This window comes from Microtus pennsylvanicus, chromosome 1 (assembly GCF_037038515.1).
Source record: "Microtus pennsylvanicus isolate mMicPen1 chromosome 1, mMicPen1.hap1, whole genome shotgun sequence".
In the NCBI taxonomy this organism is placed as follows: Eukaryota; Metazoa; Chordata; class Mammalia; order Rodentia; family Cricetidae; genus Microtus; species Microtus pennsylvanicus.
In genome coordinates this window covers 47,663,525-47,884,879 of record NC_134579.1, presented here as the reverse complement: position 1 = coordinate 47,884,879, position 221,355 = coordinate 47,663,525, and the positions used below count along the sequence as shown (strand labels likewise).

The window sequence follows — 221,355 nt, the reverse complement described above, 5'->3', positions numbered from 1 at the left end:
TTACAATAAATTATTATTTTTTTTGCAACCGTGTTGTTTTATCATCTGCCTCTCAGGCCTTCTCTCTCTAAGACTTTATGTTAGGTGGGCTTTGTCTTGCATAAAATGGGGGTAGAAGTGATTGTGTGTGTGGAGGCAGCTTCCTCTTCTGTGTGAATAAGTTGAAGCCCAATTGGACCAGGCTGGGCTGGGATTGGCTGTGGCCTCTCATTTCTCTGCAGTCCTTCTTCTGCAAAGTGTTACAGTATTAATCTGCAATGTCCCCACTGACTTATGTGTGCAACACTTGTTTAGAGACAGTGATACTCTTTGGAGAAACTGTATAACCCTTAGGAGGTGCTCCTCACTGACCTCAGGAGACTGCTACAGGCAACCACTGGAAGCCCAGTCCACTTTGTCCAAGCTTCATATTCTGCTTCTCAGTCCACCATAATGTGGAATTCTCTCACTCCCCGCCATGCACACTTGCTGCCATTAATTCTGCTTTCCCTATGACGATGGGCTGAAACCATGAACCAAAATAAATCTTTTCTGCAGGAAATTGCATCTTGGGTGGGGCTGGAAGGATGGGTTTGTCCATGTATGGAGATGGGGTTGGGTTTTGTTCCTCTTTTATTTTCCAGGAGAAACTAAGACAAAAATAACTTAGTTTTGATATTGACCATTTGACCCTAGAGAAGACTTTCCAAGGTTTGGCTTTTGGGTATAATACATTATGGGTAGCTAAAGCATACAGAGATGTTTGATAAGAACAATTCAGTGCACATACGCATTGTTTTGTTATAGAAAGCAAGTCTTGCGGTCACCGCATATCTTAATGACAGGAATAATGCCTGGTGCATCATAAGGTTCAACAAGTACCTGTAAAATAATTGAAGGATTTAGGATGAAAACCTGTTGCTTTCAGGAAGTCAGTTAGCTATGGGTAGAAACACTCGTCCTGTTCTCAACAAAACTTATAGCCAGGTGTCCACCTTTATAGCTTTGCAATTTAATTTTGTTGCAAAGATAATTTTTATCTTTTAAATTTTTTATTTATTTCATTTTATATATGAATCTGTGCTTGAGTGTATGTATGTGTACCATGTGTGTGTAGAAGTCCAAGGAGATCAGAAGAAGGCATCGGATCTCCTGGAGCTGGAATTGTAGGCAGTTGTGAAAGTCACAGTGGCGCTGGGACTGACCCTAGGTCCCTTGCAAGAGGAGGAAGCACTTTTAATCACTGAGCTATCTCTCTAGCCACCGGTAGATGTGAGTCATATGGTTTTGTGCATGCATAGATGATAACAGTGAAGAAGAAAAAAATAAAAGAAGTTGCTAATGTGATTAGAGAAACAGGATCTGTGTGTATGAAACAGGAAACAGCAGAGAAAAAAACAGCCAGGTATAACTGTAAACCATACAGACAAACTGTAGGGTTGTGGGTCAGAGAAAAGAATGGCCAGTGGAGTCTGCTTGCAGACTTTGTGTGAGAAGTAGACTCATGCTGACCCTGAAGTGCTAGTGAGATTTGAACAAGCAGGTTTGTCCTTTGCCCATTTGTCTTTTGAGACAGGGTTTCTCTATGTAAGAGTCCTGGAACTCACTTGGTAGACCAGGCTCCCTTTGAACCCACAGAGATCTGCCTGCTTCCACCTCCTGAGTGCTGAGATTAAAGAAGTGGGCAACCAAGCCTGGCTTGCCCTTTAGACTGATAAAGTGAACATGGTTTTGTTTGTTTCTTTGCTGTACTGGGGATTGGACCTAGGATCTCACACATGCCAGACAAGCACTGTGTCTCCAGCTCCTTTTTAAAAGATGCAGATGCTTGACATGAACCCAGAGTTCAACGTGGGAGCAGTATCCCATTCTCCCTCTCTCCCATCATTAAATAAAGTACATGACCCTGTTGCTGCTCTCCTCATTCTGTATTCTGTGCATTCTTTAATGTCTTTTCTATGTTTATTGACAATGATCCACAACATCAGAAGGCAGATCCACATTTTATAGCTAGAAGCCAAAGCCTGGAGGTGGGATGGGGGGAGGAAGAGGGAGAGGGAGGGAGAGGGCGATCATCTATGGTCCTATAGTTTGTGAAAGACAAAGCCTAGCCCACTGGGTAGTCACCCATGATGAGTAACCACCCATCCTAGTGGATGCCCTGAGGGCATCCTCAGTTCAGCTTTGGCTGGCATCAGAGAATCTGTCAGGAACACAAGTGATGGGGGAAGAGAAGAACGGACAGATGTAGCCACCGGGCTGCAGAAAACCAATGAAAATGACGCTGTGGCATTTCTCCATTGAAAATAAAAAGATCAGAAGAATAGGATTGATTTATATTGATCTATTTAATAGTTGGCTGAACCAGTATATCTTCAGATTTAGTCAAATGTGTGAACTTCAGAGACCAGGTTTGGAAAGGGCCAGTCATGTGCAACAAGAGAGAATCTCGCTTCCTCTGTAGGCTCCTCTGGTGACCTGGAAATGCAGCTGTCCCCCACGTAGCCTTCCATCCTGGTCCCCCCACCTATTCCCATCTATCCTGCTCCTCTCTTCCTCTTTATGACCTTCCACACCTGTTCCTCCATGCCCTCTATCCTGTCCCATACCCCATGCCTTTCCATACCATCCCCTATCCCCATGTCCTCCATCCTGAGAGACTTAAGAGGCTGTTCTAATCATGTCAGCATTTGAACCTGTCACTGGTACACTTTCCTGCCTTGTCTTCGCCCTTTCCTATTTCTCTCTTCTGTTTTCAATAAGAATTTATTCACAGAATAGGAGTTTATTTATAGGTGCTAACATGAATGTAAGCGGAAACCACAAAGCCTGCCGTGGCTTGTACAGCGGCTCTCTCCATTTTCTGTGCGCTGTTTGAAGGCCTGCACAAAGGAGGGACATTTCTCATTATAGCTGTGACTTGAAAGAGTAAATTAGAAACTCAGCCTCAGTTTCTTTCTCAAGAACAGGGATTCTGTAAATGAGACACACACACACACACACACACGCACACACACACACAAATCTATGTTGGTGTGTACTTTCTGCAAGGCTACACAGTTTCATCAGAACTCTTGAAATGTGTGGCAAAGGGCAGCGGCATAAGCCTGTGGTAGCCATTAGGATTCTTTTTTTGAGAATTTAAAACATATATATGATAAAACTCTTACCCCCATTTTCCCCTTCAACTCTTCTCATATCTCTCCAACATAACCCAACCCACTTCATGCTTTTTTTGAAATAACATGCTAAGTCCAGTTAGAGCTGTGTGTGTGTGTGTATTTGTGTGTACGTGTGTCTGAGTGTGTATGTGAAAGAGGACAACTTTCAGAGATCAGTTCTCACCTCCACTGTGGAGTCCTAGGATCGAACCCAGGTTGTAAGGGTTGCCCGGTAAGCACTTTTACTCCCTGAGCAATTACTGCATTTACATCCATAGCAGATGTTTTTGAAACCCCCCAGCGACTCTTCCGTCCAGACAGGCTGGTGTGCAGTCCCTCTAGCTTACCATATAGCCATGCTTCTTCGTCTCTGCATTTAGATTTAGTGACGTCCTGATAAAAGGTATTTGCGTTTGGGTGACAGATAGTGCTTCACTGGATGAGGTGCAAACCAATACAGCTTACTGTATTGTACTGAGAATATCTTCGCCACCTACCAGCCACAAAGATGTGGTATCCACGTGAAGAGCTCTAACATAGAGCCATCTGTTGAGGGAAGTTGGGGGCTCTAGGCTTTATTCTTTACTATCGTTTCTCCTCTGGGTCTTTAATAAATGTTATGATGGTTAGTCTTTTTTTTTATCATCTTGGCACAAAACAGAGTCAGCTGGGAAGAGAGAGCCTCAGCTTAGGAATCACTGCCATTGGCTTGACCGATTAGCATGTCTGTGGGGCATTGCCTTTATTGATGGTTGGCGTGGGAGGGCCCAGACAACTAGGGGAATGCTGCCCCTGAGCGGCTGTTCCTGGGTTGTATAAAGAGCAAATTAAGAGAGCTATGGAGAAGAAGTAGAATTCCTCCAAGACCTCTGCCTTATTTCCTGCCTCAAGCTCCAGCCCGGATGAACCACAATTGGCACATATAAGCCAAATAAACCCTTTCTTCCCCAGATGGATTTTTGCCACTGCTTTATCACAGCAGTAGAAAGCCAACTAGAATAGGTGGCCATATGTCAGGTGTAGCCCGCCAATGTGTGGGTGCAACAAACTGAGCCTCAACTAAGTGGGTCAGAGTCAGAGGCAGAAAAGAAACGAAGACGTGAATCAGTCTCTGGCCCACACTGCTTCCCACAAGCCATGTGCTGCATCTTGTAGAGCAAACCAAGTGACTTTTGGCCAAAGTCTAAAGTTAGGCTTCTGTGTGCAAGATCATTGGAAGAAGGGAGTTAGCAGAGACCAAGGCACGGGGATCTGGTCAGCTCGTCAGCTGCAGGGGATCAACCGGCTTACGCCTCAGCAAACTCATGCAGAGGACCGTGAGCGGCTGTGTTTACTCTCAGGGGGCCACTTGGGCTGCTTTATATTCCCTTAGCTATTTATTTGTGTGCATGTGCGTGTGTGTATGCCTTGTCCATGCTGGACAAGGATCCTACTACCGAGCTGCCTCCCTAATGCCTTGCGATGTATTCAGCTTGGAGAACTGAGCAGTTATTAAATACATAGCATCCAGAGCTCGTCTCAACGAACATCTTGCCATTTTAGCATCTCTAAAATTAGGAGAGTGGCCATGAAGTAAATACAATAACACCTTGAGGATGCAGGTGTGAGTGCAGAAATAGTCTAATTTGCTAATAATTGCTTTAGTCTGGGTCATCTCATTTGTGTTTTCATATTTTCCCACCATTTCATTGGTATCTCCTCCTAAAGGGTTGACTCAATGACCAAACATAGTAAATAAATCTCAAGTAAATCACAAACTGTGCTTGTTTAGGGCAAAGGTCTGCAAAATTATTATCCAGACTAGGTTAAATTAAAGGTATTTTTAGCTTTGCAAAGCCCTGGGTCTGTGTTGCAAATCAACTCTATCATGGTTGAGCAACCATAGACAGTAGGCAGACAAATCAGCGTGGCTCATGTTTCAGTAAACCTTTATCTCCAAAGACAGGTGGCGGGTCAGATTTGGTCTGTCTGCTGGTTATGCAGAATTGGCTAATGTAGGGCAGATGCAATTCCAGAAACTCTAAAGAAAAACTGAGTGAAAATAAAGAAGCGAGGCACAGAGGGTGCTCACGGAGAAGGGGTGTGTGTGTGTTATCTTCCCCATGTGGACATTCACACATGCTGGGTTAGTTATGGAGAAATTTACTCTACTCTATATAGTATATAGCAGAAACACAGACTTGGAAGCTAGAGTAAGGTTCTGCACTAATGCTAACAAAGTACCTTTGGGCAAATTATGATCTCCCAGTCAAAAAGAGAAGATGGTGGGATCAAAGTTTCGTCAGTGGCCTTTCTCCTCCATTGTTCTCTGATACTGTGGTGATTCTACTGAGGTTTTTGCTTGCCTGTTTGTTTGTTTTGTTTGGTGAGGCAGGGTTTCTCTGTGTAGCCCTGGCTGCTCTAGAACTCACTCTGTAGACCAGGGTAGATTCTTCTGAGATGTATGTGAAGGCATTTGAACTCTCTCTTTATGGTAGATCACTTGCCTAGCATGGATGAGGTTCTGGAGATGACTTCCGGTACCGTAAAAGGAAAACAATTGTGAGGGGGAAAATCAGTGTTTGAAAATGTAATTTAAAATTATATTAACAATAATCATACAGGAAATTATAAGCCATTGGGACCGTGAGGGAAAGCACACCAAGTAGGACATGTCTTGGGACCATGGAGTAAAAGGAATATTGGAGGTTGCATAGCAAGTGATGCTGAGCTGGAATTTCACAATAATGAGGGAATTCCCCCTGGGGACATGCAACATGATGAGTAAGCTTCCTCTGGCGTCAGAAAACAGTTGTGGGGATAATTTATAAGAACTGAGTGAGAAGAGAGGAGCCTCTTGCGGTACTCCCAGGTGTAGATATGGGGAGCCCTTCCTACCACAGAATATTTTTAACATCACTTAGAAACAAGAGTGATGTTCAAGACAACTGACTAATTTTTGAATGTTGACCACTGTCAGTCTCTATAAGGCTTTGTGGTTTGCAGTCTGCCCTGCCAAGGTCCTCCAGAAGAAATAAGCTAAGGATCATTATGCCCTATGACCGCTTCAACTAGTGTCCCCAAACCCTAAGTTTATCTGTCATCAAACAGGGTCCTTAACTCCACCTTTGATCTGTCAGTGCTAAACAAACTCTAATCTAGTCACATCATTTTAGATGAGAAAAGTGAGTCTCAAAGGCAGTTGTAAATGGCCGTGGCTGTTGAGGGGCATGAGACGGGAGTGTGCTGGGCACAAGAAGTTCATATTCATCCTCTGTGGAAGGTGGGGACTGAGGGGTGGGAGAGAAACGGAGAACGGAATACTCAGTCTCTGCTCCTCTTGAAGACTCTCTGTGTCTCTCAGTCAGGCTGGAGACGTTCTCATAGAACCCCTCAGCAGAGGTGCCTGGCGGTCTTCCTCCGAGGGCCTTGTGATCAACAAGCACATAGCATAGCTCCTCTGTGTACATCTGGCTAGCATTGTCCTGCAGGTCAAAGGAGAGTCGTCATAAAGAGCTGACCTCTTTCCGTTCCATTTATACCTCAGTGACCACACGGGCCTGATGGGGGAGATTCTGTCTTCCACCACCACCACTTCCTCCGTTTCATGGCCATCTTTTCTAAATGGCTGCAGTGGCATTCCAAACGCTAAACTAGAAGATGGAGTGTTCATGTTACCCAAAGTATATAGCTAACCTCGTGTGTCTTTTTTTGACATGTTCCCTAGTGACCCTTGGCCACTTTGTGTGCTTCCCTTGGGTTAGATAATATTTAATTACTCATCAAGAGATCATTATTATTATTGTAGTCATCATTTGAGATAGGGTCTCATGTATTCCAGTCAATATGTAGCAGAGGATGACCTTGAACTTCTAGTCCTCTTATTTTTATCGTATGAGAACCATGGGGACATGTATGTCACCACATTCAGCGTATCCTGTGCTGGGATCAAACCCAAGACTTCATGCATATGAGATCAGCACTCTCCACACACTGAACAACACCCACAGGCTCCCTATTTGCAGATTACTGTATTAATAATTCAAAGCAAGGTCTGACTAATGGTGGATTCTCAGGAGCTAAAAATCAAAAGCAGCAACGCACAGTGAAAAGCATGTTGCTGCAGGAGCGGGACTGGAGTTTGGATGCTGGCTCTGCCGTTTCTCAGAAGTCTGGATTCAGAGACTATCACTCAAGCTCTCAGGCTTAGTAACCGGGAAGTGAGAAGACTAACACAGTAATACAACAATATGGGTAACTGAGACAGCTCCATGAGATGTCTGTCAAACACTCAGCATATGGCCCGTCATCAACAAAGTGCTCAGCAAATGTTAGTTCTCTCTAGTCAGTTACACAACAGGATTGCTGCTGTCCCTGCCACCAGGCTCTGCAAATAACTGTGGGATCCCGCCCTGGCATCTACAGTGTTCCTTCCATCTTGCGATCAGAAGGGCTCTTATTACCTGCATAGGAGCTGAAGTCATCTCTTTATCTGCAGAAAGAAAATAGGCTCAATGAATTTCAGCTTGGAAAAAGACTCCAGGGGGTGGGGCTAGGGTGTTGGCAGTCAGACAGCTAACAGACAGCTAGAGTAGTCTAAAGAAGCCCATAATGAACAAGGGTCTCTAAAGTACAGAGAAAGGACATTTTAAAAATGTAAGTCCAGCTGGGCGGTGGTGGCACACGCCTTTAATCCCAGCACTGGGGAGGCAGAGGCAGGTGGATCTCTGTGAGTTCGAGGCCAACCTGGTCTACAAGAGCTAGTTCCGGGACTGGCACCAAAGCTACAGAGAAACCCTGTCTCGAAAAACCAAAAATAAAATAAAATAAAATAAAAAAATAAAAATGTAAGTCCATCAAGAGTAAAAATGAAGGGGAAATGATGATTTATTTTGCTGGGCATTGTGGTGCCCACCTTTGATCCCAGAATTCGGAAGGTGGAGAAAGTTCTAGGATATTCAGGGCTGTTCCATAGAAAACCCTATCTCAAAACAAAACAAAACAATGACATACTTTGCTTTGGGGATTCCTTTCTGGCTTTAAATGTCCTTAGGTTTTTCCTGCAAGAAAAGAATATAGATGGATTGTTTTAATATTCAGAAAGCCTTAAGCATTATATTATGAAACTTCAATTTCTATCATTGGTAATTGGCATTTCTTATTCTTTTTTTTATAATACTTCTTTCAACAATAGGATTGAAAGAATAAGAAAGAGGAAAAATGTAAGATGCTGTCATGTAAAAGTAAACCCCCCTTTTCCGTCTATATTTTGCAATCTGATATGTGCATATGTGGTGTTAAGAGGTTATATATTTGGAGACTATTTCTGACACAAAGCTCTATTTTGTTTTATATCTTATCAAATATATATTGTTTTATATTTAAATATATATACCTATGTTTTATATTTTATCAAATGGAGGAGCAGGCATTTTTCAATCCCAAGTCTAACCTGTGACACCCCCCCCAAACAAAAACCAAACACTTCCCATTAAAGTACACTGCATAGGGGACCCCCTGGAATTATGATGGGAGCCCATTGTCATCTAGCGGGCAAAGGCCTCCGGGGCTGCTATGCTAAGTCTGGTTAATGTCTCTATTGCTCACGGACTGGTGGCAGGCTAATTTGAGCAGCCCTTTCACTCTCCAGAGTGTCTCAGTTTGGACAACAAGTTATCACCTGGGCTACAGACCGTGCAGAAGGCAGAGACGTGTGCTTCTATACAAGGAACTTGTAGTGCAAAGACTCTCAGTATTAATGGGCAGTTTCGTTCTTACACTCGAGGCTTACCCATGCGAGAAGACGCTACCACCCATGAAACAATTATTCTTGATTCTTACCACACTCTGGATGCTGTTTCCTTGACTGGCTCTCAGTGGGTTTATCTGGATTTGGTACCTGGCTTGGGTATAGCCACGAGGGCGAAGGAGCTCACAGGTATCTTACAAGCCCCATGCTAAAAACACAGATAGGGAGCAATTCACTGGAGCAGTGCTTTACTTACCAAGGAAGGCAGGAACACCCTTCAACGATGTGGCAACAACTCCAGCATCTGGAATAACTGAGAGAAGTAACAGGAAGTTGATGAGTCTGGTTTCTGGAACTTTGTTAACGGTGACTTCTTTCCCCTTGCTGCTTCTATCCTCACGCCTTGGGTGAACTGGACATAGGGCTGTGACACCATCAGTTTCTAAGCAGGGTCAAACCTTCCTGTCTCATTCTCAGCAAGGGACACAAAAAGTTTTAAAACTCACAATTCCAGGGATTTACTTGATGCCTCTCAATGAAGTTTTGCCAGAAAATCAAGGTACGAGTATGCAGACATTTGAGAAATCATCTTGCTTGGGTCCAGCAGCATCTCCAGAGGATGTCACTGAACTCCGACTCTCAATCTCTCCTACATATTCTACACTCCAGCAGACTAATCACATGTCTATCTCCTTCACTAGAATGTGAACTTCACAAGATTGGGAGCTATATTCGTCCTGCCCATCACGGTTTTTGTCACCAATGTATGGCACTCTATCTGATATACAGCAAATTTGTTTTCCACAAATATTTGTTGAAGCTATAGTGAGTAGCTGTGAGCTACCCAGATTCCAATGGAATAGCTAAGTACGAAGGCTTATGATTTTTACAGCAGAAATTGGGAAACGTATTTGGAAGTCAGGCATTTACAATGAAGTCTAAAGCACTGTGCTCCTTTCTGGATTGGAGGGATAGCTGACTACCTACAGGGTTTATCATAAAAGCGCCTCTTTAACACACTACATGTACCAGTTACATTATATAAAGACATTTGGAAAATAGCACTCAAAAATGTGCCCTCAGTGAACTTCCCCAGGAGTTCCCTCAGAAGGAGAACAGAAAGGGCTGGCTATAACCTGTGGCCGTGGCTATGACTACCAGCTTGGGTGAACATCTTAATGGCTTCTGGGTTCTCTGTGCTATCAGAGACTTTGGGGCATGGCCACGGCTCTCTTCCTTAGGTCATTCTTGATGTCCTTTGCTCCCTGTAAATCCTTTGCTTTCCTCTTCTGCTCCTCTTGTTAAAAGGCATCATATGGAGACTCCTGAATAGGCCTAGGGCTAAGAAAACAGGTTCACTAAGGGAACATAAAACTGAGATGAAAGCGGAGGGTAGAGTTGTGAGGTACTGGATTCATACTCTTACTTCTAAAGAAAAATTGAGCCACAATTTAATTTGTAAAATGGGGGTATATGTTCTACTTATTTCATGAAGCCGTTGAGGATCAGACGAAGGTGATGATTTGCAAAAGTGACTTGGAAGTTTTCCTTTTTTAATACATTTCCTGGCAATTCATTCTTGCAATTTAATATGTGTGTCTTGATTTAAGGAGAGCTCAGGTAAGCAAAATAACATCTAAAAATGTGCCCTCTGGTAAACGATCCCTGGAGTTCCCTCAGAAACAGGAAAGGTTGCATTGTGACCTCAAATTAGAGACACAAACCTCTGTGATATCAGAGGGACGCCATCAATCTTGAGTGTCTGTTTTTTCATGAGGACTCTGTCATCAAGTCTATTATTTCTCCTCCTTTGTCCTTGTCTCCCTCCTTTTCTCTCCCTTTCCAATCCTGTGATGTATGTGTTTTAACAGATGGCCAATGATACCCTCGAGATACAGAATTCTCAGCTTGCACTGAAGAGATGCAGCCTTGATTGGGAAGGATCTTAGCATCTTTCCCTCAAACATAGTCATGATTTTTTTTTTAGGTCCTCTCTCAAAAGTGCATCCTGGAACACTATGAAAATGGCTGCTAACTCTGTAGGTTATAGAACAACAGACTTTGCCATAATTGGAATTCTTAGACCTGAGAAACTAGTGCATCGCAAGATTCCTTCCTTAGGAGTTATTTAAAACTAGATACTCAAAAGGCCACCCAGGAAGGATGCATGAAACTGTATTAGTTTCCACAGAACTGGCATAAATACAGGCACCTTTCCACAGGCCTTTCAACCTCTTGTCATGGGAGAATGTATTGAGCTCAGAAATAGGAACTTGAAGCTTAATATGACAAAGCTAACATAGAGATTTGAGTACAAAGGTACTTTATTCCAAAAACAAAGAGACAACAGGATTTCAGATCTTTATTTCAAGCTGTACCAGGGACTTAAGCATCTGATTTCCTGTTGCCAAGGATACACATGGTTCTTAGAATAGCAGGATGTCTCCTGTCCAATGTGGGGAAGTCTTGTTTTCTTTCCTAGTGTTTTCACACTGATTGCCATTGTGGCTGCTACTGGGTCTCCACTGTGAGACTGTGTAGCCCCAGCCCTGATAGGCTTTTTCTTCCTGGGGAGTGGGGTAGCCTATACTCTCACCTGCGTGTCCTCTGCTTGGCATTCTGGAGTCTCAGATTCCAATGTGTCTCCTGAGTGTCCAGCTGCCACCTAAGATGTAAATATCAGAAATGGGCCATGTGTTTTCTCCCATAATTCCCACTATAGTTTTGTGCTTTTACCCAAGCTTTTCATTTCTTCTGTGTATGTGTAGTCTTGGAACCGCCTTACCACTTCCCTCATTGTTTTGGCATTTATTCGTGTCCCCTCCTGAAGCACGGGACGTAGCCCGTTTCAGATCTAACGCCTTATCACTAGAGAAACAGCCCACACCCACAATCTTAAGATAATGTCTGAGAGTCCTCATCACAAGCATGAACGTGCCACCGCACAGGGGAGGACGGAGCCTTTCTGTTCCTTCTCTATTTGCTGCAGTTCCAGGGGCTGCACACAAGCAATGGCTTCTATGAGACACTATCTTTTCCAGAAATCCAGAGAACAAGGGAGAGTAGAAGGGGAAATAAACATTAAATAAAGATAATTAAATTCATTCCCTGTTTGGATTTGATGCCTCTTTAGTCATTCTTTTTCCATTTTCTGGAAGTTGAGGGTGTGGAGAAATAAACTTGGTGAGTACTTCCTAGTATACGTCCGCCTTTCTATGTAGTAGACTCCATTCAGTTTCAGAGGAAGTCCACTGGTTGATAGTATTGTCCCATCATTTATTAACAAGGGAAGCGGGGACAAAATCTAGGCAGTTTGTTCCAGGATCTTTGTCCCAAGACCTCGGGCTCTCCTTGTGGGGAGAGATGGTTTTCATCCTATGATCTGCAGAGGCATGGTAAGGAGTGTGCCCACACAGGTACCAGAGGAAAGATGGACAAGAGATGTCAGTTGATGTAAAACAACAACTTCAATTAGCCGGGGAATGAGGACGCTGGGGAATTTATTTAAGGACACAATGAGATCTGAACCACGGGCTGAATGTATAGGAATAAATGTAAATTCCTAAAGCCACACGAGGAAAGGAGAGTGTGAGCTGGTCAGGAAAGACTGCAGTCAAAGGCACCCAAGCAATTTCCAGAGTGAATTCAATCATCTCTAAAATGTAACGGACGCAGCATCATACAAATCTAGCCACTGAGTAGAAAATTATTGTTTTTGCATATTTATGAGAAGAGCTCATTTAAAAAATACAGAGGGCTTTTCACTTTAGAAACAAAATAGAGTAAACCCCAAACAAAAATTGAAGGAAGGCATTACTGGCTCTCCTTAGGTAAAGACACACAAATGACTGGTGGACACAGGACTAGATACAGGAATAAAGACTGTGTATGTAACGCTGCAACTGTTAGTGTGAACACCAGCTCATTCCATCTTCTCCTACCTGTATCTCTATATTTTCATCTCTCTCACAATCAATATACATCAGTGTCCCAACACAACCCCGCAGCAAGGTTCTGAGACTCGAAAGTGCGTGTGTGTCATCCATCACTACATCCTCGTCTATACTGATCTCCATTGTCTTTCCTCTCTCCTCAGGGATGCTTCCAGCCATCCAGCTAGCACTTACTGTGCACCTGTTGTGTGCCAGGAACAAAGGCAGGAGCCAGGACTTCCCAGAGCAAAGAGCGGAAAGTAAAAGGCAATCCTTACATTAGCAGCATTCACAAAGAGATATAACGGCAGGCAGTAATTATAGAAGGCCATTAGCAAGTGGAGGAGGTAGAAGAGAGTCCGGGGCAAACACTCAGGTAAGGCTGGCTCTCAGAAAACTACACAGACACTCCCAAGTCTCCTTGGGTAAGTGGTGTTTTTGCAGGACCTCATTCGTCTATATTCCCCTTTATATGCTATGTGAGACCACAGCAGCAAGCACAATCTGGGAAGACGCCCTGCCAGCTTACTCTCTATAGATCACCTCACTTCATACCATAGAAATTCCTTTATTTCTGGTGATAGAAATTTTCTTTACGTGTGTTTGCTTTGATTGAATGAAAACGATGAGCTGAAAACCGAAATTAGCCTCCCATCAATGAACCCTTCTCTGTCAGGGACTATGCAGGTAGCTGCCATCCACACTAAGAACCTCTGGGTAGGATTACACTATTATTTCCATTTAAAGTGAGGAGAACAGCCCTGCTGTGGTAGCCCACACATTTAATCCCAGCTTAAGGCCAGCCTGGTCTACCAAACAAGTTCCAGGACAGCCAGGGCTATGCAGTGAAACCCTGTCTCAAAAACCCATCCCCAAAGCCAAAACAAACAACAACAAAATAAAAGTGACCGATGTCCAGGAAGGTAAGTCTTTTCCCTAATGTCATGACCCTCCTTAACCTGCTTGTAAATGAACCAACTGAAGCCTCATGGTGGCAGGGAATGTCTATTTATTTTAAATTTATAAAGAATCCCCGAAAGGGTGGATGCTCATGAACATATTTCGGAACATCAAGAGTCCATGAGAGCGTCCCTGAGATGGAGACATTTCAACCATTCTCCTCCAGCAGGAGGTAAAACCTGCAAGAAAGTCACCTGGTGTGCGGCTCAGGAGGTGAAGAATTCTTGTCACACTCCTTTCCCGGTCCCCTCACCCTAAGAGTAGTCCTCCTTTTCTCTTTCACCACCGGGCCAGATCCCTGGTCTCCCAGAAAGAGAACTCACCCGATTTTCCTCTGTAGACAGTTCCCCATCAGACTTCTCAGCCCCTTCCCCGAGTGTGTTCCTATTTCCTTCTCAAAGGTCTTGCACCTTACTCTTTGGGGCAGCTTCCAACTCACAGCAGGGCACAGCAGCTCTGACCAGCTGCAGACTGTCAAAAGGAGGAGGCGCCTGCCTGCAGGAGGAGGAAGAGGGCTGGGGGAGCGTGAGAGGCACATGCACAAAGAATATTCTGAAAGCCAGTCAAAACCCTGCTGCACCAAGCTATTAACCAAACCGGAAACTGCTGGTCAGGGAGACTCCAGGGTTGTGGTTGCAGAGGGGCTAGTTTTTCATGGCAGACACCCGCATTTATTAAATCACTGCTTCGGGGAAGACAAATGGGGGAGGACCTTGGTAAACAAGTAAACAACAAAACCGAAAAAAAAAACCCTGCAAAACAACAACAAAAACCCCAGAATCAAGCCACAGTCTGGCTGGACATACATATATACACACATATATATATTATTAGTTTATATACACACACACATTCTGACTTAAATAAAACTTTCCCATCTTGGGCGGCAATGCTCCTTCCAAGAGCCGAAGACCATTGAACAAAAACTGCAACACCACACACGAGAAGACCTCTTCTGAGTTGTTGGTCAGGACTCTCAAAGAGACTCCCCAGACACACAGCCTATTGCTATTGCCCTTGGCTGCCCCCTGAAGGCGGAAGGTAAGTCCTTATTGCTGAAGACGCCTTGCACTTCAGATGGCCCAGACACCACTGATCTGGAGCAGACCTGAATGCCTCTTCCCTGAGGACTAACTCTTATGGTGCAGAAGGCACCATGTAGGCTTCCAAAGGAGGGAGGTAGCCATCAGTCCTACCTAGATACTAATGTCTATGTATCTACGAATCACACGATGACCAGCATAGCACAATAGTTTTAAGTGTGCCACAGTGGCACACATAACGTGGTGGTGACCAACAGCTCTCTAGTTGGACCTCAGAGCCACTCAACAAGAGGGAGACCATGCCTGGTACTGGAAACCTAGCCCACTCCCCAGAGCTAGTGAAGTCATGGATCTTGGAAGTCTTTATGTAAACCAATAAGGCACATTTTGTATACAGAAAAACAGGCTTTCCAAATACGTCAGCAGGCCCGTGTTTAAGTATTTTTTCCAGGTTGAAAGTATAACCTCTAAGAATCTGGATTCTGGATATAAAATTTTATGTCAATTCACACATCACTCGCTAAAAATTCACAAATAAAATACAGCTCTGAAGGCAGTGGATGGATGAAAACACGTTATATGCACACCGTGGAATATCGCCTGGCGGTGAAAACACGTTATATGCACACCGTGGAATATCGCCTGGCGGTGAAAACACGTTATATGCACACGGTGGAGTATCGCCTGGCGGTGAACGGATGAAAACACGTTATATGCACACGGTGGAGTATCGCCTGGCGGTGAACGGATGAAAACACGTTATATGCACACGGTGGAATATCGCCTGGCGGTGAACGGATGAAAACACGTTATATGCACACCGTGGAATATCGCCTGGCGGTGAATGGATGAAAACACGTTATATGCACACGGTGGAATATCGCCTGGTGAATGGATGAAAACACGTTATATGCACACGGTGGAATATCGCCTGGCGGTGAAAACACGTTATATGCACACCGTGGAATATCGCCTGGCGGTGAATGGATGAAAACACGTTATATGCACACCGTGGAATATCGCCTGGCGGTGAATGGATGAAAGCACGTTATATGCACACGGTGGAATATCGCCTGGTGAATGGATGAAAACACGTTATATGCACACGGTGGAATATCGCCTGGTGAATGGATGAAAACACGTTATATGCACACGGTGGAATATCGCCTGGTGAATGGATGAAAACACGTTATATGCACACGGTGGAATATCGCCTGGCGGTGAAAACACGTTATATGCACACCGTGGAATATCGCCTGGCGGTGAATGGATGAAAACACGTTATATGCACACCGTGGAGTATCGCCTGGCGGTGAATGGATGAAAACACGTTATATGCACACCGTGGAGTATCGCCTGGCGGTGAAAAGAACGGACCCCTGGGTTACAGAACAATGAGAATAATTCTGAGCGCATTACCTGACAGAAAGAAACCAGAGCTGCAATGGGTTTGTGACTTTCCGGACAAGGCAAGACTAGGAGCAGAAAGCGGGAATACCTACCAGGAGCACCCCACCTACCTCTAATACACACAGGTGGCACTAATTCATGTCAGGGGGGATTTTGATCTTGGTCTTGACTGTAGTGGCTGTGTGTTTATGCCTTCCTCGTTCTTCACAGAATGGTACCAAGGGGGGATTAACTGTATAGAAATTATATTGCAATAGAGAAAAAGCTTAAAATGAATTCTCAGACTACAATCTTGTTTTTTCTTCATTGCTTTATTTTTTCTTCAATCTTGTTTATGATGGTTATTTTTTGTTTAGTTATTCATTCATTCACTCATCCCTTCCACAAGTATATGGTGAGAACCTACTGTGTGCTGAGCACCTTGGGCTCAACAGTGAGCAAAGCAGAGGGAAAAATACTTCTTTATTTGGTCATATCTAAAGCCAACAGCAGGATGGGAACCGTCTTAGTTGCTGTTCTATTGCTGTGAGAGATAGGTGAGCAAAAACAAAGCAACTCTTACAGGAGAAGAAAGCGTTCAATTGTGGGCTCGCTTATAGTTCCAGGGGACTCATCACAGTGGGAAGCAAACAGGCGAGGCACTGGAGCAGTAGCTGAGAATTTTCCAACCTGATCTCTAGGCAGCAGATACAGAGGAGGACGTCGTCTCTCCTGGCATTTTGAAAGCGCAAAACCCAGCCCCAGCGACACACCTGCTTCACGGTCACACTTACTCCAATAAGGCCACACCTCTGAATCCTTCCCAGTTATTGACAGTGGCTGTATAATGACTAGAGGTGGATGTACTAGAGGTGGGGACTGCAAATCAATCTTGAGTCTCAGTTTTCAGGCGTCAGTTTTATTCCGACCACTAGGTGGAGGCATTGAGCTGTGGAAGTGTCAGATACTGGCCAAGGAAATGGTGTTGATTTTGCATGAGGTGGGGCACTGTTTAGTGTGGTCCAGACTTTGTGCTAAACTCTCCCCACTGCACAGAAGAAACTGCTGCAACTCCAAAAAGAAATCTAAGCCATCCTCTCCTTATTCCCATTAGTGTTTACTTCAGTACTTAATATCCCTGAGAAATTGTGTGCTCTGAACTGTGAGTAAAAACCTCAATATTTATACACAAGTGAGCATGAAATTAGAAGATTTAGGAGATCTTCGCACTTTACTATTTATTGTTTGTCGTTGTGTAGGGGAGTTAAGAGCCAATGTAAAAATGGTACCATGATACTTTCATATTATAAGGTAACGAGATCAGAATAACCATTGGTTACCGGATTTGTGAGAGTCCCACACTCCAGCAATTTCTTTATGTGAGAATTCTGTGGTTATCTCAGAATCATTTCCTGCCTTTTTCAGCTGAGTAAGGATGAAAGAGCCTCTCGTGCCCTACCCAGGCCTGACCCTGCGCATTCTTTGAGAGCTCCGGGTGTGGCAGGGAGCTACCCTTTGGTGACAGGATCGTTTCTTACATCAGTGTCTCATGTAGGGAGGGCTTTACAGTCCAGCCAGACACCGACAGTCCCTGAAACTGTGGCTGAATACCTCTCTTCAGTAGCCTGGTTTTCCAAACTAGAATCCAGACAATCTAAGCAGCATGACAATGGGATTAAACGAGTTCACGACTATCAGGTAGAAATACACAGTGAAGCTGTGACATGGAGTAATTCAGCCCTGCTCTCTTAAGGTCCATGGCTTCCTCTGCAAAATGAGGGTTCCTCCGCTTCTAAAACACGTGTGATGTCCTCATGAGCTGTTGGAAGAGAACACTTCTTCCCTGTCCTGATGCTTAGCTCAGACTGAGAGGGGACTCTCCTCCCCTTGTTCTGATGCTTGGCTCAGACTGAGAGGGGACTCTCCTCTCCTTGTTCTGATGCTTGGCTCAGACTAGAGGGGACTCTCCTTCCCTTGTTCTGATGCTTGGCTCAGACTGAGAGGGGACTCTCCTTCCCTTGTTCTGATGCTTGGCTCAGACTGAGAGGGGACTCTCCATCCCTTGTTCTGATGCTTGGCTCAGACTGAGAGGGGACTCTCCTTCCCTTGTTCTGATGCTTGGCTCAGACTGAGAGGGGACTCTCCTCCCCTTGTTCTGATGCTTGGCTCAGACTGAGAGGGGACTCTCCTCCCCTTGTTCTGATGCTTGGCTCAGACTGAGAGGGGACTCTCCATCCCTTGTCTTTGCAGTCTTCAGCTGCCTCCTGCTGTTCACTCGACCAGGCTGCATATCTGTGCTGATGGAAGTAGAACGTGGGTAGTCTCTGGGCAGTGGGTAGTCTCTGTGCAGTGGGTAGTCTCTGTGTAATTCTCCTTTTATTTGGGGCATGGATTAACCCTTAGACATCCCAGATGTTCCTCTATTCCCAGATGTGCACCAAACTTAATGCCAGATGTCTGCAATAGTCCATTTCCAGTTCTATCAAGGAGAAGGTAACCACATTCTTCTGTTGGCTCCAACAATAATGGTGTGTGTGTGTGTGTGTGCACATGTTTGTGTGTTTACATCTACCTGTGTGTGTATACGCATGCAAGTGTGTGCTTTACTATCTTAATTCTTTTACTTAATTCTTCCTCAGCCAAGAAGGCAGAAGCAGATTAATGCAGTCTCTGAAACAATACTGCAAGCTGGTTAGTCACTAATACTGGGAAAGGTTGGTTGAGGTTCCCAAGAGGATCAGATCTGTCCGCGACAGGGACATCTACACTTGGCTCCTCTGTCTCCAAGACAAATTGTTGCCATAACATTCATAATTCCCAACGCTTGATCCTAAAGATAGGCATTGAAATTTTTATTAATTCTTCAGTTTTTCATTTAGGGTTGTCCATACTGGAAGAATGTACCAGCTTATTTTCGACTCCCCATTCTGTCTCCTAGAAACTGTGAGGTTTTTTGTAAATTACTCAAAATTTCTGTCTTCCTTTGGTCTCCCATAAATGGTATAAAAAATACATCTACGTTGTTGTATCAATTTTATAATGATCAAGTTCCAGAGTAACATACAGTGAAACATGTCACGCACCCTAGTTTTTTAAATTTATTCTTCTCTCTTATATTACATCCTGACAGCAGTTTCCCGTCTCTCCTCTCCTCCCAGTCTCCCCTCCCAACTTCCCTTTCTTCCAGATCCACTCTTCCTCAGTTTTCTTCAGAAAAAAGCAGGCCTCCCAGGAATACCAACCAATCCTGGCATAACAAGTTACAATAAAACAGGGCACATACTTTTGTATCAAGGCTGTACAAAGCAACCCAATATGAGGAAAAGGGTTCCAAAAGCAGACAAAAGAGTCAGACACAGTCCCCGTTGCCACTGTTAGGAGTCCCACAAAACACCATGCTACATAATCATAGTTTCAAATGTTCCTGGGACAAAACCTAGAATCACCGGATAAATCCCTCTCCATTGAGGGATTGTCTAGATCAAGCTGGGCGGTCGACATGTCTGTTAGGGACACTTTTGGTTGTTAACTGAGTTGGAAAGGTCTGGCCTGAATGTGCTCGCACCATCTCATGGGGTGGGCCCTGAACTAGGAGAGAAGGAAGCGGGTTGAGTGAGCTCCCTCTCTGCTCTTCGCTGTAGACATCCTTTGACGACCTGCACGAAAAGGGAGGAACCGGGAGCCAGTGATGTGGCATTTTGATAGCAGTGGTCAGATAGAGAGAGGAAACCAGGAGGATGGAAAGTCTTAGAGTCTTAAAGTTACCGCCTCCCTCCCCGGTCTGACTCTAGAAACCCCAGCATTTGGAGAGTCGGTTGGCTTGTGGGAGACTCTTTAATTCACACTGTCACACAAAGGGCACATGAACTCTGGCTTGTCTCTGTCTCCAGGAATAGACGTTTTCCGGTCATGTTGAGTAGCTTAGGCCGCTTGCTGAACCTCTTTACAGGTTGTTACTAGGAGACGTCTTAGATGCTAGCATTGTGTTTGAGCACCGCACCGTTTTCTTGCTTCTAAAAATGGATATTGAAACAGAAGTCAAATTTCGAATCTTTTAACAAGGCATGACTGCTTTGGCAGCTTGATACTACCTAGAGTCATCCGAGAAGACAGTCTCAACAAGGGATTATCTACAGCGGGGTGTCTCATGCCCATGTCTATGTGGCACCGCCTCAATTAAGTCACTTGGTGAGAAGGATTCAGCCTACTGTGGGCGGTTCCATTCCTTTGGCAGGGGTTCCTGAGCTCCTCAGTAGAGAAATTGAGCTGAGCATGAGCAGGAGAGTGTAAATGCATTTATTTCTTCCTGCTCTTAAGTGTGGGTATGATGTGACGTGCCTGCCTTTACTCTTCCTCAAAGATAGATATAAAATTATAAGATGAAGTAAATTCCTTTCTTCCCTAAGTTGCTTTTTGTTGGTAATCTGTCACAGTAAAAAGGAAAGTAGAACCCAAGGGTTTGCTAGACAGAGGAGGACTGGTGTGGGATGTGATGCAGGGCAGAGGAGCCAGGATGGGGACTCTTGCCATGGTCATTGATATTCCATCTCATAGGACCAGGACAGGGCAATCTGGATGTTGTGACAGAGCTTTGAAGGGCCATCTCGCCTTGTCAGGGAAAACCATATTCTGGCGTGACAAGAGGGCTGGCCCAACATAGCCAAACATCTGATACGTGGGAATAAAACATCTCTTGACAACACAACTTGATGGTTCTCTACATGGTCTACTGGCTGGTGTTTCTGTCTTTTAATGAACCCTCACCTTCTCAATGCTGTTGCTTAAAGCAGGAAAGAAAAGAGAGAAAGGTCACACTGTAACTTCCTGTCTCTACTTCTCAAGGGCTAGAATTGCAAGTGTGTGACATTTTTAATTGCTGTATAAGCACCATCCTTTAAACAAGTACAAGAAAAACACTAGCTTACCTGACTCCCTTTCTGTCGCCCAGACACCATGAAAGAGGATGAGTCCCATAGGCTTGGCTGGCTAACCATGGAGCTGACACTGTGCTCCAGAATTACCTTCTATTTTTACCTTAACTGGCTTCCTTACCTTTTTGTTTTGTTTTGTTTTGTTTTTAATCAAAGTTTCCTTTTGCTCTTCTGGGCCTAGCGAGACTGGTATGGGGCTTTCTGAGAAATTCAGTTTTTGTCCAGGACAGAGGCGATTAGAATGTTTAATACTGTGCACTGTGTTCATCCAAACTATGATGCACTAGGGCAGTTGTTCTCAACCTTCCTAACACTGCAACCCTTTTAATATAGTTCTTTATGCCATGGTGACCCCAACAATAAAATTATTCAGTTGCTACTTCATAACTGTAATTTGGTACTGTTATGAACTTTAATGTAAGTATCTCTATTTTTCGATGGTCTTAGGTGACCGCAGTAAAAGGGATCAGTTAACCCTCAAAGGGATCATGCATGACCCACAGGTTGAGAACCAGTGCTCTAGGGGCAGCCTGCTTTTAGACTGGGGAATTCTCGTCTTTGCAGAGGTCTTTGTGGCAGCCTTGGGATCTGACCAACGTCAGCACACAACAAAGTGAAGGGGCTCAGATTAAATTAAAAAAACATCCTTGCTGATGCTTGCATGCGAATATGATTCAAGACAAGCATTCTGCCATCTCTTGAACTTGCTAGTCATTTGCATATTGTTTATATGAAAGTATATTAACAATGGCTATTATACATTGGGCAAAGAGAAACTTTTCATACCCAAGTCTATAAAGTGACTGTAAGGCAACGTCCTCCAGGATAAGAGAAATGCATGGGTTCTTTTCATAAGTTGCAGATTCTCTTTTAGCTCAATAAAACATGAAAAATTGTTCTCACGTTACCTCTGCCTTGGCATTCTTCTCTTCTTCAGAGGTCTCCTCCATGGTTTCAAGTGATTCTTCTACAAAGGAAGATGGGTTACTTCATCACTGGGGCGAGTCACACTTTTAAGTAGGTTAACTATCAAACTAGATCACATTTAAATTTCAGACACCCCGGATCTGTTATCTGACATTTTTCTGGGGGAAAAATCCTTTATTTGAAAATCTCTTCTATATTATAAATTATTAGATAATAAAACTTTTATATTAATATGTATTAGGAGTGTCCATGAAAGCAGAAAGGTCCCATATGAGAGCAAAAAAGCAGCCATGCTTTCTTGGAGTTTTTAGTTAGCAGAAAGTGCAGGCAAATAAACACAGAAGCAAGGATAGTGTTGAAAACATAATGGGGGGAAAGGAGAGAGAGAGAGAGAGAGAGAGAGAGAGAGAGAGAGAGAGAGAGAGAGAGAGAGAGATTGAAAAGGTAAGGTGTGGTAAGTCCATGAATGGAGAGATGTGGGGTAGGCTTGAGGGAAGTAGGAACAAGGAAGAAGGAGCACTCTGTGAAAACACCCAAGAATTAGAGACCACTTTCTTTCTTTTAGGGGAACTGTTGGTTAACTAGTGTGTTTAGGGTTTTGGGATTTTGGAGAAGCGGTGGCAGTTGCAGAGAAAGCAGATGATAACAGCCTCAGGACCATAATCCACAGTCAAGTGATCCTATGGTCAGTAGGAACCCATAAGATGGCAGGATTTTATGTCCACAGCGATGCAAAGATTTGGGGACTGGAGAGGAGGCCTAGCAGTTACGAGTGTGTACTGTTCTCCCAGAGAGCAGAGTTTGCTGCCCTGCACTCAGGCTGGGCAGTTCACAATGGCCGACAGCTCCAGCTCCAGTGAGATCCTCCATCTCTGCCTGCCTTGGGCAACTACACACACATGAACATAACCACACACAGGCACACACACACACACACACACACACACACACACACACACATACACACACACACACACGCTTCATTAAAATACATTTAAAAGCTTTGAGAGTACATCATTATAACACAATAAAGACAAAATGCACTTAGAATTAACAGCATAGTATTGACAGTTTTACTTGACATATACCACAGGTCTTTTTCACATTGTAACATGGAAATGTATTATTATAGTGAATATGTAATATTTAGTCTTGCTGATTAAATTGTTAAATAGTAATTTATTATTAACTAATTCATTATTATTTTAGATTACATATATAATATTTTATTATTTAATTTATTATTTAATAGTAATTTATTATATAAATTATTCTCTCTCTCCCTCTGTCTGCTCTTCTTCTGGAGAGGCAGCTTCTGCCTCTCTCTCCCTTCTCTCCCTTCTCCCCCTTCTCCCCCTTCTCTCCTTCCCTTTTCCCTCCCTAACCCACTAAATAACCTCTATACCCAAACTCTCTCTGCATGGTGTATCTATCTGTCTGTCTCCTACCAAGGCCTCAAGCCACCTGCCAGGGGACCCGCTGAGTTCTCCATGGTCCCCATGGGACCGTTTCCCATCACCTCTTTATAAATGATAACATTGGTACATGACATGGCCAGGCTCTCTCCATGTTCCCTCCCATCCACTGGTGGCCAGCTGAGGACACATGGGGACCCTGGACTCGGACCACTTTCCAACATCCTGTGCCTGCTTCATCTCAGGCTTCTGAATCCATGATATCATACCCCCCAACCCCCCATAAAAATCTATGGCATCAGAGGAGGTAAAGACCAGAGTGAAATCTCTGAGACCATGAACTGAAATGGAGTTCTCCTCCTGTAGGTTACTGATTGCAGGTTTTCATCATAGTGATGGGTAATTTAGCATATCAAACATGGCAGATAAAAGAAGTAACTCCAGGCAGAATGCATACACCTGTTCCAAAATGCAGGCATCACTATTTTTTATGAAAAGTAAATTCTTATAATTATGCCAAAGAAATGTAACTGACCTATAGAATCTGGTTTCACTGAAATTCTTCGAGGTGGTATATACTTTTTTACATTCCATCTGAATTTCCTTGCAGCAACTGAGGTTTGAATAATCATTACTTTTGTGAATTCTTCAGTGCCTTGTATCTGAAAGTGGATGAAAGATGCATTGCTTCTGAGTGTATGTTATGTGGTTACCCTGGCAAGCTCGTTTTCTAGGTCCTCAGCCTCCTGACTGCTGGGATGACCAACATTAGGCACCATGCCTTGTTCTGCATGCACACACTTCTTTGATGTATTCAGGCATATTATTTCAGACAGACTTTATGGTAACAGCCCTAACAGTATTCTGTCCTTAGTAGATGAAGACCAAACCACACTAAACACACTGCTGCTTATTCAACAGAGCACTTGAGACATAGTTTCTTTACTAAATATCAGAAACTGCCAGGTTTTGCCTTTTATATGATTAATGATAGATGGTCACTATTGATAACATATCTTTAGGATGAAGTACGGCTCAAAGTCATTCTTAAGGATATTTGGATACAGGGTAAACCCAGTAAGTATTGCTGAAAATGATCATTTCGCAATGTGTTTATTGTAAGCACCATTTAGTGCCTATTCTGTTTTTGAGACATTAAGGGGCTGGTAGGGCCATTCGGCATTTTGACTGACAGCTGACAGACTCTACCTTACATCCTATCGTCTTGAGTTCCGAGTTGTCAGACCCACAGTTTCTGCTCTAGTAACTCTTGTGATCCCAACAAACTCCCCTCTGGCTGCATGGACCACAGCATCCACAAGTGCTGTTCAAGCTTCAGCTCCTGCTTAAGGAGGTCTTGCTCTACTCAACCACCTCTCCAGGCAATTTGCATCAGCTCTGCAACATCCCACTCCAGGAAAAATATGCCTTTGTCAACTGGAGGAGACCATGTTCATCCAGCAGCTATTCTCACAGGGGGCAAGAGATGCAGACCTCCCCAGTGCCAAAGCTATGGCTGGTCATAAAGGATGTAATTGGTGCGTACGAAAGGCTTGTGATTGGTGGAAATAAAAGCTGTGCAAGCACAGGCCTGTGATTAGTATACTACCAGGGTGCCCTAACCCCATTCTGTATATATAATATATACATAGAATACATATACTTATAACGTATGTATATGTATATAAACAAGCTTTCACTAAGTCTCCCACAACAGTGGAGCATTGAATCCAAACATGCTCTCCTATTGTTATCTTATTGCAGATACAGTCAGCAGAGATAGCGGAGAAAAGAATAGAACAGGACCCCGGGAGCAGGGGCAGCAGCCACAAAGCCACTAAAGAGTTGCAGAGAATATCCAAGGCAGAAACCATATGAAGTTAAGAAGGTGACTGACATTGAAAATGCTGTGAAGAGCCAAAGGCAGACATTGGAAGGACAGAAGACAGCAGGCTGTGGTTGCTAGGAGACTGGTTGCTAGGCGGCCAAGGATTATGGAGCTAAGAGTCCAGACATGCAGATCTCACCACAGTAACCCCCCAGCTTTGAATGGTTGGAGCTATAAACCCCTGGTCATGGCATAGACCTCAGGGTCAAAGCTGTCAGTCATAAGGGAGCTACCAGGTGAGAATCCAGGATTTACAGCGGGGTGGCTGAAGTAGTCACAGGCTGGATTTTGACAAGAAGGAATTGACTCAGTAGGTGAAAGGAATTAGCTGTGTCAGGGTCTCAGTGAACAGAGAGAAAACAGGAGTTAGGGAATCAACAAGAAAACCTACAATCACAAAGGCGCTGGCCCCACAATGTTCAGCTAAGTTCACCAAGCTCAGAGTATTTTTGTGTCTATCAGCTTTCCATTTGAAAGAAACTCACCCAAAATAAAACAAGCCTTCTCAAAATTAGTGATAATAATAGCATGCGCATGGCCAGGACGCCTGTTAAGGAATTCCACATAACAGTGTGCTCTCTAGGGTGAAAAGTTTATCTGACCTGACCTTCAACAATGGCCTGAAGACTAGCCAAAGCCTAGCAGATCTTTGTAGGGGGATTTCAGCTCCAGTCAATCAAGGAAGCTGATAAAATCATTTTAATGAATTCTTTTGTGGTTGTCTGCCTGGCTCCCCTACTCCCCACCACCCTTGCCACCACCCTGACAGTGGTTGCACCATTCCCTGGTGACTAAAATGCAGTAAAAACTGCCCAGAAGCTTGCTTTCTATCCCTCGGTCCCAAGTCTATGCTGGAAGTACACATATGTACCTGTTCCATCCCAGCTGTGCACTGTGACTACACACATGTAATGTTCCATCGCAGCTGTGCACTGTGACTACACACATGTACTGTTCCATGCCAGCTGTGCACTGTAACTACACACATGCACCTGTTATACCAGCTGTGCACTGTGAGTACACACATGTACCTGTTATACCAGCTGTGCACTGTGACTACACACATGTACTGTTCCATCCCAGCTGTGCACTGTGACTACACACATGTACTGTTCCATGCCAGCTGTGCACTGTGACTACACACATGTACTGTTCCATACCAGCTGTGCACTGTGACTACACACATGTACCTGTTATACCAGCTGTGATCTGTGACTACACACATGTACTGTTCCATGCCAGCTGTGCACTGTGACTACACACATGTACTGTTCCATGCCAGCTGTGCACTGTGACTACACACATGTACTGTTCCATACCAGCTGTGCACTGTGACTACACACATGTACCTGTTATACCAGCTGTGATCTGTGACTACACACATGTACTGTTCCATGCCAGCTGTGCACTGTGACTACACACATGTACTGTTCCATACCAGCTGTGCACTGTGACTACACACATGTAATGTTCCATGCCAGCTGTGCACTGTGAGTACACACATGCACCTGTTCCATGCCAGCTGTGCACTGTGACTACACACATGTACCTGTTATACCAGCTGTGCACTGTGACTACACACATGTACTGTTCCATGCAAGCTGTGCACTGTGAGTACACACATGTACTGTTCCATGCCAGCTGTGCACTGTGAGTACACACATGTACTGTTCCATGCCAGCTGTGCACTGTGAGTACACACATGTACTGTTCCATGCCAGCTGTGCACTGTGACTACACACATGTACTGTTCCATGCCAGCTGTGCACTGTGAGTACACACATGTACTGTTCCATGCCAGCTGTGATCTGTGACTACACACATGTACTGTTCCATGCCAGCTGTGCACTGTGACTACACACATGTACTGTTCCATGCCAGCTGTGCACTGTGAGTACACACATGCACCTGTTCCATGCCAGCTGTGCACTGTGACTACACACATGTACTGTTCCATACCAGCTGTGCACTGTGACTACACACATGTACCTGTTATACCAGCGGTGCACTGTGACTACACACATGTACTGTTCCATGCCAGCTGTGCACTGTAACTACACACATGCACCTGTTATACCAGCTGTGCACTGTGACTACACACATGTACCTGTTATACCAGCTGTGCACTGTGAGTACACACATGTACCTGTTATACCAGCTGTGCACTGTGACTACACACATGTACCTGTTATACCAGCTGTGCACTCTGAGTACACATATGTACCTGTTCCACACCAGCTGTGAACTGTGACTACACACATGTACTATTCCATGCCAGCTGTTCACTGTGACTACACACATGTACCTGTTCCATGCCAGCTGTGAACTATGACTACACACATGTACTGTTCCATGCCAGCTGTGCACTGTGAGTACACACATGTACCTGTTATACCAGCTGTGATCTGTGACTACACACATGTACTGTTCCATGCCAGCTGTGCACTGTGACTACACACATGTACTGTTCCATCCCAGCTGTGCACTGTGACTACACACATGCACCTGTTCCATCCCAGCTGTGCACTGTGACTACACACATGCACCTGTTCCATCCCAGCTGTGCACTGTGACTACACACATGTACCTGTTCCATGCCAGCTGTGCACTGTGACTACACACATGTACCTGTTATCCCAGCTGTGCACTGTGAGTACACATATGTACCTGTTCCACACCAGCTGTGCACTGTGACTACACACATGTACCTGTTATCCCAGCTGTGCACTGTGAGTACACATATGTACCTGTTCCACACCAGCTGTGCACTGTGACTACACACATGTACCTGTTCCACGCCAGCTGTGCACTGTGACTACCTGCTGATTTTCACGGGACTAATGTCCTGTGGGCCGTCACATTGGTCTTGCTCACTGTGCTATTCTAGCTGTGCTCCTGTGTATCGCAGCTGCCTGGAATGTATCTGAATGCACCCGTGGCTAATGGAACTGATTTCTGTGTCTCTCTGATTCACTTCCTGTAGTTCTCTTTCACATGTCCCCAATTCCTCCCAGATTGTGCCTCTTGTACTCTCTGTCCGCTGTGTACAAATGCATACCCACACTCGCACACACAAAGATTCTCTCTGACTTTGCATCTGGCTCGGATTGTCCTTTTGAACTCCTAACAGTTTAAAGGGGCAGTGCTCGCTTTTATGTTCATTTTCTGAGCCAGAGGAAACCATCTGCCACTCTGGTTAGTGGGGTTTGTCAGAACCTTCCAGAGTACTGCTGGCACAGTCCTTCTGAAACGTATGAATGAAACTAGTGGGTCTCACAGAAGTAAAATGTAACTGTGGCCGAAATTCTGCACCTTGGTGTGTTTCGTTGGCTTTGACAGTGGATGGACAAAGCTCGCCTCTAGGGCACTGAATGCAAATGCAGTCAATGAACACTCGTGCGTGTGTGTGAGTGCACACAGGTGTGGATGAGCATGCGATTGTGGGGATGGAGGGAAGGTGCAGATGGGAAGGTGGAAAGCCTGGCTGTCATGACAGTTTTCCTGATTTTAAGTCATTGTCGGGAGGGTACCTGGTGGCATGTCACAGGAATTAGGAAAGGTGCCTTGTAAATTTTTCGCAACTGGCAGTCTTCTGCAGATCCGTGGATTAGGACAACGTGGGTTACAGTCTCATCGTAGATGTCGGTTTTTGTGGTCTTGGGGATGTCCCGGATGAAGACGTTGCAGAGTTTCAACTGCATCTTGTAGTTCCAGTCCTGATGGAGAAGCACAGCTTCATGTCTGTTATTTGCTCACAGTTTCTGCCACCATCTCTGTGCTGGTTTGCTTGGGGATGGGGGTGGGTAGGAAGACTTCAGAAAGAACTTCTTACCTCAAAAGGTAAGTGTTCCCGGATCTTTTGGGCAGTAATGGCAAGCCCGATTTTTTGCCACATTTTATGTTTTAGGTTAGGATATCTTTTTTCAAAACCTTCATACAAGTGGCTGATGGGAATGAAATATGTCTGCAGAAAGCAAGGTGGAAAGTGAACAATTTGTGCATGCCCATGGCTGAAGAAATATCTGCATCTCCATACAGTGGCATTCAAGCTAAGAATCAAGATGCTTGTGCAGTCCAGAAATCTCACAAAATACATTCATTACCTCATACTTGTCATCCTGCCATAGCCACAATTCTAGAAAGTCTCATGAACCAACAAGGACTCTATCATTTATTTTTCTAAACTGTATGTCTTTCTGGGTGTAGACTGATGTTTGCACGTCCTGAAATTGTATCAAGCTAAACACCAGCCCTCACCTTAGGTATTTAATTTTATCCTTTCCATTGGCAAATAAGAGCTATGAGACGCACATCAAGCTAATTAACGTATCTTAACTTTTTCAGCTTACAATGTTTTTGTACCAAGGCTATTCTTTTAACTGTTTTGACATATACATTGTGATTACTGTGTTCACCATGCGGTGCTAAACACTAAAATATACTCTTCTGGTAAACTGAAGTGTACCCGTGATGACCACCTTCCCTTCCCTTTCCATGCACTTCTCGCCACCACCCCTCTGTGCTCTCGGAGACAAGTCTGCTGCTTTACAGTCTACCTGGAGGTTAAAAAACGCAGCATTGTCTTTCTGTTCCCGGTTTGTAACAGCTGCACATTCTCCGTCAGGATCATTCACCCTGCTGCAAAAATGGAATCTCATCCATTAAAAAGCTTTTTTACTCTGATTGACATTTATTCCATGAATTAATTAATCAACACGCATGCCAAGGCACAGCTGTGAAAATCAGGGGGCAGCTTGCAGTGAAAGATTGCTGAGGTTCATCGTAGAGATTCAGTTGTTATTTGGTCACTGAGAGTCACTGCAGGCTGGCTGTTATAATTTAGATAGTTGAAAGCTTAGGTATGTTCTGAAACCGTGTCAGATGGAGGCGAGTGAACTTCGAAACTGTCTCCTCTGTGAATCGCGTCAGTGCTCAGTCTCAGCACCGACACAGCGGACCTAGAGAAGGCGGGGCTCATCTCTGCCTCCATGGGGCAGGTCCTGAGAAGGCTACTTGTCCTGTGCTCTCTACTTCCATGGTCTATTATTTCTGCTCCTTAAGCTGGATGCTGCTGGTTTAAAACAGTTTCTGCTTTTTGACAACTGAACCTTAAATGTTCTTAATCTGTGGTGGTATTTCTTCTATTGCTTTTTATTTTTTGAAACAAGGTTTTGCTTTGTGGCTCTGGCTGGCCTAGAACTTGTTATGTAGAGCAGGCTAGCCTTGAATTTGGGAGGATAATTTTGTCACTTTCTGGGATTACAGGTGTATGCCCCTGCACCTGGTGGCTCTTCTTTACCAATAATATCTCTAAGTCATTCTCAACAATCTATGAAGTGTGATTTTCCCTCAGCTGAGGACATGTAGAGAGTCTCCATGGGATTTTGCCTGTGGGACACCAGCTGGATGCTGGACTACAACCAGCCATTTAATTGACTACAACTGCACAGTTCATCAAAACCACAGTGCCTGGAGAACAGTTGAGGGAAGAGAGACATGAGTGAGGTGGAGGGTTGTCCTAGGGGAACGGTCTCTCTCTCTCTCTCTCTCTCTCTCTCTCTCTCTCTCTCTCTCTCTCTCTCTCTCTCTCTCTCTCTTTCTCTCTCTCTCTCTCTCTCTCTCTCTCTCTCTCTCTCTGTCTCTCTGTCTGTCTGTCTGTCTGTCTCTCTCTCTGTGTCTCTGTCTCTGTCTCTGTCTCTCTCTCTCTCTCTCTCTCTCACACACACACACACACGGTTAGGTGAAGGGCTGTCCTAGGGGAACAGTGTCACACACACACGGGTGAGGGGAAAGGCTGTCCTAGAGAACAGTGTCACACACACACACAGGTGAGGGGAAGGGCTGTCCTAGAGAACAGTGTCACACACACACGGGGTGAGGGGAAGGGCTGTCCTAGTTTCTCGTGTTGCTGTGATAAAACACTCTGTCAGAAAGTATCTAGTATCTAGAGTCGAGATTTATTTGGATTCCCACTGCAAGCTAGAGTCCGGCATTCTGGGTAAGCCAGGCAGGAGCTCAAGCAGCTGCTCACTCACATCTATGGACAAGAGCAGAGAGATGAATATGTCTGTCTCTGCCTGCTCTCAGTCAGCTCTGTCTTCCCTTTTGATGTTTGTAGCCTGGAGAACAGGGCCTCTGACAATAAGCCAGGCCTTCTCCATTGATTAAAAACCCACATGGTCCCCTACAGACACACTCGTGTGTCAGCCTGCTCTAGATCATTGCTTATTAAGAATCCTCCCAGGTGATTCTAGACTGGTCAAATTGACAGTTAAAATTAACACGCTTTTTTTTTTCATTAAAAATGTAACTTCTCTTCCCAGGACTTCCAGACTTATCTTCATCCCTGCTTGTTTATCGAGATGAAAGGCATGGCCCCGTGTGAGGTTTTGTGCTTGGTTGTGGTGGGTGTGCTATGTTATACAGTGGCTTCATTATAGTTTGCTAGTGTTATTTTTTTATCCAAATCCTACTTACCCAGAATGTCACATGTATTTATTTTGCTCTGTCATTACTTAAAGATGTTTTAAAAATGGAACAGATGTGATTATCCTACTAAAATAAACCAAAAAAAAAAACCCAAGTAAATAGGTCTATAGGGCTGTGAGAAACTATGTAGCCATGTAAAATCCATACCTGGATCACTGGCCTCCGAGTGATAATGGTAATTTGTGTGTATGTGAATGCACGGATATGCGCTCACATTTAAATCTATTGTGACTGACAGCTCGACTTTCTGTAACTCTTTCAAATGCCAAGCTTTATACGACTTGTTTGCAATACCCATCAACACCGTGCTTGTTCCTCTGGGCTCTACCCAAACCTAAGCTAAAGTGCACAGAAAAATACGGGCTCTTGAGCATCAATCTGGAGATAAGATAACAGATCTCCCCGTCCTCTCACCGTGCGCTTGTAGCCCCGTTTTCACTTATAAAATATCCTTTTTGCAGGAAACACAGACTCCGGCTAAAATTCTGCTTCTTCTTTTTAACCACATCCTTCCCCGTCTTCCCTACTCTGTACCGAAAATGTATGTGGAATGCGCTCTCTATTAGTTAAACATCTTCACTTTTCAGATGAGATTCTAATGTTCCTGGCCACTCGAACTCTTTAAAAATTCTCTTCACCTAAAACTCATCATAAAAAACATCCAATATTTTGCTCATATTAAAATTTCACATGTCTCCATTACATCTCTTTATACTTGGTTTATTCAAACGAGAGCAATTGCACACGGGTGTCCATTTTCACTAAAATTCCCTTGCCTTCGCCGAATTTCCACTTAATGCCACTAACTTGCTAGAAAAGCTAGGGCGCTTGTCCTTCAAACCCTCCACATTCTAGATAAATCAAACTGTTTGCTCTTGGCTTCACTGACTTATCTCCTTATGTGCCCTGGAAAAACTGTTCCTAGAAAGAACCTCTGGTTTTGCTTCTTCCCTGTGCTTTTCTAGTTGAAAGTCATTGCTCTTTCTGTGGCAGTGGAAGTTCCTGCAACCCTGTTTTGCCCTCTGTCATGTGTGGGGTGGGAGGAGGGCTTTTCATCAATCTGATCAGCTTTCCAACCACATGCTAGTGCTGACTTTCCCCCCCTTCTTTACCCTACAATTTATGGCACATTCTTTTCTTTTCCTTGTTCTTTTTAACGAAAATTATTTTATTATGGTGAACTCATAAGTTAAACTTCACACAGCTAGATTAAAGCCTTCATTCAAGTAGGAATTTACCTAGTCCTAAACTCTATACATGTTAGCGAACTTCTAGCCAATCTGTACATGCTATTAATAGTTAAAATATTCTACCTAATTTTACCATGAAACAGCTCATCTGACTCAGATTCATAAAATCTTCTTTCACTGTGGAAGGCTCACTTTTGAAGCCGCTTTGCTAGGGTATTATGTAAAGTGTGTATATATTATATTATATAATACATAGTATATTATGTAAAGTGTGTATATATCTGTAAACAATGCATGCTCCTTTACCATTCCTATACTTAAAGACACTGGCTCTTGAGGCCTAAAATTATCCTAGATTTGATACCAGGCATGGAATGAGCTCTAACAGCACGGTGCTCCCACCTCCACGACGGTCTTGCAGGTGGCAGAATACTGCATCGGCTGTCTCGTCAGGCAGTTGAGCTCTCCTATTATTTCCCCGCTGAGTAAATACTCTGTGTAATGATGAGTGTAAGTTTTAATGTCTGACTCCGAGGGTACCCACTCCATCTCCAGCTGCGGCTTTGACCTTCGAAGCTGTTAAAGAGAACAACGAGGAAAACGCGTAGGCTGGTTAATTTACAACACCCAAACTCGTCACTTCAGTTTTAACCATTACATTGTAACCACTAGAAGTGGTTCTCCCTCTTGAAGTCAAGCTATTAAATTAAGCACTATGGTAGTTTGATAGAACGTTAATTGGTTCCCATAGTCTCACAGAGAGTGGCACTCTTAGGAGGTGTGGCTTGGGCCTTGTTGAGAAAGTGTGTCACTGTGAGGCATGCTTTGAGGTTTCCTGTGCTCAGGATGCTACAAATGATTCCATTCACTTCCTGTCCCTGCATGCTGTAGGACTCTTAGTTATTCCTCCAGCACCATGTCTGCCTGCACGCTACCATGCTCCCCACTGTGATGAGAATGGACTGAACCTCTGAGCTGTCAGCTGCCACCTCCGTTAAGTGCTTTCCTTTGTAAGAGTGGCTGTGGTCCTGGTGTCTCTTCATAAGGATAGAAACACTAAGACAAGCAGAGACTTTCCCAGAGAGCTTTCTGTAGCAAGGTGAGGATTTCTGACTTCCCTCTGCAGGCCAATTTGTATAAATCTTAAAGGGCTGAATCTCCCATTCCTATAAACACACGATGAGCCATGACTGGTAAGTTTACATCTTCAGAGGAGGCCCTTTGTGTTGTTTCCTCTTATATATTGAGACACGTGGCTTGAAAAGTGGCAGGTCGCTGGCCATTGTGTCTGTCCTGGAAGTTATCATTTGTGTGCTAATTGCTCTCCTAAGGAAAGATCCCAGCTATGGTATAGAAAATCAATAATTCTTCATTTTGCAAAGTTCTTTCTTTTTTTTTAAGAAAACAATTTGAATATTCTCAATTACATTCACAAATATCTCTGCTTTACCTTGACCATGCCTGAAATTATTACGTAGATTCCTTCTGGTTCATCACCTTCTTCAAATATGTTATTTCCACAATCAAATGTTACAACTTTTGCTTTTTCCTAAAAAAAAAAAAAAGAAAAGAAAAAGAAAAAAAGAAAGTGATTCGGGATGTTGGTTTATCCTTTGATAGAACTTTTGCACATTTAAGGTAAATATTCATTAAGATCTAAGAAGCTGTGTTGGTTGTAAATTTGTAAGAGAAAACAGGAATTATGAATGGTACGCAGAGAAATGTAGAGGGTCATGAATATTATAAATTTAGTATGAAATGCTCATTTTATGAAGAAAAATAATCTAGAAATGAGAATGGAGTGGGAGATTGAAAATGTTTCATCTAGGCGAGAAGTTGCAGGGAGATGGAACTAGATGTCGTGTTCACATCTTAGTCACTCGAAGACGCTCAGCATGTAACTAGCCAGTGTCAATACCGAAGAGGAAGAAGTGTAACTTGTCTTCTTCTCCTGCACAAGCACTGGAAAGAATACTATGCAAACAAGTCAGGCCTATTGATTTATCCATCCCACAAACACTCAGTGAGTGTGTTCTATGCATTATGCGGAATCATGGAGTAGACATTCAAAAGATGCATGAAGCCAGACATCATGGTTCATGTTTGCAGTCCTGACATCTGGGAAGCTGACATCTGGTGAGACTTTGAAGCCAGCTTGGGTTACATAGCACTATTCTTTCTCAGAATCAACAACCAAAGGGAAAGAAAAGGAAAAATAAAAGATGAATGAGCTAAATAGTGGGGGAAGAGATATAAAATTACTTGTTTTGTAATGTACTAATAGTATTGCAGAAACTACTAGAAACAATGGTAGCACATTTCCTTACTTCAAACTAAAGACAGCATGGTGGTTGGTATTCTGGTGAGAAATTAGCCTACTTCTGGCAGTCTACAGAAGTACAACAAGTAAAGAAAGCTTGAAAAAGGTCTAGGACCAGCGGACATTTTCAGGAAGTCACACTGGATGTGCATATTAATGGAATTAGAAAGCAGTGTAGTATAAATGGCACCAGCAATCGTTCAGCAGAAGCAGAATGAAGGGTGTGTGACATGGGAGAGACGGAAGCTGATGTGGAGAGGCAGGTGGGAGGCAGCTTGTGCTAGGACTTTGGGCTGTATTCAGAGAGATGCTGATTGTATCCTGTAGATAGCAAGGGGGAAATGACACAGTTTTAACTTGTGGGCATCCCAACTAAATTTTTCTTGTTTTAATGATTACTTGCCAAAACATTAAAGGTATTATTAGGAAGTGAAAATTTTACCTGAATAAACTGTATGGTTTCAGCATCTTTACTCAGCCAGGGGATATAGTATGGGGATTCTTCAATGTTGAGAGGCTGGACGATGGACTGCATATCAAGTACCTCAATCTTTTTGGCCATGATTAACTAGAAGCACGAAATAGGAAGCAAGGTGAGCCAAACTCATGTATACAGAATGAAGGTGAGGAAGAGGAGGCAGAAGGGGGGGGGGAGAACAGCAGTGTTTTGTTTTGTTTGTTTTTTGCTGTATTGTGTTTATCCGCTGTCTGCTCTGGAGGACACTGCAGACCCAAGACACAGGATGAGAGAGTCTCCCATCCTGGATTGTGGTACTTTGACTGAGAAGTGTCCCCTATAGGGCCACATATCTGAACACTTGGTTGTCCCTTACAAGCTCATGTCTTTGAGCACTTGATCTTCCATTGGGAACCTATTTGGGGAGGGTGTAAGAGGTGTGGCCCTGCTGGAAGAGGCGTGTCACTAGTGGTGGGGTTTGGGAGTGTCTAGTCATCTCCTGCATAAATTCTTTCTCTCTCTCTGCTTTCCATTTGAGGTTGAGGAAGTGATCTTTCAGCTCCTTCCTGCTACCATCCCTACACCTATGACCATGCTTCTCCGCTATAATGAACTTTCCTCCCCTGGTACTGTAAGTGCCAATAATGCGTACTCAACACTGGGTTAGTGTCTGTTTGCATCTGGTTTAGTCACTACACATTTGTATTTCTGAAGTTTACCTGTGATTGCAACATGATGTATACAAGCTCAGACTGAAGCAACTCAGGTGACAGTCAATAGTAGAGTGCTATAGTCATAGGATATATATATATATATATATATGCATATATATGAATATATGCATACACACACACATATATATGCATGTATATACAAGCACACCATCTTTGTTTATTTGAAATTATGAAGTGCTAGATCTAGGAAAAAAATCTTGAAGAAGAAAACTGAAAGATGCAATCAGATATAAAGAATTATTAAACATCTGTCCATAATCAAGATAATGTGGCTTGGTACAATGGCAAATACAGCAAGAAGGAATCCAGAAACTTACACACACACATACACACACACACACGCTTGCACACATGAAGTCACTAAACCCAAGACAGAGTCTCCGACAGTGTAATGGGGAGTAAAGTGGCCTTTTTCATAAGTGGTGCTGGATCAAATGGATCAAATTATTATCCTTGAGGGAAAATGTTCAATTTACTGTGTAGCATTGTGATGCCAGGCTGTCTAAATGCCACTACTGCCCTCTTCTCGCCTCCCTCCCTATTTCCTATAGGATAAACTTTCCCGCTGATCAACTTGAGCTTTTATTTCAAAATGCTTAAACATTATAATTATTATTTTTGTTTTTGGCTTTTTACAGTATTGTGCATAGTAGCACGGGTTCTGGATTCGGAATGCCAGGATTAGAAGACAGACATCTGGGGCTGGAGTGATAGTGCAGCTGTTAAAAGTGCATCCTGCTGCTCCGGAGGGCCTGTTTGGTTCACAGCACCTACGTGACTCACAGCAGCCTCGGAAGCTTTTGGGGACCTAATGCCCTCTTCGACATGCTGTGACTATCTGCACTTTGCACTCACACACACTCTGCATGTATGCAATTTTTAAGTATTTTATACGCAAGTACCATATTTAAATCATTTCCACCCCTCCTTCTCCTGCCTCCAACTTCTTCAACTCCCTCTCAAATGCATGATATCTTCAACTATTGTTAGATACACATATACCTACCTACCTACATAATACGTGTGCATATATATCATGTATCATCCTGTTGAGTCCATTTGGTGTTAGCAATATATGTGTGTGTTTAGGGTTGACCACTTGGCATAGGATAATGAACCGGGGCATGTGTTTTCAAAGCTGAGTTTTTTATTTGCCATTTTGATATAGGTGCTGATTTGTATTTAGTCTATAGTATTTAAATTTAGTTTATATTTTTGAATTTGGATGAGTTGACAAGAAAATATATCATTACTAGTTTTCATTTTCTTAGTTCTGTTTTTCTTTATGACAGTGCTTGTGTAGTCCAACTAAGCCTCTAGTACATCTCTACGCCAAGATCATCTTGAATTCCTGATCCTCCTGCCTCTGCTTCCATTATAGGCGTACCCTAGCACTACCAGCTTTTTTTTCATATATGTAATTAACCTATTTATAGTACTAAGTATTGAAATCAGGGCTTTGTTTATGGTAGGCGAGCACTCAACCACTGAACTCCATCCCTAGTTGCTTCGTTTCTATTTTTGTAAGATTTATTTTTAGTTGTAATTATGTACGTATGTGTGGGTTAGTCTGGTGCCAGTGAGGGTTCCCAGATGCAAGAAGAGAATGTGAGGCCTCCTGGAGCTGCAGTTACAGGCTGACCTGAGTTCATGACGTGGGAACTAGAGACTGAGCTTGGGTCCCTACAAGAACAATATGTGTTCTGAAAGAGTTCAGTCATCTCTCAAACCATCGCTCCAGTTGCTAGCTCATTTTTCTTTTCCTTTGCTTTTCTTCCTTTCCTTCTTTCCTTTTCTTTTTCCTTCCTTCATTCTTTGTTTCTTCCCTTCTCCCTTCCTCCTTCCTTTTTTTTAAATTTTTTTTCTTTATGTAGTTACTGCAGCCCTGGAAATTCTTTTGTACACAAGACTGTCCAGGAACTCACCAAGATCTGTCTACCTCTACCTCCTGAGTTAATTTCTATTTTTTTCTATTGATTTTTATTGAGCTATACATTTTTCTCTACTCCCCTCCCTGCCTCTGCCCTTCCCTTCAACCCTCTCCCATGGTCCCCAAACTCCAAATTTACTCAGGAGATTTTGTAGATTAGGTCCAGGTATGCCTCTCTTAGCTTCCTCATTGTTGTCTAGGTTCTCTGGGATTGTGATTCATAGGCTAGTTTTCTTTGCTTTAAGTTTAAAAATCACTTATAAGTGAGTACATATGATAATTGTCTTTCTGGGTTGGATTACCTCACTCAATATGATGTTTTCTAGCTCCATCTTTTGCCTGCAAATTTCAAGATATCATTATGTCTCTCTGCTGTGTAGACTTTATTGTGTAAATGTACCACATTTTCCTTATCCATTCTTCACATGAGGGGCATTAAGATTGTTTCCAGGTTCTAGCTATGAAAAACAATGCTGCTATGAACATAGCTGAGCACATGTCCTTGTGGTATGATTGAGCATCCCTTGGATATATACATAAAAGTGGTATTGTTGGGTCTTGAGGATGTTTGTTTCTTAATTTTCTGAGAAATTGCGATACTGATATCCAAAGGGGATGTACCAGGTTTTACTCCCACCAGCAATGCAGGAATTTTCCTTTTATCCCACATTCTCTTCAACATAAGCTGTCATCAGTGTTTTTGATCTTGGTCATTCTTACAGGTGTAAGATGGATTCTCAGAGTTGTTTTGATTTGCATTTCTGATGGCTAAGGATGTTGAGCATTTCCTTGAGTGTCTTTCAGCCATTATGGATTCCTCTGTTGAAAGTTCTTTGTTTAGGTCTGTACTCCATTTTTTATTGGATTATTTCTTTTGATGACCAATTTCTTGAGTTCTTTGTATGTTTTGGAGATCAGACCCTGATCTTCTGATGTGGGGTTGGTGAAGATCTTTTTCCATTCTGTAGGCTGCCGTTTTGTCTTGTTGTCTGTGTCCTTTGCTTTACAAAAGCTTTTCAGTTTCAGGAGGTCCCATTTATTAATTGTTTTTCTCAGTGTCTATGCTACTAGGGTTATATTTAGGAAGTGGTCTCCTGTGTAAATGTGTTCAAGTATACTTCCAACTTTCTCTTCTATGAGGTTCAGTGTGACTGGCTTTATGTTGAGGTCTTTGATCCACTTGGACTTGAGTTTTGTGTATGGTGATAGATATGGGTCTATTTCATTCTTCTACATGTTGATATCCAGTTATTACTACACCATTTGTTGAATATGCTTTCTTTCCCTTTAATATTTTTTGCTTTATTGTCAAAAATCAGGTGTTTGTAGGTGTGTGGATTAATATCCGAGTCCTTGATTCAGTTCCATTGGTCTGCCTGTCTGTTTTTATGCCAATACCAGGCTGTTTTCAGTACTGTAGCTCGTAGTAGAGTTTGAAGTCAAGGATTGTGATGCCTCCAGAAGTTCCTTTATTCTACAGGATTGTTTTATCTATCCTGGTTTTTTTTTTTTTTTTTTTTTTTTTTTGCTTTTCCATATGAAGTTGTGTGCCATTCTTTCGAGCTCTGTGAAGAATTTTGCTGGGATTTTGATAGACATTGTATTGAATCTGTAGATTGCTTTTGGGAAGATTGCCATTTTTACTATGTTAATTCTATGTTGTAGTTGGAGCAGCTGGCTGCGTCCCCGGCACCCGGCCACCCCCACGGCTAGCTTTACCTGAAATAATTACACGGAAACTATATTCTTTTAAACACCACTTGGTCCATTACATCTAGCCTTTTCTCGGCTAACTCTCACACCTGGACTAGCCCATTTCTAATATCCGTGTAGCTCACTAGCTGGCTTACCAGGAATGATCTTAACCTGTGTCTGTCTGGAGTGGGAGAATCATGGCGACTGCTTGACTCAGCTTTTTTCTCTCAGCCTTCTGTTCTGTTTACTCCACCCACCTAAGGGTTGGCCTATCTAATGGGTCTAAACAGTTTCTTTATTAATAAGAAATCACTCCCATATCATTTCCCCTTTTTCTATTTAAACAAAAAAGAAAGGCTTTAACTTTAACATAGTAAAATTACATATAGCAAAACAATTATTAATCAAGAATCACAGTTACAATATTTATATCTATTTTATCTTTTATCATAACAATGGAAAACTATAACTATCTATCCATTCTTTAGCTCCATCAAAGACTCCAGAGGGATATATTATTACCTAAGCAAACAAGAAATAAGAAAACTCTAGAAATGACAGAGACATCTCGCTTCCTGGACAGTCACCCAAAGTTCTTTTGTACCTTTGGGGCATCCATCTTCAGCCTTCAGGCCCATAGTATCCAGCAGACATTTCCATGACGCAGGAAATTTCAAAGACAGTTCAGTCACTATCTGCTGTGTCCTGCAGAATGTCTCGCAGACTCTTTCATGAATCAGGAACCCCAAAAGGCCATCTCACCTTTTGGCAAGTTTAGCAGTCCTCTCTCTGTGGGTTCTTTGTGTCCAGTTTATGCATTAGTCCAGGCAAGAGCAGTTTCTTGCCCAAATGGCTATCAAGCTCCATAAGGATCCTCTTCAATGCCCATCTTCCTCTTTAAGTAGATTGGTGCTGCCAGGAGCAGAGTGTCTCATTGTCATGAAAAGTCGTAAGTTATTAAAACATTTAAAATGCCATATTCTGCAGTCTTTAAAAGATATGAAGAATGTCTACTAACTGAAATGTATCTCTAAATATCGAGAAAATCTAACTAACATGACTACAAGCTTGACTATTATTTATGATTATCCATTAACCTATATTTCTTAATTATACATTACATTTTGTAATGAACTACACAATCACAATATCTTAATCAATAGCAGAAATATGCATATACATATAACAAAATTGACCTTAAAATCCAATGCAAATTATTCATACCTATATCATATCCCCCTTTAAATGTAAAAGAACATTTATAAACAATATTTTGGGAACATGGGTGCAGTTTTTTCTCTCCAAACTGCTTCCTGCTGAATGGGGCTCTGTTAATCAGATCATTTAGGGTGTAACCTGTGTGCCAGTTTTATCTCAGTTGGCAGTTGAGTGAAGTAATTTTTTGAGGGTGTTCACAGGAACTTTTCGGGAGGTCGTGGTCTGTCATACCATATCGGGATAGATGCAATCCATAGGGTCTGGTCCTCTGTGAAAACAAAAGAAGACCCTCTCCAAAGCATCATATCCTTAGACCCAAATTTTGAAATCGTAATACCCTTATATCCATTCTGGTTTAGGTTGGCAGCCCATGTAATGAAATGTCTCTCTGTACTTAGCTCCTTCATAGTCAAAAATTTTAAAGAAAACATAATGTACATAATCCAGATTTTCTGTGAATTTTCCATTTTTACGTAGCTTATTTTTCTTTATTTCGTTTAATCTATAACTATCTGTATTCTGTCTCTTTAAAGACTTCACCTTTTTTTATCATTAACTTTATTCTCTATATTATTTTTCTCTCTCTCAAGCCTACGTACATTTATCCAACAGTGTGGTCTTTTATGTCTGAATCTGTTTTATTGTGAATCTGTAACATTTTTGTACTACCCAGGAGCATTTCTTAAAATGTTAAGCAGTTCTTAAAAACTTAAGTTGCGCCATGTAGCGGTAATATGATAATAAGTTACAGCCTGTTTCTTGCCCAGTCTAAACTTTAACTGCGTTGTTTTTATGGTAATTATGGTCTTTCCTGCTTGAGACCAGCTGAGTTCAGCATGGCGGAGCGGAGCCATTTGGTGCCCCTGAGCCACACACAGTTCCAGGCACACAGCAGTCCACATTGCCATCAAGCAAGCCGTAGAGCTTTACTCCAAATGCTCCATTCAAAAGCTCTGTCTCCCACAGGGGCCAGACAGAGAACACGATGGCGGCACAGCCCAGAAAGCTGGCATTTTAAAACAGCCAGTTTTTTCCTGCTGCTGAGTCAGGACAATTTTTTTGCGGCACGCAACTCAGAAAGTGCAAAAAGCTGTCTTAAATTCTCTCTCTCTCCTTTTTAAGCCCTCTCAGGTTTTACGTGGAGTTCATTAGCACATTGGGCACCATCTGTTGTACTTGGAGCAGGGGGCTGCGTCCCTGGCACCTGGCCGCCCCCACGGCTAGCTTTACCCGAAATAATTACACGGAAACTATATTCTTTTAAACACCACTTGGCCCATTACATCTAGCCTTTTCTTGGCTAACTCTCACACCTGGACTAGCCCATTTCTAATATCCGTGTAGCTCACTAGCTGGCTTACCAGGAATGATCTTAACCTGTGTCTGTCTGGAGTGGGAGAATCATGGCGACTGCTTGACTCAGCTTTTTTCTCTCAGCCTTCTGTTCTGTTTACTCCACCCACCTAAGGGTTGGCCTATCTAATGGGTCTAAACAGTTTCTTTATTAATAAGAAATCACTCCCACATCAATTCTACCTACCTAAGAGCGTGGGAGATTTTTCCACTTTTTTGGTGTTTTCTTCAATTTCTTTCTTCAAAGATTTAAAGTTCTTGTCGTACAAATTTTCCACTTGTTTAATTAGAGGTACTCCAAGATATTTCATGCTATTTGTGGCTATTGTGAAGGGTAATGTTTCTCTGATTTCTTCTCAGCCCATTTATTATCTGTGTAAGGAGGGCTGCTGATTTTTTTGAGTTAATCTTGTATCCTGCTACATTATTGAAAGTGTTTATGAATTGTAGAAGTTTCTTGGTAGAATTTTTGGGGTTGCTTATGTAAACTATGATATCATCAGCAAATAGTGAGAGTTTGACTTCTTTTCTGATTTGTATTACCTTGATCGTCTTTTGTTGTGTTATTGTTCTAGCTAGGACCTCAAGAATTATATTGAATAGATATGGAGAGAATGGACAACCTTGTCTTGTTCCTGATTTCAGTGAGATCTCTGGGAGTTTCTTTTCATTTAGTTTGATGTTGGCTGTTGGCTTGCTGTATATTGCCTTTATTATGTTTATGTATGTTTCTTGTGTCCCTGTTCTCTTCAAGACTTTTATCATAAAGGGATGTTGTATTTTGTTGAAAGTCTTTTCAGCATCTGAGATGATCATGTGGTTTTCAGTTTTCAGTTTGTTTATATGGTAGAATATGTTGACAGATTTTTGTATGTTGAACCATTCTGCATCTCTGGTATAAAGCTGACTTGATCATAGTGGATGATGTTTTTGGATTTTATTTGCCAGTATTTCATTAAGTAATTTTGCATCAGTGTTCATGAGTACAATTGGTCTGTAGTTCTCTTTCTTAGTAATGTCTTTCTGTGGTTTGTGATCAGGGTAATTGTAGCCTCATAAAAAGGGTTTGGCAATTTTCCTTCTGTTTCTGTTGTGTAAACAATTTGAGGAGTATTGGTATTAGTTCTTTGAAAATCTTGTAGAATTCTGTGCTGAAACCCTCTGGTCCTGGGCTTTTTTGGTTGGGAGACTTTTGATGACTGTTTCTATTTCTTTAGCAGTTATAGGTCTATTTAATTTGCTTATTTGGTCTTGATTTAATTTTGGTAAGTGATATTTATCTAGAAAGTTGTCTATTTCCTTTGAGTTTTCCAATTTTGTGGAATACAGGTTTCCGAAAATATGACCTACTAATTCTCTAGATTTCTTCTGTGTCTGTTATTATGTCCCCATTTTCATTTCTGACTTTGTTAATTTGAATATTCTCTTTCTGCCTTTTGGTTAGTTTGAATAAAGGTTTTCTATTTTGCTGATTTTCTCAAAGAACCAACTATTTGTCTCATTTATTCTTTGTGTTGTTTTCTTTGTTTCTATTTTGTTGATTTCAGGTCTCAATTTGATTATTTCCTGCCATCTAGTTCTCTTGGGTGAGTTTTAATGTTTTCAAATGTTTTGTTAATTTACTAGTGTGGGATTTTCCAAGCTTCTTTATGTAGGCATTTAGTGCTACGAACTTTCGTCTTAACACTGCTTTCATTGTGTCCCATAAATTTGGGTATGTTGTGTGGTCATTTTCATTGAATTTTAGGAAGTCTTTAATTTCTCCCTTTATTTCTTCCTTGACAAATTGATGATTCAGGTGAGCATTGGATAATTTCCTTGTGTTTGTCTGCTTTCTGGAATTAGTGCTGCTGTGAATTCTAGTTTGAAGTCATGGTGATCCATTAAGATTTATGGGGTTATTCCAACTTTTTTGTATCTGTTGATGTTTGTTTTGTTACCGAATATATGGTCAATTTTTTAGAAAGTTCCATGGAGTGCTGAGAAGAAGGTATATTCTTTTTTGTTTGAATGGAATATTCTGTAGATGTCTGTTAAGTCCATTTGAGTCATAACATCTGTCAATTCCCTTATTTCTCTGTTCATTTTTTTTGGTCTGACTGACCTGTCCAGTGGTGAGAGTGGAGGGTTGAAGTCTCCCACTATTAGTTTGTGGAGTTTAATGTATGATAAGCTTTATAAGTATTTCTTTTACATATGAGGGTGTCCTTGTATTTGGGGTATAGATTTTCAGTATTGAGATTTCTTCTTGATGGGTTTTTCCTGTGACTAATATGAAATGTCTTTCTTTGCCTCTTTTGATTGATTTTAGTTTAAAGTCTGTTCTGTTAGATATTAGGGTAGCTATACCCACTTGTTTCTTAGGTTCAAACCCTTTACTCTGAGGTGATGTCTGTGGTTGAGGTTGAGGTGTGTTTCTTATATGTAGGGTTAAGCCAGCCCCTTAGGGGGCGGGCTTGCCTCGGGCAAATGTTTACTTATAAATCAGGCACGCAGGAGCCCGCGCGCCCCTTCTGCTTCCTGTGCTCTACAGGAACCTTGGTCTTGTAAGTTTATTTCTTCATTAAAGCTGTATATATTCTTTACAATCTGCCTGCATTCATTTATGCTGCTACACTTATAGTTTCTTATATGCAGCAAAAGGATGGATTCTGTTTTCTTATCCAATTTGTTAGCCAGGACAGACAGGAAGGACCATGAATCTCCTGCCTGAGACATACATAGATCAGATATGCTGAATCTTTCCTGGTAAGCCACGACCTCGTGGTGACATACAGATTATTAGAAATGGGTTGAATCAAGATGTGAAAGTTAGTTAATAAGAGGCTAGACCTAATGGGCCAGGCAGTGATTTAATTAATATAATTTCTGTGTGATTATTATGGTTGTAAGCTAGCCTGGAGGGACCAAAATCAGGCCTTCTCTCCTCATAATATTCATTGTCTCAGGTCTGTTCTGGCCTAGGTTGCTGACTCAGTCCTATTTCCATAAATGAGCCTGGTCTGGATCTGCTCCCCTTCGCGCAGAGTTTTCTGTCTCAGGCCTGCTCCGGCCTAGGTCACTGGCTCAGTCCTGCTCCTGTGGAGTTCGCCATTATAGGCCTGCTCTGGCCCAGCTCAGTCCTGCCTCCACAAATGTCCCTGGTCTGGATCTGTTCCAGGTCCCATGGAGCTCACCCCTTCAGGCCTGCTCTGGCCTAGGTTGCTGGCTCCAATTTCTATTTCTTAAAGAGTACAGAGATAATATGTATTCTTTGTTATTAGATATGTTTTACTATATCTTAAAAATAGCCATTAACAAATATTCTTTTAATATCTGCACCGGTTTCAGTTCCTATTCAGGCCTTCTGTAGGAGTTTCTGCCCTTTCTCTTTATGGGAACACTGTGTGGAAATAGCTTTTTCTGAAAACACCTCTCACCTTCAGAAACTAAACTTTGGCTGCACCTTGCATCCAAGTTAATAATATGCCTTGAGACCTAAACAATGTACTCAATCTGTCCTGCGTACTCAGTTGGTATAAATTTAGTCTGCTTTTAAGAAACAACATAACTAGCTTTACTATGCCTTGGATTTTACTATGCCAGTTTTATAATCTAAGATAAACAGTTTTATAATCTAATCTAAATCTAAGATTTTATAATCTAATCTAAAGCTAAGCTTTATCCTTAAATTAGATATTCTTCCATGTTCCTGATCCAAAATAATGTATTCCATGGTAACCATTTGCTGAAAGCAGTCAATAAGTTGAAAACAACCTTAAAGTAAACAAAGCACCCACTGTAAAGGTTGTAAGCAACCCTTGGCTATAGCTCAATAACATCTGTTTCTGGCTTTTAAATGCTATTTTTGTCATTAGGGGTCATAAGGTAAATTTTTTCCTTGCAAACTCTGACAAAAATGATGAAGAGATTCCTCATTCCTTTCTCATGTTGTGTTTTTTTGTGCAGTTCAATACATATTAAGAACATGTTAGGGACAGACAAGACACACAGATGGAGGACGTGGAAAGAAGTGGGAAATTCAAAGTTGGGTTCCCCCTAAGCTATTCAATGACTCTTATTTCCTTGGGTGTGACACTGACACATTCTGGGATTCTTTCTTTCATTACTTGGTAATTTTGGTTATAAATGTTGTCTTCTTCACTGTGCTGTCTGCTATCTCACTTTCAGTACATTTAGCTTTTATTGTTTCTTCGTGGATTTCACACATGTATCCCAGTCCCACTTAACTCCCCATCCCCTCAAATCTGCCCCTGCCCATGGAACCTTCCCCCAAGAAAAAACAAAATTTAAAAGAAAATCAAAACCCCCAAACCCAAACCAACCAACCAACAACAACCAAAGAGAAGATTCTCATCGTGGAAGCTGTAGTGTGGCCCATTGACACACACAGTTTATTTACCCTTTAGTCCAATCATCTTTACTTGTAAGTATCCAATGCCATGAGTCATTGGTCTTGTTTAAGGCCACTTGCTTCTGCTGCATTATCGATAATGGTCTCTCATTGGGGTTTCTCTTTGCTATCCTGTTGTTGCCCTATGTCATGGATTTCCTGCTGTTTTGAATCTGAAGGTTTGTCCCCTTCAGAAGTTCCAATGGTTCATAGATGAGATGGGTGTTGAGGAGAGCTACCTCAGCCCTGGTTGTGGGCCTGGCTGGTAGCTGGGTTGGTCACTGGACCAGCTTTCCCTCATTGTCTTTACCAAGGTGAGTAGTACATTTCAATGTGCAAAATTTTACATTCTATGTGGTGTTATCTACTTAACTTTTTACTTAGAAGATATGGGCTTTGCAATAAGTGCTTTAGCAAGGTGTTTCCACATAATGAATAAGAAATCAATATGTAGCATTATAGTGATTTGAAGGCAGAGGCTGTTCATTCATTTCCGGTTGCCCATACTATTAATTGAAACATTGCTTGGCCTATCACTTAGGTGTATTGCTAGCTAGCTCTTATATTTTAAATTAACCCATCTCTATTAATCTGTGCAATACCATGAGGTAGTGGCTTACCATCATGGTTCTGGCACATTCCCATGAGCATCTTTCTCCTTCAGCAGCTACATGGCATATCTCTGACTCTGCCTACTCTCTCTATATATATCTCTTCCAACCTGATTATATTCTGACCTGCTATAGGCTGAAGCAGCTTCATTTATTAACCAATGGTAGTAAAACATATTCACATATCTACAGAGGGGAAGCCTAAATCAGTGATCTTATAGTTTAATAGTTATTTTTATATAGATTTTGAATCATTTGAGTAATCTGTCATTTCTACCAAAATTTCAATATCAGTTTAACATTAGAATACTGTTTACATTCAGGTTTGTCAGTTTGCCACTGAACCCAAGTATGATTTATTCATTCATTTTTCCCTTTTAGGGTAATTTATCATTATTTTATTATTATAGCACATCTAAACATCTAGTATAATAGACAGATCCCCACTGTTCTCTTTCTCCAAGCTAAAATATATAAAGTGTATCTTCACTAAGTTAGATACTTTTAAGCACTCTATGGTAGTACTAACTATATCTATATTGTGAAGTTGTCACCATTCCCCTCCAGAACTCTTCATTTTGTAATGTTTTATGTGGACTGCATGTTTGTGACTGGGTCATTTAGCTATCTTCAATGTTCATCTACCCATGGCTAACTTTTATTTATTTTTTATTAAGACTGAGTATATTCAATTCTATACACAGGGCACATATTGCATAATTGTTAGTCTCTATCTGGAAGATACTGTGCATATTGTTTCCATGAATATAAATGTAAAAATCTCTCTTAAAGAAACAGTTCCCTACCTTTGAGTGTATGTCCAGGAAAACTGTGAGTCAAACTGGCAATGTTAAGGTACTATGAGAATTCAGTATTATTCCCAGAGAGGCCGTGCCCATCTATAATGTGACAAGTGGCACATAGGGATTCCGTTTCTTCTACTTGCTTACCAACAAGTGGTATTTCTGTTTTCCTGAGTCAGTGTGCTCATTCTGCTGAATACAAAACGTGATTTCATTTCTACTTGTTGTCTTATATATTTTGACTTTCATATCCCTGGGAATCACTGATATTAGACAAATTTCTACATGCTTATTTGGGTCATTTGGATGTCTTTTCAGATCTGTTTTAAATTTTTTGTTGTTTGAAAAATCATGTTTTATTAGTTTTAGGAAAGTTATCTACATATCAATATCTTAAATGTATAGATTGAAAATATAGCCTCACTCCACAGGTCACATTTTTTAGTGTGTAATAATATGATACACGTTTTAAAAATGTTGTTTCTTTTCTTTTTCCTTTTTTTCTTTTTTGGTCTATTTTTGCATGTGTTCTTGGCATTAATTCCAAGAAATCAGCCTAGTTGGTAATGGAATTTTAGCTCTATGTTTTCTTCTTTCAGTATTAAGGTTTTAAGTTTTATTTCTAGGCTGTGGATGCATTTTGAGTAATTTTCTCAGCATGGTTTTAGGTAAAGGTCCAACTTCCTTATTTTCCATAAATAGCATGTTGCTTGATGGTGTTGTTTTAACCATTCTGCTCATCTTTTTCTTTTCTTTGGAGAGCTTAATCTAAAGTTAAGGTAATTTCTTTAATGTTTTCTTTAAGATTTTATATCTACACCCAACTTACTTGTTCCCCACAGATTTGTTTATGCCATTTTGACATTTTTTTCTGTTTGCCTTTTCTGAACACTTACAGTTTCCAGTAATTATTGTGTTATTTTTGATCTGTTTAGTATGATTTTTATAGTGAAGCACTTATGTTCTTTTTCTTTGTGTATATTCTTTGGAAACTTTTTGTGAGTATCATAAGGAGTACATTTAATCTTGGGAAGCTCCAACACTGTAGTCTGAGTTTGTACAAACTTCATTTTCAGAGAGCACAAAAGGTCTAAAGCTTTTAATATCTCCATTCTCATTCTTTTCAGTTTCTTGTGTCACAAAACCAAATGATTACTCTGAAAATATCTTACCTTACTAATTTCAGTATCTTCCATTTTATGTAGAATTCCTTTGGTCCGGAAATTCTTGACAATTTCTCTAGCCATATTGAGCATGACATTAATCTCCTCCTTGGTTTTCATAGTGACAGCAATTTCTGGATGATCATACTCTAAGTAGCCTGAAAAACAATACAATATTTTCAGATAAAATGAGAAAATAGCCTTAAGTGTTTGTGAGGCTAAGAAGCTAACCCCTTCTCCTCTAAGTCAGCAAAGTTCAACCTTCACCACAGGGGCATGGATCCCCCTGTCTGGCCTGCTACCATCAACCCCTCACCAGCAGATTCTGGGATTTTCTTGGATACACCCACACTTATGCTAAGCCCATGGAGAAAGGATGGAAAGCCCTATCCCTATAACCTATGAATGGTTACACTGGCCTGCTGTCCATGGGTTCTGCAAGCATGCTTGGGGCCATGTGTCTGGTGTTCAGATCCACTTTCTTGTCCAATTTAAAACAGGACTTTTGACTATATACTACACGCTCAGCTGTGGTATCTGATTAAGTCCTACAACTTTTCCTGGGTTATTTTCCTCATGTCCTGTTGGCGAATCGAGAAGACACATCCATCTGTACCTTTCTACTTCTCTTCTCTGCATTCTGAGATACCCATGTAAACGTCACTCATTCACATGGAACGTGTGGGCTTTCCCTTGGCCTTGCCCTCTTCTCTTCCCTGTGACTAGTTGCCCTACTGCTCTCTCTAGCTACATGTTCAGGTTCTCTGTATTCTTTGTTGCCTGCCACTTCCTGCCAATCCCTGCCTTCACATGTGAGCACTGTGTCTTCACATGTGAACAGTGTCTTCCCATGTCAGCACTATGTCTTCACACGTGAGTACTGTGCTTTCACATGTAAGCACTGTGTCTTCACATGTCAGCACTATGTCTTCACAAGTGAGCACTGTGTCTTCACATGTCAGCACTGTGTCTTCACATGTGAGCACTATGTTTTAACATGTGGAGCACTGTGTTTTCAGAATGTTTGTTCCACTCAGGATTTGTCCTCTACCAGAAGTACAGCCTGGCATGACTCAGAGATGATGCTCTTGCCAGGTGGCCATTGAGCCTTCCGTGCTCCTCAGAGAAATCCTCAGGTTCTGATACAATCCATAAATCCTGAATCTCTCTCTGGCAATATTCTTTGAGCCGCTCAGAAAGGTACAAGATATATCTGGTTTGGAAGAGACGAAAATTGATAAAGATACAAATGATATAAAGAATCATGATGTGGTAACGTGGATTACTTGAACACACATTAAAAACCTTTGTTGTGTCTGAGAGAAAGTGTAATGAAAGTGTAATACTATTCTAATATATTTATTATATGCTATATTACCTTTACAGTAATATTACACACACTAGAAAGCACAATTCTGTGGGTTGTTTAAGTTTACCATGTTACTACTAAGAATTATGGTTTTGGGGATAGAGATGGCTCAGTGGTTACAAATACTTACTGCTCTTGAAGAAGACCAGTGATCAGTTCCCAAAACCCACATGGGGGCTCACAACTGTCCAACTCCAGGTCCAGGGAATTCTACTCCACTTTTCTGCCTCTTGTGGAAGTGTATGGATATGGTACACAGGCGTGCATGTAGACAAAACACTCATGCACATATAATAAAAACAAACATTTATGAAAAAGAAGTAGGTTTCTTTGTAGATTTTTGGTTCTAAAACCCACTGCTCTTCTGACGATGAGAGGGTTAGGTTGCAAGTTTAGAGGGAAGTACCTACCGAGCTCTTTCATAGCATGCTCCATGTTCCTCACTACCCGCTTTAACAATATCTATAGAACAAAAAAGACATTGTCTCTGTTGGAAAAATAAGCCATTACAAAAGAGCTTTACATTTGTAACTGATTTTTAATCTAGTGGGATAACTTAATTAAAACGCACAACAGAGCATCTGGAGAGATGTCTCAGCTGTTAAGAGAACCTGGGTTCAATTCCCAGAGCCCACAAAGCAGCTCACAACTGTCCCGAAGTCTGGTTCTTTTGACCTCCATGAGAACCTGGTACTCACATTGTGCACAGACATACACGTATGCAAAACACATACACGTAAAAGAGAAATAAATATTTTTATGCATGATGAAGAATGTCTTAAGGGTCAGGACAGGATTGGGGCAACGTGCTTTCAAATTAGAGACATAGGGGTGGTTTTCAATCTCATAGGCATAGGAAATTAGACCAAAGTGTATGAGAACTGAAATCATAACAAACACTGGTTGATATTTGAGAAACCCAAGTCTTTTATATCCTAATGTTTGCCCTCTTAACTCCCATTGCTAGGTATTAATCATGAGAGGTGGTGAGCAAACTTAGGGAAATTGGCTTACAGTTGCAGGGAGCAGAGAGGAGAAACGCTGTTTATGTGTTCTACCATGAGATGGGTGTACAATACTTTTACTGTGCTTGTGGCATATAAAATTTGGCATTCGAGTGTTACAAATTACGTTGAAAGGCAAATACTGAATTCCACCTAGCTGTCAAACTTCTAGGTATGTACAGACATTAATATGCTTCAAACTAAGAATGAAAAGAAAAAGAAAAGGAATTTAGGTCCAAGGGTGTCTTTGCCACCTACTTGTTGTGGCGGTCTAGGCATGATCAAGCAAACCTCTCTTGGGCCCATTTCTCATCGGCAAGAGTGCATGTGACTGGGCCCCTGTAGGTAACTCTTGTTTTCCTTACTCCTTCTGTCTGCCGCACCACTGGCCTCTCTTTCCCTTACTTTTGATTTGGGTCAAAACCAGAAAATGGAAAGAAATGGAAAGATCTTTGGAGCACGATGAGGAAGCTCTGCTCAGCTCTGTGGCCACCCCCCCCCCCACACACACTATTTCCTGAATGATCCTGAGAGAGAGAGAGTTGGGCACTGAGCATGGATACAAAGGCCCCTCCCAAGACCCTCCTTGTGCGCTAATACGGCACAGGCTTTCTAGTTAAAGAAGGTAAGTGGTGTAGTAACAGAAATAGACCAGCAGCTCAGGAGTGAGCGACTACACCTGTGTGCAAAGACACCGGCCAAGGCACGCGACGGCAGTTGAGCAGTGAAGGGCGTCAAGGTTTCTCCTCATGCTTGGCTTTTCTCTCACCTGTTTCGCTTGTTTGGAACTTGCAATGTGATCGATTATATTCAGTACATCCATTTCCCCTTGGACATAGCCTTTGAGTATAGAATACCGGAAGGATATCTGATGGCTCAACTTTTTGTCTATTATTTGCAGCAGCTTTGGTGTTATGAGCTAAAAAGAAGACTATTATTAAATACTAACCGCATATTTTTTTTGTTTTGTGTTTAGCTTAGTTTGGCCATTGCTTTCTCTGACTCGTGCTAGGGGTGCAAGAATGAGCCCTTAGCTTCCGCTCCAGCTGTCATACCGCCGCCCCTTCCATGACAGACTTTTGTCCCTGTGAAACCCAAATAAACAGTTTCTTCTGTAAGTCTCCTTGGCCACGGTGTTTTACCACATCTGTAGGAACGTGACCACTGTGCTGCTGCTTTGCAGCCATCCTGCTCTATGACGTAGGAATGTGTCCATTCCTTGCCAGCCCCTCATCTATTTAGTAGACACTGGATACCTCACATTAGAAAAAAATGAACTATAAACTTTGGGATACTGTAGACTTGCTGTCCTCAGATTACATTGTGTACGAGTGTTATTCATTGTCTCACAGAAGACTACAAAAGTAGATAGTAATAATTGGCTACTTTAGACCCCATAGGTCTAGGTCTCAGAAGCAAAAGCTCTTTTTAGGTATAATGTATAATCTATACTGTATAAGAAAGACACAAATGTTTTATGACTGTTTCCCTACCCATACATCCTCATATGGGGTATCATGGAAGAACTTTCCAATCACTTTCATAGTCATATAAGAAACAAGTGGCTGCCATTATACACGTGAAAGCAACATTAATAGACATGTAATTTTTGATACCATAACATTAAATTTACACAATATGAAATGTGTACTACTTTAGTTCTTGATCTCTGTGGATATATGCTATTGGCTTTGTCGTTGTGAATTTTTTTTGTGATAATTGTTTTGATTATTTCCATTTTTTTAACTCCCAGTTAACTATACAAAGAAGTATTACTTAGACTGCACTAGGATTTACACAAACATGGATTTTTTTTAAAAAAAGCTTTCTCTATTAAATGGAAAAACTGTGATAGATGTCTATAGTTCCATGAGCAAAACGGATTTATAATATAATTTGAATATTTGAAAATTTGACTTGTTATATGTAGCTAAAAGCTCAGACTTGACATCAGCCCACCAGCAAATGTTTTCTCTGAAACTGTTGAACTGACTTTCAACAGACATTTTTTGACACCAAGCCCACAGAGGAAACCAAAGCCATGTTTTTGACTTGCACTTTACCTTCAAGATGCGTGGTATACGAAGGAGTCGAACGATGTTCATGAAGACCACAGTCTCACTTAAGTCAAAATTATAATTAATGGATTTTGTTTCTCTAAGTATTAAATCTATGATGCCAATTAAGGTAATCCCCAACTCAAACAAGAACCAGGTGTGTGAAAAACATTCCTTCCTCAATGCTGCCATCTGTTGAGAGACGAAGAAATTGCATCATATTTTCTGCTTTTATGAAACAGGTTTCCCCCATCCACAACAAGAAGGTAAATATTATCAGTTGCTCTGCCTGTGACTCTGTATGTCAAAAATACCACCAACACGAAAGAAAGCACAGGATGCTCCTAAAGCCATCCCGGAGAGAAGAAAAACCGCTAAGACTGTTGATGTTGATGTAGGCTCAATTGTACAGCACATTTATCAAATACACTGGAGTTCTCACGAGACGGCAGTTGGGGGGCAAGACAAATGCACAAACATCCTTTATCGGTGTTCCTTAACTTCAAACAGCTCTAAATGCCAGAAGAATTCTAAGGTCTCTATTTTATATTATTTAACTATATCAAATGTGTGATGCTGAGTGGTAAAAAATCATGCGCAAAACACACACACAAACACACACACATATAAACATATTTGTAATTCACACGAGATAGATTTTATTAAATCAGTTCAAGAGCTAAAGATTCAGTGAAATGATGTCTTCTGTTCTATTTTGTTCTGTGATGATATAAATTAAAAGTCACTTTTAATATTTTGAAAATTTAAGTGAATGTAAATATTTTATCAAAACTGCCTTGGTACTTGCACCAATGCTTTTATTTCAGTGCACTGTAAAGATAACAGAAGATAACAGAAGGCATCATATATGGCACATGCTCAAATACGTACATTTCAGAAATACTTTCATCTTATTTTTTCAAACCATGCATTCTGCCTTAGAGTATTCGAACACAAAATAGCCTCTGTGGGTTTTGTGTGCTTTTTATTTTATTTTGGTATTTTTGTGTTATTAATTTTTGTTTGATTTTTCATCTTTTTTTGAGGGGGTAGAGAACATGAAATGGTTTGGATACGGCAGTGGGTAGGATCTGGGAGAAGTTCAGGGAAAGGAAAGAATGAGATAAAAATACACTGTGTGAAAAAACGTCTTAAAAAGACCATTACTAGTACAGTTTAAACTCAAATCTGCACTATTTTGACCTGCATCATTTTATTTTGGCAATTGCAGAGTCAGTGCTTAAAGCATCCATATTTTCTGATGTTGAGAGCAACATCACCTTTTTAACTTAAATTTGAAAAATTTGTGAACTCTGAGAAGACACAGAGAAGCTCACAATACTCGCTGAGAAAACTCTAGTTGATGTGGACACACGTCTCCCATAACATACTCATAGGCATGGATTTTAGATTACCTTAAGTAGAGCCTCTAGAAAGTAAAAGACAAGGAAATAGTAGTTAGCACACTTTATTTCATTTTCATAGATGGCATTTATGCGGGATATCCAACAGATTGTCATAGGAAATATGTTCATTAATACAGCAAGGTATCCAATGTACTCAAATTCATCTGTAAAGACTATTTTATAGCATACATGAGGAAAGAAGTATCTGCAAAAAATAAAAAGAAAAGACAATTTTATCTGAAAAAATTACATGAAATGTTTTTCTTTTATTTGATCAGTTCTGTTTAAGTTAATGGGAGTCAGAGAGCCCTGCTGAATCTAAGTACTAGCCTCACTAGCTAACTATTAGGACCTTGAACAAATCTGATGATTAGTGAGTGAATATTTTTTTAAGTTTCAGTGGAGATTCCTGGTGTGGGAAAATCAAGCTCTTCCTAGAAGTCACAAGTTTTTTAGCGACAATTCTCGTGACAAGGGCAGGCTCCCTTCCTATGAACTGTTGGCATGGAGTTCCTTCAGAACCTCCAAACAATAAAGGCATTTTTTTTACTGCTGTTGCTGGCCTTTCAGAACTAGTTAGTAATATCCACAGCACACAGAGAAGTCAAGCTGAAATGGAGTGGGAAGTTTCCTCCCTGCTGGCTAGCCCCCATGCCTTCCGAGGAAGGCATGAAGGATGGGGAAATTGTCATCTCCAGTTTTGCTCAGCTGAGGATACTGTGTAACAGTGTTGTCTGGGCAGGCAAGAGGAGCTCACCGGAAAAGCCGTGGTAAGTCTGTCACAGGGATGAGCAATTGACTTCCGATTGAATTTGATGCTCATGCCACATGTGGGAATTCATATCTAGTATGGACAAAAAGTTTGTGACTGGGAAGACAGGAGACTCTAGTGGGGAAACTAATGCTCTCTGTGTGGTAAACCAGCATGATGAACCCACCCAAGCTACTCAAGAGCCATGTTTATGCCCATAGACCAGTGCTATTGTCAGCATTGACCAGAGAAGTTTCCTTTAGAATTTGCACAGAGAATAAATGTCTGATAAATGCCCAAATCACAAAGGGGGCATCTGTATTACCCTTTGAGAGGCTCAGGACATCCTGAAAGAAAGGACAGGGGAAAAAGTGCAGCAGTCAGAGACAACACGGAAAACAATGCTGGACACTGACTTCCAGGTCTAACATGGTTGCTTCATTCTTGAACTCAAAGCAGCTTTAATTGCAGAAGATCTGCAAAAGACTAGACTGTCAACATAATGTAGAGTCTAGAGTCTAGGGGCACCTCTTTCCTGTGGGCATATATGCAGTTAATAGCTGATGGGAGAATGAGAGGAATATTTTCTTTAGTGCTGTATCCACTAGTAAGTAGCAGACTACAGACCTTATAGCTGTTAGGAAGTCTCGCTGATTTTTGCCATAACCCTAGCAATCTTTTTCTTTACAGATGTCCCAAGAACCATATTTTCTCATCATGGGAGTGAGCATTTACAGATATTAAATGCCAAATGTAGAAGGTTTGCAGACAGAACTGTTTGATAGGCTATTAGTTAGGCCCATTGTTCTTGCACATGCCCCTTATCAAGTGATATCCTGGGATCTTTTTAAATACCTGCTCCATCCAGAAATACAAGCCAATGGAATACATCCAAGTCTCACTGGATGAGATTAGCCCACCTTTGGCCAATTTTGGGGGATATAATATCTTTCTGCTCCCCATTCTTGCATAAGGGCCCTAAAAGAGCTAACTTTTCTTTCTCTGAGTGAGTTGAAGCCTTTCCTTCATCCCACCCCTCTGTCCTGATATCTATTAAGCATTTGACTAGATCTATCAATCTCTTTCAAACCCCACTTCTTCAAAAACAAAAGTTAGGTGCAAATGGTCCTCTAAACAAGCTCCTACCCATACACCTGCAAAGAAATCCCCACTCATGTTCAGGTAATCAACTGTGCTGGCTAGCTTTATGTCAACTTGACACAAGATAAGAGTCGTTTGAGGAGAGGAAACCTTAGCTGAGCGAATGCCTCCACCAGACTGGCCCACAGGTATATTTTGTTGATTAATGACTGATGATAAATGTGAGAGGGTCCAGCCCATCATAGGTAGTGCCACCCCTTGGGTAGATGGGGTTGTGAAGTATGAAAAAGTAGATTGAGGAAGCCATGCGTAGCAGTCAGTAAACAGCTTTTCCCCACAGCCTCGGCATCAGTTTCTACCTCCAGCCTCCAACCTTGAGTTCTTGGTCTGACCTTCCTTGATGATGAACTACAAGCTGAAACATGAAATGAACCATCTCCTCCCCAAGTTGCTTTTGGTCATGGTGTTTGATCACAGCAACAGAAACCCTAACTAAGACAACATTACTGAAACTCATGTAGGGACACAGACAGACAGACAAACATTAAAGTAGTAAAATGATTGACTAGTTTGGAAGAAGAGTTTGGGGTGAAAAAAGAATGTAACAGGGTAGAATGTGTATGTGTATTAAAATGTCACAAACATTATTGTGTCTAATTAACATGGTAATTAGATACTAACTAGAGATTTAGCACAGTAGTAGTATGCTTGCCTAGCATACACAGCATACACAGCATGTTAAGAAAACAAAATACGCCAGTCTACAAAATATAAACAAAATGTTATTCTTATATCTTTTTAAAAATAATATTTGTATGTATGTAAAGAATTAGATTTTAATCTACTTCAAAATAGTTTGCAAAGTATTTAGGCTATAATTTGAAAAGGAACCAACTATCGGAAGTTAGCATCACATCTCTTATTCTAGGATTGCTCACCTCGATGGAACCCCTTTATCTTTTTTAGTATTATATACCCAGTTGAGTAGTAATTTTCTAAGGAAGGAGAGGAGTTTTTTGCCTTCAGAATAACTCTTTAAGTTCTCATGACTCATATACCTACAAATATACAAAGAAATCATTCAATATGTTTTAAATACTTTGACATAAGTCCAATGCAACACTGTCAGAACACAGAAGGACTATTTTGTGCAATAATGACTAAGCAAGATGTTTCATAGCATAGCCCCAAGCCCTGAATTGTAGATATACAAGTGTGTCATCAGGTTGTGAGACCAAGTCATTGAAAGGAGTCCAGATTATTAGGGATACATATACTAAGATCTAAAGGTCCAGGGAGAAACAGTCAGCCTTCTTTCAAGTATTTGTTACCTAGCTTTTTATTTTAGATGCCTTCATCTGTTATGGCAATGAAGAAATGATCTACCTACCATTCTTGTTCGTGGAGATAAAATGAGCTATGTCAGGCGAGGATAACTGAGCAGTACATAAAACATCCATCGCACCTCATACAGGCTTCCCTTCAGACAAGTAGTCGGGTTTACGTAATTACAAAATGGTAAACGTTAACTTGGAGAGGTCATTCTCATAAGAGACACAAAGGCAGGTTGCCAGCACTTACCAGAAGCTGCTAAAACAGATTTCTTTTAACTTTTGTATTGAAATGGCTCCAATCTGTGAGCAGTGGCTTGGTTTTTCCTTAGCAAGCCCTCTTGATTTGATAAAGAGCTTATCTTTACCAGGTATTTCATTGTCTTTATTGAAAAGTTCACCCTGCTTTGCGTCCTAATGTGTCGTATTGCTTAATTGAAGAATATTGGAACCCTGAGTGCCAAGACTGACTTTGTTTTTCCTCTTGATTAGTTTGTCTCACCCTGAAATCCATGTAATTCTTTTGTTCTAGATATGTTGATCTCGTTGAGAATAACAAAGTCATTAGTTTTGCAGGATTTAATATTATAAAGCATTTACATGGAAATTCTTCAAAGTCTATACAATCCGATTCATCTTTAAGTTATAAATGGTTATTGAACTAATCTAAAATTGTTATTACATACTACAGATGAACTGTGAAGAAATACTGATTTCTGTCCTTAAGGGTCCAGTAGATCGATGTGTTGAAACATGCAAGTCACCACTTCTATAACTGTTGTCATGGAGATAATAATAGAAAACTCTCTACAGACAAAGTGGACATATAAACCAAGTTCTGGAGAATTAGGAACCCTTTTTAACAGAATTATTATCTTAAAGAAGATCTGGAAATTTACAGGTTCTTATGAATCCTAATATTATGTGATCCCAGACCACTAATTACGAAGTCATCAATCACTAAGGCAAAAGCGAGTCGTGCAGAGGACTGAGAGGGAATGGATACAAGGGAGTCAACAGTGGGACCAGGAAGGAGCACAGAGGGCCTGAAGGGACAATGTGGGAGGTGGTCGTGACATATGACAATTTTACTCACACGCACAGAACACATATTCAGTATCCACACATGTCAGGCCACATACCCGGTAGCTCAGGCACTTAGATTTCCGTTTCATGTGAACATGTTCACCACTGACACCTCACTTGGAGAAATAGTGTTGCTCTGAATCCCAGCTCTGCGACTTGTTAGATAAATAACCTCAAGTAAGCTAGTAAACTTTTCTGTCCTTCACATCCTTCCAATGCATCATGAAGATAAGAAAAGCATGTCTTTTAGAAACTTTGGTGAGGGAAAACTAGGAAATGCACAGAACATGTTCAAAGTATTGTCTGGCACTCAGCAAGAACAAACAATGTATTCGGAGTGTTATTTCACAGGGTATTGCACAGGCCCTATGAATAGGTTCTGGTACCCTTTGCAAGTCTTCTGCATCTCCTATTCTTAGAGTTGTTTTTCTTACCCCAGAAAACCCCAACCTGTGGAGCTACTGAATGACTCCAATAAAGGAATGGCAAAATCAGTTTCAATGCCACCAAGGGAAAAAGCACACACTGAGAACAAGTGTGATCAATAGTTCTCTAGCAGTGGGAATATAGGGTCACTACTCTGATGTTGTCTTTAGGGCCTGGCATGCAATTTGGCATGCATTGCTACTAAATATGTGTCCCACATGTGTGAATACATTTTCACATGTCCCAGCAATCTCCTCTAGTCTGTGTGCTCCACCCTTGTGCCCATTGTTGACCCTGTCTTTGTGTCAATTCCCTCTCGGTCCTCGGGTCATGGCTTGCTTCTGCCTTAGTGCTTGATTAAAGATTAAAAACAAATCAAGTTGGTGTTTTGCTCTCTGATGCTTTGTTTTTTGTTACTTTGCCTCTCCCAGACAATGGAGTGACAATGACTTTTTTTATTCATTAAAATATTTCTGCTGGGCTCTGTATATCTGTCTTCTCTACAGAGGGCATTGCATTATTTCAAAAAGACACATCTTCCAAACTCCTTCAATTATATGGAGATTATCCAAGCATTTGAAAGGTATGCGTTTAGAGAAAAAATGAACTCTGTGTTATACATGGAGATATTTAGCTACATACTCAGGAACCCAAGTTTTAAGTAGCATATTCTTTATCTTCCTTCCTGGATATATAAAGTGTCATAATGATTTACACAGACTGGCTGGAAATGAAAACTCTTATGCTCTTGGAAGAAAGTCTGTGCTTAAACTATGAGTATTTATTGAGCATCTGTGTTCCTTATAGATGTCTGTGCTGCATGCGATGGATAAATCATAACTCTCTTCTCATATATAGTTTTTCTCTTTACTGTATTGGATAGCACATGTGAATGGACATAAGATTGGTACATCACATTTAGGATGTATGGTCACCAAATGTGTCCCATTTATGTGGGATAATGAGCCAAGTGTACAGCTCTAAGCAGACTCTGAAAATGACCTCGGCATCATTTCAGCTAAATTTGAATTTCTTTGACATTAAGGGGGAAATCCAGATCTGGGAGGCATGTCTGGGCTTTGGGTAGACATGTCAACTGCACTGCATTTGAATTATTCTCCTACTCCATAGATCTTTCATTCCCTTACTGAGGGCGACCTGAGCATGATCCCCCAACTCAGCAGCTTTTCTTAGACAGTGGATCTAAGGAAATCAGTACCAGATTGAATATATATGCTTAGTGTTGACAGAGGACATGTAGGGTCCGTCTGTGCTTTGGGAAGGCACACCTGGAGAGATTAAGGAACACTTGGCCTCTGTTCAGAGAGGCTAAAAGGACAAGTACGTCACTACAGTTTAGATTTGCACATGGGAAACAAAGGAAGAAAAAGGGCTATTTCTTTCAGAAGATTCTTGCCAAATACTCCAGCCTGGAGGACTCAAGGGTGGAAAATGGAAAGGAGGAGATTCAGTTTGAGGGTGGGGTGCAAAGCAGGGAGTGGTTTGTGCATATGATACCAGATGGCCAGAGGTTACAACACACAGGCACGAAAACTCCTGCACACAGTGGCTGAGGGTCAAGCCCTCTCTTGGCAGTGTACTTACTCTCCCTTCTTCTCACCAAAGCTTCCGGCTGCACCTACCAACAACTGCACTGCATTCTGGGATAGGATCTCATTCCTGTATTGTCGTTGGTAGCTTGCCTGAAAGAAGTGTTGATTAAAATTATTTATATTCTTTTGGGCACAATGACAACTTATTACCTCCTTAATAGAAAAAAAAGGATGTGTGATAAAGAAATCAAACTCCCCAGATGACCTAACATGCTTGCAGAAAGAATCTTTCTACAGAATCTGGGTCAGTATGTCAACATAGCGTAGATCTGGGCCTTTGGGTAGAATAACCCGCTTCTGTGGCAAACTCTGGAACTGCTAGTCCTTGCCCATGATTCCAAAAAGTAGAGCTCAATGAAAAATAGCTCTGGGGTTGTTACAAGTTGTGTCCCACTGAGAAACTCCTGGTGGATATTAGAATATTAAGGGCATTTAGAAATACTGACAAATTAAAGTGACCTTGGTTCATCTTTTTTTTTTAAGCCTATGTTTCCAAATATTTCACAACACAACTCTGCTGGCTTCTATCTATTAGATGATATAGTCACCCCTTCATTGTGTTTATTGATGATGTGCTGAGCTTCAGCCACTGTGAGAGCCATCACCGGATGAGTGGTACCTGACAGAAGCAAGCTGATGATGGATGAGAATCACTACATAGGATACATTTGTAAACTGAAATGTGGAATGTGATGGAAGGTTCCTGGGTCTGTAGTTGGTACTCTGTACACAACCAATGACGAGAGTACAACTCTTTTCCTCTTGGAGGGTACTAGAAGGATAAATCCACTAGCTGTAGGAATGAGGGATTTAAAAACTGCTCTTGGGGCTGGGGATCCAGCACTTGCCCAGCATGTAACGGGCCTGGGCTTCATCCTCAGTACAATTAAAAAAACGTTTCAATAAGGCAGCAATATTTTCTTTAAACAGCATTAAAGAACATAATATATATATATATAATTAAAATATTATTATTAGCCTTAAAGTTAAAAATAACAGTTTGATGGGAAAAATTGATGAAGTTGAAAACAATATGGACACCATGAAATCTTAGAAATGTTAATAGCAAAGTGGCTAGAAACTAGAAAAATATAAATTTTTAATCATTTTCACGAAACAGAAAAATAAAACAACCCAGTTTATTCCACAAAGCAACTCTTCTTGAGTTAATTGGTTTATATATGTTTTATTTTGTGAAGAGTCTAGTCCATTCTATGTTTGGCAGATGCAAAGTTGCTTTTTCAGGATAATGTTAGAGATCCAGGTTTATCTGAATTTGAAGCCTTCCTTCCTAGATTCTGAATAACTCTCTCGTTACACTATACTTTTTTTTCTAGCGTATAACAGTAGAGAAGATATTCTTTCATTTAGTCAGAACTGGTTGAAATCTGAACAACAGTATTGAGTTTTGAAGATTATAAGAGGCCAGTTGGAATAAAGACTGCGGAGATGAAACTGACCACATGACAATAAACATGCAAAGAGGGATAAGGTGAAGAATGACTACATGCATGCGCAAACTGATGAGATTGAATCTGCCTTAAAAAAAAAAAAGATTTCTTGTTTAAGAAAACACAGCACAGAAGCCCAATATAAAAAATCATGGGTGAAACAGCAGTAATCAAACAGTTGAGGGGAGAAATAAAGAAGGTACAGGGGCTGTTGATTGTAGAAATCCCATGTTGAGATGAACAGAAAGAACTGCAGAGGTCATGCAGTCATCTTAAGTCCCCTTTTTATCACACGGGGAGAATAAAGAGTAAACATGTTAAGCTCTGAGTCACACACAAGAGTAATTAGAGAAGACCTTTAGTGGAGTCTTCTGTATTTGTTTTGGGGTTCTGAAATGCTGTGTTTTCTTGAAATCAATCAAAAAAAAATCTTGAAGTGACTTAAAACCATGGTCTTGTAAAATGCTACACACCAATGAAATCAAAATAAGTTGGCAAACATCTAAGTGGGTAAAGATGCTACAATTCATTTTATAAATATTAATTATAAATATATACCACTCTACTGCCTTTGTATAAACATTCACTAACTGGATACAGCTCTTGTATTTTAGGTCTGAAAAGAGTCTTTAGAAATTAAATGATCAAATGCTTGTCTACGTCAGGGACATGAGCTACCAGGTCACGCTATACTTGTTCCATAGCTGCATTGAGATGTGTGCCGCTGCTGCTGGTGATGAATGTGACCATCACAAGCTAATAGACTTGCTTAGAACATTAGGAGGGCTGTGTGTGTGTGTGTGTGTGTGTGTGTGAGAGAGAGAGAGAGAGAGAGAGAGAGAGAGAGAGACAGAGAGACAGAGAGACAGAGACAGAGAGACAGAGAGAGAGAGACAGAGAGAGATTTTTTTTTGGAAACTTGATTGCATGATTCTTAGAGTATGAGCTCTGTAGATGATAATGGCATTTTGCAATGTCAAAAGTTTAGGCACACCTAACTATTAAATCAATGGAAGGTAAATCGTATAGATGTTTTTTGTTGGAAATGTTGAAAATATCAGTGATAAATATAATAGCAATGTTTTGAAGAATGTGTATTTAAGAGGGTATATGTATAAAAAGCTGACTGTTTACAGAGTAAAGAAATTATTAGGGGGCTGGAGAGATGGCTCAAAGGTTAAGAGCACTGACTGCTCTTCCAGAGGTCCTGAGTTCAATTCCAGGCAACCACATGGTGACTCACAGCCATCTATGGTGAGATCTGGTGCCCTCTTCTGGCAAGCATACATGGAAGGAATGTTGTATACATAATAAATAAATAAATAAATATTTTAAAAAAGAAATTATTAGGGAGAATATAAAATTAAAGAGAAAGCCATGAGAAGGAAGTAAAATTGTTTTAGAACACTGAACTAAATTAATATTTATGTCCTCAGCCATTGGTACAGAGCCTCATATGCTATTTTTCTTCTCTAAAAATAAAATTATAGGAAGAATGAGAAAAAGAATATATATAATATATATATTTATTATAAATTAGTCTATGGTAATGCTTTTAATTAGAAATTGGTAGCTAAATAATAATTCATAGTTTATGATAAAGTTATATATGCTTTTTTTGGAGACAGTATCATACTGTCATGACCAGGCTGACATGGAACCCACAGAGATTAGCCTACCTCTGCCTCCACAGTGCTTAAAAAAAGGCATGTGTCACCATGCCCAACTAAATATGCTTTTCAAAGTTAGCTTAACAGACAGAGGAACAAAAACACTGAGCATTTCTACATTAAAGAAGGAAAGAAGCGTCAGGGAAGGGAATGCAGGGAAGTAAAAGCAAAAATACCAAGAGAGATGCCAGAGATGAAGAGACTTAAGATGTCCAAATAGCCTGACTGTTTTTTCTTATAAAATACAGACATTGCTCAGAGATGTTTAAGTGAACAAATATTGGGTACCAACTATGCACCTCATCTTATGCTGTTTAGTATTAGACATACATTATTAGATGTATTAATAAATCACTGTTGTTGGGATTTTGCTACTTTACTAGATTTACATGGAAGGGAAAATGAACTCTTATTAAAAAGTAAAATTTATTCTATGTCCCTTCCTAGAGAAATCCTCCCTAGATAGCTATGGATTGATGGGGATGGGAGAGAGAGTGGGGAATGGAGTGGGAGGATGAAATGGGAAGGCTGAGGAATGAGGGAGGGAAGGAAAGAGATACAGCTAAAACTAGGGGTCATTTGAGGGGTTGTATGGAAACCTAATACAGTAGAAGTTTCTTAAAATACATACTTATGTGAAAGAAAGCTAAACAGAATCACCAAGCAACAGAGGAGACAGAGTCCCAACTAGAAATCATTTGCCTCCAAAGGAAACCCAAAGTGCTGGGGATAAGTTACATATAATTGAGTTGTTGGCCAAAGAGCTTCCAAATAACCCACCCGATGGCCAAGGCTATTGTTTGCTCTGCACAAAGTCCTGGTAAAATCCCATACCTAACAACAACACTTACATAACTCAGTGAACACAGAGGAGCTGAGCCAGCTCCCATCTAGAGTCTTTCATCATCTTTACTGTTCACGATCATACAAGGTACTCTGCATGCCACTAGAGGCACTAGAGAGCTAATCACCAACCCAGCTGAAAGCACTGTGCTCTAAGGGTGGTGACCTGCCAGCAAGGGAGGCTGGGGCAACGGTGGAAGAAAAGAGGGAGAGACTGTACAAGCCAATAGGGATGGCCTTCTAGACACAGCGGGACCGATGCACGTGTTCACTCAGAGATGGCGGCAGCAGGCACAGGTCCTGTGAAAGCCTAAGACATGGTCCCAGCAACAGGACGTGAAATGGACACAAGCCCCCATCCCTAATCCAGAAACTATCTCCAACTGGCAACCTCTCAAAAAGCAAAAATTAGTTTTCTTCAACAGAGAAAGAACCCCACTGGGTAAACAAAAGTGAAGGGCTCACCACACACCCGGAAGTAGATGGCCAGCACAAAATGGACTCTAGGGTATTTCGAGAGATATTTTGTCCTCTAATTCTTTATATGTGCTATTGTTTGTTTTTACCTTACAAGCCTTTTGTTTGTATACTATGGTTTTCAATTTGGAGTTTATCTGGGATCTCTCTCTCTCTCTCTCTCTCTCTCTCTCTCTCTCTCTCTCTGTTTGTGTGTGTATGTCTACATCTATATGTATTTCTTGAGTTTTTCTTTGGATCTTTTTTCTGTTTGTTTTGTCCTATTTCAGTTTGTTTTTATTGTAACTTATATCATTTATCATTATCATTATTATTGTTATATGACTATTGGTTTTCTAATGAGCTAGAGAAAAGAGAGGTACAGATTTGGGTGGGTGGGAAGGTGGGGGTCTCGGGGGAGTTGGGGAGGAAAATTGTAATAAGAATACATTGTCTGAAACAAATCTATTTTCAATAAAAGAATTTTAAGTAAAATTTAATAATACAATGTAAAAAAGTTACCAGTATACAGTCTTTTTTTTAACTCTGGGGAATAACGTGTGTATGTGTGTGCTCGCATGAAGTATGTGTGGCAATAGGAATGGGGCAGAAACAGGTGTTGGTGGCAGCTGTGGGGCGGAAGCCCAATTGCAGAAACTGAGTGGAAAGCACATTGCTTGGAGAAACTGAGCCATGCAGCAAGGTGAGCATTGAAGATGATCAAGTGTGTCTGCCTGTATGTGAGCAGGCCATGCATCAAGGAGACACACAGCAAGAATGCGGCGGATGCTGAGGTTTGGGCTTTTAGGTGGCAGTCTCGGGATGCTGCTGACTTAAGTGAGGAGTGGGTGGCAGCTCTTCATGCAAAAGGGGAGGCTGAGCCAAACATTTGGAGAAGTAGGTTGGAAATAGTCTGCTGTCCTGATTTTAAGATAGTATCTTGCATGAGCGGCATATTCAGATAGATATAGATTATACAGTTGTACTAGTGGCTGGTTTTCCCACAGCTTTTTCTGTGACACTGAAATGTTTCAATCTGGGAAGTTTCACAGAAGAAACAGGAAACTGACTTCTATTTCGTGGGCCCTGTAACAATAGATGGCGTGCCGTTCCCCGTATGCCATCACATTCTTCTTCAGAGGTGGAGATGAACTCAAACGTCCTTTCTGATTCCCTAATCAAAGGGAACAGTCAGTCACCAGAGTTAAAACAAGGCAAACAGGGCAGGCCTGATCACTCAGAGTTAGGCCAGCACCAGCCCTGTCTCCCTTCTTTCTAAATCCTCTACTTTGAAACCGAGGTCTGGTTGCTGTCTATCCTGTTCCGGTTTCCTTCTGACCTGCACTTGACTCTCATTTCTGCTGGCTTGCCTTCAAGAAAGTGCACTTCCCTGTCTTTACTTTAGAAGCAATTCAGACGTAATTCCAAGGTAATACCCTGGTGATTGACTTTTCTCCATTTACCAGGGTCCATGATCCCCTGGATCATCAGCTTTCAAAGAGATGGAAGAGTTACAAAACAGCAGCAGCAGCAGCAGCAACAACAAAGACCAAAAACCCTTCCCCCATGCTCACCTAACTGTGTAAGAGGCCATTCTTGCCCTTCAGGTGGGAGCCCTTAATTTGCTAGGACAAGTTTAAAGTCTGCAGGTGGGGTTGAGCATGAGACAGCCATGGCATTCACCCAGTGTGGGTCTGGTATTGCTATTTCCAAGTACTCAGGTTCGTGAGGAAGCCCAGTTTAAGAGAACATGTCTGCCTTGATTACTGACAAAGAGAGAAGACTCACAGCTTATAGATAACCCATTTCCCAAGCTGAATGAGCAAGCAGAGGCTTGGAATCCTGAATGGCTGCAATAGGTGAAAACCACAGATTGTTCTATGTGTGAGAAGAATGAACGTGGTTGCTGCAGAAGGTTGAGTCACAGCCTGTGGTCAGGATTCTGACCTGGACGGAAAGCTGAAACTAGGCTGGAAGGAACTGCCCCAAGTCCTGTTCACTGCTGCACTACAGAACTGCCCTAATTTTAACTGAGATTTTGAGTTAAAGCACAAAAGTCTCTGTAAGTGTTACAACCCAGATGGGAAGGTGTCTTGGCAGCCCAGAGCCAAGGAACGACCTTGGTGTGAAAACAGTGTCACAAGGCACAAACCTCACACAGCAGAGATTTGTTGGGAGGGAAATACCCAGGAGGGTAGCTGCCTCCGCAAAGGTGAGGAGCAGGAGAGAACTGGGCAGAACATGAGATTTATATAGGTTTTCTTGTGTGTCAGGGAGGCACTTTCCAGGGTGGCCTGGGATTTGGAGGGTTTATGTGGTTCGACCTTGGAGCCAGATCAGGAGTAGGGATTTTTTCTTGTAGGGTGGGGCCTGACCTCTGGCACAATTTGGGACTGGGAATGGTGGTTACCACCTTTACGAAACAGCTGTTAGGACCCTTAGGGAAATTTCAGGGAGGCGCCTGGCCACTGGAGCTCCTCAGGTGGGGACCTGGCCACTTACATGCTTTGAGGGTTTACAACATTTACGAAGTTATACGGCATTTACAAAGGGAGTGTCTGCCTGCTTGAGTTGTCATGAATAGCCCACAGCCTCTATTTGTGTTTACTGGAAGATATGGTAGAAATCTTTGGAAAATAACTGGACAGAAATCCTAGAGGATAGGGCTTTAGAGCCAGCTAAAGGCGCCCATTTGCATCTCTGAAACTCTCAAATTAAACAACCTTTCCTTAATCTGTTTTGAATATCTTTCCTTCCCTTCCTTTCTTCCTTCCCCCTTTCTCCCTCCCTCCTTCCTTTCTTTCTTCTTCCATTTTCCTCACTCCCTCACTGTCTCTTTCACTCTTCTCTCATTTCTCTCTGAATTCCCCCAACACTGGTGGTGGATGTTGCATAGCATTCTTAGGTAGACAGAATCAAAATATATTGAGCAAGGGAAAGTCTGCCCAGTCCAGTTTTGGGTCCCCAGTATTTTTAAAGGAGTGCTGAAGAGAACTAACTATCTGTGCTGAGAGGAGACGCCTGTTGGCCAGCTCCATCGCTTCAATGTTGAGGGTCTCATCTATTTCCTTGTTACAGTCTGGACACTTCACCTTCTGATGCTCTGTTGTTTCTTCTTGGTTCAACTAAAAAAACGAATGAAAAGAAACAAAAACAATCCATGAATATTAATGTATTGTTTAGCAGAAACGTCTACAATCTCACATTAGATTTTTTGGGGGACATGACAGAAAATCTGATAGATATATAAAAATATCTTAGTGCTCCACTTTTGCTCAAGTGTCCAAACCATTGATTCAGTTCTAGGAGATAAAATAATTGACAGGTGGTGGGGAAGGAGTTGCACCTTTCTTTTCTGTGGAATTCGAGAGCTTATAAAAGCTATCACATAGAAAGTCACACTTTGACTTAGTGGTCCTATGTGGTTTCCTCACAGCCTCAGCATCCCTTGGAAACACACATACTCTCATCGTCCACTGCAGCAGAACTCGGGGAGCTGGGTAACAATCCCTGCGTCTGCTGCTCTTAGAGATTGATGTTCACTGGTTTAAACGAATCATTTAAGGCAGGAAAAAAAGTGATCATGAGTTCAAGAGATACGAATTTAGAAAATTTACCAATGGAGTAAGCTGAAGTTCGGAGGAAATCATTCGCTCAAGCTGATGGAACAGACCTACAGAGACAGCCCTCTAATTCCAGCTACTAGGGCTGTGGTTCTCAACTTTCCTGGTGCCGTGACCCTTTAAGACAGTTCCTCATGACGTGGTGACCCCAACCACAAAATTATTTTCGCTGCTATTTTATAACTGTAATTATGCTACTGTTCTGAATCATAAGCTAGATATCTGTGTTTTCTGATGGTCTTAGGCAGCCCTTGTGAAAGGGTTGTGTAAACCCAAAGGGGTCATGATCCGCAGGTTGAGAACTATTGTACTGGGGAGACTAAGGCAGGAAGATGGCAATTCAAGGCTTTTGTGGGCTGCAGAATATGTTTGCAAGGCCGTCCTTCATGACTTAGGTTGGCGATGGAGCTTTGTTGTAGTGTGCTTTCCTAGTGCAAGGCTCTGAGTTCTGTCCTCTGCTTTTAAAATTAGCAATTAGTTAAAAGCTAGAATATAAACCAGGTCTTCTGAGTGTGAGGCAAGGGACACATCTATAATGCAGTAATCACCCCATGACATAAAGAGGACAATACTAGCGCTTGATTATCTGCTCCCAAAACGAATCAAGCGTCAAGACCAATGGCCTGGGCACTGCCCTATGACCAGATGGGGAGTGGAGTGGAAATGCTCCACACCACAGCATGCATCAGAATCTCTTGTGGGAGCAGGGAGCTCCGGAGTGTTCCAGACAATTCTGATGCAGCAGGTCAGCAAAACGCTGTAATCAGATACTCAATAAAACTGAGGAAAGCCTTGGAATCAGCTCAGTTTCTGTCTATCCAGAAAATGAATGAAAATGGACATGGTAGAAGGCATTGGAAGAGAAGAGTGACATTGGGAAGACCCAGGAACACTGTAGACTATTTCCTTCATGGCAGCTATGATTTAATGCTTTGAAAAAAAAAATCAGGTTCTCTCATAGCCTAGACTGATGCTCTGAGCCCTTTAAGATGAGTAAATCTGATCTTGGAGATCCTAAGGTATTTCTCAGCTATAAATAGTGCTATTTCACTCACAGATGAACTTTTTGGTGCTGATCTTGGCTTCTGCTTTCTTCAAAGATACAACTGACTGTAAACTAGGCTGTAACCAGTGCTTGGCACACATAACAACCTAAATAAACTGTGAACAAATAATTGATTGTAAGACTATTCTCTCTCCTAATCTGGTGAAAAGAAGACATTTTCTGAGCCTCACTTTCTTCTTTTTTACACTATCTTTAAAAGGCAAAGCCAATATGCTGCTCTCTCTTTCCAATTTACATGTATTCCTTCTGTAGTCAAATGGGTTGGGGCTTCTGCTTTGTCACACAATAACCATAAAAAGTCTTCGGATATTTTCCTTACTATTATAGAAAAAAGGACTGACCAATATACTTCCCTATGAATTAAAATTATGAACATTTTGAATTTGAATTAGTACTTACAATTTGATCTACATTTAATGGCAATCATATTTACCCTAGTGGAATAGAGAGCTATTGTATGCTTACTGCATATGGATTTTGAAGTTTAATTGCCTTCTCAACCATGTTCCAGTCAGCATTAGCAAGATCTTTGTCAAATTTGAGTGCCATGGCTGTAGACTTGGTTAGCTCTTGGAAGTGTTGGAATGTATAATAAACCGATTTATGTTTTGTTGATGTTACATCACGAAGACCTTAGGGACAAAGAATAGATTTTACAAACAGTAGAAGGACGTGATTTTGATATAATTATAAAATTTCCTTAATTCTTATCCTTATTCAGCACTTATGCATATGTAGTGTGTATTCATCTACTTGCAGGGATACTTGTCTTGTCTGTGTGGTTGTATGTGAAGGCCACATGTTGACGTTGAGATGCCTTCTTCAATCACTTCCTCACCTGTATTTTGTCATGAGAACCTAATAATTCTTACAATAGCATTCTTATCAAAAAGTTTGCTGAATAATTGGATGAACTTACACTACTCTTTAACTACATAAGGTTAATGTAAATAATCATATGAAATAACTTTATTAGCCTGAATAATTTATACATTTTTATACAGTGATTCAATTAGAAAACACTGACTTGCATTTAGATGGATATTTTCTTATTAGCGCTTCTAATGATATTTGGAATAATTTTTTTCTTTTCTCACCATAGTAAACAGTAGAGCTTACCTAGTTTTGTAACTGCCATTGGCAAAATCAATCTATTGATAATCAGGGTAATTAAGCATACTGACACTCCATGAAATAATATCTAGAATTGAAAAAATACATTAAATAAGTATTCAGGATTATTTATTACAATATGATCTGTATTGTAAATTTCACTGGGTTGTTATATGCTAACAAACGATTTATGAAGTGAGGAAGCTGGATGTCGGGCATGAGAAAAGTGATCTGGAGACTCACTATACTCTCGCACACATGTTTTCGGAAAGCAATCAAACGAACAAAAACAGAGTCAGGACTCTGGCTTCCCTCTTGAGGCCTGCAAGATTCTTTGTACTAATCTCACTTTAAGATACAGTAAAGGGAGAAACACTACCATGTTTGTTAGGACTCTGCTGGTGACCAAGACAGAGGCGCAGCAGGTAGCAAAGGTAGCCCAAGGTGTCAGCCCACTAGGAGGGTGAATTTCATTTAGGCAAAGCCACAGGACTACAGAACCCAGAATGTCTTTGTGTTCTGCTGTGATTTTACATGCTTGTTAGTGCAATATTCCTCTGGTATCTTACCTAGTGTGAGTAGATGTGGGGAGATCTACACTGCCTGTAATAGAGTCTGTTCATCTCTTGGGAACATTCTGTTCTACTGGGTATTTTATCTGTGGATTGTAAAGAAGATGAATCTCCCCCAAGCTGTACTATCTAATTGATAATAATAAAGATGTCTTATACAGAGTTTTGATGAATAAAAATAAATACAAGGAAATGCCACACAACCAGGGTCTGTTAATTTCATCTAAGGAGCTGCCTAGATTGTAGCTCAATTTATTGACAATTAATAATAACAACTGAGTCCCTTAGCCCAGCTAGTTTAAATTTTTTTGACTTTAATGTTAGGAGATATGTTCACAGGTTCGGAGTTTAGAAGTTATCACAGCTGAAACAAAGCTTTGAAATCAACAAAGTTAGACTAAGATTTTTTTTTGTTAAAATAGCTTTGTAGTAAAAAACCCAAGAAGACAATCTGGAGTTTTCAAAAGGCACATAGTTAAATGTGGAACTCTTTAAGGTCAGGGAACAAGAATGAAACAACCCAATTATCATCGGCGAATGTACTTTTCTTGCTAGGACTGGTTGAAAACCAAAGGCGATGATTAATTTCTTATGCCCATTTCTGCCCTCAGTCGCCTGATATAAAAAGTTATTAATGAGTTTTATATTTTGAGTTTCTTTAATGTACCCTAAAGATTTAAAGTAGAGCTGACTGATTCTTTTTCATTTATAAAAGTTTAGATTTGTGGTTCCTTTAAGATTCCTTATAAGATTACTTTTCAAGATAAGTAATAAACTAATTGGCCTTTTCTTTGTAACTGTAAAATGCAGCCTGCCAGTAAAAAACATGACTGAGACGAATGCCTTTCTGCCCACACACTTAGTCTACACCAAGTTGTTTGGCTGTGAATGTATGTAGGTTCTTGGGTTAATTTACTTTTCACTTATAATATGCTTAATCGTGTAAGAAAAATTAAAAACATGTTTTTACAGGTATTTATTATAATTCACTAAAAAAATAGAATATAATCACACTGTAATGCCTAGTTGCCTAAAAAACTTTGTTGAAGTATATAAGTTGTAGAAAAAAGTATACAGTAGAAAAAGGAACACGGAAAGAACATAGAAAGACAAGAGAATCAAGAAAAAAGCCATCGACGCAGAAAGTCTTAGCTTATGTTGACTCCATGGATTCCTTTCAAAGCCCTGCACTGCTGGAGACTGACTCCGACAGCAGAGACACTACTTAGACAATTCTAACTGACCAAATCTTTGTTTCCTACATTATTAAATGTAATCCATGAGTGATATAAGGAAATAGAGCCAACACTCAGCGAGAACCCTCTTTTAATGAATGGATTCTAGAATACGTGAATAAAAACTGCAGAGTGGATGTCCTGCAACACCTGCTGTTTAAAATGACTTACAGATCTTAATTCATCTTCATCTGAAACCCCTTAGACCTGTGAAGAAGGCTGGGTGTCTCTAAACTGGAAGGGGCATGAAAATTATTGGATTTCCTGCCCTAGTCTTGCACGTTCTATGCCAGAAGCCTCACTCAGTCCCTTGTCTCTTGGCTCTCCCTATAGGTTAGTCCACAACTTTCTCGGAATGAGCAAACCACAAAACAAGAACCCTTTCTCTAGGGATGCCACGTGGGATGTACTACAAAGTCACGTTCATTACTGAAGAACACTCTCATCAAATATTCAAACAGGAAAATGCAGCTTTCTTTACTAGAGATTTTTCCCTCTCGGAGCCAACAGAGACGTCAGAGTAAGCAAGCAGAAGGGCCATGTTTATGTTCGGTGTCCCTTTCATTTCACTCCAGACCATGATGAACGCCCAGCGCCAGCTGAACCCATGACCAAGTCGAGACAAAACGGGGCTCATTAGTAGAAACACCAGGAGTCTGGAAGACAAAGCACGTTTTTGAGTTATCTTTGTGGTGGAAATGTCTTGCTGCTTAATCCTAGTATTCCCAACGAGCCATCTTTCATACACTATTATCAGGGCTCCAAAGGGAGCCATGTGTCACAGAGACACTCACAGAGAGAATGACATGCTCTTGTTATTTCTCTGCACTGCTCAGTGGTAAGGTGACTATGCATCATGCATGGGGTGCTGCTTTCACATGTGGAAGACAAGCATTAGACATATTATAAGGCTGCAGTAAGAAGGGTAAACAGAAGATGATGGGAAATGCGTTTTCCTTACAGATTTTCTTCTTGCTCAATTTGTCTGTATTGTCCAGTTCTTCCCTACTCCCCATGCCACTCCAACTGTCATACCGACTTTATATGATAATTTGGACAAATATTTGGAATTAGTGGGTTGATGTCAACAATTTAACTGATTTTCTTATATGGAAGCATAATGTTAGCTATTTGAGGGACAGGTAGCTGTGAGATTGCAGTTGAGGCCAATTTTATTAGTGTACAGCCCCATGTGGTGTGGACTCTTCTTTCTCCTAAGACTGGGAAAAGGGACTGCAGAAATTATCATGGGGAAAAGGAAGATATTTATAGGTAGGCTTTCATTCTAATTTCTTTTTTCTTCAATAAATCTATATTTCAGCATGGACAATTATATACACATTCATGAATATCAACTTTTGTTAAATCAAGCTTGGCACAAGAAGTCAATCTTAGATTGTAGGGCTAAGCCCGACCCCTTACAAGATAAATATAAATTTCATTTTTCAGGTTAAAAGAAAGCTCAGCACAATGTTTTATTTTATTGATTTTATTATATTTCTCTCTGCTCTCCTCCCTTTCTTTCTCTTCCCCTTCAATCGTCTCCCATGATCTCCAACTTACAATTTATTCAGAAGATCTTGTCTTTTTCTACTTCCCATGTAGATTAGATCCATGTATGTCTCTTACTTAGGGTCCTCATTGTTGTCTAGGTTCTCTAGGATTGTGATTTGTAGACTGGTTTTCTTTGCTTTATGTATAAAAGCCACTTATGAGTGAGTACATATGATATTTGTCTTTCTGTTTTCTGGGTTACCTCACTCAGTATGACGGCTTCTAGCTCCATTCATTTGTCTGCAAATTTCAAGATGCCATTGTTTTTTATGCTGTGTAGTACTTCATTGTGTAAATATACCACATTTTCCTTATTCATTTTTTGGTCAAGAGGCATTTAGGTTGTTTACAGGTTCTGGCTGTGACAAACAATGTTGCTATGAACATAGTTGAGCACATGTCCTAGTGGTATGATTGAGCATCTTTTGGGTATATACCTAAAAGTGTTATTGCTGGATCTTGAGGTAGGTTGTTTCCTAATTTTCTGAGAAATTGCCATACTGATATCCAAAGGGGCTGTACTGGCTTATATTCCCACCAGCATTGCAGGAGTGTTTCCTTAACCCCACATCCTCTCCAGTATAAGTTGTCATTAGTGCTTTTGATCTTGGCCATTCTTAGAGGTGTAAGATGGAATCTCAGAGTTGTTTTGATTTGCATTTCACTGATGACTAAGGATGGTGAACATTTCCTTAAGTGCCTTTCAGCCATTTTAGATTCCTCTGCTGAGAGTTCTCTGTTTAGGTCTATACTCCATTTTTTATTAGACTATTTCTTTTGATGACCAATTTCTTGAGTCCTTTGTATATTTTGGAGATCAGTCCTCTGTCTAATACAGGGTTGGTGAAGATATTTTCCCATTCTGTAGGCTGTCATTTTGTTTCGTTGACTGTATCTTTTGCTTTACAGAAGCTTTTCAGTTTCAGGAGGTCCCATTTATTAATTGTTTCTCTCAGTGTCTGTGCTATAGGGGTTATATTTAGGAAGTAGTCTCCTGTGCCAATGTGTTCAAGTGTTCTTCCCACATTCTCATCTATGAGGTTCAGTGTAGTTGTTTTTTGTTGTTGTTGTTGTTGTTGAGATCTTTGATACATTTGCACTTGAGTTTTGTGCATGGTGCTAGATATGGGTCTATTTTCATTCTTCTATGTGATGATATCCAGTTATACCAGCACCACTTGTTAAATATGCTTTCTCTTTTCCATTTTATATATTTTGCTTCTTTGTCAAATATTGGGTGTTCATAGGTGTGTGGATTAATATCCAGGTCTTTGATTCGATTCCATTGGTCAGCCTCTCTGTTTCTATGCCAATACCAAGCTGTTTTCATTACTGTAGCTTTAGCAATAGAGCTTGATGTCGAGGATGGTGATGCTCCCAGAAGTTCCTTTATTGTACAGGATTGCTTTGGTTACCCTGGGTTTTTTGTTTTTCCATATGCAGTTATCATTCTTTCAAGGACAATTATACATACATTCATAAACATCAACTTTTGTTAAATCAAACTTGGCACTCAATTTTAGATAAATATAAACTTCATTTTTCAGCTTAAAGGAAAACTTAGCACAATGTTAAATTCTAACATGATTGTTAGTTCTTAAAGCAGTTCTTATGTTAACTCTTTTTTTCATTATTTTTTTTTCCATTTATTTTACATGCCAACCACAGTTTCCCCTCCCTCCTTTCTTCCTGTTTCCTCCTCCACCTCCCATCTACACAGCCCTGCATCCACTCCTCCTCCATTCAGAAGGGGACAGGCCTCCCAAGAGGGTCAACTAAGCATAGCATATCAAGTTGAAGCAGGGCCAAAGTCCTCCCCCTGCATCAAGCCAGCGCAAGGCATCCCAACATGGGGAGTAAATTCCAAAATGCCAGCTCATACCCCAGGGACAGGTCCTGATCCCATTGCTAAGAGACCTACAAATAGCCAACCTACACAAGTAACTGTCACGCAGAGGGTCTAGGCTGGTCCCATGCAGGTTCCCTAGCTGTTGGTCTAGAGTCCCTGAGCTCCCATGAACTTGAGTCAGCTATTTCTGTGAGTTTCCCCTTCATGACCTTGACCTTCCTTGCTGGTACAGTCCCTCCTCCGTCTCTTCCACTGGACTCCCAGAGCTCAGCCCAAGGTTTGGCTGTGGATCTTCGCATCTGCTTCCATCAGTTACTGGATGAAGGCTCTCTGATGACAATTGCCATTATGACAAATGTCTTAGTCATTCTGACAGGTATAAGATAATCTCAGAGCCATTTTGATTTGCATTTCCCTGATAGATAAGGATGTTGAACAATTCTTTAAATGTTGCTTATCCATTTGAGATTCTTCTGTTGAGAATTCTCATTTCTTAAAGAGCTGGTTCCAATTTAATTTAGAATTCAAAGAAATGATAAAATAATATTGCGTTAAATCCTAAGATGCAATTTCTAGTGTTAGGTAGAAATCTTGAACAAAGATAGGAAATAGAGAATGAAACATACAAAATATTAATAATATTTACCTCTTAGCAATCATAGTAGATTATAAAGCTCTTTTTTTTATCTCCAAAAAGTTTGCAAAGTGTTGGCATTACTCTAAAATTCATGGAAAATTTGTCAAAATTCCCGGGCATTACTATGCCAAGGTTTACTGGAGAAGTTAGAGCCAACTAATTCAATCTGAGGTATGAAATAATTTTGCTATTTTGGAAAATAATCATCAGGTAAATTACTATAAACAAAGTTCAGATGGTATTCTTACCTTAAAACAATCAGTGTGAAGTAGATATTTAATGAATAATATACATCAGAAAATGATATATACAAATATGTTTGTGCAGGGATTAGAAGTCCAATGAAAGTAAACACCATAAGAAAACTAACGAAGGACAGACAATTCCAGAATCTGCATTTTTGAGAAGAATAAAATATAGTTATAGTAACAACATGTTTATTATAAAGCTTACCTCTTACTTATATGAGACATTATGCAATTGTCAATAAATGAAGGAGAACATGGCATTTATCAACACTCAACAAGGATTAACCCTGAACTGTGAAGAAAGGCAAACCAATCTAGGTAAACAGGTAATTTTAAAGCAACTAAATTAATTTATTTGTGTCAATTAATAACTTGCTTTTTTCTGCTGAGTCTAAAAGAAATAGTGTACAATCATCTGCAACATGGCATAACACAGGGACTAAACATCCAGAAACCCCTCTTCACAGAACTAGAAACACTGAGGGTAAAAAGGTCCTGTAATCACACACTGATACCGAAACGCTAAGTGATAGAATCAGGCAGTGGCGGTGAAAGTGACATTAACACAGAAGTGGCAGGGGACAAAGATCACAGGTTTGTCATGCAACACCTCAGTTCATATGTTAAGGAGGAAAAGACCATACAGTGGTTACAAAATGATCTAGAGGAGGAGGGGGATGGAGTAATAAGATGGGTGAGTCAGTGAAGGACGACAGGATCAGTGGGTTGACCAAGGGGTGGCAGAGTTGTGACAAATGGAGGACCCGAGACAATTAGAAAAATTATGGCAAGTGGGGATGCTTTCTCTCTCAGAGCATAGAGTGGATCTTCTCTAGGTTGATGAAATAAGCAATAGGATGAATTACCATTATCTTAGATTTCTACCATCTTTAAGAATAAGGCCTGGTGAATGTTATCTTTTAAATAGATTTATGGCATTGAATTGAGATCATGCAATTGTTATTTATATGTCTGTGGAAGTGAGTGGCTTGGGCAAGATAGTAGCCATACTCATAGGAGGGGAGAAGGCTTGGAAACTGAAAACCAGAAGAGTTTATGTTCATCACCATCACTAGGAGTGATGATAGGAGGATGGTGACGAGAGTCAGAGGGATGTCCCAATGAAGTCTCTACTAAAAGAGATGTAGAATCAAGGCAAATGCAAGATTAGGTGATAAGTTTTGTCTAAGACTATGCAAAAATGATTGTTACAGAGAAATTAGTGGGATAGTATATAGCATGCCATGTATCTCTAATAGCTGTTGTAATATCTTAGCTTCCAGTGAATAAAACAAAGTCAACAACAACAAAAAGAATAGCTACTCACTCAAGGAGAAATGCTTCCACTCCTGGTTTAAAACTTGTAGAATTTAGAAAAAGTCCCATGATGGCCACAGTAAATATCCCAGACAATCCAATGATCTCACCTATGTTTAGAATGAACAACAACAAAAGGATCAACTTCAGCAGCAGTGTGATCTCTACTGGGTGTGAAAATATCAAATAGTGTGACTTTACACAGATGTTATCCTCCTAGATTTCACCTAGAAAACATTACAAGTTGTTTCTGCTGTCCGTATTTTAATCCGCCCACAGATATCCATCACATTGAGGAGTAAAACATGTGATACACATGTGTATAATAGTGTATAATACTTTGGCTTCACATCATCTTCATCCATCCCAGTGAGGCTAAGCATCCTCTGCAGATCTGTTTCAGAGGAACTCTGGATGGGTGCATTGGAAATGACCTGGCAAATTCTGTAAGGACCAACCTCCTCATGCACTGTCTGCTTGGAAGACACACACACACACACAAACAACAACAACAAAAAAAAAACAAAAAAAACAACCCTGTGTTTTGTAGTAGAACTCAGGAATTGGGGACAAAAAAGCCACAATATGGATTTATTCCTATTTAATCTTTTTTTTTAATTGGAGCATTTAGTATACAAGAATTGAAAAGTATAGAAAACTGTTGATGGGTTTTTGTAACGTAGGTAATATACTTGTAAAACCCTCAATTATGTAATATAGCACAAAGAGAAAGCTAATAATCCCACTTCTAAGGCTGTAAATATAATTGTAAAGAAATTTTTGGAAGTCAGGTAAGTGCTGCAAACATGTAATCCCAGCACTTGTAGACAGAAACAGAGGCAGATGTAAACAGAGGTTTCTCTGTTCCACCTGGTCCAGCAGTTGCTTCTAAATAATCACTCAAAGGCTTAACATTAATTACAGAACTTTTGGCCTATACTTCAGGTGTATTACAAACTAGCTCTTATATTTGAATTAGTCCATTTCTATTAATCTAAGTGTTGTCACTTGGCTGTGTTTTTTTCTGATCTACAGACATATTGTTTCCTGGGTAGCTGGCTGGCATCCCTCTCCACTCTGCCCTTCTTTTTCCTTGTATTTAGTTTGACTTTCTTGCCTAGCTATATTCTGCCTTGCTATAGGCCAAAGAAGCCTTTATTATCAATCAACGAGAGCAACATATATTCACAGTGTACAGAAGGTTTATCCCACAGCAGGCAGAGGCAGGGGCAGAGACATGGACAGGGGCATCTCCGTGAGTTTAAAGACAGGATGGTCTGTAAAGCTTGTTGCAGGACAGCTAGGTGTATATAGTGAGCCCCTGCTTCAAAAGCAAAACCCAAAGCAAAACAATAAGAGCAATCACCAAAATAAAAGAAGAAAATGAACTTTTGACTGGGATTTCTTTTAGAAAGAATATTATATTTGTCTGGAAAGAAATTCGTAGTTAAGCTTTTGACTTATGAGGTCCAAGAAATAGCCACAAGCATCTATGTATGCTTGCTGAGTTTTTAAATTGAAGACATACAGCAAAAAAGAAACTGGAAAGATGAGGATATGGGAAAACAGAGGGAGCCATCAGAACTGAAAATAACTCATGAGCCACTTCGTATAATTTTATTTCGAGTTTCCTAGAAGAGATCGAGCTTTGAGCAAAGGCAGAGGTGGTAGCAAGGAAACAAATGCTGGACATTTCAATAAGGCTCAACATGTTTGAGTTTACAAAGAAGTTTTGTAGAGTTGGAGATTTTAAATAACTGAGTCAGAATCCTTTTCAGTATTAAAGAACTTAGAGAACTCCCATTTCATAATCCATCCTGAGTACCCACAGTCATACAGCAACAGCTCTGCAGTAGGATTGCACAGCAGTGTGAGTCTATGATAGGCTCCCCGCTGATCTAGCACACACTAAAGTATTTATTCTTAAGGTTAAGAAGCATTCTGGACATACTACTCTTACTGAAGTTCCACACACATACACATTTGACTCAGTTCTGGTCCACTCTGTCTATTTGATTTACTTTATATTCTTGTGTCTTAAGGGCTGAACTTTAACTTCTACAGACTTATTAAATGCTCTGATATTTGTCTATTAGGGAATTTTCTTTGCTTTAAAGTACCTACTTTTACATATTTATTTTTTCTTTGATGTAGTCTCCTGAGGCATTTAGGCTGGCATCAAGATTACTACATAGCTGAGGGTAACCTTGAACTCCTGATTCTCTTGCCTTCACCTTCCAAGTTCTAGAATCAAGGTGTTCACCATGATTCCCAGAAATGCACTCATTGTTTTCTAAATGCTTTTATAAAATACAAGGTCCCAAGACTTTAATTTGATTTGAATTATGGTTAAAATTTAATTAAATGAAATTAGTATTTTTTCCACAGCATTGAGGCTTCATGGCTATATCTCAAGCTCCATGTTTTAGAGTTTTGTCTCAGAAATGTAAACAGAAACATTTTAGAAGCAAACACTTTAATTCAGCATTTACAACTTTTTATTTAAGTATACTGGTGTTTCGCCTGTATGCATGTGCACCACATGCATGCAGTGCCTGAGGAGGCCAGAAGAGGGCGTCTGGGGTTATAGATAGCTGTGAACAACTCCATGGGTGCCATCTCTTCGGCACCAAGTTCACCGCGTTTGAATCATGAAAAAAAAAAAAGAAAAGAAAAGAAAAACTAGGCATAATTACTTTGAGAAGATCAAATTCAGGACAAATAATTAGAACTTTTTAGGTGACAGCCAAGGTAGGAAAATATTACTGATTCCTGCTTTGAATATGATCATGAACACATTAAGGCAGATCGTGATGAAGGAAATTTTGTGTTATGTATATTTTTTTTCTGTCTCTTGTCTTAAAAATTCTGTTCTATCACCCTTTTTCCTAAATGTCCACTGAGATGTCTTAATTTGAAAGTTCAGAGGTGTGTGTGTGTGCGCGCGCGCACGCGCGCAACTCCTACTTCTGGCTATGCTTACATTTCAGATATTAGGGAAGACTGCATTTGTTGGAATTCATTTTTATAAGAACTTAACTGTATATATCTACACCAATACACATGGAATGTACATCACCTGACTGATCATCCTTCAATGTTTTAATTCATTAACTTGATCCTATCACTTTTTAAGCATCATAATTGGCTCAATACAACAGACTGATTAGTTTCTTAAAATTGTGTTTTTCCTTTCACTGGCATGAGAGTAATATGGTTATTTTCAAATTTCTAAACAAAAATGTTTCTTCATTGCAATTTTTTCAAATTATATAGATCTTAGTAACTTTGTACTTTTCTATATTGGTCCAGGCACCCTAAATCTAAAGGTTGATAGTTTATAAATTTCTGTTAATGTAAAATAATCAAAATTTCCAGAAGGCATAGTATCTCTATAGAGGGTCTACAGTCTGTTCTGGTACATAAAATTCTTGATATATCTTATAACACAAGCATGTAACTTATTTTTTACTCATAACTTTTGTACAATTGGTTAGGAAATTCTATAGGAAAGGTATAATAAAATATTACAACTGTAGTTTTGCCAGATTCTTCTGGGTTTTGTGTTTGTTTTCTGTATCTGGGTACACTGTTCTCTTTGCACAGGTATTCACATTTTTTACATTGAACCGTAATTTAATGTGAAGCATGGACTCTCCCACTTACAAATGTAAAAGATGAGGTAGAAAACCGAAAAAATGAAAATGATGTGATTGACATCATCCCCAAAAATGGTAGACATCCATAGCTGGATCAGCTTCGTGCTCAGGATTCCAAATATGAAGCTTTCGAAAATATATGCCCAAGCTGTGGATATGATGTTATGCGCTATGGGAGAAGAGAGAAATGGAAAGCTGTTAATAGAAGCGACCTGGCCTTCACCTTGAATGATGCCCCTAATCAATTTTTCTTTTTGTCCTTATTAACGTTAGCTCATTGCTGTAATGAACACTGAAGTACAGACACCCCTTCAAGACACCGAGTTTACTGCATGTTAATCCTGTTTGTGATTTACCATTTCCCTACGACTGACTTAGTTTCTGCACACGAGTAGCCCTTTCTTCACACACTCACCGACATCTCTTAAGGCTTTCCCTTGTAATGAATTTTTTTCTATATACATAAATACAACCTGTTCAGTCTGTGTAAGACTATTTTTTTGGAAAAGAATGAGGAAATGTTGTAATCATATTATAATCTCAAAAGTAAAATAAAAGAAATAATTTTAAAAATATTTCATTATTTTAAGTGGAATATTTTATTGTATGTTTTGGCTCCGTACATGTCTGTGCACCATGTATGTGATGCACATGCCTGAGAGAGCCAAAAGTGTTGGATCTCTTTGCACTAGAGTTATGAACGGTTGTGAGCCAGCATGTGGGTGCTGGAAGTAAAACTCAAGCCCTCTGGAAGAACAGTCAGTGCTCTTGACTACTGGGTGTTCTCTACAGCCCCAAGTCCTGTGCTTCTTTGCTTTTACAAATAGGTTGTCATTTCCATAGGTTTGAGGTGATATTGTGTGTTTTGTTTGTATTTTGATAATTATGACATCAATACGCTGAGTGTTTTCACATGCCTATTGTACATTTGTATGTCTTCCTTTGAGAACTGTCTGTTCAGCTCTGTCTTAGTTACTCTTCTATTGCTGTGAAGAGACACTGTGATCGAAGCGACTTATAAAAGAAAGCATTTAATTGAGCGCTGCTTACAGTTCCAGAGGGAAGCATGGTGGCAAATAGGCATGGTGCTGGAGCAACAGCAAAGAACTTATATCCTGCTCTGCAGGCAGCAGGCAGAAAGAGGGAGAATGATTCTGGTGTGGACTTTTGAAACCTCAAAGCCTACTCCCAGTGACACACTTCCTACAGCAAGGTCATAACTCCCAATCCTTCTAAAAACAATCCACTGACTAAGGACCAAGCATTCAAATATATGAGCCTAGGGGGCCATGTTTATTCAAAATACCACAAACTCTTTTGTCCACTTAAATTTATTATTATAATCCTCAACTTAATCAGCAGCAGCACCACTATTGCTATCATTATTACTATCATTAATGCGTATATGCATGTAAATGTGTGCAGCATGCATCTGGAGGTCAGAGGGCAACTCTGTGGTGTTAGTTCTCTCCTTCCACCTTTATGTAGCTTCTAGGGATTAAATTCAGGTTGTGGGAAGGTAGAGAGAGCAGGAGGAGGGTAGGAAGAGGTAACTTGGATTGGCATGTAAAATAAAAAAAAGATTGTTTTAAATAAAAAAAATCGGGTCATTAAGCTTATGTGTCAAGCTCTTTTATTCACTGAGCCCTTTTACCAGCCCTGAAATTGCAAATATATCTTTGCAAGGTATGGAAAAAAACCTTAATGTCCAGCAGTAAGTGGATGAACAATGAACATTTGATTTACAATGATGATAGCACACAAATTAATCCTAGCACTTACAAGGAAGAGGTGGATCTCCGTGAGTTTGAGACTAGCCTGCTCTACAAAGTGAGTTCCAAGATAGCCAGGGCTATTCTCTGAACCCTGTCTCAAAAAACCAATCCAAACCAAACCAAACCAAACCAAAACCCAAATCAAATCAAACTAAAACAAAAAATTAGAATTATTTGGTATATACTACATGGGTATAATATTTAACCTTTACAAAGTAATTCTGCCATTCACACCATCATATTTGGTGAATATGGGTTTACCAAAAAGACAAGCTAAGTGAAAAAATGCAAACGCTGAAACACAGAAAGACAAATATCAAAATACCGTGTGAACACACACACACAGACACACACACACACACTGATATACATACATATATGCATGCAGTAAACATTACAGGTCACATTTGGTCACTTGGAGAGTTTTTTGGTCAGATGGTGCAATCTTGGATATTCAAGAATGAACAAGGACTAGGAAGTCCCAGACTCATGGAACAGATGTAATAGGGTAGGTACAAGGAAAGAATATGCTTCCGAATCTGTTATGATTGTGTACTCAAATGCCCCACATGGGCATATGTTTTGAACCTTGTTTCCCAGCTTTGTGGCACTGTTTGGGGAGCTGTAGGACCTCTAGGAGGTGGGGAGTCTTGCTGGCTGAAGTAAGCCACTAGAGGTAAATCCTGGCTCCTTTCTTCATTGTCTGCAGCAAGCTCCTGCCATCGCTTACTTTGTCAGTCCCCCTTGTTTTCCCATTGTGACAGACTGTAACCATCTACAACCATAAGCCAAAATCAACTGTTCCTCACATATACTGTTTCTGTCAGGTGTTTAGGCAGGGCAACACAGAAGGAAAGAATACAGAGTCTCTACCCAATCAATCTCTTACATTTTGTTGGCCTGTCAAACAGATTGACTAATTATTACTGGACAATCTGTTTGTTTTCTCTTCCTGAAAGCTATTCTTCATTATATATTTCTATACATAATGTGTTTTTGTGTTTTTTTTACTATAAACAAGCAAGATAGAGATTGTTTGGAATAGAGAACTAGGAGGTTTCTTATACCCCACAAGAATGTGCCCTCCTGAGTGATGTAGGTGGGTCTTCTGTCTATGTGTTACTTTCATTGGTTAATAAAAAAAAAACTGCCTTGGCCTTTTGATAGGCCAGCCCTTAGGTGGGTGGAATAGACAGAACAGAATTCTGGGAGAGAGAAAGCAGAGTCAGGCAGTCATCATGACTCTCCTCTCTGAGACGGACGCTGGTTAGACTCATGCCGGTAAGCCACTGTCAAGTGGCAATACAGATATTAGAAATGGGTTAGATCAATATGTGATAGTTAGCCAATAAGAGGCCAGGCAGTGTTTAAATGAATACAATTTGTGTGTTGTTATTTTGGGGGTAAAGCTAGCCATGCAGGAGCCGGGCGGGATGAAAAGCAGGCCTGCTCGCCTCATCATTACACCTGAGAAACTGCCATATTGATTTGCAAAGCACAAGTTTGCACTTCCACCAGCAGTGGAAGATTGTTCCCTTTACTCTGTGCCCTCTCCAACATAAGCTGTCATCAGTGTTGTGGATCTTAGCCATTCTGACAGGTGCAGGATAGTATCGTTTTGATTTGTATTTTCCTGTTGACTAAGGGTGTTGAACAATTCTTTAAGTGTATTTCAAGTATTTTGAATTCTTCTGTTGAGAATTCTCACTACACGCTTTAGAATTTTTGCAGTGTTTGGTCATGATGTTTAAGATTTGGGCTTTTTCTTTGACCAACAATGTTGACATGGCTTCAAGATATGCCAGGGCAATGGTGGTATAAAGCTCATGGGAGTAACCAAGCAACATCTTATTCGACTAAAAGGTCCACTTCATGAGATGGAACCCATATTCAATAATGCCTGGATGACCAAGAACCTGAGGCTAGATATCCCAGGGACCTAGAATTTAAAAAGAGCAATGAAATAAAATAACTCCTAATGATATTCTGCCATTCTCGTAGATCAGTGCATGTTCATTCACCATCAGAAATGCTTCCTCCTACACCAGATAAGAATAAATACAGAGTTCCTAAGTCAGACATTATGCAGTGAGTGAGAAACCTTGAAACACCCAGCTGTTTATGGGATGTCTCCATCAAATCCCTTCCCTCATGGCTGGGAAAACCCTGTAGAAGAGGAGGCAGAGTGTAAGAGCCAGAGGGAATGCAGGAAACCAGGAAAACAAGATCAATGCATATATGAGCTCATAGAGACAATATTCCAGGGTCTACATGGGTCTTTATCAGGTCCTCTGAAAATATGGCTCCTAGTTTAGTGTTCTAATGGTATTCCTGGGTGTGTGAAAAAGTGTGTGCCTGATTCTTGTGCCTTCTCTTGGGCTCTTTTCCTTCTTTTGGTTTCTTTTGTCTAATTACAATGTGTTAGTTTTTATTTTATCTTATTATATTTTATTGCTATCCTTTAAAATACTGTTATTTTCTAATGAGAGACAGAAAGGGAGTGGAGTCAGATGGGAGGGGATGTGGGGAGGAAGTGGGAAGGGTAGAAGGAGGGAAAATGTGATTAGGATATAATGTGAGAAAAAAACCTATTTTCAGTAAAGGGAAAAATAAGTAAAATCTTTTAAAAAAGAAAAAAAGGATGTGGTCTACTGGTGAGTTTGGAAAGATCAGTTGGGATTTTCCTTCCTTTCTAAGATGGGGGATATTAGAAGGACCATATTTCAACAGAATGTATTTAGAAATCATATAAACCCTTTGTTCATATCTACATCTTCTAATTTTTCCTTAAACAGTGTACCAGTTAGGGACTAAACATTCAAATATCTGAGCCTATTGGGGGCTACTCTCTTTAGCCAGCACATACTGAACTAAGACCATCCCACCGAGGGCCTCAGAACCCAGTGAGTGGCACAGTGTGTGCTAATATCTTCAGAAGATTGCTTTCATTGCTTTTCCCAAGTCTGTACAAAAATTGATACAATAAAAGGAAACTACCTTCTTAAATATTTTTATGAAAATATTTTTAGTCATGGAAATCTTTAAGAAGGCCTGTGGAGTTCTTTCTCCCACTACCCACTGATTCAGAGACCACATACTGAGACCAGTATTCTAGATTTTGATCAGAAATGAGCACTAAGAAGCTGTGGGGTGTTGGAATCATTAGATTTCTTGTCTTATGTGATAATTGCACAGCTGTATCATTTATCATTTATTATAATGATATTTATTCTCCACACACATATGTATATGATACAGCAAGGGGACAGATACACTTGTGCTTCAGGGTGATGTGTAAAAGCTGTGCTGGAGAGCTAATGCACAGACTGCAGTCGCTACTCCTGAGCTCTACTCCAGCCTCTGCAGATGAATGAGTAGCTCACTTTTCTTCTTTAGTGAAACTTTTAGGAGGTTGTGCCAAGGCAGAGAGGTAGAATGAGCTGCCTTCTCTTCCTGTAACTGGACGGCACTCTTAGCTTATCTTCTAAGTTCTTTTTGTTTGTTTGTTTTTTGGAGGGGGTAGAGGGTGGGGCACTACACTGCAGAAAACAAAATGACAGTAGCACTAATAACAAAATCCCACCTCGTCATTGCTGAGATCAGCGGAAGGCTGCTCTTACAAAGGGCCTCATGGGAGTTTCACCCCAACCCACAGTAGCTGCAACATGAAGAAAGAACATGCTACATAAACGTCACATCAACAAGCCAAGCCAATCCGATACTTTCTATAAGCATAATTTATCATAAGATACAACATTCATGACCACATTCAGAAATAACAATTCCTATTTTAAGAAGTTGGAAGCATGTCCTTACCTAGGGTATGGTTCATGTGTTTTGACTGGAAGTTGATCCTCACAACGGCTCTATATATAATTAAAGATATAACCGAAGTCATTAGACTGTCTCCATTAATTAAATTTGTGAGGCTTCTAGAAAGACCTACATATGTCAAAGAAGAGAAAATCTCATCAATATTTAAGAATATAACTGTATTAACATGCAGAAGGATATTCTTTGTCATGGACTTGTGTCACCTAAACTACTGTCGTGTTGAAAAAACAGTAAATTTAATTATTTACCTGCTGCAAGTCTTTATCATAATAATCAAATACTAACTTAACTACAGTTAATTATGTATATGTAAATCAGATAATTTAACTTGAGAGCTTATGCTTTCTTTCAAAGCATTGGTGACATCATGAAATTTATCAATATAAAGAATACAATTACTTGACTTACATAGGTAAGCCAATTCCTTATAATTCATTTGTATTTAAGGTGAGACAAAATGATGGCAGAAAGGTAAAGTAAAATAATAGATCAAGGACTTATAACCCAGAATTGAAGTAAAATATCAAGATATTTGTCTAGATAAAATTAAAAACTGGCTGACTTTTTCATGTATTCTTTTTAATGGCTTTAGAATTCAAGTTCCATGGGCAAAGAACATTCGGTTATGACCTACTTTCATCCTAGTTTTCATCTATTTGTCATGAGGTTCTAAGTTTAAGTGTCTTATCAGTTATACATTCCCATTGCCATTAAACATGATAGTATTGTTAAGATTCTAAGTCGGAGCATCTTTTGTGATTTGCGAGCCACAGGTCATTTCCTAGAAGGAACATTCCTTTAGGGAAAAGTCTTGTCCTATGACTGCAGTCACAATCTACCCATGATCAGTTTGCTAATGGACAAAAAGCCTGAGCACCATGTTCCTCTGGCAGTTTCATTAAGTATATTAATGTTCCAGTTCTTTGCTCTCCTGGTAGCCATGACTGCTTCTCTAACCCAGTGTTTTCCAATACTCTGACCCTCTAATACAGTTTTCATGCTGTGGTGACCCCCAAACACAAAATTATTTTCAATGTTACTTCATAACTGCCATTTTGCTACTGTTATGAATCATAATGTAATCGTCTGTGTTTTCCAAAGGTCTCAAGTGATCCCTGTGAAAGGGTATTTGACCCTCAAAGGGGTCATAAACCATAGGTTGAGAACCACTGTTCTACCACTACACAAGAAGATCCTGTGTATGTGGTTATCATATTGGTAGAAACAGAGACTTCTGCCTCCTTACTCTTGCACACCAGTGACCATCATGGCAGTGTCCCCTCCCAGTGATGCTACAGAAAAGTATATGGAGGAAAGGTGGTCCCCAGACGCTCATCTGTTGGCTGACTATAGGTTAGTGAGTAATGTAGCCGAGATCAGCAAGCCTTGTTTATAGTTTCAAAACTCCCATGCCCATGAAAACTAATAAGCAGCAATTGCTTTAAGTCACCACATTTGGGGTGTTCATTAGCCAGTAGTACCTACTGTTGTGTAATTACTGTAGTTTATAAAATAGAGATAGCTCAGCAAATAGTGGTTGTTTTTGAATGAACAACAAGTTTGGACTTAAGGAAAGAAAAAAAAAACTCAGGACAATGTACATCCATCTGTTCATGTCCTCTACGGACATGGACACTCCGTCCTAAGGGGATTTTCTTGTGAATGATGTACAATTATATATGACTTATAGAAGTACAAAAACAAAAGAACACATTTATGGAGTTTTAAACTATTTGGAGGATAGAAACAGCGCACACTCAGTGAACTGCTTGTGAGCAAGCCTGAGTACCTGAGATGGATCCCCAGAACCCATGTGAAATGCCTGCTACAGTGGCAAGCACCTGTAATCCCAACACAAGGAAGGGTGAGGAAGACAGTTCCCAGCTTCCTGACCAGTCAGCAGAGCCTAATCAGTGAGCATTGGGTTAATTAAATACCCTGTCTCAAAGGTGGTGAGCAAAAATCAGGTGGATATTTCTGAGGTTCTTCTCAGGCCTCCTGGGGCACATGCCCATATGTGCCTCAGTTGCACACACACGTGTACCTACATGCACAAAATCTTGTTTTATAAGACCAAGCAAAAATGCTACTAAGAGAAAAATACCATTACAATTATTTTTTTGAAAGACACCAAGTTAGAAGAGCAACAAAATTCCAAAGGTAATTTGGCAAGATGCTCAGTATTTATGAAATTGGCCTTCCCAGGTACTGGTGATTACTGCAATTTTTAAAAGACAGGAAAAGTTTGGTGGAATACTAGATTATAAAATTTTGAGATTAAAATAAGTGCAGAATTGGCTCTTCAATGCCAAAAAAAAAACTAAGTCTTTTGACTGGAAAAGTTCTGGAATGATGAAATCTCCAAAAGGTAGGAGCTTGGAGGGAGAGTGTAGAGAAGAGGGGAACCGATGGCTCATGATGAATTCTGGCATTTCAAAGTGGGTCTCTTTATGAGCCTCAGGTTGGCCTTGAACTCATGCTCTCCCTGCTTCAGTTTCCTATATTCTGGAAATCCAGGTGTGTGCCACCCACCTAAGAATATTCTTCTTTTAAAGTCTCACTTGATAGAGTATAGCACAGTGACAGAACACTTGCCTAGCACGTTCAAAACCTGATTCCATTCTTGGTACCACAAAACAAATAGATAAAAATAAATGTACTCTCCTTTTACAATCTTAATCTCTTTGTCTTAAAGACTCAGCTTCACATACGTATATTTGATATGTCTCCTATATTCTATTTCTACTTGTTAATAGCAGTCCTGTTCCATTTATCTGGTCATAGAGTAGAAATGAAGTTGACAAGAGCGTGTTGTGTTATTAGTGTGCATATGTGCGGGGGGGTACACACAATTAACGCATAGTCTATTTAAAATAAAATATCTAGTGCCCAACATTTAAAAGTGAATAGAGAGAGAAACTGGGTCATTTTCCTGTAAAAAGAAAAAGAAAACCAAACCTTAGTTTGGATTATTTTGCTTTTCTGAATGGTGTAACTTCTGAATAATTTTACATCTAAATATAGATTTGCCCATCCTAAAATAGTATTTGCCACAATAATACTATAACTAGTGATGTTATTATTTTTCCCTCTTCTGGCTTTTGGTTGATGGCAACCGTGACATAAAGGCATTTTAAAAGCCATTGTCCTAATGACTGTCTTAAGTCATCGTCCTAATGACTGTCTTACATCATTCTCCTAATGACTGTCTTACATCATTCTCCTAATGACTGTCTTACGTCATTCTCCTAATGACTGTCTTACGTCATTCTCCTAATGACTGTCTTACATCATTCTCCTAATGACTGTCTTACGTCATTCTCCTAATGACTGTCTTACGTCATTCTCCTAATGACTGTCTTACGTCATTCTCCTAATGACTGTCTTAAGTCATCGTCCTAATGACTGTCTTACATCATTCTCCTCCTGACTGTCTTACATCATTCTCCTAATGACTGTCTTACATCATTCTCCTCCTGACTGTCTTACGTCATTCTCCTAATGACTGTCTTACATCATTCTCCTAATGACTGTCTTACATCATTCTCCTAATGACTGTCTTACGTCATTCTCCTAATGACTGTCTTACATCATTCTCCTAATGACTGTCTTACATCATTCTCCTAATGACTGTCTTACGTCATTCTCCTAATGACTGTCTTACATCATTCTCCTAATGACTGTCTTACATCATTCTCCTAATGACTGTCTTAAAGAGCACGGGATATCAAGTAAAAGGTAATGTGGTGGCCCAAACCCTTCTGTCAGTGCAAGGTAACTGCTCATATTACCCTAGTCCATGATGGCAGACTGCTTGTTTTAGATGCAGCATGAGCTCGTCATTGGCCTTTCCTGCTCTCCCAAGCAATACCTGCAGAATATTTGCCAGTCCTCCATGTCCTGCAGTCCCTCACACCACCACACATGGTGAAAATTCATCTCTAACAAAGAATCTTAACATGAAAACGAGTAAGCCATGAAATATGCCCTCAGTGTAGGAAAGGAAAAAATAGAGAAAGGGATACCTACCAAGGTCTCTGATGGAGGCTGAGGTCAGCATAGGATCAGAACTTATAAGAACAGCTGAAAATAATAGCCAAGGGATAGTCTTCAAATCCAATTTATTCACAGATTGCAGATACCAAAGTATTAAGGTATAATTCATCACAAATCCAGGAATCGTAATTACGAGTATCTGCAAAGACATTTGGTGGTAGAAAATCAGATTGCTTTTGCATTCTGTTTTGTAAAGCATTAAGACCAGACAGAACTGGCTTAGTGTGGCCCTCGGGTCCACTTTGCTGGAGCAACCCCCTCAACCCCCACCTCAACAGCTATACAAAAGCAGCTGAGCAGAGATCCTCTGGGTCAAGCCAAACCACTTTGACAATGTGTTCTCTGCTGCTACTGCTCCCCCATCCTCCATGCTTCCTGGTCATTTCTCTGGACTCCGGATGCCTGGCTTTGAGTTCAGTTGCATTGCTTCTGTTGGTGTTTACGCAGGCAGGACTATTTACAAAACTATTCTAATAGTATGGAAGATGTGTGTGCACAGCTTGTAGTCAGGTGTGTTTTCTTTCAGAGTCTTCCCTTAATACAGCCCTTGGGTTACAACTGCTTCTGTAAGTTTCCCAATGCCCCTTTCCTGTTCTTGAAGTTGTAATGCTAGGCGGTAAGGATTTAAAACCACACATTTGTCATCAAATTCTTTCTTTCCTGAGACAATACACTTCACAGTCGCACGCTTACGTATTCCCAAAGTTAAAATGATGATTGGTAATTCTGTCAGTAAAATAGTCAGAATTGTTTCTTGTTCTCCACGATTTTTTCCTGAGCTACCAATATGCTATAATATTACCAATATACAGACATATATATCTATATCTATCTATCTATCTATCTATCTATCTATCTATCTATCTATCTATCTATCTAATAGATACAAAGCTGATTTTACCACTTTGATATTGTATACCTTCCCCCTCTTCTTTATTTTCTATTTTGGAACAAAACATTTTTATAATTTGAAAATAATTAGCATGGTTCATGAATGGATATTAATATAAGAGCAGAATGATTACCTGCCATAGTAACTTCTGGAGCATATATATATCCATGTCAAATGCGACATTAAAGATAATTACTGGCGTAAATATACCAAAAAACATTTCTGGATCCACCCACTGTATGGCATCTGCATATATCTGGATCTAGTAATACAAAATTGGTTATTCACATATATCCATTCTTTGTTAGCATACAACACATGCCAGAGGTCCTTCGCTCACAATAGAGAAGGTATGAGGGCTAAAGTCTTACTCTGTTGAGTGTTCAGAACTTTCCATCTGAGTGGCAGAAGGAAACAGCTAACAGAGGAAAGCTTATTCATATCCCTAAGTTCTTAACAAAGAGCAGATAGAGAAACCATATTGACATAGGTAGTAAGGAAGACATAGTGGATTTGCAGGTACAAAAGAGAGAGAAAGTATTTCAAGTAAGTGATATTTCATGCATAAGAATCCAAAAATGAGTAAGTCACCCTATGAAGACCCAGAAGCTACAAATTGCCATATTTAGTCGACATCTACTGAGTAAGGAAAAGAATTGCCACAACAGAGAGGAGAAAGTTCATGTGAGTAGTGAAATAACTCACGGTGTCTCCCCTGATGCTAGTTGGCACCAGCAGGTTGGATCAGGAGCATTCATTCTGTTCTTGTTTCTTTTGTGGTGCAGCCTACCACATGCACAGATTTTACCTGGCCTGTGTGGCTTTCACCCATCAGAGTTTTGAGAACAGGCACAGGATAAATACTCCCATTACTACTGTTGCTGTGAAAATCTTTTATCTCTGGCCCAGTTCTGTGCTTTTTCTTAGAAGTTGAAACTATGACAAGCCGACTAATTAGCTTGCATAATACTAACGTAGATAGGCACAGTTCATGACACAAGATAGCTTCCCTTGGAGGGCTCTTTAGAAGTACTTAAGATTGTATTTATGTCAAAATTGTGATTAGGTTGTGAACAATAATTTGGTTTTTGTTCTTACCTGGATAGATAGTCTCTTTTAACATTGCAGCCTATATCTGAGAAAGTCCATTATTTTCAACCCAGATCCCACACCCACTGCAGTGACTGACGAAAGTAAGCTTTGGCTAAATATGCTCTCGGGCTAAATTTAATACATGCCGGGTGAGACCCAGCTGCGCCTTTTCCTTTGTGTGTTGAGAAGGCTTGCTTTTGAGCCACCATGACAGAGTTCAGTAGCAGGACCAGAGATCATATGGCCTGCCCAGTGTAAACCATTTTACATTATGGCCTCTTACAGAAAAGAAAACTTTACCACAAATTCCTGGATCAAGGTAGTATTTAATGTGTCAGGAATACAGTCTACATTCCTTCTAGTAAGTATTCTCTCCAGTCTACATAATTCCAACAGTTCCTAATGTTGTCACTTATTGTCTAAATCTAGTTTGTCTTTGTTATTTCCATTTCAAGGAGAAGGCTACAATAAGCACCCTTAAAGACTAGCATACCTTATAGAAAATCTATAAATCATTTTTTTAAACTAAAGCAACATTATTGGATCACGATCAGAATCTATTTTACTACCAAAATTGTATTCTAGCAACTCCAAATTTCCCTAAATGCCTATCTTACTGGCTAAATTCTTGTTTAAGATTTGAATTTTGCTCTTTCTTCTGTAACTGTACACGTACCACTTCTAAATACCTCCATGAGTTCAGACTACGGACTCTGTTCTTTTAGCACTGCTATTTTTCTACACTACAAACATTCTTTGCTTGTTTGGGTGGGAAAGAGATGATTCTTTGGCCTTCTTTACATTTATGCAATTCTAAGATATAATGGTGATATTCATTTATTATACATACCTGGGTAGATGCAAAACTTAGAATTTCAAAACAGCATCCAATTAAAAACAGTATCACAGGAAGAGGAATTGGAAAGTCTTTCAGGTGCATGTTCAAAAATGCTGCAAAAGTATACTTGTTACTGATAGGCAATGTGATATCAAATTTGTGGACTATTATGTGTTACATGACTTAATACCAAGGAAGTAGAATGGTATCTACTACTAATTTACTATCGCACGTGATCGAGATCCTCTCTCATGCTTAAAGGTATAATATCCATATGATCATTAATTTATCAAATTTCTGCTTTACAACTCTTATGACGGACTACATTTCTTTAGAGGTTTAGTTAAATATTCCTAGACGCCACAAATTCTTGTGTTAGTACTGATAAATTTGTAATCTTTTTTATAACCACTATGAACCAGATTGGTGTAGCATGCAATTCTGCAATAAAAGGTAATTAACTCTAACGAAACCACTGTCTGGCTTAGGAACATAAAGAACCTAGCTAAAATTTACCCAATAGTAAAAATTTTAGTTACTTATTACTAGCAATGTAAAATGAAACTACTTAGCATACTTACAAAATAATTTTGGTTAGTCATTACTAGTCACAGAGTATACACTGGAAAGCCCAAAATAAATAGTAGATTTCCTAGGTTTGTTTGCCATTTCTGTGAAAAGGCAGCATCTGAAAGTCTGATAGGTAGAATCAGAACATTTTCTTCTATTTACTATTTATTTAGTATAATCTCCAAAGAGGTTAATGGAAGTGAAGAAAAACACTGTTTCCAGTTTCTATGGTCGTCATCGTCGTGGTCTTCTTCTTCTTCTTCTCCTTCTCCTTCTCCTCCTCCTCCTCCTCCTCCTCCTCCTCCTCCTCCTCCTCCTCCTCCTCCTCCTCCTCCCCCATCTCCTTCCTTTCTTCCTCCTCCTCCTTCTTCATAAAAGCTAGATATGGGCTTTTATATTTACAAAAAATTTCTCAATCCTTCTATTTTCACCTTTGATCCTCCTATCTACATCCTTCAATCATATTAGTTACTGTAAGCTAAGTTATGACCTAGCAGTAATTGTGCTGTGAGTGCCTTAGACCTGACAGAGGTGAGATATACTGATGACGGATAGGAAACATCTCTTCCCAAAGGCAGAGGATTGCTTCCTTCAATTGAAAATATTATAGGAAATGTATGAATGTACGTATAAAAATTCTAATTTCCTATTACAATTCCTTTCTTTAATTCTATATGATAGCATTTACAAGATGTATCCATAGACTAGACTAAGGAGAGGGCCTTTTTAAGCGTACCTCCAATAGTACAGATCAAAGACAGTATCAGGATGATTTCAGGGAGGTCCTGAGGAGTGCTCAGAAACACACTTTTGAGAAGATCCAGCCATGCACTACTTAGTTTGACACTTCTGGTTGTAGTTAAATTCTCTGCAGTTTCTTCCATCCTCTTGTTTAATTACAGTCTGCCTGCCTCCAATCCTATGTCTCTCCGCAAAACTCGGAGGGGACCAAAGGAAAGACACGTTTTCTTCTTGGTGTCCTCCTAATGCATCACTAAAAGAGAAGAAAATCACATATTTCTCCCTTAATTATCTCAAGTCCTCACTAGTGGTCTGTGAACATTAAGGAAGCCTCTCTTTTCTGTGATGCTTCCAACTGAAATGAAAGGGAAAAGCCAGATCCCCAGGTGATGGGGGCTTGCCAGCGATGCCATGGATTCTCTCACAGCCCTGAGTGGTACCCAGCCACTGCCCACCTTGCTTCTGTGCACCTTCTGGGGACGGTTCTTCACCTAACCCTTCTCCCACCACAGAGACCTCAGCTAGTGCAAGTTACTCACATCTAGAAACACAACTCTGAGACACTCATCCTCGGTTTACCCAACTGTCTGCAGTGGTGCAGGAGCATTTTCATTTGCATCATAATTTCAAGAGGACAGCAATCACAGACCATGCTGATAGAAACTAGAGCTTTCTTTTATCACAAGAGGAGCACCCACAGGTCAGGAGTCTGTAAGACTTTAGAACAATGAACAATAGCCACATCCAGAGAACTTATCTCTTCCAAGGTAAGACAGTGTTGCATCAAAGGTCTTTAACTTCCTTCAAGAAATCACAGCATGTGGGATGTGACAAGAACTCTTTGTGCCCATGCTACCTCAAATGCACGCACACACACACACACACACACACACACACACACACACACACACACACAGAGAGTATACTTTTCTAGTTATAAACAGTATTTTGAAATAATTTTATGTATGCTTGTTGTTAACATTGAAATGCATGTGTAAGCAAACAGTAAAACAAATCAGCCACACAAATTTTATCCAGGCTTTTCTATGCTCTCTTTATGCTGATGACCTCATTCTCTTGTAAGGATGCTGCTTGATGCTTTCTCCCTGTTACTGTATCATCAGCATCAACTAGACCTGTGGGCAATGTTCATTGAGTGGATCACATGAGCACAAACTCCGTGATCAGGCTCACTGGACACAGAGGTCTGACAAGCTTCCCTTTGCAGTGTTAAAGCCTGCTTTCTCTAATCCATTGATTTGTTTTCAGATCTCTTTAATTCCCGAGTCAGTAACTTCTCTCTCTGCATTAATTATTTTCTGAAATCTCCTAGTGAGTTATAATGGTACAGAGTAGTCTACTCAGAGGTCGCCTAGGTGTCCCAGGTGACTTAATATGTAGCTATTTAATAACCACTGCAACTGTCCCAGTCCATGGGCAATGACTATTCAGTTTTCAGTCTTATAGACAAGTTTTGACTTTGATGAGGTTTTGCGGCAAAATGTCTACAATCAGAAATAACATCCGTAGTCAAAAAATTTTGTTATCTGTAGAGGATAGGGTGACTACTCACCCTGTGGAGCCATGAGACACCTAGATAAAATGATACTGCAGAGAACTCCCTATAAGATCTGGGCTTTGGATCACTTTGGAAAGGGTTTATGACTGTGGTCTTTAACCTTTCTAATGTTATGACCCCCTAAAGAGTTCCTCATGTTATAGTGACAACAAACATAAAATTATTTTTGTTCCTGCTTCATAACTATAATATTGCTACTGTTATTAATCATAATGTAAATATTCAATACTCAGATGTTTAGGCAATCACATAAAATTGTCATTTGATCCCCAAAGGGATCATGGCCTGCAGGTTGATAACGAGGCTACCCCAGAAAGTGGGTGAATCAGGGACAGTTCTGTCATTAGGTCTCTCAACAAATCTTATCTAGAGGGAGAGTGGACTTGAGTAAATGACACCATGTCACACGACTTTCACAAGTATATTATTTCTGTATAACTAACTTTACTCATGTTTTGTTTCTATGAGACAGGATCTCACTATTTAGCACTAGTTGGTCTTGAACTCATAGAAGTCTCAGAAGTATTCCCAGCCTTATGCTATCAACACCTCCAAATAAAAGGGATCATGGGAGGAAATTATCTCTACAAATTAACAATGTAAATCAATTTTCACAAGTGCTCAAAGAAACCGTGAAGTATTTTAAATCTGATAAACTACTTATTAAGTTTTAGTGGAATAAAAGTTAAGATTACCACTCATCATTTAGATGGAAATTATGAGGATTATATTCCTATTTTATATTAGAGATATATTTATATTATTAAATGAAATAACCTCTCTATGTTTATGTTTATAGAAAGATTATTAATATTGACAAATATTCAGTGTTGATATTGACAAATAGACATTCCGATATTCTTTTGATTGGACCATGTAGTTTGACCATATTCAATTCTCATAACCTCTACTTTGTTCAGAGACCAAGGTCCAGTGGGAAAGGTCACCCTCTAAAAAGAGAAACAACAGATGTCTCACCTTCCAGAGCCCAGGAGTGTCCTGGAAAATGTGAGGAGGGGAGGCCAGGAACTTCCTTTCCCTCCAGAACTGTCCAAAACCAACTGCAACCTCACTGACAGTTACTTGATCCAAGCCCCGCCCCTACTCTCAACCTACTGGTTGTAATTTCATAACTCCTGACGTGATTGGCTGATGAAAACAGCATCCTTTTCCTGTTTATTAAAGGCATTTAAAACTATAAAGCTGTGCTATTTAAAAAAGAAAACAACAACAAGCAACCGTGAAAAGACACTGCCGAAAATATATTATTTATGTATATTTAACCTGTTGCAGTGAGTTTCTGGCCAGGAACCCAAAGGACAGTCTTTTCTCTGCGTTCAAGTAGGTGGAAGACTCCCGGATAGGGTGAGGTTATAAATATCTTGAATGCAGGATTTCTGGTTGGTGAGTTTAAAGCTTGGGTTTAAGGCGTTGGTTCTGGGCATCTTAAAAAAAATGTAATCTAGACAGACAGAGAAAGTAGATTCTGAGTCACTCTGTGGCAAGTGTGAAGATGTTTTCAGAAATGGTAATAAATAAATGGTATTTTTCTAATTTATATAAATAGAAATTTAATTGAAATTATTTAACAGTATTATTGTGGAATCAAGTTGTATGTTTTTGTATCTTGTGTTTGTCAGTATTCTCAAGAAGAATAGTACCTGTACGATGAATATGTATATTCTAATTTGTGGCAAGTTGAGATTCAAACCAACCATCCACTTTTCTAAGAAAATATTCGGGGGAAAATTTTATACTTTCAAAATCTAGGTCATTTTTTTGTCATGTGGGAAACCGCTTTATATTGGGACTCACACAACAACTTAGTGAGGGTGTGTAGGTGCCAACAAGAAGGAACACACATAAGGAAAAGGTGGGGAACCACTAGCGTAAATGCAGAGAGTAACCATTGCATGGTCCTCTTGACTGTAGGGAGAAGTAGCATCCCAGCCTTATAGAGCCTGCCAGTTCCAAACTGTAGGGCCACTGACAGTGGCACCAGGATTTATCCCTACTGCCCATACTGGCTTTTAGTTATCCACTGCCTTTGGAGGGATACCTTGCTCAGCCTAGATTTAATAGGGAGATTAATTGGGCCTTCCTCAAAGCAATGTGCCTTACCCTCTCTGAGGAGTGGATGGGTAGTAAAGTGGGAGGGAAGGTGGAGAAAATGGGAGGAGGAGAGGAAGTGGGAACTGGTATTGGTGTGGAAAATGAAAAAAGATAGTTTTTGCTTTCTTTAAAGTAAATAAAATAGAAAAACAAACTAACAAAAAAACAAATGACAAGTGTGAATATTAATTCAATAATCAAGAAACTCCAACAGAGGAATTCACCAGCATACTCCTTAGTGAATTCTACCAAACACAAAAATTTACTAGCTGTCACTAGTGTTTTTGATCTTAGTCATTCTGACAGGTGTAAGATGATATCTCAAAGTCATTTTGATTTTCATTTCCCTGATGGCTAAGGATGTTGAACATATCCTTAAATGTCTTTTGGTCATTTGAAATTCTTCTGTTGAGAATTCTCTATTTAGATCTGTATCCCACTTTTAACTGGATTATTTGGTATTTTGATGTCTAATTTCTTGAGTTCTTTATATATTTTGGAGATCAGTCCTCTGTCTAATGCAGAGTTGGTGAAGATCTTTTCCCATTTAGTAGGCTGCCTTTTTGACTTATTGACTATGTCCTTTGCTTTACAGACGCTTTCCAGTTTCAGGAGGTTCCATTTATTTATTGTTGCTCTCAGTGTCTGTGCTACTGCGGTTATACTTAGAGGAACTGTAAGTCTCCTGTGCCCATGTATTGAAGACTTCTTCCCACTTTCTCTTCCATCAGATTTAGTGTGGTCAGATTTATATCAAGGGTTTTAATCCATTTGGAATTTGATCTCCTTTTGTTGTCTTATTTCTTTAGCTATAATTTCAAGAACTATGTTGAATAGGTATGGAGAGCATGGGCAGCCTTGTCTTGTTCCTGATTTTAGTGGAATTGCTTTGAGTTTCTCTCCATTTAATTTGATGTTAGCTGTCAACTTTCTGTATGTTGCTTTTATTATGCTTAAATATGTACTTTGTATTATGAAGGGGTGCTGAATTTTGTCTGCATCTAATGAGATGATTATATGTTTCTTATCTTTCAGTTTACTTATATGGTGGATTGTATTGACAGATTCTTGTATGTTTAACCATCCTTGCATCTCTGGGATGAAGCTGACTTGATTTTGGTGGCTGAATTTTTTTATGTGTTCTTGGATTCGGTTTGCCAGTATTTTATTGAGTATTTTTTTGCATCAATGTTAATGAGGAAGACTGGTCTGTAATTCTCTTTCTTGATTCAGTCTTTGCGTGTTTTCGGTATCGGGTAGCCTCATTTGGTGATTTTCTTTCTGTGTCTATTATGCAGAACAATCTTAGGAGTAAGGTGTTAGCTCTTCTTTGAAGTTCTGTTAGAATTCTACATTAAAACCATCTGGGCCTGTTTTTTTTTTTTTTTTTTTTTTTGGAGCCTTTTGATGACTGCTTTTATTTCCTTACAGGTTATAGTTCTATTTAAATAGTTCACTTGGTCTTGATTTAATTTTGGTATGTGGTATTTATCCAGAAAATTGTCCATTTCTTTTACATTTTCCAATTTTGTGGAGCACAGGTTGTTGTTTTTTGTTTTGTTTTTTTGTAGTATGACCTAATGATTCTTTGGATTTCCTCTGTGTCTGGTGGTATGCCCCCCTTTTTATTTCAGATTTTGTTAATTTTGGTGTTTTCTCTTTGTCTTTTAATTAGTTTGGATAAGGGTTTGTCTGTCTGGTTGATTTTCTCACAGAACCAGCTCTTTCTTTCATTGATTTTCTGTATCGTTCATTTGTTTCTATTTTACTGTTTTTCAGCCCTTAATTTGATTATTCCTTATCATCTACTCCTCCTGGGTGAGTCTTCTTTTTTGTTGTTGTTGTTCTAGAGCTTTCAGATGTGCTGTTAAGTTCTTAGTGTGAGATTTCTCCACTTTCTTTATGTTATTTCATTTAGTGCTATGAACTTTCCTGTTAGCAATGCTTCCATAGTGTCCCATAGGTTTGGGTATGTTCTGCATTCATTTTCACTGATTTCTTGGAAGTCTTTAATTTCTTTATTTATTTCTTTCTTGACCCTAGTGTGATCAAATTGGGCACTATTCAATTTCCATGAGTTTGTAGGCTTTCTGCAATTAGTGTTTTGTTGAATTCTAAATTTAAATCATAGTGATTCAATAAGATACAGGGGGTTACTCCAATTCTTTTGTATCTGTTGAGATTTGCTTTCTTACTGAGTGTGTGTTAATAGTTATGTACAGCTATTATACTGTCATAGACTCTTGATCAATTGACCCCTTTGTCAGCATATTATGACCTTCTTTGTCTCTTGTGCTCCTGTGAGTTTGTCAGCTAAATTCTGTTTCATCACCTTCAAGTTTAGTCTGTTACCTTGGTTACAGTTTGCATCACACCCCCTGCCCAATTACTTCACTTTTAATCTATTTGTGTTCTTAAAGCCGAAACAAGTCTCTTTGAGGATGTATAGTTAATAGTTAACCCACTCTTGACATTACTTCACTTGCCTTTAATTCTTTGTTGCTCCTTTATAGGTTCTTATGGTATATTATAGTCATATTCTTCTCCCCTATTATTTCCTCTTATTTCTCTACACATTCGCATTGGCCCCTTTCTGCTTCCCAGCTGGTCCTGTTCCAACTTTTACATCCATCTTTAGCTCTTGAGATATGGTTTCCTTTAGAACATCTTGGTGGAATTTGAATAATTGTATAAAATTTTGAATCTCTCTATCACATAATTGCTTACAAAAAGAAATCTAGGGCTGAGTTTTCATTTCAATAGAATTCGCTGCCCATTAACACAGCAACAGTAATATTCATTGACTCAGAAGTCACGTGGCATCCAAGGCATCCTTAATCACACTCAGTGCTCTCTACCTCCAAAACCAGAGTTAATAATAATTGTAATGATCACTTCATTTTTCTTTGGAAATTGACTTTGCTCTGCATGAAAGATGAAAATGTCTCCTAGGTGGGCAGTGATATTAAAGGTAAGGCATGTAGACGTAGTCAAAATTTATTTTGGCGATGAGAAGAAAGAAAGGTCTCTGTCATTTCAACCTTAGGAAAGACAAGTATTTATGTATTTTTGTGGGTAAGGTATACCTGACACATGACCTTAGTGACCTTTATTTTTACAAAGTTTAAGGGAGAAGTTAAAATAAGGAGATAATTCTTCATAAGGATTTATAAATGACTAAGAAAAAGAAGGCTTATTACCCAGAATTTGTCTGTTATTTAGCATGAAGGAGAATAGCATGAATATACATGTCTGTGACATGCAGGTTGACTACTGATACCAATGCCGAGAGGCCAAGACCACTCTCCAGAGTATAACATTATTTTCTGGTTCAAGGTTTGAGTTCTATAATCGTGAGAGTTTATCTGGGTGTCTTAGTTAGGCTTTCTATACTGTGAAGAGACACCATAATCATGGTAACTCTTATAAAGAAAAATAATTGGGGTTGGCTTAAGGGTTAGAGGGTTAGTCTATTATCCTCATGGCAGGAAGCATGGCAGTGTGCAGGCAGACAAGGTGCTGGAGGAGCTGAGAGTTCCACATATGGATCTGAAGGCAGCATGAAGAAATAGAGACACTTGTCCGGGCTTGAACATTTAAAACTCCAAAGCCCAACCTCAGTGACACACTTCCCCCTGCAAAGCCACACATACTCCATCAAGTCTCATCGCCTAAGGCCTATTAAGTAGTATCATTACCTAATGAAAAACATTCAAACCTAAAAGCCGATTGTGGCTGTCTTTTTGAAGCCAAGCACACTGGGTGAAATTTTATCTGTATATTTTTGTATCTCTTGTTGGGGAATATTATATTAAGGTGTGTTTCTTTTGTTTAGGCTGCATTTGTTTAAACTCAGTGAAGCTGTGACTCTTTGCCTGGATAAAATACGTGATGGTCCTAAAGAAGAACTAAATGGTAAGAAATACAGAATTAGGCTAAAGAGATGACTCAGCGGTTAAGAGCATTGACTGCTCTTCCCGAGGACCCGGGTTCAAATCCCAGTGCCCACATGGCAGCTCACAACTGTCTGAAAATCCAGTTCCAGGGGATCTGACACCTTCACACCAATGCACATAAAATAAAGCTAAATAAACCATAAAAAATTTTTTTAAAAAAAAGAAGAACTAAATGGCCAATAGCAAGGCAGGAGCAAAGATAGGTGGGCCTGGCAGACAGTATAAACAGAGAGAGTAAATAGCAGGAGAAGTGAGGAGAAGGAGAAGCAAGAGAACAAAGAGAAGATGTCAGGGACCAGTCATTCTGTCACCCAGGCAGCCACGGAGTAAGAAGGAAAGTAAGACATGAAGTAAGAAAAGGAAAAAGTTCAAGGCAAAAGGTAGTTGGGATAATGAAAGTTAGAGAAATGCTGACTAGCAACAAGCTGAGCAAAGGCCAGGCATGTATACTTAAGAATAACCTTGTGTGTGTGTTTATTTGGGAGCTGGGTGGTAGGCCCCTCAAAAAGACAAAAAAATAAAACATCAAGCAAAAATATGTAACTGTATCTGTATTTATGTAGCTATATATTCTAGTTTAGCTAGTGATATAGAATTCAGACAGATGTTGAGAGAAAGAGGAGATTAGGGGTGCGTATCGCCACACCTCCCAGTAAAATGATTGCAAAATATGTTGATAAGGTATAATCTTATTTTGGCAGGAAACAGTGGAAGAAAATTACAGTCTCCCTTTTACAAATGTTCTGCAAGGAAACAAGATATTCTGACTGTTAGTGAAAATTTTCACCAGGAGAGTCAATGGGGTTTTCACTCCATTGCCTTCTGCACCTCTTAATGCTTCCTGTCTGCATACAAGAATCAGGTAAGTCTTGATTTCCTTCTGTAGATGTTAAGTGGAAGTTAATGGCAAAATCGCCAGGTTATAGACCATTTACTTTTATCCTAGTAAAAGGTAAAAAGGGATCTATGCTTGGTTCTGTGTATTAATCATGCACACATATAAACACAGAGATGGCAAATCATTTAATGTGAGAATAGTTGAAACAATGACTACAGAAAATTGGAGAAAGGGGAGAATGATGGCAAGCATGCAGCTTCTGAGGTATGTGCACCATGCTCAAACAAGATAGCCCCTATGCCTGATTTATGCACATATAAAGGTGGCAGACCAGCTAGCTGCAGAGATCTCCTCACAAAGTCCGTTTGTTGCTGTTTTTGTAATTTTGCCCATGTTCACAGTCAAACAACATACATAACATTTAATTTGGGGTTGAGCTGTTTTAAATCTTTTCTTGGTAATTAAGAGCTTTTAATATGGTGGGCAAGCTTATATAAAATTTGCTTTATGGATTTGTCTATCATTACAAACTGACCTAATTTAAACATTCAACAAATATTGTCTTACTATTTTCTGATCATTATGAATGATTGAGTTAACAGCATCTAATCCATCAGTTTTCTTCACAAGGTAATAGCTAGTGTCCTTAAGAATTCAGATGAAGGGTCTAGAGAGGTGGCTCGGTAGTGAGGAGCTCACAGTACTCTATTGGAGGACCCAGGTTCTCTTCCAACCACCTACTTTAGGAGGTTCACAACTGCCTGTAAATCCAGTTCCAGGGGACCCAAAGACCTCCTCTGTCCTCTGTAAACACTCAAGGGCACATAGCCTGTGCCACAAGCATAATTAAAGAACTAGAATAAATCTTTAAAAAATAATTGAGGAAATCAAAAACATTCAATTAAAAATAATAAATTCAAAAGGGAAGCTGAGGTTTCATGACAAAGTTTCTTTTTTTTTCTTTTTTATGTGGACTCAGTTTTTTTTTTAATTTATTTATTTATTAAAGATTTCTGTCTCTTCCCCGCCACCGCCTCCTATTTCCCTCCCCCTCCCCCAATTAAGTCTCCCCCCAGCCCGAAAAGCAATCAGGGTTCCCTGTCCTGTGGGAAGTCCAAGGAACCCACACCTCCATCCAGGTCTAGTAAGTTGAGCATCCAAACTGCCTAGGCTCCCACAAAGCCAGTGCGTGCAGTAGGATCAGAAACCCATTGCCATTGTTCTTGAGTTCTCAGTAGTACTCAAAGTTTCTGATTAGCATAAGTGGAGTCCTGGGTTTAATCTCTAGCCCTAAGTAAGAAAACTGCATAAATATATAAAATGCATAATGAGAAATTCTTCTCTTAGGAAGTACCTCATACTATAAACCAGAAGAGGACCTGGGAGCCAGCCATGATGAGGGGCAATGCTGTGGAATCAGTGACTGACAGCTTGGATGTTCCTTTTTTGTGTTGTTAGTTTGGGTTAGTAGTGTTCAGTCCTTCCCTGAAGACAAGGGCCAAACTATGGAAACTAAAATGTTTACAGTGACTTTTAGCTGTCAGATGACCCTTTGTTCTCATATTGTTCAACACTGTAAGTCTGGTAATGTTAAGCCTGTTATGAAGACGAAAAGGCTGAGGTGCAGGAAGATAAAGTAATGCTAGAAGACCACAGTCCTGCAAATGGCCCCAGGTGGAAAGCATGAGCATAGAACTGACTGATGAACACAGTGTTTCTCTAAACGATAAACTTGCCTCATGCACTTAGAGGTTAGTGATGCTGTGGGCACAGTTTAGATCCACCATGTTCATGGTGAAAAATATTTGAAAAGAAAAGTTTCTTATAACTTGATCATGGAAATGGAATGAATGAGAGAAAAACGTATGACATCATATGAGTTATGTGGATCAAGCTGTGGTTGTGTTTTTAGCCTTCATATTTAAATAAAGCCCACATTAGGAAAAGTAGATAGTACTCCATAGCAGTGTTCAGACTCTTAACTTTTACGCTCCACATCTTCACATTATGGGTTTGTTTTATCTGTTGTTGGCTTAAAAAATATACAAAACCACTTAGCATCAATTCAGTTGTGTCTGGTTTCTTTATATATTGGTAGAATTTCTTAACATTTTTAGAGGAAATGTATTTATCGAATCTCATTGTTGAATGAATTCCTTTGTGTAGTACTATAACTTAAAAAAACAATATTTATTTATTTTATGTATATGAGTGCTCATGCCAGAAGAAGGCATCAGACCCCACTATAAATGGTATGAGAACCATGTGGCTGTTGGGGAATAGAACTCAGGACCTTTGGAAAAGCAGTAGTGTTCTTAACCATTGAGCCTTCTCTCTATCTAAACTTTTGTTTTGTTTTGTTTTGTTTTTGTTTTTCAAGACAGGGTTTCTCTGTGTAGCCCCTGCTGTTCTGGAACTCACTCTGTAGACCAGGCTGGCCTCAAACTCAGAGAGATCCACCTGCCTCTGCCTCCCAAGTGCTGGGGTTAAGTGTGTGTATCACTAAACCCAGCCCAACTTTGGCTTGTTTAACATACTATTTTTGTTAATTGTAATTTGTTTTTTTAATTTATTTATTTATTTAAGATTTCTGCCTCCTCCCCATCACCGCCTCCCCTTTTCCTCCCCCTCCCCCGAACAAGTCCCCCTCCCTCGTCAGCCCAAAAAGCAATCAGGGTTCCCTGCCCTGTGGGAAGTCCAAGGAACACCCACCTCCATCCAGGTCTAGTAAAGTGAGCATCCAAACTACCTAGGCTCCCACAAAGCCAGTACCTACAGTAGGATCAAAAACCCATTGCTATTGTTCTTGAGTTCTCAGTAGTCCTCATTGTCCACTATGTTCAGCAAGTCTGGTTTTATCCCATGCTTTTTCAGACCCAGACCAGCTGGCCTTAGTGAGTTCCCGATAGAACATCCCCATTGTCTCAGTGTGTGAGTGCACCCCTCGCGGTCCTGAGTTCCTTGCTCATGCTCTCTCTCCTTCTGCTCCTGATTTGGACCTTGAGATTTCAGTCCGGTGCTCCAATGTGGGTCTCTGTCTCTGTCTCCTTTCATCGCCTGATGAAGGTTAATATTCAGGAGGATGCTTATATGTTTTTCTTTGGGTTCACCTTCTTATTTAGCTTCTTTAGGAACACGAATTATAGGCTCAATGTCCTTTGTTTATGGCTAGAAACCAAATATGAGTGAGTACAACCCATGTTCATCTTTTTGGGTATGGCTTACCTCACTCAGGATAGTGTTTTCTATTTCCATCCATTTGTATGCAAAATTCAAGAAACCATTGTTTTTTACTGATGAGTAGTACTCTAATATGTATACATTCCATATTTTCATCCATTCTTCCATTGAAGGGCATCTAGGTTGTTTTCAGGTTCTGGCTTTTACAAACAATGCTGCTATGAACATAGTTGAACATATACTTTTGTTGTATGATAGGGCCTCTCTTGGGTACATTACGAGGAGTGGTATTGCTGGGTCCAGGGGTAGGTTGATCCCGAATTTCCTGAGAAACCGCCACACTGCTTTCCAAAGTGGTTGCACAAGTTTGCATTCCCACCAGCAATGGATGAGTATACCCCTTTCTCCACAACCTCTTCAGCAAAGGCTATCATTGGTGTTTTTTATTTTAGCCATTCTGACAGGTGTAAGATGGTATCTTAAAGTTGTCTTGATTTGCATTTCTCTGATTGCTAAGGAAGTTGAGCATGACCTTAAGTGTCTTTTTGCCATTTGAACTTCTTCTATTGAGAATTCTCTGTTTAGCTCAGTGCCCCATTTTATAATTGGGTTGATTAGCCTTTTACAGTCTAGTTTCTTGAGTTCTTTATATATTTTGGAGATCAGTCCTTTGTCAGTTGCGGGGTTGGTGAAGATCTTCTCCCAGTCAGTGGTTTGCCTTTTTGTCTTAGTGACAGTGTCCTTTGCTTTACAGAAGCTTCTCAGTCTCAGGAGGTCCCATTTATTCAATGATGCCCTTAGTGTCTGTGGTGCTGGGGTTATACAGGAGTGTGCCCATGTATTGTAGAGTACTTCCCACTTTCTCTTCTATCAGGTTCAGTGTGTTCGGACTGATATTGTGGTCTTTAATCCATTTGGACTTGAGTTTTGTGCATGGTGATAGATATGGATCTATTTTCATTCTTCTACAGGTTGACATCCAGTTTTGCCAGCACAATTTGTTAAAGATGCTCTTTTTTCCATTGTATACTTTTAGCTCCTTTATTGAAAATCAGGTGTTCATAGGTTTGTGGGTTTAAGTCAAGGTCTTCTATTCGATTCCATTGGTCTACTTCTCTGTTTTTATGCCAATACCAAGCTGTTTTCAATACTGTAGCTCTGTAATAGAGTTTGAAGTCTATAGACCAGGCTGGCCTCAAACTCAGAGAGATCCACCTTCCTCTGCCTCCCAAGTGCTGGGGTTAAGTGTGTGTATCACCACACCCAGCCCAACTTTGGCTTTTTTAACATACTATTTTTGTTGTAATTTGTAAATTGAGAATTTTATATAATGCATTTTGATCATATTTACCTGTAGCCTCCTATTTGAAATGAGGTCCATGTGCTCACAGATAAGCATAAGAGAAAGCAGAATTGTTAAACATTCTTCTTTGAAGGAAGAAACTGATACCTATTCGCCCAGAAACTAGAGTAGATGTTTTCTAACAACCTGGTGATCTTTTGCTATTCTATGGATCTAGGCTTCACCTGAACCCCCTAAATCCTGAGCATTGTATACCAGTCAATAGAGCCTGTCCTTATGAAAGGCATTCTCATGCAGTAGAGTTTTCTATTTTGCTTATTACAAGCCCATCCCCCCTAGGCTTAGATCCTGAGCGCTGTTTCTCCGTCAGTAGCACCCATACCTGTGAAAAACATCACAGGTGCTTTGCTAAAATGATTTGTTTTGCAAATGAGTTTTGATGTAGCCAGCTTTGTTGTGATAATTGTTACGTGGTAACACTTCCAAAGTTTTACTGGGTTTAAATATGAAAAAAAAAAAAAAAACCTTTTCATCAGACTCCAGAAGTTTTGGTCCAGCACTAGTTTGCTAAAGTCAAGCTGAATCCAGGTTTCAGTCTTACTTACCCAAATCATTGCCCTGCCCACTGTGACCCTTGCCACACTTCTTCTTATGCCGCTCAGATTCACCCTCTTCTCCCTACTGCAACTTCATGGCCTTTAAAAAAATTAGCTAAGTCTAATTTGTTCTGGTCTTATATCCATGAGTATGGGTCTATCCTCTGTAGTGTGGCATGAAATATATTCCTCATTTGCAATTAGATTTTGATCATAAAAATCTTGTTTGCGTTTTTGGAGAATACATGTATTAGCTTCTATTAGGTGTATATTAGGGGTAGACTTGCTGCTTGTAGGGGATGCTTACAGTCAGTGATAAGATAACCCCAAGAGTTGTCACTGAGTACCCAACAGAATTTACACTTCCTTCGGCAGTGTGGGTGAGGTGTATTGTTTCTGCAAATTCTCAATAAAACTTGACATTGCTTGCCTTTCATTTTAGACAACTGGCACATATGTAGTCCTCAGAGTAGCCTGCATTTCCTTGATGACAAAATCGAGCAATTTGAGTACATGAGCTATCCATCAAGGTGTTGAATAATTCATAACCTAGGGTACATATGTACATATATGTATAATTATGATACAAGTTTAGCACATATATATGTAAGCAAAGTCATATATATATAACTTTGCTTAGCATATATATACATATATGTATTAAGCAAAGTGTTTTATATATAAATACATCTTATATATATTTATGTATATATATATTTATTTTCTTAATTTTTACCCTTAATAGTTATTTATTAGGTAATATGTGCTAGAATTCATTTTAGATACTAGATATTCAATGTTGAGGAACAACTGTAGTTCTTTCTCTCTCTCTCTCTCTCTCTCTCTCTCTCTCTCTCTCTTTCTCTCTCTCTTAGTTCTGAGGATCAAATATAAGGCCTTGCCTATGCCAGGCAAGCATTCTCCTACTGAAACTGTACATAGGTTATGGCTCCACACTTTTTCCTTTTCATTGAGACACAGTTTCTCTTTGTATCATAGGTTGCTCTTGAATGCACGATCTCTTCCTCAGTCTGGAGTGTGTCAATTTCTGTTGTGCAGAAGAGGCAAATAGAATGGTAATCATAAAGCCAAGTGGTTTTAGGAATGCTGGAGTAGAATGAATGTATATTTCCCTTAACACTGGACCTCATTTTCAGTGTATTCACAGGAAATAAAGCATAAGAATTATGAAACAGCTGTACTGGGAAGAAACGTGACCATCTTCTGCAATTTGACAAGTCTGGAAAATGTTCTGCAAGTCACCTGGCAGAAAATTGAAGGCTCTTTGCCACAAAATATCGGCACTTACAGCCATAAATATGGAGAAAATATTATCCCACCATATGTGAACAGGCTGCACTGCGAGATCCTGGAACCCAATGCCTCCTTCATAACCATTCAAAAAGTGACATTTGAAGATGAAGCCTGCTACAAGTGTCTGTTTAATTCCTTTCCACATGGCAGCCATGGAGGACAAACCTGCCTTACCGTCCTAAGTATATAACCCTTTCTCTAGGGTCCTATTATGGGGGCAGACATCATGGAGTTATAGTGTTTAAAGGCATGGTCCAGAGAAAGGAAGTTAGATGGTGAAAAAATTGACATTGATGAGTCCAAGTGACTTAGACAGGAGAAAATCATGGAGGCCAATGGGACGGTGAGCTGAGGCAGGACCTTCTACCACCCCACCCCGGTTCTTCACAGTATACTGCACTGGCTTCAGTGAAGTAGAGAAAACCCAGAAGAGCATCAGAGTTTTGTTACTAAGGCAAGAAAAAAGTAGGGTAAAGGAAAGACAGCAGAAAAGATCAAGGAAAGGGGAAGGCTAAGGGAATTAGGGTTCCCCAGTCCTCAAATAAGCAATTTATTCCAGGACTAGTGAGAAAACAGGAGTTCTTTATTGTCCCGGTATAAGCGTGAAATACTGGGGGTGTGTATAATATAATTTATAATTGCATAGAAGTTAAGATAGCAGTCAATAAACAGAGAAAAAGGTATTGAAAGTTTTATGATATGTGACGGGTGGTACCTAAGAGGAATACGTTTTCAGCATTTATGTGTCATATAAAAATGGGGGAGGGGGAAGCCATTCATTAACAGCATACTAAAATTGATTATATTAACTTCATTTCTCTCTCTTTGCCTCAGTTGTTCCTGAATTAACAACAGAACTCCATCCTGTTCCTGGCTCTGAAGATCTCCTTAGCCTTCATTGTTCAGGGGTGGGAAAGCCTGCTCCTGGAATCTTCATTTACCCTTCAGAAGCACTAGTGCCCACAAAGGAAGAGTACTTTACTAAGAACCCAAATAGCACAGTGACCACCACTAAAATATACAACATCTCTTTGAAAGCTGTCAGGTCCTTGGGCCTCCAGCACCTGGTTGTGTCCATGACTCACCCCGTACGAAATGAAGAGAAGATAGTTCCTCTGCCAGTAAAGCAAGAGGGTAAGTAGAAGGGACAGCAAATCTGGGGAGGGAGGGGGAGTTGCAACTGGGGAAACAGCTTAGTCTGTAGAATACTTGCCATGAGAGCATGGAAACCCAAGTTTGAACCCCAGCACCCACATAAAAAGCCAGGTATAGGTGTGTCCTTGTGATCCCAGTGCCGGGGAAGTGAGGAAAGGCAAATCCCTGGGCTCACTGGCCAGTCAGCCTGGAGTAATCAGTGATCCTTGGGTCCCAGTGAAAGTCTCTTAGAAAAATGAAATAAAACTAACAAAATCACAAGCTAGACAGCTCCTCTGATTGATCCCCGGCTTCCAGTACATACATTCCCACACAGATACATTCAAATGCACAAAGAAGCTCAGACATTTACACACATGTACACATACAAGCATGTACTTGCACATGCAGAAGCATGCACACACATAGACACCCAAGAGAGGATGAGAGAGTAGACATATTTATCTTTTTAAAAACCCATAATGAAAAATATTCATGTTAATCAGCTGTTTTTGAAGAAGTAAACCAATATAATGCACATATATGATTAAGAACTCAAGCAATGAAGCTGGGCATAGTAGCATGCACCTTTAATCCCAACTCTTAGGAGGTAGAAGCATGAGGATCTCTGTGAGTTCATGGCCAGCCTGGTCTACATAATGAGTTTTGGGACAACCACAGCTATCTAGTGAGAGCCTGTCTGAATAAAACGAGCGGCGGGATTCTTTACAGCAACTCTTCGCTTACTTAACTGCTTTCACTCATCAGTTAAGTTTTCCTTTAGTGCATTAGGCACTTTTGCTTTTCCCCACATACTATTTTTATTTTTTAAATTAAGATAGAATGTGTTCTATTAAAACATATGATTTGAAGGTTGTTGGTGTTTTCTATGTACTTTGCAACCATCACTGATGTGCAATTAGAGAACACTTCCATGATTTCCTGAAGAAACCAAACACCTTCTAGCAGTGGCAAATTTTTCAATGGCTGAGGTGTGTGGCCTCCCAATTGCCCGTAGTCACCAGCTTGTTTTACATGCAGATGGATTTATCTATTGTGGTTACTTCATATACAAGCAAAAACATTATATGTTTTCTTTGCCTGTAACTTATAGCAGAGTTTTCAAGGTTCATCCGCACGGTGATATGTATCATTACTTAAATTTTTCCATGAGTAAAAAGTATTCTACAGTATAGATGCACCACACCTCACTTATCTATGCTTCAGTTGATAGATATTTGGATTATTTACATTTTTGGCTACTATGGATAATTCCTCTTGAGCATTTATGCATAAGGTTTTACATAAGTATATCATTTCCCTGGGAATAAAAGAAGTGTCCTTTGTGGGTTTTATGGTAGATTAAATGTTCAGTGTTTTCATGAACTGCCAGTGGTCAAATGGTTTCAAGTTTCCAGCAGCCATGTGCGTCTGGTTGGCTTTTGTTTGCATCCTTGCCAATACTTGTTATTCTATAGATAGAAGGGATCTCTCCATATGGCCTCGAACTCACAGAAATATGCTTACCTCGTCCTCCCAAGTGCTGGGATTAAAGGTGAGGCCACTACCACCCTGCATATCTAAGTGTTTGTAGTAGGCCTAATTTCCTGTATGTCCTTAATCCCAGCACTCAGGGAGGCAGAGGCAGGCGGATCTCTGTGAGTTCAAGGCGAGCCTGGTCTGCAGAGTGAGTTCCAGGACAGCCAGATATACACAGAGAAATAGGGTTGAGACTGTGATTCAGTGAGAGAGGGCTTGTTTGCCATGGGCAAGTCTCCGAATTTGATCTCTATCTGGGAAAAAAATGGAAAGCGGCAGGAGTCATATGACTTCTTTAGGGGACAAAGCCTGAGAATAGGAGGAACAAGCTCTCATTGTGACAAGGCCCTGGAGACCCTCACCCATTTCGGCAAAGCCTGTGGACACAAAGCTTGTGGACGGTTCGCTGCGTAATTCTGGGCATGACTCCAGGAACATGTGTGCTACCTGCTTTCCTGCTTTCACAGTACAAGCCGTATTGCTGGCTGTCTCGAGTTTCACTTTCTCAGCGTTATAAAATGGCTACTAAAAAAGAAAAACGTTCTCTGATGACTGTCCTCTGAGTGAGCCACAGGGAGCGTCCTTAAAAATACACTGGACCTGATACAGCCCCTAAAGTCTTTGCTGTTTGAGGTGTGGCCGTGAATTCAGACTTCCTAAGAACAGGATGTTGCCTTTCCCACCCACCCTGTGAGTAGCCGGAAAGAGGCACAGAAGTTCATGAAGTTTAATATTACAAATCTGCACGATTTTCACCCCAAAAGCCTAGAAGAAATGCAAAATAAATAGGTGATATCAAGAGTTAATGGGAACAGTCTAGGAACAGGAAATTAAGTAGAATCATAGATGCCCACGGGTCTCTCATGGCTGTGTCAGCAACATAAGAAGTTGAGAGGAGAAGGGCGTGAGAGCAGGGGATGAACAGCGCCAGCCTTATAGACCAAGTTACGGTGACACACATCTTTAATCCCAGTAGCCACAATGACATGCACCTTTAATTCCGGTAGCTCCACTAGCTTGCCATAGAAACCAGGTTGCAGTGGTGCATGCCTTTAATCGCAGACTAGAGAGGAATATAAGACAAGGGGAGACAGCTCTCAAAACACAGTCTCATTCTGAGATTCATGGAGGCAGGATCGTCACTGCAGACTGAGGTTGAGGTAAGAGTCAGTGGCTGGCTGTTTTGCTTTTTGGATCTTCAGGTTGAACCTCAATTTCTGACTCTGAGTTTTTATTAATTGTGCTTCATTTAATCATGCTTCATTAGGCCCTATGAACTCCCTATGATTTGGGAAATCTATAATATTTTAAAAGAATTGTTGAAAGTAACTTATTCAGGTTTTCTGAATTGTTGCAAAGGGAAGCTTGGACCCAGACTAACTAGGTGAACTCTTGAACTCAAGCCATCTCTTATCGATCACTTTCAAAAACCCCACTTTTATTATTTTACAACATTTCTTTAATCCCACATCAATCCTTTTATTATTTTACAGATTTCCTTCTCACAGTCTTGTCTACCTGGTCTTTATAACTCCTTTCTTCAGTTACTGAGCTTTGAACCTCCATTCCCAGCAAAACAAAAGTGTCGTTTTTGATCTTCCTCAGAGCCCTAGATCAAGTGGTGCAGTTCCTGGGTTTCCAATGAATTGTTTCTGTCACTTCCTCCTGTAGAGTCTACAAATGTTGTTCATAGTCTATAAAGCTCGGCTCCATTTCCATAAAGCACGCTATGGAAGCAGAGTTACCACTGTAAGTGACTTGTCCTCATATCTCACTCTCATAGAATCTCAAATCATTCTCTCCTAAAAGTTTATGCATTCATCTCCTCTTATTCATTTCATATTTCACAGCCAATAGAATATTTTGTTTCTACCAGTATTACCACTGGCTTCAGGCTTGTTTTAATGTGTCTCAACCCTCACAAGCCTTGTTCAATTAGTTTGTTTCTTGTTTGCACTAATTAGCAGCACTGCCATCACAGTGAGTGGCATTATCCCCATAGTTAATCCAAGATATAGTGATGGAAGTCAACCATTACGGGCTTTTCGATGGTTCTATCTGTTAACATTCTTGAGGGAATCATTTTATTGATTATAATTATTAATTATTACCTTTACTATGAGAAATGTAGAAGATAAACCTAGAATAAAAATAGGATAACATTTGAACATATCAGGAGTAGCCTAAAGAAATCTCCAGTCACCAAACTTTTACCAAGGAAAGGGTTATCCTAATATTTCAACAGTCAAGAGTATTAACTCATTTCTCTCTCAGATTCTCAACTCCAAACTGTCTAAACTGGAAGGGAATTTGTACTTTCTTTCTAGTTCCCTCCCAACTGTTTTACTTTGATTAATGGCAAAATACATTGCCTAGCACCTGAGAATTCTTGAACCAGTCAATCAGCCTCCACTATTCTCTGATGTCAAGTAAAGTCTTCCTTCTAGCTTCAACAGGGGATGCAAGATAACAGTGAATCTTTCACATTGTAGGGAAATGGTTTAATTATTTTTGTTCCACGGCTCAGAGAGTTGGTGACCATCTTGCCACAAGCAAACAAATTATTTGAAATAATAAATACCTGTATGAAATAAAGCAGTCCTGAATTGTCACACAGCCTGTAGGTTTTCATTAACTCTATGCTATATAAAGCTCACCAACTTTTCATTTGAGTTTTGTAGACCAAAGCATGCTACATGGCATACCTTGATTTGATTTCATATTCACGGATGCATTACAGGCTTCAGAGAACTAAGGAAACAGTCATCCATCCTAGTGAAACCTTCTCCTGCCTAAGGCCCTTACAACACACTTGTCAGAGAGTGGAATGTGTTGGAGGAATTCTTTTCTCCCTGCTTCTCCGGGGTAATATCCTAGAATCTGAAAGACACAGGTATGAAGATCCTGGGGTCTTTGTGTCTATTGAATTTCAGATGCCAACCTATGGGGACACAGTTGGGGCAAAACTCAGTTTGAAGTATAAACATAGGACATAGAAAGAGGTTTGCTACCAAATCTACAATAATGGGATCCTAAGTATTCTGCAAGAGAGAATAGGGCTTAGAAGGCTACATCAACCACACAGTTAATGCTATTTACACAGGAAGTGTTTGAGATAAGTGTAACAGTACTCCACAAATCTTAAAATAAAAATCAAAGACTATAGTTTCTTTCTTCTAAGTGTACATTGACAAGGCAAGCAGTTTACTGCAAACCCAGAATAGGGAGTTCTGTGATTTTCTCTTTCCTTCCGTACTGTACATCAGTACAAGTTTATGAGTTTTCTAGGCTCTCACTTGGTAACACCGGGTACAGTAAACCTCTGGCTATCAGTCTTGTTCCTGCTCCTGTATACTGACAGCTTTCATAGAATTCCTGAAATGAGAATGAAGTGAGAACCTGAAATGATATAATTTGGTAGGAAGATCTATTCTGTGTTGTCCTACTATTAAGATATAATGACTGACATTTTGTTTTAGGGCTAGCGGGAAGGATCCAATTTTTCCAGAATTTTGTCACATTAACCCTCGCACCAAGGAGAATCACTAATCATCAGTAAATTCTGAATGTTTTCTCAACTCATCGAGAATTTACTCCTGTTAACTGATTTGTTTTGTGAACCTCTCATTGAAAGTACATTAAAGCATCTGGGGTGGATTTCACTTCATTTTAAAATCCATGACTTCTTCTTTTCTTCATATTATCTGGCAGATTGTATAAACATCTTCTTCAAGTTCTTTTAAGGAACTTTTCTATCTTTTGAGAAGCAAGTTTTTAATTAAAAATTTCTTTTTCAACTTAAAATGAAAATTATTTTTTTTGTTAGGTTATATCTCTGGCAATTTCATACACCGATTCCTTTCTTCTTTTCCTCTTCCTTATCTCTCTCTTGCTCCTCTCACCCCAGCCTCACACCCCTTCTCCCCACACCCACTCTCCTAGGCTCATGACTTTTGGTCTTTCCTTGGCCCACTTCGTTTAGTCAGGGCTGTCAATGGCAATATCCACTGGAGACTATGGGGTCACTAAGGGATGGATACACAACTGAAAGCAAAATTTTCCACTTTCCCTGAATATAACAGTAGGAAATAGTTCAAGATTGTAGAGTGGAGAATTCTGAGCTTCTCCTCCACTCAGGCTTGGCAGTGGCTGGGCTAGAAGTGTTTTTCTTTCCAAGGACGTTTCTTCATTACCCATTTTAAGGAAGTTATATATTCTCAAGTGTATCTAGAAATAATAGCTTAAAACTTCTCTTTCACTAAGTGTCTTTGTCCTTCCCCTTTAGAGCTCATTCTTCTGTCGTGTTACATGTTTGCTAAGTCCGTTTCCTCACAAGATTTTGTCACTGAAGGTCATGTGAATATTCTTGCTCTTTTCATTTGGCTGTTTTTAATTTAATGATATTTTTAAGGGGTCTCAAAAATATTAGAGATAAGTATTTGTGTTCTGTTTTATTTTTGGAAACAGAAGTTGGCCACCTTATTTTCCAGATTAATTTTCCCAAGTCATAACTGGGATTATATAAATTAAAGACCATAAGCATTTTCTATAATCTATTGGCTGTGTTCATATGGTTAATTTTAATTCTTTATTAAAATGCAACTGTTAATAAGAAGTAATTTATCAATTCAAGGTTCTGCCTTCCTTAGTTTTATGTTAAATACTGGGGATGTAAATTCCCGATTCTGGAGAGTTTTCATGTGCTGTTTTTCTGCTTTGTTAGAATTGCCTTCAGAGAAGATGTCATATTTCAATGCAAAGTTCTTCATGTTCAATCTCTTTCACCTACCCCAAATGTAGTATGTCACTGAAAAAGAACTGTAAAAACTCGATAAAACCACATCGATAAAAGTGTCTCGCTTAAAGGTATGCACTTCCCTAATTATATTCAAGAGAAGAAGGAACTACTCTATAAGATTTTACCTTTATTTGCATGGTAATCAGAAAACATCTTATAGAGTAAATTTTAATGTCAATTAGGCAAACCCCAGAAAACATTACAAGTAAGTTAAAGGCTCCAAGATGACAGTACAGTGTAACCAAAGAAATACCATGCTCTGGTCTGTGTTTTTCAGGTACCGTGGATCATTTCAGGATAATTGCAATTATATTCATCATTTTATTTCTCATTTCATGTGGTATCGGTGCTCTTTCCTATATTTACTTTAAAAAGAAAAGGTAAGCTGTAGGATAACCTGTTGTGACAGAGACACTGGATACAATAGTGCTAGTTGGAAATACTATTTTTAAAAATTTCCAGGGGTTCTGGAAAAATTCGTCATGCAGAGATGCAACAATGCATTTCCACATCCTTGACAATTTCTGAAATTGATTGGTTATAAAAGAAGGCCATGGACAAGCATTTATGTTTATGGTGAATTGAGTGTAATATTCTTTTTTTATTTTTTAAAAGGAAAACTTGTTCATTATTATTTTCTGTGTATGTGAGTTTTGCCAGTGTGTGTCTGTACTCTACAAGTGTGTGTCTGGTGCCTGTGGAGGCCAGAAGAGAGTTCTAAAGCTTGAGGTACAGGCAGTTATGAAACCTGTTGCTGGGAGCTGAGCCCTTTATTGCTGAGTCAACTCTTTAGCCCCACGTTTAAGACTCTTTATTGAGAACAGATTTTCACAGGAGACAGCAGAGGACTCAGGACAGTAGGTGTGAGGGAGTCTCTGAGTGCCAAACAAGGCTGAGATGGAAAGCCTGGGATATGTGTACCTAAGGTAGAGGGTGAAGCTGAGATCTTATCTAATAGGTTAATATAGTAAAATGCGAACCCATAGACAGCTCCCCTGGTGGACAGAGGTATGTGATGGGGAGGAGATCAATGGAAATAGTGAAATCCTAGCCCTTGGCAGCAGGAACTATAGTCATAATTGGTAGCTTGTGATTTGTCTCTCTGTGTTTTAAATTTAAAAAGTGGTGGGGTTTTTATTCTGCTCCATCTTGATCCAGGGAAATATATAAACCAAGGAAGTGTGAGAATTTGATCTATAATCTAGAAGGCTCTCTCACTGGGATGTGGAAAAGGCGCCTTACAGGACAAGAACGAAGGAGCATTTTGAAGAGACGGCTACAGTAGTCAGGAGACAGATGGAAACTGTGTAGACCGAAGAGGTAGAAAAAAGGAGGAGGGGGTTAAGGTTCTACTCAGGATCAGAAGGCTTCCTGAGGAACGGGAATGGAGAACGAGGGAGAGGAAAGAATTATCTTACCCAAAGTAAGTGTTTTAGCAGTAAAGAGAATGTTCATAAATATGTACAGAGGGAGCGCAAGCTTTTGAGGGAGAATTAAGAATTCTGCTCTAAATGTTGTCATTTTTAAATGCCTATTTTATACTCGAGGGAGTATGTTAATTAAGTATCAACAACTATGAATCTAGTATTTGTGGAGCAGACGATAAGGTTAGAATATAGATGATATGATCTCTATGGAGATAGTAGATCACAGACTATTGCTTCAAACTTTAATGTAAAAACAATAGGCAAGTTCTAGTATTTTGGTGAACTGCTCAAGAGAATTTGTGTAGCAATCTACCAAATTTTACTTAATAGCCTGCTCTTATAATGTGTTGTCATGGGAAGGAGTGTTTGGTCAGTATGTACTTGATTTCTGTAACATTTTTACTGTATCTCTAGGTCAGAGAACATGCCTGTCTCATTATCGACACTGCGACCCGCACCATCATCAACAGAACCTGAGGGCTTAATGGGCCACCACCATCAGACAGGTATAAATGGTAGTGTGCATTTATTTTTTTCTGTCCCTGCATAGCATTTAAGTTTAAGACAAAGCATTCTAAATTAAAGCTTGCACTGGCTTGCAGCAATTGCCATTTTAAAAATAAGTGGAGAAAAATGTTTTTATAATGTCATTGCAGGCAGCAGTAGATTCAAGTGGAGCTTTATTAATATTAATGTCTTTAAGTTTTGAAATTAAAATTAGATTTATTTTAACTGATACATAAAATTAAAGATATTTATGGAGTACCATGTACATTTTGATAGCAGATTAAACGTATCTGCTTATTCAGACATTCATCAGTTTTTTTTGTACCTGAAACTTAAATGTTTTCTGCTAGGTTTTAAAGATATACTCATTACCCTTCTGGACATTTGCACAAAGAAGTCTCACTGACATCGAATTATAGCTTCGTCCTATTGATCAACCTTATCCCTCCTACCCTCTACTAACCCAGACCTACTGACCACCACTCTACTCTCAACTCGGACATGGGTTTTGTAGATTCCGTACCTAGATAAGACCATGTGGTACTTTTCTTTACGTTTCTTGATTATTCTGCTTGACATGGATGAACCCCTAGTAACACCCACAGTGCTGCACATGATAGAATTTCCTTTTCATGGGCGAATGATATTCACACGTTCACATGGGTTCTCACTCCACTCATCAGTTCTAGGCAGGCAGTAGCTTCGCCCTGCATCTGTTGTGACTAGTGCTACAGAGAACATGGAAGTCCAGGCATCTCAACATGAAAATTTATTGATTTCGTTTCCAATAATAGAACAGCTTGATCATGTAACAATTCTTTTTTTTTTTTCTTTTTGAGAACCCTTCCTAGTGTGTTACATTTCATGTACAGCATGAACTGGTTCCATTCTCCACATCCACACATCTCTTGACTTTGGTACTTTTAATAGTAACTATTCTTCTGGGGTAAGTGGCCATCTTCTGGTGGTTTCTACTTGCATTTCTGTGATGATTAGTGCTGTTAAGCATTTTTTTCTCCTATATCTATTAGCCATTTTGTATACTTCCTTGAGGAATGTCTGTTTAGGTTTCTTACCTATAAAATTGAGTAGCTTATTTTTCTTGAGTTCTTAAGCTTTTATAGATCTTGAAACGCTAAACCCTTCTCAGATGTGGAGTTTGCAAATATTTTCTTCTTCTCTGATGTTGATCTCTTATATGGAATTGACGACTGTTTTCCTTCTGGGTTATCCAACTTCCCTGGCACAGTATTTTCTAACATCACCAACCGTTCCCAGGGTCTGGGTGTGTGTCCTTATCACCTTAATTGAAAATCAGTTCTCTGTGAATGTGTGAGTTTATCACAGTTCTCTGTTCTGCTGTGCTGGTCTGTGAGTCTGTGTCTTGCAAATGCCATGCTGTTTTGATTAATTACTGCTCCATGGTACATTTTGAAGTCAGGAGGTGCAGTGGCTTCTGACAAGGGATGAGGTTTTGCTGTTCAGACACATTTGTATTCTCTAGTTAGTTCTGAGTAGGATGTCTTTGAAATTGCACAAACTCTTTGCCTCATTTTCAGGAGTACAGTTATTTTAATGATTTGAATTCTTTGTATCTTTTCAACATGCATATCTTCTTTGATTTCTTTATTTGATAATTATTTTTTTTACTATATAGAGCTTTTGGAAGGCTGATAGCCATTTTTAGTGTAATTTCTTCTTCATTATCTTGTGACATGTTTATTCAAGTCTTTCCTTTTTAGGAAAGCTCACATTTTTCTCTATGTATGATTTTTGAAATTTCTACTAATTGAATGTCTTGGTTCTTTTTATTAGTTCACTATCTTGAATTATACCTTATTTTTTAAGTGAAACTTTGGTGGCTATTAGTAGCTAGGAAGATTTGTTGCTATTATTTGAATCTTTGCTAAATTTTACAGAAGCAAAGTCTTTGACTGATTCTGGTAATTTTCCATGCACATAGTCATCCCTCACACATCCTCTCTTGGCTAGTTGATGTCAACTTGACACAAGCTAGAGTCATCTGAAAGGAGGGAACCTTAATTGAGACAATGCCTCCAGAAGATATAATTCTTAGACATTATCTTAATTAGTGATTGATGGGGGAGTGCTGAGCCATTTGTGGGTAGGGCCACCCCTGGGTAGGTGGTCCTGTGTTCTATAAGATAGCAGATTGAACAAGCTATGAAGAGCAGGCCAGTAAGCTGTGCCCATCCACGGCCTCTGTACCAGCTTCCTCCCTATTTGATTTTTTGTTCTGACTTCCTTCAATGATGAACTATGATGTGGAAGTATAAGCCTAATAAGCCCTTCTGTCCCCCAGCTTGTTCTTGGTCATGTTGTTTCATCACAGCAATAGTAACCATAGTAACCATCACTAAGACAAATGCATGGATTTTCTTTTCCAAATTTATATCTCACTTTAATTCTAAATAATAGGTAAAGAAGCTTCTTTTTTCTCATTTTTATATTTAAACATATTGTTTAATATGCCACTTAACAAATGCTGGCTATTGGTATGGGTAAGAAATATCTTATTGCTCTGATTATTTTTTCAATTTTTTATTATGAAGAGGAGATTGATGGTTGAAAAAAACATTGTAAGTAAAGTGATCATCTGGCAGGCATGAAGACTTGAGTTCTATCTCCATAACCCACATAAAAATGCCAGATATTAATGCATGCTTCTAGTCCCAGTGTGTGCTGGTAAAGTAGAGACAGGGTTCCAACATGCACTGAAGATCAGCTGCGCCACCTAGCCTTGTGGACTGAACAACTACTAGATTCTTGACTTTCTTTGGTAGACAGCCATTGCTAGGCTAGCTGAACCACAATCTGTATGCTACTCTAAGAAAACCCCTTTCTTTATCTATGTATACACTCATTCTATCAGTTCTGTTCCTCTAGAGAACACTGACTAAAACAAGCAGCATCTACTTCCATTTTAATATGCATATTTCACTTTATCATGTTTCTTGTCCAGCTTTTATTAAACTACATATTTTTTGCTAGCTTGAGGCTCATACTTATAAACGTATACTATAACAATTTATTCTAATCTCTTTAGTTATTTGCTAAAGACAATATATGTGCTCATTTTAATGCCGGTTTAAAAGTGCTTTCAAATATATAGCTTAGCATAATTCTCTCTACCTTTCATAATCATATTGTCTTATCTCCATTCTTTTTCATGTAGGTTTTTCTGAATTATTTAATATTTTATAGATGCATAATTTACATAGTAATAAATTTTGTAGGTATTTCAGCTTTCCATATATTTTACAGCATACCTATTGATTCACTTTTCCATTTATTTTGGAAACTTTTGAAAATGTTTTCAGTTAGTCTTGATACAATAAAATTTCTAAGTATTGTGTACTTATCTTTTTCTTTCTATTCCTGTATAGCTAAGTTCTTGAATCTAGTTCTAACATCTTAGTAGGTTAAAAGCAAAACAATGCCTAGTAAAATATTGTTTACCTGCTAATGAACTAGTAATAACAGAGAAAAGTTTATCATAAAATGATAGGAAGTTGTATTCCATAACAAAATAAAAGGTAACCAAATAGAATGGTACACACACACACACACACACATGCACATACACACATTTATAAGCTTATGAAATGCCATCTATTAAAAAAAGAATATTGGTATTACCAAAATAAGAATAACCTCTAAGTCAGGCATTGTGGCTCATGTCTGTCATCTCAGTGCTTGGAAGGCTAAGTCAGAGGATCAGGCTGATCTACAAAATAAGATTTTGCCTCAATTAACCTATCTATTAACCCATCAATCAACAACTTCAATTTGGAAGAAAAAAAAGTCACTATGAGTATTATATGTAAGCAGTTACAACTTAAGAGTATTAATGCTCTGGGCCTGCAGGAGACAGTGAGAAGGAACAAGTTGCAACTACATGCAGCACCAGACTTTCACACCTGCCCTTGGGTGAAGGATGCAGACACAAACGGACGGATAGAGAATGCAGTACTCACATCCACCCATAAACAAGGAAGCCTTGGCCATGGTGTCAGGTATAGGCTCACCGTGGCACATAGTGCGGCGTAGTGGGATGTGAGGAATGGGCAGAAGTGTGAAGCAGGCTCTGTAGAGCTAGTCTTGTTAACTTTTTAAAAAAAAATCTATGTTCTGTGTAGGCACCTGTTCAAATTCTTCATGCTCTGTGGATTCTGTTTTGAACAACTGGGCCTCAATGTGAATTTGTGAAGAACAACCTATAGTCTTGGCAGCAGCCTGGATTGTTTAGAGATCCCTATGGGATTCCCCTTGGCCAGCAGCTCAATTAGAAGCAACCCAGTGAAGGACAGGAAACTTCACTGGGTGACAAAAATGAGCAACTGAGACTCTGTCTACCCTATTATTTGGCGATTTCATTTAGATCACCTTCACATATGTATATATTTTAGGAAGTTTATACTGCATTAGGTTTCCATAGTACCCTCAAATGCCCCTTATTTTATGTCTGTCCTTGTATTCCCTTCCATAACCTCCTCTCCCCTCCCCTACACCAATTTATACTCCCATTCCAGCCCCACTCCCTCTGATTCACCAACCCCTTTCTAGTCTATTTTTATTTCTTAACAAGATCTATTTATCCCTCAGTCCTTTACTCTATACCTATTCTCTGTGGTATTTTTTGATATCTAGTTTCTAATATAATTTTAATATTTGTCCTCTATCTGATGTGTAGTTGAAAAATAAAACCAACCACCACCATTTCCCATTCTGTAGGCTGCCGCTGTATATGAATGAAGGTGTCATTTGTTGTGAAGAAACTTTGCTGCTCTGTATGAATGAAGGTGTCATTTGCTGATATGACATGAAGCTTAAAGTTTCATGAGGTCTTTTTGTAGTGTAATTTCATTTATATTTTAATAAATAAAGCTTTCCTGAAGATCAGAGAATAAAACAGCCCCACTGGTCAGCCTTACAGATCAGACAGTGGTAACACACACCTTTAATCTCAGAAGCCGGGTTAGTTTGCTATAGAAACTGGCAGTGCATGCCTTTAATCCCAGTGCTGCATGCCTTTAATCCCAACCCTAGAGAGGATTATAAGACTGGAGGAGATAGCTCTCAGGCTCAGTATCATTTTGAGACTCCTGGAGGTAGGATTACTATTTTTTGGACTGAGGATCAGCCTGTGGCTGGCTGTTTTGCTTTTATGACCTTCAGGTTGAACCCCAATATCTGACTTTGAGTTTTTATTAATCATGCTATGTCTCATTTATTAACTGTTGGTTTCACTGCCCATGTTTATGGTATTCTGTTCAGAAAGTCTTTTCCTGTGCCATTGAATTCAAGGTCATTCCCCATTATAGACCCTCAACCCCAGTGTTCCAACATTTTTGGTACCATAAATTATTCTGCACTCTACTAAAAGAGAAACTTACACATCACATTAGCCACAATCCCTTTACCTACAAAGATGTATTTCCTTGCAAGATATGCTAAGGCCGTTGTTGCACAACGCTTTTGGGAGTAACCAACCAGAAACTGGTTTGACTCCACAAGATGAAACCCATATGGGATAATGCTTGGGTGACCAAGACCCTGAGCCTAGATATCCCAGAGACTTATGGTAAAACTAAATAATAGTGTCCTACAAAAGGAGGGGGGATATAGTGATAAGATGACTCCTAATGGTATTCTGATATTTTCATAGATCAATGTCTTGCTCTGCTCAGTCATCATCAGAAGAGCTTCCTTCAACAAGGTGGTAACAAATATAGAGACTCATAGACAGACATTTGTTTTTGGAGAGTGAGAGGCCTTTGAACACTCAGCCTTAAATGGAATGTCTCCATCAAATCCCTCCCCTCAGAGCTCAGGTAACCCTGCAGAAGAGAAAGAAGAAAGAGTGGAAGAGCCAGAAGGGATGGAGGATGCCAAGAACACAGTCTCCTATATTAACATGAACAAAGCTCCTATGAACTCACAGAGACTGAGGTGGCATGGACAGCGCCTGCATGGGTCTGCACCAGGTCCTCTGCATATATATTATGGTTTCCCGTTTAGTGTTTTCATGGGATTCTTGTGTGAAAATTCTTGTGTGAGAATTGGTGAATCTCTAATATATATATAATCTTCTCTTGGCCTCTTTTCCTCTTGGTGACTTGTCCAACTTTGATGTGATTGGATTTGTTTCATTTTTTATGTTTTGAAGAAAGTGAATGAATGAATGGCTGAATGAAAACCTAGCCACTAGGGTAAAGGTTGACAACTCAACTGTCATTTATAGCTGCGGGGAGAGGGAAAGCAGTTTTCCCCAATAGTGACATACCAACCACTCCAGTGCAGGCTTCACGATCAAGAGTAGCTGACTAATCTATATAGACTCCATATATATTTCTTTTTGTTTTATTTTGTCTTGTTGGATTTTTTTAAAAAATAAATTGTATGCTTCAATTTGGCTATAGTTTGTTGATTATTTCCCTTTTCCTTTTTGGATGCTGTCTTGTTATTTAGGATTTGTTGTATTGGGGTTGTGTTTTTTGAGAAAGAACTTAAAGTTGGGCGGGTAGAGAGAGAATCTGGATGGACTTGAGAGAGGGAAAGGAGGGGATCAAAATAGATGTAAAAGGTGGTGTAAATAATAAAAATAGAATAAAAAGGAAAAATATTACAAAGCAGAGAAACTAATTTAAATGCTGGCCAAATAAACATTTCAAATTGTGTACTTGTGACTTATAGCCTTTATAAAAGACACTTTTAACTTAAAAAGTCTGTAAAATAAGACACTGAGGTAGAAACTTTCATAACAGATAAATTGAATCCAGTTTACTCCAATAGTTTGAAAATAGTGATTTGTTGGAGCTAGAGTTAGGACCAGCAGTTAAGAATAGTTTCTACTTTTTCAGAGGACTCAGGCTTGATTCCCAGCACCCACATGGAGGTTCACTACCATCATATTTAACTCCCAAGACTCTGAATGCCCTTTTCTGGCCTCTACAGAGACCAAGAATTTACATAGAACATAGACATACAAACAGGCAAAGTAATATGCCTGCAGGCATCATACCACTGGACGTCTCAGAATGTCGCTGAGGTAGAAGACCCTTGAATTTTGGTGTCGGGGTCCAGTGCTAGCCCGGACCATAAATTATTTCTCTCAACAAGACCCCAACATAAACTCTCTCTGACCAGCCTGGAGGCGCGGGAATAAAGACACAACTCACATGGCTTAATTCGGAGGGAGATTCTCAGTGGTCCCTCATGAAGTCTTGAGTTCACATCCTGAAAAATTCCTCTCATTTATTCTCCAAACAGCTTTTATACCAAAACATAAACTGAGCGGGAGGAAAACAACAGCATTCTGTCTCCTAGGTAACCAGGTGAATGGCGTTTTGTCATGTCTGCATGGACCTGTTTGCTGTGTATGCTAGCTATCACTGGCTTCATTCCTTAGAAATCAACGAAACATAGCAAAATAACCATGTATTTTTTGTTTGTAATTTCTCAATTTTTTATTTTATACATATGGGTGTGTCACAAGAGTGCCTGGTACCCAAGGATGCCCTAGAGACCATTATTCCCTTAGAATTGGTGATACAGAATGCTGTGATCATCCTTTTGTGTGCTGGGAATCAAACCAAGGTATTCTGGGTATCATCTAATACTCTTAATTCCCGATATATCTCTCTAGACCCAGTTTTCTTTTTCTTCTTTCCTTTTTTTCTTTTTTCTGTCTTTTTTTTTCTTTTGGCTATAGGGCTTCTCATAGACAAGTGATCCCTGGAACTGCCACCCATCTAACTCCCAGGTCACCTGACTCCCAATAAGATTGCTACAGGTACTTTAGAGTCTCTGTTATAGAAGCACATTTGTATTCTATTCTGTGGGATTCTGTAGTGCACAGTGCTAATGGTTTCTTTGTTCTGAGTTAACCTGTCATCTAGGAAGCTTGAGCGGAAAACATGACTGGTCTTGGTGCTTGGGAGCCTCCTCCTGTTGCACAGAGATGATGAAGATGGGCAGTAGAATTGCCCCTGCTACAGAGAGAAGACAGCAAAGAGAAAAGACAAATGATGTCAATCTCAGTGACGAGACTGAGCACCCGACCAGAAGGAAGAGACTAAACTTTAAAATGATTGATTTCTTGTTTGCCTTTGCCACATCATAGGTCTAAAGAAGAAATGGAAGATTTTTAATATGTGAATCTGTTGTCTTCTCTGACCACTGGTTCTATGAGTGAAACATGGATTAAACACTTAAGAGTTGCCTATGTTCTAGAGAGCTGAGACCTAGTTACAGATCAGCAGACACAGGGAGACAAAACATTCATTCACGTAGGAAAGAAATGATAAATAAATCTAAAACAAACAAACAAACAAAATCTATAGGATGATTCTTCTACGTTTTTGCTCAGTTACTCTAACAGAAGCTAGGGCAAGAACCTGGATCCCTGGCAGAGGTGGAGACAAGAGGGGGAGGGAGGGCGTGTCCGCATCTGCATACAAGGCTACACTGCTGGCGCTTTATGTATGATTGCTAAATACCACTGATGACAGGTGTTGCTACCTCCACAGTGGAGGAGCTCAGACCCCAAGAAGCTGGTGTCTAGCTGAGGCCCAGAGCAACGATGGGCAGTCCCCTGAGTGGAGTCTGGAATCAAAGGAGGGCAGAATGAGCTATTCAGAGCCTGTGACTTTCCAGAGCCTGCCAAGTCAGCAAGGGAGGCACAGGAATCTGATCCTTGGAGAAAGGATCTTCTGGACTTGGGACTGCCTAAGTGAACATACCCCAGGAGAAAGCACAAAATAGCGGGTCCCACGGGGTGGGCGGCTTTGCTCCTGGCTACAGATCCCACTGCAAGGAAAACATGGCTAGTGCTCAATGGCTCCCAGAAGGGGAAGGGTAGCACTGGGCAACCCCTGTGTTGGTTCTTAATCTGCATCAGGGCACAGCCCAGTGATATTCCTGCTTGCTGCATTCTTGGCCCTTGCCTGGGAAGCCATGAAGCATCATCCAATAGTGCTGCAGCAAACTTCAAAAAGGATGTCAGCTCCGTGGTCGTGTTAAAAGCCAGGATATTTAGAGGGGGCCGACATTTTGAGTCTTCAGTACTGTTTACAAAACAAATTTTTAAAAGGATGGGTGGTCATAGGCCCTATTCTTTATACACACGAAACTGGTAGAATTGGGTGGAAATCTAAATGCAGTTAAAACCCAAGGTACTGTTTTCATAGGATTGGCAAGACCACAGGCCAGATTTTGTTTTACCTTTTTTAACAAAGAAGAATGGTGGTGTGTGAGCTGGTGTCTCCTGCCCAGCAGATGCTCTTAATCTTTGAACAAGGAATTGCTTTTTTGTTTTACAAATAAACAGGCAGGTGGGGGAGGCTCATTTCTTCTAAGACCTTATGGCTGCAATGAAGATACCAATTCAGACCCAGGCTGTAATGAACATCCACCTTTTTGGTGAGAATTACAGAAGGATTTCTGTGTCTACATAATTGGCTTCACTAGTTAATTCTTGATTGGTTCATCTTTTAGCATCTGCTAAATTCTGGATACTGAACAGGTGTTTCAACCATGAAATTGTTACCTTAACCCTGTGTTATGACTGCTGTTTTTGAAGCAGACAGGATCCTAGGATTTTTATTATCAGAATGCTATTTTAGATTTTTTAACATTTGCATATGCACAATGAGATCTCTTGGAAGTGGGGCCCAAGACTAAGCAGGAAATTCACTCCTCTTTCATGTAGATCTTCTGTGCAGACCCTCGGGTAATGGCATGATTATATAGTTCCTTTCAGTGACTATAACCATCACATAATGGCAGGTGTGGAATTTTCTATAGTAATATCCTGTCAGTACTCAGAAGTTTCAGATATTGAAGCATTAGGATTTTTCAGTTTGTTACCTATGCTTCATTTAACCCTGAGAGTGTATTGTCATCTTCCTGCAGGTTCCAGGGAGGTTAAATAACGTATCTTACTTAATGCATCTGCCATCCACTTTTGGCCTGGGTCTGCCCTGGTTAACACCCAGCAATTCCTTCCCCTTCCTGGGAAACAGGCAGCCATTATTCTGCATGGACCAGAAGAGCATATAAATAAATACTACATAAATTTTTAACAGTGAAGCCTCACACTTGGCTGCTTGCTCCCCAGTCTCTATGTGGTTTTTTTTTGTTTGTTTGTTTTTCACCATCCCGAGGTCCACTTCTCAGTCTTATATGTGCATTTGTTTTTTTCTTCTCACTCTAAAACACAGTTTATTTCTATTACAGAAACCAGATAATAATTTTCTTATTACAGCCTTTGCTAGGGCTTTGGTTTCATTGTGACAGAAAGGCAAAATAATAATACGGAACCAACATACCATAGTCTACCCTGTGATTCCCTTAAGATAAAGTAAAATGTGTTGAAGATAAATATTTGAAGATAACGTAAAATGTATTGACCCTTGGCAACAGAGCCAGAGGATACATTGCTGGATTTTTTTTAACTCTCCAGTACCATAAGGAAGGACAGAGAACAGTCTCAGCAATATAAAGAAAAATTTTCAGAAGTCCCTAGGGCACTTCAGAGTTAAAGCCCCTTCGAAGGTGCTGCCTATGAGGATGAAAGGGGGTGGCAGAACAGGTAATGTGGAGGCTGTATCCTTTTAAGAAGTTTGCTCTTTTGATTAAACCTGAATTTAATAATTTGGTTTGATTGGCTTATTACATCAGTATGGCAGGCATCAAAACCAGGGATTCAAAACTTACATATATGATCTTGAAAACATGCTTAACATATCTCCAAATTTTATTGTTATTGATGACTATTAACCTATGTTTCTTTATAATCCTAAATAGTTTATAATAATAGCTTTAAAAATTGGCAGTTTGATTTACATTTTAAATGAACTGCATAAGTACAATACCTTAAACAAGAATAGAAACATATATACAAAAATAACTTTAAATTAATATTAATATACTATCTTCCACTAAATGATATCAGGTATCTATAATCCAACAAGTAACCAAAGACCACTCACCCACCTTCAACAACTGGGAATGTGGGCATCATCTTCTCTAGACTGTGTCCTGCTGTCTGCAGGCAAAGGAACTTTTAGGGGTCCCTGAGAAAATTTGAGATAATGGCCAAGCACTGCAAGACTATAACCCTTTTTGTTATATATCACTTGTCAAGTTTCATGTGGTCTCTCTTGTTCAAACCTGATCCATATTATTCCTGAAGGAATCCACAGCTTCTTGTCTCCTGTGGGGGCAAGGGCAAAAGCATTCTCCAAAACATTTTTAATCTCAACTTGAAAAATACATTTTTTACTTCTTTTTTAAAGTTAATATAGCTCTAAAGTATCTAGGTAGGTTCAGTTCTCCAGTCCTGGTCACAAGCCCATATCTGCCAGCAGCTGTCTTTTACTTATTAGCAATCCAAAATTTCAGAATCAACACAATACTATATAGGATCCAGATTCCCCATGTATTTCCCATCTTTATGTTACTTTTTTCTTTTCTATTACTTTTATTCTCTCTTTAAAGATTTTTTTTTATAACTATTTCTTATTCTCTGTGATTGTCTGTAGCCTACACACATTGTAAAACACATTGGGACATGTTTAGAGTTTTCTTATTTCCATCGGGAATTCTTTTACTGCATATCTCTAGTTTTTTTGTTCGTGTGTGAACAAACTTTTAACTGCTAAGCCACAGCTGAGTCCTCCTCATGGCTCTAGTGGCTAACTCTGCTCCAAACACTGGTTGTGAAAGCCAAGCCTAAGGCTTTCAGCCTGGTCAGAGATGCATCATCAGGAACCACATTCAATCCCCTGAATTCTAGAATGCCAATGCATGCAGCAAATGTTATTTTACTTATTTTGTTGTTGTTATTTACCATGAAAAAGCTGCTTATCTGCTTTGCTGTACAGCAGAACGTCTTAAAGGACCTGTATTTTTTTTTTTTTTTTTTGCTCTTTTTACTCTTTTGGCTCTTTGAGTTAGGCCCATGAATCTACTTCCAAATAAATAACAGGGACAGAGACTTATTATTACTTATAAATGCCAGGGCTTAGTTTGGCTTGTTTCTAGTCAGCCCTTAATTATCCTATTTATATTTTGGCTTTGGGCTTTTATCTTTCTCTATTTCTGCATACCAGTTATTCTTTCTCTGTGACTTTTTGTGTAGCTGGGTGGCAGGCCCCTAAAGTCTTCCTTTTTCTCTTTCTTCTTAAACTTCTTTTCCCGGATTTCTCCTTCTATTTATTCTCCCCTGTTGTCACGGTGCCACATATCCTTTCTCCTGTCTAGCTATTAGCCATTCACCTCTTTATTAGACCAACCAAGTGTTTTAAACAGGCAAATTGACACAACTTTACAGAGTTAAACAAAAGCAACTTAAAGAATGCAATGCATCTTTGCAGAATTAAACAAATATTCTACAGCATCAATGAAGTGTCACACCTTAAAATAATATTCTGAAGTAAATTAAAAGTAGGACAAACCACCCAGTGACTTGAGCTAAGACCGGGTACTAGAACAGGAAGCAAGAGCTTCACATGGCAGAATTTATTGTGTGACGTGACTAAATGTCTGGTAGGGAGAAGAACCTGACAGCCAGTGAGACTTTCTTGCCTGGGAATAATGTCCAGAGGAAACGCTTTATGGGATGAAGTTATGATGAATTTCCTATCACTCACAAATTTACTAACTTATCTATTGTATCTATTCTTTCAATTGGGAACACTTTAGGCAAAAGAAAAAGGTAATGGAACTAGGGTACAACAGAGTTTGTTAATTTGAAGGGACTCAAAGGTTGGCATGAGAGCTTACTAAGCAAGCAATATGAGGTCTGAGAGCATGTGTGTGGGTGCTGAGCTCTCAGTAGTAGGAAATGGGCTTTGAAGACTCCATAACGCATCAGGTGGGAACTTACAGCCAATTTCACAATGCCTGTTAGATTGACTCTGGAAATTTCATTAAACATTATGATCTTGTCTTGACAAACCAGCAAGGGCTTGATAATCCTCACAATCATGGTTCTCAGACACACAGTACACAATAATGTTATAGTTGTGCCTAGTTTTTCAAACCAGCAATGCTTTCAGCACAGGGTAGGCTGTGTGGTTGTGTGTCCCAGCCAGTGGGACACGAACAGAGGGTCCCTGATAAACCTGGAAGAGGAATGGAAGGGCAAGAGACATGAGAAATGACAGCTGTTGTTCTTAATTCTGCGGGTTAGACGGTAGAGACGTTACATGAGGAAGAAGACACAGATACGCGGCGGTCCCACGTGGGTGCACTTTAATGGGGGAGGGGTAACAGGCAGGTAAGGGGCGTGCAGACACGGTAGGAAAGGCGGGGGAAGAGAAGAGAGCGAACTCGTGGCGGCCTTTGCTTTTAACGGGGAATGCAAAGGCTTCTGGGAAATGTATTTCGTGCTTGTGTGCGCTGGCGCTGGAGTCCAGAGGAGTGCTGGGAGTTGTGGTCTTGCAAGAGAACAACATTTCACCCTTTAGGTTTGATTAAAAAAATTGGGGGGCCGGGCGGTGGTGGCGCACGCCTTTAATCTCAGCACTCGGGAGGCAGAGGCAGGCGGATCTCTGTGAGTTCGAGACCAGCCTGGTCTACAAGAGCTAGTTCCAGGACAGGCTCCAAAACCACAGAGAAACCCTGTCTCGAAAAACCAAAAAAAAAAAAATTGGGGGACCTTAAAGGGTAGGGAATGGGGGCGTAGTCCGGTCTTTCATGGCTGCTTCTGCTGGCTTTGGGCGTTGAGGGGTCCAGGAAATGTCCGATTATTCTGGCGATGTCCCATTGGCGTCTGAGGTCGCTGGTGTCTGGCGATGGCTGGTTGTACTGCTGGCATTTGAAGTCCTGGCTGTCATCTGAGGTGGCTGATTGAAGAAATCTGTCTGGCTTTTCCTGAGTAGCTGGGTCATCATTAAGATGCTGGAAGGCAAAAGTTGCATTAGTAAAAGGAAAAATCAAAAAAAGGGGGGATCTAAGGGAATTTTCCGGGGGGAGCTGGGGTGAGGGGGGAGAGGAGATCCAGGTGAGGGAGTCTTAGGGTGTCCGGGGTTAAGAATGATAAAAAATTAAATGATACTTATTCCGTTATTCCGTTTGTGTTTGATTTGTTTAGATGGGTTGGGCTGGCATCCTGGAGCTTAAAGAGAGTGTCTTAAAGGAAATAAATTTTAGCCGTATATTCCTTAACATTTCAGGGGTCACTGCTGCAGCCAGTGGCTGACCTGCTATGTCAAAGTACTTTGTTGAGGAGAATCTGCTTACCACTTGAGCCCTTGACTCCGTATTTGATGATGGTACCTATAACGACAGCTAAATGGTTATTTATTAATTTAAAGAAGGGAGGGTGTGTTAACACAGCGACAGATGGGGACCACTGTTTTCCTTAGACTGTATTAGAGGGGACTGAATCCAGCATCCTTTGGAACTTAAGAGAACAAGGTCCGATCCGAGTTATCGTGTATGAAGGATTATCTTGAGCTGTGGAGATAAACGGTTTAAGATGTGACAGGTGAATCCAATGAGGAATTCCTTCAAGCTTGGCAGCTGTGGGAGTTAAAAGAATTACTCTGAAAGGGCCCTGCCATTTAGGGGAAAGGGGTGAATGGTGCTGGCCTGGGGGTGAGAGTAATACCTTATCTCCTATTTTAACTGGTGGTGGACATGTATTAGCACATGGTCGAGGTAGTGAGTGATCTGTGAAGTCCCACAGTAGTGAGTGTAAGTGGAAAAGGAGGGGAGTGAGCAGGTGGTCAGGAAGGGGAGAGGTCTCCGATGAGAAGCCGGGGGTTAAGACCGGCCGCCCGTACATGAGTTCAAAGGGTGAGATGAGGAGGGGGCCCCTTGGAGGGCTCAGAGCCGGAGAAGAGCTAAGGGTAGGAGTCTTACCCAGTCAAGATGGCGCTTTTGTGACATCTTAACGAGGGCTTCCTTTAAAGAGCGGTTAGTTCATTCTACCTTACCTGATGACTGAGGATGGTACGGTATGTGAAAATTCCAGGGGATTCTGAGCGCTTTAGACAGATTTTGAGAAATCTGAGAAGTAAACTCTGGACCGTTATCTGACTGAAGAGAAGTTGGGAGTCCAAACCGAGGAATAATCTCTCGGAGAAGAATATCAGAGACTGTCTGGGCTCTCTTGTTAGAGGTGGGGAAGGCTTCAACCCACCCAGACATTGTATCCACCAGAACCAGGAGATATTTAATTCTTTTGACTGTGGGCATATGAGTAAAATCCAGCTGCCAGTCAGTTCCCAGAAGGGAGCCCCTTGCTTGGTGGGTAGGGAAAGGGAAGCTACGATATTTAGTCCTGGGATCTGACTTTTGGCAGATCTGACAGGAGGCAGTGGTGGCTTTTAGAAACCTGATGTCCTCAGGCATGGGTTTGATATGTGTTTTTACAAAATGAAGCAGAGCTTTCTCATTAGTATGAAAAAGCCGGTGTAGGTAGGACAGGATCTGTTGGGTGTTAGGAGATGTCTGCAGGATTGTGGGCTGTGCTGTAAGAACTCCCTGAGGTAACTGAGGCAGGTCTGAGCTAAGTGCTGCTGTCTTAACTGCTCTGTCTGCCCGGTTATTTCCCTTGGAAACAATAGAACTGTCAGACTGATGGGACTGACAGTGAATAATTCCTATAGCTTTAGAGAGATAGGAGGCTCTTAGCAAGTCCATAATATGCTCTGAGTTGGTAATAGACCCTCCCTTCACTGTGAGAAGCCCGCGTTCCTTCCAGATGGCTGTGTGAGATAAAAGGATATGAAAAGCATATTTAGAATCTGTGTAAACATTTAAAGATTGTCCCGCGGATAACTGAAAGGCACGGGTGAGGGCTATCAGCTCAGCCTGCTGGTTGGTAGTATGAGCAGGGAGTGCCTTTGCCTCAACTATCTCTGTGTCCGACACTATGGCATAACCTGCTCTGCGGGTCCCATCACATAGAAAGGAGCTGCCGTCTGTGTACCAGGTGTGAGTAGCCTGGGACAGACTGCCCTCCTGTATATGTGAGGGGTGGGGCAGTAGGTCCTCTAGGACCTCAATGCAGGAATGGGATGGAGAATCATTAACACCAGGTTGAGGTGGAAGATTTGAAATGTTGAGAGGTGGGCAGCACTGGAATGTGAGACTCGTATCTTCCACCAGTGCCACCTGAAGCGAAAGAACTCGAGAAGGAGGTAGGGTCTGTAGGCCTTTGTAAGTTAAGAGGTTAGACAGGTTATGATGAGAAAAAACCGTAGTAGGTGCTCTGAAGGTTAGCTTTTTTGACTCACGAATAAGAAGTTCCACAGCTGACAAAGCCCATATGCAGGGTGCCCAGCCCCGAGTGGTGAGGTCCATCTTCTTTGATAGATAAGCTACAGGTGCAAAGGAAGGTCCCAGTTAATGGCCTAGAACTCCCAGGGCATAGCCCTCTCTTTCTGCTACATAAAGGGAAAAGGGGCGAGTTAAATCCGGAAGATTGAGGGCTGGGGCCTGGGTAAGGGCCTGTTGGAGTCTCCAGAAAGGTTTGGTGATGGGGTGAAGGAGGGGCTCATGCATAGAGCCGAGAGCTGCTTCATATAGGGGGCGGGCGAGGAGAGAGAATGAGGGAATCCAGGATCGCAGGAAACCGGCCACTCCCAGGAATGACAGAACCTCTTCTTTGGTGGAAGGAACTGCAAGAGATTAAATTAGTCTTTTTCTGTCTAAGGTGATAGCCTTTTGTGTTGGGGTTATGGTTAAACCCAAATACGTTACCTGAGTGGTGGACAATTGAGCCTTAGAAGGCGAGACTCTGTAGCCCTTTTTGGATAAAAAATTTAATAAGGTGGCAGTGTCAGTCCTGCTAGTCTCCAAAGAGGGTCTACATAGCAGGATGTCATCGACATAGAGTACCACTTTTGATTTAAGGAGGGACAGTGAGAGCAGATCAGAGGCCAGAGCCTGGCCAAAGAGGTGTGGGCTGTCCTGGAATCCCTGAGGGAGAACGGTCCAGGTTAGTTGTGTGGAGAAATTAGTATCAGGATCTGTCCAGGTGAAGGCAAAGATGTTCTGAGACTGAGGGCTGAGAGGAATAGAGAAAAAGGCATCCTTTAGGTCTAAGATTGAGAAGTGGGAGGTCCCTGAAGGAATGTTAGACAGAAGTGTGAGAGGATTAGGTACCACTGGGTGTAAAGGAACGACAGCAGAATTGATGAGCCGGAGGTCCTGAACCAAACGATAAGTTCCGTTAGATATTTTGACAGCCAGTATAGGAGTGTTAAAGGGGAATGAGGTGGGGCGAAGCAGCCCCTTCCTCAAGAGATCAGAGATTATAGGTTTTAGTCCTTTGAGGCTTTGGGAAGGAAGCGGGTACTGGGCTTGAGTGATATACCCAGTAGGGTTTTTTAACTGAATAACAACGGGGGCGTGGTGTTTAGCAACAGCTGGGTTTTGGATGTCCCACACGAGAGGGTCCACCTGGGAAGCTGGGAGGGGAAAAGGCATGTTAGTATCAGAGGGTTGCGGAGCCAGGAGAAGCAGAAGCTGTGTCACCGACGAATCTGAAACGAAACGGGTGGGGGACGCAAAAGAAATGGAAGCTCCCAGCTTGGTCAGAAGATCCCTTCCCAAGAGTGGGACTGGACAGGTTGGTAGAACTAGGAATGAATGAGTGAGAAAGATACCTCTAAATATGCAATTGAGAGGTGGAGTTTGGAGAGGTAGATAAGGCTCTCCCCCTACCCCGACAATAGGGGAACTTGAGGGGGAGGTTGGCCCCCCAAATTCCCTTAGAACTGAATATGTTGCTCTGGTGTCCAAGAGAAAAGAGATGAGGCGTCCCGACACTGTAAGAAGTACCCGCGGCTCCTGGTTGCAGATGGGCTTAGCAGTAGGGTTGTCAGTAGAGGAGCCCGGGAACCTTCAGTCTTCCAGAGCCAAGCCCAATAGGTCAACCTGGGGGTCCTCTGGGGCGGCTGCCCCCGCGCCATCGAATGCATGAGGGCAGTCTGTGGACCAATGACCCTCCCTGTGACACCTTGGGCAGGGGCCCCTTGGGTTGTGATGGGGATTGGGGCATGCCTTTGCCCAGTGACCTGTCTTACCACACTTGAAGCATGGGCCGGGGGGGCGGGGGCGCCGCGCGCGGAGGGCGGGCAGTGGAGTCCATCACCTCGGCTGGCCTGGCGGGTGCAATGATCACGTGGCAATGATTCCGGGCCTTGTCATTCCTCGCGTGGTAGATCTTGAAGGCCGTCTTCAGGATCTGTGCCTGTGGGGTTAGGGGACCCTTCTCCAAATGTCTGAGCTTTGCCTTGATGTCTGAGTAGAACTGGTTGACGAAGTGAGTCATCAGGAGCTGTTTGCCCTCCATGGATTCTGGGTCCATGTTTGTGAATTGTAACATAGCTTTAGTAAGACGGTCAAGAAATGCAGAAGGATTTTCCTTAGTCCTGGAAAATTTCTGCAAGTTTAGAATAATTTACTGGTTTGAGAGCGGCCTTCCTTAATCCCACCAGGAGGCAGGTTAGGAATCAGTCTCTGGCCAGGATGCCCCCGGGAGAGTTGTAATCCCAGTGGGGTTCTTGGTCGGGCATGGCCTCTGCGCCGGGTGGATAAGAAGGCTGAGTCTGATGCACTTCATCAGCATGCAGTCTCACCTGCTCCCAGACCCGTCGGCATTCCTCAGGAAGCAAGTTGTTACAGAGAATCATATAAATATCATGATAAGTTAGGTTGTAAGATTGGGTTAAATATTGAAACTCTTTTGTAAAATTAGTGGGGTCAGCTGTGTATGACCCTAGTAGCTTAGAAATATGTGAAAGTTCCGATAAGGCGAACGGAACGTGGACCCTCATCAATCCCTCAGCGCCAGCTACTTCCCTTAAGGGCAGGACGGTAGCTGGTTTGAGTTGATCAGAGTCTGCTGTTGCAGCAGCAGTGGTGGCTCGCGAGCGCGTGAGGGGAGGGGTGAAGGGGTGAAATTAGGCACAAGGCGCTGGGTGGGGTTAGGGCCTGAGGGGGTTTTGGAAGACCGAGGCAGAGGGGTGGGGCGGGGAGGTGAGTTGGAAGATTCCGAAGTTGATCTGGACAGTCTCCACCTTCTGTGACAGGAAGAAATTGTTAGCTGCCTACGCAGTCGTGTCCGGCTGCGGTAGAAGTCGGCTGAAGGTGGATCGGAAAGGCTGGGATATATGAGACGGGGGGAATGAGATTTTTCGGGGGATTTAGAGAAGCGGGAAGACGACCCAGAAGGATATTTATGCGGAACTCCTGGAGACCTAGGAATGGAGCATTTAGAGGGATGGGGGGAAGGTGTAGGCGACTCCTTTTTGTACCTAAAAGAAACCTTTGAAGGGGGGGATAGAGGAGGTGGCCCCTGATTGGGCAGGGTGGGAAGGGGTGATCCCACGAGGTCGGGGGTGGGGGGTCATCAGTGAGGTCCATGGTCGGAGCGGAGGGCTGGGAGCCCATGGCGGGAGCGGAGGGTTCCTGGATGGAGGGCAATGCCAAAAACATGTGAGCAGGTGAACAGTGAGATGAAGTAGATGGATCAGTCTTTAGGGCCATGTAGAAAAAGGCCATCATGTACATTAATTCTTTCCATTTAGCTGATCAGTGACAAAAATTGGCCAACTCCCGCAGAGTGTCGGGGTCAAACGACCCTTGGGAAGGCCAGCAGATAGAACCTTGTAAATTGTACTTAGGCCAAGTTTTGGAACAAAGCCGTGTTAACTTAGATAGTTTTATGGAGGGGATGAGGGCGTGAGGCTCAAGAGCTTCCAGAAGCTGTCCGAGCGGGGAGGATGGGGGAACCGGCATAGAATGCTTAGAGCCCATAGCTGAAGCGCAGCCTGCCCGCAAAAAGGTACCGGAGTACTGCGAACACGGCGGCCACGAATACAGGCGTCCGAGTATTCGTGGGGTGTGTTATGGCTTAATTGGCCCGAGCCCAGCTACCCAACGGGGGAGAAAAAAGCCCCGGCTGGGAGGAGACAATTAAGCTTTTCGGGGCTGACCATACAGCCCAAAAAGGCACCGCAGTGGAGCGGGCCGGGAAGAGGACAGGAAAGGTTAGAAAAAAAGAGGAAAAGGCCGGAAGCACCAAACCCCTGGGCGCGGACTGAGGCAGGTTTCAGCCAAGGGCAAAAAGCCGGGAGGGGGGGGAAGAGGAGTGAGGTTGGCGACCTTGCCCAGGACACACCAAAGAAAGCTGGCTGGACATTCTCTGAGCAGCCCGGGGGGAAGGAAGCCAACTTATGTTAACTCACGGATCAGACGATGGTGGATGGCCTGGGCTAGCCAAGGTACTGCCTGGGTGTATCCTGCCAGCAGAAAGCCTGAATGCTAATATTCATACCTTTTTCTTATTATAAATGTGCGACAACTAAAGGGGATAGCAGGTAGGACAAGGATAGAGGTGCTGGATTCTTAAGACTGCTTCTTGCTGATATGTGGGAATTGAAATCTTGGGGGACATCAAAATTTAGTCCGTTTATAGCCCTGTGTTATGTTTCCATGCAACTCTGGTGGGTAAACACTTGGAGTCCAACATTTCCTGAAGCAGGTAATACAAGGACAATTCCCTGGCTCTGTCCCAACGCAATCCCTCATTTCTATCATTTGCTTTCTGTCTTCAGGTATTCAGGAGACTTTTCTGCCATCTCTCCACCTACACCCTGGTTTGGGCCATGGTGCTGGCCACAGATCAAGGTAAAGTAAAATGTAGAAAATAGTGACTCTTAGAGGTGCATAAGCTTACTTTTTCCTGTTCAAAACACAAGCACACACCACTCTCTCTGAATTTCCTAATTTTTCTTGTTGTTGAAGGAAGGCCATTGTTCACAGTATGCTGGCTTTGCTATTGTTAGTAGTCACTTTTCATATGATGTCGTTCATCATTAGCCTCCTGAGGAAGGCACTGCCCACAATGGATTGGTAGACTTCATACCCACCCACAGTCCTGACACACTATGCCCATTACAGCATTTACTTACTTTGTAGCAGAATTGAAAAGGATTCCAAACAAGTACCAAAGAATTGCTAAATTTCCCACTAAGAGAGATCCTGTATATTCATGCTTACCCATATGATCAATTCCCATTTTTATCCTCTTCCCATCTTGCTTTCTAAAAGAAATACCTTTGTTTTTCCCCAAATATGTTCTGCAAGATCTTCAAAAGTTTTTAGGCAACATCAACCTACATTCCAAAACTTCCCTTAGCTTTGAGAGATTCCCATCATCAAATTACCAGCTAGATAACACTTAGTCCAGGGTATCTTGGTTGCTATTCCCTCATTTGTTCTCCAATACTCTAGGAAATATTTGTATGGCCTTCTTCTTCCTGCTTATAATTGTTAGTATTTCTTCTGTTTGGTTATACTTAAAGAACAAAGTTTATTGTTTTTCTGTAAGTCTATATGTTGGCTATCATTTTAGTATTTAAGTCCCTGCTGTTGTCTGATGTGGAAAGGAAGAGGTTTGGAAGTAGACATCTATTCATTTTTGTTGTAATAGGGGAGGAGGGCCGCTTCCTGCCACCTGGTTAGCTTTACCCGAAATAATTACATGGAAACTGTATTCTTTTAAACACTGCCTGGCCCATTAGTTCCAGCCTCTTATTGGCTAGCTCTTTCATATTGACCTAACCCATTTCTAATAATCGGTATAGCCCACAAGCTGGTAGCCCACAAGCTGGCTTACCATGAATCATCTTAACCTGCATCTGCCTGGAATGGGAGAATCATGGCGACTCACTGACTCAGCTTCTTTCTCCCAACATTCTGTTCTGTTTACTCTGCCTACCTAATTTTCTGTCCTATTAAAGGGCAGGGAAGTCTCTTTATTTAACCAATGAAATTAACACAAAACAGAAGACTCTCCCCCATCACATATTCAGTATCTTTAGTTCCCAATAAATGTAGTTAGTATTAGTATTAAATCTCTCCATCAGAGAAATGCTTATCAAGTATTACAGATGCTCGATGCATTACATTTACGTTACCATTTGATTATGATAATTTATGAATCTTGCTATGAGTTCAGCTGTAATTGTAATTTAAAAGGTTTGTGGGAATTTCTCTTCTAATGTAATGTAGATAGTGTTCAGAAAGAGTAAAATTTTAAGACCAATTTCAAGTTCAGTTTGGAAATATATTTTATATGTGCTTTAAAAAGCTTATTCATTCTCTCACTTACTAGTGTACATATCAGAGTAATATATATATATATATATATACATATATATATATAAACATATGATGGATTTATATTCAAATAAAATATTAAACCACACATAAACATATTTTCAAATTTTCTATATAATACTTGAATTTTTGCCTTAATAGTTTAATATTATGGAATTGAGGGTTCTGAGAGATATACAGAAAACTCTATTTTTTTTCAAGACAGGGTTTTTCTGTAGATTTGAAGCCTGCCCTCTTGTAGACTAGGTTAGACTCGAACTCGCAGATATTAGCCTGCCTCTGCCTCCTGAGTGTTGGGTTTAAAGTCATGTGCCACCACTATCTAGCAGAAATCTCTAATATTATGACTGTGAATTTATAAGTTGCTATGATAGTTACATAAGCGTTTGCTTTATATATTTCAGTGTTAGATTGTCAAGTACATGAGGGTTTATTATTAGTATGTTTTCTCATGTTGGATTGCTTCCCTCATCATTTTATAGTTCTTTGGCTTTTCCATATGAAAAGTTCGAATGGATTAATGTTAAAATGCTTACGTCTATTCTTTGAGTTTTTCTTTAATCCTTTGCCTATATATATCCCTATGTGTGGCATTCTGGGGGAATGTCATGGCCTGGCCTTCTGGCCTACTAATTCCTTATTCAGTATTAGCCATTCTACTAATTTAAACACTTTTTTGAAATTTTGTGTTTTCTATTCTTCACATCTCTAATTTCTACCATTTACAATTTTACTATTTTTTTACTCACCCATATCCATGCCAAAATGCTTGATGATTTATGATTCCTGTATTTATTTGTTGTGAGTCCTTGGATATAGTATTTATTATTCCTTTTTAATAATATTCCTTCTCTCAAATGTTTAGTAATTTGCTATTGGTTATTTGTTATTACATGGATACTAATCCATTAAGTCACATGTCATATATAAGTGACCTGCATTGCAGAGAAGAAATTATCGCCATAACATCTAATGAAAATAGAGAACATGTAGATTATTAGTTGAGTGTCAAAACTTCTTGTTCATATGAAGTCTTCCACAGCATCATCTTGTACATCACTTTCCTTGCATGTTTTCTCAGTCTTGGTTTCCAGAGTCTGAGTTCACTGTGGTGCTCCCTCCCTCTCTGTGGTGTGTGTGTGTGTGTGTGTGTGTGTGTGTGTGTGTGTGTGTGTGAGAGAGAGAGAGAGAGAGAGAGAGAGAGAGAGAGAGAGAGAGAGAGAGAGAGTTAGTTTTCTGGTTATAAAACATTTTGGGAGTATAATTAAATTAATATATGCTTATTATTAACATTATGATATATGTGTAAGTAAACAGTAAAATGAATCACTGCCCATGAATCTCATCCAGTGGCTTTTCTATGCTCTCTTTATACTGATGAACTCATTCTCTTGTAAGGATGCTGCATGCTACTTTCTCTCTGTTACTCTACAGGACTAGTTAGCATTAACTAGACCTGTAAACAATGTTCGCAGGGACTGGATCACATGAGCATGAACTTCACAATCAGGCTGCATGGATACCAGATGTAGTTTGCAAATGTATAAAAAGTCTGGTATCCACAAGCAAAAGAAAACTTGACATTTCTCTCTGAGGCTGGCTTAATTTTGATTATATGTTGATGGTCAGTTTCATCCATCTTTGAACAAAGTTATTCTTTTTTAATTTTTAATGTCATTCTTTATGAATAATTGATATGCTATTTTGCATATATTCCACATTTTCCTTATTCATTCATCTGTCGATGGGTACCCAGGCTGATTTTATAAGTTGGTTTTGTAATGATACTATAATAAACAGTGGATGTGCAAGTATTCCTATGGGAAATTGACTTATAATTCTTTCTGTGATGGGTGTGCCAGTTTGCAGTCCACAAACTATGTTTAAAAATATGTTTCCCTGCCGGGCGGTGGTGGCACACACCTTTAATCCCAGCACTCGGGAGGCAGAGGCAGGCAGATCTCTGTGAGTTCAAGTCCAGCCTGGTCTACAAGAGCTAGTTCCAGGACAGGAACCAAAAGCTACGGAGAAACCCTGTCTCGAAAAATCAAAAAATAATAATAAAAAAAAATGTTTCCCTGCATAATTGTCATGATTCATTATTATTTGATGTCATTTCAACAGGTAAAATGGCATCTCAACGTTGTTTTAATTTTCTCTTCCCTGAAGGCTAAGGATGTTGAGCATTTTTAATGTGTTTATGAATATTTGTACTTCATCTTTTAAAAATTTTATTCATTTCCCTGAAGTTTAAACAACATGCTTTGATCATATTAAGCAAATCCCTAACTCCTGCCCTTTCCCTTATACATTCTGTGTTCTATTTTTTGTTGTTTATTGCTTCTGTTATTTGGTTGTTTGCTAGATTGGTTGATTTGTGGACTGGGAGATTTGGTTTAGTTTGGTTATTTTTTTACTGTTGTTGCTTATGTGGTTCCTTTGATATTCAGTATAAAGGAGAGTAATGTGAATATACATGTATTTGAAATGCAGGTTGAATATAGACACCAATGCATAGTAAGCAAGGACATTCACATTGTTCAGAGAAGATCATCACCAGCTCCAATGTCTGGGTTCCATTTCCCTATCAATAGTTTATTAGGGGTAATAATATTTACTTCTCTTTGGGTATTTGATAGATATTAATGATCTTTTCACTCAATCTCACTCTCTGGTGTTGCTACTGCTTGTGTGCACATATAATAAGACAAGCACATTAGCAAGACTCATGACGACTCTCATAAGAACATGAACTGGAATTTTCTTGCAATTCAACAGATTTTCCAGAGATCTTGTAGAAAGCATGGGATAGCTACAAAGAAGAGGATGTTATTGGGAAAAATATCCCTATATCCTCAGGGGTAAGCAATAGAATCCAGGGACTCCAAGGTACTGCCTTGAAAAAAGAATTTTCTGCCGTTTCCCAGTAGTGGACAACACTTAAAACTTCGCAGTGATTACTCTGTGTTCTGGCATATCCTGAAAGAATGAGAATTTTTATCTATATGTACATACACATATATAATAAATATGATATATATCTGTATCATTGATATCTATATAATCTACATTTGTATATCCTTTTATATACATATCATCTCCATCTATATCTATATTTAGTCATAGCCAGTCAGACAGATGTTGTAAATATCCAAGAAAGGCCAATCTGCCCTTGAATTAAACTCCTAAGAATAGAACTATTTCCCCTCTCATACTGAGGCATCATACTCTTAAATTAACAGTTCATCTACCCATCAACTTAAGGATCCGCTTCATTTGTGCCCCTCAGCTCCTCACTCCACCTAGGAACCTCAGGAAAGATTTCATGGTTCTTCAATACACGTGCTCTTGGCCAGATTTCCTTCTATGGGTGCATTCTGTGTTTTACTGTAACTTTAATAAATCTACACTTTTCTTTTTAATAAGTTACTGCTTTTCTGTTTCTTGTTCAGTTATCTGCCACAAGTACAAAGAACCTGGGATTCCATCATAGAAGAGCCCTAACATATCTTCTAGTAACATATATTTATAAACTTTCTGGAGGAGAGGATAGGAAGAAAATTGAAAATTTTTGCAAAAAAGAATAATTTAAAATAAAAATAATTTGAATAACCTTTTCTGATAATTTCATACATGAACACTGCATAATTTTTCCTTACCTTTTCTAACTCCAGTTCTTCTTCTGTCCTCCCTTCCTTACGAATTCTCCCACTGTATCTTAACTATCTGAAACTCTTTATGTAGCATTTTCTAGGCTGGCCTCCTACTCACAGAAATCTGACAACTTCTCTCTCTGAATGCTGAGCTTAAAGATGTGCAGCACTGAGCCTTCATAGAAAAAAAGGAGGAAGGAGTCATCCTAGTTAGGGTCCCTGTTCCTGTGACAAATATTGTGAACCAAAGCAGCGTGGGGAGGAAAGGCTTATTTTGTTCACAGTTCCTTTTACAGTTTATCCTCAAAAGCAGCAAGGCCACGAACTCATGCAGGAGCTGATGCAGAGGCCATGGAGGGGAGCTGCTTACTCTCTTGCTTCCCAGGACTTGCTCACATTTTCCCTTTTTTAAAATTGATTTTTATTGAGCTCTACATTTTTCTCAGGTCCCTTCCCTGCCTCTCCCCTCTCCCTAGCAACCCCCCTCTAAGGTCCCCATGCTCCCAATTTACTCAGATCTTGTCTATTTCTATTACCCATGTAGATTAGGTCAATGTCTTAGGGTCCTCGTTGTAGCCTTACTTACATAGAAGGCAGGACCATCAGCCCAGCAATCCATCCCTTATCTTTTACAATGGTTAATGATTAACCCCCTTTGAAGGGGAACTTTGGATTCAGGAAGGTGGATGTCAGTCTCACTTGGAAGTTCAACTGGAAAGTAAGCTATGACTGATTGTGAAGACTTTCATCATCGGATATAATGGACTTTTCACTGCATTTCCTTCTCCATCTTTTCATGTTTCCCGTCTTTGTACAAGAATCAGGTAACTCTATTTTTTTTTGTTTCTATAGATTTTTACCTAGAAGTCAATGTTAAATACACACTAGGTTACAGGATATTTACTTTTATGCCAAGAGGTAATGAGAATGTATGATAACTTTTGTGTTAATCATACACCTATATAGTTGCATAGTTTATATCATTTAATATAAGCATATTTGAAACAATGACTACAAAATGGGATAAAGGTGAGAATAAAAGCAAACATACTGCTTCTGAGGTATGTACAACTTGCACAAACTATAGTTTGCACGTCTGTTTCATGTAATAAAAATTGCAGACCAGCTGGATGCAAAGGATCTCTTTAAAAATCTGTCATTTCCTTTTAATTATGCCTCTATCCATAGTCAAATAGCACACACACCTTTTAATGTTGAGAATGACTTCTTTTGAGGCTTTTCTTGGTCATAAAGATGTTTTGATTATGTGGGAAAGCCTATATGTAATTGCTTCATGTCTTTGTCTATCATTACAAGCTAGTCTAATTTAAGAATTATGAAATAGCTCTGGTTATGAAGGAAAAGAGAACCTGGGAGCAAATGATGATGAGGGGCAAAGCAGTATAAGGGCTGTGGTGGAATCAGTGATGGCATCTTGCTTGTTGCTTTTTAGTGGTTTGCTACTTTACGTTTTCACATGTAATGTTCAGTCTTTCCAGGAAGGCAGGAAATGAAAATGTTTGCAGTGACTTTTAACTGTTAGAGAACAATTTTTTCAAGACGATGAGTCAGGTAATGTCAAGCCTATACCTGAATTGGGAACGCTGAGGTACAGCAAAGGGAAATATTGCTAGAAGACCACAGTCCTATAAACTGTCCAGGTGAAACATTGGCACAGAACAGACTGATGAACACAGTGTTTCTCTAAACTGTAAGCTTGCATCACGTGTTCAATGGTTCGTGATACTCTAGTGTAATTTAGATTCATCACATTCATTTTGAAAAATGTTTGATACAAAGGTGCCTTTAATTTGATCATAAAGATGAAATGAGTGACAAGCTTATGACACCCTACAAGTAAGATGGGTCAAGGTATGCATCTGAGTTTTTAATCTATGTATTTAAATATAGCAGACACTGGGAGAAATAGGTAATATTCATAGCAGTTTTCAGAATATTTTCCTTTTTCTCTCTGCATCCTAGCTCCCCACACTATGGGTTTATTTTATCTGTTGTCGACTTAAAAACATAAATGACCACTTAGCATCTATCCATTTGCTTTTGGTTTCTTTAGTTTATTGATAGATTTAATCACATTTTTAAAGAAAATGTTTATTAAATCTCTTCATTTCACGAATTCCTTTGTGTGAGACTATAGTTTATTCACATAATCTCTTCTTTTTAATAAAATGTTATTACTTGAGAACTTTATATAACCTATTTTGATCATTTTTACCACCTATTCTTACTCTTTTCAGATCCATCCTCACCTCACCATGCCAAAATCTTGTCCTTTAAAAAAAATTATCTGAATGCAAATTATCCTGTTGCTTTTCCCAGGAATGTGGGTCTATTTTCTGCAGTGTTTCATGAGGAGGGATTATATGAGCATGGGGAGGAGTGGTGTCAAAATCATGATGTGAAACCCATAGAAACAGATGACCGGAACTTGCAGGAGCCCATGGGCTCTAGATCAAAAGCTGGAGATCTGCTTGGGACCCCTGAACCAGGTCCTCTGCTCAGTTTTGCAGCCATGTTTGTTTTTGGACCACCTAGCAGTGGGTACAGGATCTATCCCTAGTTTATAAACTGGCTTTTTGAAGCCTATTCCATAGTGGGATACCTTGCTCACAGCCTTGATGAAGCAGGCAGGTGGGGGTGGGTCCTGCCTCAAATGAATGTACCAGGCTTTGTTGGCTCCCCAAGGGAGGACTTACCTTTTTTGAGGAGTGGATTTGGGAAGAATGGGGGAGGTGGGGGAATGGGGAGGAGGGAAGGGAGGGGAAACTGTCGTTGGTAAGTAAAATGAGTAAAAAAATAAAATAATATATAAAAAGAAATATATTCTTGATTTGGGTTTGGGTTTTGATCATGAAAAATAATGTTCCTATAAATAGCTTAGTTAATATTTTTGAAGAACATGTGCATGCACTACTACTAGGCATATGCTAGGAGTAGACTTACTGCTTGTAGAAAATGTTTATGTTCAGAGATAAGATAATCCCACTAAGTATCCCTCCAAAAAATCTCATGAATATGTGGTCCTCAGTTTATTTTCTATTTCCTTGAACACATTAAGCATACAACTATTCATCTAGGTGTGGAATAATACATACTTTCAGTTTCATATGTTCATATATGCATTATCATTAAATACAAATTTGGTCATATATATGTATATCTATCTATCTATCTATCTATCTATATATATATATATATATATATATATGCTTTATCTTATGTTAGTTAATTCATAATTCTTGATTTTTACCCCTAATAAGTGTTTATTAGGAAATATGTGCCAGAAATCATACTAGAAACTAGATATTCAATGTTGAAGAATATGCTGTAGTTCACTGCACCCTCCTAGTTCTGAGGATCCATTGCAGGGCTTGAATGTGTCACACAATCATTACACCACCAGTGGTGTACATAGAATCTCCAGCTATATTCCTTTTCATTAAGATACAATCTCACACTGTACCATAGGCTGGTCTTAATGCATGATGTTCCTTCCTCAGTTAGGAGTGTGTTATTTTCCATTGTGTAGAAGAGGCAAATAAAATGGTAATCATAAGGAAGAGAGAGAGGTGGTATTTGAGTACTCCACTGTAATAAGGAAATAAATATCTCGTAACACTGGCTCTCTTCAGAGTCTTCACAGAGGATAAAGCCTAAGGATTAGGAGACAGTTGTTTCCTATGAAGAAACAGGTTTAGAAGTCCTGGTTTGATTGACTGAGGAAAACAGAATCATCTTCATGTATATTAAAGGGATTTAAAATGTTAAACTGTATTTATTTAAAATAAAATAATAAGATACTGTAAAAGGAAACCCCAGAAACTTGATTTTTTACATCTAAGCTCTGGGACAGTGATTTTCTGGTCATGAAATGTTTTCTCTGTTCTCCAATTGATGGCTTAGACTGTGATGTAAAAGAATACAACCAACACAGGCAAGGAAAGCAGCTTCTCATTCTCTCTGGGACAAATGGGTAGATTGTTTCAGAATCAGTAGTATAGTGTGTATTTTTTCAAATACAAATATTTACTGACATTCTTTATTGGCGTTATTGTGGATTCGAGTTTTGTGGTTTTTTTATCTTGTTTTGTATTAGTCAGTGTTCTCTAGAGGAACATTGTAGGTGGAATAGCTGTATATTCTAATTTGTGGCTAGCTGAGATTCAAAGCAACTGTCACAGTTCCTCTGACTTACAGTCAGACACAGCAGATGGAGGGAGAAAGACCCCGTCTTCTATTGTAAAGTGTTTATAAAACACAAAACCCACAAAACAGTCACAAGATTACAGTCTCAAAATACAAAATCACATATCCTATATCATAATTGGCTAGATTGGGTAAAGCTCAACTGTTAGCTCCTGATAGACTATTATTATCTAAGGGGGATAGCAACAGCCTCCCAGGTTACATCTTCCAGACATCTGCTGACCCTGTGCTAACCACAAGGGCTGTTTGTAATATTATCAAGCTGGTAGGGGAAGTTGGGTGGTCAACATTCTCTGTATGACTACAGGTGGGGGAATGGATTGCAGTCAGCAACTTTGTGTCACTTAGTTTCCCCATTAGCTAATAATTTCCCTAAAGAGGGATCCCAAGGCCTTCAGATTATCCTGGAAGCTGGGGTGTGGTTCAAGGTCCCAAAAGGGCCCAGCACAGGAATAGATTCTTTTCCAGCCTTTCAGATTTATGTTGAAGTCTTTGATTCATTTTGATTTGAGTTTTATCTATGGTGATAGATATTGATCATTCAGTTATACCAGCACCATTTGTTTATTTATAAGTTGGGTTACACTGATTTTTGTATGTTGAACCATCCCTCATCTCTGGGATGAAGCCTACCTGCTCATGGTGAATGATTTTTCTGATGTGTTCTTGGATTTGGTTTGTCAGGATTTTATTGAGTATTTTTGTGTGTTCATGAGGGAGATTGATCTGTAACTCTTTTTCTTAGTTGAATCTTTGTGTGGCTTGGGGAATTGATGACTGCAGTCTCATAATCATTTTATGATTATGATTCATTTTAATGAATGCCCCTTCTGTTTCAATTGTGTGGAACAAGTTGAGGAGTATTGCTTTTAGTTCTTTTTTGAAATTGTCATAAAATTTTGTGATGAAACCATCTGTCCCTGGGTTTTTTTTTATTGTTTGGAGACTTTTGATGATTGCTTCTATTTCCTTGGGTGTTATCAGTCTATTTAAATTGTTTATCTGATCTTGATTTGATTTTGGTATGTGGTACCCATCTGGAAAACTGCCTATTTCTTACACATTTTCCAATTTTGTGTAGTACATGTTTTCAAAGTCTGACCTAATGATTCTCTGGATTTCCTCACTGTCTGTTGTTATATCTCCCATTTCATTTCTGATTTTATTAATTTGCATATTCTCTATGCCTTTTGGTTAATTTGGATAAGGAATTTTCTATCTTATTGATTTCCTCAAAAAAAAAAAACCCAACTCCTTGTTTATTGATTCTTTGCCTTATTCTCTTTGTTTGTGTTTTATTAATTTCAGTCCTCAATTTGATTTTCTCCTGGTGTCTACCCCTCCTAGACGATTCTTTCTGTTCTAGAGCTTTTAATGTATGCTATTAAGTTGCTAGTGTGAGATTTCTCCAAGTTTTATACATAGGCACTCAGTGCTATGGACTTTCCTCTTAGCACTGCTTTCACAGTATCCCATAATTTTGGGTATGTTCTGCTTTCATTTTCATTCGATTCTAGAAAGTCTTTAATTTCTTTATTTCTTCCTTAACCCAGTGATGATTTAGTTGAGCATTGTTCAATTTCCATGAGTTTGTAGGCTTTCTGCAATTAGTGTTGTTGTTGAACTCTAACTTTAAGCCACGGTGATCCTATAAAATACAGAGAGTTAGTCCAGTTTTTTTTTTTTGTATCTGTTGAGATTTGTTTTGTTACAAAGTATGTGGTCAATTTTAATGAAGGTTTCATGAGGTGCTGAGAAGGTGTTTGGGTAGAATGTTTTATAGATGTCTGTTAAGTACATTTAAGTCACAACGTCTGTTATTTCCTTATTTCTCTGTTAAGCTTCTGTCTGGCAGTTGCTAAGACTGGGGTGTTGAAGTCTTTCACTATTAGTATGTGGGGTTTGATATATGCTTTAAGATTAATACTTTTTTTTACAATGTGGGTGCTCTTGTATTTGGTGCATAAATGTTCAGAACTGAGACTTTATCTTGATGGATTTTCCCTCTACATGCAGGTAGGGCTAGCCTCTGGAATCTGGGGCCTAGAAAGCAGGGCTGCTCAGTCAGGAGCTCAGACTTTCTTCTTCTTGCAGGTGTAGGTGGGGCTGTGGGTCCTGTGGTTGTTGATATGACAGGAGCATGGTTGGATGGGAGGATGGAGAAGATGCTGCCTGGTCATTGGGCCTCTGGTAGATAGGGGTTGAGCACATGATGTGCCCCTGGGTGCTGGGGTCTAGAGAGCAGAGCTCTCTAGGTGTAGTTGTCATCATCTCTGTATACTTTTCCTTACTTCTTACTCTGGCTTGCTGTTTAGTTGGGTGTTTGGTCCCTGGTGTCTTCTTTCTTTCTCCTTTACTTGATCCTCAATCTTCTTTCCAACTTTCTCCTATTTATTCTCTCTGCCTGTCAGCCCTGCCTATTGTTTTCGTGCCTAACTATTGGCTATTCAACTCTTTATTAGGCCAATCATGTGTTTCAGGCAGGCAAAATAACAAAGCATCACAGAATTAAACAAATGCAACAAAAGAATGTAACCCATTTTTGCATCATTAAACAAATGTTCCACAGCATAAACAAATGTAACACGTCTTTAACTAATATTCTTTAACACCGGTCCTAACAACATAGGTAATGGAAGGTTATTATTTCCACAAGTTAACCATGTAAATCCACTTTAGGTAGTGGTAAAAGAAACTGTAAAAGATTTTAAAACTGATAAAAATAATGTGACGCTCTCATAAGAAAAGTTACTGAAATTTCCTTGCAATTCAAGAGCCCATGTATAAATCATGTTATAGCTAAAAAAAGCCATGTTGATATTTAGAAAAATGTCTCTATATCCATAGAGACAAGCAATAGAGACAATCTAGGAACACCAAGAACACCTATCATAGAAAAAAATATTTCTTCCCTTTCCCAGTAAGATAGCACTGAACATCTCCCTATCGATAATTCATGTTCAGGCATCTGGGTAGTAGGAAAAATTTTACATGTATATATGTATATGCACACGTATACAATGTATATATATATATGATGCATATATCTAAATCATTGATACATATACATTTTCATTAGTATAGATTTACTTTAGTATGAAATTTTGATCCATTGATACAAATTTATCCATTGATAATTTTGATACACTTAGCACTGTTTGTTGGCCCAGGTGTATTTCTAGATAGTTCTTACATTCTAAATTATCCCATTTCTATTAGTCTATGTATTGCCATGTAGCTGTGGTATTACTCATTCTCTGTATATCTTGTTTCCTCAGCAGCTGACTGATGTCTCTTTGACTCTTCCTCTATGTCTCTATCTCTGTTCAGATTTCCTGCCTGGCTTTCTGCTAAGTCATTGGTCAAAACAGCTTTATTCATCAACTAATAAAAGCAACACAAATATAGAAAGAGATCCCATATTATCTCCCTCTTTCTGTCTAATTAAAAAGGAAGGTTTTAACTTTAACATAGTAAAACTACATAGACAAAACAGTTGTCAAGCAAGAATTATAATATTAATCCATTTATATTTGGCAAACTAAGGAAAATACTCTATTATCTATCCTATATTTTTGAATCTAAAGTTTTATATCTAATTTATCTTTTCTCATAATAAAGGAAAACTTTATTTATAACTACCTAGTCTTGAACTCCATCAAAGACCCCAGGATATAATATTACCTAAGTAAACAGGATGTGCATTGGAAGCAACTTCCAAAACTCTAGAATTAACAGAGACATTTCTCTGCCTGAACAGTCACCCAAAGTTTTTCTATAATGCTGGGGCATTTATCTTTTATATCTGTCTATATCTGACAGACTTTTCCATGAAGTAGAAAATTTGAAAATCTGTTCTGCACTGTATTGGCATAGTTCATCAGTTGCTTTTTCTGTGTCTTGCAGAATGTATGGCCATTTCTTCTGTAAAGAAAAAACCCTGAAGGACCATCCTGTCCTTTTGAAAGTTCAGCAGTCACTTTTCTGTGGGTCCTGCATGTTAAGTTCATACAGTTTATAATCAAACATTCCAGGCAGGAGCAGTTTCTTACCCAAATGTCTAGTCTTGTTACATTGAAGGCAAGTTCTGTAATGGGTTCCTTCAACGTACTTCAACCTCTCTGAAGCAATTGGTGCTGCAGAAGTACACATGTATCACTGTGAAGAAAAGTCTAGGTCCTTAAAACCTTTTAAATGACATATTCTGTTGGTTTTCGAAGTTTTGAAGGTTATCTATCTAACAAAATATGTCCTTCCATATCTAGAAAACCTAACTAACATGACTAAAAGTTTGATTATTATAGATGACTATCTATTAATCTGTATTTCTTAATTATACATTACATTTTTAGATGAACTGTATAAATGCAATAACTAAATAACTAAAGGATAGAAATATATATATATGTATAGTGTTGTTGTGAAAGGCCACTTGTTTATTACCAGCTGCACAGACTCCCAAAATAACCATATAGGAACTATATTAATTGAATCACTGCTTGGCTTATTAGCTCTAGCTTCTTATTGGCTAGCTCTTACATCTTAATTTATTGGCAAAATTCAGGCTCATCTGTCCCCGGCAGCAGCTACATGGCGTCTCCCTGATTCTGCCTTCTTTCTCCCAGCATTCAGTTTAGTTTTCCCCACCTACCCCTATTCTACCCTACACAGGCCCAAGACAGTTTCTTTATTAATCAATGCTATTCATAGCATGCAGAGGAGAATCCCACATCCCATCCCATTTTCTTTCTAAATAAAAAGGAAGGTTTTAACTTTAACATAGTAAAATTACATATAACAAAACAGGTATCAAGAAAAAATTACAGTTATAATGTCTACATCTACTTTATCTTTTATCATAACTAAAGAAAACTATAATTTTAACTGTCTATTCTCCATTTTCATCAAAGACTCCAGAAGGATATAATATTACTTAAATAAATAGGATGTGCATTGTAAGCAACTTCCAATACTCTATAATTGACAGAGATATCCACTACCTGGATAGTCACCCAAAGTTCTTCTGTAATATTGGAGCATCTATCTTCAGCCTACCAGCCTATAGCATCTATCAGACTTTTCCATGAAGGAGGAAATTTCAAAGGCAGTTTGGCCTATATTGGCAATTTGTCATTCACTTTTTTCTGTGTCCTACAGAATGACTGGCAGACTCTTTCATAAATCAGGAACCCTGAAGGACCATGCCAGCTTTAAGCAAGTTCAGCAGTCATTTCTCTTTGGGTCCTGCATGTTCAGTTCATATAGCATAACTTCACACAGCTTAGGCAAGAGAAGTTTCCTGCCCAAATGGCTAGTAAACTCCATGAGGAGCCTCTTTGATGCCCATTGTCCTCTTAAAGTAGATTGGTGCTGCTAGGAGCAGATGTATCTCACTGTCATGAAAAGTCCTAAGTTCTTAAAACATTTTAAATGCCATATTCTGTTAGTCTTTGAAAGGTTTGAAGAATATCTATATAACTGAAATATATCTCTATATTTCTAGAAAACCTAACTGACATGACTATAAGTTTGACTATTATAGATGATTATCTATTAATCTATATTTATTAATTATGCATTACATTTTCAAATGAGCTGCAAAAACACTATACTTTAATCAAGAGCAGATATATACATACAACAAAATTGACCTTAAATTTGTATCAATAAACCAAGATCCATGCTAATGCTAAGTATCCATCTCTACAGCATAGCTTCCTTTAAATGTAAACAAACACTTGTAAACAATATTTGGAATATGGGCATAGTTCTCTCCAAACTGCTTCCTCCTTTTTGTTAGGCAAAGTATTTTGGGGATGTTCACAGAAACCTGTCGGGGGTCTTGGTCCATCAAACCACATTAGTCTGGAATTAATCCACGGGTTCTCATCTTCTGTGGAAACAAAAGCAGAAATTCTTTTTTAAAGCAACATATCCTTAGAACCATGTTTTGAACTCAAGATACCTTTAAAGTATATATGTTGGTTTATCTTAGCAGTCCCCAGAATCAAGTTTCTATAGTAAAAAAGTTCAAAGAACACAATTATATACATAATCCAGACTCTTTGTGTATAGTCTATATTTGTTTGACTTATTTTTCTTTATTCCTATTACTTTTTTACAACTTTACTCTGTCTCTTTAAAGACTTTATTTTATTTTTTTAAAAAATTATTTACTTCTTTTTATAACTCTCTATACTCTTTTTCTTCTCTCTCAAAGCCTACACACATTCATCCAACACTCTAACCCATTTAGAGATTTTTCATTTCTGAATCTGCCCTATTGTGTATCTGAAGTTCTTTTCTGTCCAGGAGCACTTCTTAAAATGCTAAGCTGTGGCATAATTAGGGCCAAGGTTGCTTTGCCTTTCAGCTCTGACCATTCCAACATGTTGGAGGCATGTTCACTACCTCTGCAAGTCACACACAGTGCCCCAGTTCCAAGTATGCAGCGGGTCTATGTTGTGTCATTAAGCAGTTTGTAATATGTTGCTCACAAATTCCATTTAAATGCTTGATCTCCTGGAAAAACCATAGTTCATGCCAGCATCACAGCCCAGGTAGCCGCCATTTTGAAACCACATGGTATTTTTTGTTTGTTTGTTTTTGTTTTTGCTACCTCTGAATTAGGAAGACATCTCTTAAAGGAACTGCAGCATGCTGCCAGCAAGCAAAGCTCATCTGAAAAAATGCAGTTAAACTTCATTTTTTAAGTATCTAGAATTCCTTTCCAAACTCTCTCAGGTTTTATGTGGATTTAGCTGGCATATACTGGAGCACCAATTTGTTGTTAGACATCACTTGTTAATTCCCAGCTGCTCAGACTCCCAAAATAACCACACAGAAACCATATTAATTAAATCACGGCTCAACATATTAGCTCTAGTTTCTTATTGGCTAGCTCTTACATCTTAATTTAACCCATTTCTATTAATCTATTTATCACTACATAGCTGTGGCTTATTGGTAAGGTTCTGGCTCATTTGTCCCCAGCAGCCACGACATGATGTCTCCTTAACTCTGCCTTCTTTCTCCCAGCACTCAGTTTAGTTTTTCCCACCTATTTCTATTCTGCCTTGTGCAGGCCCAAGGCAGATTCTTTATTAACCAATAGTGTCCCCAGCATACAGAAGGGAATCCTACATCACAGAGTAATAAAATCAACCTTAAATTTGTATCAATAGACCAAAATCCATACTAATATAAATCCATACTAATGTAAACAATATATCTATATATCATACCCTCATTTCTGTTCTGTTTTATTTTTAGAAATTGACTATAACCATTAACTATTTATAACCAACCTCTTTAAAATAAAAATATACATTTACAATCAATCATTTTGGGAATTGGGGCATAATGTTTCCAAACTGTGTCCTGCTGTTTGTTGGGTGAAGTACTTGGAAAGTTCACAAAGATCTTTTCGGGGGTTTTATTCTATCAAACCACTTTATCCTAGAAGGAATCCACAGGTTCATCCTCTGTGGAAGCAAAAACAGAATGTCTTTTCCAAAGTAACATATCCTTAGACTCAAATTTTGAAATCAATAAACTATTAAAATATATGTCTTGGTTTAGCTTAGTAGCCCCAGAACCAAATGTCTCTCTGTGGTCAAAACATTCAAAGAAAACACAAGCACAATAACATACAGTACCCAGACTCTGTGTATTTTCCATCTTTACATGGCTTTTTTTTTCTGTTTCTTTTACTTTTATTTTTCATTTTAGTTTTTTAAGACAGGGTTTCTCTGTATATCTTTGACTGTCCTGATATTCATTCTGTAGACCACACTTGCCTTGAACTCACAGAGATCTGCCTGCCTTTGCCTTCCAGGTGCTGGGATTAAAGACATGTGTTATTAAACCCAGCTTTTCTTTTTAAAGCACTTTCTCTATCCTTTTTTTCTTTTCTCTCCCAATGTTACATATGTTTTTAAACACACTGTGAACTGCTTAGAAGTTTGGGTTTTTTTTCCCCATCTGAATCTGTCTTTACTGTATATTTTTATCTTTTTCTGAGCACATGAGTCTTTAATCAGCTAAACAGTGTGGCTAGGATTAAAGCTGCATCTTTGATTTCTGGCTCCACCCCATTTGTTAGCCTTCTGAGACAAGAAGCCTCTCTTAAAAGAGCTGCACCTTGGCTTGCAAACAGTACTGGAGAAAAGATGGGTGCAAAGAAACTGTGGTCGACTGTGTTCTTGTCTGTCTAGAATCTTGTTGTTGTTGCTGTTTTGTTTTGTTTATTTTTTTTTTTCATGACAGGGTTTCTCTCTGTAACAGCTTTGGCCATCCTGGAAATAGATCTTGTAGACCAAGCTGGTGTCACACTCACAGAGATTCTCATGTCTCTGCCTCCTGAGTGCTGAAATCAAAGGCAAGCCCACCTGTTTTCAAATCCTTCCCCCCCCCCACACTTTAATTTTATTAAAAACTGACAAACAAAACCTATTCAAAAAATATCCCCCAATTCCATATCACTTTGGAACAGTAATCTTGAAGGAAATTATCACTTAGGAACCCCTCTTCCTCTGCCATGACCACGTCCTCTTCCTCTACCTCATCCTTGACCTCATCTTGCAAAACCTTCTCTTTTCTTAGATTTCACCTTAGTTTTAACTTGATACAAGTAATGTATCAAGAGGTAAGCTGTCCGGTAGAATAAAGTATCAAATGTTATTTCCTCAAATACTCAATGTTTCCAACTGTACAGGTTCTCTGTTTTTCAGGGTCATTTTCACAGCTTTAAGATGTGTACTCATGCTAACATCTATACCTGTGATTGTTCCACGGACTTGTGTTCCATTCTTCAATTCAATGGTTTTGGTTTCATGATTCAATTTCAACAAAAAAATCTCACGAACTTCATTCTAGCACTGCAGCCTCCCTCTGGACATGGAATTTAGGCCCCAAAGACTCCCCCCCTGCTTTTTTAAGCTTTCTCAGGCTTTATGTGGAAATTCTTGCCAGGCATTTGGGCGCCATTTGTAAACAGAAACTGAACTTTCATTTCCAGGCTGCCTAGATCTGAATACAGAAACTGTATCAATTAAAACACTGTTTGGCCAATAGCTCAGGTGTATTTCTAGCCAACTTTTACATCTTAAATTAACCCATTTCTATTAGTCTACATATTGCCACGTGGCTGTGGTGTTACCTCTTTTTCTATATGTCTTGTTTCCTTGGTTGCTGACTGAAGTCTCTTTGACTCTGCCTACTCTCTATATCTCTGTTCAGATATCCTACCTGGCTTTACTCTGCTAAGCCAAAACACCTTTATTCACCAACCAATAAAAGCAACACATATACAGACGGACCTCCTACTCCCTCTACTCTACTCTACTCTACTCTACTCTACTCTACTCTACTCTACTCTATACCTAAATCTGTTTCTATATCAAATCTTCTATGTCTGTGTCTGTATTTCTTTCTTTTTTTTCTTTTTTGGTTTTTCAAGGCAGGGTTTTACTGTAGCTTTGGAGCCTCTCTTGGAACTAGCACTTGTAGACCAGGCTGGCCTCGAACTCACAGAGATCTGCCTGCCTCTGCCTCCCAAGTGCTGGGATTAAAGGCATGTGCCACCAGCATCCAGCCTATATCTGTATTTCTGGCTATATTTATACCCATATCTGGCTATATCAAGTCAGATAAATGTTTTGACTAGGCAAATAAAGGCCAATTTGTCCTTGAATTCACCTGTTAATAAAAAAAAGAAAACCTGCTTCCCAGTTCATGATGAGGCATTCATATATTTAAATTAATAGCCTATCTGCACATCAAGATAGGGATCACTTCATTCTTGTCCCTGGAGATCAGTTCCTCCCTCTATCTATTAACCCCAGAAAAGAACTCATGACTCTGAGATCACATGTGTGATCATTTTGTGTGCAAAGCTTTTTAACAGGGGAAGTGAATTGCAGTCTCATTTGGAAATTCAGCTAGAAAATAAGAGATTTTGACAGTGAAGACTTTCGTCCAGGATACAATGAACTTTTCACTCCATTGCCTTCTCCATCACTCAGTGTTTCATATCTGCACACGCGAATCAGTTAACTCCATTTCTCTTATACACTTTTAGTTGTAATTCAATTACAAATGAATACCAGGTAACAGGCAATTTACTTTTACCCAAGTAGGTGAAAAAGAATGTTTGCTAGGCTCTGTGTATTAATCATACACCTATATAATCACCCAAATATCAAATCATTCAATAAGCATATCTGAATCTATGACTATGACTATACACAGTGGGAGATATGTGAGAATGAAGGCAGCTAACAGCTTCTGAGGTATATGCAACTCATGCTCAAGTCACAAAGTTTCGTACATGTCTGTTTTGTGTAACTGTAAAGATCGCAGACCAGCTACCTGGATGCCAAGGATCTCCTCACAATATCAGTCCGTTTCTTCGAATTATCCCCATGTTCACAGTCTACAGCATATATATGTTTAATGTTGAGATTGACTTGTTCTGAGGCCTTTGTTAATCATCAAGAGTTTTTTTTTTTAATGTGGGCAAGCCTATATGTAATTTGTTTTATGAATTTCCTTATTATTAGAAGCTAATCTAATATACTCCAAATGTCATCATTTCTTGTTGACCCTTAATGACTGAATTACTAACATTTATTCTATCAGTTTTTCTCAGGTTAAGACAATAACTGGTGTTCTGTAAAAATTTGGAAGAGAGCTCTAAAGAGGTGGCTTTGTGGTTAGGAGTTAGCAGACCCAATACTGGTTCCAGCACCTATATTAGGAGGCTCAAAGCACCTGTAAATCCAGCTCTCAATCCTCTTTTATCCTTTGTAGGTACCTGCACTCAAGGGCACATACCTGTAGTCTCAAGTCTAATTAGATATATAGGGTAAATATTTACAAAATAGACTTCGGAAGAGGAAACAACAGCAAACCTGTTAAACACAAAAGAGAGGCTTAAGTTTGGTGATAAAGCTTCTTCTAAGCATGAGTAGGTCCTGGCTTCAATCCCTTGCACCAAGTAAGAATAGTGAATAAATAAATTAAATACATTATGAGGAAGAATTTCGCCTTGAATATCTTTGATTATAAAGGACAAGATAACCTGGAAGCAAATGATGGTGAGAGACAAAGCAGTGCAGACACTGTTGTAGGATCAATGTGGGCCTGGATTGATCTTTTGAATCTAAATGCCCACCAGCCATGCCACACTTTCCAACAAGGCAACATCTACACCAACAAGGCCATACCTTCTTATACGTCAAGTGGTGCCAGTCCCTGAGAACCAAGCTTTCAAATATATGAGCCAATAAGGACCATCCTTATTCAAACCACATTTCACAGTCCGCAACCCAGGGGTTTGAGTCATATTCAACAATGTATTCACTCAAACTTCACAAGTTCCCATAGTCCATAACAGTCTCAACACTGTTTTAAAAGTTGAAAGTCTCTTAAACTGTAAACTAAAAATTAAAAAAACAAATTAAAACTTTCAACACCCAATGACACAGGATATGCATTAACATTCCAAAAGAGAGGAAAGAGAATATAATGAAGAAATATTGAATCTAAACAAGAAAAAAAAACAGACTGCACTTCCTATATCTTGAAGTCTAATGTCCAAATGCTCTTCAGATTTACCACTTATTCCAGCTTTGTTGACTGAATCATTGTTCTCTCTCTTGAGCTGATTCCACACTTGGTCTGCACGCATTTTTGACAGGTATCCCATGGCTCTTGCATTTCCAGCATATTAAGGTCTTCGACAAAATCCAAGCTTCACCTTCATAGCTTCATTCAGTGGTCCCTCTGAGTGTCCATGAGGGGGTCACTGCTGATACATGCTTGGCCTCAGCATCTTTCCTTAGCTACAAAGGGAGATTCCATAACCCCTTTCTTGTTTTCTTGGCCATAAAACCAGAACCATATGGCCAAAGTGTCTAATTTCTACTGTTTGCTGGGGTTGGAACTTGCCCCCCTTGTTCAAATGTATTTCTACCAGTTTTCTATTGTTGATGGTCTCCTTCACTGATTAAATTTTTCTTTAATTGCTTTCTACAGTTTGAAACTTGGCTACATTAGGTCTTGCCTATTGGTTTTGACTCCATTAAATCTATTTAGCATCAGACTTTTCTTTGAATTTTTTTTACCTTCTTGATTACAAAACTTAACTTTCTTATAATCCATGGTGCTCCTTTTCTCCTCAAACTCTACATTTGTGCTTTTTCTTTTTCAGCTTCCTCATTTTCATTATAGATCTGCATAAGAGTGATTACCACAAACCATATAACAGAGTCAACAGTAGGGTCTCTTGAAATCTCCTCTGCCAATGCCAGGATTCTTAAACTCTTCAATAAATTGAAGAGTTATGTCAAATTTTCAGGAAAAGAGAAAAAGAGCAGCCACATTCTTTGCCAAAATATCACAAGAACAACTATTAGGTCACTTCCTAATATTCTTCTACTCTAAAACTTCATAATCCAGGCCATCATAATATACATTGCTCTAAGCCCTACTGCTTTCCAGCTACTTTGTCTCATTAAACCATGCTTGAAACATCCAAATGTTTCTCTAGTCCAAATCCCCAAGTCTATATTATGTCCACAAGCAGGATAGTTAGGCCTGTTATAGTAATATCCTGGTTTCTGGTACCTACTTCTGACTTAATCACTGTTCTATTGTTATGAATGATACCATGACCTAGGCTATTCTTATAAAAAAATTAGCATGTAAACCGACATGGTAGCTGAGAGCTCTGGATCCAGATCAACAGGCAGCGGGAAGAGACAGACACTGAACCTGGCTTGAACTTTTAATAGCTCAAATAGCACCTTCATTGACACACTTTCTAAAAGAGGGCCACATTTATTCTTAGAAAGCCACCCTTCCTAATTCCTCTCAAGTAGTCTGACTCCCGGAGGACCAGACATTCAAATACATGAGCCTATGGAGGCCAATCTTATTTGAACTCCCACGTTCTTATCCTAGTTCATCACCTTATGGATTTATCTGTTGATGACTTTAATAATAATGCATGGTCACTTAGCATCTATTTATTTGTTTCTGCTTCTTAATATATTGGTAGGATTTATCCAAAATTTTAGAGAAACTATAGTTTATTAAATCTCATTTTTGAACGAGTTTCTTTGTGCAGTACTATAATTTATTTATGCAATCTACTCTATTTAACATAATATTTTATCAATTATCTGGTAAATTTATATAATATATTTTGATCATATTTATCCCTTACTGCTCATACTCCTCTCAGTTCCACCTTTACTTCCCCACTCCAACTCCATATCCTCCTGAGACCAATGTGTCCTGCTCCCATACCTATAAGTGTGGGATCATCCATTGTGATGTGGTACAAAATCCATTCTTAATTTGATTTTGGTTTTGATCATGATGAATAATGTTATTATGAATATCATTATGTTTTTGGAGAACACATGTATGCACGTCTATGATATTTAAATTATAAGTAAACATTTCTTATAGAGAATGCTGATGTTCAGTGATTAGATAACTTCAAGAATTTCTACTAAGTAAACACCAGAATTTTCATTTGTTTCAGCACTGTGTGAGATGTATTGTTTCTGTACATTCTCAAAGTTGACATTGTTTGCCTTTCATTGTAAATATCGGGTGCATATGTAGTACTCAGTTTAACCTGCATTTTCTTGATGATGAATTTTCTTAAGTAAGTACATGAGCAATCCAGACAGGTGTGGAATAATGATTACTTTATGATACATGTGTAGACATATACATTAGTAATATGATACAGGCTTGATCATATATATGTGTGTGTGTGTCATATACACACAAATATGTCTGATAAGTATATATGTATATATTGCTAATTTATAATTATTAATTTTCATCATTAATAAGTATGTATTAGGTAATATGTGCCAGAAACCAATTCAGAAACTAAATATTCAATGTTGAAGAACATACGCAGTTCTTTTTCTTATCATTGTCTTGGTGTCTGTCTCTTGTCACTTGTCTCTGTGTCTGTCTGTCTCTGCCTTTCTCTCTTCTACTTCTGAGGATCCAATGCAGGACCCTGAATGTGCCAGGCAAGCATTAACACTGATAATATACATACAATCTCCAGAACTTTAGCTTTTTACTGAGACATAGTCTCAACTATGTATCATAGGTTGGTTTTGAATGCACAATCCTCCTTCCTCCATCAGGAATATGTTGTCCCACATGCCTCATTTTTTTATTGAGCAGAAGAGGCAATGAAAATGGTAATCATAAGACAGGGAGATGAGAGCTGTTTGAATAGTCTTCAGAAGTATGGAAGAATATATCTTTTAACAATGAACCTCACATTTCAGAGTCTTCACTGAGGATAAAGCATAACAATTATGAGAGAGCTGTCCTGGGGAGAAATGTGACCATCTTCTGCAACTTGACAAGTCTGGCAAATGTTGAGCAAGTCACCTGGCAGAAAGTTCAAGGTCCATTGCTTCAAAATATCAGCACTTACAGCCATAAACATGGAGAAAATATTATCCCACCATATGTGAACAGGCTGCACTGCAAGATCCTGGAACCCAATGCCTCTTTCATAACCATTCAAAAAGTGACATTTGAAGATGAAGCCTGCTACAAGTGTCTGTTTAACACCTTTCCATATGGCAGCCATGAAGGACAAACCTGCCTTACCATCCTAAGTATATAACCCTTTCTCTAGGGTCCCATAATGGGGGCAGACATTGTGGAGTTACAATTATTAAGGACATTGTCCAGAGAAAGCTTCATTAAGAAAAATTGTTGATGAGTTCAAGTTACTTAAACAGGAGAAAAATGATGGAGGCCAGTGGAGTTTGTGTGTTCTGGCAGGAGCTATTACCTAGTGTCTCTTCTTTACATTATACTTCACAGGCTTCCATTAGGTGGAGAAGACCCAGGAAGAGCATCAGAAGTTTGTTACAAAGGCAAAGAGAAGATATAAGAAAAAAGGAGATAGTAGGGAATAACAAGGAAAGGTGAAGACTAAAGGAAATAAGATTTCCCCAGTCTTCAAATAAGTAATATGTCCCAGGTAGAGTGAGAACATCGGAGTTCCTTATCATGCATACAAGTGTAAAATACTGGGAGTATACAATATAATTTATAGCTTTATAGAAGTTGAGACAGCAGTGAGAGAACAGAACAAAAAGGTTTCAGGAGTTTTACAGCATGTATGGGGAGGTATACAAGTGGGTTATGTCTTAACATTCATGTGTCATAAAAAATTGGGAAAACACCATCCTTTAACAGCAGATAATTTGGTAATGACATACCTTTGTATTAATATTTGTTTCCCTCCCTTTGCCTCAGCTGTATCTGAATTAGCAACCGAACTCCATCCTGTTCCTGGCTCTGAAGATCTCCTTAGCTTTCACTGTTCAGCGGTGGGAAAGCCTGCTCCTGGAATCTCCATTTACCCTTCACAAGCCCTAGTGTCGACGCAGGCAGAGCACTTTACTGAGAACCCAAATAGAACAGTGACTGTCACTAAAATATACAACATCTCTTTGAAAACTGTTAGGTCCTTGGGCCTCCAGTACCTGGTTGTGTTCATGACTCACCCCCTAGGATATGAAGAGAAGATAGTTCCTCTGCCAGAAAAACAAGAGGGTAAGTAGAAGTGACTGCAAATCAAATGGGACAATTGAAGCTAAGCACCCACATAAAAAGCCATATTGGGGTATTTGTGCCTGTGATCACAAAGCCAGGGATGCAGGAAGGACAAAAATCTGGTGTTTGTTGACCAGGGACTCCAGGGACTGACACAAGTTAAACAGTGCTACTTATTGATCTCTGCCTTCAAAAGCACATATGTTTACACACACGCACACATACACACCTGATGGAGGAAGGCCATTGGTTAATTATAATAAAGAAACTGCTTGGCTGGCCCTCATAGGTTAAAACATAGGTAGGCGGAGTAAACAGAACAGAATGCTGGGAGAAAGAAGCTGAGTCAGGGAGTCTCCATGATTCTCCCACTCCAGGCAGACACAGGTTAAGATCATTCCTGGTAAGCCAGTTTGTGTGCTACACAGATTATTAGAAATGGGCTAGTCCAGGAGCGAGAGCTAGCTGAGAAAAGGCTAGATATAATGGGCCAAGCAGTGTTTAAAAGAATACAGTTTCTGTGTAATTATTTCGGGTAAAGCTAGCCATGTGTGCGGCTGGGTGCCAGGGACGCAGCCCGCCGCTCCTACTACTACAGAGTGGTGCCCAGACGTGATGGACTATATCCACTTAAAAACCTGAGAAGGCTTAAAAATAAGGGAGAGAGTTTAACACAGATTTTTACTGTTTGTTGGTGGCGTGCTGTAGAGAAATTTCCTGATTCGGCAACAGCAGCAGAAAAAACGCTGTGTCATTTTAAAGTGCAGCTTCTTGGGGCTGTGCTGCCAGCGTGAACTCTGGCTTTGAAGCATTTCAATGGCTTTTATGGGACTGGATGTTTGTGTTCCCGCTTGGGATTGGAAGGAGAGTGCTCTGAGACAGTGCCGATGGCTCAGAGCTCCCCGCCTGCACCTGGGCAGATGGCTGAATCAGGCTTAGGCAGGCAGAAGAGCATGGCAGATTCCTGCCGACAGAGACATGTTTTCAGACTGCGCAGTGCTCTGCGTGTCAGATTTGGATGTAACTTGGATGAAAAGAATTTCTGTGCTGCACGCTCAGTCTCAGAATTAAAGTGCTGAGTGCCGCTCCTACCTGGCGGCCCCAGAGCTACCACAAAATGGTACGTCCTCCATTTTGAAATTTTCCTGACTCAGCAGCAGGAAAAAACTGGCTGTTTTAAAATGCCGGCTTTCTGAGCTGTGCCGCCATTGCGATCTCTGTCTGGCTCCTGCGGGAGACAGAGTTTTTGAATGGAGCATTTGGAGTAATGTGCTACTGCTTGGTTGATGGCAATGTGGACTGCTGTGTGCCTGGAACTGTGTGTGGCTCAGGGGCACAAAATGGCTCTGAGGCAGGAGCTGCTCAGCTCCGCCATGATAAACTGTGCTGGTCTCAGGCAGGAACTACCATAATTACCATAAAAACAGCGCAGTTAAGGTTTTGACTGGGCAGGACACAGACGGTACCGTATTACCTGTACATGGTGCAACTTAAGTTTTTAAGAACTGCTTAACATTTTAAGAAATGCTACTGGATAGTAAAAATATTACAGATTCACAATAAAACAGATTCAGACATAACAGACCTCAATGGATCACAGTGTTAGATTAATGTATGTAGGCTTGAGAGAGAGAAGAATAAAAATATAGAGAATAAAGTTAATGTCTTTAAAAAAAAGGGTAAAGTCTTTAAAGAGACAAAGTACAGATAGTAATATATTAAAAGAAATAAAGGAAGATAAGCCACATAAAATGGAAAATTCACAGAGAGTCTGGATTATGTACATTGTGTTTTCTTTAAAATTTTTGACTGTGAAGGAGTAAGTACAGAGAGACATTTCATTACATGGGCTGCCAAGCTAAACCAGAATGGATATAAGGGTTTTACGATTTCAAAATTTGGGTCTAAGGATATGATGCTTTGGAGAGGGTCTTCTTTTGTTTTCACAGAGGACCAGACCCTGTGGATTGCATCTATCCCGATACGGTATTATATACCACGACCTCCCGAAAAGTTCCTGTGAACACCCTCAAAAAATTACACTGCTCAACTGCCAACTGAGATAAACCTGGCACACAGGTTACACCCTAAATGATCTGATTAACAGTGCCCCCATTCAGCAGGAAGCAGTTTGGAGAGAAAAAACTGCGCCCATGTTCCCAAAATATTGTTTATAAATGTTCTTTTACATTTAAAGGGGGAAATGATATAGGTATGAATAATTTGCATTGGTGTGGATTTTAAGGTCAATTTTGTTATATGTATATGTATTTCTAATCTTGAATAAGGTGTTGTGATTTTGTAGTTCATTTAAAATGTAATGTATAATTAGGAAATATAGGTTGTTCATGGATAATCATAAATAATAGTCAAGTTTGTAGTCATGTCACTTAGATTTTCTAAATATATAGAGATACATTTCAGTTAGATAGACATTCTTCATATCTTTCAAAGACTGCAGAATATGGCATTTAAAATATTTTAATAACTTAGGGTTTTTCATGACAATGAGACACGTCTGCTCCTGACATCGCCAATCTACTTAAAGAGGAAGATGGGCATCGAAGAGGATCCTTACAGAGTTTGATAGCCATTTGGGCAAGAAACTGCTCTTGCCTGGACTGTTGCATAAACTGGACACAAGAACCCGCAGAGAGAGGACTGCTGAACTTGCCTAAAGGTGAGACGGTCTTTCGGGGTTCATGACTCATGAAAGAGTCTGCAAGACATTCTGCAGGACACAGCAGATAGTGACTGAACTGTCTTTGGAATTTCCTGCTTGATGAAAATGTCTGCTGGGTACTATGGGCCTGAAGGCTGAAGATGGATGCCCCAACGGTACAAAAGAACTTTGGGTGACTGTCCAGGCAGTGAGATGTCTCTGTCATTTCTAGAGTTTTCTTATTTCTTGTTTACTTAGGTAGTATTATAACCTTCTGAAGTCTTTGATGGAGTTGAAGAATGAATAGATAGTTATAGTTTTCCTTAGGTATGATAAAAGATAAAATAGATAAAAATATTGTAACTGTAATTCTTGCTTGATAACTGTTTTGTTATATGTAATTTTACTATGTTAAGTTAAAGCCTTCCTTTTTTTTTTAAACAGAAAAAGGGGAAATGATGGAGGAAGGTCATTGGTTAATTATAATAAAGAAACTGCTTGGCTGGCCCTCATAGGTTAAAACATAGGTAGGCGGAGTAAACAGAACAGAATGCTGGGAGAAAGAAGCTGAGTCAGCGAGTCGCCATGATTCTCCTACTCCAGGCAGATGCAGGTTAAGATCATTCCTGGTAAGCCAGCTTGTGGGCTACACAGATTATTAGAAATGGGCTCGTCCAGGTGCGAGAGTTAGCCGAGAAAAGGCTAGATATAATGGGCCAAGCAGTGTTTAAAAGAATATAGTTTCCGTGTAATTATTTCGGGTAAAGCTAGCCGTGCGGCCAGCTGGGTGCCGGGGACACAGCCCGCCGCTCCTACTACTACTCACACTGTCTCATGTACAGACACATATGTATACATGTACAAACATGCACATATGTATAAGGACATGAAGAAGTAGAGATATTAGATTTTTTTTAAAAAATCTGTAATAAGAAATATTTGTATAAATCAGCTATTTTTGATGAAGTAAACCAATATTATATACATGTCTGATCAAGCAATCAAACAATGAAGCCAAGTGCAATGCTCCAAGTCTTTAATCTCAGGCATTGGGAAGCAGAGGCAGACTGATCTCTGTGCATTAGGGACCAGCCTAGTCTATACAGTGAGGTATAGGACAACCAGAGCTATATAGTTCAACCCTGTCTTGAGAGAACAAACAGCAACAACAAATCAAACAATGCTGACCATCTCCACCCTAACTTTCATGCTGGGAAGGAATCTGACAGATTCCCTTTCCCTTACTTCTTACATTTTGTCATTTATGGTTTTTTTGTTGAATTTTTCTCCTACACAAAGAATTTGCTTTTTTCTTTTTTTTTCATTTTTTTAAATTTTAAAAACTTAACAAGTTTCCACCTCTTCCCAGCCTCCCATTTCCCTCCCTCTACTCCCACCCTTCTCCCCCTCCTCCCACCCTTCTCCCCCTCCCCCCACTCCTTTCCCCCTCCTTCTCCAGTCCAAAGAGCAGTCAGGGTTTTCTGCCCTGTGGTAAGTCCTAGGTCCTCCCCCCTGTGTCCATATCTAGGAAGGTGAACATCCAAACTGGCTAGGCTCCCACAAAGCCAGCACACTAAGCAGGATCAAAACCCCATGCCATTGTCCTTTGCGCCTCATCAGCCCTCATTGTTCGCAATGTTCAGAGAGTCCAGTTTTATCCCATGCTTTTTCAGTCATAGTCCAGCTGGCCTTGGTGAGATCCCAATACATCAGCTCCGCTGTCTCAGTGGGTGGGTGCACCCCTCGTGGTTCCGACTTCTTTGCTCATGTTCTCCCTCCTTCTGCTCCTCATTGGGGCCTTGGGAGCTCAGTCCAGTGCTCCAGTGTGGGTCTCTGTCTCTATCTCCATCCATCATCAGATGAAGGTTCTATGATGATATGCAAGATATTCGTCATTATTGCTCTAGGATAGGGTCATTTCAGGTTCCCTATCCTCAGCTGCCCTAAGAGCTAACTGGGGACCTCAGCTTGGGCGCCTGGGAGCCCCTCTAGGGTCAGGTCTCTTGCCAACCCTAAAGTGGCTCCCTTAACTAAGAATTGTGCTTCCTTGCTCCCCTGTCCAGACTTCCTTTATCCCAATCCTCCTGTTTCCCCAAGGCCCCACCTCCTTCCCTTCTAACTTTTCTCTCCCCATCTCCCCTTACCCCATCCCACCCCACCCCCAAGATCCCAATTTTCTCCCTGGCAATTTTGTCTACTTCCCTTAGCCAAGAGGATAACTATGTTTTTCCTTGGGTTCCCCCTCTTACTTAGCTTCTTTAGATTCACCTATTGTAGACTCCGTGACCATTATTTATGGCTATAAACCAATTATGAGTTCATAATTTTTGGGTCTGGGATACCTCACTCAGGATAGTGTTTTCTATTTCCGTCCATTTGCATGCAAAATTCGAGAAGTCATTGTTTTTTACCGCAGCATAGTACTCTAAAGTATATATATTCCATACTTTCGTCATCCATTCTTCCATTGAAGGGCATCTAGGTTGTTTCCAGGTTCTGGCTATTACAAATAATACTGCTATGAACATAGTTGAACAAATGCTTTTGTCATATGATAGGGCATCTCTTGGGTATATTCCCAGGAGTGGTATTGCTGGGTCCAGGGGTAGGTTGATCCCAAATTTCCTGAGAAACCGAAATACTGATTTCCACAGTGGTTGCACAAGATTGCATTCCCACCAGCAATGGATGATGGTACCCCTTCCTCCACAGCCTCTCCAGCAAAGGCTACCCTTGGTGTTTTTGACTTTAGCCAATCTGACAGGTGTAAGATGATATCTCAAAGTTGTTTTGATTTACATTTCCCTGATTGCTAAGGAAGTTGAGCACGACCTTAAGTGTCTTTTGGCCATTTGAAATTCTTCTGTTGAGAATTCTCTGTTCAGTTAAGTGCCCCATTTTTTAATTGGCTTAATTAGTATTTTAAAGTCTAGTTTCTTGAGTTCTCTATATATTTTGGAGATCAGACCTTTGTCTGTTGCGGGGTTGGTGAAGATCTTCTCCTAGTCAGTAGGTTGCCTTTGTGTCTTAGTGACAGTGTCCTTTGCTTTACAGAAGCTTCTCAGTTTTAGTAGGTCCCATTTATTCAATATTGCCCTTAATGTCTGTGCTTCTGGGGTTATACATAGGAAGCGATCTCCTGTGCCCATCTGTTGTAGGGTATTTCCCACTTTCTCTTCTATCATTTTCAGTGTGTTTGGGCTGATATTGAGGTCTTTAATCCATTTGGACTTGAGTTGTGTGCACTGTGATAGATATGGGTCTATTTTCATTCTTCTATAGGTTGACATCCAGTTGTGCCAGCACCATTTGTTGAAGATGCTTTCTTTCTTCCATTGTATACTTTTAGCTCCTTTATCAAAAATGAGGTGTTCATAGGTTTGTGGGTTAAAATCATCCAGGTCTTCTATACGATTCCATTGGTCGACTTCTCTGTTTTTATGCCAATACCACACTGTTTTCATCACTGTAGCTCTGTAATAGAGTTTGAAGTCAGGGATGGTAATGCCTCCAGAAGATCCTTTATTGTATAGGATTGTTTTGCTATCCTGGGTTTTTTGTTTTTCCATATAAAGTTGATTATTGTCCTCTCCAGATCTGTGAAGAATTTTGATGGGATCTTGATGGGGATTGCATTGAATCTATAAATTGCCTTTGGTAGAATTGCCATTTTTACTATGTTGATCCTCCCAATCCAAGAGCAAGGGAGGTCCATCCATTTTTTGGTATCCTCTTCAATTTCTTTCTTCAATGCCTTAAAGTTCTTGTCAAATAGATCTTTCACTTCCTTGGTTAAATTTACCGCAAGATATTTTATGGTGTTATGGCTATCGTGAATGGTGAAGCATCTCTGATTTCCCTCTCAGTTTCCATATCCTTTGTGTATAAGAGGGCAACTGATTTTTTGGAGTTGATTTTGTATCCTGCCACATTACTAAAGCTGTTTATCAGCTGTAAACGTTCTTTGGTGGAGTTTTGGGGGTCGCTTAAGTACACTATCATATCATCTGCGAATAACGAAAGTTTAACTTCTTCCTTTCCAATTCGAATCCCCTTGATCCCCTTATGTTGTCTTATTGCTATTGCTAGAACTTCAAGCACTATATTGAAGAGGTATGGCAAGAGTGGACAGCCTTGTCGTGTTCATGAGTTAAGCTGGATGGCTTTGAGTTTCTCTCCGTTTAATTTGATGTTAGCTGTCGGCTTGCTGTATATAGCTTTTATTATATTTAGGTATGACCCTTGTATCCCTAATCTCTCCAAGACTTTTAACATAAATGGATGTTGAATTTTGTCGAATGCTTTTTCAGCATCTAAAGAAATGATCATATGGTTTTTTTCTTTATTTATATGCTGGATTACATTGATAGATTTTCGTATGTTGAACCAGCCCTGCATCTCAGGAATGAAGCCTACTTGATCATGATGGATAATTTTTCGGATGTGTTCTTGGATTTGGTTTGCCAGTATTTTGTCGAGGATTTTACGTCGATGTTCTTGAGTGAGATTGGCCTGTAATTCTCTTTCCTGGTTGAGTCTTTGTGTGGTTTTGGTATCAGAGTAACTGTAGCTTCATAAAAGGAATTAGGTAATGACCCTTCTGTTTCTATATTGTGGAATACATTAAAGAGTATAGGTATTAGCTCTTCTTGGAAGTTCTGGTAGAATTCCGCATTGAAACCATCTGGTCCTGGGCTTTTTTTGGTAGGGAGGCTTTTGATAACCGCTTCTAATTCTTCGCGACCAACAGGTCTGTTTAGATTGTTCACCTGGTCCTGGTGTAACTTTGGTATATGGTATTTGTCTAAAAAAGTGTCCATTTCTTTTACATTTTCCAGTTTTGTGTTATACAGTCTTTTGTAATAAGATCTAATGATTATCTGAATTTCCTCTGTGTCTGTGGTTAGGTCCCCCTTTTCATTTCTGATCTTATTAATTTGCGTATTCTCTCTCTGCCGTTTGATTAGTTTGGATAGGGGTTTATCAATCTTGTTGATTTTCTCCAGGAACCAGCTTTTTGTTTTATTGATTCTTTGGATTGTTTTCTGTGTTTCTATTTTGTTGATTTCCGCCCTCAGTTTGATTATTTCCAGTCTTCTACTCCTCCTAGGTGAGTCTGCTTCTTTTTTTTTCAAGAGCTTTCAGGTGGGCTGTTAAGTCTCCAATATGTGCTTTCTCTGTTTTCTTTAAGTGGGCACTTAGTGCTATGAACTTTCCTCTCAGGACTGCTTTCATAGTGTCCCATAAGTTCGAGTATGTAGTTTCTTTATTTTCATTGAATTCCAGGAAGACTTTAATTTCTTTCTTTATTTCTTCCTTAATCCAGATATGGTTCAGTAGTTGACTGTTCAGTTTCCATGTGTTTGCAGGCTTTCTGAGGGTATCATTGTTGTTGAATTCCAACTTTAATCCATGGTGATCTGATAAGACACAGGTGGTTACTAATATTTTTTTGTAACTGTGTAAGTTAGCTTTGCTACCGAGTATGTGGTCAATTTTGAGAAGGTTCCATGAGCTGCAGAGAAGAAGGTATATTCTCTCCTATTTGGGTGGAATAATCTATAGATGTTTGTTAAGTCCATTTGCTTCATTACCTCCATTAATTCTCTAATTTCTCTGTTAGGTTTCTGTTTGATTGACCTGTCCATTGGTGAGAGAGGAGTGTTGAAGTCTCCTACTATTAGTGTGTGTGGTTTGATGGCTGCCATGAGTTTTAGTAATGTTTCTTTTACGTACGTGGGCGCTTTATATTAGGGGCGTAGATATTCAGGATTGAGACTTCTTCCTGATTAATTGTTCCTGTTATGAGTATAAAATGTCCCTCTCCATCTCTTCTGATTGATTTAAGTTTGAAGTCAACTTTGTTAGAAATTTGTATGGCCACACCTGCTTGTTTCTTAGGTCCATTTGCTTGATAAGCCTTTTCCCAGCCCTTTACTCTGAGTAGGTGCCTGTCTTTGTGGTTGAGGTGTGTTTCTTGTAAACAGCAGAATGTTGGATCCTGTTTTCGTATCCAATCTCTTGGCCTGTGCCTTTTTATAGGTGAGTTGAGTCCATTAACATTGAATGATATTAATGGCCAATGGTTGTTAACTCCGGTCACTTTTTTAGTAGTAGGGTTTGTGGTTTTCCCTTCTTTGAGTTGCGCTGGTGAAGGGTCTCTAGATGACTGAGTTATTGTGGGCATTGCTGGACTCCTTGGTTAGTGATTTTCCTTCTATTATTTTCTGTAAGGCTGGATTTGTGGCTACGTATTGTTTAAATTTGTTTTTATCCTGGAAAATTTTGTTTTCTCCATTTATAGTGAATGAAAGCTTGGCTGGATATAGTAGTCTGGGCTTGCATCCATGATCTCTTAGTTTTTGCAGTACATCTATCCAGGACCTTCTGGCTTTCATGGTTTCCATAGAGAAGTCAGGTGTATGTCTGATAGGTTTACCTTTATAAGTAACTTGGCCTTTTTCCTTTGCAGCTCTTAATATTCTTTCTTTATTCTGTATATTTTGTGTTTTGATTATTATATGGCGAGGGGATGTTTTTTTTTTTTTTTTGATCCAGCCTATTTGGTGTTCTGTATGCTTCTTGAACCTTCATAGGTACATCTTTCTTCAGGTTGGGAAAGTTTTCTTCTATAATTTTATTAAGTATATTTTCTGCTTGAGCTGCCCTTCTTCTCCTTCTTCTACTCCAATTATTCTTGGGTTTGGTCTTTTTATTGTGTCCCAGATTTCCTGAATGTTTTGTGATGAGAATTTGTTGGTTTTGCTGTTTTCTTTGATCAGTGTGTTTATTTACTCTATGGTATCTTCAGTGTCTGACATTCTTTCTTCTATCTCTTGTAATCTGTTGTTAGTACTTGTCTCTGTAGTTCCTGTTCGTTTACCCAGATTTTCCATCTCCATTCTTCCCTCGGTTTGTGCTTTCTTCATTGCTTCCATTTCATTCTTCAAGTCTTGAACCACTTCCCTAACCTGTTTGATTGCTTTCTCTTGTTTCTCTTGGTTTTCTTGCGTGTCTTTGAGCGATTTATTCATTTCCTCTACCTTTTTGTTTGTAATCTCTAATTGTTTATGGCAGTTTTTCACCTCCTGTTTAAGGTCCTCTATTATTTTCATATAGTTCACTTTTGAGTCGATTTCTTCTATTTCTTCTGGAGTAGGGTGTACAATTCTTATTTCGGGATCCCTGGATTCTGGTGGTGTCATGTTGCCTTTCAGGTTGTTGGAGGAATTCTTGCATTGGCGCCTTCCCATCTCTTCCTTCAAATGGAGCCAGGAGAGGCCTGGTGTCTTGGTCCAGTCTTTGCTGTGATTGACTCTCTGGGTATATCTCTTCAGTATAGTAGCAGGAACCATTCCCGTCCAGATGGGATTCCTCAGCAACTAAACAGGGCCGCCGGTAGCCCAATGCTCCAGGGCCAAAAGGATGAATGGAGCCGGGGGTGGGGGGTATCCAGGTGCGCACAGGTAGCCTGGCGCAGGAGCTGAAGGTGCCCGGGCTCCCTTACAGGGGACCCTGAGGCCTGCCCGCTTAGGCAGGCACTCACCGCTCTGGGTGGGTAGCCTTAGTGTAGGAGCTTAAAACTGTTCTTGAGAACTGGTCCTAGCATACAGCAGGGCAGGGTTGGGGAGGGGTGCTGGGGGGCTGGGTCTTTGGAAAGAAAGACAGCCCTGCAGAAGGAGCTGGGGGAGGGGGGTTTGTGCTCTCTTCCGGGACAGTCAGCCCCTGGATAGCACACACTCACCCGTCCAGATGGGATTCCTCAGCAACTAAACAGGGCCCTCGCTTTTTTCTTTAGTTGAGGCTTGTAGATAGACATTGTAATATTTTTGTCATGTACTATGTTCATGTTTTAATCAACATTTCCATAGCACTTTAATTCATGTTAGGTAGTTTTGTTCTTTTCACCAATTTTGTGACAGTCATTGACTTTTCCTCATTTTTAATTAGCAAATAATATGCTAGATAGCATTACAACATTTTCAAACATTTCAATAATTCAAAAGTGAAATTTTGTGGTTTCCCTTCTTCCCATTTTCTCCATAGCCCAGCTACCCATTGCTCCTGCCTTAGAACTTCCTTGTTCCCTGTTAATTTTCCTCTTCCATTACTCAATTGTCCCTGTGTTGACACCTCTGATCCACGTCATTACCTACTACTGTTACTCTCTCTCAGTCATCTTTCCAGTATTTGTTAAACTTTTCTCATCCTTAGTCTTATTTACACACACACACACACACACACACACACACACACACACACACACACACACAGGCTATAACCTACATTTGTCCACATTTGGGGCAGAACATGTACATTTTGTTATTCTGAATATGGTTTCTTTTTGCTTAGTGTTCATGCTTTCCAGAACTATCTTTTTCTTAAAGCAAATTTCATGATTCTGTTTATATTTGTGACTGGATAATATTACATTGTGTGCATATATACTATATTTTAATTAGTCACTCATCTGTGGATGGACGTCTAAGTTATGAATGGAACTGCAATAAGCAAGGATATTCAAGTGCATCTATGGTGGAACTTGGAATCTTTTGGGTATTTTCCCAGAAGTATATAGCTGAATAATTTGGTAATTCTCTTTATAAATTTTTGGGGTGCTTCCAATCCAATGTCCATAGTAACTGTATCAATTTTCACCCCCCACAGCAGTGAGTGAGCATTCTTCCTTTTCCCACATCCTCTTGAACATCTGTAGTGCTTTTTCTTCTTAATAGTCCTTTAACTGGGGTGAAGTGGTATCTCAGTTTTAATTTGCATTTCCATGATGACTACAGACATTGAGTATTTTGAAAATTAGTTACTGGAGGGCTAAAAAGATGATTTAGTGGCTAAGATCACTGGCTGCTCTTCTAGAGTATGGAATTGGATTTCTAGCACCTATAAGGCAGCTAAGAACTCACTGCAGTTCCAATTCTACAAGATCTGTTGCCATCTGTTGGGCTTTTAGACAACCATGCATATAAAGTGTCCAGTGGTGAGAGTGGAGTGTTGAAGTCTCCCACTATTAGTATGTGGGATTTAATGTAGGATTTAAGCTTTAGAAGTGTTTCTTTTACATATGAGGGTGCCCTTATATTTGGGGCATATATGTTTAGTATTGAGATTTCCTCTTGATGGATTCTTCCTGTGACTAATATGAAATGTCTTTCTTTGTCACTTTTGATTGAATGTAGCTTGAAGTCTATATTGTTAGAGATTAGGATAGGCACACCAGCCTGTTTCTTCAGTCCAATTGATTGGAAAGTATTTTTTCCAACCCTTTTCTCTGTGGTGATGTCTGTCTTTTTGAATTTTTCACTGAAAAGACCCATAGTCCTTTTCCCCTTGACACTTTATTTTCATTAAGATGGAATTTACTCCATTACAATGTATTGTTTAAAGGTTGTTGATGTCTTCTTAGTACTTTGCAAAAATCACTAATGTCTAGTTACAGAACATTTCCACCGCTCCCTGAAGAACCAAATACCACCAAGATTGGGAAAATTTTCAGGGACTGAAGTGAGTGGTTTTCCTATGGTCTGGTCATCACTGGCTTATTTTCTACGGAGCTGGATTTATCTATTGTGGTTACTTCATACACATGCAATAATATACATGTTGCTATTTGGCTATAGCTTCTTCCATATAGCAGAGCTTTCAAGGGTCATCCATGTGTTAACACATATTGACTCTTCAGTTTTTATATGAGTAAGAAGTATTACATAGTTTAGATATACCACACTTAATTTATCTGTGATTCAGTTCATTGATGTTTGGATTATTCACATTCACATTTTTGGCTACTGTGAACAAATCCTCTTGACCATTTGTGTACAAGGTTTTACATAAGCATATGTTTCAGTTCCCTTGGAATAATAACCCAGAGCTGAATTTGAAGTTATATAATATATTAAATGTTCCATGTTTTCAAGTACTATCAGTGGTCAAACTATTCTAAGTTACCAGAAGTCATGTAAGTATGTTCTTATCTGGATCTTGTTATTCTATTTTTAAAAATGATCATACTAACCATAGTAGTGTGTATGAATTATTGGCATCTCACTGTGGTATTCCATACTTTTTAATCATAACTATTAGATACCCATTCCCTACCTCAAGGGAGCTAGGAAACTAAAATATGTCTCACATGTATATTTCATATGAGTGGAATTGTTGATAAGGTCTTCACGGTGAATGGTCTGATAATTTCTTCCTCCAAAAGTCATTTACTTTGGCTGTGCTTCGTGTTTATGGCAGTCACAGTTTGCTTAATCCAGTTAAAATAAAATAGGAGAGAGTTGGGACTATTGCTCAGTGTTCAAGTGCTAGCTTGCTGTGGACAAGGCTCTGAGTTTGGTCTCTAGCACTGGAAAAAGTGGGAAAGATATAAACAGGATAAAATATGCCCTAGTCTTAGAAAATCCATGGCTCTTTCTGCTCCACTCTTTTTTTTCGAATTTTATTTTATTTTATTTTAATTTATTTATTTATTAAGGATTTCTGCCTCCTCCCCGCAACCGCCTCCCATTTCCCTCCCCCTCCCCCGATCAAGTCACCCTCCCTCATCTGCTCGAAGAGCAATCAGGGTTCCCTGACCTGTGGGAAGCCCAAGGACCGCCCACCTCTATCCAGGTCTCCTAAGGTGTCTGCTCTACTCTTGTCTCCTGGAGTCTAACTATGGAGATTCAAGCCTGAGGTAGATAGTAAGGCTCTTTGCCCTTGCAAATATTTACCTCAGATTTATTACTGCACTTGATTGCTGTAATCTACTCAGCTTTCAAACTCAGTTTTAAGTCTTGTTTAGTAAAACGTGTTTGTAAATGTCAAGCTTGTCATGTGGATTCTTTCTCTTAATATATCTGGACCTTATGAACGCTTTGAGAAATCTTTGATATTTTAATAAGACTTTTAAAACTAATTTCTTCAGATTTTCTTAATAACCACAAAGGGAAACTTGGGCTGAAAATAAGTCTCTTGGAATTAAAGTAATTTTTCTTATACTATTTCATATCAAGCACTTTCCATATTCTTGTTACCATGTTCATAATTAATATGCTTTGAGCCTCCATTTCCAGCAGTATAAGACTGTCATTTTGAATCTTCATCAGACCCTTACACATTCAGTGGAAGTGGTAGAGGTGCTGGCTTACCTATTGTCAAGGACCAGCCTCAACAAAAATACTTCTTACCAGGGTAGGGGCATGGGAATTGAAGAAATATAAGTAAAGAATATGAAGACACATAAAAATAATAAGACAAGAAAACATAGAATGTATTAGGAGGGACTTCCAGTGACTGAAATCCTGAAGTTCACCCCCAATCAATTTTCCACAATTTTATATCCAACATAAACGGGGGGTGGAAGAAGGCAACTAAAGACTTTATTAACATGACACACAGTTGATGGTTTTATCACTCTGAGACACAAAATCACTAGCATTCTGTTATTTAGGTAGCTAAGGTGCCCTGGGACTCTTACACTGAAGACTACCCTTCCCTAGGTGACCTCATAGTTACAGCAGAAGGAGCAGAAGTACATTTGCATATCCTGACCACCTGTCAGGATGGCATGGAGCTGTCAGGCAACCACCTCCTGATTTAGGAGGTATAATTATGCCTGTCAGTCTCCAAACTCTCTGTTTGACAGAGTGAAAATGGGCTGGCATTTTTCAGCCTCCATTACCTACTAAGTACTTTCAATCGCCCTTTTGACAAGTGGTAGAAATATTATTCCCAGTCTAATATTTGGAATTATTTTTATAAGCCCTTTATATTAGGGTAAACATAATATGGATGTTCATATGGCAACTGTGTTAGCTACAGTTTTATTACTGTGAAGAGACACTATGACCACTGTAACTCTTTATTTAAGTATTATTTAAAAGTTTCTTTTAAAAATGTACCAATCACAGCCACTCCTCTCTTCCTTCATTCTGTTCTTCCCCCACTTTCCCTCATCCAACCCTGCATCCACTCCTGAGAAAAGGTAAGGCCTTCTATGGGAAGTCAACAAAGTCTGGCATATCACTTTGAAGCAGGACCAAGGCCATCCCCCTATGTCTAGGCCGTGCAAGGTATCCCTCCAAAGAGAATAGACCCAAAAAGCAGTTCATGTACTAGGAATAAATCCTAGTCTCACTACCAGTGGCCTTACAGACTGTCCTAGAACTGTCAACCACATTCAGAGGGCCTAGTTAGGTCCCATGCAGGTTCTCCAGCTATCAGCCCAGAGTCAGTTTCTCCTGCTGGGCAGTTATCAGCTAAGCTGTCCTCAGGTCTGTGGTCCTTCTGCTGAATGCACCGAATCAGTCACTCTGAAAGCCATCTGGCTTGATTTTCATCCTGGGAGAAAACACAGACATGCCCTTGACCCCATATTATTATGGGATCTGGCCCTTTTCATTTTCCAGTTCAAGGTTCCCTCCATTTGTTTTAGCAAAGGTGGTCTTTGTAGTATTATGCCACAATCTGTCTGCTGCTGATCACTCATAGACATCCGTATTTAGAAAGTTTAGCATAAACAATGCATGATTTAAGGCATTGTGTGGCATCTGAGGATACCATTCCCCTGTTTTTCTCTTTTGGAGTTGTGTTTTTAAGGAGCTATGTGCACGCTCCACAATTCCTTGCCCTTGAGGATTATAAGAAATACCAGTCTTATGAACGATATTCCATTGAGTACAAAAATCTTTGAAAGCTTTGTTAACATATCCAGACCCATTTTCCATCTTTATTACTTTTGGGGTTCCCATGTATAAAAAGCATTTCAAGCAATGAGTTATTACATGCTTGGCGGTTTCTCCAGTTTGTGCTGTGGCCATCACGAATACTGAATACGTATCAATTTTCACATACATATATCTCAATTTTCCAAACTCAGTAACATGAGTACATTCATCTGCCATATATAATTAGGAAGCAGTCCTCAGGGATTTACTCCCAAATGAGGCACACGTAGATATTGTGGGCATCTTTCACATTGCTTAACAATTTGACGAGCAGTTTGTCTGGTCAGTTTATATTGCTTTTTTAAACTTAAGCTGTTTTAATGGTGTATAACATGCAATTGCTGAGCAAGTTCAATCTGAGATAGAACAATTATTTTTGTAAGTTTGTCAGCTAGAGCATTACCTTCAGTTAATGGACCAGGAAGACTTGAATGTGCTCTGATATGTCCCACAAAACATGGTAACTTTCTACGTTGTATGGCTTCCTGAATCTGCTGAAACAATATCTTAATTTGTTCATTGCTAGTTCCTATATATGGCACTGTTTCCAACACTTGAAATGCATTATAAATTTACCAGCTATCAGTATATAGAGTAAAAGCCTTATTAGCAAAATTCTTAAACACTAGAGCTACTGCTCACAGCTCAACTATTTGAGCTGAAGCTGGTTCTGTATATACCATGTGTCCTTTGCCATTGACTACATAATCAGCCTTTCCATTAGATTAGCCATCAGTGAATATCAACAGAGCATCCTTTATGGGATTCTTTGCTAGTGTTTTAGGAAAAATGAATGAATGTTGTTGAGTAAACTGCAGTAACTGATCAGCTGGGAAAAGATTATTAATCTGACCTTGAAACTGAGCAAATGCAATTGCCCAAGAATTATTATTCTGACATAACCATTCAATTTGTTGCTTAGTTTAAGGAACACTGATTACAGCTGGTTCTTTGCCAAAATATCTCCTAGATTCTATTCTGCTCTTCTGTGCTAAGCATGCTACTGCTTCAAAAATAAAGATTTAATATTTTAACTGGTGATTCAGGAAGGTGCAGCCACAGAAGTGGTCCGTTCTGCCATAAAACTGTTGTAGGAGCTAGTCTTGTAGGTAAAACACATGCCTGCCATGTTTGACTGTAATCAATATAGTACACCTGCTGTTCCTGTATAGCCTACTCTCTCTGTGAAAGAGTCTGGCAGCTTTTGAAAGCTGCCTGCTGGAATTTGGATCACTGTCTCCTTTAAGGATTTCACTTAGAGGCTCAAGGTCTCCTGTAAGAAACCTTAAATCAGGCCTCAGTTATTGTATATTTCCTAACAATGTTTGAAAGTCTCTAATCCTGCTCTAGGAGGTCTACTGTCTGGTATGACAGCATAAACCTTTTCCTTATTATCCTTGCCTAGACCTTGTTTAGGTAACAATCTTTGTTGAAACATCTGATTAGTAACAGTTGTGCTGGGAGAATATATACTCCCGTTCTGGACATAAATTCACAGGTAAATAAGGAATAATATATGGCTTAAAAGTTCCTTCATGGCCTTCCTCATCTTTCCAATGCAATTCATTACTACTCTGCTCAGGATTTCTAGTCTGACCAACTCCTTGTAACTGTGTAATAGTCTCCATTTTTGGCCACTTAGAAGGCCACTGGCTGGTAGTTATAACTGAAATATCTACGCCAGTATCTAGGAGGCGAGAAAATATTTTTCCATTTATAAACAAAGTGAGTTCTGGTCTTTGAGGGCCTATTGTGTGTACCCAAATGCATTAGACAAACCAAATCCGTCCTTTCCCCTCTTTTCTTTCTTACTCTGATTATTGGTTTACACAGTTGGAAGTAAAATTAATTATAGAAGCCTCTGACCTGCTTTTACTACAGAAATTTTATTTAGTGAATAAATCATCATCTTGATCTCTCCCTCAAAGTCAGCATCTATGACTCCAGGAGCCACACAGATCTCTTGCATAGTCAAGCTACTTCTCCCTAGCAGTAATCCTACAGTGCCTTTTGGTAAAGGCCCATAGACCCCTGTGGGGAGAGCTTGCATCCCCATCTCAGGCATTAGAACCATGAATACAGCTGAAATGAGGTCAAGTCCTGTGTTACCTGGGGTGGCTCTTAAAAGGTCCTGTACAGATCTCCTTGTGGGGGTGTAGGTTGCTGGATTGACCCATAAATTTGCTGTGGGGCCTGAGGCTGGCCCCTGAATCTGTTTCCCAAAAGGAAATTTCCTAGATCATCTATTTTTGGTCTGCACTCGCTAGTCCAATGCTTTCCTCTCTTGCATCTTCTATACAATCCAGGTTCTTTTCTAGTCCTAGGGCTTGCCCTCCTATCAGGACATCATCTGACCTGATGTCCCATAAGACCACATCCAAAACAGCCTCCAGGTATTCCTGTGACTTGCGTTTTTCCTGGGGCTAGGTTTCCCTGCTGGGACAAGACATCATTAATTATCTTTCCCTGTAAAGCAGCAGCTAATGCCATTCCTTGTTTATATGGTTGGCCAATATCTGAGAAAATTTGGATATAATCTGCACCATTACCCTGTTTCTTAAAAGGTCTTATAGCTGCCTTGCATATAGCATTGGCGTTCTCAAATGTCAACTGTTTAATTATTATCTGTCCTGCTTCTGAGTCTTCAATCAACCTATTAGATGCCTGTGTTAGTCTGGAAACAAAATCCTGAAATAACTCATCTGGTCCATGTCTTATACTAGATAACTCCTCAGTCTGTTCTTTTGATGATGGAAGCTTAGTCCTTGCCTTCTTGGCCACTGCATTGATCTGGACATATGCTATCATATCATATTCTAACTGCTGATTTGCTCCAATATAGGGTCCTTCACCTGCCAGCATCTCGTACAAAATAGAAATCTGCTGAGTCCTGTTTCTCTCAGCTGTGGCCTGACACTGTTCTGTAAATTCAGTTTTCCACAATAGATAATTTCCTCGTGACAGGCAAGCCTTGGCTATCTACTTCCAATCCACTGGTGGCAGAGCTTCTACAGCTATATTTTTCACCAGTGTCTGAGTAAAGGATGCTGTGGCACCGTATTGAGTGCAAGCGGTTTTTAATTCTTTGAATAACTTAAATGATACAAGAGTATGTACTCTAAGCAGATTTCCTTGTGCATCTCTCTGCTCCATTACTGGGAACAATTGAAATCCTTGCATCTCTTTTCCTCTGCTAGTGGCTTCTCAAATACAGTCTTGTAGAGGAGATTTATTGCTATCGTTATGCCTCTGCTTCACCTTTGGTATACTCTGAACTGTGGGTGGATCTAAACCTGCCATTGCAGTATAAAGACTATTGCTCTTCTGACAAGAGTCCTTTATTTGCATAGTTCCTAATCTGTGCAATAGTGAGGTTGCCATCCTTCTCAAGCCTTTTATTTCTTTCTGAACCCTGTCCTCATGTCTTAGACTCTCCATGCTTCTGTTTGCTAGTGAGAGAGATGAAGACTCCCTTTCAAGGCCTAAATCATTAGTCTCTGGCCTGTTGTAACTGCTCTGTTCTGAAAGCGCATCTAGCAACTCCTCAGGTAGAACAGATGGAACTATCTCCTGCTGGTCAGGATCTGAGTCCAACCTTTCCTGTATTAGCATCCAGAAATAAGGTGTATCTTCAGAGATGCTTTCTGGTCCATTATTACAATAATGTTAATTGGATTCTCATTCCTACTTCTTTCCATACAGCTGTCTAAGGTCCTATGCTGAGAAAACCGAGGGTATATCTCCGCTATGAATTCTAAAAATCCTTGTATCTGATGCTGCTGTACTCTGTCTTTTAATATATCTTCAATCAACTGCATAGCCATTTGAATGCTTTCTCCTTGTCCCATATTTCTATATTTACAAATTTTACTCCTGATATTACTGTCCCATTTTGCTATCTAAGTGCACATTACTCACGTATCCACCAATTTTTTTTCTCACAGGTTCCTTACGTCTGGTCACTTCTTCCTTGCTTTTTGGGGTTCACAAATCAGCCTCATGTTCTTCTCCGTCCTTTCTCTGGCTTTTCTCAGGGTTCAGTGGTCAGCACCACATTGCTGACACCATTATGTCAGGGCCCAAATGCCCCAATATAGAAACTACTTTTCCCTAACTGGACCAGTATGGAGGCATGAGAAATAATGAAACACAGTTCACACAATCATCTTGGAAGGGCATCTCAGGCTTCATCCATTCCTCAAGATCTACCCGCATTTTTTTCTATAAAAAACCTTTTATCCTCCAGGTAAACCACGGTGGATAATCATTAATATTCTCTTTCCAGGGTACCCTGGGCTACCAAAACACCTGCAACTTAAGTCACCAGCCTTGGAATCCACACCTTTCCCCAGGTGATCTACATAATAATAAAGGAGGAGATATACATACTGGCCTTTGTCAGGTGGCTAGCTTCTTTGGCAGGATTGCAGCTGCCTTGGAAATTGAGCATGGCCAGAGAGCCTGCCTGCAAACATCTTGTATGAAATATGGTCCCACATCACAACATTAACCCAATCCTGGTACCAACTTCTGTCTTAGTTAGGGTTTCTATTTCTGTGAAGAGACATCATGACCATCGCAACTCTTATAAAGGAAAATATTTAATTGGGGCTATCGTACAGTTTCAGAGGTTTAGTCCATTCTGGTCACAGTGGGACATAGTGGCATGCAGGCAGACATGGTACTGGAGAAGAGGTTCTACCTCTTGATCCAGAGGCAGAAAAAAAGAGACTGACACACAATCCTTGGTTTGAATATGAGATCTCAAAGACTACCTCTACAATAACATACTCCATCCAACAATGTCACACCTCCTAATAGTGCTGCTCCTTTTGGACCAATCATTCAAATAAATGAATGGGGGTCATTCCTATCAAACCAACACAGATATATACAGAGGTATGCTACCAGAGCCTAAAAGGGATTCAAATTATTCTCCAATGGAGAATAAGGCTTAGAAGATTAAATAGGCCACTCAACTCAATATTAGTTATGCTATAAATATTTAAGATAAGTACAATAACACCTCATAAATTTTAAAATAAAATCATGTAATATAATCTTTCTTTAAACCTTACGTTGACAAGCAAAGCAGTTTGTTGCAAGTCAAAAGAACAAAGAAGTTTTGTGTATTTTTTTCTCCCCATTGTACATCAGTACAAGCTGGTTAGTTTTCCAGGCCCTCACTTGGTGACATAGTGTGCTATAATCCTCTAGCTTTAAATCTTGTTCCTATTCCTGCATTTTGACAGCTTCCATAGGATTCCTGCAATGAGAATGAAATGAAAACCTGTAATGATATAATTTGCTAAGGAGACCTGGTCTATTTTGTTCCAATATAATGATTGACATTTTGATAAACTTAAAGGGATAGTGAGAAAGATGTAACTTTCCATAATTTTTTTTGGTTCATGGATAATTTACTCCTGTTAATTTAGTTGATTTGTTTTAGAAAACTTTCATCAAAATTTCATCCAACCATCTGGGGAAGCTTTCTACTTCATTTTAATAGCCATGACTCTTTTTTCTATTCATATTATCTGGGATATTGTATAAATATTTTCTTCAAGTTCTCTTATGAAATTTTCCTTCTTTTGAGAAGCAATGTTTTTAACTGAAAGTTTCTTTTTTTTCACCTTAAAATGAAAATTGTTCATTTTTTTTGTTGCAAGGAGAAGGCTACTTGTTTGTCCTGGCCACCCAGCAAGCTCAGTCGGTAGAGCATGAGCCTCTTAATTGCAGGGTCATGGGTTCGTGCCCCATGTTGGGCACGATTTGTTGTTGGTATTCCTGTCCTGCCTGGATCCCACAGTTGTTAAGTCCCAAAGAAATCACCCAGAGGTCTACATTGGTTATAAACTGATTGGCCCATTAGCTCAGGCTTCTTATTAACTCTTATAACTTATATTAGCCCATTATTTTTGTCTATACTAGCCACATGGCTCAGTACCTTATTCAGAGAGGCAGTCACATCTTACTTCTTCTGTGGCTGGATCACGACTGTGGACCAAGATTTTCTCTTTCAAGAATTCTCCTGTTCTTGTCTCCCTACCTCTACTTCCTGCCTGATTATCTTGCCTATACTTCCTGCCTGGCTACTGGCCAATCATCATTTTATTAAAATACAAACGACAGGGTATAAACTATTGTCCCACAGCAATTTTTATTAATTAAGTTATATTTTTGGTAATTGCACACATACACACACTCACAAATACACATGATACATTCTGATTCCTTTCTGTTCTCTTCCCATTTCTTAACTCTCACCCACTGCAATCACATCACCTCCACATTCCTTCTCCCCACACTCACTTTCCTAGGCTCATGACTTTTGATATTACCTTGTGTCCCACTTAGTTTATCCAGGGCCATCAGTGGTAATATCCCCCTGGAGACTGTGCGATCACCAGTGGATATATATACAACTGTAGACAAGGTTTTCCAAGTTCCCTGAATATATCATCAGGAAATATTTAAGCATTGCAAAGTGGGAAATGCTGAGCCCCTCCCCTCCCTGTGCTTGGCAGTTGGGGGGCTAAATGTGTTCATTGTTTCAAAAACATTTCCTCAATACTTATGTTGAGAAAGTCGTATCTCTTTAAGTATATCTGAAAATAATAACTTGTCTTCTGTTTCACTGTCTTCATCCTTCACCTCTGGAGCTCATTCTTCTTTTCACATTACATATTTTTTAAGTCTCCTTCTGAAGGCTATGTCAATATTCTTGCTCTTTTTTCATTTAACAGTTTATATTTTAATGCTACTTTTAAAGAGTCTCAAATATATTAGAGATAAGTATTTTAGTTATGTTTGTTTGAAACTGAAGTTAGCCAACTACTTTTCCTTGTTAATTTTCCCAATTCAAACAGTTTGGTTATATGAATTAAATACTACAAGTATCTTCTGGAAATCTATTGGATGTGTTATGATGGTTAGTTTTAATTATTTATTAAAATTCACGTGCCTCCAAGAGTAATTTACCACTTGAGAAGATGGTTCTTTATTGCTTAATTCTATGATAAATATTAGTGGCATGAATTCCTGATTCTGGTGAAATTCTTGCGAAGTTACTTTGCTTCTTTTGAATTGCCTTCAAAAAGAGTTCATATTCCAGTAGCAAATTCTTTATATTCAGTCTCTTCCACCCACATAAAATGGTTCTGTAGTATCTCATTGAAAAAGAATAGCAGATAAAACCACACCTGTGCAGTCAAAGGCAAAGTCATGGTGTCTTACTTAAAGTCATACACATCCCTAATCATATTCAAGGAAAGAGGAAACTACGTAGAATTTTCCTTTTCTTTACATGGTAATGGGAAATTATCTCATAGAATAAATTGGAAAGTCAATTAAACTACAGCAAGTCATAAAACATTACAAATTAAAGACCCCAAGATGGCAGTACAGTGTAATCAGAGAAACAATATGTTCTGATTTGTGTTTTTCAGGGACCAGGAATCATGTTTCAAATTGGAAGAAGACTGCAGTTGTATTCATTGTTCTGTTTTCAGTTTCGTGTATCATCCTTGGGACCATTCTCTATATTAATTTAAAAAATAAAAGGTAAGCTATATGATAACTTTTCAAAAGTTACAAGGGATCTGAAAAAGTTCATCATGAAGTGGATATTGAAGAAAGACTCATTTCCATAGGTTCAGCAGTTTCTGGCATCAAATTGTCAAAAAGGAGACTGTTGGAAAGCATTTCTGTTTGTGGTGAATTGAGTATAAGATTGGTTTTTTTAAAAGAAAATATTTATTTATTTTTACTTTCTATATACAGGTGTTTGCCTGTGTGCCCCTGGTGCCCGTGGAAGCCAAAAGAGGGTGTTAAAATTCCAGTTGCAGGAATTATGAAACCTCCACGTGAGTGCTAGGAACTGAATCAGGATCTTCTGAACAAGCAACAAATGCTCTTAACTGCTGAGCCATCTCTCCAGCCCAGTTTTAAGATTCTTTATTGATTCTGGGGCAGTGCTGGTGCATTCTTTTAATCCCCTCTCTGGGCAGGCAGAGGCAGCCAGCTCTCTGAGTTCCAGGCCAGCGGGGTCTACAGAATGAGTTTCAGGACAGCCAGGGCTACACAGAGAAATCGTCTTGAAAAATGAAAATTTCTTTATTGTGAACAAATTTTCACAGAATAGATCATAGGCCCAGGACAGTGGGTGGTGTGGGAGAGACATAGAAGCCTGAAATAGGTCTATCTGATGCCTAAGGTCAAAGAGAAATTTTACTTTTATATTTTATTTTATTTTAAGCCAATCTTTTTTCATTTTACATATCAATCCCAGTTCTGTTTCCCTCCTCTCTTCCCACTTTTTCCCACCCCACTCTCCACACATTCCTCAGAGAGAGTGAGGCCTCCCGTGGGAAGTATCAAAGTCAGTCACATCACTTGATAGGATTAAATAGTAAAATGTCGATCCATTTGTCCAGCTCTCCTCATGAACAGCGGTGCATGATGGAAAGATAAATGGAAATAAGATACTAGGCCGTGACAGTAGAAACCATAAACATAAGAGGCAGCATGTGGTTTATTTGGCTGTCATTATGTATTCTTTGAATTCAGCCATCTGGGGGTTTTGTTCTGCACCACCTCAATCCAAATATATAAACCAGAGGAGCATGTAGATCTGATCTAGAATCTAGAAGGCTCTCTCTCTCTCTCTCTCTCTCTCTCTCTCTCTCTCTCTCTCTCTCTCTCTCTCTCTCTCTCTCTCTCTCTCCTGGAAGGTAGATCTTAGAAGACAAAAATGAAGGAGCATTTTGAAGAGACGGCTACAGTAGTCAGGAGACAGACAAAAACTGTCTAGACTGAAAAGGTAGAAACTCAGGATGGGAAGGCTTCCTGAGGGACAGGAATGGAGAATGAGGGAGAGGAAAGCATTATCTTACCCAAAGTAAGGGTTTTAACAGTAAAGAGAACATTTACAAATATATACAAGAATAGAGGGGGAGCAAGCTTTGGAGAGAGGATTAAAAATTCTGTTTTAAACACTGTCATTTTTAAATACCTATTTTATACTTGAGGGAGTATGTTAATTATCTACATGTATGGATCTGGGATTTGTGCAGCGGATGATAAGTTTTGGAATATAGAGGATATGATCTCCATGGAGACAGATTATAAAGTATCGCTCTCAAAGTCTAATTGGTACCCTTCACTGACAATGTGCTGCCAGGAGGGGGAGTGTTAGGTCAGTATTCGGTTTATTTCTCTAACAGTGTCATGGTATCTCCAGGTCAGAGAACACACAGCAACAATCAACACAGATGCATGGCCAGTTATCAAAGCCGGTGACCACATGCCCATCAACAGAGACTGAAAACTTAATGAGCCAACCTTGTCAGACGCAGGTATAATTTGTAGAATGTGATTATTTTCTGTCACTGTATTCTTTAAATTTAAGAAGTAACCTTACAAATTTGGTCATGCAGTGCCTAGTGGCAATTATCATTTTGGAGAAAAATAGTTCTTTCAATGTACAATTGTATTCTGAAAGCAGTGAATTCAAGTGATGTTATGCTTTTGTTAACACCCTTACATTTTGACATTAAGATTAGGTTTAACAATTATAGATATTTTTGGAGCACCATGTAGATTTGATCATGTCATACCTGTCTTTCTGTCTGGATTTTTTTTTTTTACTTAAACATAGATGAACCCCAAGTTCCATCCATGTTGCTGCAAATGACAGACTTTCCTTTTATGGCCAAATACTGTTCACAAGGGTGTGTGCACCACACTTCTCACTCTGTTCATCATTTCCACACAGGCAGTCGCTTCATCTCTCGTCTATTATAAATAGTGCCCAGACATCTCTTCAACATTTCAACATTGATTTCCTTTCCCTTTGAATGTATATCCTGAAATAGTATAGCTTTATCACATAGCACCTTTGTTTTCAACTTTTTGAGAAGTTTTCATGCTGTTGACCAAAATGGCCATTCTAATTTCTACTTCACCTCCACTGTGCAGGGGTTGCCTTCTCCATCTGCACACTCACTTTTCTTTGGTGTTTTTAATAGTACCTATTTTATTTAAAAGTGGATTACTCTTATGGAGTAAGCTGTTATCTTCTGGTGGCCTGATTGTCATTTTTTCGATGGTTAGTGATGTTAAGCATTTCTCATGTGCCCACCAGCCATTTTGTATGTCTTTTTTGAGATATGTCTATTTAGGTTTATTGTTCATAAAACCAAGTAGGTTTTTTTCCTAAGTTTCTTATATGTTTTCAAATATCAAATCCTTTTTAGAAGTGGAGTTTGTAAATATTTTCTTCTTTTCAGAAGATAGTCCCCTTCTTGCTACTGATGACTATTTTCCTTGTTGACCAGAAGTCTTTTACTATCATGTAATTCGGTTGTTTACTTTGGTTTTGTTGCCTGGGGTTTTGGAACCTTGTCTGAAATGTCCGTGGTCCTTACTGTTTCCACTTTCCCGAATATTTTCCTAAGATTTATTCTAGTGGTTTTATCATCCTATATTTATAGAATTTTGTATTTATATTTTAAAACCTATATTATGTATAAACATATATGCAATGTATATAATATTCATATATTGCACATATAAATGCATAATATATAAACTTATATACAATATAGGTTTTCAAATACTATATTTGAGCTGTCCTTCTGGTTGTATTTGATTTTTACAACTTGTGTTGAGAGACTACTCTACTTTTATCCTCTTGCATGTGAGTTATCCAATTTCCCTAACATTATTTATTTATATATTTGCTGTCTTTTCCCAATATGTTCGTGTGCTCTTAGCACTTTTATTGAAAATTGATTTTCTGTAAATGTGTGGGTTTATTGAAGTCTTTATTCTGTTCTGTTTATCTATGTGTCTGTGTTTTGCAAATAAATACCATGCTGCTTTGATTACCTCTAGTTTCTGTTGGTCTCTGTTGAAGTCAGGAGGTCCAGTGTCTTTAAGGTTCTTTTACTAGTTATGTGGAGAATGTCATAGAAGTTGTATGGACTCTGGAGCACATTGAGTTCTATAGACTATTTAAACTCCCCCAGTCTATGAAAACAGAGTGTCTTTTCAGTGTGTGTACCTTCTTTGACTTCTCTGTCTGATATTTGGTGATTTTTTTTCCGCTGTGACGAGCTTTGGGAAGACTGATGACCTTTTACTGTTATTTGTCTCAGCTCATCTTTGCTATATGTTCATCAAGTCTTTCCTTTTTAGGAAAACTCACATTGTTCTCTGTATATGAATTTTGTAATTTTCACTGATCTAACACCTTGGTTCTTTTTATTTGTTCACTGTCATGAATGGAATCCTTATTTGTACTTGGAATCTCGGTGGCTGTCAGAAATAAAGGAAAATTCCTTGGTAGTACCGGCAACATTGTGTTTGGAATGCTGGCAAGGTCTATATCTACTTGACACCAACTAGAGTCACTGGAGAGGAGGGAACCTCAACTGAGAAAGTGCCTCCATATGATCGGGCTATAGGCAGGCCTGTAGGTTCTTTTCTTTATTAGTGATTGTTGGAGGAGGGCCCAGTCCATTGTTGGTGGTGCCACACCTAAAATGGGGGCCCTGGGTTCTACAAGAAAGCAGGGTTTAGTGTAATGCCTGCATTACTCTCTATGGTACAGTTTGTGCTACTGTACCATTCGAGAGCCGTGCTTGGGCCTGGAGATTAAAGGAACACACAAGAGACATGGGTCATTCCTGAGGAGAGAATGCCGAATGCCCTTTATTCAAGCTTAGGAAAAACCTTATATACCTAGCTGCTGCACAATGGAAATCCCCCCAGGCAGGTGGAAAATTACCAAGCCCATGAGAGAGTAAAGAGTGGCCCTATAGCTAACCACCAGGGGCAGAGGGAGCACAGGAACAAACACGATGTTTAGCCGAAATCTGCAACAAGATGTCTGGCCAGAAGCTGTCCTCAAAATGAACCCCGAGAGGAGGGGTAGACCCGTGGGCCCTACAGCTGAGATTTCCATAAAGAGCAAGCCAGTAATCAGCACCCCTGCATGACCTCTGCATCAGCTTCTGCCTCCAGGTTCCTGCTCTGTTTGAGTTGCTGCCTGACTTCCTTTGATGATAAACAGTAATCAAAGAATAAGCCAAATCAACACTTTCTTCCCCAACTTGGTTTAGGTCATTTTGTTTCACTAAAGAAGCATAAACTCTAAAGCAAGTTGATACCAGCATTGTAGGGTATTTATGTGACAGACCTGACCATGTAGTTTAGGGGAGGATTGTGGAAAATTTTTTAGAACATTGTGTAAGAAAAGCCATTGCATGTTCATTCATTGTTTGATTCAGTAAGAGAACGGAGGATGTTGAGAGCCATGCAAAAGATGGAGGAATGGCTTGTGAAGTTTTGGAGTTAATTTTAAAGACTTTATTGAGGATATTTGTGATTTTGCATTAAGATTCTGTGTTTCTAGTTAGCTGGGGCTGAAGAATCAGCTGTGATTAACAAGGTACCTACTACAGTAAAACCTTTGCTTTGCTGGGGTAATTGAAGCTGGATTACTGGGACGGAGAAATTTAATGGTGAAAGAGATATCTTGATTGAGGGAGCCATTGTAGGATTAGCATCAACCTGGCTCTGGAGAATTCCCCAGGAATCCACAAGGATGACCCCAGCAATAGAGGAGAGGGGGCCTGGTCTTGACTTGCCCAGTAGTCAGACTTATGAATGTCTTAAACATCATCATAGAATCTTCATTCAGCAACTGATGAAAACAGAGGCAGAGACCCACATTGGACTACTGGACTGAGCTCCCAAAGTCCAGCTGAAGAGTGGAAGGAATGAGAATTTGAGCAAAGAGGTTAAGACCATGATGGGAATACCCACTGAAACAGTTTACCTGAGATAATAGGAGTACACCAACTCCAGCCAGACTGGGAAGGCTCAAACACGGGAGTAAACTGGTCTCTCCGAGTGTGGTTGTTTTGTGCCTAGACTCTTGTCCCCAAAGATACCACCAGGGATCCAGGACTTAGATGGAAAAAAGCATGGTTTATTCCAAAGCACCGTATTAGCCTAGGCAAGGAACTCATCCAGTACACTCAACACAGTGAGGGTGGGAGGAGCTGCCTCCCAAAGATTACAGGACTTTATAGACAATCTTGCAGGACCACCAGTTCTCACCTAATTTGCATACCCAGACCTAATTGAGGACAGCAAATGATTACAAAAGGGCGTGGAATACAATAAGTATGATGTCATTATGAAAATGAAGTATGGACATAAGTATGTTCTCAGTTGGCCTGTTCCTACTTGTCCTTAGATTGTGCAAATGAAGCATACTATGGACATATTTTTAATTGGCCACTTTTTGGCTATCCTTGAGGCAATGCTCTCCCAGTTGTCATCTGCTCTAGCGATGGCCCTTGTCACATGTGAGGTGTTTTTCAGAATAGCCTAGCCTAAACGTGTGGTTCAGGCGGGAAGCGATTAGGTCACTCTGACGCTCTCACCAGTTTTTCATTTCTCTCAGTTGACAGTTGTATGGCTGGGGCAGACTGAGGGGCCACTGGCAGTTGTACCAGGATTTATCCCTACTGCTTGTACTGGCTTTTTGGCAACCTATTCTCTTTAGATGGATGCCTTGCTTAGCCTGGATATAGCCTTGGACCTTCCACAGGGAAGTGTCCCTTGCCCTCTATAATGATTGGACAGGGGTGGGGTGGGAGGGTATGTGGAGGGAGTGGGAACTCGGATTGTGGAAAAGAATAGTTTGTTTTCAGATAGATAGATAGACAGACAGACAGACAGACAGACAGACAGACCTTCATCATTGAGGAGAAATCTTCTGGGAAGATTTTATGAGATTCCCCACACAGAAGTTGTGTTACAGAGGTGTCAACTGCTGAACATGGTGCTAGCAGCTGAACTTAATTGTGTAAGAGTCACTGAGGTGATATTGGTTTTAAATGAATAAAGAGACTATGGAGAACAGTTGAGTCTTGGTATTATGAGAGGCCAGGAGAGGACTTTAATGGCAGAGAATTTAAGGGCTCATGGAGATAAGTTGAGGCTTGTCACTCCAAAGAGAGCCTAGGAGAGGCTATTGGTGAAAGTGGAGCCCAATTTTAGCAGAAGAACTCAGAATTTTGGAGATACAAGAACCACGAGAAGACCTTTGAGAACAGCAGCAGCAGAAGAGTGGAGCCAGTGGGAGTCCAGAAGACAAGCTGTGTGGGCTGCAGAAGGCAGAGCTGGGGAAGTGAAACAAGGCCTTTAGAGGAGCTAAAAGACTGTGTGTAAATTGTAGACTTGGGATGTTGAGTTATTTAGACTGTTGGAGTTTGGTTTTGCTTCATATTGTGACTCTGTCCTGGTTCATCCCTGGTGAAATAAGAAAATATTTCTTTTTTTTAAATTTTACAATACTATAATGCAATCGAGAAATGGCATATGAAGAAACTTTAGGTTTTAAGAGACTTTGGATTTCTTAAAGAGACTGAATTTTTAAGTGTTTGAATTTGTAAAGACTGTGGGACTTAAAGTGATTATTGTTTTTAAAGGGAAGATCTTGGGGATGAATAAAAAAGGAGGGTTATGGTATAATAGCGATGTATTTACAGGTGTAGTTGACAAAGGGTCATTTGTGCTGGTTAGTTTTATGTCAACTTGACACAAGATAGAGTCACTGCAGAAGCCTAATTTGAGAAAATACCTCAATCAGATTGGAGTATAAGCAGGCCTCTAGGTTATTTTCTTTATTTGTAGTTTATGTGGGTGGGCCCACCTCTGGGAAGTTGGTCCTGGGTTCAATAAGAAAGCAGGCTGAGCAGACTGTAAAGAGCAAGCCAGTAAGCAATACCGAGCCATGGCCTCTGAATCAGCTGCCGCCTCCCGTTCTGATCCTGCCTGAGCTCCTGTCCTTTGATGATGAATGGTGATATGGAATTAAAAGCCAAATAAACATTTTCTTCCCCAACTTTCTTTTGGTTATGGCATTTCATCACAGCAATAGAAACCCTCACTAAGACAAGATGCAAAGTCTTTTGACTGATTCTGATTGTTCTCTATGCACATGGTCATCTCTCACAAATAACACTAATGTGGGATCTCTGAATTTAAACATAATAATTATGACATTTGATACATGCTGGCTGTTAAGAATCTTATTGTGTGTAAGAAATGTCTTACTATTCTGATTTTTAAAATAATTACCATAGAAATGCAATTGATGGCTGGGGAAATAACGTTCTAAGTAAAGTGCCTATCTGGCAAATATGAGAACTTGCATTCTACCCCAGAACTCACATAAAAATTTCAGACATAGTTCAGAAGTCTACTGCTCTTCTGGAGGTCATGTTTGGTACCTAGAGTCCCAGGTAAGACCCACCCATCCTAGGCATTCAAAGATGTCTCAAATCCCACCAAGTTTTTCCCAACAGCACCCTTTACCTCACTTCCATATCCAGGCCCACAACCCTGGAAGAAGCCTACACCTCTACTGGAGGCTATGCTGGTACCAAGGTAAGGCCTGCCCTCCTCAGAGCTGCCCACCTTACCCAACAGCATTCCCCGCATCTCTGTATGCCAGTCCACAATTCCAGCAGAAGCACACTGCTCCACACACTGGTTCCCAGAGCCCCAGAAGTCATGCCAGTATCCAGAATCCCAGGTGCCACACCAGCTCCCAGAACCCGAGTATCCCAGAGGCAATACTGGTACCCAAAACCTTAGTGGAGATACCCTATTGGACCCAAGGACTCACGGGTCACCAGAAACACAGGCCACTCAGACTTGCAAAGAAAGAGAAAACAAGGAGAAAAGTATCCATCCAACAAAGATACATGCAGAAATCAGCACCTAACCTATAATTACCCTAAGTCCAGATGTCTAGACGCCAATGGAAGAACACAATCAACAACAGAGCACTATGCCGGAGCCCAGCTATCCTACTGCAGCAACCTCTAAATATTCCAACACAGCTGGAGCACAAGAAAACAACCTTAAAACCAACTTTATGGTAGAGGTTCTTAAAGAGGAAATGAATACATCCCATAAAGAAATCCAGGAGAACACAAACAATGAGAAGAACTGAATAAATCCCTTAAAAATCTCTCTCTCTCTCTCTCTCTCTATATATATATATATATATATATATATATGTGTGTGTGTGTGTGTGTGTGTGTGTGTGTGTGTGTGTGTGTGTGTGTACATATACATATATATGTGTGTGTGGATAAAGGAAATTAATAAAACTATTCAAGACCTCAAAATGGAAGTCAAAACAATAAAGAAAAAAAAGCTTAGGAAATTCTGGAGATAGAAAGTCTAGTTAAGTGAACAGGAACAACAGTTGCAAGCATGATCAACAGAATACAAGAGATGCAAAACACTGTCTCAGCTTTAGAAGATATAGAAGAAATTGATTCAGCAGTCAATGAAAATGTTAAGTCTAAAAAATTCCTGACATAAAACATTCAAGAAATCTAGGCCACTATGAAAAGACAAAACCTAAGAATATTATGAATAGAAGAAGGAAAAGAATCCCATCTCAAAAATCCAGAATATTTTTAATAAAATCATAGAAAAAATCTTAGCATTGAGAAGGGCATGCCTAAAAAGGTACAAGATGATTACAAAACATTAAATAGATTGAACTGTAAGAACAAGTCCTCCCCCATCCTAATCAAAACTTTAAACATACAGAACAAAGAAAGCTGCAAGGGAATAAGACCATGTAACATAGAAAGGTAGACCTACTAAAATTACACCTGACTTCTCAAACCCAGAATGACATGGACAGATGTCTTACAGACTCTGAGATACCTCAGATGCCAGCTTAGACTGTTCCCAGCAAAACTTTCAATCACCATAGATGGAAAAAACACAATACTCTCTATCAAAGTCAAATTTAGCCATTTGAATTTCTTCCATTGAGAATTCTCTGTTCAGTTCAGTGCCCCATTTTTTAATTGGGTTAATTAGCATTTTAAAGTCTAGTTTCTTGAGTTCCTTATATATTTTGGAGATCAGACCTTTGTCCATTGTGGGGTTGGTGAAGATCTTCTCCCAGTCAGTGGGTTGCCTTTTTGTCTTAATGACAGTGTCCTTTGCTTTACAGAAGCTTCTCAGTTTTAGGAGAAACTAAATTCCCATTTATTCAATGTTGCCCTTATTGTCTGTGCTACTGGAGTTATATGTAGGAAGTGGTCTTCTGTGCCCATTTGGTGTAGACTACTTCCCACTTTCTCTTCTGTCAGGTTCAGTGTGTTCAGATTAATATTGAGGTAGGTCTCTAATCCATTTGGACTTGAGTTTTGTGCATGGTGATATATATGGATCTATTTTCTTTCTTCTACAGGTTGACATCCAGTTATGCCAGCACCATTTGTTGAAGATGCTTTCTTTCTTCCATTGAATATTTTTAGCTCCTTTGTCAAAAATCAGGTGTTCATAGGTTTGTGGGTAATAGCTGGGTCTTCTATTCAATTCCATTGGCTGATTTCTCCATTTTTATGCCAATACCAAGCTGTTTTCAATATTGTAGCTCTGTAATAGAGTTTGAAGTCAAGGAAAGGGAGGGTGGGGAGAGCTTGGGGGAATGGGAGGATTCTGATGGAGTAGGGGTGAATATGGGAACATGGAAGTATATATCTTAATTAAGGGAGCCATTTTAGGGTTGGCAAGAGACTTTACTCTAGAGCGGTTCCCAGGTGTCCAAAAAGATGTCCCCAGCTAGTTCCTTGGGCAGCTGACAAGAGGGAGTCTGAAATGGCTCTATCCTATTGCCATACTGATGAATATCTTGCATATCACCATAGAACCTTCATCTGGCAATGGATGGAGATAGAGACAGAGACCCACTTTGGAGTACTGGGCTGAGCTCCCAAAGTCCAAATGAGGAGCAGAAGGAGGGAGAACATGATCAAGGAGGTCAGGACCACGAGGGGTGCACCAACCCACTGAGATGGTGGGGATGATCTAATGGGAGCTCACCAAGGCCAGCTGAACTGGGAATGATAGAGCATATGATTAAACCGGACTCTCTGAACATGGCAGACAATGAGTGCTGACTGAGAAGCCAAGGACAATGGCACTGGGTTTTGATCCTACTACATGAACTGGCTTTGTAGGAGCCTAGTCTGTTTGGTTGTTCACCTTCCTAGAACTGGATGGAGTGGGGAGGACCTTGGACTTCCCACAGAGCAGGGAACCCTGACTGTTCTTGGACTGGGAAGGGAGAAGGAGGGGGAGTGGGGTGGAATGGGAGGAAGTGGAAATTATAATAATAACAATAATAATAATAATAAACAACAAAGTCAAATTTAAGCACTATCTATCCACATATCCAGAACTACAGAAGGTACTAAAGGGAAAACTCCATTTTAAGGAGGCTAACTCCACCCAACAGAAACACAGGAAATAAACAATCTCACACCAGCAAAACCAAAAGAAGGGAAGCACACACATACGTGCATGCACTCACTCATATGTGCACACACACATTCTATTACCACCATCACCAAAATAACAAATTAACAATAATTGGTTATTGATATCTCTTAATATCAATATAAAATTGGGTTCAATTTTACCAAAAAAGATGCAGGCTAACAGAATGGATGTGAAAACAGGATCCATTCTTCTGCTGCACACAAGAAACACACCTCATCATCAAAGATAGACTTCAACCCAGAAGAAAGAGTTGGAAAAAGTTTTTCCAAGCAAATGGACACTAGAAGTAAACTGGTGTAGCCATTCTAATATCTAACAAAAGAGATTTCCAACCAAAAATAATCTAAAGAGATAGAGAAGGACACTTCATACTCATCAAGGGAAAAATTCACCAAGATGATGTTTATTTGTTTATTTATTTATTTATTTTTATTGAAAAAAAATTTCTGCCTCCTCCCTGTCTCCCATTTCCCTCCCCCTCCATGGGATAACACTGGACTCTGTGAACATGGTTGACAATGAGGGCTGATGAGAAGCCAAGGACAATGGCACTGGGTTTTGATCCTACTTTATGTACTGGCCTTGTGGGAGCCTAGCCTGTTTGGATGCTCATCTTCCAAGATGATGTTTTAATTCTTTACATCTATGTCCCAAAAGTAAGGGCACCCACATTTATAAAAGAAACATTACTAAAGCATAAATTACACTTAGAACCCCACACATTAATAGTGGGAAAATTCATCACCCAAAACTCACCAATGGAGAGGACCTCCAGGTGAAAACTAAACAGAGAAATAATGAAAATAATAGACATTATGAATCAAATGGACCTAACAGATATCTCCAAGATATCTCAAGCCCAAAAGAATATACCTGCTTTTCAGTACCTCACAGAATTTTCTCCAAAAATTGATCACATGCTTGTTTACAAACTAAGTCTTGAGAGATACAAGAAAATTGAAATAACCCCAGTATCCTGTCAGACCACCGTGGTTAAAGTTGAATTTCAACAACAGAAACAACAGAAAGCCCACAAATTTATGGATTCTGAACAAGTCTCTACTGAATGACCACTGCTTCACAGAAGAAATAAGAAAGTAAAGGGTTTCTAGAATTTAATGAAAATAAATGCACAATATATTCACACTTATGGGACACAATGAAAGTGGTACAAAGAGGAAAGTTCATAGCATTAAGTGCCCACATTAAAAAGTTAGTGAGATCTCATACTAGCAACTTAATAGTATCCCTAAAACTCTAGAACAAAAAGAAGCAAACACAGCCAAGAGGCAGGAAATAATCAACTTCAGAGCTGAAATCAATAAAATAGAAACAAAGAGAACAGTACGAAGAATTAAGGAAACAAAGAGTTGCTTCTCTGAGAAAACTCAACAGATACACAAACCCTTATTCAAACTAACTAAAAGACACAGAGAAAATATCCTAACTAACAAAATCAGCAATGAGAAGGGGGACATAAAAACAAACAAATCCAAAGCAAACCCAGACAATTATTAAGTCATACTTCAAAATCCTATATTCCATAAAATCAGAAAATGTAAAATAAATGGGCAATTTTCTTGATAGATGCCACTTACTAAAGTTAAATCAAGATCAGATAAACAATTTAAATAGACTGATAACACACAACATGTAGAAGCAGTCCTAAAAAGTCTTCCTTCCAAAATAGCGCAGGGCCAGATGTGTTTAGCACATAACTCTACCAGACTTTCGAATAAGACCTAAAACCAATACTTCTAAAATTGTTTCACAAAATAGAAACAGAAGAAACATTGTCAAATTAATTGTATGAGGCCAAGTCACCCTTATACTCAAACTGCACAAAAACACAACAAAGAAAGAGAATTACAGACCAGTTTGCCTTGTGAACATTGATGCAAAAATACTCAATAACATACTCTCAGCCTGAACCTAAGAACACATCGAAAAGATCATCCACCACGATCAAGCAGGCTTCATCTTAGATTGATACAGGTACTTAAGAGTCTCTGCTATAGAAGCATATTTGTATTCTGTTTGGTTGGATTCTGTAGTGCACAGTGCTAATGGTTTCTTTGTTCTGAGTTAACCTGTCATCTAGGAAGCTTGAGAGAAAATCGTGACTGGTCCTGGTGCTTGGGAGCCCTTCTCCTTTTGCACAGAGATGATGAAGATGGGCAGTAGAATTGCCCCTGCTACAGACAGAAGAGAGCAAAGAGAAAAAAACCCAAACAATATCAATCTCAATGACAAGACTGAGCATCTGACCTGAAGAAAGAGACTAAATTTTAAAATGATTGATTTCCTGTTTCCATTCGCTACATCATTGGGCTAAGGAAGGAATGGAAAAAAGATTTTTAATATGTGTGTAGACCTAAGTCACAAAACAATCCCACATCAGTTTGGAATTATGATTAACAAAAGGGTTATTTATTTAAAGGGAAAACTTACAGATCACTGTCCTAGACAACAGCCCTCTGTGCGAACAGGAACAGAGTCTAGTAGCCAGAAGTGGAGCAGGGAGAGGGAGAGGGTGGTCAGAGAGAGAGAGAGAGAGAGAGAGAGAGAGAGAGAGAGAGAGAGAGAGAGATACAGAGACAGAGAGAGACAGAGAGCAGGGCTACTGCTGCTTTTTAAAGCAAAAGAGACCACACCCAAGTGGGCTGGTATCTTAAAGGCTATTATTGGTTGAAGGAGCAGAAGGAGCTCCTGCAGCATATGTGAATCTGTTGTCTTCTCTGATTGCTGGTTCAATGAGTGAAAACATGGATTAATCGCTTAACTCTTGGGTGTTGCCTATGTTCCAGATAGCTGAGACCTAGTTACAGATGAAGATATTGAAACCAAATTAGTTAATCTTCTATGATAGCTGATAGTTGGTTTCTACATTCGAGTCCTTGAGGTAGGAAGAACCACCCTGAATGCGATGAAACCATTCCATAGACTGGACCCCAAACTGACTAAAGAGGGGGAAAGTGAGCTGAGCATCAACTGTCTGCCTCCTGCCTGTAGATTACATGTGACCAGAGACCTGTATTTCTGCTGGCATGCATTCTTCACCATGATGGACTGTACCATAGAACCATGAGTTGAAATAACACCTTCCTTCCTTAAGATGCTCTTATCATATACTATTGCTGTTTTTTTTCTTTCTGCTCTTTGCTTTTTGGGGGGTCTGCCACCCAGCTCCCAAATAAATCACAGAGACCTGGTCTTACTTACAAACACCTCGCCTTAGCTTGTTTTCTTTCTCGCCAGCTTTTCTTAACTTAAAGTATTCTATCCTTTGCCTCTGGACTTTATCTTTCTCTATTTCTCTATACCTTTCTTTGCTTCTTTCCCCATGGCTTGCTGTATAACTGGCTGGCTGGCTTCTGATGTCCTCCTCTCCTTGTTCTCTCTTGCTTCTTCTCCCAAATTTCTCCTTCTATTCTTTCTGCCTGCCACCCCTGACTATCCTTTCTCCTGCTTCACTATTGGCCATTCAGCTCTGACCTAGACCATCATGTGTTTTAAAAAGGCAAAGTAACACAGCTTCACACAGTTAAACAAATACAACACGGAAGAATGCAGTACATCTTTGCATCATTAAAACAAATGTAACACATTTTGGAAAATAATATTCTACAACAATATACTATGTCACAGCAATGAGAAAAATAATTTATACAAATTTAAAAAGTCTTCTACAATTTTCTCTCAAACTTTTTTTCATATTAAAGCCTTCCCAGAATACTAATGTTTACACATGCTTACCCATTCTTAATCACATACTATGCTGTGCTCTACTGCTTAGGAGGAACTATTACATAACAAGGTTGATAGGAAGATATTCGACAGAGCTGTGCTACATAGCTTAAGGAAGATATTCGACAGAGCTGTGCTACATAGCTTAGGAGGAACTATTACCTTACAATGGTTACAGGAAGATGTTAGCCAGAGCCTAGAGGTGGAAACCAGGGGGTATTTATGACTAAAGATGATGCACTTTGCTTTGCAAGTTAAGTAACACTACAATACCTACAGCAGTTGACAATATTAACAGTACTGCGTTGCATACCTTCAACTTTGCTACAAAATTATGTCCTTGCTACATTGAGTTGTCAACTTGATATAGCCTAAGTCATCTAGGGGAAGGCACAATTAAGGAACTGACTAGAACACTTTGGCCTATGGGCTTGTCTGTGTGGTACTATCTTGATTGTTAATTGATGTAAGACGGTCCAGCCTACTGGGGGTAACACCATTCCCTGGGAAGATGGGTCTAGCTTGTATAAGAAAGCTAGCTAAATGGTCCTCAGTTTGCTGTTTAGAAAATACTCCCATGTGCCTGGTATTTAAACAGTTGGTCCCCAGTTAGTGGCATTGTTTGGGGGAATATTATGGAATCTTTTGGAGATGTGGCCCTGATGGAGGTGACCTGTGAGCTGGCTTTGAGATTTCTTAGTCTTCCTGCTCGCTGGCCAGGTAGCTCTCCTTTGTACTTGTGGTTGTCCATGTGAGCTCTCAGGCCTACTGCTTCCAAACCTGGTCACTTAGGGACTCCCTCCTGACCCCAGCAATCCATCAAATAACCTTTTCCCTTGTGTGCTGCTCTTGGTAGGTGTTTTCTCACACCAACAGATATCACCTTGTTTGTTGTTCAGAAAGCTTTCATCAAGTACAAAGAAACGCAAATTCAAGGTAACCTGTGACTCAGTTGAACTACCCTTAGGTTCTCTTCCCTCCCTAACCCACTCCCACTATAGGGCAATCTGATAACAAGAGAGAAAGTGCCTTCAGATGCACTTTTTGTGGAAGTGAGCTCTGAGCCCTGCTGAACTCTAAACCTCTAGATAAGGTGTCACACCTGGTAACACACACACACACACAAACACACACACACACACACACACACACACACAGAGGCCTTTAATACACAAAACTGTAAAATGAAACTGTCCTCCTCTCCAGAGTGTCTGTATGAATTCCCTCATCGCTCCAGGCCATTGCTTTCTTTTTTACTGGCCAGGACCACCTTCCAGCTGTACAATGGACTGTAATCTGGCGCCCTCTGCTGCAGCAGAGAAGAATTTGAGCAGACGCACGGAGACAAAACATTCATTCGCGTAGGAAAAAAAGATAAATAAATCTAAAACGAGCAAATAAACAAAATCTATAGAATGATTCTTTTATGTTTGCTCAGTCACAATAACAGACGAGGGCTAAACCTGGGTCCCTGGCAGGGGTGGGGACAAGGGGTGGGGACAAGGGGTGGGAGGGACGGCGCGTCCACGTTGTGTAGAGGCAAAGCAAAGCGGGCATTACGTTGGATTGCTGAATACCACTGCTGACAGGTGTTACTAAGATACCCTCCACAGTGGAGGAGCTCAGACCCCAAGAAGTTGGTGTCTAGCTGAGGCCCAGAGCAATGGCGGGCAGGCCGGTGAGTGGAGTCTGGGATCAAAAGAGGGCAGAATGAGCTATTCAGAGCCTGTGGCTCTCCGGAGCCTGCCTAGTCAGCCAGCAAGGGAGGCACGGGAATCTGTTCCTTGGAGAAAGGATCTCCTGGACTTGGGACTGCCTAAGCGAACATGGGCCAGGAGAAACCCCAGGATTGCGGGTCCCACGGGGTGGGCGGCTTTGCTCCTGGCTTCAGATCCCACTGCGAGGAAAACATGGCTAGCGCTCAATGGCTCCCAGAAGGGGAAGGGTAGCACTGGGTGACCCCTGTGTTGGTTCTTAATCTGCATCAGGGCACAGCCCAGTGATATTGCTGCTTGCTGCATTCCTGGCCCTTGCCTGGGAAGTCATGAAGCATCATCCAATAGAGCTGCAGCAACCTTCAGAAAGGATGTCAGCTCCGTGGTCGTGTTAAAAGCCAGGATATTTAGAGGGGGCCGAATTTTGAGTCTTCAGTACTGTTTACAAGATAAAAAATTTTAAAAGGATGGGTGGTCATAGGCCCTATTCTTTATACACACGAAACTGGTAGAATGGTGTGAAAATCTAAATGCAGTTAAAACCCAAGGTACCGTTTTTATAGGACTGGCAAGACCACAGGCCAGATTTTGCTTTACCTTTCTTTCTTTTTTTTTTTTTTAAATATTTATTTATTTATTTATTTTGTATACAATATTCTGTCTGTATGCCTGAAGGCCAGAAGAGGGCGCCAGACCTCTTTACAGATGGTTGGGAGCCACCATGTGGTTGCCGGGAATTGAACTCAGGACCTTTGGAAGAGCAGGCAATGCTCTTAACCACTGAGCCATCTCTCCAGCCCTGCTTTACCTTTCTTAACAAAGGAGAATGGTGGTGTGTGAGCTGGTGTCTCCTGCCCAGCAGATGCTCTTAATCTTTGACCAAGGCATTGCTTTTCTGTTTCACAAATAAACGGGCAGGTGGGGAAGGCTTATTTCTTCCAAGTCCTTGTGGCTGCAATGAAGATACAAATTTAGACCTAGAAAGAATTGGGAAATGAGATCTATATACCTAGTAGGTGCATAGCTGTCAGGTAAGACCCAGGCTGTAATGAACATCCACCTTCTTGGTGAGAATTACTGGAAGATTTCTTTGTCTACATAATTGGGTTCTCTAGTCAATTCTTGAATGGTTCATCTTTTAGCATCTGCTAAATTCTGGACACTGAACAGGTGTTCTAATCATGGAATTGTTACCTTACCCCCATGATATGATTGATGTTTTTGCAGCAGACAGGATCCCAGGATTTTTATCATCAGAATGCTATTTTAGATTTTAGAATATTTGCATATGCACAATGAGATCTCTTGGAAGTGGAGCCCAAGACTAAGCAGGAAATTCATTCCTCTTTCATGTAGATATCTTCTGTGCAGACCCTCGGATAATGGCATGATTATACAGTTCCTTTCGGTGACTGTGACCATCACACGATGGCAAGTGTGGAATTTTCTATAGTAATATCCTGTCAGTACTCAGAAATTTCAGATATGAAACATTAGGATTTTTCAGTTTGTTACCTATGCTTCATTTAACCCTGAGAGTGTACTGTCATCTTCCTCCAGGCTCCAGGGAGGTTAAATAACGTATCTTACTTAATGCATCTGCCATCCACTTTTGGCCTGGGTCTGCCTTGGTTAACACCCAGCAATTCTCTCCACTTCCTGGAAAACAGGCGGCTATTATCCTGCTTGAACCAGTAGAGAATATCAATAAAAACTACATGAATTTTTAACAGTGAAGCCTCACACTTGGCTGCCTGCTCCCCAGTCTCTGTGGGTTTTTTGTTTTGTTTTGTTTTTCACCATCCCGAGGCCCCACTTCTCAGTCTTATATGTGCATTTGTTTTTTTCTTCTCATTCTAAAACACAGTTTATTTCCATTACAGAAGCCAGATAATAATTTCCTTATTACAGCATTTGCTAGGGCTTTGGTTTCATTGTGAGAGAAAGGCAAAATATCTAAACAATAACAACAACAACAAAAAATACAGAACCAACGTACCATAGTCTATGCCTGTGATTTCCTTAAGATAAAGTAAAATGTGTTGAAGATAAATACTTGAAAATAAAGTAAAATGTATTGACCCCTGGCAGCAGAGCCAGAGGATACATTGCTGGATTTTTCTAGCTTTTGAGTAGCATAAGGAAGGACAGAGAACAGTCTCAGCAATATAAAGAAAAAATTGCAGAAGTCCCTAGGGCACGACAGAGTTAAAGCCCTTTTGAAGGTGCTGACTATGAGCATGAAAGGGGGAGGCAGAACAGGTACTGTGGACCCTGTGTCCTTTTAAGAAGTTTGCTCTTTTGATTAAACCTGAATTTAATAATTTGGTTTTATTGGCTTATTAATTACATCAGTATGGCTGGCATCAAAACCAGGGATTCAAAACTTACATATATGATCTTGAAAACATGCTTAACATATCTCCAAATTTTATTGTTATCGATGACTAACTACTAACCTATGTTTCTTTATAATCCTAAATAGTTTATAATAATAGCGTTCAAAAATTGGCACTTTGATTTACATTTTTAAGTGAATTGCATAAGTACAATACCTTAAACAAGAGTAGAAACATATATACAAAATTAACTTTAAATTAATATTAATATACTATCTTCCACTAAATGATATCAGGTATCTATAACCCAATAAGTAACCAAAGACCCCTCACCCACCTCCAACAACTGGGAATGTGGGCATCATCTTCTCTAGACTGTGTCCTGCTGTCTGCAGGCAAAGGAATTTTTAGGGGTCCCTGAGAAAATTTGAGATAATGGCCAAGTACTGCAAGACTACAACCTTTTTTGTTATATATCACTTGTCAACTTTCATGTGGTCTCTCTTATTCAAACCTGATCCATATTATTCCTGAAGGAATCCACAGCTTCTTGTCTCCTGTGGGGGCAAGGGCAAAAGCATTCTCCAAAACATTTTTAATCTCAACTTGAAAAATACATTTTTTACTTCTTTTTTAAAGTTAATATAGCTCTAAATGATCTAGGTAGGTTCAGTTCTCCAGTCCTGGTCACAAGCCCATATCTGCCAGCAGCTGTCTTTTACTTATTAGCAATCCAAAAATTCAGAATCAACACAATACTATATAGGATCCAGATTCCCCATGTATTTCCCATCTTTATGTGACTTTTTTCTTTTCTATTACTTTTACTCTCTCTTTAAAGATTTTTTTTTTTTTACTATTTCTTATTCTCTGTGATTTTCTGTAGCCTACACACATTGGGACATGTTTAGAGTTTTCTTATTTCCATCGGGAATTCTTTACTGCATATCTCTAGTATTTTTGTTCGTGTGTGAACAAGCTTTTAACTGCTAAGCTATAGTTGAGTCCTCCTCATGGCTCTAGTGACTAACACTGGTTGTGAAAGCCAAGCCTAAGGCTTTCAGCCTGGTCAGAGATGCATCACCAGGAACCACATTCAATCCCCTGAATTCTAGAATGCCAATGCATGCAGCAAATGTTATTTTACTTATTTTGTTGTTGTTGTTGCTACTTACCATGAAAAAGCTCTGCTGTACAGCAGAACTTCTTAAAGGAGCTGTATTTTTTTTTTTTTTTGCTCTTTTTACTCTTTTGGCTCTTTGAGTTAGGCCTACCACTCAACTCCCAAATAAATCACAGGGACAGAGACTTATTATTACTTATAAATGCCAGGGCTTAGTATGGCTTGTTTCTAGTCAGCCCTTCTTAATTATCCTATTTATATTTTGGCTTTGGGCTTTTATCTTTCTCTATTTCTGCATACCAGTTCTTCTTTCTCTGTGACTTTTTGTGTAGCTGGGTAGCAGGCCCCTGGAGTCTTCCCTTTTTCTCTTTCTTCTTAAACTTCTCTTCCCAAATTTCTCTTTCTATTTATTCCCCCGGGCTGTCACGGTGCCACATATCCTTTCTCCTGTCTACCTATTAGCCAATCACCTCTTTATTAGACCAACCAAGTGTTTTAAACAGGCAAATTGACACAACTTCACAGAGTTAAACAAAAGCAACTTAAAGAATGCAATGCATCTTTGCATAATTAAACAAATGTTCCACAGCATCAATGAAGGTATCACACCTTAAAATGATATTCTGCAGTAAATTAAAAGTAGGATAAACCAGGGTTCCCTGCCTTGTGGGAAGTCCAAGAACCACCCACCTCCATCCTGGTCTAGTAAGGTGAGCATCCAAACTGCCTAGTCTCCCACAAAGCCAGTATGTGCAGTAGGATCAAAACCCCATTGGCATTGTTCTTGAGTTCTCAGTAGTCCTCATTGTCTGCTATGTTCAGTGAGTCCTGATTGCTCTTTGGGCTGACGAGGGACGGGGACTTGATTGGGGGAGGGGGAGGGAAATGGGAGGCTGTTGTTAATTAATAAAATCTCTGGGGTCCCCCCGCCCGCAGCAAACTCCGGCGGGTCACAGTAGTGCTGGGCGCCAGCTCTAGGCACCCGAGCAAACGGCTGTAGCTTCCCACCAGCGGGAGGGCACACACGTGGCGGGTCCCGGCGGTGGCGGCTGTGGCGGTGGCGGCGGGTCAGACATATAAACACAGGAAATAGCTATATAAGAATTTATTAACAAGGAGAGAAAGAAATAGAGGGAGAGAGAGAGAGAGAGAGAGAGAGAGAGAGAGAGAGAGAGAGAAGGGGGGAGAGAGAGAGAGAGAGAGAGAGGAGAGAGAGAGAGCAAAAGCCCCATGTGAGAGGAAAAGCAGAAAGAGAGGGATGTCAGGGCGGGGTCAGGAGTTAAAAGGAGAGGGCGTGGCCAGGGCAGGGACCAAAGGAACAACAGAGGCAGTGGTGGGGAAGAGACAGAAATCTTTAATAAATAAATAAATAAAACAAAAGCTAAAAAAAAAAGTAGGACAAACCACCCAGTGACTTGAGCTAAGACCGGGTACTAGAACAGGAAGCAAGAGCTTCACTTGGGAGAATTTATCGTATGAAGTGACTAACGTCTGGTAGGGAGAAGAAGCTGACAGCCAGTGAGACTTTCTTGCCTGGGAAATAATGTCCAGAGGAAACGCTTTATGGGATGAAGTTATGATGAATTTCCTATCACTCACAAATTTACTAACGTATCTATTCTATCTATTCTTTCAATTGGGAACACTTTAGGCAAAAGAAAAAGGTAATGGAACTAGGGTACAACAGAGTTTGTTAATTTGAAAAGACTCAAAGGTTGGCATGAGAGCTTACTAAGCAAGCAATATGAGGTCTAAGAGCATGCCTGTGGGTGCTGAGCTCTCAGTAGTAGGAAATGAGCTTTGAAGACTCCATAAGGCATCAGGTGGGAACTTACAGCCAATTTCACAATGCCTGTTAGATTGATTGACTTTGGAAATTTCATTAAACATGATCTTGTCCGACAAACCAGCAAGGGCTTGATAATCCTCACAATCATGATTTTCAGACACACAGTACACAATAATGTTATAGTTGTGCCTATTTTTTTAAAATCAGCAATGCTTTCAGCACAGGGTAGGCTGTGTGGTTGTGTGTCCCAGCCAGTGGGACACGAACAGAGAGAGGGTCCCTGATAAACCTGGAAGAGGAAGAGGAATGGAAGAGGAAGAGGAATGGAAGAGGAAGAGGAAATGGAAGAGGAAGACATGAGAAATGACAGCAAGTCTGGCTTTCTGATCAAGCTGCAAGCTTTGTTTTTTCTCAGCAGCATTTTGTAGCAAAAGGGCAGGGGGAAGGGCAGGATTCTGGAAAGTCAGGTCTGCTGGAATGTCATTGATCTAATTGCCCTGTCAAGTCTGGAGGTGTCCCTAGCTGATGAGGAAACACTGAGGTCTATGGCTAATAACTAACAAAGGAAATGCTAATTACTTTAAAACCTGGGACCTGCAGGTCTCACTGGGAGATAAGATACCAGGTTAATTTCCTAGGTCTGGAACTTGCCCTGCAAAGGTGAATATCTTACTTAACTTGTGAACTTAAGACAGCATAAACAAAATACAGGTCTCAAAATACAGATCTTTGCTTCTGGCAGTTGTGTGGTTATAAATGTGAACTGTGTAGCCCCTGCCTAGATTTCAGTCTTGACTCTACCACTTCCTAGCTATGCTACCTGAGGAAAGTCAATTAATATCTCTACCTTACATTCTGTGTTGTGCAAGTGTTGATATTAACAGCACCTTCTTTATAGGTTCTTGAAGTGTTGGGTGAAGTAATTGATCTGAAATGCTAAGAACAGTGCCAACTTTATAATGTGTTCATTAAATTTTGGTTTTGTGATTTGGTTTAGTCACATAATGTAAGAAAAGTTGAAGCAATAATTTGATATATTTATCTTGTATGTGACTAATCCAATCATTTATTCTTGTCCTGTGGTCTTTCAAACCAGTCATGTATCCACTACCTTAGAGGAAGAATGTTATCACAAAAAGGTGGAGAAGTTTCAGAAAACAATGTTTTGCAATGACAATGGCCAAGACATTTAAACTTTAAAATCAATAGGATGAAAAAGGAGGAGAAAGTTCATTTCACATAGACTTGCAAAATTCCAAGGTGGTGAAAGGACCACCTTTTCTGACCCCAGGGAGATAAATGTTTTGCAGTCTGGGAGAAGGGAAGGAATGACTAGTGTCTATGGCCAGACACTAGAATGTATGAAAGAAGGAGCATTATATCTAATACCAGCAGTAGAGAATAAAAAAATCAAACCGGTGCAGAGGTCTTGGGGTCCAGAAGAAGGAAGGGCGCAGTATAGCAAAATGCTACAGGCACTTAGAGAGGGCATTAACAAATTTCTTTGTCCAGCACAAAAAGAACCTGGGATAATTCACAAGAGCACAAGAAAACTGACATTTGCCTTTGAAGCAGGAATTGTTTAAAGGATGTCATGGTGAGGAAAACATGGCAATCTTAGTGAACACAAGGTAGAAAAATGGTTGTTATGAAAGCATGGCCATCCCATGCTGTGGCGCGGTATGCTGTAAGCATACATAAGTTCCAGGAGTGCAAATGCAATGCCAGAGATAGGGACTTTTATAGAGTGTTGGGATGGTGGGAGGCTGAATGGTCAGAGTGAAAGACCCAGATAAATCCAGACCCCTCTAGCAGAAAAAAATAGAGCCAAAAATCTAGTAGAAAAAAATAGAGCCAAAAATCTAAGTAGGGAGAAAAGAATCAAAAATCTATATTAGCCAGTTCAGTGACTCTGTTTCAGGAACTAGCTGAAGATAAAGTTATATCACAATCTTGAGAATAATCTTCAGAAACAGGGAGTTACCCCCTTGTGATTATACTGGTATTTTTGGAATTTTTCAATGATCACTGGTATTTTCAGAATTTTATCCTTTCTTCCCTTAAATACCCCTTCTCCCAGGTACTCAGGGTCGAACTCTCTACCCCTGGGTGGGAAATGAATTTCAGCCCCAGTGCACTGGTTCCTGTCCTGTCAATAGCCTCGAGCAATTGCAACAAGGATGGTCTCTAGTGAGTTCCTGGGTGGTCATGTTATCCTGAGACTTGAGTGAGAGCCTCCCTGCTTCAGAGGTCTTTCAAGAGAAGACACAACATTGATTGAAATAAAGTTTCTGCCTCCAGTTGGAATGGCAATGTGAAATAAAAATGAAAGTCAGTTCATGAAAATGACAGAGAAACTTGGCGTGTCTTCAATTCCTTTAGTATAAAGTAAATATAGAATCATGGCCATCAAAATGGCTCACTGTGTTGAAGCACGTACTGCACAAGCCAGGTGATCAAGTTCAATCCTTGAAAATCACAGAAAAATAAAAGGCTAGAACAAATCCACAGAAGTGTCTTCCAACACATGAGGGTTAACATACAACACCCCCACCCATATAATTCATGCATAGGCACACACACACACACACACACACACACACACACAAAGTTTATTGAATGCATAAAAATATTGAAAAGAATCATCCATCTTCTGCTTGTGTCCCTTACATTGAACATACTTTAGATTCAGTCAAACAATTCTGAGGTAACCATAAAAGACAGCTTATCCAAACACACAGTCTCTAGCAAGAAAATGCCCAGAATAACATTCCTTTAAATAGTGCCAGGGCATCTATCAAGACAGAGGATTCCTAGGTAAATATGGAAAAATAAAGCAATGAAGCAATAAACAGAGTTAGTATTAGTACTGGCTTCTAAGTATATAAAAATTTGGTTGCATTTTCATGACTGCCTCAGCAAAGCTCCAAGCAGTCACGTGTTTTGTTTATAAAAAGTGCTTGCCCTTTGTGCTTTGTCCTTAATATTAGCAGTGGTTGATCATTTGGAAGGGTAAGTTGCCTGACTTCTCTATTAACTTATGGCTGTTTGGCCCAGAAGATCTATTTGTTTAAGATTTTGCTCTTGACAATGGTAGCTTTAAAGCAAGCCTCACACTGCCAGGAACATGAAAGAATCACACTGTATTTTCTCTCCCCACATCCTGAGTGTTAGGATGGTCCTATGGTGGGTGAGGACCACAGGCAGGAGTATGGAGTTTATTGAGATAAATGGAACAGGGAAGAGAAGAGAGAACAGGAGAGGGAGACAGAAAGAGAGAGAGGAAGAGAGAGAAGAGAAAAAAGAGATAGAAAGAGGGAGACAGAAAGTTGCTGCCTCAGAGACATGGCAGAAAGGAAGAGAGGGAATAGGCAGGACATGTCTCTTAAAGGGACAGGGTACTTTCTGCATGCAGACATGATGCAGGGCACAAGGTGTGATGCATTATGCCAGGTTCCCAAGGGGGCAGGACCAAGGTATGCCTGGATATTAACATTCCTCCCTCCTTTTTTTTTTTTATTAAAAAGTGAGGAATTGGGCATGGCAGGTTAAAGGAATGAGTGTGTAAAGTTCTTGAGACTGCTTCCTGCTGATTGGGGGTGTTGACCATCTTTGGGGGAACCTAAGAAAGCTGGGGTGCTGCCATGTCCTGGGGTAGCTAGTTGCTTCACTAGTGTCCAGATTCTGTGGTACTGTCTGGTGTCTCACGGACCTGGTGAGGTTCTGGCAGAGCACAGGACAAGGCTAAATTTAGGGAAAACTTTTTTTCTTAGATCCTTGTGATGAAGGGGGAGGGTGTCAGGACCAGGGAAATGTGGGAGGCTTGGAATCTTAGGGCCTGGTAATTGAGGGATGTGTGCATGTGATCTGTTAAAGGTGAATCCTCAAAGTCGACCACCGAGAATTTGCAAAATTTTTTGAGTTTGTGAAAACAAAAGTTTTAGATTCATTAGCATTTCCACTATTTATGATCTGTACTAAAATTTGTCTTGTAGAAGTGGCAGTATACTCCTGTCAGAAATGATGGTGACAAATGCTTTTTGCACAATGAAAAGCACCTTTTAAGTCTGTAGTTAGAAAATGACCAAAGAGAATTTAAAATCTTGATCTTTCAGCTCTGATAGTGGCAGTGCTCTGCCAGAGCTAAATTAATAGCTTATTAGAATTTTATCCATTAATATTAAAACAATGGCCCCTTGGCGTCCCAATACAACAGTTGCACAATGAAAGAGAGAAATCTGGAACATGCTTTATTCTTCCAAATGTCTCAAATCACTTGTCTCTGTCATCACTTAAGCTTTTTGTCCTCAGACCTTCATAAGTTGCATTTACACATCTTCAGTCACTTACTTATACTCTGAAATATTCTTATTCTTATACCTTTATAACTTGCATGTGTACACCTTAATAACTTGCATTTGTATACCTTAAAAAAACATTCTGAGACCCTAAAACATTTTATATCCTCACATCTTAAGCTTTGCATTTTATGTAAGTGACCCTTAAAGTACCTGTTCCTTTCCCATTATTAAGACATCACCTTAACATTCAGGAGAAATCTGTTTTGTGACTCTATTTTTTATGTGAGCCTGGTAATGAGGTAAATTGTATCTAGACTCAGTATTGGTTCTAAGAGAGTAAGGCCTGTAAGCTGAATTTTACACAGAGACCTGAGAAGGAATTTGGCAAAGCTACTAGTCCTCAAACTGAATCAGAGATCTTGAGAAGAATAAATTTTACCTGAGTTATTGATTGAAAATTAACAGAGACTTTCCTGATTGGCTCCCTAGACAGGCTCCCAGGGTCCTTCATGGTTGTTGAGGGCAGAAGCTTCAGGACAATACCTGTCTTTCTGCTGGCCTGAAAGGCTTCAGAAGATCCTGTGTATTAGGAGTTTGTAAAAAGACCAGCCTACCTTGCCCTGGGAAATGAGGCGGTAAATTCTTCAGTTTCCTGTTGTCCATGATCTGAACAAATTTACAGCAGTTGAGGTGAAAGGCAGTTTTGGTCAGTGGCTAGCACTGCCACTTCTGAAACAAGTTACAGGTATAAGCTCTTCTGTGTCCATCTGTATTTTTTTTTTGGAGGAAATAAAGTTGATGCCAGGAGCCAACCTGTCTTTCCACTACAAAAAAAAAAAAGCTTTTTAATTAAATATTTAAATGCCATATTCCCCAGATCTCTGAGCATGTGAGGATTGTCTTTTGGGTATATATGAGGTATGAGCAAAATGACATTAGTGAAGGATCTGCTTGAAGAGCTGGATCTAAGCTGAGATGTTGCAAAGGAATGTTTCACTGAGAGTTCTCCAGTTTGACTCTTACTGGCATTGACTTAGCAGGACAGGGGCCAAGAACACAGTGTGAAGGCATGAAGATGAAAGAGGAGTTAGCCAAAAGAGTGCAAAGCTGAAAGCACAAAACCCAAAGGGCAGGAGCCTGAAAGGACCCATAGGTCAGAGAAGCTAATGCAAAGCTTGGCTCAGTAAGGGTGGAGCTAGGCTACTGGGACTGAAAGCAGTGTTCCTGGGAAATGCCAGAGGAGATTGTCATTGAAAGGGACTAGCTGTTGCTCTGAAGGAGGTGGCTGGGGGCAGGGAGACTCACCAATTGTAGGGGGTGTTTTGTGGACTATCTCAGTGGCTGGGGAGTTGGGAAGTGAACTGTCTATCTGGGTCCAAGATCCTTGCAGGCGGGAAGGAACAAGGAGAAAGCCTCTTTGAGTCAGGCATCAATGTTATGATTACAGCCTGAGAGAACTTTACAGCAGGTGGGTCCAAAACATGGTGGATGGGAGAGAAATATGGCATGCAGGCAAGGCTTAAAAGAGGAGTTTATTGAGAGAAGGGTAAAGGAGGGGGAGAGGGAAAGAGAAATACAGAGAGAAAGAAGGTGAGGTGGTGGGGGAAGATGGGGAGTGGGCAGAGTTTGTCTCTTAAAGGGACCATTGTACCTTCAGACATATTTAGTTACATAGCAGTCATAGGACCCTGGGCTAGCCAAGGTACTACCTGGGTGTATCCTGCCAGCATAAAGCCTGAATGCTAATATTCGTACCCTTTTCTTATTATAAATGTGCGACAACTAAAGGGGATAGCAGGTAGGACAGGGATAGAGGTGCTGGATTCTTAAGACTGCTTCTTGCTGATATGTGGGAATTGAAATCTTGGGGGACATCAAAATTTAGTCCATTTATAGCCCTGTGTTATGTTTTCATGCAACTCTGGTGGGTAAACACTTGGAGTCCAACATTTCCTGAAACAGGTAATACAAGGATACTTCCCTGGCTCTGTCCCAATGCAATCCCTTATTTCTATCATTTGTTTTCTGTCTTCAGGTATTCAGGAGACTTTTCTGCCATCTCTCCACCTACACCCTGATTTGGGCCATGGTGCTGGCCACAGATCAAGGTAAAGTAAAATGTAGAAAATAGTGACTCTTAGAGGTGCATAAGCTTACTTTTTCCTGTTCAAAACACAAGCTCACACCACTCTCTCTGAATTTCCTAATTTTTCTTGTTGTTGAAGGAAGGCCATTGCTCACAGTATGCTTGCTTTGCTGTTGTTAGTAGTCACTTTTCATATGATGTCTTTCATCATTAGCCTCCTGAGGAAGGCACTGCCCACAATGGATTGGTAGGCTTCATACCCACCCACAGTCCTGACACACTATGCCCATTACAGCATTTACTTACTTAGTAGCAGAATTGAAAAGGATTCCAAACAAGCACCAAAGAATTGCTAAATTTCCCACTAAGAGAGATCCTGTATATTCATGCTTACCCATATGATCAATTCCCATTTTTATCCTCTTCCCATCTTGCTTTCTAAAAGAAATACCTTTGTTTTTCCCCAAATGTGTTCTGTAAAATCTCCAAAAGTTTTTAGGCAACATCAACCTACATTCCAAAACTTCCCTTAGCTTTGAGAGGTTCCCATCGTCAAATTACCAGCTAGATAACACTTAGTCCAGGGTATCTTGGTTGCTATTCCCTCATTTGTTCTCCAATACTCTAGGAAATATTTGTATGGCCTTCTTCTTCCTGCTTATAATTGTTAGTATTTCTTCTGTTTGGTTATACTTAAAGAACAAAGTTTATTGTTTTTCTGTAAGTCTATATGTTGGCTTTTTAGTATTTAAGTCCCTGCTGTTGTCTGATGTGGAAAGGAAGAAGTTTGGAAGTAGGCATCTATTCATTTTTGTTGTAATAGGGGCTGCAGGCCGCTTCCTGCCACCCGGCTAGCTTTACCCGAAATAATTACATGGAAACTGTATTCATTTAAACACTGCCTGGCCCATTAGTTCCAGCCTCTTATTGGCTAGCTCTTTCATATTGACCTAACCCATTTCTAATAATCCGTGTAGCCCACGAGCTGGCTTACCATGAATGATCTTAACCTGCATCTGCCTGGAATGGGAGAATCATGGCGACTCACTGACTCAGCTTCTTTCTCCCAGCATTCTGTTCTGTTTACTCCGCCTACCTAATTTTCTGTCCTATTAAAGGGCCAGGGAAGTCTCTTTATTTAACCAATGAAATTAACACAAAACAGAAGACTCTCCCCTATCACATTTTCAATATCTTTGGTTCCCAAAAAATGTAGTTAGTATTAGTATTCAATCTCTCCATCAGAGAAATGCTTATCAAGTATTACAGATGCTCAATGCATTACATTTACGTTGCCATTTGATTATGATAATTTATGAATCTTGCTATGAGTTCAGCTGTAATTGTAGTTTAAAAGGTTTGTGGGAATTTCTCTTCTATTGTAATGTAGATAGTGTTCAGAAAGAGTAAAATTTTAAGACCAATTTCAATGGAAATATATTTTATATGTGGTTTAAAAAGCTTATTCATTCTCTCACTTACTAGTGTACATATCAGAGTAATATATATATGCATATAAAACATATGATGGATTTATAAATCTAGTGTATTCAAATAAAATATAAAACCACACATAAACATATTTTCAAATTTTCTACATAATACTTGAATTTTTGCCTTAATAGTTTAATATTATGGAATTGAGGGTTCTGAGAGATATACAGAAAAGTCTAATTATTTTTTTCAAGACAGGGTTTTTCTGTAGATTTGAAGCCTGCCCTCTTGTAGACTAGGTTGGACTCGAACTCGCAGATATTAGCCTGCCTCTGCCTCCTGAGTGTTGGGATTAAAGTCATGTGCCACCACTATCTAGCAGAAATCTCTAATATTATGACTGTGAATTTATAAGTTGCTATGATAGTTACATAAGCGTTTGCTTCATATATTTCAGTGTTAGATTGTCAAGTACATGAGGTTTTATTATTAGTATGTTTTCTCATGTTGGATTGCTTCCCTCATCATTTTATAGTTCTTTGGCTTTTCCATATGAAAAGTGCAAATGGATTAATGTTAAAATGCTTACGTCTATTCTTTGAGTTTTTCTTTAATCCTTTGCCTATATATATATCCCTATGTTTGGCATTCTGGGGGAATGTCATGGCCTGTCCTTCTGGCCTACTAATTCCTCATTCAGTATTAGCCATTCTACTAATTTAAACACTTTTTTGAAATTTTGTGTTTTCTATTCTTCACATCTCTAATTTCTACCATTTACAATTTTACTATTTTTTTACTCACCCATATCCATGCCAAAATGCTTGTTGATTTATGATTCCTGGATTTATTTGTTGGGAGTCCTTGGATATCATATTTATTATTCCTTTTTAAATAGTATTCCTTCTCTCAAATGTTTAGTAATTTGCTATTGGTTATTTGTTATTACATGGATACTAATCCATTAAGTCACCTGTCATATATACGTGACCTGCATTGCAGAGAAGAAATTATCGCCATAACATCTAATGAAAGTAGAGAACATGTAGATTATTAGTTGAGTGTCAAAACTTCTTGATCATATGAAGTCTTCCACAGCATCATCTTGTACATCACTTTCCTTGTATGTTTTCTCAGTCTTGGTTTCCAGAGCCTGAGTTCACTGAGGTGCTCCCTCCCTCTCTGTGGTGTGTGTGTGTATGTGTGTGTGTGTGTGTGTGTGTGTGTGTGAGAGAGAGAGAGAGAGAGAGAGAGAGAGAGAGAGAGAGAGAGAGAGAGAGAGAGAGAGTTTTCTGGTTATAAAACATTTCGGGAGTATAATCAAATTAATATATGCTTATTATTATGTTTGTTTTTTTGAGACAGGGTTACACTGTGTCTATTTTTGACTGTCCTGGAACTCCGACAGTAGACTAGACTGACCTTGAACTCACAAGCATTTGCCTGTTTTTCTTTCCTGAGTGCTGATATTGAAGGACTCTGTCACCACTGTCCAATTTGAGACTTTTCTTGACCACTAAGACATTTTTATTGTATCGATAAGCCTATAAATAATTTGCTTCATGGATTTGTCTATCCTTATAAGCTAATCTAATTTAAGATTTCAATAAATATTATGTTATTATGACTGCTCATTCCAAGTGATTGGCGTAATAGCATTTAATCCATCAGCTTTCTTCAGGTTGAGGCAATAACCAGTGTTCTTCAGAATTCAGTTGAGGAGTCTAGAGAGCTGGCTCTGTAAGTAAGAGATGAAAGAATGTCATACACTGTTGGAGGCCCCAAGTTCTTTTTCAAGCACCTACATTAGTAGATGCACAAACATCTGTAAATTCAGCTGTGGGATATCAAAAGACCTGCTCTATCCTCTGTGGGCACATGCACTCAAGGGCACACACCCCAGACACAAAAATAATTTTAAAAAATAGAAAAAAAATTGAAAAAAACATTAGAGACATTCAGGAGCAGAGGACATTCATGTTAAACTTAAAAGAGAGGCTTTGGTTTAATGATAAAGTTTCTGCTTAGCATGAGTGGGTCCTGGGTTCAATCCCTGGTACTAAGCAAGAATAGTGAATAAATAATTAAATGATTAAAGTGCATGATGAGGAAGACCTCTTGTGAAATAGCTCTG

At 39.9% G+C, this 221,355-nt stretch overlaps 4 protein-coding genes and 1 pseudogene across 19 annotated transcripts; 2 read left to right on the top strand and 3 right to left on the bottom strand.

Moving 5' to 3' along the window:
• Positions 1-4,904: 4,904 nt before the first annotated feature.
• On the bottom strand, positions 4,905-14,705 carry Gcsam (germinal center associated signaling and motility). Of its 3 annotated transcripts, none has more exons than XM_075955155.1 (6): positions 14,612-14,705; positions 11,465-11,533; positions 9,125-9,181; positions 8,133-8,179; positions 7,583-7,611; positions 4,905-6,604 (listed from the first exon to the last, which is right to left on the bottom strand). In XM_075955155.1, coding segments are annotated over exons 1-6 (522 nt in total). In that variant the 5' UTR covers positions 14,614-14,705; the 3' UTR covers positions 4,905-6,286. The 3 variants fall into 3 exon arrangements, with proteins under 3 accessions (XP_075811270.1, XP_075811255.1, XP_075811261.1); XM_075955140.1 differs by lacking the exon at positions 14,612-14,705 and adding an exon at positions 14,084-14,300; XM_075955146.1 differs by lacking the exons at positions 11,465-11,533; positions 14,612-14,705 and adding an exon at positions 14,084-14,300.
• Positions 14,706-20,135: 5,430 nt separating this feature from the next.
• Slc9c1 (solute carrier family 9 member C1) lies at positions 20,136-97,087 on the bottom strand. Its single transcript, XM_075989568.1, has 27 exons — positions 96,940-97,087; positions 95,646-95,746; positions 93,837-93,965; positions 92,785-92,950; positions 88,738-88,863; positions 83,154-83,315; positions 79,498-79,597; positions 78,171-78,314; positions 74,364-74,538; positions 72,082-72,163; positions 71,428-71,594; positions 69,273-69,398; positions 61,846-61,943; positions 58,336-58,455; positions 55,555-55,750; positions 54,146-54,331; positions 52,852-53,001; positions 51,489-51,540; positions 49,719-49,867; positions 35,795-35,920; positions 34,483-34,581; positions 33,435-33,608; positions 29,186-29,317; positions 28,884-29,069; positions 24,001-24,127; positions 22,027-22,090; positions 20,136-20,205 (listed from the first exon to the last, which is right to left on the bottom strand). Exons 1-27 carry the CDS (start codon positions 97,085-97,087, stop codon positions 20,136-20,138), a joined length of 3,555 nt encoding a protein of 1,184 aa, XP_075845683.1.
• A 7,764-nt stretch (positions 97,088-104,851) lies between these two features.
• Positions 104,852-127,286, top strand: LOC142844918 (OX-2 membrane glycoprotein-like). 9 transcript variants are annotated; one of them, XM_075963734.1, is made up of 7 exons: positions 104,852-104,974; positions 105,293-105,453; positions 111,666-112,004; positions 112,657-112,956; positions 119,571-119,673; positions 121,135-121,226; positions 126,917-127,286. In XM_075963734.1, the coding sequence occupies exons 2-7, from the start codon at positions 105,390-105,392 to the stop codon at positions 126,991-126,993; spliced, it is 975 nt and encodes a 324-aa protein (XP_075819849.1). In that variant the 5' UTR covers positions 104,852-104,974; positions 105,293-105,389; the 3' UTR covers positions 126,994-127,286. The 9 variants fall into 9 exon arrangements, with proteins under 9 accessions (XP_075819849.1, XP_075819815.1, XP_075819852.1 ...); XM_075963700.1 differs by having other exon boundaries at positions 121,135-121,235; XM_075963737.1 differs by lacking the exon at positions 126,917-127,286 and adding an exon at positions 125,983-126,906 and having other exon boundaries at positions 121,135-121,235.
• Positions 127,287-147,725: 20,439 nt separating this feature from the next.
• LOC142844981 (OX-2 membrane glycoprotein-like) lies at positions 147,726-199,749 on the top strand. Of its 6 annotated transcripts, XR_012909789.1 has the most exons (8): positions 147,727-147,874; positions 165,608-165,946; positions 166,596-166,895; positions 189,737-189,851; positions 190,071-190,153; positions 191,530-191,644; positions 197,702-197,756; positions 199,594-199,749. XR_012909789.1 is itself a non-coding variant. In XM_075963770.1 (7 exons), exons 2-7 carry the CDS (start codon positions 148,913-148,915, stop codon positions 191,586-191,588), a joined length of 906 nt encoding a protein of 301 aa, XP_075819885.1. In that variant the 5' UTR covers positions 147,749-147,874; positions 148,851-148,912; the 3' UTR covers positions 191,589-192,750. The 6 variants fall into 6 exon arrangements, 4 of the variants coding, with proteins under 4 accessions (XP_075819891.1, XP_075819867.1, XP_075819877.1 ...); XR_012909790.1 differs by lacking the exons at positions 197,702-197,756; positions 199,594-199,749 and adding an exon at positions 194,982-195,770; XM_075963770.1 differs by lacking the exons at positions 197,702-197,756; positions 199,594-199,749 and adding an exon at positions 148,851-148,922 and having other exon boundaries at positions 147,749-147,874; positions 191,530-192,750.
• LOC142845018 (small nuclear ribonucleoprotein Sm D1-like) lies at positions 159,790-164,823 on the bottom strand (annotated as a pseudogene).
• Positions 199,750-221,355: the final 21,606 nt, after the last annotated feature.

Excerpts from the sequence above, each read along its gene's own strand:
- Gcsam (XM_075955140.1), bottom strand. The coding sequence starts at position 14,298 with ATGTGCCTCTCACGCTCCCCCAGCCCTCTTCCTCCTCCTGCAGGCAGG. Across the intron at positions 11,534-14,083 it reads TGTCTACAGAGGAAAATCGG|GTGGCAGCTGGACACTCAGG; the intron begins GTGAGTTCTCTT and ends TTTACATCTTAG. Across the intron at positions 8,180-9,124 it reads GGGTGTTCCTGCCTTCCTTG|GAAAAACCTAAGGACATTTA; the intron begins GTAAGTAAAGCA and ends CTTTTCTTGCAG.
- Slc9c1 (XM_075989568.1), bottom strand. The coding sequence starts at position 97,087 with ATGGAAGAAACTGCAGAGAATTTAACTACAACCAGAAGTGTCAAACTA. Across the intron at positions 93,966-95,645 it reads TAAGTTTTGCATCTACCCAG|ATCCAGATATATGCAGATGC; the intron begins GTATGTATAATA and ends TTGTATTACTAG. Across the intron at positions 33,609-34,482 it reads TAATTTCAGGCATGGTCAAG|CTTCGAAGGTCAAAGCCGCA; the intron begins GTAAAGCAGAGA and ends TCTCTTTAACAG.
- LOC142844918 (XM_075963700.1), top strand. The coding sequence starts at position 105,390 with ATGGGGTTTTCACTCCATTGCCTTCTGCACCTCTTAATGCTTCCTGTC. Across the intron at positions 105,454-111,665 it reads TGTCTGCATACAAGAATCAG|TGTATTCACAGGAAATAAAG; the intron begins GTAAGTCTTGAT and ends CCTCATTTTCAG. Across the intron at positions 112,005-112,656 it reads AACCTGCCTTACCGTCCTAA|TTGTTCCTGAATTAACAACA; the intron begins GTATATAACCCT and ends TCTTTGCCTCAG.
- LOC142844981 (XM_075963752.1), top strand. The coding sequence starts at position 147,811 with ATGGACTTTTCACTGCATTTCCTTCTCCATCTTTTCATGTTTCCCGTC. Across the intron at positions 166,896-189,736 it reads TCTGCCAGAAAAACAAGAGG|GGACCAGGAATCATGTTTCA; the intron begins GTAAGTAGAAGT and ends TGTGTTTTTCAG. Across the intron at positions 190,154-191,529 it reads AGGAATTATGAAACCTCCAC|GTCAGAGAACACACAGCAAC; the intron begins GTGAGTGCTAGG and ends TGGTATCTCCAG.